Source organism: Bos mutus, chromosome 2, assembly GCF_027580195.1.
Source record: "Bos mutus isolate GX-2022 chromosome 2, NWIPB_WYAK_1.1, whole genome shotgun sequence".
Taxonomy (NCBI): domain Eukaryota; kingdom Metazoa; phylum Chordata; class Mammalia; order Artiodactyla; family Bovidae; genus Bos; species Bos mutus.
This window is the reverse complement of record NC_091618.1, coordinates 7469257-7726366: the sequence shown is the minus strand read 5'-3', so window position 1 is coordinate 7726366 and position 257110 is coordinate 7469257. Positions and strand designations below refer to the sequence as shown.

Sequence of the window (257110 nt, the reverse complement as noted above, 5' to 3'; positions counted from 1 at the left end):
TGCTGGATCATATGCTAGTTCCGTTTTTAGTTTTTTAAGGAACCTCCATACTATTCTCTGTAGTGGCTGTACCTGTATGCTGCTGCTGCTGCTGCTAAGTCGTTTCAGTCATGTCCGACTCTGTGCAACCCCATAGATGGCAGCCCACCAGGCTCCCCCGTCCCTGGGATTCTCCAGGCAAGAACACTGGAGTGGGTTGCCATTTCCTTCTCCAGTGCATGAAAGTGAAAAGCGAAAGTGAAGTCGCTCAGTCGTGTCTGACTCTTAGCGACCCCATGGACCGCAGCCTATGTACCTGTATAGCTGTCTTTATTTATTTTTTTTTTTTTTCCCCTTCCTCCTCCAGCTTTATTGGATAGTTTAAAATTACATTTCTATTTTCTAGGACTTCAGTTGCTTTTTCCATCTGACTTTTAAAAACTGATTACAGCAAATGAAACACAGTTGTCTAAGTGATATAGTATACAAAAATAACATCTTGATTTCTGTGAAAATGCATTTCTCTGCAATTCCTGAATAGCTCCAAATTATGCTAACTCTGAGCATAGATGTTTACTCTGGGTTTTAGGGTTAGTCTTTGAACACGTGTTCTACACCGTTGCCATCACCATCTATTTGCCCAGCATCAACGCTGCGGTGAGGCCATTCCTGCTCAGGCTTTCATCCCGAGTGCTCGCGCACAGCCGTTAACACGCGTGTTTGTCTTTTTGTTTACTCCCACTCTATAGCTGTCTTTAAAGTTGGATTGTGTGGGGAATTCCCTGGCTGTCCGGTGGTCAGAACTCCACGCTTCCACTGCAAGGAGCATGTGTTCCATCCCTGGTCTGGGAACTAAGCTCTCCAAGCTGCATGGTGAGGCCAAATAAATAAATAATTGGGATTATGCTAATCTGACTGAAGGGTTTGGGGGAGGTTTGCCAGCTGGGGAGTCTCAAAAGCTCTGCCCTGTAGGATCTGGCAGTCTCCTTCATCAGGCTGGTTTGTGGCTGGATCCATGAAGCCTAGCACTCTATTATGGACACACAATGGGCCCTCAATATTTATAGAAAAGGAGAAGAGATCTTAGGGGAGTCCCCATTTACAAACAGAAAACTGAAACCCAGGCAGCAGACTGAGTTGCCCACAGTCACATAGCAGGGGAATGACAGAACCAGGAGTACAGTCAGGTTTCCCCACTGTGTTTTCAAATTATTTCTAGAAAGTGTTTGGTTTGGGGCCTATTGCTTTGCCACTGGTGCCTATGAGATGCTGTCAAAGCCTTGATAACTTCTTCCCAAGTTGACTGAGAACTAAGAGAGAACCACGTGTTTTCATAGGAAACTCTGGTGATGTTTATTAAAAAGGATTAAGACGTGAAATTCTGTGAATCACTATATTGTACACCTGTAACTTATATTGATACATTAACTAGACTTCAATTAAAAAAAAAGTGCAATTCTATCATTCTACTTTTTTTTTTTTTAAGTGAAAGCAGGTTTATTGAGAAAGAGACACGTTCCATAGACAGGATGCTGTCCATCTCAGAAGGTAAGAGTAGCCCCAGGACATGGGAAGTCAGAGCCACCTGCGATTCTACTTTTTCAGTGAATACTTGAAACAGGGTCTTTGGCTTCAGAGAGCTCCTCTGTGATGGGAGAGGCAGAAGGCAGGGAGAGTTCACTGAAAAATCATTCTGTTCTTGAGAACTGAGATCTATGAGGCCACCTCAAGATGCTTCCAGAAGCTCTTGCTGTGTTGTGCAGGGGGTCAAGAGCTCTAAAGTCAGATGGTCTTAAGTTCCAATCCTTTTTAAACCTGAGACTCAGTTTCTTTCAGTTAATGAAGGTAATGCACCTACGCTAGTATTGCTGTGGTCTTAAGTTCCAATCCTTTTTAAACCTGAGACTCAGTTTCTTTCGGTTAATGAGGGTAATGCACCTACGCTAGTATTGCTGTGGTGAGAATTACAGATGAGATAACGCTCATAAAATGCTAGATAAATGGAAGAATGCTTACGCTAAGTGGCGGGGCTGGGGAGGTGGGCTGCGCTGACACAAGCGGACCTCAGCGTCTCTGAGGGATTCAACGATCTTCAGCCTTCTGTCATCCACGGCTCTACCCCCCCCTCTGCTTCTCCGTTAACCCAGGCCGGCCAAGTCATAGGACACCTGCCATGTCAGAATGGCTTTGCGCACACCTGCCATGAGGGATCTGGGGATGAAACTCTGAAACCCAGCAGGACCCTGCAAAGCCTTGCCTGGTACAAGATCCTCTGCGTCCCTGACTTCTTGTTTGGCTTTCTCCAGTTCCAAACAGCAGACTCAAGTAGTCAGCGATTAGAAAATAGAGTCAAAGGACTCCTAGTTCCTCCTGAAGGCATGTAGATAATCTGACACATACCCTTGCATTGTCCTGCAGAAACTAAGCCACCCCCACTCACTGGAGTGACTGGTGATTACATGTTGACCATAAGGATGCAGACTCCAGACTGGTTGGAAGTGGAAGGTGGATGCTTGAGATTCAAAAACCATCTCCCTGTTACCTCACCACCAGCCAATCAGAAGAATGTCCATAAGCTGATCATGTGCCCTGCGACCTATCCCTATTGCTATAATACTTTTAAAACTCTTGCCTAAAGGCCAGAGGAGTTCAGGTCTTTTGAATACTAGCTGCCCGTTCTCCTTGCTTGATGCCCTGCGATAATTGATGCCCAGCACAATAATTGTGCTGTACTTTCCCTCAGCACAATCCGTTGTCCGTAGATTGGCTCTGCTGGTGTCACGTGAGCAGACTCAAGTTCAGTCTGGTAACAACTCTTCCTCTCACCAGCCTCCCTCATAAGGAGTTGACCAGGGTCAGACACACAAGCCAAGCTCAGCGAGGCAGAGGCATGAAAAGGCTCTAGCTAAACTTCTTCTCTCAGTTTATTTATTAAGTCCTCCTGTTCACTACAGGCCAGGCACTCTGCAAGGTGGGGCAGAATCAGTGGGGGCCTTGCCTCGTCCTGTAGACGTCACCTTCCAGAGGGGCTGTGGGGACAGCTGACATGAAGCACAAAAGATGGTCACACAAGAGAAGGACAGTCTGGGAAAAGTCCCCTGAAAGACATAACATGCTGTTTTTGATTATTATCGGTGGGAGAGCAGGAACTCCTTCAGAAACAGAGGGAAGGGTGAGCACCATCTGCCAGGAGAAGACAGCTGAGCTGAGATGGAAAGGACAAGCAGGTAGACGGAGGAGGAGCTGCGGCTGGGCAGTGTTCTGGAGGCAGAGAAAGCCCACAAGGTCAGATGGTTGACTGGAGTAGGGGTGGAGGGCAGAGTGGACAGGAGGAGATCAGAGGCAGACAGAGGTCAGATCTTCTAAGGTCTTGAAAGTGAAAGCCGCTCAGTCATGTCTGACTCTTTACGGCCCCATGGACTATCAGTCCATGGAATTCTCCAGGCCAGAATACTGAAGTGGGTAGCCTTTCCCTTCTCCAGGAGATCTTTCCAATCCAAGGATCGAACCCAGGTCTCCTGCATTGCAGATTTCATTCCACAAACCATGAAACCCATGGGATGGGGAGTTAAGAAAGGCAGTGGCCTGATCTAACCTGTTTGTTTATTTCTTCTTTTTTGCCTGTGCTGGGTCTTCACTGTGGTGCACAGGCTTCTCTAATTGTGGTGTGTGGGCTTAACTGCCCCATGGGATATAAGTTCTCTGGCCAGGGATCAAAGCCGTGTCCCCTGAATTGGAAGGCAGATTCTTAACCACTGGAGCATCAGGGAAGTCCCTAACCTATGTTTTTAATAGATCACCCTGGCTGCCCAAGTAGAGTAGATCAAGGGAGCACAGGCAGGAGGGTGGTGTGGAGCAGGGGGTGTCAGTGGAAGAGGAAAGAAGTGGTCATATTTGAGATATAATCTGCAGGACAGGCAGACAAGAATTGCTGACAGAGAGGAAGGTTCAAAGAAGGCCACGTAGTGGTCTGTCTGCTGCCAAGTCAGTTCATGCCCTGAAGCTGGAGGCATGGCATGGAGCTGCCATGACCAGGATCGCTGCCCCTCCTTCTGCCGAGCTGGATGCAACCTCAGGTCGTCCCTGGATCTTACTCCACAGAGCCTGGAGAGGTGGGGCTACGTGCCCAGGTAGAGGCAGAGGTCCCCTAGCTCCCAGTCCAGAACCTGCCTGACCCACTGGCCTGGATTTATTCCTTGGGCAAACCACAAACAGGTCATCCCAGGTGCCACAGCAGGCAAAGGGACTACCAAGTGATACTCTGCATGTAAAAACTAGAATGATCACAATCCCAAACGGTAATAGAATGCGAAGCCAATTGTGCTTCGTAATAGATGCGCCAGATGTATAAAAGACTCAGGTCTTTCCAGCTGTGGAGACATGTGTGTGTGAAATTGTGATTTAGAATAAGAAATATATATTTTAGTATTCGTCCATGGTTTTTGGCTCACAGCTCCCCAAACCTTGTGATTCTTGAGTGATTAGGGTAATAGTGGCATCTTTCATTGTAATACTTGGTTTTTCTCCTCAATTCCTAAAATAGCTTCAGAGTGAAATGAGTGTCGTCTGTGATTCACGACAAACCCCTTTCAACCACATCTGAGTTTATGTTGATCAGGTGGTTTTAGGAAGGCCTCCAAGTAGCCTAAGGATGAGAGCTAGTTGCTGGACAAGCTGAGTGATTAGAAGGTTAGAATTTTTTAAAAAATATTTATCTTGTGTATTTATTTATTTGGCTGCACCGAGTCTTAATGTGGCATGCAGGATGTTTGATCTTCGTTGCACCATGTGAGATCTTTAGTTACAGCATGCAAAACTCTTAGTTGCAGCACGTGGAATCTAGTTCCCTGACCAGGGATCAGACCGGGGGACCCTGCATGGAGTTTTAGGGTCTGGACCTAAAACACTGGACCACCAGGGAAGTCCCCAAGTGTTGAAAATTTTAGTGTCACCCTCCCCACACACACATCCAGGGAGGGGAGAGGGGCTGGAGATCAAATCAATCTTCAGTGGCCAAGATTTAAACAATTGTGTTTAGATAATGAACCCTCCATAAAAAACCCAAAAGAAGCTCGGAGAGCTTTCCCAGTGGGCAAAGAAGACTACGTTCACATGCTGGAAGGGTGGCGCCCCCCCAGGCTCCATGGAGACAGAAGCTTCTGTGGTCAGGACCCTTCTGGACCTCGCGCTGTGTATCTATACATATGGCTTTTCATTCGTATCTTTTAATATCCTTTCTAATAATCTGGTAACCTAGTAAGTAAACAGTTTGCCCGAGTTCTGTGAGCCATTGTACCAGATCAATCAAGCCCATGGAGAGGGTCCTGGGAACCTCTGATTTACACCAGGTCATCAGAAGCACAGGTAATAACCTGGACCATTAATTAGCATCTGCAGTGAGAGTCAGTCTTGTAGGACTGAGCCCTTAACCTGTGGGGTCAGATGCTATCTCCAGGGAGATAGTGTCAGAACTGAGTTAAATTGTAGGGCATTTGCTGGTGTCACACAATTGCTTGGTGTAAGAAAACTACCTGCCCCTCCCCCGCCCCGTTTCCCCAAACACATTTGCTGGCCAGAAGTGTCAGAAGTAAAGCTGCATATTGAGAGCCCAGGATATATGGGTACGTTTTTGCATGAGTGCAGAAACAGAAAATAAAAACAGCACGTGCAGACCCCGACAAGTATATAAAATGAATGTCCGTGTGCTGATGAAGATTTGAAGAGTTTGGCAGAGTGTAAATAAAATATGGGGATTTTCCGTGTTCTTTTTTTCCCTGTAGAGAAGATGGTGTTTATGTTAAACAGTTTTCTAAGTGAATGAAAATGGCTCATGAAATTACCCAACAAACCACCCCTGTTTCAGATGTACCATATGGATCCTTAGGCTCTGGGAGATTTAAAAAGAACAAAAAAACTGCTCTTTCCACATAGAAGGTACTCAAATGCATGGAGCTAACCTTCCTTTTCTTGTTAGCAGAGGGTGTTGCTGCAAACCAGCCTTTGAGCACCTGGGTTTTTATCCCCTGGCTGGAACTGTGCAGTCTCTCACTTCTGCCCTTAAAGCCTTAATCTGCTATTTATGGCTTTTGAGATGGTTGCTGGGGAAACAAGACAAATGTCACAGAGGATTAGAATGCAATTTCGAGGGGAGACAAAGCACAGAGATTCATGAATCCAGAGACATCCAAGTCCACACTGACTCAGCCAGCACACAAAAAAGAGGAGGCAAACATACCCAGGCCCGTTGATTCTGAAATCAACGCCTTGCCTCTCAGCCAAGGGGATGAAGACAGCAACAAAGCCTGAAAGACTCAGAAGCCACGATTCTTAACTATCTACAGTGCACACTGCGTGACTGTCCATATGACTGTCGCCCATATAAATAGTACTCTTTGGGGACTTCCCTGGTGGCCCAGTGGTAAAGAATCTGCCTTGCAATGCAGGAGGCATGGGTTCAGTCCTTGGTCTGGGAACTAAGATCCCACGTTTGTTGCTGTTCAGTTGCTAAGTTGTGTCTGACTCTTTGTGACCCTATGAACTACAGCATGCCAGGCTTCCTTGTCCTCATTATTTCCCAAACTTTGCTCAAACTCATGTCCATTGAGTCAGTGATGCCATCCAACCATCCCATCCTCTGTTGTCCCCTTCTCCTGCCCTCAAATTTTCAAGCATCAAGGTCTTTTCGAATGTGTTTGCTCTTTGCATCAGATGGAACTTCAGCTTCTGCATCAGTCCTTCCAATGAATATTCAGGTTTGATTTCCTTTAGGATTGACTGGTTTGATCTCCTTCCTGTCCAAGGGACTCTCAAGAGTCTTCTCCAGCACCACATTTCGAACGCATCAATTCTTTGGCGCTCGGCCTTTATGGACCAGCTCTCATGTCCATACATGGCTACTGGAAGAGCCACAGCTTTGACTAGACGGACCTTTGTCGGCAAAGTAACGTTTCTGCTTTTTAATACACGGTCTAGGTTTGTCATAGCTTCTCTTCCAATGAGCAAGCATCTTTTTTTTCATGGCTGCAGTCACCATCAGCAGTGATTTTGGAGCCCAAGAAAACAAAACCTGCCCATCTATTTTTCCCCATTTGCCATGTCATGATGGGACAAGATGCCATGATCTTAGTGTTTTAATATTGAGCTTTAAGCCAGCTTTTCCACTCTCCTCATTCACCTTCATCAAGAGATTTTTTTTACTTCCTCTTCACTTTTTGCCACTAGGGTGGTATCATCTGCATAACTGAGGTCACAGAGCAACTATGCCCTGGGCCACACCTACTGACCCTGTGCTCTAGAGCCCGGGAGTTGCAACCACTGAGGCCTCATCCTGCAACTTCTGGAGCCTGAGCCCCAACTAAAGAGTCCACGTGCCACAGTGAATATCCCATGAAATATCCCACAACAAAAATCCCAAGTGCCCCTACTAAGACACGACACAGCCAAATAAATAAATACATTTTTTTAAAAGTGTATTCTGTGGTACCCAGAGATGTGATCCAGAGGAGGCAGGACCCATTCCCCCAAGCTGTGGTCCTGCATTTGGATTAATTCCCATTTGAGTTCTGGGAGCATCTGGCTGATGGAAGGTGAAGAAAGGAGAGAGTGACCAAGACTGAGCCAGGCTTCTGGAACCCCCAGCAAGCCACCTGGTCTCTCGAGGCTTCTGTTTTCACGTCTGTAAAATGGCAGATTGGACATCTAGAATTGAGCTGTCTTTTGGACTCTGTGGGAGAGGGAGAGGGTGGGATGATTTGGGAGAATGGCATCGAAACATGTGTAATATCATATATGAAACGAGTCGCCAGTCCAGGTTCGATGCATGATACTGGATGCTTGGGGCTGGTGCACTGGGACGACCCAGAGGGATGGTATGGGGAGGGAGGAGGGAGGAGGGTTCAGGATGGGGAACACATGTATACCTGTGGAGGATTCATTTTGATATATGGCAAAACCAATACAATATTGTAAAGTTAAAAAATAAAATAAAATTAAAAAAATATATATCCTTAAAATGGCAGATTGGGCTGTTTTGTATCTGAGGCTTCTTCCAGTGAGTTTGACTCTCATGACTGTCCCTTTAACCAGCCAGCCCATGTCACACCTGAGAACTTCCTCATTTTTATGATAATTTTTAGGAACCCTATGATTCAATCTCACTGGTTGCCAGGGAAGAATTTTCTGTTCCCAGAGTGAAAACGAGAGGCTGTAAATGAAGCCCTTTGGCCACCAGCGCAAGCTGCCTTTCCTCACCTTGGCAAGGAAACTGTCTTGTTATCTAGGATTCTAGGAGCACTTCCTGGCAGCAGCGAGCCTGTCGGCATCTCTCTCTGCTGCTGGATTCGCTCTCCCCTGGTACCTCCTGGTCCCCTCTAATATCACAGTCACCCTAGGAAATCCAGAGCAGGAGTAGAAGGAATATACACACACAAAGAAGCGACTCCGCGTCCTTCTGGGGGGCCTCAGGCAGATCTCCTAACTTTTCTGGGGTTTAGTTTACTCTTCTATGGTTCATTCATCCATGCAAATATTTACTGAGTGCCTGCTATGTGCCAGCAATGAATAAAAGAGACAACAACCCCTGTCTTGATGAAGCTGACATTCTGATATGAGGGGAGAACACTAAAAATAAATAAGCCAGGGATAGGGCATGTTGGAAGGTGGTAAGTGATTTGGGGAAAAATAAAAGGAAGGTGGACTGGTGATGTCTGCTGCCTACCCAAAGAGTTGCCATGAGGACTGAATGAGCTGATGTTCATAAAATTACTTCCTCAAACAGTAATGGGCTATGCAAATATAAAGGGTAATTATATCATAATGTTTTGTTCAATGAAAGCATATTCAAAAGATCCGAAAGTCATGGAGAATGTGGTGACCCAGGAATGGAGAACCCAAGTCAGCTTGAATCATGGCTGGAACCAGGAAGGGAGCTTGGACATCCTTTAGCCCAGGGATTTGGCAGTCCCTCAGAGTCACCCACGTGCTTTGAAAAGAGATCAAAGTCGCTCTGCAGAGTCCATGGAACCTAAGTCTCTGAGGGCACGGCCAGACATGCACATGGTTTCTTACAACCATCCAGGTGATGCTAATGTGTGACCAGGGTGGAGAGCAGCATCTGACCACAGAGAGGGGATGACTTACCTAAAACCTGAAATGTTTCCTCCCCCAGGCCCAGGGTCACTGCGTGTCACTTGGCACCTCGTTCCCCTCCCTGCCGGGAGCCCCCACAGGGCTGTCGTGGCGTCTCAGCTCCTCCTCCCACCTTCCTGAAGGCCGGAGTGGCTCTCTTGAGTGTGTGCTCACTCAGTCGTGTCCAACTCTTTGTAACCCTATGGATGGTAGCCTACCAGGCTCCTCTATCCATGGATTCTTCAGACAAGAAAACTAGAGAGGGTTGCTATTTCCTACTCTAGGGGATCCTCCCAACCCAGGAATTGAACCTGCATCTCTTGTGTCTCCTGCGTTGGCAGGCGGATTCCTTGCCACTGTGCCACCCAGGAAGCCCAGTGGCTCTCTTACCTGAAGGCTAAGAAATTGCGTGAGTTTTCAGCAATGGCCAGGCTGCTGATCACTCCAAATTAAATTTCGGTTATGGGCTGAATTGTGTTCCACTCCCCCCATTCCTACCCTTTCCACTCCCTGAAAATTCCTATGTTGGAAGTCCTAACTTCTAATATAATTTCTTCAGAATCTGATTGTATTTGGAGGTATGGCATTTAAACAGGTAATTAAAATATTAATAAAATGAAGTCGTATGAAAGTGAAAATGTTAGTTGCTCAGCCATGTCCGACTCTTTGCGCCCTGATGGACCACAGCACGCCAGGCTTCCCTGTCCATCACCAACTCTTGGAGCTTACTCAAACTCATGTCCAAGAGTCGATGATGGCATCCAACCAACTCATCCTCTGTCATCCCCTTCTCCTTCCACCTTCAGTCTTTCCCAGCATCAGGGTCTTTTCAAATGAGTCAGTTCTTTGCATCAAGTGGCCAAAGTTTTGGAGTTTCAGCTTCAGCATCAGTCCTTCAAATGAATATTTAGGACTGATTTCCTTGCAGTCCAAGGGACTCTCAAGAGTCTTCTCCAACACCACAGTTCAAAAACATCAATTCTTTGGCACTCAGCTTTCCTTATGGTCCAACTCTCACATCCACACATGACCACTGGAAAAACCATAGCCTTGACTAGACGGACCTTTGTTGGCAAAGTAATGTCTCTGCTTTTTAATATGCTGTCTAGGTTGGTCATAGCCTTTCTTTCAAGGAGCAAGTGTCTTTTAATTCCATGGCTGCAGTCACCATCTGCAGTGATTTTGGAGCCCAAGAAAATAAAGTCTCTGTTTCCATTGTTTCCCCATCTATTTGCTATGAAGTGATGGGACAGGATGCCAATATCTTAGTTTTCTGAATTTTGAGCTTTAAGACAACTTTTTCACTCTCCTCTTTCACTTTTATCAAGAGGCTCTTTAGTTCTTCTTCACTTTCTGCCATAAGAGTGGTGTCATTTGTATATCTGAGGTAATTGATATTTCTCCCAGCAAATCTTGATTCCAGCTTGTGCTTCATCCAGCCCAGCATTGTGCATGATGTACTCTGTATATAAGTTAAATAAACAGGGTGATAATATACAGGCTTGATGTACTCCTTTCCCGATTTGGAACCAGTCTGTTGGTCCATGTTCAGTTCTAACTGTTGTTTCTTGACCTGCATACAGATTTCTCAGGAGGCAGGTCAGGTGGTCTGGTATTCCCATCTCTTTCAGAATTTTCCACAGTTTATTGTGATCCACAGAGTCAAAGGCTTTGGCATTGTCAATAAAGCAGAAATAGATGTTTTTCTGGAACTCTCTTGCTTTTTTGATGATCTAATGGATGTTGGCAGTGTGATATTTGGTTCCTCTGCTTTTTCTAAAACCAGCTTGAATATCAGGAAGTTCATGTTTCACGTATTGCTGAAGCCTGGCTTGGAGAATTTTGAGCATCACTTTACTAGCGTGTGAGATGAGTGCAACTGTGCAGTAGTTTGAGCATTCTTTAGCATTGCCTTTGGGATTGGAATGAAAACTGACCTTTTCCAGTCCTGTAGCCACTGCTGAGTATTCCAAATTTGCTGGTGTATTGAGTGCAGCACTTTCACAGCATCATCTTTTAGGATTTGAAATAGCTCAACTGGAATTTTATCACCTCTACTATCTTTGCTCATAATGATGCTTCATAAAGCCCACTTGACTTCACATTCCAGGATGTCGGGCTCTAGATAAGTGATCATATCATCGTGGTTATCTGGGTCATGAAGATCTATTTGTATAGGTCTTCTGTGTATTCTTTCCACCTCTTCTTAATATCTTCTGCTTCTGTTAGGTCCACACCGTTTCTCTCTTTTATTGTGCTCATCTTTGCATGAAATGTTCCCTTGGGATCTCTAATTTTCTTGAAGCGATCTCTAGTCTTTCCCATTTTATTGCTTTCCTCTATTTCTTTGTGTTGATCACTGAGGAAGCCTTTCTTATCTCTCCTTGCTATTCTCTGGAGCTCTGCATTCAAATGGGTATATCTTTCCTTTTCTCCTTTGCCTTTAGCTTCTCTTCTTTTCTCAGCTATTCTCTTGGCAAAACTCCGTTAGCCCTTGACCTGCTTCATTTTGTACTCCAAGGCCAAATTTGCCTGTTACTCCAGGTATCTCTTCCTCTATGATGAAAAGGACACCTTTTTTGGGTGTTGGTTCTAGCAGGTCTTATAGATCTTCATAGAACTGTTCAACTTCAGCTTCTTCAGTGTTACTGGTTGGGGCATAGACTTGGATTACTGTGATATTGAATGGTTTGCCTTGGAAACGAACAGAGATCATTCTGTCGTTTTTGAGATTGCATCCAAGTACTGCATTTGGGAGTCTTTTGTTGAATATGATGGCTACTCCATTTCTTCTAAGGGATTCTTGCTCACAGTAGTAGATATAATGATCATCTGAGTTAAATTCACCCATTCCTGTCCATTTTGGTTTGCTGATTCCTAAAATGTCGATGTTCACTCTTGCCATCTCCTGTTTGACCACTTCCAATTTGCCTTGGTTCATGGACCTAACATTCCCGGTTCCTATGCCATATTGCTCTTTAAAGCATCAGACTTGACTTCCATCACCAGTCACATCCACAACTGGGTGTTGTTTTTGCTTTGGCTCTGTCTCTTCATTCTTTCTGGAGGCATTTCTCCACTTATCTCCAGTAGCCTATCGGGCATCTGCCGACTTTGGGAGTTCATCTTTCAGTGTCCTATCTTTTTGCCTTTTCATACTGTTCATGGGGTTCTCAAGGCAAAAATACTGAAGTGGTTTGCCATTCCCTTCTCCAGTGGACCACGTTTTGTCAGAACTTTCCACCATGACCAGTCCATCTTGGGTGGCCCTACATGGCATGGCTCATAGTTTCATTGAACAAGATAAGGCTGTGGTCCATGTGATCAGTTTGATTAGTTTCCTGTGATTGTGGTTTTAAAAGCATAAAAGCGTATACTTAGATAATTAAAAGCATATACTTAATTACATATACATTTAAAAGCATATGCTTAATTATCCATGTTCCGATTAGAGCTTGAAAGTTTATTTCCACTGCTGTTTTGTTGCAATTATGAATGGTATCTTATTATTTACAGTTTGGCTATTAATAGTGGAAGAAAATGCTACCGATTTTGAAAAGAAATTATTCTATTCAGCAACATCACTGCACCTTCTTAGAGATTCTGATAGTTTCACTTGGTTTTTACATTTATCAAACCATGAAGTTTCCCTCTGATGTCCCAGTCTAAGAATACTCTTACTTAGAGAAATTATTAAACAAATTTTAATTTGTAAGCCTATCCTTTAACTGATTAAAGTCAGGATTTTAGTAGAAAATTTCTTTCAGTGTTCTTCATGCACCAGTGCAATGAAACACTCCTAAGCAAAAGGGCTCCATAGTTGACCAGAGTTTTGGAGACTCAGAATGTACAAATTTGTAAGTTCCTAGAAGCACAACAATATAGAAGCTGTTTAACTTTTCCAAACATTTCAGACAACAAGCTTTTCCCAAATAACAAATTTTGATACACTCTATTTAAATACCTAACCTACAAATTACTTATATTTATATTCTCTATGTTTCAGAAGACCAGGGGAAGTTTGGCAAGATTTTAGATCTTTCCTGTAAGCTTTAGATTTAAATCTTTTTTTTCGTCTAGATTAGAATTATATTTTGATGTGTTCAGTGAAGGCAGAGTGGGTTACTGCTCACTCCTCATATCTGTTCTAACATGTTTCTTGGTGATAATACAATTCCAATACAAACATTGTTGAATTTAACTTTTAAAGCAGTCTATTTTTTCCCCCCATTTTCTTTCTTTTATTTAAGTCAGTCTACTATTATGAGGTAAACTACCTAAAGCTTAATTCTAGTATTCTCTATTCTGCATTACAACAGTGTTTTATTTTTAGGTTATTTGCAGTGTTTTTCCAACTGGCTGTTTCAGGAAAGAATTTTTAGCTCCAGTGAAATCTTATTTTAAGGTCATTACATACAACAGACTGCCAGGCCCCGGTCACCTGGAGGCCCAGCTCCACCTGGAGGCCACCCCCCAGAACACAGCTTGAAAACATCTGGGACAATGGCAATGTCCCCAGCAACTCTGAGTTAGTGGTATTAAAACAGAAAAACACTACTAATTTTAAGAACCTTTGAATCCTAGTATGTTTCCTCCTGAAAAACAAAAGATATCAGTTCAACAGAGTAGAAGAGTGTGGTAGAGAGGACCTGGGGACAGAAGCAAGAAACTCAGATCTCCCAAGTGGGCGACCATCCAGATGTGTGAACTTGGCGATGTCTCTTGGGCCGTTTGCTTGCAAAGGTGTGAGTAGGAGGCGTGGGCCGGGGGAGTGGAAGCCACTGAAATACGTGTGTTCTGAACTGTCCTGTGAGTTCTCACAGGTGCTGGAGCGGGGCCTGGGTCTCCACTCTCCCACTCTGCCTCCTTTCAAAAGAAGCAGCTTTGTTTACCTTTTTTTTTTTTTTGGTAACCGGTTTACACTGGGATTTATATAAGATTTTATTTGAATAAAGAGCAGATGGCTTAAAAACTGGTATGGGGACTTCCCTCATCGTCCAGTTTTTAAGAGTCCACCTTCCAATGCAGGGGACACAGGTTCGATCCTTGGTCAGGGGACTAAGATCCCACATCCTGCAGGACAGGTGTGGTCCTGCACGTGGTCCACTGGAGAAGCTCTGGCGCCACCACTACCGAGCCCATGTGCTCGTCAGCCCGAGCACCACAACTGGAGAGAAGCCTGGAAACTAAGACCCAATGAGGCCAAATAAATAAACAGATAAATAATATTTTTAAAAAGTGGTATCTATATATAAAAAAATCACTGTACTAAATAATCTCTACAGTCATTCCTTCTAGCTTTAACATTTTGGAGATTTTTTTTTTTTTTTAACTAAGACAGAAAATAGGTTTTTACCAAAAATAAATAATTTTTAAAAAAGATGTATTTATTTATTAGCTGTGGTGGGTCTTCGCTGCTGTGTGTGGGCTTCTCTAGTTGAGGCGAGCAGGGGCTACCCTCTGTTGCAGTATGTGGGCTTCTCATTGCAGTGGCCTCTCTCCATGCTGTGGAGCATGGGCTCTAGGGTGGTTGGGCTTTGGTAGCTGCAACATATGGGCTCAGCAGAGGCAGTGCACAGGCTTAGCTGCTCCATGGCATGTAGGGTCTGCCTGGACCAGCAGTGGAGTTGGTGTCCCCTGCACTGCAAGGAAGATTCTTAATCAGTGGACTACCTGGGAAGCCCAAAGGCAAATCATTTCTAGCTGAGGAGCAAACCAGGGTAAAAACTTTTCTTGGCGAAGAACATAAACCAGAGTGGTTATTTCCAGAGTCAGTGGCGAGTCACCACCACCTTTAACTCCGGCACAAACACAGCACTAACCTGCAGTGGGATCAGGTTAAAGAATCAAACATAATATTTCACTTTTCTGCCTTTTCTGTGTTATTACCTAAACGTAAGTGATACTTATTGAAAATACTACAAAGAAAACTCAATTCACAGGATTTAAAAAAAACAACTAACTTTATTAGCTTTAAAAACAAAACTGTTACCATTAATCACAAAGATTTCCCCCAAAATTGCATTCTGCTTTTGTCACCTTGACAAGGAATGTTTAAATGTCCTCAAAATACAGAAGAGCTGAAGTTGACAAATAACACAGTACTACACACTATGAATCGCCACTGTAAGCACACTAAAATGTGGAATACACACCTGTGAATTATCGGCCAGTTTTTGGAAGTACAGTAATATCCACTACAGATGATAGTAGCAGAAAGGTAATGTCCCCAAAATGTAACAGAAGGTCGGACATTTGCAGATAAAATAATAAATCTGACTCCTGGGTTCAGTTAACACAGAAGTGAAATGGTGGAGAAACATTTCTTGAACTTGGAGGCTACGCACAGTATGTATGCTGCTGCTAAGTCACTTCAGTCATGTCCGACTCTGTGTGACCCCATAGACAGCAGCCCACCAGGCTCCCCCGTCCCTGGGATTCTCCAGGCAAGAACACTGGAGTGGGTTGCCATTTCCTTCTCCAATGCATGAAAGTGAATAGTGAAAGTCAAGTCGCTCAGTCGTGTCCAACTCTTCGAGACCCCATGGACTGCAGCCCACCAGGCTCCTCCGCCCATGGGATTTTCCAGGCAAGAGTACTGGAGTGGGGTGCCATTGCCTTCTCCGACGCACAGTATAGGAGGATTGAAATCACGGGGCCCCGACTTGGGCTGAGAAGCGGTGGGAGGAGTATGGCACACCAGCAGGACTAGCCACCTTTCTCTCTCCTCAGTCCCCAGTCTGAGTTAGGAATACTGGGGACTGCATAGAAAACAACACAGAAAACCACAGATTAGGTGCACAGGTGTGTCTTCCCGTATGACAGGAATGGACAGTCAGTCAAAGCCACAGGAGTTCCACGAGCCTGCAGAGCACAGTTTTGTTTCCAAAGGAAATGTAGGTTTACAGGAGAGACCACACGACTGGTTTAGCAAAAGGCCTTCAAACTTTTGTTTAAATGGACAGGGATACTCTGACTTAGCCCAAGATTAGCTCTTTTTAACCCTCGCTGGAAAGTTCTAATTCAACCGTTTTTGAATTTTTTTGATCAGTGAATCTAGGAATTGGAAATTTCAGTTGCTTAGTTGCTTGTATATTCATTAATAATGACACTCTACAAATTATTACAATTTCCCCCTGATTCATGGTTAAAAAACAATGGCATTCCAATGAAGGTGCTCTGAGTGACCCCACACCAACGGAAGTTAAAAAAACATGTATTTATCAAATTGTTGGACAAGGTTCATAAATCTTATTCTTTAAATTTGTTGAACCTTTTAAAAGACACAGTTCTACAACACGGACTTACTTCTTAAGCTAGAAGGCAACTACGTCTCCAGGTCTTTAGTTTCTTTATATTAGAGTACTTACTGTAAGAAATTCCTTTCCTACAGGAAGATAAAAATGCAGGTGAGCCAAGAAGGGAAAGACTGACTGATCTCACCAGCAGGAGAGGTATGAAGTACATAACTCTGGAGAAAAGAGAGACATCCACCAGGCAGTGAGCCTGACGCACCAAAGAATTTTGTTGTTTCCAAAGCTTAATTATGTTTTAGATTTTCCCTTCTAAAAAAAAGCCATGGACTGTAAACAAGTCTGTATAAAAACACGAAGCACAGGTCAGCCTTCAGTCATTGACAGAAGTGCATCTCACAAACACTGAGTGAGCATTCCCTTCCACCGCAAGCCCTTTCCAAATCATATTAGGTCTCATTCTGCTTCATTACAGTCATGTCTCAAGTATGCCTATTTATATTCTAATCCGATTATTATGAAAATCTAGGAAGGCCTACACAAAATGTCACCACAATTCCTGGCTACCAAAATAACATTAAGTAGATTCCAAATCCAATGGTACAAGGACACAAAAATACAAAACATGGAACATGAAATTCACTCATTGAAATTACTAAGTCACTGACTTCGTCAGATAAGATTTTTCTTATTCATTGTATCTCACTGGGGAAAAGGAATTTTTTCCCCTTTTGTTTCTTATGACTGGTTATCGTGGCCTCTGAGTGTCTTTAAGAAGTCAGTGCAAGAAAAAGTAGAGAAAAGCCACAGCCTGGACGTTGGGACTGCCAATTCGAGAACCTGGGCTGCCTTCTGTGGGCTTCGCAGCAAGTCACATCGCCTGCTTTCTCATCTAAGCAACACGAGGATTTGACGATATGATTTCCAAAGCTGCCCTCAGCTCTGTAACTGAGATTCTGAGAAATCAAATATTTCCACTTTATATCACAACATTTTAAAAAGATGGGATTAATGTGAATGGGAAAAACAATCATATTCTACAAGAATGAAAGTGCTAGACTGACGCTGTCTCCTGGCATCTCTTTGATTTGAATATCCCATAAACCAAAATGTTGATTTAAACGTTTATGCTACAAACAACGAAGTCCAGTTGTATAGCACAGGGCGTTATAGTCAATACCCTGTGATGAGCCGTAATGGAAAAGAATATAAACAAGGATATGTATCTGTATGTGTAACTGAATCACTTTGCTCTACAGCAGAAACTAACACAACACTGTAAAATCAACTATATTTCAATTAAAAAAAATACCCTTTACGTTGAACTTAAAAGTTCCCAGTAGCTTTTCTTTGGCTCTTAATTACCGATAGGCTTTAGTGTACAACATTTTGGAGAAGCAGAATGTGAAAGGACTAGTTTGCTTTCACCTGATTTTCAGCTCTCCAAGGCAAGGGAACTGTTTTTACCATTTCTGCCTCTTACCACCTAAACCAGTAGATGCTCAGAGGCATACACTTCTAAATATAACAGATTCACTTCTGGTTTCATCAGGTGGGTAAATTGAAAGAACCTAGACCACAAGAGCCCATGCACTGCAAGTTCTGTCAACTATTTTTATTGTATTATAATTTTCTTATCTTCTACAAATGTTTTTCCTAACAAAAAGCATCATCTTCTTCCCTCACAACTGCCTAACCTGATTCGAGATTATGGTGTCTAAAGAAACCATGGCTATTATACTTAAGTTAAATCTAAGTGATGACTCAGTTTCAAAGAAGAAACTGAGTTCATGTACATGAACTTATTAAAAGGTACTTAAATAAAAGATTAATGAGACTCATCTCTCACAAGATGGATACATGAATTGGATACAGAATAGTCAAAAAAGATCATAATACCTGGGGAGATTCTGGTTGATTTCACAATATTAAAATGTTAATGGGTAGGAATTGCCTGGAGGTCCAGTGGTTAGGACTTGGTGCATTCGTTGCCAAGGGCTTGGGTTCAATCCCTGGTCAAGGAAATAAGATTCTCTCGAGCTGTGGGGTACAGTCAAAAATTTTAAAAAGTTAATGGGTTTAGTAGTTTTTCTTTTAGAGCTCATGTTGTGGAAACACTATACTAGAAAGAACAAAAATATTAATGTTTTCCATTCAGAAAAGTTGCAGTGGAAGCTTGGAGTCTTAACCACTGGACCACCAGGGAAGTCCTCAGAAAAGTTTTACATATATTAAATTAAAAACATATTATTTAATATATACTTAATTTTGGTTTAAGTTTTTCTTTAATTTATTCAACATTGAAAAAAATAAAGAGAAAAAGAAATATTCAGGTAATTTGCATTGTTGGTGGGGCTTCCCTGGTGGCTCACATGGTAAAGAATCTGCCTGCAATGCAAGAGATCTGGGTTCGATCCCTGGGTTAGGAAGAGGCCCTGGAGAAGGAAATGGCAATCCACTCTAGTATTCTTGCCTGGAGAATTCCATGGTCAGAGGAGCCTGGTGTGCTATAGTCCATGGGGTCACAAAGAGTTAGATACAACTGAGCAACTAACACTTAAATTTGCATTGTTGGACTATAAAAGACAGTTTAAGTTAGGGATAGACTGGTTCCAAATAGGAAAAGGAGTTCGTCAAGGCTGTATATTGTCACCCTGTTTATTTAACTTGTATGCAGAGTACATCATGAGAAACGCTGGACTGGAAGAAACACAAGCTGGAATCAAGATTGCCGGGAGAAATATCAATAACCTCAGATATGCAGATGACACCACCCTTATGGCAGAAAGTGAAGACGAACTCAAAAGCCTCTTGATGAAAGTGAAAGTGGAGAGTGAAAAAGTTGGCTTAAAGCTCAACATTCAGAAAACAAAGATCATGGCATCCGGTCCCATCACTTCATGGGAAATAGATGGGGAAACAATGGAAACAGTGTCAGACTTTATTTTTTGGGGCTCCAAAATCACTACAGATGGTGACTGCAGCCATGAAATTAAAAGACGCTTACTCCTTGGAAGGAAAGTTATGACCAACCTAGATAGCATATTCAAGAGCAGAGACATTACTTTGCCAAGAAAGGTCCGTCTAGTCAAGGCTATGGTTTTTCCTGTGGTCATGTATGGATGTGAGAGTTGGACTGTGAAGAAGGCTGAGGGCCGAAGAATTGATGCTTTTGAACTGTGGTGTTGGAGAAGACTCTTGAGAGTCCCTTGGACTGCCAGGAGATCCAACCAGTTCATTCTGAAGGAGATCAGCCCTGGGATTTCTTTGGAAGGAATGATGCTAAAGGTGTAACTCCAGTCCTTTGGCCACCTCATGTGAAGAGTTGACTCATTGGAAAAGACTCTGATGCTGGGAAGGATTGGGGGCAAGAGGAGAAGGGGATGACAGAAGATGAGATGGCTGGATGGCATCACTGACTCGATGGACGTGAGTCTGAGTGAACTCCGGGAGTTGGTGATGGACAGGGAGGCCTGGCGTGCTGCGATTCATGGGGTCGCAAAGAGTTGGACACGACTGAGCGACTGATCTGATTCTTTCATTGGAAGGTACAGCATGAAAGCCAAGCCAAATAATAAAACATCATGACTTTTGATCACTTAGAAAATTACAGTGAATAAATATTATCTAAAAGAAAATTCAAAAATTTCCAAACATTGAAAATACATACATTTCCTGACTTACAGAGTTTGTTCTGCAATGATAAATTAGTGCACCCAGATAAGATTAAAAACTGGCTGAATTTAGAACTGCAAAGTAAATTTATTACATGGCTGCCAGTTAAACTGCCAAATAATAAATTTAATAAGTTTAATAAACAGCTTACAGAATCACAAATTTCAACTGAATTTACATCGAGGCTTACCGTAAGTGGTGGATATATACAAACAGAAGAGTTGATCATCTCAGCATATTTGAAGGTAAGGAAAATATAGGAAACTTTTTTTTTTTGCAATAAAGTTTAAGTCCTTAGAAATAAATTCTACCACAATAAGAACATCTAGACCACAGAAACACGTTACCAAAAATGTATCGATAGCATGATCTGAATTTCTGCATTTTTCTTTCGTTGTCGTGGCAGCCACACTGGTTTATTAGTCCAAACTCACAAGTCCTTGCACAGACACAGCAAGGAGCCCCAGACACTTGCCTTACAAAGAAAACCTGGAGGAGCAGAAAGCCAGTACGGCCACCTGACCTGAAGCAAAGCATTCTTAGTTACAACACTTTTCTACAAAAAGGACTTCGAAATTCACACAGACCACAAAAGAGTAACTAAGAAGATGTTTGTTCAATGATACACCCTCAAATACAAGTAGGAAACAACTCTGTTTTAAGGGAAAATGCCAACTGGAGGCCACAGTAAACAAATTTCACCCAAAAGAAACTCTGACCAATGAATTATCCCTATCTGCTCCATCTTTCCCTAATTCACAGAAAAACAATGTGTGCGACTTCTATGTCAAAGCAAACAGAAGAATGTTTAAATGGACAATTAAAAACAGTCTTCAGAAAATCTTATCAGTACTTTTTCTGATTTAAAGTCTATGAATGATGACACACAAATATGAATAATGGCCACTCAAGTGGTGGTTGAAGACAGCCCGAGCTACAGGCCAGGACGTGTCACAAATGGGACAGCGTGGTAGCCGCCTGAGATCACAGTCATCAGGGTCACAGGTGATGCGTCTCGCTTCCAAAGCAGCAGCTCTTTGCCCGGGGGGCGTTATCTGGAACTGGGGTCTATTATGTATCACTTTGTGATGAGAACAGTGTGCTTGTAGATTTGGGCACCTTGATTCTGACAGTCGAAGGGAACCGGGCATTTCTTCCCCAAAGCTAAAGAAAAAAAAACCACTTGAGAAAAAAAATGATTTTCTGTGAATTATTCTCTATGTCAGGTCTCTTTCTGGGCAAAAAATTCCATGTATATTGAATAGCAATTAATCTTTGACCAAAAGATTTGTTTGGAGCCAACAGACCATTACAAACATACTCATCTAGATTATTAAAACTGTAATACTTTTTATTATTATTATTATTTTAAGACTATTTTTAAGTTCTCAAAAATGGAACTGCCCTGGGTGACTACCGTTTTCACTTTGGGGTACCCCATGCTATCCAGAATCAGGGAAATCGATGTTTCTGGAGGAAGCCATTCTCCTAATTTGCTGTTTAAAAATGGTCAAGAGTTGCCACGTGGTGGGGGCTAATCCTTTAAAGTAACATGCTGTTCAGAACATCAGTTAAAAATTGTGCTTTTAACTGATCTGTTAAAACTGCTACTCCATGTTCTACTGTCCCCAGTGTGGGTGCTCCGTGCCCCCTGGCCTCCCCTTGGCTGAGCAGTGGTCACGGTCATGGGTGGGCATGTCCCCGCCATCCCTGGCCAGGTGGGCAGCGGCTCCACGCCACACCACCAAAGCCTCAAAGCGCACAGTCGAAGGCCCGGGGCTCGCTCAGCGCTGCGGTCGGAGGTTCTGGGCGCCGTGTCTGGGTGATTTTCTGTTTGGGGTTTTTTGTTTCTTCTTCCTCTTCAGTTTCACTTTCACAGACGTGAACCACCACGCTTGGTGTGGACTCGGTTCCTGCGTGAAGTTCATATTTCTCTCCTGCAGAGGTAAATAGCAAAGAAAGGGTTCTGAACCTTGAAACTTCTTGTTCTACTCATGTTTTCATTGCTGATTACTGGCTTTTCAATCTGTAAATCCTATGTCATAGTACTTTATCTTGTTTAGACATTAGAGAATTGATGCTTTTTAAGGTTCTTAAAAAATTCTGGCATTTCGAGAAATTAGTAGTGAGGAGTACTGAGGTCTTGGGAGTTAAAACGCAAGTGCGAATTACTGTTCTATGAACAACGCACGTGTTCCTGCTTAACTTCGTAATGGTTTCTGGGTTCCCCTTGGGAGACACCTGTAAGGTTTCAGGCAGCATCGGCAATCTCTTAGAGGACCTCAGGGATCCAAGATATAGCTCTCATGTCTAAAAACAACTTCCCCTCAAATGCCTTTTGTATCCCCTAATGTTAATGAAGACACAACATTATTTTAGGTGGATGACTACTATGAACCAACAATGGCACTGATTTATTATAGTATTTTGGAGGGATGAGAGAGAGAAATTAAACAGAAGGAAAAGAAGAGTGGAAAAGAAATACAAGAGAAGAATCTGAAGGGATGATATGGTATCACCACCAATACCTTGATAAACTATTCAGTGTAGAAGTTGTCTGTCTGCTATTTCGATGGCAACTAATATTCTCTAATGATCTGTCATGTACTAGAATTTGGAACAGTAAAAACTGCAGTTAGATTTACTATTACGTATATATCACTTAGTTCTTGTGTGTGTGTGTGTGTGTGTGGGCGTGCATGCACTCAGTCTTGCTGAATCGTGTCCAGCTCTGTGACTTTGTGGACTGTAGCCCACTAAGCCCCTCTATCCATGGGATTTCCCAGGCAAGAATACTGTAGTGGGTTGCCATTTCCTTCTCCAGACGACCTTCCCGATTCGGGATTGAACCTGCATCTCTGTGTCTCCTGCATCGACAGGCAGATTCTTTTTTTTTTTTTTTGACAGGCAGATTCTTTACCACTGTGCCACCTGGGAAAGCCCTTAGTCCTTATAACCATGTTGAAGGGTAGCTCCTATGATCGCTATTTTAGATGAGAAAACAGAGGCTCAGAAAATGGAAGCTAAATAACCTGCTCAAGATCACAGTTAGCAGAGGCTAGAATCTGAACCCAGGTTTGTGTGACTAACTTCCACGCTGATCATGTTGCTACTAGTTGGCTAGAACATGGATAGCTAGCTGAATGAGGGCTTTAAAGCAAAAGTTTGGAGAAAAAAACAGGAGAGAGAGAAGTTGGTTACCTGGTCCCAGTTTGGAAACAGCACAGAGTAGGTCATAATTTATAACAGGCGTTGCGTCCCCGCCCTGCTTCCACCCCACCGGAGGCGACGCGGGAGGGGAGATGAGGAACTGCTTGGCAGGCTGGGGCGGCTGTAAATACGACTTGTCTCGCGTTTCGCCGGACATCTGTACCTGCAGCGGGGGAGATGCTCACAGTTTATGGCCAGGCTATGTGTTTCACTTTCATCTTCCCATTAACTATAACACCTCTTTGGAGAAAATGTAAAATTTCTCTTTGACAGGCTACATATCTTCCAGGGGCTGGGTCAGAGTCTGTCTGTTCACCACTGAACACTTAGTGCATGACACAGACCATTAGGTGCCCAATAAATATTCGTCAAACAGAAAGAAAAAGCAATGAGTAGACGAATGGACAATGAATCGTACTGAGCACTGAATTCCAGTTTTAGAAGAGATTAGGTTATACCGTCACCATCGACTCCACCAAGACGTGTCCAAACATAGGTTTCATTTGTAATGTCAGACAGCAAACTCCATCTTAATTTTTTTTTTTTTAATTTTGAAAGCTAGACCAAGGGAAAAAAAATGCTTTGTGAAAAATAAAACAGTACACCTAACAGCTGATCTAATGCTTTTATTTCACTAATTCTTCCAAGAAGTACTTGGTTTGTCAGTCCTATCAATGGAGGATTCGAATAATAAGGATGGCCAATTCTCATTAACTTGCAGGATCCTCTGCAATTCCAAAGTCTAGGACAGCCTTTCTGCATGTGCTGTCTGCTCCCTGCTCACCCCTTGGGCTGGGAGCGTTTCAACAGGGCACCTCTTAGGAATCACAGCCCATGGAAATGAGTCCAGAGACTGCTTTTCTCACATCTTCCAAGGATGTCCCATCCCAAGTGCCATTCTAGATGACAGGAGAAAAGTGACCTTACGGTGTTAGGGCTTAATCCTCTCAACCCCAGTTGAGAAAAGCTGCCAGAAAAATATGAAACCCTCTGTTAGGCTAAGCAAAACAAAGTCAGGAGGGCAAATATGCTTAATAAATGTATATGTTTATGTATCTGTAAAACAAAGGAAAAATATGTTTACATGATTTGCTGATTGGGATTGTTCATTTCAAAGATCTCTGATATGATGATAGAGAAGACGGAGAACCGACAGTATCACTGGATGGAGGAAAACAAGTTCAGCCCACTCTGCCCTCTGCACAATGAAGTAAGTACCTGTGCGAAATACAGCTTCAGCTTCCTTCCGTTGAAGTCTGTCTCGTGGAGTTCTATTCGAGCCCTTGCTGCTGCCTCAGGCTTGCTGAAATTTATTCGGACTCTTCTAAAGCTTTTGAACAACTGAAATGTAACCTGGTCATCATAGATGGTGAAAAGCGCTTCAAATCTCTCCTACAAAGTGACGGGCAGCACAGCAGAGAGAATAAGGGTTGGGGGCGCAGGAAAACCTTTACCAAGAGGAAATCGAAATCATTAAACGTAAGTAGTGGGGTAGAATTCATTATAATTTGTTTTTTTCCCCAAAGAAGCATTCTTTTCTTGTAGGTGCACAAGAACAGGTGTCCTGTTAGTCATATGCTAAATTCTGCAGTTTGCACTTATTTTAAAAATAAGTTTATTGAAGGTTATATTATGTAGAGTTCATATTATAAAATCAAATGTAAAGTATTATAAAATGAATGTAAGGTATAAAATGATAAGAACATGCCCAATGATAGAACAAGAACATCACTATCATTTTGAAGTCCTCAGCATGCCCGAGTTTTTACCTCCATCCTATTCCTTTTTAGCTTCAAAGTAATTATTTTCTGGAATTTCAAGCTTATCTTTGTTTTTCTTTATATTTTTACAACATTTATAAGCTCCCCTAAAGACCGAATCATGTTGCATATATTCTTCTATAACTTGCCTTTTTCCCTAAGATTCTTCCTTGTTGCTGTAACTGTGAGCCACCCTCTTCAGGACTGTATAATATTCCGTTGTACAGCTATACCACAATCCCGCTAATGCTGCTGGAATCTGGACTGCCTTCAGTTTTTGCTACTACAATGCTGTTAGGAACATTCTTGGTGCCCATATGCATGGTTTCTCTGGTGTGCACACTGTAAGTGGCATTACTGGGCCTTTGTTCTTCAGTCTCTAAGTTATACACCACTCTCTGAGACCTCACGGACTGCAGCACACCAGGCTTTCCCGTCCGTCACTATCTCCCAGAGTTAGCTCAAACTCATGTCCATTGAGTCAGTGACGCCATCCAACCATCTCATCCTCTGTTGCCCCCTTCTCCTCCTGCCCTCAATCTTTTCCAGCATCAGGGTCTTTTCCAGTGAGTCAGCTCTTCATATCAGGTGGCCAAGTACTGGAGCTTCAGCTTCAGCATCAGTCCTTCCAGTGAATATTCAGGATTGATTTCCTTTAGGATTGACTGGTTTGATCTCCTTGCTGTCCAAGGGATTCGCAGGAGTCTTCTCCAGCACCACAATTCGAAAGCATCAATTCTTTCGTTCTCAGCCTTCTTTATGGTCCAACTCTCACATTTGTACATGACTCCTGGAAAAACCACAGCTTTGACTATATGGACCTTTGTCGGCAAAGTCGCAACTTTGCTTTTTAATACACTGTCTAGGTTTGTCAGAGCTTTCTTTCCAAGGAGCAAGCGTCTTTTAAGCAAGCGTCCTGGGCCTCAACACTGACGTACCTTTTACTTTAGTAGACGATGCCAAGTAGTTTTCCAAAGTGTTTGTACCAATTTACTGTCTAAGAGTGAAAGTGTGTTCTGGTTGCTTCATATCTATGCCAACATTTGATATAGACCTTTAAATTTTTACCAATGCAAAGTAAGGGATATGAAATCAGCTCTAACTTTGGTTATAATTCACATTTCTTTGAAAAATAAAGATGTTGAACCTCTTTTCATGTTTATGGGTCTTCTGGGGTTCCTCTTAACATGATATAGCTTCCCAGGTGGCGCTAGTGGTAAAGAACCTGCCTGCCAATGCAGGAGACAAAAGAGAAGCAGTTAGGTTCCTGGGTTGGGAAGATCCCCTGGAGGAGGGCACAGCAACCCACTCCAGTATTCTTGCCTGCAGAATCCATATGTGTGCTCGTATCTTTTGTCCATTCTTCTATTGGGCTGTCTCTTTTAATTGAGGAATGGGAGTTCTATTGGGGTACTAATTCTTTGTTAATTATAGGTGCCATAAGTACTTTTTCCCAATTTTTTTTTGAGATATACAAGTTTTAAATTTGAACCTTACTAAATGTATCAGTTTTCTTCCTTTTGTGTTGTGTCTTGAGAAATCCTTGTATACTCTGAGATCACAATGATGTTCTCCCAGATGGTCTTAAAATTTTATGATTTCACCTTTCATATTTAACTCTGTACTCTCCATAAAACTAAAGTGTATGAGATGCCCATCCCACTCCCACCAGTAACCACTGTCTATTTTCTGTCACTCTAGATCAGATCATATTTTTTTAGTATTTCATATAAATGTACTTTTGGCCGGGGAGGGGGGGTCCTCGGTTTTTTCCCTGAGCATAATCATTTTGAGAGTCATATTACTGGGTTCTCTTTTATGATCCTTCTTATTATCAAGTAGAATTCCACTGTAAGGATATTTATGCATGTACCTGCTGACAGGCAACTGGGTTGTTACTAGTTTTCAGTTCAGTTCAGTTCAGTTCAGTTGCTCAGTCGTGTCCGACTCTCTGCCACCCCATGAATCGCAGCACGCCAGGCCTCCCTGTCCATCACCGACTCCTGGAGTTCACTCGTGTGAATGTGAATTCACACGTCCATGTGTTGACTTTAAAAAACTACTTTGTGCTTTTTGTGTCAAATTTAGAAATCTCTGCCATACCCAAGGTCACTAGGATTTTCTCCTATGTTTTCTAGCTTAGTTTTTACATTTAGGTCTAGGATCCACTTCAAGTTAATTTCTGTATGTGAGACAAGAGTCAGAGTTCACTTTTTTCTTTCCCCATATGGCTATCCCTTGGTTCCAGCTCCCATGGTTGAAATGATTATCCTTCACTTGGTACACTGAAAACTATTCAACATAGTTGAAAGAAATTAAAGACCCAAATAAGTAGAGACACACACCACTTTCTCTTCAGGGAATCACCTGTTTGACATTATTGATTCTATGTATATTTACTCTCTATTTCATTAATTTCTACTCTTTGTTCTTTGAGTTTTTCCTTTTTCTATTGCCTTAAGTTGGATGCTGAGTCTGTAATTTTTCAATTTTCTCCTTTTTAATAGAAACATTTAAGGAATATATATTTCTAAATTTTATTTTTTAGCTATTCCCACAAGTTTGAATATATATTACTTTCATTATTATTTGATTCTAAGTATTTAGTTTAATTTCCATTATGATTTCTTCCTTGTCTCATGAATTGTTTAGATATTTCTTAAAATTCCAAATAGGTGGGAGATTTTGCTTGTTATCTTTTTAACATCTCATTTATTTTCACTATGATCAGAGGTTTTTATCCATAGAGATATCAATCCTTCAATATTTCTGAGACTAGCTTTTGTTACAATATTTCATCCATTTTCATAAATCTGCTATGCGTGCTTGAAACATCTTTCTGTAGCTGTTGGGTGCCTGCCGTACCATAAATATGTTCAGTATGTTAAGCTTGTGTTCTTTAGAAGTTCTATATACTGATTTCTTTTAGAGGGGGTGTCTGTTTGAACTAATGATTACCAATAGGTTTGTTCAGATCTCCCACTCAGGTGGATTTATTTTGCCTTGTAATTTGCTCACTTTGGCTTCATACATTTTTACAGATATGTTAACGAATCTGTCTGCCAATGCAGGAGACTAAGATTTGATCCCTGAGTCAGGAAGATCCCTTGGAGAAGGACATGGCAAACTGCTCCAGTATTCTTGCCTGGAAAATCCCAAGGACAGAGGAGCCTGGTGGCCTAGAGTCCATGGGGTCATCAGATGCAATTTAGCGACTAAACAAGAAAAACAAAAAGCAAGTTTAGAATTGTTTTGTTTTCCTCGTGAACTAAATATTTTATTATTAGTAGCCTCTGTCTTTCTCTAGGAAGGTCTTTTGTCTTAAAGTCTGTTTTGTCTGATATTAATACAGCTGGTGTAGCTTTCTGTTGGTCATCCAGTCGACTGCCGAACAACAAAGGGTTAGGGTCACCAACATGCCCAGTTGAAAGTCTGCATATACCTTTGCAGGGGCCCTTCGTATCCATGACTCCACACCTGTGAAGTAAACCAACCGTGCAGACTGCATAGCACTGTAGTTTACTGGGAAAAAATCTGCATAGAAGAGGGCCTGTGCAGTTCAAATCTGTGTTGTTCAAGAGTCAACTGTATATTGCACAGAACTCAACTCCTATCCTTTATTTCTGAACTTTATGTATTCTTTTGTTTTAAATATACCTCCTAAAAATGTGTGTAGATAATTAGCTACTTGATAATCACATCCTTCTTCCTATTTCCTTTCAAAACAATTATTAAAATCATTCCAGAAAGACACCATAACTGAATTAACATGCAGACGACAGCAATGAGTTATACGTATCTTTCTCTTCTAAATCCCAATATGTGTGAACTGATGAAGAATTATTCAAAAATGAAGCCATGCAGGAGTTGATGAGACTTTTTCTAAGTTTTGCTGGTTTTTTTCCCCTCTCTTTCACATGCATTTCCCCCTTAATGTGGCATAAACACAGCTTATGAACTGTGTGACTTTAAGGTCCGAGGTGAGCAGAAAATATGAACAATTAATGTAGAGGCAAAACTTTTGTTGTTTCCTATTAGAGGAAAAAGGTCAGCGCCCTTAGCTGGTAGCTCTGCCCCTCACTGTGTCCAAGACATCAGCACGTGGATTCCTGAGCTGTCCCTAACATCCCGGGAACAGCACAAAAGGGCTTTAGAAGAATGGAGACAGGAGGTGAGGGCTTCATCTATGGACACGGACTGAAAGCACTCGGGACAAACAGAATCCATTCAGAAACCAAATTCTTTTTTTTCCCCTCCTTAAATTGTTTTAGAAATAATTCCCTGGAGCTGCACTGGGCCCTCACTGAGGCGCGTGGGCTCTTCATTGCTGGGTTCAAGCTTTCTCTGGTTGCAGAGGGCAGGTTACTCTCTAGCTGTGGTGCGTGGGCTTCTCTTGTCGTGGAGCAGGGGCTCTAGGGTCCCCAGGCTCAGCAGTTGTGGCATATGGGTTCCAGAGCGCACATGGTCAGTCCTTGTGCTGAGCGGGCTTGATTACCCCGCAGCCTGTGGGATCTTATTTTTTGGCAGGCAGATGCTTAACCACTGGACCACCAGGGAAGTTGTAGAGATAATTCCCTTTTATGGGTTTCTGAATTCCCTAACGATATAAAAGTAACACCATCCTGTTAAACAGGTGACAGTTGCACATTTATTCTCTAGAAGATTGCCGGGATCCCATAAAATCCAGAGCATCACTGACCACTCTACTTCTTCAGAGGTCACGTAGTATTCATCTCTGGCAGTACAACAGTTATAAGGAAAACAAATAATTTGGCTTAAAAACCCAGGCTTTTCCTATTATGTAAGTTTTCCATAAAATAGAGATCTGAGCTGCCTTCATATGCAGAAATCACCCATGCAGTAAGTGAGCAGTAAAAATGACTACAAATAGTTTGCACCTAAAATATGTTAAGGATAACACATAACAACACAGTTTCTTGGGAATTCAGGGTTACTCTGCAGCTGGGTCTTGGGTGCACTAAAATCACGGAAGGGGAAAATGGGAAGGTCAGATAGGAAAATAGGCTTCAGGGAGTGACAGATAATGACGGCTGCTAGATGCGCATTTCTCAATCTTTCCAGAATTACGGCTGCTCTACTCTTTGGTCCCCTGCCCAAGGCAGAGAAGGTGATGTTTATCATTCACCGAGGAACAAACTATGAAAATGATTGTGCTGCACCCGTCTGCTTTGAACCAAAAAATCATGAGGCATCCATCATTTCTGTACATCAAGTTGGAAAGTGAAAGTTGCTCAGTTGTGTCCGACTCTTTGCAACTATACAGTCCATGGAATTCTCCAGGCCAGAATACTGGAGTGGGTAGCCTTTCCCTTCTCCAGGGGATCTTTCCAACTCAGGGATCAAACCCAGGTCTCCTGCATTGCAGGCGGATTGTTTACCAGCTGAGCCACAAGGGAAGCCCAAGAATACTGGAGTGGGTAGCCTATCCCTTTCTCCAGCGGATCTTTCCAACTCAGGAATTGAATCCTCATTGCAGGAGGATTCTTCACCAACTGAGCTATCAGGGAAGCACAGAAGTGACGTTTCAATCCATTCAGCAGTGAAATTATCTTTGGAGTCCTAAGGCAAGAGAATTTCACATTCTCTTTCTGTAAATCTGAGATAGAAAATTCCACCCATCCAGAGTCCAGTGGCTACAGGTTCACTGATGCCAGAGGCAAGGTTATTGGTTTTGCCTTTTTTCCCCATGGCTAAGGTGGAAAGAATTCCGTGATGACGCTTTACAGAAGATGTGTACACGATGCAGAAGTCATTTTCCAGCAGCTGAGGGGGTAACTGCTCACCCTAAACCCCGAGAAAATGCAGACCGCCACTTCAGGAGGGCAGTGAGACCCACAACCACAGCCACCACCTGGTCACATTAACAGTTAAGCTCAGACACACACACACATGTGCGCACACACACACTCACTCACACACTCACTCACACATCTGCAAGTTACAAAGGTACTGACTGCACTCAATTAACGATACTCAAGCCCTGCAGCCCATCAATAAACAGAAACACTTCATTTGGTTTTTCTGGGGAATATCTGTTAGAGACAGTCAGTCTCCAAAACCATAACTATGAGAACTTCTAATGAGGTCCCAGCTGTTGACAGCCCCTCAGCAGCACCATGGCTTTTGTCTTTTTTCTTTTTTTCAGCCTAAAGTTTGTTTAGTTGCTTACTAAAAAGAGCAGGGAAGACAGAGTAGCAGATTTTAAGGCCTCCTTGAGGAAATAGGTGGAACAAAAGTAGGGAGACAGGACAAATGGAGAAGCAGAGAAGTCTGTCTCCTGTTAACAGTCCTCTGGCCATCCCACTGAGCTACTGTTTTCACGGGCACTTTGAAGAAGCAGTCCGATTACAGGGCAGTTATCTAATCTAAGACTCAAAATGGCCTGCAAAAACACTTCAGGTTTGCAAACGCATCCAGGTACTTGGGCTCAAACATTTTTTTTCCCCTAAAAACATTTATGTGCTTATTTATGCTATACTGGGTTCTTAGTTGGGACATATGGGGTCTAGTTTCCTGACCCACACCCCCTACATTGGAGCACAGTGTCTTAGCCACTGGATCACCAGGGAAGTTCCCAACAAGTTTGATCTAAAACATCAGAGGTTGAGGAAAACCACAAACATGAGTTCTTTCCCTAAAAACCATGAGAATCCCCCCAGGAACAAGGAAAACAGTTTTAGTTGCTCTGTTCCCAGTGCTCAGGCTGCAGCTGTCAAGGGCGGTGTTGTCCACCAGCGCGACTGCACAAGGAGACCTGCAAAGGCCCTCTCTAGGGTGGCCACCCGGATCCTCACTTCCTCCTTCTTGCTCTCCCTGCCCACGAAGCAGGAGACATCAGGAAGTTCAGGTTCAGCCTGCAGTCTCCAAGAGTGTGAGCATCCTGAAAGGCGGGGAGGACTAGGAACTGTTTCAGGCTGAAAGAGACGAAATAAAAGACACCTGACAACCTAATACATTGAGTGATAGTTCAGTTCAGTTCAGTCACTCAGTCGTGTCCGACTCTTTGCGACACCATGAATGCAGCACGCCAGGCCTCCCTGTCCATCACCAACTCCCGGAGTTCACTCAAACTCACGTCCATCGAGTCGGTGATGCCATCCAGCCATCTCATCCTCTGTCGACCCCTTCTCCTCCTGCCCCCAATCCCTCCCAGCATCAGGGTCTTTTCCAATGAGTCAACTCTTCACATCAGGTGGCCAAAGTACTGGAGTTTCAGCTTCAGCATCAGTCCCTCCAAAGAACACCCAGGACTGGTCTCCTTTAGGATGGACTGGTTGGATCTCCTTGCAGTCCAAGGGACTCTCAAGAGTCTTCTCCAACACCACAATTCAAAAACATCAATTCTTCGGCACTCAGCTTTCTTCACAGTCCAACTCTCACATCCATACATGACCACTGGAAAAACCATAGACTTGACTAGACGGACCTTTGTTGGCAAAGTAATGTCTCTGCTTTTGAATATGCTGTCTAGGTTGGTCATAACTTTCCTTCCAAGGAGTAAGCGTCTTTTAATTTCATGGCTGCAGTCACCATCTGCAGTGATTTTGGAGCCCCTCCAAATAAAGTCTGACACTGTTTCCACTGTTTCCCCATCTATTTCCCATGAAGTGGTGGGACTGGATGCCATGATCTTCGTTTTCTGAATGTTGAGCTTTAAGCCAACTTTTTCACTCTCCTCTTTCACTTTTATCAAGAGGCTTTTTAGTTCCTCTTCACCTTCTGCCATAAGGGTGGTGTCATCTGCATATCTGAGGTTATTGATATTTCTCCCGGCAATCTTGATTCCAGCTTGTGTTTCTTCCAGCCCAGCGTTTCTCATGATGTACTCTGCATATAAGTTAAATAAGCAGGGTGACAATATACAGCCTTGATGTACTCCTTTTTCTATTTGGAACCAGTCTGTTGTTCCATGTCCAGATCTAACTGTTGTTTCCTGACCTGCATATAGGTTTCTCAAGAGGCAGGTCAGGTGGTCTGGTATTCCCATCTCTTTCAGAATTTTCCACAGTTTGTTGTGATCCACACAGTCAAAGGCTTTGGCCTAGTCAATAAACCAGAAATAGATGTTTTTCTGGAACTCTCTTGCTTTTTCCATGATCCAGCGGATGTTGGCAATTTGATCTCTGGTTCCTCTGCCTTTTCTAAAACCAGCTTGAACATCTGGAAGTTCACACTGAGTAATAAGGGACTGGATTTTTGTTGTTATAAAGGACATTACAGGAACCATGGCCAAACTTGAATGGGGTCCAAGGATTAGAATGATGTAATGTGTCAACGTCAATTTCCTGAATTTTGTTTTTGTTTTGTTTTCTTAGAACGCCGTTGTTTGTAGCAGATACATATTAAAATATTGGTGGTAATGGCCACCGTGGCTGGCAACTCACTATTAAAATGGTTTAGAGAAAAAGTCCTTTGTACACCCAAACTAGGAAAAGCAGTTCTATTATTCAGTGACCCCAAGTGTCACTCCTCCAGACAGGCTTTCCCTGAGCACTCTAGTTAAACACTGTCACCCATCAAGCCGTTCTCTAGCCCTCCTCTGTCTTTGTTTTTTTTAAGTAATTTTGTTTATTTTTGGCAGTGCTGGGCCTTCACTGCTAGGTAGGCTTTTCTCTGGTTGCAGCCAGTGGGGGCTACTCTATAGCTGTGACGCACGGACTTCTCATTTTGATGCTTCTCTCCTTGTGGACCACAGGCTCTACAGTGCACGCGGCCTCAGCGGTTGCGGCTTCTGGGCTCGACAGCACAACAGGCTCAGGAATTGTGGTGCACGGGCTTAGTTGCTCCGCGGCTTGTGGAATCTTCCCGGGTCAGGGATTGAACCCACGTCCCCTGCATTGGCAGGTAGATTCTTTACCACTGAGCCACCAGGGAGGCCCTGCTCCACTGTTTTTTCTTCTTCATGTGTGTGTTCAGTCACTCAGTCGTGCCTGATACTTTGCCACCCTGTGGACTGTAGCCTGCCAGGCTCCTCTGTCCATGGGATTTCCCAAGCCAAGAATACTGGAGTGGGTTGCCATTTCCTCTTGCAGGGAATCTTTCCAACTCAGAGAATCAAATCCACGTCTTCTGCATTAGCAAGCAGATTCTTTAACACCGAGCCACTGAGGAAGCCTATTTTCTTCACTGTACTTGTATTATCTGAACTTCTGATTCACTTGTTTGCATGTTAAATATTTTCCTCTTCTAATGTTCTGTTGGAGCTGGAGCTTCATTGCGTCCACCACTGTCTCCCTAGAACCTTTAACCGTGACTGGTACAACACTCAATAAACACTTACTGAATACACAACTCGAGGTCAGTTGTAGAGTCTGTAAACCGATGGTCTCCAAGAACATGACAGCTGATCTGACTGTTCAGTGATCTTTTAATATGCCTGACAATTAGGATAACTAAATTCCTAACTAAGTGATCTAAGACACTTTTCAACTCTTGTTTTGAGACAAAGTATTCACAAGGGAAGCTACAAATATAATAGAAGATAAATGAAGATAGCTTCATTTCAAAATCTTACATCTGAAAATTCCTAAATGTTCTATCTAAGATGGGGCATCTAGGAACATTATAGCAAGTTTGCACTGCTATAATATTCTTACTGCATTTTATAAATCTGTGATAGTCTGGGGGAAAACCTGGTTCTTCACAAAGCAATACATTTGAGAAGCTTTTATCTACAGTTTATGCAAAAGCATGTTAAAAGGAATAAAAATGTTAACTACCAGACTGGCAAAAATGCTTTTTTCTGAAAAAATAAAGTCCCGGTGACGCTACAGAGCAACGGGACTCTCTTGCATGGCTGGTAGGAGCGCAAACAGCTGTAGCCTCACAGACTACTCGACAGTCTCTGCTAAGACTGTGAAAAAGCACAACCTGATAAGCCAGCAACATCATGCCTGTTTACATACCCTGAGAAGACTCCCCTACTTCCACCAGGATGTACACAGGACACATACAGAACATTCACAACATCACTGTTGCAATAACAACATCTCAAAAATAACCTAAATGTCCAACATAAGAATGAGTAAATAAATAATGCTGTATTTTTAGACTAGGGCAGTATATATAGCAAGGGAAACGGAATATATATTTCAATATGGATTAATCTTATAGATACAACATTGAGAAAAACTGATCTAATTATCCCTTTTATATAAAATTAAAAAATGTAAAATCTTATGTATTTCACTGGAGTTATAGTTTTCAGCATATGGATGCTGCATATCCTCTGTTGGATCTAAGTATTTCATGGTGCTATTGTAATGTTTTTAAATTTCAACTTCCAAATGTTGACTGCTGGTAAACAGACACGTGGCTGATTTTATATAGTGACCCTGTATCCTACAAGCTTCTTAAACTCACTTATTGTTGTTGTTCAGCCACCCCGTCATGTCCGACTCTTTGTGACCCCATGGACTGCAGGACGCCTGTATAAAAGGTCAAACTCACTTATTAGTAGAGTTTTTATGTAGATCTCTTTCTAAAGAGACAATCGTGTCAACTGAAAATAGAGCAAAATTTAAAAACTGTATATACACATATACAGAGTATTAAGCTTGAACTAGAAGAAATGCCAATACAGGCATCTGCCAGTTTTCAGAAGTTTGCTTTATGCCACTTGGCTTTACGAAAGACCTGCACCAGTACCTATTTTCCGTAACAGAAAGAAGTCCAAGGAGGATTCTTCCTTTTATGAAAAAAGGTGAAAATCACATTCAACATCTGTTTTGCAGCAGCTGTCATGGAGGCAGCATGCCCCCCGAGTGGTGAGAGCAGCTCCACCAAGCTCCTTCCTGGGAAACGACCCTCAGCTTCTCAGCATCAAGCGCACGCGCCTGGAACTGGGTCCGTGAGCATCTGTGCTTTACCTTAATTTATTTTGTGCATCTGTTAGCAAGATTGCCCCAAGGAACTGCTTTTCTGCTTTATACCATTTCAGCTTATAAAAGATTTCATAGGAAAACTACTTTCAGAGAGAGGGGGAAAGTAGACCATTTTGGCCTACAAACACACCACTTTCATATTCATTGGAAGGACTGATGCTGAAGCTGAAACTCCAATACTTTGGTCACCTGATGCTAAGAGCTGACTCCCTGGAAAAGGCCCTGATGCTGGGAAAGATGGAAGGTGGGAGAAGGGGACGAAAGAGGATGAGATGGTTGGATGGCATCACCGACGTGATAGACATGAGTTTGAGCAAGCTCCGGGAGTTGGTGATGGACAGGGAGGCCTGGCGTGCTGCAGTCCATTGGGTCGCAAAGAGTTGGACACAACTGAGCGACTGAACTGAAATGAAATATAATAAAAGGTTAAAATTGCATGGGAAATGATAAACTCAGAGTTCAGGATAATGGTTATCTCTGGGAGAAGAGACAAGAGGCTCAACTGTATTAGTAAAATTTTATTTGCTATATTGGGTGGGCCTGTGGTTTTTCTTTACATTAGTCTTTACCTTTTCACACAACCTAGAAAATGCCCCCTTTTTGAGAGGTTGAGATAGTGCCTCCGCACAGGAAGAATCACCAAACTTGGAAGTCATTAGCCTGTGTCTTCCCTGGGCTCCTAGAGAAAGTGGAATCCAAGGCAAGGGCACACACAGGAAGCTTGTTTTGGGAAGTAACCCCATGGGATAAGGTTGGAAGACGGAAGACAGGTTGTCCTCCCGTCCAGGTTGTGTTACCAAGCTGGTCACCTCTGTGAGCAACGGGGGCTTGATCCTGAGAGGAGCCCTGGAAGGAGCCAAGGAATTGGGGGCTGGAGAGTCAGAGAAGGAGGGACTTACTCACTGGCTTCAGCCCCACACTGGTCAAGGACTGCCCTGTCTACACGGCCAAGCAACTGCACAGGCAGCAGAGAAACACTGAGACAAAGGCAAGATGTCCCCGTGCCATGCAGGACAGCTGCTGCCAGCTTACATCCACACACAGCTGAGTGCTCTGGCAACAAGTGGGGTGCAAGCGTGGGCCAACAGGACGTAACATCGGGCATGAGAGGCGCCCATATACATATCAGTTCAGGTCAGTCTCTCAGTCGTGTCCGACTCTTTGTGACCCCATGGACTGCAACACGCCAGGCCTCCCTGTCCATCACCAACTCCTGGAGCTTACTCACACTCATGTCCATCGAGTCGGTGATGCCATCCAACCATCTCATCCTCTGTCATCCCCTTCTCCTCCTGCCCTCAATCTTTCCCAGCATCAGGGTCTTTTCCAATGAGTCAGCTCTTCCCATCAGGCGGCCAGAGTATTGGAGCTTCAGCTTCAGCATCAGTCCTTCCAATGAATATTCAGGACTGATTTCCTTTAGGATGGACAGGTCGGATCTCCTCTCAGTCCAAGTGACTCTCAAGAGTCTTCTCCAACACCTTACATACATATATACATACACAGTACACGCATGTGTACATATTCTATACATATGTACAAAAGCATGCTACAAAGAATAATCAACTCAAGAAAAATGGGGGGTGGCAGTTTTTGATTGTGATAAACATAAAATTTTAACCATTTTTAAGTGTACAATTCAGAGGCATTAAGTATCTTCGCACTGTTGTACATAAGCACTATCCACTAGAACGTTTCATCATCCCAAATTGAAACCCTGTACTCATACACTGTAACTACTGACTCCCTACTTCTTATAGTCACTGGCCGTTACCATTTACTTTCTGTCTCATGTAAGTGGAATCACACATTATTTATCCTCTTGTGCCTGGCTTATTTCACTGAGCATACCTTTCAAGATTTACCCACAGGATCAGAATTTCATTAGTTTTTAAAGACTGGACAATATTCCATTGTCTGTATACACTGCATTTTGTTTATTAATTTATTCACTGATGGGCATTTGAGTTGTTTCCATATTTTGCCTATTATGAATAATGCTGCTGTGGACACTGCTGTACACATATATAGTCAAGTCTCTGCTTTCTTTTGTGTATAAACCCAGAAGCAAAATCATGGGATCTACGATAATTCTATGCTTAATTCTTTAAAGAACTGCCAGACCATTTTCCACAGCAGTCACAGGATGTTATGTTCCCACCAACAGTGCACAAAGGCTCCAGTTTATCTATATGCTCGTCAATGCTTGTTTTCTGTTTTTATGATAAGCCATTTTATTGGGTGTCAAGTATCTCATTGTGAAGTTGATTTGCATTTCCCTATTTGTGATGCTAAGCATCTTTCCTGTGGTTATTGGCCATTCATACATCTTCTTTGGAGAAATGTCTATTCAAATCCTTTGCCCAATAATTGGGTGTATATACCCAATTTGGTTTTTGTTGTTGAATTTTAGGAGTTCTTTATATATTCTGGGTATTAATCCCTTACCAGAGATATGATTTGAAAACATTTTCTCCCACTCTGTCGGCTGCCTTTTCACTCTATGAATAGTGTCAGTTGATGCACACATTTTTAGTTTTCATGAAGTCCTAATGTGTCTGTTTTTTCTATTGCTGTCTGTGCTTTTGGTGTCCTGCTAGAGAAATTAATGCCAAATCCAATGTCAGGAAGCTTTCTCTCTCTGTTTTCTTCTAAGTTTATAACTTTAGGTCTTACATTTAGGTCTTGAATCCATTTTTAATTAACTTTTGTATACCGTGTAAGGTAAGGGGCCATCTTCATCCTGTTGCATGTGAATTTCCAGTTTTCCCAGCATTATTTGTTGAAAAGACTGTCCTTTTTCCATTGAATGGTCTTGGCATTCTTGTTGAAAATCATTTGACCATATATGCAAGGATTCATTTCTGGACTCTCTGTTCTATTTAACTGGTCAATATGTCTACCTTTGGGGGAGGCTTTCTTTTTTTAATTAATTAATTTTTTAATTGAATGATAATTGCTTTACAGAATTTTGTGGTTTTCTGTCAAACATCAACACGAATCAGCCATAGGTGTACACATGTCCCCTCCCTCTCGAACCTCCCTCCCATCACCCTCCCCATCCCACCCTTCTAGGTTGACACAGAGCCCCTGTTTGTTCATCTTTATGCCAATACCACACTGTTCTTTTTTTAACTGAGATACAATTGACATTAAGTACCACACTGCTTTGATTACTATAGCTTTGTATTAAGTTTTGAAATCAGAAAGTGTTTGAGTCCTCCAACTTTGTTCTTTTTCAAAATTGTTTCGGTTATTTGGGAGTCTCCTGAGAGTCTATAAATTTCAGGAAGAGTTTTCCTACTTCTGCAGGAAATATCTTTGGGATCTTGACAGTGACTGTGCCAAATCTGTAGATTGCTTTAGGTAGTACTGACACCTTAACAATGTTAAGTATTTCAACCCACGGATGTGAATATCTTTTCATTTATTTGTATTGTCTTTAATTTCTTTCAGCAATATTTTGTAGTTTTCAGTGAATAAGTGAAAAACGGGTTCTAAAAGCAAGCTCAATTACTCTGTTACTCTGAAACGACTTGAATAGGATTTCTTTCAGCTCTAAACTTCTATGATTCTCTAGTCTTTAATCTAGCCTTGAAGTTAACTAAATTTTTACTAATTCTTGGCCAGAATGGTACTAGATTCAATTAAGTATTTACTCAAACTGTGTTACCTTCCAAGCACTGTTAAAAACACAGTTCACTAAATAGAAACATTCTTCCTTTGAATCTCCCCTTTCAATTTCCAGATTTAAAACAAATCAGTTTTCTCAAAAGACTTACTTCTTCTGGATTGAACGTTGTAATTGGAACATTCAGCAACTGATTAGGAGAATCAGAGGATTTCAGTTAACTTCTAAATATCATTTATTTTTCTTAAGTAATATGTTCTATTCATCTTTAAATTGAGGATATAGAAACCAGATGCTCGACAGGAAGATTTGTATCATGTATATGATTACACGGACCAGAGAAATTTGGGCCAGTGTATCTAAAATCGTAATTTCAGGCTAAATCTCCTACGTACTACTGAACCTCACTCAGCTCTGTACGTCTGTCTTTCCATCACAACTCTGTATCACTAATCCTCAACAAATATCTTACAGAATCCATTCAGTCAACCTAAGAGGTGTTGCTCTGTACTAGGCAACTGTATTAGATGCTAGGTATCACTGATCAAAAAGCAGGACCAGGAGAGCAAGTAGAGATGTCCTAATATATCCCAACCTTTGTCATTAGAAAAACAAATCCAAAATCGTACGGTAAGTAGGTCAGGAGAAACAGTTTTATGTACAAAGGGTAGTGCTTTGTGAACAGACTAATGTAAAAGCGACATGCATTTCTTTATAAAGTCAGGTTCCAGCTGGAGTGCTGCTTTGCATCAACATTTACCAAGATCCCCCAGACACACAGACGTAAAGCAGAAAGAAGAAGCACTCCAATTTCCCCCACCATAAAAACCTAAATTAAATCCTGAAAATCTCTCATGTTCATATCAGAAGGCTGCTTAATTTTTCCTTATTTTAAGAAAGGGAAAACTGGGGTTAAAAACGACAAGTCAATAACACTGGAATGAATTCCAATCTGTTATAGAAAAATTAGGTACTAAACCTGTTGTGCTCTGGACTGAGCCGCTGATTAGCTGAGCACGTGGAAAAAAGCTAACGACCAGGCTGCTGCAGAAACAGAAATTATGAGATAAACTTTTCCTGTGGCTTCTTTTTCTTACAGTTTACTATATTCTTTACTTTTCCTCTGCCACTTCACACCATTTTCAAGAAGCACTGGTGAAAATGTAGAGCCAAAATCCAGCAGTCTAAAATGAAGATTCAGTTTTAGCTGACAATGGTTCCTGTGTCACTCGGTCGACCACTCAGAAGAGGGTAAAAGCTCATTCCAACAATTACAAAGTTAAAAAGAAACAAACACCTTTTCAAATCAGGAAAAAACTAAAATTCTTTTGAAAATAAGGCATTTAATTGGAATCAGAATTATTCTCCCCGTAATCCAAGAGAGGTATTTTTTATTTTGCTTTGTCTTTTGCACACGTGTGGACAACCTGCACAAACAGGTTAGCCCAGGAGAAATTAAAGCAAAAGAAGACACTGACAGAAGAAAACTACAAAGGGAACATTTAATTTTCCCTACACTCAGTACTTTCAAGCGTCTCTAAAGGCATGAGTATTCTATTTTACATCAAATTACTTATCCTCTCCACTGCAGGGCTCTCAAGGCAGAACTGTTTAAGTTCCTACTCTATCCCCTGAAGCCACTGGTACAGTGCCTTACACACTCGAGGCACTCAAGTATGTACTGAGTCAAACTATTCATCATATCAAGTTCTGCTCCACGAGAGTCACCAGAAAGAAAAATACTTGGAAGACATAGATAACAAATTAAAAGGAAGCGTGGTGGGATTTTGAAACAAAGTCTTAGAACATGCAAAATTCATACCAATGGTAGAAATATTTTATTTTTGTGTAACTTAAGATCTACAGGCTTTTGTGAGGCCACCGTGGAATGAAACGCACACACACATTCTCTTTTTTTATAGGTAAATAATGAATGAACCAAAGAGTAGACATCTTCAAAACAATAAATAAATAAACTCAATCGTTTTGCCCTGGGCAGGCTGCAGGAAGTAAGAAAAGAAATACCGAGAACTCTGTTAAAATGAAATTACTGTGCTCATACTCAGTCATTAGGTCGTGTCTGATTCTTTTCCAATCCCGTGGACTGTAGCCCATCAGGCTTCTCTGTCCATGAGATTGTCCAGGCCAGAAAACTGGAGTGGGTTGCCATTTCCTCCTCCAGGGGGATCTTCCCTACCCAGGGACTGAACCCATGTCTCCTGCATCTCCAGCAGTGGCAGGAGGATCCTTTACCACTGAGCCACCTGGGAAGCCCCAAATGAAATCATAAACAGTCCTAATTATGTTATTAGCCTCAGAAAAAGGCTTAAAGTAAGTTTTTCTTTTGTGAATTTACTACCAAGTAATAAGAAGTGAGGCTAAAAGTCACGTAGCTTTTCTTTAACCACAAGCTACAAAAATGAATGACTGAGTGTATCAATGGATGAACTTATTAAGACTTCATTCAGCATTCACTATAAACCAGTGCTTCTCAAAATGTTCGTGGGGTAGGACTGGATTTTAAGCATTTCCTATCTGTTGCAGGCTGATATTCTCATAAAACATAATAAAAATGCCAGAAGGCTGAATCTTTGAGACCTGATGGACTGTAGCCCGCCAGGCTCCTCTGTCCATCGGATTCTCCGGGCAAGAGTACTGGAGTGGATTGCCATGCCCTCCTCCAGGGGACCTTCCCGACCCAGGGATCGAACTTGTGTCTCCCTCATTGCAGGCAGATTCTTTACCGTCTGAGCCACCAGTGAGCCCCAAAATGCCAAAGCAATGTCTAAAGTTTGGTGCACGCTTCTCTACCTGCCATGGACCAATAACAAACTTTGCAAATAGGCCGCCATCAACTGTTTCCCCGAATCCACACACATTCAACACACTACCAAAGGCAGAGAAAGCTAGGGTGTATGCCTACCTTCTGCTCCGGCACCTCAAACACTGCTTCATGGACTCTGCAAGCAAAAAGTGAGGTAGGCAGGTCACTTAAATCCATCATCTCTTCCAAGTCATCTTCATTTTCACCAAAAACCATCTCTTCTTCCTCTTCGTGGTCAGTGCTGCAAAGATCTGACTGGCTATCATTCCAAGACTTCATAGTGTCCCTCAGCATTTTCCTCTAAAAGCAGGTCTTCTCTGTTTTTAAAGTTCAAAGATGTCTACCAGGCATTAACTGTTTAAAAAAAGAGAAAACAACAGAGATAAGATATTGAAGGTTCAGTAAGGTTCCAATTAATCCTCAAGACAGCAATTCATCAAAGGAGGCAATTTTATTCAGGAAAGATCAATCAACGTTGAAATCAACTCATCACAGTCCTCAGCAATGAATTCTATATATACTAATTTGATTTGCTTAGCATATTTTACATAAGATATTTCACAAGCAATGACTTATTATGAAAAAAAAAAGGCTGGAAATTTTATAGTGAAATGAGGTGGCGGGGGCGGGTGGGAATAATACAAAAGGAGATACTATCAACATATACATCAGTTTACAAGCAGGGGGAAGGAAAATGTGAACCAGAACCTCCTTCGCAGATTTGTTTGGGATTTAGGTCCACAACACTGAAACTTGGCAGAGCAGAAGAAAACCCTCACGGATTCGCTCACCATCTGCACCCTGAATATGGCCTGCAAAGAGCTGACTTCACCTTTTTTAACCAATCTGTTCTTTTGAATATACTCTCGAAGAACTAAGTTACACAGAACCGAAAGCTCTATATAAAGTCAGTCTTCGTTAATATCAGCATTATTAACTACAGGCAAAATCTGACATAGAAGACAATTTTAAAAATGTCCTTTCTCTGAATGCTTAAAAATAAATCATTTTACCAGCATGGAGTGGATAGTGTCCCCCTGTTAATAATGAACAGCGACTGCCTTATAAGACTGTTTTTATCCATTTTTATCTCTTCTGATGAACTGCACGCAACACCCACCAGGCAGGTGCCTTGACATTACACACTTCAAGATGCTGGAATTTAAGTCATTACCTATCAGGCACAAGAAAATTAAATAAGCATGATTATTACTACCTCTGCCAAGTCGCTTCAGTCATGTCCGACTCTGTGTGACCCCATAGACCGCAGCCTACCAGGCTCCCCGTCCCTGGGATTCTCCAGGCAAGAACACTGGAGTGGATTGCCATTTCCTTCTCTAATGCATGAAAGTGAAAAGTGAAAGTGAAGTTGCTCAGTTGTGTCCAACTCTTAGCGACCCCATGGACTGTAGCCTACTAGGCTCCTCTATCCATGGGATTTTCTAGGCAAGAGTACTGGAGTGTGGTGCCATTGCCTTCTCCGATTACTACCACAATATTACCTAATTTGTGATTTTTCTCTTTTCCTTTTTTTTTTTTAATATACAGCATGTTTCAAATTTATTTGATTACTCTCTTGCCCACAAACCCCATCTTAGGTCATGATGTCTCTTTAAATGACCTGAAAGTCACATAAAGTGGAGTCTCAAGCCAGCATTTACCTGAAAGAGAAAAAAAAAAAGGAACCAAAAGGAGCATAACCAAGTGGCTTCCCATCTCAGGTTGATATAGTTTCCCTTTTTTGTGAAAAAGACCTAATTCCACGTATCTAATATTTTTCTTTTTCACTGTTTTTTTTTTTCACTTCCTTTGACTTACTAACTTCTTCCCTGTGGTGTTGGTCTCCCTCTGTCTTGGGGGAGAAAGTTCCTTCATTAAATTCACATGGTAAATCTACACTTCCCAGGATCCAGATTTTTCACATTCTAATCTGGGTCTGACACATTTTCCAATTAAGATATACACACTTGAATAAAAACAAAGGCAGGACCTTGAGGGGAGCAGAGAAGTTTCTTAATGAGGTCATCTGTTTTAAACAGCAGTTGATATGAATCAAAGATAAAAAAAAGCTCAGGGACCAAAGATCAATTATAAACCAATGTGGGGTAGGCAGTGATGAGTAAAAGCCCAGACCATGAAAATGCTTTGAATCTCATCTTGGATGGAAAAGCTACTTCCAGATTATAGCTGCCCCAGCCGAAGGAAATGAATCAGAATCACCTTGTCATCAGACATTGCTGGACCCCAAACAAACAGAAGGGCTCGGCAGAGCCTTCCATATTTGCCTTAGTGGTTCTCAGACTTTAATTAGCACCCTATCCCTCTGCTGCTACTGCTAAGTCACTTCAGTCGTGTCCGACTCTGGGCGACCCCATAGACGGCAGCCCATCAGGCTCCCCCATCCCTGGGATTCTCCAGGCAAGAACACTGGAGTGGGTTGCCATTTCCTTCTCCAATGCATGAAAGTGAAAAGTGAAAGTGAAGTCGTTCAGTCATGTCCGACCCTCAGCGACCCCATGGACTGCAGCCTTCCAGGCTCCTCCATCCATGGGATTTTCCAGGCAAGAGTACTGGAGTGGGGTGCCATTGCCTTCTCCGTGATTTTTCTCTTTTATTTCAAAGAACATGAAGTTGCAAATAGATTGCTTACAAAGAGTACAATATAGAATGTTAATTATGGGGAAAAATAGTGATTTCCCCCCGTTATTCCACTATATCAATCAGGAAAGGCTAATTCTAAAAAGTAAATCTTCATTTGTTTTTATAAACATTTTCCAAATGTATACTGAGTGCTAGGTACAGGGAGCTATGAGATGAATAAAGCATGATTCCCATCCTCAAGGAGCTCCACCCAGCAAGAGTTTCTCCTCAACGACACCAACCACCTCAAAAGGATCTTGGCACCTACACATTTTTTTTTTTTTTAAATTTGGCTGCACTGGGTCTTGGCTGCAGCATGAGAACTCTTTTTTTTTTTTTTTAATTGGAGGATAATTCCTTTACAACATTGTGTTGGTTTCTGCCGTACAACAACATGAATCAGCCGTAGCTACACATAGGTCCCCTCCCTCTTGAACCTCCGTCCCACCCCCATCCGATCCCACCCCTCTAGGTTGTCACAGAGCACCTAGTTGAGCTCCCTGAGTTACACAGCAACTTCCCACAAGCTAGCTATTTTGCATATGTATATGTTTCTGCTAATCTCTCATTGCCCCCTCTCTCCTTCCTCCCCGCCCCCGCCCCCACCCCCTGTGTCCACAAATCTGTTCTCTGTGTCTGCGTCTCTTTTCCTGCCCTGCAAATGGGTTCGTCAGTACCATTTTTCTCAATTCCATGTATATGTGTTGTTATATGGTATTTTTCTCTTTCTGACTTACTCCTCTAGGTTCATCCATTCCACTAGAACTGATTCAAATTCGTTCCTTTTCACAGCATGTGAACTCTTGGTTGCGGCATGCGATATCTAGTTCCCTGACCAGGGATCATACTTGGGTCCCTTACATTGGGAGTACAGGCTCTTAACCATTGGCTCCTATACTTTTTTTTTTCTTTAAACATAAATTTATTCTCTCACTGTTTTAGAGCTCAGAATTTTTTCCCCCTCTTTGGCTGCCCTGCACAGCATGTAGGATCTTAGTTCCCTGACCAGGAATCGAACCTGTGCCTCGTGCATTAGAAGCACACAGTCTTAACCACTGGACCACCAGGGAAGTCCTGCCTCCTATAGTTTTAATGTATTGGTCTCCACCCAGTCTTTCTTCTTCCTTAGCAAACATACTTCTACCCGAGTCCCTGCCCCCACCCCGCCCCAGTTTTGAAAAAAGAAAAATCTTCCATTTGGAGTCTGCCTGCCCCTCAATCCACCTCCCTCTGTCTCTGCTTCCCCTTTTTTAGAGGCGTCCTGGAAAGAGGAATCTCCTTGACTCCCATCACTCCTGAATTTTGGGCAGCTGGACTCCTGCCACCACCTTCCGGCTGAACTGGCCCCGAATGGACAACAGCAGCCTCGTGGGGTTGGCACCTGCCTCTGGGCAGCCTCTGGTCCCACCCATCCACAGTGGGATGTCTCTGTGCCCCCGCCTCCCAGCTCTCCTTCCTCCTCATCTGTCCTCAAAGTGGCTCCTCTCTCTCCACTCACCCTTTACAACTCTCTCTCCTTGAGGTTTCAACCCCATCGTCTTCGTCATCTTACTCTTCCTGAGTGCTTTCATCCACGCCCCAGCATTTAACTACACCACCACCAGTGTTTCTCAACTCTGCTTCCTGCTTCCCTGTGGTTCACCCGCATGACATGTGTCTATCAAGACCGTCTCTCGCTTCCGACAATTATTCTTAAGCCAGGAAAGATGTCACCGAAGTGAAGGGGGAAGCAGGATCTTGGGCACTAGAGGGGATGGTGGTTTGAAAAACAACGTGACCCTGAGAGATTCTAATCTGCCCCCAAGTCCTTCCTGCCTTTGCACACGGAAAATCACAGGTCTGTGTGAGTTACATACCTGGACTCCGCCTCTCTCTCCTGAGATCTAGACTTGCAGACTAGCCTTTTTATCTTTCCACTGAATATGCCTAACTGGGTAGCCCACAGGCAACTACAACTGTTTAAAACTTCTTCCAGTAGATTATTGTGCTGGACATCTCCAGTCTGGAAAGGGGCCTGATAGGGGGCACATGGTATCTCATTGTGACTTTCATTGTAACCTTTTCTTCAAGACCAAGTTATGTAGGGTAGTCTGTAGCTTTCACAGCACTAAGTTCATTTCGCTGTTACAATACTTACGATTGTTTGTTTACAAACCACTCTTAGCTACCAGAGCATAAGTGCCTTTGAATCCCTAGTCCCTGGCCCAGTTTCTAGCTCACAGTATATGCTTAATAAGGATTGCTGAATGAAAGCAGACAGCGTTGTGATATGGCAGCACAGACAAAGGAAAATTTAATTCTGCGTGAGGATGAAGGACAGCTTCTCAGAAGAGAATTTCAGCAAGAAAAGAATGGGGTGCATTCCAGGCGAAGCCAACAGTCCATGGACAAAGGTGGGGAGACAAAAAGGTCAGCAAGCACCAAGACAGGAGGTCTGCCATGGCCGGAACGGACCACGTTTGGTGGGGATGGTGGGAGACAAAGTCAGAAAGGTGGGTTCGGGCCGGGCTGCCTTGAAAGCAGGGTTGCAGGGTTTTGACATAGAAATTAGTCAAGTTTAGGGCTTCCCTGGTGGTCCGGTGGTTAAGAATCCATTGCAGGAGACACCGTTTAGATCCCTGGTCCATGAAGACTCCACACGCCGCAGGGCAGCTGACCGCGGGCGCCACAACTGCTGAGCTGCACTCTAGAGCGGAGCTCCCCAGCTACAGAAGCCACCACAATGAGAAACCCACACCCCACAGCCAGAGAAAGCCCGTGAGCAGCAAGGAGAGCCCAGTGCAGACAAAAATAGATAAAAATTAAAAAATTAGTCAATATTAGCATGGTAGTGAAGGTTTTAGGCAATTTAACTTTCAGTGTGACTACCAGTGGGTGGTCTTTTTATCTTATCTTTTAAGAGACACTAATGCTTTATTCCCCGCCCCATTAAGAGGAGGCAAGGAAAACACTGGGCCTGGTTGGAGAGTCAGGGAGCTCCAAATGGCTAGATTTTAAAATTTGAGAAAGTCAAGCTATGTTTGGTAAGATTTTCTATTGGTCTCAAGTACCTTCTTCCAACCTCCAAAAAAAAAAAAAAAAAAAAAAAAAATCAGAGCACAAGAAACAATCCTTCAGCTGACTTAAAAAAAAAATTCTTAGAATGTTACACCTTCATTTCCTGTTTTCTACCTTCATTTCAGGGCAACTTTTTCTTTTGATATAATTTCAAACAGAAAAACTATAAGAACAGTACGAGAAATTCCTGTATACCCTTTTCTAAGAGTTACCAACTACTTAACATTTTGGCCCATTTAAAAAATCATTCCCTCATTTTTTTATATACACGTTTTTCCCTGGAACCATTGAGATTAAGACAGTATTGCTCCTTTCACTCTCAAATACTTCACTGTATAAGAACAAGATCATTTTCTTGTATAATCCACAGTTCAGTTATCAAACCAAGTACTTTAACAATGATATAACACTGTTATTGAAATCAGAGTCTATTTTCAAGTTTTGCCAGTTATCCGCTATAACTTACATAGGTTATTTTATAGGTATTTCCCCTTCAGTTTTTTTAGATAATTGTTAAATTATTTGCCTTTCCTCAAACATTATTTCAATAATCTTTATAGTATTGCTACATTTTCTTCACTTATACATTAGTGTATATTTGATACCGTTTAAAGGATGGATTAATGAAATCCCATAGTAACTACAAATAAATCTGAACAATCTTTAAATACGTATCTCAGGAAGATTCGGGCTCAATAATCAGAATTTTCTAGATTTAAACTGTGTCTCCTGCCCCGAGTACTCCTGACCCAGGGATGGAACGCACGCCTCCTGCGTCCTCCCCTGGCAGGTGGAATCTTTACCACTGCACCACCCGGGAAGCCTGCCCCCAGGACTCAATGTCAGGCACGTTAGTTCGCCTCCTTTTCTGTTTCCTCAACTATAAAATGGGGGTAATAAATCCTTATCCAATAAGGATATTAGAAGCACTAAATCAGAGAATACATGCTGGGTGCTCAGAATGATGCTTTGCATACAGCTGGTGCTCAATAATCAATTATTTTTACATAGGCATAATCTATGCCAACGTATTTTTGGGTGGAAAGGATCCCAATAATATCAGAAATTTTGATGGAACTGATATTAAAATTACAAAATGAGAAAAATACACACCCAAATGATCTAATGCCAGGTAGCAAAAAGGACACAAAAATAAAGCTACAAAAACAAAACTAACACTTTGAATCATTTCAAGAAAACTGTTCAGTGGCAGCTATCAATAAAACCAGCTCCAGAGCAACCACTGGTGTGGTGATATAGTTCCAATATGAAATCATGTAAACATTTAAAAACAGAGAGCTAGCTGAAAAAGTCCACGGTGCACTTTTCAAGGACCTCAAAGAACTTTATGTTGTAATTCAGTGCATGCAGTATTAGAGACATCATCTTTCACCTGATGGTTCTCTTGCTGAAGGCCTGCTGTGAGATTTTTTTTTTTGGATATAGCTTAAATCAACATTGTCAACCATTTCATAATTTTCTGATATCACAAATGCAGCTAGATGTGAACAGAGATATGATCAGAATCAACCAGTGGGAAAAACAATCTTAGCACATCTGTAAAGAAATCATAAGTTATTTCAGCTGGTACTTAAGAAATAGCTTGATTTTATTAAGAAAAAAATTTACAGAAGTACACTGCTTCAAGGTTGATATTACTGGAGTCTGTTAACTCTGCTCCGCTGCAACTCCTACAAGACTAAGGTGTCCCTCAATTTCCTAACCCAGGGAAATATGGATCGGAAAGGGCTAGACCAATATCCATCAGCTTTTATAAGCAAAAGTCTGTGGTAATCAGGGTTTAGCATCATCTGCAGCACAACTGTAGCTGTGGCTGGCTTCTGGCAAATTGTTTCCTCATGGAAATATCAAATGAGTGGAAAACTCCAAGTAGCATGACCATCTGCTCGGATACAAGCCTTGTGACAAAAGTAATCATCAAGGGAAAATGTCAAGCACGTGAATCTGACTTTGCATTTTAAATTCTGATCAGGAAAAGGTAAATTCCTCTTTCAGGATTAAATAATTATAATAATTTTTCAAAACAGTATGCTTCTCAGCTTGGTGAATGTTTAACATACCTTAGCTAGATGCAATTTATTATTTTCTGATGTGATCAATCAATACTGGAAGCAAACAAATACCTCATTTCCAGCTCCACAAGTGCCCTGCTGAATAACCTGGGAAAAGTCATCTGGCTTTTTGAGTTACATTTTTCCTCTCAATATAAAATGAGGAAAATAATCAGAGATGATGTTGAACTACTAGATACCTTTTTAAAATTTCCATATTATAAGTTTAATTCCTTTTTTTTTTTCCTCCAAAAAAAGAACCCTCTGGATTGTCAGTGTGAGGGTTTCAATAGCTATCCTGCAAAGCTGTTATCTTTCACTTCCTCCCCATTCACTGCTTACAGGCAGAAAATCTTACTCCTTTCTAGTAGTTGTGGTGAGGAAAAAAACCGGTGCCATAGTAAAGGTGAAAATTAGATTTTTGAATTTTGTATGTTTCAACGACCTGTGCCCGCTTTTCATATGTAATTCAGAAAGGGTCCTGTTATAATTACTGCAATGCAGTGAAGTACTTTCCAGCGGGAGAGGGAAGTAAGAATAACCAACTGGCAGAACAAATGAAGATAACTGGTTTTAAAGAATAACTGAAGTACAGATATAAGGACTGATGCTATTTCTTTCGCAGCATATAATTCATTTCCCCTCACTATAATCTTTACATTCGAGGGGAAAAGTGGAGATCCACTGTCTGTCTGACCTTCACCTCCTGTAGTTCTCTGGGTCTAAATAATAAATGGCATTGAACTTTAGAGCTCCCATTATTTCACAGACTTCAGTCTAATGGATTTCCAAATCACCCTATTTTTCATGATGCTTTGCTGAAGTCTTTCAACCACTATATCCTCCGGCCCCATACAAAATCTGTACTCACTTGTAACATGCACATGTTTAAAAGTTTTACAAATGTTATAATTCAATAGTGGAAAAAAAATCTTGCCTTCTCCAAAAGCACTGAGATCTCTTCCCACTCTAAGAAAGAAGTTTTGCTAACCCAGTAAAACATAAAGCTGACAGCGTGGCTAAAGAAGGGGACCTGAGTTTTCAAGCCTTTCACTGTCTTCCTGCATCAAATGTCCATTTCTAGAAAACCAGTACAAAATCGCCACCAAAAAGCACGACCGTCGGGTGATACACAAACATCTATATTCTGAGTCTCAATATTTTGTGTTTTATAATTTAGTATTTTGAACCACAACTAATGAAACAGTCTTAAAATTAATCATTTTAAATCCTATGTAATCACAGCTACAACGAGTCATGCGTGTGTTTTCCAACGGTTCTGACTCTTTGTGAGCCCATGGACTGTAACCCGCCAGGCTCCTCTGACCATGGGACTTTCCAGGCAAGATTACTGGAGTGGGTTGCCATTTCCTCCTCCAGGGGATCTTCCCGACTCAGGGATCGAACCTGCGTCTCCCGAGTCTCCTGCACCGGCAGGCGGATTCTTTACCAGGGAATCCCTCAATCGATTATCAAATAGTACATGTGAAACTCTATGAAATGCAGAGACTTCCAGGCTTCCGCGGTGGCTCAGCGGTAAAGAATCCGCCTGCCAATGCTGGAGACCTGGGTTCCATCCCAGGGTCGGGAAGATCCCCTGGAGAAGAAAATGGCAACCCACTCCAGTATTCTTGCCTGGAGAATCCCATGGGCAGAGGAGCCTGGCGGGCTACAGTCCATCGGGTCGCAAAGAGTCGGACACGATTTAGAGACTAAACAACAACAGGTAACTTTCAATAAGAGGGAGTTAATACTTTTGAGCACTGCAGTAAAGCGTCACGTTAAATAACTGTTAGTATCTGCAACAAGGACCTGAACTGCTCCCTGCCCTAGACTCCTAATCTCCTGAAGGAGATGATCAGATTTTGCACGGAAGCTGAGACAAGCAAGCTGAAAACAGACCACTACTGCTCTATTGGCCCAGGCAGCAGAAGGAAGCAGACAGACAAGTTTCAAGAAGTTATCCAACAGGTAATGCGATGGTTACCCACGCATCACTGAGAAAGGAGAGCAACAACAAAGATGGGCTTCCACCTTCTGGTCGCCCCGTTTTACCACCTGCCCCCCTTCTGCGTTCAGGAGCAGGTTGGACCTGTCAGCTTTTCAAAAGGTCAAACAGCTGTTGGGAGACAGACCCTTTCTATTGGTTGTGTTCTGCAAATACACCACCCCAGAGCTGTCAGACAACACCCTGGGCGCGAGAAGGGCTGGACCCCGGAGGCAAAGGCGCAGCATCTCTGGGGTCTGGCGCACAGGAGCGCCCACCTCTCCAGGGCACAGGCGGACTGTTTCTTTCTTTTTTTTTTTTTTTGTAACTTTCCACACCCAGTGCACCCCAATCCTCCCCAGAGCCGGGTGCAGAGCCTGCTCGGAGACGCGGGCGCGGGCCCCACTTGGCGAATTGGAGACTCACCTGCGCGCGTGGTCGCCGCAGCAGGCAGGCAGGTAAGGGAAGGAGAGGCCGGGGCTGCCAGACGGGCTACGCGGGAGCTCGGGGTCGCAAAGGGGCTGGGCCTCTGGGGAGACACGGCGGGAGGTGGCCGCGGCTGAATCTGTGCGGCGCCGCTTGCCAGGCCGCCACGCCCTCGGCCCCGGCGCGAGCTACTCCCTGGGCGCAGGGCGCGAGCCGCGACCGGGCGAGCTGGGCGGTTGGCGTTGGGCGCGCGCACCCGGCCCCGCGCGGCTCAGCTCCGCCTCTGGCGAGCGCGCTCGGCGCAGGCGCTCGAGGTCTGCCGCCCGGCAGGGGCGCGCTGGGCCCCGACGCCGACAGGAAGCGGCCACGCCCCTCGCGTGCGGCCGTGTGGGCGGGGCGCGGCCGTGTGGGCGGGGCGCGGCCGTGTGGGCGGGGCGCGGCCGTGTGGGCGGGGCGCGGCCGTGTGGGCGGGGCGCGGCCGTGTGGGCGGGGCGCGGCCGTGTGGGCGGGGCGCGGCCGTGTGGGCGGGGCGCGGCCGTGCGCACTTGGCTTGCATCCCCGGGTTTTCTCTTCCGCGGAGAGCTTGGGGGTCGGGCTGTCATGCTGGGTGCGTGGTGTTCAGGTTCCCCCGACGGCTGGACCTTAGGCGATATTTGCGTCTTGCATCGTGACCAAAAATAGCTTATCTCTCTCTTTTTTTTTTTCCTGTTTGGCCCCATTATGTCGATGGCAAGAATAATTAGTAGGAATATTACGAACATTTACTGCGAGCCAATTACTATGTACACTGCACCGCGTGCTTTGCAGGATTTACCTCACGTAACCTCGCAAGCAACGAACCGAACATTGTTATCCTCCTTTTATAGACGAGATGGGCTTCCAGGGGCTTAATTGCCCATGGAGAGACAGCTAGTTATGTGCGTGGCTGAGCTATAGGTTGCATCGGAGTGCTGTGCCTTATTCTGGGCTCTGAGCCAAGGTGGAATTCTGGCGCCTTCTCACCTGCCTTTCCTCTCCACTCTCCCCTTCCTTCTCTCCATCGTATGTACAATACTAATAATATTTACATTTCTAATATTTTATTTCTTGTTTGCAAAACACTTTACATGGCACAGTCTTTCTTGATTCTCCCTGAATTCTCTGGAAACAGTGGGGCATAATTATGTTTATTTTACAAATAGAAAGACCAAAGGCCTAAGCTGTTCAATAAGCTGTCCAAAGTTACAGTCTTAGGACTGAGGTTTCCTTTGGCAGGTTATTAAAAAAAAATCTCCCCTCCTCCCCCCAGGCATCTGAGCCAAGCCTTGCAGGGAGCCTGTGTCTCCTTCTCTTAGTTCACAGAGAGGTAAACAGTGGCACAGAACAAGAAGGGAATTTATCTGAAGGATGTGAAATTAGAAGAAAACCAGTTTCTGATCTCTCACACATAGCCGCCTTTGAGGCAAAGTGAAGCAAATTGAGGGTCAAAATCAAGGAAGCCCTGCTGTTAGGCACTTAGCCTCTGGGTTCAGGGGACGGAAGAAGGTTTAAGGTGTGTAGAATACATGGACCTAGAGACGCATACAGAATGAACTAAGTCAGAAAGAGAAAAAGATCTATCGTGTATTTATATGTATACTCTTCCCCTTGAACTGCAAGGAGATCAAACCAGTTAATCCTAAAGGAAATCGACCCTGAATATTCACTGGAAGGACTGTGAAGCTGAAGCTCCAATACATTGATCATCTGATGAAAAGAGCCGACTCATTGGAAAAGAGCCTGGTGCTGGGAAAGATAGAAGGCAGGAGGAGAAGGGAACAGAGGATGAGATGGTTGGATGGCATCACGGACTCAATGGACATGAGTTTGAGCAAGCTCCGGGAGTTGGTGATGGACAGGGAAGCTTGGCGTGCTGCAGTCCATGGGGTCGCAAAGAGTCGGACACCACTGAGCGACTGAACTGAACTGAATGAAAACCTACTACGTAGCACAGGGAACTCTATTAGGTGCTCTGTGGTGACCTAAACTGGGAAGGATATCCAAAAAAGAGGGGATATATGAATAGTTATGGCTGATTCACTTTACTGTACAGCAGAGGCTGACACAGCAGTGTGAGACAACTATATTCCAATGAAAACAAAATAAAAATTAAAAAATAATATGTGTAGAATATGTGTAATCTGTTAGATTTAAACTAAGGAAACAGGTTGCATTATGGTCCCAGTCACTCTTAACAATTGACCTGGCACTATCACAGAGATATGTCCAGGGGATCACCCCTCTGGCTTCCTGTTCATTGCTTCTGATGTTTCTACTGCTTCCAACCCTGCTGCCTTCTACCCCCTACCAAGTTCTCGCCTTTATACGCTTAAAAAACATCTACCAAGAGCCACTTCATCTGTTACAGTCCCCCTAAGAACTGCAGTTTTTCTTCTCTAAATTTCTCGAACACAGCAACTTCAACAAAAATTGAGTTTTTAGTTTAAAATGAATTTGGAAACTGCTGCATTCTGTACCCCTGCATGGGGATCCATTAATGCATCTTACCACAGAAATGGCTCTGAGAGATCCTGAAGTAAAAAGACTGGTTTATTGTTGTTCAGTCATTCAGTCGTGTCCAGCTCTTTGAGACCCCCAGACTGTAGCAATCCAAGTTTCCATGTCCTTTACCAGCTCCCAGAGCTTGCTCAAGTTCACGTCCATTGAGTCAGTGATGCCATCCAACCATCTCATCCTCTGTTGTCCCCTTCTCTGCCTGCCTTCGATCTTTCCCAGCATCAGGGTCTTTTCCAATGAGTCGGTTCTTCACATCAGGTGGCCAGAGTATTGGAACTTCAGCTTCAGCATCAGTCCTTCCAATGAATATTCAGGGTTAATTTCCTTTAGGATTGACTGGTTTGATCTCCTTGATGTCCAAGGGACTCTCAAGAGTCTTCCCCAGCACCACAGTTTGAAGACATCAGTTCTTCAGCACTCAGCCTTCTTTATGATCCAACTCTCAAGTCCATACATGACTACTGGAAAAACCATAGCCTTGAGATGGACCTCTTGGTCCGTCTAGTCAAAGCTAAAAGAGACTGATTTAGCCTTGTTCGACTCAGGGTTTCCCTGAGATATTAGGCCTTGTGCTGGGTACTAGGCTTATACAAATCTTCAGGAGTTCACAGGGAGGGGAGACCAATAAGCAAACAACTAACCGCAACACAGTTTTATATATACAAATAGAGACATTTGCGAAGTGCTGACAATGCAGAGGAAGACGAAAGCAGTTCTACCGGAAAACTGAGGAAAGACTTTGCATTAAGAAGTTATTTGAGGAGGAGTTTCCTAGGTGGAAAATATGGAAAAGGACATTCCCTAGAAATAGTGGCATATTTAGAGATATAAAGGTATGTCTTTGCATTGGTCTCTGGGATAAGTATTAAATATTAGTCAAAAGTTTTTTTGCATGTAATAAGCCACTCAAATTGGATTAAACAATAAATGGAATTCATTAACTCATGTAACTCAGAAATGTGGGCTTCAGGCATGGCTGGATCTGGGGGTTTAAAAGTATGACATCAGAATTTGATCTCCATTTCTTGACTCCATTTTCCTTTGTGTTGACTTCATTCTCAGGCTGTCTTTCCTCAGAAGATGGCAGAATGACTGCTAACAACTTCAAACCATATCCTTAACAGCAGAGAGGTTTTTTTCCCTCCATGCTATCAGTGAAAGTCCCAGAACTGCATTTTGTTGATCTAACTTGGGTTTCTTGTACATCATTAAGCCACTCTCTTCAGAAGGGGGATTGAATACTCTGACAGCCCAGATCTGGGTCATGTGCTAACCTCTAGAGCTAAGATGTGGTCGTGTGTGCACGTGTGTGTGCTCAGTCACTCAGTAATGTCTGACTCTTTGCAACCCTATGAACTGTAACCCACCAGGCTCCTCTGTCCATGGGATTCTCCAAGCAAGAATATGGAGTGGATTGCCATTTCCTCCTCCAGGGAATCTTCCTGACCCACGATGGAACTCATGTCTCCTGCATTGGCAGGTGGATTCTTTACCACTGAGCCACTGGGAAGCCCTTAAGGTGTGATCAGCAGCTCTTAAATCTCTGAGAACTGGGGAAAGGGGACTTTCTCTGTGACCAAAAAAATTTTGGGGGTTCCTTTATCTACTCTACGTTTTTTCTTCCTAATTTGTGTCTCTGGAGGTGACCTACATACACTGCTTCAGTGGGTCCCTTATATTCTGGCTTATCGTTGGATTTATCCATAAAAGACATTGGAAGAACTCAGAGAGTTGAGGAGGATGAAGTAAGAGTATTATTGTACAGGACTTGCCCTTCTGAGTCATTGCAGGTTGGCTACATACCTCTACTGAGTCTTCTGTCGTGTGCCGCCCTTCACACAGCTCTCGCTCCTGGTTCTGGTAGATTCTCCCTTCTCTTCTCCTAGAAGTGGTGGTATTAATAGCTCCCTTCTGCTGGCAGTCTTGGGGTTTCATCCCATCATTTCTTCCTGTTTCCCTTAACCCTGCCCACACATTTGTACACACCCTTTACCAAACTCAGCTCAGATTAACCTTCTGCTGGAACTTTGACGGTTACACTCACCAAAGATAATTCAAGTTTTTATTACCCAAAGAAAGGGAAATGAGTAAAGATCAGGCAACAATGATAAGATGGCAATACTGGTTTGGTGGTGTTATTACAATAAGGCAGACCAGAAATGATGGTGGCTTGGACAAGGAAGTGGTAAAAAATAGTATGTTCCTGGTGATATTTAAAGCCAAAGTTAACAAAATTTCCTGATGAATTAATGCAAGTTATCAGCAATAGAGATGGAAGCAGCTAGAAGGCACAGATCTGGAGCCTAGGAGTGGGCTCAGATGAAGGGCAGTGATTTTGGAAGGAGGTGTGCTGGGTAGTTGAAATTATTGACTCACGTGAGATGACCCAGGAGGAGCAGGTGGGAAAAAACACAGAAAGGGCAAAGAGCAGAATCCAAAACAACCTCAGTCTTTACATGGTGAGCAGGGGAAGAGGTGCCATCTTGTAGACATCAACTAGGTTGTCGGTAACTTGAGAGCAAGGATGGAATCTTCCACATTTTTCCTCTTACCACTGTGCCCCCAATGTGTGATAAGTGCTTGTTATGAATGAACTTCACGTGGTTTTACATTTCTAACAGTCACTCCCTCTCCTCTGCATCACTGTGAGGTTTGAGTTACAGGCAGAGAAAAACATGAGAGAAATGGATCCCTTGTGACTCAGTCCATTGAAACCTGGGCCAAGTTTGATAAGCATTTTTCTGTCCTGAAAAATTCAAACAGAACCCGTCAGATCCTGAGTATCTCTTCTCTTGCCTTGGAGGGGAATTTCCAGACAGATCATTTTATTTCAGATTTGGTTATTCTTATTTAAGTAGACTTAAAACTCATAACTTTAAAAAGTTCTTATTGGTTTGTGCTCTGGAATTAATGGAAATGGTAAAAGATCTCCATCCCACACTCTAGTGTTGCTGGTGGAATGTAAAAGGAGACAACCAATTTTTGGAAACGTTGCCAGTTTTTTAAGCTAAATGTACACCTACCCTGTGATACAGAAATTCCACTTTTAGATATACGTTCAACAAAAATGTTAGCAAATGTTCCCCCAAAGAGGGGGCTTTGTACAACAATTTTCTTACCATCTTTATTCATAATACCTCCAAACTTGGAATAGTCTAAATGTCCATGAAAAGAAAAATGGATAAACAAACTATGGTGTGTTCAAACAATGGAATACTATGCAGCCATAAAAAGTATAAACTACTGAGACACGTAACAACATAAATAAATCTCAAAACAATTGTTGGGCCAAACGAAGGCAGACATCAAAGAGTTATAGATGTACAATATGTATGCATATGAACTTAAACAGAAGGCCAGACTATGGTGATCAGCATCAGGATGGTGGATGGGCTGAAGGCTAGAGATTGATTGGGAAGGGATACAAAAGAACACTCTGGGAACATTCATAGTTACTGGATTTCCACTATTTGCCAGGCACCATTCTAGGCACTGAGAAGATAGCGGTGAACAAAACAAATGAAGTTCCCGCTTTTATTCAGATCTGCCTCAGCTCTTTATAGTGACTGCGAAGCACCTACGCATTTTAAATAGAAAAAACAAAGGTAGCCTTTCTTTAAATATAGCCAATGACAGGTATGAGGAACTTTCTTCTCCATTTTCCAGTTGCTGGTGGAAAGGCAGCAAAATACAGTTCAAAGCGCTGTACTTCGGAAGCTGGTGGGCTTCGGGAAGTCAGCTCCTCCATCACTGGTGGCATGATCTTCGAGCAGTTTTTTAAAACCCACTGAACCTCACTTTTCCAATCTGTTGAATGACAGTGATGGTATCTGCACTGCAGGCTTGTTTTTTAAAATTAATTTATTTGGGGCTGTGCTGGGCCTATGCTGCTGCACGTGGACTTTCTCTAGCTGTGGCACGGGGTGGGAGGGCGCTCCCTGGCGGTAGTGCCCAGCTTCTCATTGCAGTGGCTTCTCTTCTCCCAGCACGCAGGCCCTGGGACACACAGGCTCAATAGTGGCGGGGTCCCAGCTTAGTTGCCTCACAGCGTGTGAGATCTTCCCGGACCAGTGATCAAACCCATGTCCCCTGCACTGGCAGGCGGACTTCCAACCAGTGCACCACCACAAAAGTCCACAGGCTTGTTTTATAAAGTGCCAGACACATTACAATCGCTCAGTAAACATTCAGTTCAGTTTAGTCGCTCAGTCGTGTCCGACTCTTTGTGACCCCATGAACCCCAGCACGCTAGGCCTCCCTGTCCATCACCAACTCCAGGATCCACCCAAACCCATGTCCATTGAGTCGGTAATGCCATCCAACCATCTCATCCTCTGTCGTCCCCTTCTCCTCCTGCCCTCAATCTTTCCCAGCATCAGGGTCTTTTCCAATGAGTCAACTCTTCGCATCAGGTGGCCAAAGTATTGGAGTTTCAGCTTCAGCATCAGTCCTTCCAACGAACACCCAGGACTGATTTCCTTTAGGATGGACTGGTGTTGCCTCCCTTGCAGCTAAGCATGAATTTTTCCCAGTGAGATACTGGCAAAAGGAAGCTGACTTAGGTCAGAGAAGTACCCTATGCACTTTTTTTGTAGCCTGAAATATGAATATGATAGCTGGGGTTCCAGCAGTCATTTTGGACTGGGAAGTAACCTTGAAGATAGAAGCCACATTCTGGGGTGGTGGATCCAAAAGATGAGGATTCTGGATCCCTTGTGACCTGGAGCTGTCATACCAGCCCTGGGTTACCTATATCCAGACTGCCTTTACCTGGGAGACAAATATTCTGTTTGTCTGTTGCAGCCGAACCTAATCCCAGCTGATACACCTTGTGCATGACCCCACAGTTCCCTATACTACTTTTCATGGCATCTGTCACAATTGTATTTAAGAAAATAATTATGCCATTACTGGTTTAATGACCTAAATTCATTACTAAAGGGGCTTCCCCTGTGGTTCAGTTGGTGAAGAATGTGCCTGCAATGCAGGAGACACAGGAGATGCAGCTTCGATCCCTGGGTTGGGAAGATTCCCTGGAGGAGGAAATGGCAATCCATTCCAGTATTTTTCCCTGGAGAATCCCATGGACAGAGGAGCCTGGACGTCTATAGTCCATAGGGTCACAAGAAGTCAGACACAACTGAGCGACTAAGCACACATTACTAGGATATCAGTTCTATGGGGGCAGGAAGTAGTCTGTTCACTGATACATACTCAGCTTCTATAACAATATCTGGTTCTAGTATATGGTAAGGAAGTAGTAAGAGAAAGTATTAGTTGCTAAGTCATGTCCAACTCTTGCGACCCCATGGACCCCTGCCAGGCTCTTCTGCCCATGGAATACTCCAGGCAAGAAAAATGGGATGGGTTGCCATTTCCCTCTCCAGGAGATCTTCCTCACTTAGGGATTGAACCCTCGTCTCTTACGTCTCCTGCTTTGCAGGCGGATTCTTTACTGTTTGAGCCACCAGGGCTCTGTGTACGGTAGGTGCTAATAAATGTGGAAGAGAGAAAGGGAGGGAGGAAACAGCTGCTTCTGAGAGTACGTACTGATAAAGCAGGAGGCCTGAAAATAGAAATGTGCCTGCCAGTTGGTCTCAGTCTCTGTCTCAAAGGCTCATAGTAGCGGGGTATAGTAGGTATTTAAATTCATGACCTGCCACACACACTCTTCCTGAAGAGCCTTAAATTAGCCTGCTTCCCTGGTAACACCTTAATTTGTCTCCCCCTGGAAAAATCAGTCATTCCCCCAAGAAGGAGTTACAACACAACCAGCACCGTATTCAACACCGGTTGGAGGATGAGTGATGTCAATTTTTAATATTTAGAAATTTCTCATTATCAAAGCTAGACTTGGCTTTTATGGGTAGTTTGAAAGCAAAAGGATAAATAAGAAAATGAAAATCACTTACAACCCCATGGTCTAGAGATTATTCAATAGTTTGCTATATTTCTTTGCAATCTTTTTGTAAGATGAGGTATATTAGTGGCTTCTGAAGCCTGAATGCTTTGAAAGATTTCATCCAGTTATGTTCTTCAAATTAGAAAGAATCAGTCCTATTTACCTGCAGACTCAAAGGCTGCAAAATTAACTGCAGATTGGTTCAGGAGAAGCAGAACCACTCCATGCTGGAAGGAGCCATTCTTTAAACATTTCATTCCTGGAATTTGTTAGGAGGAGATATTATTTCCTGATTAATTTGAGCTGCAGATGGGTGGAAGATAATAAGAACTAGATGACCCTAATCAGAAAAGGGGGTGGGACACAGAGCAAAGGAAGAAAACGGAACATTATTATTCATGCCAGCAGCTGCATGAATAGCCCAGGAGTTCAAATTATTTTGATTTTGCTTGACTATCAGGGTTTGATCAGGAGACAGAAATCACACCAGTGATTTGAACAAAAAGAATTTAAGATAAAGTAATTGTTACCCTACATATTAAGATATTAACTAGTAACTTCTTTAGTAGCTAATTCATGTCCAACTCTTGGGACCCCATTGACTGTAGCCTGCCAGACTCCTCTCTCCATAGGATTTCCCAGGCAAGAATACTGGAGTGGGTTGCCATTTCCTTCTCCAGGGGATCTTCCCGACCCAGAAATCGAACCCACATTTCCTGCATTGCAGGCAGATTCTTTACCACTGAGTCGCCAGGGAAATGGGTTTAAAAAAAAAACCCAAAAAACCTCTAAGGGATCACAGAGGTAGCAACTATAGGAAGCAGCTTCCCATTCCTAAGATGAAGGAAAGCAAGAAAAGAAGAGACTTAATTATTAACACTTTGAAGGAGATCAGCCCTGGGTGTTCTTTGGAAGGAATGATGCTAAAGCTGAAACTCCAGTACTTTGGCCACCTCATGCAAAGAGTTGACTCATTGGAAAAGACTCTGATGCCGGGAGGGATTTGGGGCAGGAGGAAAAGGGGATGACAGAGGATGAGACGGCTGGATGGCATCACTGACTCGATGGACGTGAGTTTGAGTGAACTCTGGGAGATGGTGATGGACAGGGAGGCCTGGCATGCTGCAGTTCATGGGGTTGCAGAGAGTCAGACACGACTGAGCGACTGAACTGAGAAGATAAGAGGATATTCAGCCATAAAAAGGAATGAAGCATGGATACATGCTACAGTTTCGATGAACTGAGAAAACATTATGCTGAGTGAAAGAAGCCAGTGACATTAGTCCACATATTATATGATTCCATCCATGCAAAGTCCCAAACCGAGAAATCTACAAATAAGATAGATTAGTGGTTACTAGTGGAGAAGGCAATGGCACCCCACTCCAGTACTGGGTGAAACTGAAACTCTGAACTGAAACTCTCTACCCAGTTAACTGCCCCCTACCCCAGCTCCTGGCAACTCCCACCCCCTACTTTCTGTGTCTATGAATTGGACTACTTTAAGTGCTTTAGGTCGGAGAAGGCAATGGCACCCACTCCAGTACTCTTGCCTAGAAAATCCCATGGACGGAGGAGCCTGGTAGGCTGCAGTCCATGGGGTCACTAGAGTTGGACATGACTGAGCGACTTCACTTTCAGTTTTCACTTTCATGCATTGGAGAAGGAAATGGCAACCCACTCCAGTGTTCTTGCCTGGAGAATCCCAGGGACGGGGGAGCCTGGTGGGCTGCTGTCTATGGGGTGGCACAGAGTCGGACACGACTGAAGCGACTTAGCAGCAAGTGCTTTAGGTAAGTGGACTCATACAGTATTTGTCCTCTTGTGTCTGGCTTCTTTCACTTAGTATAATGTTTTCAAGTTTCATCCATATTGCAGGATGTCAGAATTTCTTTCCTCATAAGGCTGAATAGTATTCTGTTTTATTTGTACACCATATTGTGTTTACCCACCTGTCAATGGACACTGAGTCGATTCCTTCTTTTGGCTATTATGAATAATGCTACTGCACGTATATTCAAATATCTGAGTTCCTGCTTTCAATTCCTTTTTAAAAAGTATTCATTTATTTATTTGCTTTTGGCTGCACAGGCTTCCCTGTAGTCGTGGTAAGCAGGGGCTACTTTCTAGTTGTATGCACAGGCTTCTCATTGTGGTGGCTTCTCTTGTTGCAGAGCACAGGCTCTAGGCTGTGTGGGCTTCAGTAGTTGCCGCATGTGGGTTCAGTACTTGTGGCTCCCAGGCTCTAGGACACAGGCTCAGTAGTCATGGTACACAGGCTTAGATACTCTGTGACGTGTGAGATTTTCTCGGATCAGAGATTGAGCCCATGTCTCCTGCATTGCCAGGTGGATTCTTTACCACTGAGCCATCAGGGAAGCCTCAGTTCTTTTTTGTATATACCCAGAAGTGGCATTTCTGGATCATATGGTTACTCTACTTTAAAATTTTTGAGAAAGCGCCAGACTGTTTTCCAGAGTGACTGCATCATTTTACCTTCCCACTAGCAGTGCGCAGGGTTCCAGCGTCTCCACGTCCTTACCAACACCTGTGGTTTTATTTCCCAGAGCTTCTCTCTGAGGTGATGAAAATGTTCTAAAGTTAACGGTGAGCTGCACCCAGAGCAGCAGGTAGGGATTGGAAGTGGTCGATGCACAGTTTGGGTAAAAGAAACTAGAGACAGAATTAAAGTTTGAAAGATGGGACTAGGGGACTCAAGACCTCTTGGATCAAGAGCTCTGTTCCTTGGAGCCACATCACTTTTATTTAGTGTCTTGGCAAGCAGAAATATCTGCTATGCTACGATAAAGTCAGCCTCCTGTTTCCCGGATGAAGTCAGCCTCCTACGTCCCCAGTCACGTCTCCTATTTTATCGATTACTTTAAACTATCTTTGTTATTTTCTTGTACAAGGGCTATCACCTAGCTGGAGGTCACAGACTCACATATGCCTTGGGAAAACATCTTAGTGTATGCACAAACAGTGTTCTGAAATTGTGCTGACCTGGTGTTCCAAGGTCCACACTATGTTTTTCCTTAGGGTATGACGACCCCAACAATCAACACAGTTTACTTTTATTTGGGTTATGTTACGTTGCTGTATTTTGCTTTTAATCATTTCCCATGGTGATTTTCTCATGGCTTAGCCAGGGCAACAGATGGCTGCCTATTAACCCCTGCAGTGGTGGTGATGGTCACACACATCCACGGGTATTCTAAGAATCGTTGAATTGTACACTTAAATGAGTGAATTGTATAGTATGTGAATATGTCAATAAAGCTGTTACAATATCTATATATAATGGGATTATACAGTAGACCTGGGCCCCAGGTCTCTAAGGAGAGGGTGCTGATGTCTTTAAGAGGTTACCATGAAGCTGGTTGTGCAGCAGTTGGAAAGAACTGCAAAACCAGGGGAAGCTGCTGCTGTGCTAGAATGAAGCGGTGTCACTGGGCTATGTTAGAACAGGAGACAGACAGGAAGGAGCAAGTCCCTTCTTCCTCCTGCAGCCTCACAGTCTCCTTTACGGGGAGCAGCAACTGGCAAAGCAGAAAGGTTGTTTCAGCCCCGGCACCCTCAAAGCCATCTCCTGGAAGGGGGTGTTTAGAGTGGAGAGAAAAGCTTGATAAGGATGTGCTGTCTTAATCAGCTTGGGCTGCAGTATCGAAACATCATAAACTGGGTAGCTTATCAACAACATAAACTGGGGAGCTTATCAACTGTTTCTCAGTTCTGGAGGTTAGCAGTCCAAGGTCATGATCAGGCTCTGCTGAGTGCCTTCTGCCTGGTTTACAGGCGTCTCCTTGTATATCCTCACGTGGTGGGGAGAGCACAAGTCAGCTCTCTGACCTCTTCCTCTTCTGTTAGTTTCTGGTGTAGAGCAAAGTGATTTAGTTATATATATATGCATATACATATTCTTTTTCATCGTCTTTTCCATCATGGGGCTTCCCTCATAGCTCAGTTGGTAAAGAATCTGCCTGCAATGCAGGAGACTCTGGTTCGATTCCTGGGTCGGGAAGATCTGCTGGAGAAGGGATAGGCTACCCACTCCAGTATTCTCAGGCTTCCCTTGTGGCTCAGCTGGTAAAGAATCTGCCTGCAATGAGGGAGACCTGGGTTCGATCCTGGGTTGGGAAGATACCCTGGAGAAGGGAAAGGCTACCCACTCCAATAATCTGGCCTGGAGAATTCCAGGGACTATACAGTCCATGGGGTCACAAACAATTGTACAGGACTGAGCAACTTTCACTTCATTTCCATTATAGGTTATTATAAGATACTGACTAGTTTCCTGTGCTATATAGTAGGACCTTGTTTATTTTATATACAGTTGTTTATATCTGCTGTTTTCAATCTCCTAATTTATCCCTCCCTATCTCCCTGGTCCTTTTCATTATAGGGGATATCCTTTTCATTATAGGGGACTGGAATGCAAAAGTAGGAAGTCAAGAAACACCTGGAGTAACAGGCAAATTTGTCCTTGGAGTACAGAATGAAGCAGGGCAAAGGCTAATAGAGTTCTGCCAAGAGAACATACTAGTCATAGCAAACACCCTCTTCCAACAACACAAGAGAAGACACTACACATGGACATCACGAGATGGTCAACACCGAAATCAGACTATATTATATTCTTTATACTATATATTATATTCTTTGCAGCCAAAGATGGAGAAGCTCTATACAGTCAGCAAAAACAAGACTGGGAGCTGACTGTGGCTCAGATCATGAACTTCTTATTGCCAAATTCAGACTGAAATTGAAGAAAGTGGAGAAAACCACTAGACCATTCAGGTATGACCTAAATCAAATCCCTTATGACTATACAGTGGAAGTGAGAAATAGATTTAAGGGACTAGATCTGATAGAGTGCCTGATGAACTATGGACGGAGGTTCATGACACTGTACAGGAGACAGGAATCAAGACCATCCCCATGGAAAAGAAATGCAAAATGGCTGTCTGAGGAGGCCTTACAAATAGCTGTGAAAAGAAGGGAAATGAAAATCAAAGGAGAAAAGGAAAGATATACCCCTTTGATTGCAGAGTTCCAAAGAATAGCAAGGAGAGCTAAGAAAGGCTTCCTCAGCGATCAATGCAAAGAAATAGAGGAAAACAATAGAATGGGAAAGACTAGAGATCTCTTCAAGAAAACTAGAGATACCAAGGGAACATTTCATGCAAAGATGGGCTCAATAAAGGAGAGAAATGGTAGGGACATAACAGAAGCAGAAGATATTAAGAAGAGGTGGCAAGAATACACAGAAGAACTGTACAAAAAAGATCTTGACGATCACTCACCTAGAGCCAGACATCCTGGAATGTGAAGTCAAGTGGGCATTAGGAAACATCACTACGAACAAAGCTAGTGGAGGTGATGGAATTCCAGTTGAGCTATTTCAAATCCTGAAAGATGATGCTGTGAAAGTGCTGCACTCAATATGCCAGCAAATTTGGAAAACTCAGCAGTGGCCACAGGACTGGAAAAGGTCAGTTTTCATTCCAATCCCAAAGAAAGGCAATGCCAAAGAATGCTCAAACTACTGCACAATTGCACTCATCTCACAAGCTAGTAAAGTGATGCTTAAAATTCTCCAAGCCAGGCTTCAGCAATATGTGAACCATGAATTTCTAGATGTTCAAGCTGGTTTTAGAAAAGGCAGAGGAACCAGAGATCAAATTGCCAACATCCGCTGGATCATGGAAAAAGCAAGAGAGTTCCAGAAAAACATCTATTTCTGCTTTATTGACTATGCCAAAGCCTTTGACTGTGTGAATCACAACAGACTGTGGAAAATTCTGAAAGAGATGGGAATACCAGACCACCTGACCTGCCTCTTGAGAAACCTGTATGCAGGTCAGGAAACAACAGTTAGAACTGGACATGGAACAACAGACTGGTTCCAACTGTATATTATCACCCTGCTTATTTAACTTATGTGCAGAGTACATCATGAGAAACGCTGGGCTGATGAAGCATAAGCTGGAATCAAGATTTTCAGAGAAATATCAATAACCTCAGATATGCAGATGACACCACCCTTATGGCAAAAAGTGAAGAGGAACTAAAAAGCCTCTTGATGAAAGTGAAAGTGGAGAGTGAAAAAGTTGGCTTAAATCTCAACATTCAGAAAACGAAGATCACGGCATCTCATCTCATCACTTCATGGCAAATAGATGGGGAAACAGTGGAAACAGTGGCTGACTTTATTTTTCTGGGCTCCAAAATCACTGCAGATGGTGATTGCAACCATGAAATAATCACTGCGGATGGTGATTGCAGCCATGAATTAAAAGACGCTTACTCCTTGGATGGAATGTTACGACCAAGTTATGACCTAGACAGCATATTCAAAAGCAGAGACATTACTTTGCCAACAAAGGTCCGTCTAGTCAAGGCTATGGTTTTTCCAGTGGTCATGTATGGATGTGAGAGTTGGACTGTGAAGAAAGCTGAGCGCCGAAGAATTGATGCTTTTGAACTGTGGTACTGGAGAAGACTCTTGAGAGTCCCCTGGACTGCAAGGAGATCCAACCAGTCCATCCTAAAGGAGATCAGTCCTGGGTGTTCATTGGAAAGATTGATGCTGAAGCTGAAACTCCAATACTTTGGCCACCTCATGCGAAGAGTTGACTCATTGGAAAAGACCCTGATGCTGGGAGGGATTGGGGGCAGGAGGAGAAGGGGACAACAGAGGATGAGATGGCTGGATGGCATCACCGACTCGATGGACATGAGTTTGAGAGAACTCCGGGAGTTGGTGATGGACAGGGAGGCCTGGCGTGCTGAGATTCATGGGGTTGCAAAGAGCTGGACACGACTGAGCAACTGAACTGAACTGAATATTCCATTGTTTATATGTACCAAATTATTCAGTTTCAAGGAGTATCCTTTGTTGTGAGATTTTGCCCTTACTATTTTGGTGTTAATGTCCTGTTTTAATGAAATAATAGTATAATAGTCATAGTCTTTTTGGTGTCCTCACTGGATGGAAGGGGGTGGGAACTCTCTGGGGTGTCTTTTATAAGAGCACTAATGCCATTCATGTGAATGGGAGCAGAGACATTGCTTTGTCGACAAAGGTCCATCTAGTCAAATCTATGGTTTTTTTCAGTATTCCTGTATGGATGTGAGAGTTGGACCATAAAGAAGGCTGAGTGCTGAAGAATTGATGCTGTTTAACTGTGGTGCTGGGGAAGATTCTTGAGAGTCCCTTGGACTGCAAGGAGATCCAACCAGTCCATCCTAAAGGAAATCAAGCCTGAATATTCATTGGAAAGACTGATGCTGAAGCTGAAGCTCTAGTACTTTAGCCACTTGATGTGAAGAAGTGACTCATTAGAAAAGACCCTGATGCTGGGAAAGATTGAAGGCAGGAGGAGAAGGGGACGACAGAGGATGAGATGGCTAGATGGCATTACCGTCTCCATGGACATGAGTTTGAGCAAGATCTGGGAGATGGTTAAGGACAGGGAAGCCTGGAGTGCTGAAGTCCATGGGGTCACAATGAGTCAGACACACAACTGAGAGACTGAACAACGATCCCATTCATGAGGGTTCCAACCTCATGTCCTAATCACTTCCTCCAAATTCCACCTCCAAAAGCATCACACTGGGGATTAGGTTTCAACACATGAACTGGGGGAGCGGGGTGGGGGCACTAACATTTAGCCTATAGCACCTGCGCGATCTTCACAGAACTAACTGTGCTCCTGCAGGGATATCTTTGTTGTTGCTCAGTTGCTCAGTCATGTCCAGCTCTTTGTGACCCCATGAACTGCAACAGTCCAGGCTTCCCTGTCATTCACTGTCTCCAGGAGTTATAGCCTCACAACAAAAAAAAAAGATTCTTTTTTTGGTTTGCATTTGTTTATATTGACAACCTTAATGCTAGTTGCATTATTATATTTAACAAGACTATGAAAGAACACTGGCACGTCTATACCAAACACAGTCTTTCTCTTGAACAGGACTTGGGCCATAGTTTCTTTTCTTTCCTGTTGTTGTTTGTTTGAAAGAAAGCTGAATTTATTTTGTAGTAAACTAATAAAAAATTAAAAATATTAAAGAGAACAAGATTAACCACAAAAAGAGTTAGTGATTCTTTGCCAACCTCTATTTAGATTTTATGATTCTATGGAACCATAACAGAAATTGGCGAACAGCCTTTGGCCATACCAGCCAAACAGACCCTGATGCTGGGAAAGATTGAGGGCAGGAGGAGAAGGGGGTGACAGAGGATGAGATGGTTGGATGGCATCATTGACTCAATGGACATGAGTTTGAGCAAACTCTGGGAGATAGTGAAGGACAGGGAAGTCTGGCATGATGCAGTCCATGGAGTCTCAAAGAGTTGGACACAACTGAGCGACTGAACAATAATAAAGCCAAACAGACCCGCAAGAGTTAAACAGTCTTGGTTAGTTTTTAGCTGTTACTGCTGACGAACACTTGCAGCTAGATTTTTCTTCACAGAGCTTCATTAACTACTCTCTGACTCCAAATAGATTATACTCTTCATGTGGCATTCTTCTCCCCCTATATTCTCTGGTAACATTCTGCATCTCAGAAAGATGGTCATGGGTTAATCATTTCAGGGACACCAGACCTGGTTGCTGAGTTGTCTGATGCCAGCTGTGACCGTTTTGAAGCTTTGCAAAAGAAAAAAAAATCCAAACCTTCATGAGGATATAAAAACCTCTCCTTATTCCCAAGAGAGGGGGGCACAATCCTTGAGGCCCTAGCCTACTATTTGGCATTGGTGGACAGGGAGCCAAGATTTTGGTAGTGATGGTTCAGTGGTTAAGAATTTTCCTGCTAATTCAGGAGACACTGGTTCAATCGCTGCCCCAGGAAGATCCCACATGCTGCCGGGCAACTAAGCCCGTGCTCCATAACTACTGAGTCAGCACTCTAGAACCTGTGTGCTGCAACCACTGAAGCCCGTGTACTCTAGGGCCAGTGCTCCGCAACAAGAGAAGCCACTGCAATGAGAAGCCTGAGCCCCGCAACTAGAGTAGCCCCTGCTCGCTGCAATGAGAGAAAGCCTGCATGCAGCAAAGACCCAGCACAGCCAAAAATAAATGAATAAGTCTTCAGCAAAAGGAAAGTTAAAACAAATAACAGAAAACTTAATGAGAACAAGAGTAACTACAAAGAGTTGGCAATGCTTCGTTAATCTCATTTTTTTTTTTACTTCGCCACATGACTTGTAGGATCCTAGGTCCCCAACTAGGGATCAAACCCGGGCCTTCAGCAGTGAAACTGCAGTCCTAACCACTGGACCTCCAGGGAATTCCCCAATCTCTATTTTTAAATTGAACTGTTTTATGAGATCAGAAAGTCTGAGACTCATGGAGAATTCTAAAATCCTCCCACTGCCCTGTTCTGAATTTTACTGCCGTGTCCCTGCCATGGGCGACATTGCCATTGTGATCCTGAGAGACTCAGGTGATGAGCTTCTGTTCCGTAAGTCTGTATCCTTCAGCGAGACTGTTCATCCTTCATTTCAGATGTGAAATCCTAACATGTGGTGGGCCTTACCCCGTGGAAGCCAACCACACGGCAGGAAAGGCAGTGCAGCAGAGGGGTAGAGAGCTCAAGTTTTGGAGGCAGTTCTGGCCTCAAATCCTGGTTCTACTACTTACCGGTTATATGACCTGAGTCTCAGTTTCTTCATCTGTAAAATGGGGATAATATTAAAAGTTACCTCATGGAATTGTTATAAAAAATAATTGAGATGTACATGAGGTCTTAGTATAGTTTGTGCCATATACTGCTGCTGCTGCTGCTAAGTCGCTTCAGTCATGTCCGACTCTGTGTGACCCCATAGACGGCAATCTACCAGGCTCCCCCGTCCCTGGGATTCTCCAGGCAAGAACACTGGAGTGGGTTGCCATTTCCTTCTCCAATGCATGAAAGTGAAAAGTGAAAGTGAAGTCGCTCAGTCGTGTCTGACTCTTTGCGACCCCATGGACTGCAGCCCACCAGACTCCTCCATCCATGGGATTTTCCAGGCAAGAGTACTGGAGTGGGGTGCCATTGCCTTCTCCATTGTGCCATATAAGTGCTTGTTAAATATATGGGTACACATTATTCTGTGTGTGTGCAGATATAAACGTTTAGGCACTATTCCACACCTGCCTTACAGATTGGAAACAGAATGAAGAAAGACACATGTGCTTGGAATTACCTAAGAAAAGTCGCAAGTGTTCACTATACAATTTCAAAGGGAATAAGGCTTCCCAGGTGGCTCAGTGGTAAAGAGTCCACCTGCCAAGCAGGAGACTGGAGTTCAGTTCTTGGGTCAGGAAGATCCCCTGGAGAAGGGAATGACTACCCACTGCAGTATTCTTGCCTGGGAAATCCATGGACAGAAAACCTGGCGGGCTACAGTCCATGGTATCACAAAGAGTCAAACACAATTTAGCGGCTAAACCACCCCCCCGAAGTGAATAAGTAAACAGGAAAACCACTGGTCAGTGTAATACAGTGTCCTGATGGAGAGTGTACTATGTCCAGAGTGCTGGACATAGTTTTAAGACTTTACATCTATTACTTCACCTAATCCTCATAATAACCCTTAGAAAGCTACTGTTACTATCCTGGTATTACATATGGGGCACAAAGAATTTAACCAACTTGTTCAGTACCACACAGCTAATAAGTAGTGGAGCCAAGAACCAAACCCAAGCAGAGTGGCCATAGAGTCCATACTCTTCACCACTACAAAAAAAAAAAAAGTGCTTAATTCATCCTTAACTGCAATCCTGGGCACCTCTAGATCTGCACTGTTCCTACAGTGGCTACTAGCTATATATGGGGATATTTCAGGGAACTGAATTTAAATCAAATGAAAAACCCAATTCCTAGGTTTCATCCCCACATCTAAATGCTTCATAGCCACATGTGGATAGTGGCTGCCGTTTGGGCAGCAGACACAGAACATCTCTGTCACGGCAGGAAGTTTTGCTGGACAGCACTGAGGCAGGCAACTCTAGAAAGTATTAATCAAATGAAAGACCCAAACCCAACAGGTGTCATGTGGATTTTGTTTTTAATTAAATACCACTTCATAATGTTATTTGTACCTAGCACACATCTTTTTGAAAAATAAGAACATGCCATACATTAGTCATTAAATTAACAAAATGTGAGCATCCCCATAGAATATAGTCTAAGGTGACTTCACTTACACAACTTCTCAGAGAAACACAGTAGAATCAGTACGCCTACCAGCCAGTGTGGGACCGGATTTGGGATTCGCAAGGCTGCAGGTTGGAGGTTCCCCAACACCACCCTGCTGGGCATCTCGTCGCCACGCTGTGCTATCCAGCTGCTTGGTTTCCACCAGCAAAGCGACGGAGAGAGGTCGATTCACCCCGCCTACCCAGCATCCAGTTCCACCCTGCAAAACCCTCCCACCACCTGAGGCTTCATGTGATGGCATCTTCAGACCTGCAGCTCCATGGGAGGGGTGGGGGGCCGGTGGAGTGGGGCTAAGCTCTCTTTAAAAGCTGCAGGTGCCCATCTGTGAACTGATGTTAATGTCTGAGTAGGGACTCCAGAATTCCAGTCTTTAGGAGAGGGGGACGGAGTGGGGCGGGCAGAGGAAGCTGGAGAACAACTGGAAAGTTGAAACCCAAGTTTGGTGACCTTGCCTTACGTCCTGGTGGCAGGGAACGGGATGCTGCTGGGACATGTCACGCTGCTTGGAGCCTTTGAGAGGGTTTGGGGATGTGAGGACCACGAGAGAAACAAAGAATCAGGGCTGCGGATGGAAAATGGATGTCCTTGTCCCCCATCCTAACAGCAAGTGCTGCTTATTGGTCACCGGCAAACAGTCCATTTACACTCGGGCACATAGACTGGGAGATGCCGGCCCAAGACCACAGTCGGAATTCTGGGTGCCATGGCTCCACATCAGCTGTTCTTCCTGGGACCACGTGACCTCCCCTGGCTTCCACTCCGGCAGCAGCTCTGCCCAGCCCTCCTGTACTCTGCCTCGTAAGATGATGCTGTTATCCTAAACCTGGAGGCAGATGCTGCCCAGGCTCCAGCAGCAGCTCCCGGGTGGCGCTGAACCCACGATCGTCGGCTGACCGAGGATTACAGCGCGCTTGTATCCATTCGTCACTCCTGCCTGACTCCAAAAGACGTCACCAAACAAAGGGCAGATGACAGTGTGAGGCTGGGGGCTACAAGGTGCCGGCTGATCACCTGGGTCCGACACATTTAAATGGCCTCCTTGCTTACCTTTCTTCCATCCACTCCACCCTCACATCCCTTCCTGGTCCACGACCCACATTGGAAACATCATCGGGAAAATATGAGTAGCAGTGAAAAGGGATTTTAATTCCCCTTTTGTGTTTTGTTTTGCAGGCGTGCAGCCTGACCTTGAACACTGACTTTTATCACCCCTTCAAATTCTTCCTCTGCTCTGCGTAAAGCCTCCTTTCCAATCTGCCATTCTCACCCTCATGAACCATCAATGGCTCCTGTGTTCTCTAGGATACGCTTTAAACTCCTCAGCCAGGCCTTCAAGTTTCTCCATGATTCCACCTCTTACTGCTGATCTTTGCACGCTAATCTCCCATCACCTACCCTGGCTCTTCCTTTGCCCCCACCCCAATCCATCTCTGTGCCTTTGCAAATGTTGGCCCCCCTGCCTGGGGGTGATCACTTTACTGGCTACGTTTTGCTCAAATCTTAGCTAGATTTGCCACCCACCAGGGAGTCTAGCCAAAATCATCTCCAATCCTGAATACCCAGTTCTGGGCTCAGGGCCTGCCTTTAGCGGGCCTCCGTAACTGTCATTTTCTGTGGTCCGCTATCACACTCGGCCTGCCCTGTCATAGTCGACCACATATTTGTGTCTCTTGCTGCTGGCTTGGAGGGCAGAAATCAGGTCTTATTATTTGTAGCCTTCACCGTCCAAATGTTTAACATATAGTCAGTGTCTCACAAACATTGTTGAACTGAGTTGATACCTATCCTAAAGGGGAAAAAAAAGCCATTGTCTGTTGCCTTCCTGGGCATGTAAGACACAATACAGAACTGGTTATCCCAGGCAACAAACACCAGCTTCAAAGACAAGGTACTAAATCGGTATTAAGCACAATCCATAAAGGTTAATGATCTATCAACACTGGTCTGTTAACACTGTTATCTTGCCTGTTAGCTCAAGGCTGCCTAGAGAAGCAGGAAGTGCAGTTCTAAGAGGTAATCACTGGATGGAGAAATGCCACGGATCCTATGGGGATTATTGAGCCTGCCAAATGCACCCCCAAGAGGAAACAAGGAATGATAGTTCCAGCTTTCCACCAGGGGGTGGGTTGGGTGTGGGGGTGTCAGGATTTTAGCAGACTGGCTCTCTCAGTTATTAGACTTTTAAGGTGTGTGATACTTGGATTACCAGCCTCAAAATCACCTACGCTGCCAGTTCAGAACGCAGACTCTTTTTTTTTGGCTGCGCGACTCGGCTTGTGGGATCTTAGTTCCTGGACCAGGGATCCAACCTGTGCCCCCTGTATTGAAAGTGTGGAGTCTTCACCCCTGGAACCAGGAAAGTCCCAAGAATGCAATGCTTGGGCCTGGTCCCAGTCCCACTTAATCTGAGGTTGGGGTGTGGGAATCTGCATTTTAAATAAATTCCCTAAGGGATCCTTACTCTCATTAAAGTTTACAGAACTTTAGCTGCTATTCTCAGAAGTATACAGTCAGCCTAAGGGAAGACAGCTGTGTATGCAGCCAGCCGGCAGCAGCCCCATTTCTGAGAATTCCTGCTTCTCGAGGATGTATGTGTATGGGGACCCAAAGAGTCTATTGACCCCAAGGAAGTTAGCCAATGACTCAAGCTTGGTTAGTCGATCAATACAGGAGAGGATGGAGGAGAAGTGAGCAAGGCTGTCTCTAAAATAAGCACCTCCCCACTCCACCCCCCTAGTTTTCCCAGAGGGCACTGGTGTACAGGAAAATGCAACACAAAACACCCAGATTGTCTGTCTGTCCTTTGATAAGTGATGCAGTCACCTCTTGTCAAATGAAAGGGATTTTTCTTCCTTTAAGGGCTGAAGTCTCATCACTCCTACTCTTTCTTATTCTTTCCCTTCTCTTAATTTCTCAGTTCCCTTGAGGGCAAAAAATAAGCAGCAGAACCAGAATCAAATTAGTTTCCAGAAAGAACCCAGTACAAACACATCAAGCACATCTTCCCTGGAGAGGCACAGACACTCAGAAAGCAGATGTGAACTCCTTACCGGTGAGTGACAGAATGTGACAGCCGGGGCTGGCTCACCATGCCATGAGAAGGTGACACGAAGGTTATCACAAGTACAGACTCAAGAGGGAGGTGGGTAGAGATTGGTGCTGCACATGAGGTGAGGGAAGACTAGATCTAGAGCTTTCCAGCCTTTCAGTGGATTTGGAAAGTAGGGGCAGAACCTCTGCCTGGCTTTAGCTCTGAAGAACATGGCCACCCTTGGTCATGCCTGGGAAAGCCCAGGTACCGTCCGCGGATGAGGAAGGCTTTCCAAGTCTGCTTGGGCTAAAGCAGGCAGAGGCTGAACTGTCCTGCCTCCCTAGAACACTGCTTTCATCCCCCCACTCCCAGCCTCATCATTTGAAATTTCCAGGACCAAGGTAATCTACTCTTTGTCTGAGGCAAAGGCTTTTTGAGATGCTCGTCTACAGAGTTCGTGGATTAAAAAAAAAAAAAAAAAAAAAAAGACTTGAAAGGCAAGTTTTAGAATTAAGGATTGAACCACTGTCAGTACCGCTTGAGCAGCTGTGAATAGAGGAAAGGGGTCTCCTTCAAGGCGGGCTCACTCCTTCTTGGTGTGTTCCAGGACGCGGTAGGGAACCCCAGAGGCATTTCTGGAGCCATGTTCTTCCTGCATGACGGGCAGTGTGGCAGGAGCGTAGATCTCAGAAATGTTGTCGTTGTTTTCCAGGGCCCCGTAAGAAAAAGAAGCTTTGAGGTCAGGCTGGACGGTCATCCCCTTGTCATGCATGTTTTGCATACCTGAAACAAAATCCATCCCCCCAAATCATTATGTGATAAGGGAGCCAAAGGAGGCTGGGTCTATCCCATCATGGACTAACTATGGTGCTCAGGAGCTAATCGTGTGCATTGTCAATTTCCTGAATGCTTTAGATTGAAAAAAAGAACACCCATAAATACACACTAGAAATACTACAGTTGCTAAGCAACAAGGGATGAATCTTCAGGAAATATGCACACAGGCCAGCCACTGTCAAGAGGAACCACTGGTTGGCTTCGAAGGAGGTGGGAATGTCTGGGACAGAGGGGAACCAGCACTGTGCTTTGAACGTGGTAGATGCCACACTTTACTGCTGATTTAGATCAGGATCCAGAAAAATTTCATTATACTGTTAAGAGGATAACTTTTGTGTCACAGATACGTGACACACAGATATCATGATGCTCAGAGGGAGAGTTTTGACATTATCATCCCTGATCCACATACAGGGTCAGGTGTGGTTTTTCTTATTACTTCTGGGCACATTGATATTGAATTTCTACTTTTATTTGAGGGCAAATATCTTAGTTGTTAATTCCTTTAAATGTACTCTATAATTCCCCTAGTCAGGTGGGACCTGGCCTCCTCTGAGGCCAATTCTTTTTCCTGGGAGGGAATTAAGACACTTTAAATTATCTTGCCCCTTGGTTAAGTAATAAAAATTCTGAATGCAAATTGCTTCCCATGAAACTATGATGATAATAACAGCTGACATCTGACTGCTTCTTATGCCTGATGCACTGGGCTAAGTGCTTTAAACAGTAACAATAAGAGCAATAATGTTACTGGCATTATATAAAGGGGCTGAGCATTTAGTTGGTGGCAGACATCATAATGTTATAACGTTATAAAGTTTTCTCTCATTTGATTCTCACAACTATTTATTTAGGAAAATGAGGCAGTTGGAGGTTAAGGAGATTGCCTGAGGTCACAAGCTAGTAAGTGGAAGTTCTAGGGTTCAGATTCAGTGGTTTAAATTCTGAAGCCTATGCCCTTAACCAGACTGCTGTCTGGGCTCCCTACAGACCTCAGTCCCCCCAAATCCTAGGACAGAAATATGCTACTATCCTCCTTTTATGGGTAAGAACACAGATTCAGAGAGGTGAAGTAACTTGCCCAAGGACACACAGCTATGAGAGATAGAGCTGGGGTCTGACACCAAAGCCCTTGCTCTTCACCTCTACAAACAGCCTGGGAAGTCCTGGCCTGTGGGAGGCCCTTTGCCTTCACCCACATAAGCCCTGGCTGATGAGAATTTGAAGGGTACAGTTGAAAGTGTGTAGTTTGGATTTTGGGGAGGAAATTGGAGGAGATGAGGGGATGCCTATTTCTCAGAGAAGGGAGTTGGCTTCACAGGCAGAGTTTAGCTTTGTCAATGCTCTCCAGCCCAAACCTACCAGGAATACAAGTACAGTCTAACACATTTGGGTTTCTTGACTCATGGCAGTGAAGGAGATGTATAACATGGGGAACTGTTTCAGTAAATGGGTATCAAAAAGAAACTATTATAGGATCAGGGTTGGGAAGGGTGATGTTAGGAGGGTTTTAGGAAGCAGGGCTTTGCTTTGGATTAGATGTTGTCAGGAAGTGGGGCTAATTCTATAAATGGGGATCTTAATGATTTTTATCTAGAAGGAAAGAAGACGAGATGGAGACTAAAACTGTGATTGGTAAAGAACCAGGAGTCATTCATGTTAGGTGGATGGTTGGTCTTTATCGTCCAGACAATGTTCACGTTTTGTCTGTGTTTGGACGTGACAGTGGTGTGGTCCTGTTTGTGTTTTGATCCAACATGGTCACAGAACATCCTCGTCTGACGCTGAAGTTCTGTGAAATGGTCTATGTTCAACCAGGAGCCCCAAGGCCCAACCATGAGAGCCAGGCCAGTTCCTTGCTGTCAGGGACTGTTTTTCTCCTTCTCATTTTCTAGAAGTCTTGCAGGTTCTGGAATTATTTAAAGCCTCTCACAACTGTGACATAGACTGAATCTCTGGAACTTGAATTCCTCTTGAATGGTGGCTACTGGTTGGTTGTGAAGATGTCAATCTGGTGAGACCAAAAGCCAGGAAGGTCCTGATGCTGACCAGGGAAACCAAGCTGCTGGAAAGGAAACTCTGTTTAAGGGTTTTCTTCTTGTTCTACCTGGCATCAGGTCAAACAAAGGTTTGGAAATTTCAAAGTTTTTTTTAAAGCAAAAGTAAAGTGAAATTGAACCAGGCATCTACCATATCCCAAACATTGTGCAAGGGACCTTTAACGTACTATCCCACTGAGATACGGGAGATGGGATTTGGATCCAGGTCATCTGAACTCCAAGCCCATGCTCCACCTCATAGTACAGAACCCAGGCCTACTCAGTCCTGACATGCCATGGCAGGAGGGCAGGGTCTCCTTTCTCCAACATCCAACTTCCCACAGGTCATGAGGCACAAAGAGAAAGCGAGAGCCACACCCACAAACAGATCACAGAATGTGGATATCTACGGTTACCTTAGGTTACCTTCTATCTTCTACCAGAAAACACATCTGGTATATATGCATACGCAAATACTTATATAGATGTATACACACACACGGTTTAAAACACACAAACACACACACACACACACACACACACACACACACAGAGTTGACACCTCACCTATCTGGAATTCAGCTATCCAGCGCCCTCATCTATCCGGAACACAGCCGAGAAACAAGGAAGTAAGCAAAAAAGGCATCTGAGCAGCCAGATTACATGTTTCAAAGGTCCATGCACCAAAGCTCATGCATTTAACTCCTAGGAGAAACCTTAAGGCCCCAACTCAGAGCTTATTTATTTTAATTTTATATGCAATTTGCACAACTTGGGTCAAATGAGAAGATTGACACAGCATTGCTATTAACAGGCAGGCTGGTAACAGCAAGAACAACAGACAACAGCTTAATAGCAAGAGATGAGGAAATAATATAAAAAGTGGACACATAAATCCTGGGCCAATTAGATCAGGGGCACCTCGGTCAGCCCTGAGCACATGCCTGCCTCACAAGTGCTTTATGAAGGAGAATTCTATACCATCACTGCAATTGTATTTTCATGAGACTGTCTTAATGGAAGGTAGGAGATTATGTTTTGGAGAGAGTTCCATCTCCTATATCTAAAATAAAAATTAAATTTGAGTTAAAGTGTGAAAGCTAGTGGTCACTTGCACCCCGAATTGAGACCAGCAAATCTGGACAGGGCTGGGCCAACATCCTAAACGTCTCACCTGAATCCCCTGAGGCTGGAAAGGACTGTCCAGTTTTCCAAAGCCCTACCACTCCCTTCTGTGCAGTATTTGGCTGATTTGTACATTTACATTCCTCCTGTGTGAACGTGTGCTTCTTGGTGTGAACCCTGAGCTCCCTGTGGTATTAGGCTTTCCACAACAATCTACTTCCATGTGAACCTGAGGAATGAAGTTACGGTATTTGAATTTCAATCATCCTGTTTTCCTTCCCCTCTCTGATCATTCCATTCCACTGAGATGAATGGATTTTTCCTTTTGTAGGCAGGAAGTCTCGTACTGGGGGTCATAATTATACCCAGGGTGAATCAGGATGGTCTTTAAAAGATCCCCCAGCAGACATGACAACTGACAAGATGTGCTCAAAACCAATCGAGGTGCCTTAGCCATTGCCTCCTCTTTTGCAAACCGAGATTAAACAAAAAACTAAAAACAAAAAAGAGAGAGAGACGGTCACACCATAATAGCACAGCACATCTTCCCTGTAACCAAACCCAGAGGCCGGCTGTCTCTTTTTAAATAGAAAGTAGCAGTCATTCTATGCGGATGGGCTGGCCAGCTAGACACGTGGGATTTGACGTTACCTGGCATGGCATCCATGGAAATATAGGGCTCGAAGGGAATGGCCTTCTTCCTATTCCGTGTGATTAAGAAGACGCCCAAGAACGCGATGAGGCACCTGGCGAACACACGAGGGAGGAAGAGAAGCAAGGCCAGAGTGAGGCTGGAGGGATGCACTCAAACACAGGTAATGGGAGAAAGGGACAAGGTGGGTTCAAGCTGCAGAGCGGGATTCATTGCTGAATGGCCCTGAGAAGTGGCCAGGCCTGGGATCAGCAGAGAGCAAATGGGAGGTGAATACCCACAGGCCGTGTAGCCCACACAAGCCTCAATCAGAACAAACCAGGTTCTCTTGGGCCAAACCCTCACAATTCTTCACCTCCACTTACCCTGCATCTCAGTCCTCTGCCTTTAAAAGTGTGTTGTTGTTGTTTTTTTTTTTTAATTAAAAATTTCTTTATAGCCTAAATTCAACCAGTACAGGAATAGAGAAAGTAAAAACTGCAAAGTCCCTGTACAAACCCCAGTCCACAACATAGGTGTATATTCTTCCAGAGTCTCCAGTCTTTTCATTTTGTTTTGTTCTTTTCTCCAGAATTTAGATAAACAAGCACACTTTCTAAAAGTTGAGGTATAATTTACATGCAACAAAATGCACAGTCTTGAAATGTGGAGCTCAGTGAATCTTGCCTGTGCACACACTTGTGGGATCACCACCCAGGTCAACAGAGGAGTCATTTCTATCCTCCCCACCCCAGTGTGATTTATTTAACTTGTATTTTACTGATGGGCATTTAGGTTGCTTTCAATTATGTGTGTATACCATTGATTTCAAAATGAATAAACACCCTTATACATGTGCCTTTATGCCCCATTTCAATTACTTTTCCGAGATAAATGATTAGAAATGGAAAACTGCAACAAGAGGCATGCTCACTTAAACATCTCACTAACTGAGAGAGTAGCATTGACATATATAGGCTACCACCGTGTGTAAAATAAATAGCTGGTGGGAAGCCGTTGTGCAGCACAGAGAGCTCAGCTCAGGGCTCTGTGATGGCCTAGAGGGGTGGGAGGGGCGTGGTGGTGGAAGGGAGGCTCAAGAGGGAAGGGATTTACACTGTTGTACAATAGCAACTAACACACATTGTAAAGCAATTATCCTCCAACTGAAAATTAAAAAGAAAAAGCATTGCTGACATTGCCAAACTGTCCTCCCACATCAAAGAACTTCTCACTGTGGCAGAGAGCTGGTCTCCTCCTCTCACCAACGTGTGAAATTACCCATCCTGTTAGATCTTGCAAAACTGTGGCGTGTTGTGGGCATCTTGGGGCTTCCCTGGTGGCTCAGATGGTAAAGCATCTGCCTGCAATGTGGGAGACCTGGGTTCGATCCCTGGGTCAGGAAGATTCCCTGGAGAGGAAATGGCAGCCTGCTCCAGTACTCTTGACTAGAAAATCCCATGGATGGAGGAGCCTGGAGGCTACAGTCCACAGGGTCGCAGAGAGTCAGACACGACTGAGCGACTTCACTTTTCTGTGTAGCTTCGATCTGTATTTCTTTTTATTAAAATTCTTTTTCAATATGCATTTCTTTGATCGGAGGTGAGGCTGAGAGTCTTTTCACGGGTCAAAATGTGATGTGTTCGAAATGACAAGGAGATGAAAGCCCAAAAGAGAAGTGAGGAAAAATGAAACGCTTTAGGGGGCGAAACGCTCACCTCTGGGGACAAAGCTCCCACTGCCAGCTGTTCCTCTGGCTCGAAGGGACTGGCTTAGAGGCTGGAGCAGGGGTGTGGGGAGAGGGGCAACCTGCCTGCAATACGGGGGCAGGGGGGGGGCAGGACAGGACTCACCCCAGTGCAAACATGCAGACGTGCAGCACGTCCTGCCCGAGGAAGTCCAGGTAGAAGACGGCGCCTGAGCAGCGAAGAGTGGAAAATACAAGTGAGCTCTTTTCAGATCACCTGCTGGCCAGTCTGCCTAGCATTTGGTGGCCTGCCCTCCCTGCAGGAAACCAAAGGGACCCAACATACCAGGCCTGCGCCCGCTAAGGTATTGAAGAGTGGACCAAAAGCCCTTTGGGAGAACAGATTGTCCTTTCCTCTCCTTCCGTCCCTCTTACCTCCACTTTGTTTTCTTTTTCTTTTGAAATAGTATTAGTAACAGATGTAAAGGAACAGCACAGAGTTCCCGCGTACCCTTCACCCGGCATCCCCCCGTGACATGACACTATGAGCCAAGAACCTTACTTAGCAGTTTTTATGCAACTCTTCTCCCTCATCTTTCTTAAGATGGAAAACCAAGGCTTTGTGGTTAAGCCGTTGGAGCTTTCCAGCCTCATGCGGTTGGCAGATGTCACGCCCTGTGGCGTGGAAGTGCCAAGGGCCTGCTGTCCTCACCCTGCAGCCGGCGTCAGTCTGGACTCATCTCACCACTCTGCACCCCCTTACTCCCCCACCCTGCTCGCCTCTTGCTGCACCCAGAGCTCCCGCTAGACTCCCAGCTCAACCACGGTGTTCATATTCCTTTCAACCTTGCCTGGACTGAAGTCATTGACCATGACTGAAACTCCCACGGGATCCACATGAGGTTAGCTTTCCAGCTGCTCTGGGTCAAGCCCTACTCAATCCCTGGTCCCGCTCATGGCACAGGCTTGGCAGGCTGTATGCCCTCCTATCCTGATCTCTGTAAGCAAGGTCTGGGCACCAGTTGAACATACTGCAGGGCAAAGCAGACGGCTGTACCGCTGGGCCTTCCGCAAGGGGAGGCACACTGGCTCTTACTGGTCTTTTTACTCTGAAAAGTTTAGTCGCCACTGCTTCTTACAAACAACAAACTCTGATACGTCTTTAGCCTCTGAAGCCACCTCAGAAAGAAAAAGAAACAAAAATATGGAGGTGAAATAGAAGAAAAGCGGAGTGTAATAATGAAAATCACTTATTGAGCACTTGTGTATATATAAAATTGTGTGTGTGTGTGTGTGTATATATATATAAATGATCTCTAAAAATTATATAGAGGAAATATGTGGTCACTTGGCCAGTGGGGGCTGTGGAATTAGCAGATGAGGGTAGAAATTGTTAATAAAACCTGGCACAAGCAGTACAAAGTAAGGGACATTTGGACTATACATATTTCAATTCTAGGCTTCCCTGGTGGCTCAGACAGTAAAGAATCTGCCTGCAGTGCAGGAGCCCTGGTTCGATCCCTGGGTGGGGAAGATCTCCTGGAGAAGAGAATGGCTACCCAGTCCAGTATTCTTGCCTAGAAAATTCCATGGACACAGAGGAGCCTATCAGGCTATAATCCATGGGGTCGCAAAGAGTCGGATGTGAGTGAGCAACTAACACGTTCATATTTCAATTCTAGGAGGAAAGTATTCCATTTTATGAATGTGGAACTGAGGCTCAGAGAGGTGAAGTGATTTTCCCAGAGCCACACAGCTCTGTGTCTGTGCTGTGGTGAAAACCCAGGTCTCTCTTTTCCCATGAGACCATCTACAACTGTGACGGGCAGAACAGCTCAGCAGAATTGGCCTTCTGACGGAGGTGGTGCTCCCTCCCCGGACCCCAGGGTAACAAACCTGCTGTCGAGGTGGAAGACAGAAATCTGGCGACCGCATGCTCACCTGCTGTGATGGCCACGGTGGTGGACAGAATGTAGCCCACACTGGCGATCAGAGAGGAGTCATACATCTGTGAGGCTTGACCTAAAAACCTTCAACACAAAAGAGCTCTAGTCAGCGGGCTGTGGGGGGATGTCAGAGGGCAGAGGACAAAGCCAGTGACTGCGGGCTAGGTGTGAAGAACGAAGATAAGGCACGAAGGGGCATTCTGCGGGTTTACGAAGATGCCAGCCTCGTGTGCCTCCCGAGCTGGGGTCCACACTTAGCTCCCATTCCTCCCCTGGACACACAGCCTGAAGCTCACCCCCTTCTCCTTCCAGCACCTCTGCCCACATGGTTCTCATCACTGCAATGCCCTTCTCCTCGCCTCTGTGTGACCTGCATTCCCAACCCACTAAAAAGCCATTCCTGATCCCTTAAACATGCCAAGAAACTCTTGGAGCACTTATATTAACTTCCTTGTGCTGTCATTAATTTTTTTAAACAAGTTTTCTTAATTCAACAGTCACTGAGATAAATATAAGAAAAAGGAGAGAGGAAATTAGAGTCATTCCCCATCTCTCCATCTACAAAAAACTCTCTGTTATTTAGGAGTATATTTTTTGTCCATTCTCTGCAGGGGACGACAGAGGATGAGATGATTCGATGGCATCACCGACTCAAAGGACGTGAGTTTGAGCAAGCTCTGGGAGTTGGTGATGAACAGGGAGGCCTGGCATGCTGCGGTATGGGATTGCAAAGAGTCGGACACGACTAAGCGACTGAATTGTAACTGTACTGCCTAGCATTGTGGTTATTATTGCAAAGTTGCTTACACCAAAATACACCTCCTACCCACTGTAATCATCTGTTTACCAAGCTGTCCCCCCACCAGAGCTGTGAGCGCCTTGAGTTCAGTGACTGCCGCTCACACCTCTGTGTGCAGAAGGCCCAGCACAGGCCTAGTACACAGCAGGTGTCGGGGAACGTGTGCTGACTGCACGAGTGAGAAGCCTCCCGGTCATCTCTGTAACCCTTGGAGGACACAGCACAGAGCCTTACACTGGGCAGAGGCTCAGGGATGATGACCAGAATCACCGTAGGAGGACTAAGCATAGTCATGACGTGATCAAAAAGTTCATTCGGGCTTTTCTGTAACATCTTAATAATTGGCATAATAATAGTAACAAAATAATAACTGGCATAATAATAGTAACAAAAATCATAAAAGAAGCTATGGTTTGGCTTCCCAGGTGGCACAGTGGTAAAGAATCCGCCTGGAAAGCAGGGATGCAGGAGACGTGGGTTTGATCCCTGGGTCAGGACGATTTCCTGGAGTAGGACATGGCACCCCACTGCAATATTCTTTCCTGGAAGATTCCACGGACAGAGGAGCCTGGCGTGCTGCAGTCTATGAGGTCACAAAGAGCTGGTCAAGACTGAATGACTGAGCACGCATGCACGTGGGTATTCTCATCTGTAGACGAGGACTCTTTGTCTTAGAGAAGCTTAGAGGAGGGGGCTTAGGGCAGAGGGGTGAGGGGCAAGGGAAGGGGAGGGAGCCAGATGGCTGGGTTCACTCTCAGCTCCACCACTTTCTGGACGCTTGCAGTTCCTTATGTGCAAAATGAGGATGACCTCATTGTTGTGGGGGCCAAATGAACTCAAGCTTGTGGGAAGGCAGTGAGAGCAGAGCACCTGGGCAGCGGCGGTCACCCCGATTGCTCCCCCAAGGCGCTGTGGGGGGATGGTGAGCCCCAGCAGCTGGAGTCTGGCGCCTGACCTGCCACACACACCATACTGAGTCCTGCACTGTCCACCCTCTGTCCCCACGCAGATCCGCCACGTACCCACCCAGGCTCTCTGCTGGTCACCGGTCTCAAACGTGAAGGAGGCCCAGGCCTCCCACCCTCAGAACTCCTGCTTTTGAGGGAGAAACTGTCATCTTGTTCTTCTACTTGGACAGATTTCTTGAGGACAAGAAATAACAACTGCTTGCTCTTTCTTGGATCACAAACAAATGCCTCTTGGGGATGGCACAGCTCCTTCTGGAGAGCCTTGAAACGGGCATCCGTCTCGGTCCAGGTGGGAAGGGAGGCTGACTCGGATCGTGCAGGTCTCACATTTTTGAGGCACAGAGGAAAACACACCCACTCGAGGCTTTTCAAGTGGCACAAAAGGCCCTCCATATAACTCAGCAAATGAGCGAAACTTCTCGCTCCACAGTGGATGCCAAACCCTGGTGACAGGCTGCCTGTGAATGTTCTCCCTTCCCTACAGCTTCAAAAACAACCGTGATAGGACCCAGAAGCTGGAAGAGACCTTTGTGGGGAGGCCCAGGGAAAAAAGACTCTGCAACTCACGCGGCTTGATAGATGGCGGTTGCCACCATGCACACGAACATCACGTAGAAGATGGGGTAGTCGAGCTGCAGGTTCCCCTGTATGGACAAGACCAGCATCCCGGCCACAGCCTTCACCGTCACCACAGTCATGGAGCCTGCGGAAGGTTAACAAGGACATGTGGGAACCGCAGGGCAGAGCCCAGCCCGTGATTCACACAGTGAGAAGGTCTTCTGTGCTCTCCCGTGGAAGCAGCTAGGCAAGCACAGCCCCAACAGGTATTTCCAAATGTCCCTTCTGAACTCAACCAAAAAAGGGCAGTGAGTCCACATGGAACCCTAGAGCAGTGGCGCCGGGTCTGGAACACGACCTCAAGGCAATCACAGGGAAAATGTGTAAAGAGCTTTTTCGGTCTTTTTTAAATTTTATTTTTATGTGTTTATTTGGCCTCCCAGGTCTTAGCTGCCTGCATGTATGATCTAGTTCCCTGACCAGAGATCGAACCCGGGTCCCTAGCACTGGGAGCGTGGAGTCTTAGCCACTGGAATGCCAGGGAAGTCCCTTTTCGGTCTTTTAAAATGCTTAACCAGTTGTATTTTTAAAAACATTTCCCTAGACTAGAGGTTTTAGAATGCACACCCCTACGCATATGTATATACTTTTCAAATATGTATGCTTATTTATTTTAAAATTAGAGTCAAGTTAACTCTGGGCTTTTATAGTATGTATATTATAAAACATATGCAGGAAACATATGTCCTTCACTTAAAAGGTGAAGATAAAAATGAATACCAGTTTGAATACTTTTTTCTTCCCATACGCCCAGTGGACTGTCTTGCTCACCTCACTGTAGAGCCCACTGCTTTACCCAGCACTGCAGAAATGACCTCTCACTCTAAACTATCAGATTCCCCTGCCATAGCAGGAGTCAAAAGAAGCTCCCAAGTATGGTACAACTAAAGGTCCTTGTCCTGGCTGTAATGCTCTGCTTTCCTGTTTTCTCAGCTTCTGCACATTTTGCCTTCTCCTGCCAACAGCCCATCACGCATGGTGACTTTTGGTGGCCCCTCAGCTACTTAGCAGAGAAGGCAATGGCACCCCACTCCAGTACTCTTGCCTGGAATATCCCATGGATGGAGGAGCCTGGTGGGCTGCAGTCCATGGGGTCGCTAAGAGTCAGACACGACTGAGCGACTTCACTTTCACTTTTCACTTTCATGCACTGGAGAAGGAAATGGCAACCCACTCCAGTGTTCTTGCCTGGAGAATCCCAGGGACGGGGGAGCCTGATGGGCTGCCGTCTATGGGGTCACACAGAGTCGGACACAACTGAAGTGATTTAGCAGCAAGCAGCTACTTAGGCTGCAGTTTTCAAATGTCAGCAGCCAGTTTAGACAAGCGCTTCCTCCAGACTGCCCTTGTTAGTGAGGAGGGGACAGAAGGGAACTGGCCAACATGCCTCGGAACTCTCTGGTCTTCTGATTCACCAAGAGATAAGGTTTGGGACCATGATGTTCCAACCCACTTTGCAAACAACATCATCAAGGAATGGGCCCCTGAGTCATGCTACAACAGGAATGAATCCTCTCGAACATGATGCTCAGTGAAAGAGGCCAGTAACAAATGGCCACAGGGTGTATGATTCCACTTATATAGTATGTCCAGAAAGGCAAATCCATAGAGACAGTAAGTACATTAGTGACTGGCCATGGGCTTCCCTGGTAGCTCAGACGGTAAAGAGTCTGCCTGCAGTGCAGGAGAACCAGGTTTGATCCCTGGGTCGGGAAGATCCCCTGGAAAAGGAAATGGCAACCCACTCCAGTAATCTTGCCTGGAGAATTTCATGGATAGAGAGGAGCCTGGCATGCTACAGTCCATGGGGTCGCAAAGAGTCGGACACGACTGAGCGACTTCACTTTCTACTTCCACTTCCATGGGCTCGGAGGATGGGAAGATGAGGAGTGACTGCCAGCGGGCATGGTGTTTCTTTTGAGGGACTACAAAAACATTCTAAAATTCAATTATGATGATGTTACATCCTTTGTGAATATACTAAAAATCACTGAACTATACACTTTGAACAGGTGAACTTTATGGTCTGCAAATAAGATCTCTGTAAAGCTGTTTAAGGGCCTCCCAGGTGGTCACCGGTGGTAGAGAAGCCGCCTGCCAATGCAGGATACAGAAGAGATGTGGGTTCGATCCCTGGGTTGGAAAGATCCCTTGGAGGAGGGTATTGCAACCTACTCCAGTATTCTTGCCTGGAGAATTCCATGGACAGAGGAGCCTGGTGGGCTACAGTCCATGGGCAAACAGTCGGACACGACTGAAGCAATTCAGCATGCACAAAGCTGTTAAAGAAGAAACAGTGGAACCCTATCAAACAATGACTCAGATCTGCGTGGTCTACGGCCTGCTACTGGAGTGGACTCGCTCTCGACAGGACACTGGGGATCAGCGCTCACCTTGTTTGACCCCCTTCCTGGCCCTGAGATCTGGGTGTTCTCTGAGGCCCATGTTTAGGGGACCATGTGGCTGACACACAGTCCCTAGGAGGCAGTGGTGGGGCGGCATCCACTTTTCCCTCCCCAGGAGGAAGGGGTGCTTCTCACGGCTCCTCTTAGCAGCTCTAACCCTATGCGGGCTGAGAGCCTCACCCCAGTCTGATTTAGGAGCCATTTCCCCCACTGTACCCACTGTGCCTCTAAAAGGAAAAAAAGAGAGAGAGAGAGAGAAATCGAAATCAATTCTTGCCTTTAAATCCAGAGTTAAGTCTTCACCTTTGACAGGTCTTACAAGCATCCTTAGGGACTCCGCCATTGGAGCCCGCTTCACCCCTGACTTCTCTGAATTAATTTCCAGTCGCCCCCTCCACCCTTACTCTGCTTTCTTCTTTGTCACTGTTAATTGTCACTGCTCAAACTTAACACTGTTTATACATTTGTCAGCTCACTTACTGTCATTCTCCTCCCTTTAGAATAACAGCAGCCTGAGCGGAGGGGAGGTCTGTCTGGCTCACTGCTCTAGCTAGTTTGCAGCACCTCTCCTGGCACTTAGGAGACTCGGTATTTGAGCAAGAACACCGAACACTGAACCCCAACCCTAACCCTAACGAAGAAACTGACAAGGCCCATAGATAGCCAGTGGGAATTTGCTATATGACTCAGGGAACTCAAACTAGGGCTCTGTGACCACCTAGAGGGGTGGAATGGAGGTTCTAGAGGGAGGGGACAGATGTATACCTATGGCTGATACATGCTGATGCATGGCAGACACCAACACAATATTGTAAAGCAATTATCCTCCAATTAAAAAAAAATAAATTAAAAAAAAAAAAGAAACTAACAAGGTCTGTGTCCGGTTAGCAGGAACCCAGCCCTGGTAGCCTCTGATGCAGAGGGACCAGCCTGAGCCGGCCTCCAGCAGCTCCTGGGTCCAGCGGCCCGCAGTTCAGTAAACAAAACCCATTATTTCCTTTTGGTGCTACTTAAAGAAAAAGAAAAGAAAGTGAAGTGGTTTAGTCGTGTCCGAATCTTTTCGACCCCATGGACTGTAGCCTACCAGGCTCCGCCATCCATGGGATTTTCCAGGCAAGAGTACTGGAGTGGGTTGCCATTTCCTTCTTCAAAGGCTCTTCCTGACCCAGGGATCGAACCCGGGTCTCCCGCATTGTAGGCAGATGCTTTACCGTCTGAGCCACCAGGGAAGTGGCAAAACTCAACCACCCGGACCCTCACTTACCGAGTAAGGCCACCAAGAGGAGAATCACCACGATGTTATTGGCGTTCCTCTCCTTGTAGAAGTACAGCAGCAGGCAGAAGAGAATGATCTCCACGAGCTGCGGAGAACAGCAAGAGGGGAGGTCAGCGGGGGGCGACGGGCAAGACCAGGAGACGCTGGTGGGCTGGGCTGGAGCTTATGCTGCGGACCGCACCAGCTGCAGGCCCTCCGTGTGGAAAGAGAATCAAAACATTTCCCAGAGCCCTGCTAGACATCCTGCAGGGGAGCAGGGAACGCTGAGTCCCTCTAACCCCCACCCTGCGGGGGAGTCCACCTCGTCGGGGGGCTCTGAGGGTGCTGTGCCAGCCTCACGTCCACCTTGTCCTGGATGGTCAAGGTTCACCAGGCTGGGCTGGTGACCCCCTTCACTGCTCCATGGTAACGCCCACTGAAACTGGGGAGCCGGTCACAGAGGGAGACGCTTGTCTGCTGAGAAGAGCTCTTCGGTAAAGTACGTAGGTCTATATATACCAGTCGCTCGCTAACCAGGCCACTACTGTGTGCCGCTTGGCAGAGTTGGAAGGAGAGGACATCTGGAGTCAGGGATGCCCGGTTCTGAGCTTGGACCTCCTTCTAAACTAGCCGGGTGACCTTGGGCAGGCCACTTAAGTTCTCTGAACCTCAGTTACCGCCTCTGTGAAATGGGGATAATGACAATAATTCCTAACTCACAGGGCCATGATCACAGCCTATGCTTAACGAGCTCATGAACCTGCCTGGCTGTCTTCTAAGCATGTTATCTTTACTCACTCAACTCGTTAAATCAGCGCCATAATTCTAGGAAGCAGATACTACTGCAATCCCAAGCTAGCAAATGGGGTTCGAACCCGGACAGTTTGGCTCCAGGACACACGAGCTTTCCCACTAGGCTATGCTGCCTGCAGCCCTGTGCCTTGTGTTCAGAAGATGCTCCCCAGGTTCAGTCCCTGGGTCTGGAAGATTCCCTGGAGAAGGGAATGGCTACCCACTCCTGTATTCTTGCCTGGAGAACTCCATGGACAGAGGAGCCTCGTGGGCTACAAGCAAAGAATCCTACCAGAAAATGTAAAATTAGAGAACTCTAAAGTTTGAGAAGTTCCCCGCCCTTGCAGCAACAACTTATCCTTTCTACTCCTTAAAAAGGTCCAGACACTGGCAATACTCTTCCAGGGAGTGAAGCAAGCCCAGCGTCACTGGGCTTTAGTTTAGCAAAACTAAAACAACAGCTCAGCTCCATTTGCCTGCCTTGACCTCCCACCGGAGTTTGTTTACCATAAAAACCAATACGGAAATATTAATCGGCATTGTAAGAAGAAAACCATTTTTAAAATTCCTCATAATTATGAGACCACAAAACACAGCAGCTTTCATTTTCCTGTGTCCTCCTGTCTTTGTCACAGTGAATACCTGTTTTATCTACTTGTCATCACCGTCCAAGCCCAATTTTGTGCTGGGCCATTTTTAGTTACATAAACAATTTTCATGTTTTATGAAGTTGTCATAATTATCTTTCATTGTTGCAAAATACACCATCAAGCAGATGCACAGTTATTCCTCAGTACTTCCAACTGACGGGTGTGGATTCTGGCTGGGGGTAGGGGTGGGGCCAGTTTCCCCACCATTTTCATGATGCTTGAATGCATTCTGGGAGAGCACTTGGCATCCTAGTGCGAGCTGACTGTGTATGCGCTGCTGCCTCCTGATAGACCACGAGTTCTGTGAGTATGTCTCATTTAGTTTTTATATCCACAGTGTCTGCCACAGAGCAGACACTCATTTATTGAATTTGATTTGGCCAAATTCCTCCAGCTGTCTCACAGTCATGATGGAGGAAGATAAACTGAATGGGTCACTGAGCATTAGTCACGGGCCAGGTGGTTCCCACACCATCTGTGTCTCTCCCGACAACCACTGCGGGTCCAGGGATCCGCTGATTTACAGAGAAGGAGGCAGAACACGTGGCCAAGGGCCTTGGTAATGGCTACACAGTAAGGAATGGACTCGAGCCCAGGACTCTGTAAAGAAAAGTCTGTGTTCTGAGGTCAAGCGTTTCCTGAAAAGGTGGGTGTCTGGCTCTGCCCGGCAGACACTTTTCTAGGCCCACCGGGTCAACGCTGGGGCCGGTGGCGGTCTGGAGATAACACAGCCCCAACCTTGCAGAAACATTAAGTCCTCTGATTTGTGGGAAATCTGAGGGGAAAGGACGCTTGGGGCCTCTGAAGCAGGCCCAGGCAGCTGAGGCAACACCAGTGAATGCCGTGGTCAGCAGGCTGTGGTGACACGCAAGGCCAGGCAGGCAGGCTTCGGGCCCAGCTCTGCCCTCAGGGGACTCTGGGAAACCTCCTAACCCTGAGATCCAGTTTTCTAGTCCATAAAATGGAGAGAAGAACGCCTGTGTTATAGGACTGTTGAGGGAATCTGAGAGGTGATGAAACACATTTTCACATCCTGAGGTCTGGGGAAGTCGTTCTGGTTTATACACGGTTTAACTCAAAATATTATGCTAACTAAAACAGCTTGTTACACGCATCGTATGTCTGCTTTAATTATGAAAGAAAAGGGAACACTGACCAGAAGTAAAGAATGTTCATGTTAAAAAAAATTAAATGCCTTCTTTTCTGCTACCCCTTCGATGATAAGATTCCCTCCCCAGGTACCATGGACAGACGGACTTGCTGTTTGCTGATCTGTTTTTTTAACTTGAAAGAGCACATCTTTGACTTGTTTAATGTTCTTTGACCTGACAAGATACAAAATTGTGCTGAAAACCAGGCTTCCCCAGAGCAGATCCTCAGTGTGACCTGAGAGGCTGTCTCCAGGGCTATGGTCCATAGTCTAGCTCACATAAAACTCTTGGTTTATTGATTATTTTTGGTGACAGATAATATACTAAAAAACATTTAACATGGTGCCATGCATGGAGCAGGAATATACCAGTAGCTTTATCAAATACCTTGAATGTCCTTGTTTAGTCTACTCATAGACCCAACCAGGATGTAACTGGAGCAGAGGACTGAGCTCCAGTTGGGGGTTTAGGAAATAAAGTTCCCATTGTCTCTCATTTTTCTATCAGCTTCTATCAGCTGTGTGATACTGGCCAAAGAGAAATAACTGCTTACAATTTTAACTTTTTTTTCTTACCTTAACTGTTTTAAACGCTCAATGTAGCGATATGTAAAGACAAAGACAAAATAAAAAACACAAGCATAATTCCATCTCCCAGAGACAACTACTCATGGAGTTTTGGTTTTTCTGTCCATTATTTTACAGATATGGTACAGACCTACAAATACCTCTAAAAAATCAAGTTGTCATATTATACATGCAGTTTTAGACATTACTCAGGACACAGTGGGGAAAAAAGAAAACACTTGACCGGGAACGACATACTCCCGCGAGCATGGTGTTCAGTGCTGTGAAATACTGCATGATGCCCGTGAACCCCGTCTTGCTGGGAATTCAGGTTTTCGGTTTCTAGGACTCCATCCCCACACCCACCACCTCAGGTGGAAGGACCGGAATTTCTCGTACCATGTACAGGAGAAAAGGCCAGCTCACGAGGTGCCTGATGATGTTATCGCCTGTCATCTTCTCATGACTGTTGGGTCCGAATGTCACCAGCAAGTAGGTACCCACGATGGCCAGACCGCAGCCAACGAAGGATAAGATGTAGCGCCCTGCAGGGAGAAGGAGGTGTCGCATGGCTCACTGCAGCCATTGGCCAGGCCAGCACGTGCCTCTGGGGCAACACATGAGGACCTGCTGTTCTCTGAATTTTCGGTTTTTCTTTACTTAAAAAAAAAAAAAAGAGAGAATATCTCCATGCTGCTGCTGCTGCTGCTGCTAAGTTGCTTCAGTCGTGTCCGACTCTGTGTGACCCCATAGACGGCAGCCCACCAGGCTCCCCCGTCCCTGGGATTCTCCAGGCAAGAACACTGGAGTGGGTTGCCATTGCCTTCTCCAATGCATGAAAGTGAAAAAATAAAGTGAAGTCGCTCAGTCGTGTCCAACTCTTAGTGACCTCATGGACTGCAGCCCACCAGGCTTCTCTGTCCATGGGATTTTCCAGGCAAGAGTACTGGAGTGGGGTGCCATTGCCTTCTCTGATATCTCCATGAATGTCATTTAAAAAAATAACATTTAACATGAAAAAAAATTTTAATGAGGTAGAGCATGCATAACAAAAAGTGCTGGATGAATTTTTACAAAGTGAACTCACCATGTCACCAGCACCCAGGTGGATAAAAGGAATGTTAGCAGGACCCCCAAATCCTCACTTTGTGTCCCCTTCCCGTCAGTAGACTCCACCCCAGGGTGACACTTTGACTTCTGCCGGCACTGATCGTTTGCCTGGGTTTGCACTTTATATCGATAGAATCATACACTGTGTTTTCTCGTGCCTGTGTTCTTGCAAGATTATGTTTGTGAGGTTCATCTGTATCCTGGCCTGTGGTGATAGTTTCTTCATTCTCACTGCTGCATGGTGGCCCACGTGTGAATAGGACACAATTTATCATTTTTACTGTTGATGGGCATTTAAGTAGTCTCCAGTCTTGGGTTATAACAAATCATGTTGCTATGATGTTCCTGTGCATGGCATTTGGAAAACAAATGCATGTACTTCTGTTGGGCATAAAACTAGGAGCGGAATTCCTGGGTCCCAGGACATGCAGATGTTCAGTTTAGTAGGTATTGTCATGGTTTTCCAAAGTAGCTGTACCCCAACTTCCACTCCCACCAGTACAGTATGAGTAAAACTGCATATTTTTTCTTCTTCATTCTAGTTGTTTTGGTATTGTGCTCTGGTTTAACGTGTATTTTATAAGGAACATTCTAAAGCTAGATGGGCGAGATTTAAAAAAAAAAAAATAAATATATATATATAACTCTCAAAAGCAAGCCTTCAGAGCCTATGTTTTCCAAATGACAGGCACAGAAATTTTCATGGCAACATGATTTATTATAATGCAAGACTGGAGACTGCTTAAATGCCATCAACAGTAGAAATGATAAATTGTGTCCTATTCACACGCAGACCAACATATAGCAGTGAGACTGAAGGAACTACCACCACAGGCCGAGATACAGAAGAATCTCACAAACACAATCTTGCATGAACACAGACAATTTTTTAAAAACTGTCTAATCCTCTCCCAGTTGGCTGTTTGAACTACTCCCAGGGAACTATCTAAGTACCATCAGCACTGCTCCGCAGACTTGTCAGAGACTGTTGGTGGCCCAGGAGGCATGCTCCTGGGTGAACGTCCAGAGTCTCCTGACTCTTCCCCAGGGTCCTGTCACACTCTGGCTGAACCCTGTGGGGTTGCTGAAAAGCTTCCGAGGTTGAGGGAGCCCAGCTCCAGGCAAGCTGAAAAGGGCTATGACTTTTGAGCTGCACATATGGTGACCACAGGCCTCTGGATTTTTCTGTGATAGAAATAACTATACCTGTTCCATTCTACCCGGAGAAGGTGATGGCACCCCACTCCAGTACTCTTGCCTGGAAAATCCCATGGACGGAGGAGCCTGGTAGGCTGCAGTTCATGGGGTCGTGAAGAGTCGGGCACGACTGAGCGACTTCACTTTCACTTTTCACTTTCATGCATTGGAGAAGGAAATGGCAACCCACTCCAGTGTTCTTGCCTGGAGAACCCCAGGAACGGGGGAGCCTGGTGGGCTGCTGTCTATGGGGTCGCACAGAGTTGGACATGACTGAAGCGACTTAGCAGCAGCAGCAGCAGTTCCATTCTACCGTATCTAGGAAATGTGATACCACATTAAATGTCCTTTATTTTCAATGCTTACTCCTTGGAAGGAAAGTTATGACCAACCTAGATAGCATATTAAAAAGCAGAGATATTACTTTGCCAACAAAGGTCTGTCTACTCAAGGCTATGGTTTTTCCAGTGGTCATGTATGGACGTGAGATTTGGACTTTGAAGAAAGCTGAGCACCAAAGAATTGATGCTTTTGAACTGTGGTGTTGGAGAAGACTCTTGAGAATCCCTTGGACTGCAAGGAGATCCAACCAGTCCATCCTAAAGGAGATCAGTCCTGGGTGTTCATTGGAAGGACTGATGCTAAAGCTGAAACTCCAATACTTTGGCCACCTGATGTGAAGAGTTGACTCATTGGAAAAAACTCTGATGCTGAGAGGGATTGGGGGCAGGAGAAGGGGATGACAGAGGATGAGACGGATGGATGGCATCACCGACTTGATGGACATGAGTTTGAGTGAACTCCGGGAGTTGGTGATGGACAGGGAGGCCCGGTGTGCTGTGATTCATGGGGTCACAAAGAGTCGGACATGACTGAGAGACTGAACTGAACTGATTTTCATTCTAGGCCTCAAAAGGTGTTAAAAAAAAACTAGTCACTAAATTGCTCAGCAAATGAAGCAGCCATGGTTAAACTCAACAGGGTAAGTTCTGTGCAAGCCTATTTCTTTAAGTTCTCTGCAGGCAGGGACAGGTCTCACTCATCAATATGCCTGCATTGTCCAGCAAAGGACTAGCACTGGGTGAATGTTTGCTGAATTTCATGGAACTTTAAGCAGGGTGGCCACACACAACTGTGCAGGTTGCTCACTGCACAATGGCAGCGAGGAGGGCTAAAATCTAGCCCAAGCTCTGCTCACCAAGGCAGGTGCCCACAGAACTACAGATGGCCAGAGGGGCATCTTTTTCCAATTCACATAGGGTGTGCTGCTCATTCCAGGACCACCTAGACTGACCCTGGAAGGGACACAAACCTTTACACTGGTCTCTGAATCAGCCCAGCCCCACCCCTCTCCTTCTCAGAATTACTACAAATCATTCTGAGTCTTTGCAGCGTGGTTTATTTGCTGAACAGTTCAGTTCAGCTCAGTTCAGTCGCTCAATGTGTGTCTGACTCTTTGCGACCCCATGGACTTCAGCACACCAGGCTTCCCTGTCCATCACCAACTGACGGAGTTTACTCAGACTCATGTCCATTGAGTCGGTGATGCCATCCAACCATCTCATCCTCTGTCATCCCCTTCTCCTCCAGCCTTCAATCTTTCCCAGCATCAAGGTCTTTTCCAGTGAGTCAGTTCTTCACATCAGGTGGCCAAAGTATTGGAGTTTCAGCTTCAGCATCAGTCCTTCCATTGAATATTCAGGACTGATTTCCTTTAGGATGCACTGATTGGATCTCCTCGTGGTCCAAGGGACTCTCAAGAGTCTTCTCCAACACCACAGTTCAAAAGCATCAATTCTTCAGCGCTCAGCTTTCTTTATAGTCCAACTCTCACATCCATACATGACCACTGGAAAAACCATAGCCCTGACTAGCTTTCTGAACAGTAGTTCTGCTTTTTCCAGAGTTAGATTCTTTTCTTTTTCCACCTCCTCTTCCAGTCTTGCTCTTACTCGTCACCAATGATTCAGAACAGTGGTTCTCAAACCTGGCTGTATGTCTGCAGCGTCTTGGGAGTTTCTTCTCCCTGACGTTTTGTATTTAGAAACTTTCAGACACACGGAAAAGTTGAAAGAGTTGTATAGGAAGCATTCATAGTCCCACAGCAAGATTCTAAATTGACATTTTCTTATACTTGCTCTATCGGCTATTGATCCATTTTCTTCATCCCTCCACTCATTCTTCAAGCCAGGTTATTTTTGGATATATTCCAAAGCAAGTTGCAGACAAATATACTTCATCCTGGGGAGCTTTGTAAGAATGCAAATGCCTAGGGCCCTCAGCCCAGATTCAAAGTCTCCGGGAATACAGCCTGGACCCACCATTATGTCACTTCCTAGCATGGCTTGTAAGGTCCTCCATCATCCAGTCCTCATGTGTCCTTGCTCTCATGTCCTCCTTCCTCCTGTACTCATCACCTTACAGCTGTGCTGGCCTTACTGATACCAGATATGCCAAACTTATCCCAGCCTCAGGGCCTTTGCACCTGCTGCTTCCTCTGCATGGAACACTTTGCCCACAGACCTTGGCAATGGTAGTCTCTTCAGTATTACCTGGGTCTGGGCCCCACCTCTTCAGAGAGTCTATCCCTGACCAGTCTAGGAAAAGTATCCCCATGTTCCCAGTGCCCCACCAAAAAGCATTGTTTTCTCTGAAGCACTCACTAAGATCCAGAATTATCTTGTTGATTTAGTCATATAGTTCACTTGTTTATTATATATAAACATGTATACAGATGTATACAGATATATATATAGGGCTTTTCCAGTTGACTCAGTGGTAAAGAATTGTTTGCAATGCAGGAGCCTCAGGTTTGATCCCAGGGCTGGGAAGAAGAAGGGTATGGCAACCCACTCCAGTATTCTTGCTTGGAGAACCCCATGGACTGAGGAGCCTGGCGGGCTACAGTCCATAGGGTCCAAGAGTTGGACACGACTGCGACTCAGCATGTCTGCACGCACACACATATATATAACATATACATTAGATTGTAACCTCCATCTCTCCTACTGCTATATCCTCAGCACCCACGGCAGAGAGTGGAACTGAGTAGGTAACTTCTTCCCCACCCCTTGGGTTTCTATGTGGAGGGGCCTCCAATGGACACACACTTCTGCTTCTTGCCGCATTGGTCCACATTTCTCAACTGAATGCAGATAATCTATGAAAAGAATTTAAACACTCGGGTTTTGTTCTTTTTTCTCCCTTCTCTGCCACAAGATATGAATGTACGGCAGTAATTCTGGATAAGTGTTCCATTCTGTAAACCTAAATATTTCCTTGGGAGGATGGCCTAAGGTCTAGGTGGGGGCTGGGGCATACTGGAGGAGAATGTAAACAAGTTCATGCGGCTGCATGTTCTAACCTAACTTTCGTTAGTAATAAGGCATAACTTCTGATCTCCTGTTTGGCTTCCTTGTTTAGTTCCCATTGCTTTAAAACTCAGGGAAAGAGGGAGCCTTTTACCGGGCCTACTAAAATCCCAATAGATGTTCAATAAATACTGATTATATGCAATGAATGAAAGCCCATTTTAAAAAGTTTCACAGATGGTTCTGATGGATAGCCAGGTTTGGGAATCACTGATTAAAAAACCCAGCCCTCAGTAGCCTGCTGAGGGTGGGATATAGAACCACATGGAGGAGAAGGAGACAGATGATCTCTAGATTGGGAGGAGCTGGATTTATAGTGAAAAAGGACACAAGAATAAAACTACGAACATGGGCTCAAACCAATGAACTTACTCAGGAAGTCTTTAGGTTTCCATTTTTCTTTGATGAATATGATCCCTATGATGGCGCTGGCTGTAAGGAAAGAATAGCAGAAGAAGAGAACTGAAGCTCCCGTCAGTCAAATGCGAGTCCCTTCACCCACGCCCTCTGGGTTGGCTCATTTGCACTGGAGCTTGGTACTTCCTAAGCTCTCACTCATGCCCCCAAGAGCTCAGTCCCTTATAATGTCCATCTTCAAAACAGAGGCTCCTCTCTGAGCCTCCCTGAGGATTTCCTACAAGGCCAGGAGCACCAGGGGTTGACTATTTGCTGTATGACCAGCAACTCACACAAGTTCTTTCTGGCACATTCACTCTTTGGGGTGGGCACTATTATGATTCCATGTGAAACATGGGGACACGGAGGCTGAGAGAGGGAAAGGAATCCCTTAAGACCATGCAGCTGGCAAGGAAAGGCTCAAATCTAGGACTGCTGGAGGCCAGGGGTCCTGGTCCTTCACAGCAATGTCCACCTCTGATGTTTCCCCCTGGTTCTTTTCTCTTCCTGACTCTTGCAAGCTTACAGATGCGTTCAAACGTCCTCATGACTGTCCTAAAAGAGCAGGCTGGCATTGATTGTGAATAGCCCTGGATTACTGTCTCAGGTCTGCCTCTTCTGGCTGCGTTTTCTGGGTTGGTCACTTCACCTGAGAATTCCTTTCCTGATTCAGCCTGCACCAGCGGGCTGAGCGTTAGTAGTCAGGAAACCACGAGTAGCTCGGAATCAGCCACAGTGTGAGTATTTATACCAGAAATACTACAAATCAGGTCTTCCTTTTCTTTCTTACTGTTCTGTCCTTTCCCTACCTCCTTTCACCTTCTCTCTTCTTTCATTTTCTCTCTCTCAAGTTCGTTTATCAGCACATCACTGAAAATACCTACTTCTCCCTGGAGAAGGAAATGGCAACCCACTCCAGTATTCTTGCCTGGAAAAATTCCATGGACAGAGGAGCCTGGCAAGCTAGAGCCCATGGGGTTGCAAAAGAGTTGGACACAACTAAGCAACTGAGCACACAGAGTTATAGGGTCAATTAAATGAGATAACACATGCAAATTATTTATCACACAGTTTGTGATCAATAACTGAGCTATTATTATTATTAAAGCATCTGGAACAGTGACTAATATGTAATAGGTAACCAACAAATGGTGGTTATTATTTTAATATTTATTTATTTTTAATGTTATTTTTTTCTGGGTGACTAAGAAGCTCTAAGATCTCTGTAATTTCCAAGGGCTGATCCCTGAATTTCATCATTATAATTTGCTCTATTTTAAAGAATTTGGTTATTTGATCCTTATTAAACTTTAAAGGCTAGTATTTAAAGCACCTGTCATTCAGTCACATATTCCTCTTTGTGAATAAAGGTTCTGAGAGCCCTTTGGACAGATCAGCAATGCACAGAGGACAAATCTATTAAAACCCTGTTGGGACAAGCAACAACACAGGTGTGAAACGTGGGCCAGATGTAAGACAGTAGGGAGAAGTCATGACTATGGTAGACAACTTGCCTCAGTGAAAGGCACTCAAATGATATTTTGAAACAATATTGTGTTGGTAAGAACATGGCATGCCTGAAGATCTTGGTCATCTTGTAGGCTGCCTGTTTACCCACCCTGGTCAAGAAAGAGGGGCTTTCAATAAATAGGATAAGGGAAAGGAAATAAGTTTCCACTCCTTTGCCAACTCCTGGTAATTGGTAATGACTGCCTGAAGCCCTGAGGATTCTGAGGGCCCATCCAGGCTCACAAGGAAGGAAGGCTATGATTGATTAGTGATGTCTGCCTTGGGTACAGGAGGGGCCATAATTGCCAGGCATACACCATCCCTGCTGGCCCTCTTAGAAGGGCCTCTTAATTCCAGGAGGATTAAGACTCAAAATATGATTTTCTCCTTTAAGAGCAGGGAAGAGCTTCTCAGCACTACAATCCTTGCCAGTAAGATGAAAGGAAATATTTCAAAGCAAGTTCATTGTTCTTGCTCCTATGTACAAAAAAACTATTGTCCACTAATCTACTAAAATCTTTTATTTAACGAAAAAAGAATTTTTTCTAATTCTATTTTATTTGTGACCTCATGAACATCAAAACTCCTTTGTCTTCTAGATGGTTTAAACATTCTGAAACACTGGTTCAGTGATTACAAAAATTACAGAAAAAATGGCAGATGAGAAAGTTGATGATGTTTTTAAAATTATATCAGTGGATGTAAAAAGATCAGCAAATAAGGTGAATATGCATTTCTTACAGGGGCTTCTCTGCTGGCTCACATGGTGTGAGATATCTGAATTCTATGAAAGCTTAGTTTATTTTCATGGTGTTAGGATGAACGGGTCAAGGTTAATCTTCCTTCTGCAGTAAAAATAAAAAGCAACTCCGATGAACGTTCTGAATCTTAAACAGATTTGGGAGGCAAATAGCCTGGTGTGCATCCCAGCCCTGCTCCTTACTAGCTGTGTGATTTGGGAAAAGCAGCTTCACCACTCTGTGCCTCAGTTTCCTTATCTGTAAAATGAGAATAATAACAGTGTCTCCCTCAAAAGGCTGCCAGGAGAATCAGTATCTGTAAGTGCTTAGAGTAGGGGCTGCTGTGTACGAAGCCCTTTGTAAGTGTTAGGTTTTATTAGCAAAGCAAAAGCTGGCTTGTTGAACAGGTCTCTTTGATCCTGGCGGTGACACTGATCACAGAGGTGGGCGAGTCCCAGGGGAGGGGTGGGGCGGGAGCTGTGTCTTACCTATCACAGAGACAGCGCTGAGGGGCACGATCAGAGAGAGAGGAGCAAAGGCGTAGGAGGCAAACACGCCCAGCTCGCCCAGAAGCATCAGGAACAGGCCCAGCCACCATGTCTTGGTCTTGAAATAGGCCCGAGGGTCCTTGGAGCCTGCAAGGCGGATGTGGCAGTACTTCTAGAAGTCCAAGAAAGAACACGATTCATCCAGATCTCTGGGGAAAAGATGCTACAGCACACGAATCCTAAATCCACACCCCTCCCCCAACTCTTAAAAATAACTTGGGGGAGATTGTCAGATTTTTCTGAGTCCTCCCTCAGAGAAGAGTAAACACTGAGACAAGAGCTCTCAAACTGGCTGCAAGGCTTTACATTCTCCAGGAAGCTTTAAAAAAATACATGTGTCTGGGCCTCATCCTCAGAGGGGAGGTGTGGGCAAGGCCTGGAAATGTGCATTTCTGATGTACATCACAGGCAACGGGCAGTCTGGGGTGAGAGCCATGACCTATGGACCCCCACTTTAGCCTGGCCCTCGGGTTGACCCTCTAACTGCAAGGCTCAGAAGTCCCCGTGTTCAGGGTGCCCACCTGGATACACTCTTTTTTGGAGAAATGCCCACAGCGCTGCTGGGCAGACTGTGAGTGTTAGTGGGTCTTCCCCTCCCTTGGGTGGACACTTGGCCCAAGCAGGGACAGTGTTCCTAGTTCTGGAAATGTGAACTTGGGACACAGACCCTGAGGCAGTGACTAAGGAAAGCCCCAAAGGCATGCTGACTCAGAGGGTCAAGTCTGCCACGTGGGTTGGATCATGGTGCGGGGTTGTGTAGAAGCAGAAACGGAAGCAGAGGAGCTGGTGTGCAGAGGGAGGAGAGGGAGTCAGACGAGGAGCCAGGAGACCACGCAGCCTCAGAAACACACACGTGTGCACACGCGGAAGCAGAGTTTCCACGTGCCCGCTCTAGAGAGGTGGAGCAGCTTGCTCGCTGAAGCTGGGGCAGCATGGAGGGAAAGGATTAGTCATGTGCTGTGTTTGTCCGGCTTGCCGGCGTCCAGTCTGTTTTTTTCTTTCTTTTTAAGTTGTGGCATGTGGAATCTTTAGTTGTAACATGTGGGGTCTAGTTCCCTGACCAGGGACTGAACCCGGGCCCCCTGCACTGGGAGCATGGAGCTTAGCCACTGGACCCCCAGGGAGGTCTCAGGTGTCAAGTCTTATGCTGGGCTTCCCAGAAGCAGTCCTTGAAACAAGGGCTAGGAAGCAGGGCATAGATTTGGGAGGTGATTCCAGGAAGCAAAATCAGGGAGGTGCAAAGCGAGACAGGCTAGGGAAGAAGGTCATTGACGGGTACACTAGAGGGTGAGTTAGTGCTTAAGGCAACTGGGGCTCAATTCCACTGAGGACCCTTTAAGAGACCCTGTGAACGCTCCTCAGAACCATCCAACCCAAGGATGGGGGGCTGGGGGTGTTTATCCATTGAATCCCAACCCCCACGGGTTGAAGGCTGCCCTGGGGCATTAACAACCACACGCAGCTGGTTGTCTAGCTGTACCTGCAGTAGTGGGGGTCATTCCCACGGTGTTCTGAGCTCACTCCAAACCACAGCTGCCTGGGATCTCAACTAGGCCAAGGGCATGTGGGGCAGGGCATCCACAGCAGCTGCTCCAGGGCACTCCCCACCCCACCTAGAGACTTCTAAATAACAGAGAGCACTGTCTTCATAGTTGAGGGATGATGGGGGATGAAGTGGGGCATAGAAACAAGAGAGAATTCTGGAACCATCCACCAGGTATTGTCCCAACCCCGGGATGGGGGGCAACATCCCACTGGGAGGAGGCAGACACGCCTGCCCCAGATAACCCGACTCTGGCTACATCTCTGCGCTAGGCAGTGCTGGCGATGGAAACATACCTGGAGATTCAGTGCAATGCTGACCACAAGGTGCCCGAAAATGGCCAAGAGAGCGCCGATCAAGTTTTCCTGTAAGGAAAGTTCACAGAAGCAGACGTGAATGAGCTGGGCCTAAGCCAAGGGGACCCAGAACACAAACTGTTCAAACAGTTTGAACCCAACTGTTTGCTGTTCCAAAACAAAATCAGAAAAACAACCTTCATTACAAAACCACGCCTCCTCAGACCCTCTACTGGAATTTTTCTGCCCGAGTTTCATCTGGCTGCCTTGCTAGTTTAGAGAACATAGCCTAGAACTGGACACTACCAGAAAGCACCAACTTCTGCCCACTGACCCCAAGGATCTGATAAGGCCCAAGTCTGGTCTCCCAGTCCCCTACTATATTGACTTGGCACAGGCTGGCACAGAAGTCAGAATTTACAGGAAAAACACAGGCAGGGATATGTTCGCCATCTAATCAATGGAGTCTTCCTCTTCCCAGAGGGGTCTCAGTGAGACTCTCTTAACTGGCAAAGTTGCTGATGACACTTTTACTTATTTAATTTATAAAAATCTAATTTATGTCACCTTAAGAATGAGGTTCAGATTCGTTAGCATGACATTTTTTTAAAAGAAAACTTTATACAGTGATAACCAAATATATATTCACTATAGAATAATTAGGAAATATAAATGAAAAGAACAATAATACAAGAAGATTAAAAAAATCATAGACAGTTACTGCAAATGTTTTGTTTTTTGTAAAAAAAATTTCCGTCCATAAATTTAGATGTCAATAGAAATGTTAATATATTTTATAGAAATAAGATGATAACCTGGTCCTTTACCTAAGGTATTATAAACGCACTCCCCATGCATGTGTGTACTAAGACACTTTAGTTGTGTCTGACTCTTTGCGACCACATGGATTGTGACCTGTCAGGCTCCTTTGTCCGTGGGATTCTCCAAGCAAGAATACTGGAGTGGGTTGCCATTTCCTCCTCCAGGGGATCTGCCCAGGGATTGAACCCTTCTCTTATGTCTCCTGTGTTAGCAGGTGGGTTCTTTACCACTAGCACCTGTAAAGCCCCTGATTCTATGAGTTTGACTATTTAAGATACCGCATATAAGTAGAATCATGCAGTATCTGTTTTTCTGTAACTGGCTGATTGCCTCAGTCAATTTGGGCTGCTGTAACAAATGTGACAGACTGAGTGGCCACTATTTCTCACAGGTCTGGAGGCTAAGAGGTGCAGGATTAAGGTGCTGGGTGATTCTGTTCCTGGTGAAAGCCCTTTTCCTGGCTTGCAGATGGACACCTTCTTGCTATGTCCTCACATGGTAGAGAAAGAGAACTAACTCGGTCTTGTCTCTCTTACAATGGCACTAATCCCATTTATGGATGCCCCATTCTTGTAATTGCCTCCCAAAGTCCCCATCTCCAAACACCATCACATTGGGAATTATGACTTCCACAAATGAATTAGGGTAGAAGGACAACAGGCACATTTAGTCTAGCACTTACTTCAGTTTGTATAATGTCCTCAAGGTTAACCCATGTGGTGGCATACTACAGGATTTCCTTCTTTTTTTAAGGCTGGGTAATATTCCATTGTGGGCTTCCCTGGCGACTCAGTAGTAAAGAATCTGCCTGCCAATGCAGGAGATGTGGGTTTGATCCCTGGGTCAGGAAGATCCCCTGGAGGACGAAATGGCAACCTATTCCAGTATTCTTGCCTGAGAAATCCCATGGACAGAGGAGTCTGGTGGGCTACAGTCCACGCATGGAGTTGCAGAGAGTCAGACACGACTTAGCAGCTAAACAACAACATCCCACATTCCATTGCAGTATATACCACATTTTCTTTCTTCATTTATCAATGGACATTTGGGTTGTTCCCACATCTTGACTGCTGCCAATAGTGCAGCAATCAACAACAGAGCACCGATATCTCTTTGAAGTCTTGATTTCAGTTCTTCTGGATCCTGCCCAGATTTTTGACCCATCGAATTGTGAGCAGTAAAATGGTTGTTGTTTTTAGCTACTTAGGTTGTTGGTTATACAGCGACAGCTAACTGATGCGCTTCCCTGGTGGGCCAAGGCCGCCTAACAATCCAGCAGTTCTGGGCTGGGGCTCAAGATGTGACTCTATTCCAGATGTTTACAAGTGGGTGGTTTTCATCTTCCACTGATCTGAGTATGGATCACTCTACTGTTGGGTGGTTTCCCACTTTTTTGCTCAGTGAAGGTATTTTAATGTCTTCCCATCTTAATGTCTGGCTCTAAAAGCCTTTTAAGGCCATTCCATGAACCCGGAATATCTTAAATTAACTTGTCACTATCTTTTTTATTGAGACAAAATTAAAAAACCATAAAAGCCAGCATTTTGACCTTTTCAAATGTTTTGTTTCTAGTGTATTCACAATGTTGTTACAAGTAATGGCATTGAAAACAGTGGAATAAAAGAACTCCAGGGAACTATCCTTCCAGAAAAACCATGAATGAACTCGTAAACACTGTCTAAATCAATTTTTATACAACTCTGGAGTCTAGTTAAAAACTTATAACAAGCAGGGGAAGGCCTGGTAAAGAAAGAAGCATTTGCTTTATGGGCAGAGAGCACTGCGGCATTTTAAATCACCTGCCAACTATTCCTTAAACTACAGACCCATGGTCGTCATGAGGACAGAGGGAGCAATAAGGACTTTATTTGTTAGAAATTGTGGCTGTGGATTCTGACCTGTCTGGCACAAAGGCTTGCCTTTGTTTTGCCTGACTTGGGAAGCTTCCAGGATGCTATTGCCAAAAGCACTTAAACGTACAAGTATTGGACACAGCAGCCTGGAGCAAGGGATAGCACAGGGATGAACAATAGACAGAAGGGAAAGGCTGGGCAGGAAGAGGCCAGGAAGGAAGATACAGGGGGACAAGGTGAGTTGGGAAGGGCTTTTAAAAGCTCCCAAGGATCCTGCGGAATCAAGAAGACAATTCACATACCCAGGGCTGGATGTGTGCTCCATAAAACACTTGAGAAGATGCTAAGCCTTCACCTCTGGTAGCCTTCAGGCAGAGGAGAAGCAGCAAGAATTCAGACAGAGTTGTAAACAGACTGGTAAAGCTTGGAGCAGTGCCCCAGCAGAGCCAGCCTGCAAAGCCTGGGAGAGTTTTGTCTTGTTTTGCTTTTGCTCTAGGCATTCAAGGAACTCTACTGAAACACAAACTGACCACCAAGCTAACAAACACAGACTTGGGTGAGCCACACACAACCGAAAATAGACTTTACCAAAAAAAGTTGAGAAAAATCACTAACCAAGCAAACAATAACAAACCACAACAAACAGCAACCACAAATGGGGGGTGCAGGGGTGGGGTGCATCTGATTTCCAGAGTTGCCACATAACCTGTTTCTGTTTGGCCGCCCTGCACAGCCTGTGGGATATTAGTTCCCTGACCAGGGATTGAACCTGGGCCCTCAGTAGCGAAAGCACCACATCCCTAACCACTGGACCTCTAGGCAAAGTTGCCACATAACCTCGAATTGTGCCATACTGATAACTAAATCCAGAACATTTCCATCACCCCCCAAAGAAATCCCAAACCCATTAGCATTTATTCCCCATTTCGCCTCCCCTCATTTTCTGGAAACCACTAGGCTGCTAGCTGTCTCCATGAATTTGCCTATTTTGGACATAAATGTGACCTTACTATATGTGGTCTTTTGTGACTGGCTTCTTTCACCTAGAATAATGTTTTTAGGGTTCATCTAACAAAATCAGCACTTCATTCCTGCTTATGGCCAAGTAATATTCCACTATATGGATATACCACATTTTGTTTATCTGTTCGTCAATTACATTTGAATTATTTCTACTTTTTGTCTATCATGATTGTTGTTATGTTTGTGTACATTATATGTGTGTATATATATATATATGTATATATAAGTGTGTGTGTGTTTTCAATTTTCTTGGGATTTTTCTAGTAGGAATGGGGTTGCTCAGTCACATAGTAACTCTATGTTTTACTTTTGAGGAACTGCCAAGTTGTTTCCTATAGTGGTTACAACAATCTACATTCCCACCAAACAAGGGTTCTAATTTCCCTACATCATTGCCAACACTTGCTATTTTCCTCTTTAAAAAAAAATTATGATAGCCATACCAAAGAGTATGAAATGGTATCTAATTATGGTTTTGATTTGCATTTCCCTAATGACTTATGGCATCCCATTCCAATACTGTTGCCTGGAGAATCCCATGGATGGAGGAGCCTGGGGAGCTGCAGTCCATTGGGTAGCTAAGAGTCGGACACGACTGATCGACTTCACTTTCACTTTCTACTTTCATGAATTGGAGAAGGAAATGGCAGCCCACTCCAGTGTTCTTGCCTGGAGAATCCCATGGACGGAGAAGCCTGGTGGGCTGCAGTCCATGGGGTTGCACAGAGTTGGACACGACTGAAGCGACTTAGCAGCAGCAGCAGCAGCAATGACTTATGATGTTGAGTATCTTTTCAGCTATATATTGGCCATTATTATATCTTCTTCAGAGAATTGTTTATTCAAATCTTGACCTATTTTTTAAAATTCACATGTAATAAAATGGACTATTAGTCATCTTAAAACATATAACTCAGTAGGATTTAGTACATTTTTAATGTTGTGCAACCCTTTGCCTATTTTTAAATTTTTATTATTGAGTTGTAAGATTTCTTTGTGCATTTGTTAAAAGATTTTTATTATTTTTATTATCTTTTTATTATTGAGTTGTAAGATTTTTTTATATCAGTTCAGTTCAATCGCTCAGTAGTGTCTGACTCTTTGCGACCCCATGGACTGCAGCATGCCAGGCTTCCCTGTCCATCACAAACTCCCAGAGCTTAGTCAAACTCATGTCCATCGAGTGGGTGATGCCATCCAACCACCTCATCTTCTGTCGTCCCCTTCTCCTGCCTTCAATCATTCCCAGCATCAGGGTCTTTTCCAACGAGTCAGTTCTTCTCAGCAGGTGCCCAAAGTATTGCAGTTTCAGCTTCAGCATCAGTCCTTCCAATGAATATTCAGGACTGATCTCCTTTAGGATGGACTGGTTGGATCTCCTTGCAGTCCAAGGGACTCTCAAGAGCCTTTTCCAAAACCACAGTTCAAAAGCATCAATTCTTTACAAGATACTAAACCTTTGTCAGATGTATGATTTGCAAATATTTTCTCCTATTCTATGGGTCAAAGCTTTATTTTCTTGACAGTGTGCTTTGACAAACACAAGTTTTTAAGATTGATTATTTTTTTCTTCTGTTGCTATGTGGTTTTTGGCATCATAATTTTAAAAAACATCGTCCAATACAAGGTCACAAAAATTTATACCTATGTTTCTTTCCAAGACTCTTTCTTTCCAAAAACTCTTTCCAAGAATATTTAGGTCTTTGGTCCATTTTGAATTAATTTTTTTTACATGATATGAGGAAGGAGTCCAGCTTCATCTTCCTACAGGTGGATATCCAGTTGACCCTACATCATCTGTTTGAAAAAACTACATTATTTTCCTGTTGAGTGGTCTTAGCATCTTCGTCAACTATCAATTGACCACAGAGGTATTGGTTTATTTCTGGTCTCTGTATTATATATAGTCCACTGATCTGCATATCTATCCTTATGCCAATACCACACTGATTGCTGTAGCTTTGTAAAATTTTTGAAATCAAGAAGTGTGAGTCTTCCAAGTTTGTTCTTCTTTTCCCAAGACTGTTTTGGCTAGTTAGAGTCCCTGGTATTTCCATGGGATTATAGGATCAGCTGGTCTCTAATTTCTCTTTCTTCCTTTTCACATATTTGTGAGTTTCCCTGTTTGCTGCTCTCAATTTCCTTCTGTTATTGATTTCTTATTTCATCCCACTGTGATCAGAGGACATGCTTTGTATCAGTGGTCCCTAACCTTTTTGGAGCTAGGAACCACTTCTGTAGAAGAGAATTTTTCCAAGGATGGGGGCAGAGGAGAGAAGCAGTTCAGATGGTAATACAAGTAATGGGAATGATGAGGAACAGCAGATGAAGCTTTGCATGTTGCCCTTGCTCATCTCCTGCTGTGGGGCCTGGTTCCTAACAGGACATGGACAGGTACCGGTTCACCGACAAGAGGTTGGGGACCCCTGCTTTATATGACTTCAATCTTTTATTTGACATTTGTTTTGTAGCTTAACATATGCTCTATCCCAGAGACTGTTCCATGTGCATTTGAGAAGAAGGTGTATTTTACTACTGTTGAGTGGAGTGTTCTATAGATGCCTGTTTGCTCTAATTGGTTTATGGTATTGTTCAAGTTTTCTATTTCCTTGATGATTTTCTGTCCAGTTGTTCTATCCATTATTAAAAACATGGTATTAAAGTGTCCAACTATTACTGTGGAACTATTTCTTCCTTTAATTCTGTCATTTTTTCCTTCATATATTTTAAGGCTCTGTTAGGTGCACATATTTTACAACTGCTATATCTTCTTATGGACTGACTTTTGTATCATTATATAATGTCCTTCTTCGTCGCTCATAACAATTTTTGTCTTAAAGTCTATTTTTTCCAGTGCTAATACACCCACTCAAGCTCTCCTTTGGTTACAATGAATGGAATATCTTTCCCCATCTTTTTACCATCAACCTATTTGTGTCTTTAAATCTAAAGGACATCTTACAGATAGGATATATTTGGGTCATATTTAAAAAAAGTCATTTCTGCCAATCTCTGCTTTTTAATTGGGCAGAGTTTAATCCATTTACATTTAATATAATTATTGATAAGAAGGACTTCTGCCATTTCATTATTATTCCCCTGTATGTCTATTTTTAGTCCTCAGTTTCTCCATTACTGCCTTCTTTCATGTCAAATAGATACATTTTCTAGAGTACCATTTTAATTCCCTTTTACTATATATTTCTGAGTTGTCTTCCTAGTGATTATACTAGTGATTATAATTACCATCTTAATTTCAGTAGTATACAAAACTTTGCTCCTATATAGCATCTCTCCCTTCTCCACTTATGTTGCAAATTTCTTCATTATCTTTTGCATTTCTTTCATTTAAAAAGATATTGTATTGGATTCTCCATATCTCACTTATCTTTGCTGATAATTTATGTTTCCTGAATAAATGGCCTAATCTGAGCACAAATAAATGGAAATAGTGGAAGAATGTGATACATGCCACAAAAGAAGGGGTAGAATTTTAAAGGAGGAACTTATTCTGGTCACAAGAAAGTATTTGTCTCAATGTCATGTGGCAGATGCAGTGGAAGGCCATAATCAAAATCCAGGGTCTTGGATTTTTACATGGCTGAGTTCTTTTCCAAGGGCTGGCCAGCTCTTCTACTAGAGATAGCTTGGTCTTTGTAAACTGACAGACCAGGCTTGTTTAGATTAGAAATGATAATGACAAACAACAACATTTATTGAGCATTTACTACATGTCAAATACTGTTTCAAGTACTTTATATATATTAACTCATTTAATCCTCATAATAACTACATAAGGTAGGTACTGTTATTTAATTTTACAGTAAACAACAAACTGGAAAATTTAAAGAGATGGGAATACCAGACCACCTGACCTGCCTCCTGAGAAATTTGTGTGCAAATCAAGAAGCAACAGTTAGAACTGGACATTGAACAACAGACTGGTTCCAAATTGGGAAAGGAGTACATCAAAGCTGTATAATGTCACTCTGCTTATTTAACTTATATGCAGAGTACATCATGAGAAATGCTGGGCTGGAGGAAGCATGAGCTGGAATCAAGATTGCCAGGAGAAATATCAATAACTTCAGATATGCAGATGACACCACCCTTACAGAACTAAAGAGCCTCTTGAAAGTGAAAGAGGAGAGGGAAAAAGTTGGCTTAAAGCTCAACATTCAGAAAACTAAGATTATGGCATCTGGTCCCATCACTTCATGGCAAATAGATGGGGAGACAATAGAAACAGTGACAGACTTTATTTTGGGGGGCTCCAAAATCACTGCAGATGGTGATTGCAGCCATGAAATTAAAAGACGCTTACTCCTTGGAAGGAAAGTTATGACCAACCTAGATAGCATATTCAAAAGCAGAGATATTACTTTGCTGACAAAGATCCGTCTAGTCAAGGCTATGGTTTTTCCTGTGGTCATGTATGGATGTGAGAGTTGGACTGTGAAGAAGGCTGAGCACTGAAGAACTGATGCTTTTGAACTGTGGTGTTGGAGAAGACTCTTGAGAGTCCCTTGGACTGCAAGGAGATCCAACCAGTCCATTCTGAAGGAGATCAGCCCTGGGATTTCTTTGGAGGGAATGATGCTAAAGCTGAAACTCCAGTACTTTGGCCACCTCATGCGAAGAGTTGACTCATTGGAAAAGACTCTGATGCTGGGAGGGATTGGGGGCAGGAGGAGAAGGGGACGACAGAGGATGAGATGGCTGGATGGCATCACTGACTCGATGGACGTGAGTCTGGGTGAACTCCGGGAGTTGGTGATGGACAGGGAGGCCTGGCGTGCTGTGATTCATGGGGTCACAAAGAGTCGGACACGACTGAGCGACTGAACTGAACTGAACTGAAGGGCAAAGTATAGTTAAATTTATAATATTTCAATTTCCCCAATCTTTTCTGAATAGATTGGGTTAATGCAAGGTGCCCTAAGTGAAAAAAGTTACTAGCATATTGATAGTGCTTTTTTGGTAAACGTCATGGAAACTGTAAAAGCAAAAACAAACCCCTTTTTAAATTAAGTGTGTCTAGTATGTCGTTGTGAACACAAATGAATGAGGCCTTAAACATACTGTTAGCTGATAGGTCAATAAAAATAGTTTATCACTACCTGATTTTTAGCACAAAACTCAGAAGGAGTTGAAAGAATTCAGTGATTCACTACACTTCTTCCATTCTGGTTATGTACAGAAGCTCTTCTAGCCATAATAACCAAAGCTTGCAATAGAACAGATGCTAAATTCTATCTCATTCTACCAGTTAGTAATATGCATCTTAAATATTGAAAATAAAGTCCTATTTTTCTCATTCAGATATATTTTTCTAAACAATATTATTTTTTGCTCAAAAATGATAAAATTTATACTGCATTGATCAATTGCTTTTATTCAATTATATAAAGAATTCTGTATTGAATCAACACCTATGAAGCTTATGTCAAAGGAAAATTTTTTAAACGAAATTTGGTTACATACTCTACACTTTTTCTTGTAGAAGTATGATAGGTATTTCCGTAAAAATTTTAAGTGTTAAAAAGCAGACACATGTAAACAAAGAAGAACAAAGAGTGTTTTTGCTCACCACCCAATTCTACAAGGATTAGGCTGCAATCTGTTGCAGTTGCCGATCAACATTAAGAAAACAACAGGATGTTCTGTGTTTGGACAAACAGGCCCCTTTGAGAGTTAAATGCATATCTCAGGAAAAAAATGTAATGAATCTAGATTCTTGTATCTTCCCACACATAAAAAAAAAAAAGCACTAAAATCATTAACTTGAGATTTTTTGGGGACTAGCAATAATCTTTTACCCAGATGTATATTTTACTGCATGTGTTTCCTAGTAAAAAATCACATATAAACTGCTTATCTCCCTTACCTCTTCAGAACAGCTTTCTCAGAGCTACTGAGAAGCTGTCTACTGGGCTACAGTCCTCAGTAAGGTCTCTGAACAAAACTTAAACTCACAACTCTTGCATTGTGAAATTTTAAGTCAACACACATTTTTGGGATAATATTCTGTGGGGGAAATGGAACTTAGGGAGGAAAAGGAAAGATGTAAAATTTCCAACTGTTAAAGAAGAGTTTTTTTTAGAAGACTGATGGTAGGTTATCAAGTGGTCTTTATACTTTGGGGGCTTTAGTTAAGCATATATAAGAATTAAAAAAATAGAATTTAAACGCACCAGGAACTATATGCTTTGCAGATATTTAAATCTGTACTGAAAAGTTTGAAGTTTTAGATGTCTACTAAAAGAAAGTGTGAGAAAAGACACTGTTTCCTTGGAGGGTCAAGTTTGAGGACTTCAAAGGAAGTCCTTCCCTCTGTGTTTGGCTCTTAGGATTGAAAGCAAGAACATCAGCTTCATAACAGGCAAAGATCCTGGGGCCAGACAGGTACCCTAATACCTCAGTTTACCTATGCTAATGAGCAAATTGTTATAAACTGGCAGTAATTTTGCAGGAACTGTCTTGGGCAGGTAGAAGACTGGTTCCTGCTCCAACAACACCTCAAAGCTGCTTTTTCTAAACTTTAGTGGGAGACAGAGGAGAGCTGAAACAGGCTCCAGGAATTGTGGGTGATGCTGTTCAGAGGGCAGGTGTGGGCCACACACATATGCAGGTTCAGGGTAGGCAGGACGGTGGGATATGCTTCACTGAGCCTCGGTTCCTCTCTGCTCTGCTGGGCGGGAGGACAGTACTCCTCTGCCAGAGCTGGTGCAGAAACTTCTTGAGATTGTTTGGAAGAAACACTTAACACAGCAACTTAGAATTAGGGTGAACCATATGAAATGACCGATATCCAACCAGTTTTGACCTACAAAGGTGGGAGATTCATATGGTTCAACCTGTAACTGGTAGGTGCTGTCTTATTTTCACCAGGGAGACCAAGCTGTCCTCTGAAAAGACTAAGTCTACGTGGCTGTTAGAGAATGTGCTGTGAAATGTGACACAAAATGGAGTCATTTAAGTCAAGGGGTTTTAAAATGGGGCTGTGAGGCCATTAAGGAGATGGACCTTACATACATCCTCACGGGACGGAACCATGACCTCCAAGGACTCTGTAAACCCACGTGCAACTTGTCACAGTAACGACTTCCCCCAGCTCTAGTGATGGCCTTAGAGCTCAATCACACTTAGCCACAATGAGCTTCTGTCTCTAACTCCAATGAAAATCCCTTGTAACGCAAGCCTCCCTTCACCTTTAAAAGCCCTTGACTTTTACTGTTTGAATTGATACTTGAATCTGTGTGCCCTGGACTGCAGTTCTCGAATTCCAAATGAACTCTTTTTCTTTGATTATTTCTCCCTAGGTTTATTTAGGTTGACAGTGTTGTTAACAACTTGCCTAGGGGCAGTAAAGAGATAAAGACAGGACATAAGCAGCTGTGGCCAAACAGACAAGTCAATCAGAGAAGAGGCTGTGGAGGTGTGAAACCCAGAATGAAACTTGTGAAACTAACAAGGATAAACCAGTCTAAACATCAAAATCAAGGTTAAAAGGTTACTATACTAAAGAAGGCTGGCTTAATTTCTGAAATATACAAACATCTCATATAACTCAATTAACAAAAACACCCCAGACAACCCAATCAAAAAATGAGAAGAAGATCTAAACAGACATTGCTCCAAAGAAGACGTAACAATATGATGGCCAACAGGCACATGAAAAGATGCTCAATGTCACTAATTATCAGATAAATGCAAATCAAAACTATAACAAGGTATCACCTCACACCAATCAGAACTGCCATCATTAAAAAGTCTATATATAAATAACAAATGCTGGAAAGGATATGGAGAAAAAGGAACCATCCTACACTGTTAGTGGGAATGTAAATGTCGTCACTATGGAAAACAGTGTGGAGGTTCCTTAAAAAACTAAAAACAGAGTCACCAGATGACCAGAGCAATCCCATGCGTGGGCATGCATCTGGATAAAACTCTAATCTGAAAAGAAGCATGCACCCCAATGTTCACTGCACCACTATTTCTAATAGCTGAGACATGGAAACAGACTGAATGTCCATCAACAGAAGACTGGATAAAGACACGGTATCAGAGATAGGAATACTACTCAGTCATAAAAAAGAATGAAATGATGCCATCTGCAGCAACATGGACGCAGCTGGAGATTACCACACTAAGTGAAGTCAGTTAGAAAGAAAAAGAAATATTACCGTGTGATATATCACTTATATGTGGAATTTAAAATAGGACACAAATGACCTTACCCACAAAACAGGAACAGACACAGAAGACAGACTTGTGGTTGCCAACAGCAGCGGGTAGGGGTGGTGTGGCAGAGGGATGGACTGGGAGTTTGGACTCGGAGTTTGGAATTAGCAGAGGCAAGCTATTTTATATGGAATGGATAAACAAGGTCCTACCGTATAGCACAGAAAACTATATTCAATATCTTGTGATACCACAGTAGAAAAGAATATGAAAAAGGATATGTATGTATATACGGAATATAATTATATATGTATATACATATATTTATACATATAAATATATATATGTATAACTGAACCACTTTGCTGTACAGTAGAAATTAACACAACATTGTAATTCAACTATACTTCAATAAAATAAATTAAAAATAATAAAGGCTGCTATTTATGGAGCAGTTATACATATTGTATATATGTCAGGCATGGCACTAAGGCCTTTCTACACATCACCTTTGAGCCACAAATGACCCTATGAAGTGGGTATTACTCTGAGTCCTGTTTTAGCACACAAGCTTGAAGGAGTTTAGAGATGACCAAAGGAAGGCTCAGTTCAGTTCAGTTCAGTCACTCAGTCATGTCCGACTCGTTGCGACCCCATGAATCGCAGCACGCCAGGCCTCCCTGTCCATCACCAACTCCCGGAGTTCACTCAGACTCACGTCCATCGAGTCATTGATGCCATCCAGCCATCTCATCCTCTGTTGTCCCCTTCTCCTCCTGCCCCCAATCCCTCCCAGCATCAGAGTCTTTTCCAATGAGTCAACTCTTCGCATGAGGTGGCCAAAGTACTGGAGTTTCAGCTTTAGCATCAGTCCTTCCAAAGAACACCCAGGGCTGATCTCCTTCAGAATGGACTGGTTGGATCTCCTTGCAGTCCAAGGGACTCTCAAGAGTCTTCTCCAACACCACAGTTCAAAAGCATCAGTTCTTCAGTGCTCAGCCTTCTTCACAGTCCAACTCTCACATCCATACATGACCACTGGAAAAACCATAGCCTTGACTAGCCAGACCTTTGTTGGCAAAGTAATGTCTCTGCTTTTCAATATGCTATCTAGGTTGGTCATAACTTTTCTTCCAAGGAGTAGGTGTCTTTTAATTCAAGGCTCAGAGAAGTGAAATAAGGTGCCCAAGGTGAGGACCAGAGGATGCGAGACTAGAGGTCTGACTTCCAGTCTCTTGATGAGAATCACTCCTCCATGCTGTCTCCCACTGTGTTCTCTGAGGTTGAAGGGCTTCAAAGGTGGCAAAAAAAAAAAAAAGTCCCCACCTTGTACGTGCTACATTCCCACTGATGACACAAGCAGCTGCGGTTACTTTTAAAAGCCATTTCTACAAGCATATGAATCTCCACACCTAACAAGTGGCTACAGACAGACATGGTTAGTAACAGCAATATAACTTAATACCCTTTCATCCGAGTGTTTCAAAGGGCTTCGTCAACCCTAATTATGCCCCAAAGCCTTGTGAAGTTGTGACTGGCTCAACTTCAAGAGAATTAAAGTCAAGCAAGGAAGTTGCCAGCAGCCCAGGGGTTACACAATTTGAACACACATCTACTAGCTGCCCTCAAGTGCCCGGTGGAGGGCAATCCGGAGTGGAGATGACAACCAGCAGGGCACCTGACATTATTTATGGAGCAGTTATACGTATTATATATGTATATATGTCAGGCATGGCACTAAGGCCTTTCTACACATCACCTTTGAGCCACAAATCACCCTATGAAGTGGGTATTACTCTGAGTCCTGTTTTAGCACACAAGCTTGAAGGAGTTTAGCGATGACCAAAGGAAGACTCAGAGAAGTTGACATTAAGTTCCTCCTCCAAACCTCAGCACTGGAATCTGAAATAGTATCCAGGTCTGCTGGCAGGGAGGGAAGAGGACAGGGCCAGGGCCTTCATCTCTGAACACCAATAAGAGCTTTCTCCACCCATCGGGCTCTGCTTTTGGCTGAAGAACCACCCCAGGGGTTTTCACTGAAGTTATTCAAAGTGTTAAGTGCCCTTAAGTACATCTGAATGGCTAACCCAGAACAGGGATTTGACCCTGGGATCAGTGATTCTGTGTGTTATGAAAACAAAAGGTGAGGACTGAAACCCCGGTGCTCCCACCAAGGCGCAGGTTCCAGCCATGGCTCCAATAGACCCAAAGGCGAAGAGGAAGGACCAGCAAACCCACAGTCTTCTTCCTCTCTGCTTCAGCTTACCAATACAGACTTTGCAGACCAGCAGACCTGGATTGGGGTTACTGCCTCTGTCACTGACGGCTGTGTGACTTCAAAAGAATCGCCTTAACTCTCTGAGCCTCAGCATCCCCTCTGAAAAATGGAGCTGACTATACACTCTTAGGAATGTCACGTTATAAGGCACATGCTTAAACACCACTCGACAGGTAATAAATATTAAAACAATTCTAGCTGCTGCTATTATTATTTTTATAATTTTCATTTTTTATCATTATTATGATTAGCAACACCTCTAAGGACCCTTCTGGCCCTGATATGCTCTGATCCAAGAATTGATCTTTCACCAGCTATAACTGAAAGAAAAGAAACTATTCTCAGAAAAGCAGCCAAAGGTCACAGGGGCACGATACCCTGGATATTGGTATCAGTGTGAAACCTCAACTCAGATCTCCTGTTTTAATGTCTTCTTCACATCTGCCAACAAGAGTCTCTATTTAAATTCTGTAAGTCCCCTACCTACAAGTGCATTCAAAAGTCTAATTCATTTGTAAGTCCAACAAAGTGAGCCTGGGTACCCAGTTAACACAATCGGCTATATAGTACTGTATTGTAACAGGTTTATGAAACTTTTCATACAGATAGTACGTAAAAAACCAACAAACATAAAAAATAAAGAAAACATCTTTAACCTTACAGCACAGTACCTTGAAGAGTCCAGTAGGACAATACAACAGCTGGCACCCAGGGGCATGCTTGCAGCTTTGAAAGTTCACAACTGAAGGTTCGTACAGAGGGGACTTACCGTACTATGCTGACAAGACTGTCATTGCCTGCTATTTAAGCTGACTTCCCATAGTCCCTTGAACTTAAAAGGCTAACACTTAAGTATAAACTGCATTCTGGCTTGCTCTGAGGGTTGGAAGTGTGAACGTGTTAATCTCTCAGTCGTGTCCAACTCTTTGGACCCCATGGACTATAGCGCACCAGGCTCTTTTGTCCGTGGAATTCTCCAGGCCATTATACTGGAGTGGGCTGCCATTCCCTTCTCCAGAGGATCTTCCTTATCCAGGAGTCGAACCCAGGTCTCCCTCATTGCAGGTGGATTCTTTACTGTCTGAGTCATTCACATTCAAATGCAATGGACGCAGCAGACCGGCTAACAGTCTCTGCAGCACCTGTGACCTGGCCTCAAGCCACCTCCCTGACGTTTACCTTCCCCAGCAAGTGAGGCATTACCTTCTCCACTGCCATTTCGACACTTACTAAACAGTATCAGGGAGAGAAGGGGCCTCATGCAGTGCCTGGCACAACATCAGCAGGAGGAAGTGTGTGTGTGAAAGTCATTCAGTCGTGTCCGACTCTTTGCGACCACATGGACTGTAGTCCTCCAGGCTCCTCTCTGTCCATGGAATTCTCCAGGCAAGAATACTGGAGTGGGTAGCTTTTCCCTTCTCCAGGGGATCTTCCTGACCCAGGAATCAAACCAGGGTCTCCTGCATTATAGGCAGATTCTTTACCAGCTGAGCTACAAGGGAAACCCAAGAATACTGGAGTGGGTAGCCTATCCCTTCTCCAGCAGATCTTCCCAACCTAGAAATCAAACCGGGGTCTCCTGCATTGCAGGCAGATTCTTTACCAGCTGAGCCACCAGGGAAGCCCAGGCAGCAGGAAGTGGTGGATAAAACTAAGGGCTCTGGCAGCACACAGACTTGATTCAAATCCCAGTTTTACAACCAAGTAACTGTGTGGTCTTGGGCCAGTTAACTAATCTCTGTGTGCCAGTTTCCTCATTTGTAAAATGCAGAAATACAAGTACCTACCTTGTACCTAGTCTTAGAGAATGAACAGTCCGTTATAGCAAACACAAGTAATGTTAGCTGCTGTTATTATGATGACCATAGTAACTGTGAATTGGTTATAAAAGTATAAAGGACCTATTATTTCCCGCCAGGAAGACTGACAAAGGCTTCATGGATAAGGCGGTATTTGAATTGGAGGTGGAAGGGTGGGTAGGATTTCCACAGGAAGAAAACAGGGAACGGTGCAGGCAGTTTCCAGTTTCCTAATCTGTAAATTCAGGTCATTCTCATAACCACCCTATGCTATGCTATGCTAAGTCGCTTCAGTCGTGTCCGACTCTGTGCGACCCCATAGACTGCAGCCCACCAGGCTCCCCCGTCCCTGGGATTCTCCAGGCAAGAACACTGGAGTGGGTTGCCATTTCCTTCTCCAATGCATGAAAGTGGAAAGTGAAAGTGAAGTCGCCTAGTCGTGTTCAACTCTTAGCGACCCCATGGGCTGCAGCCCACCAGGCTCCTCCATCCATGGGATTTTCTAGACAAGAGTACTGGAGTGGGGTGCCATTGCCTTCTCTGAACCACCCTATAGGATGAACTTAATACGGACGTGCAAAGGAATTACATGACTTTCCCCAAGCTATCATACCACAAGAGCTTCCCTGGTGGCTCAGACGGTAAAGAATCTGCCTTCAATGCAGGAGACCTGGGTTTGATCCCTGGGTTGGGAAGATCCCCTGGAGGAGGGCATGGCAACCCACTCCAGTATTCTTGCCTGGAGAATCCGATGGACAGAGGAGCCTAGCAGGCTGCAGTCCATGGGGTTGCAAAGAGTCAGACATGACTGAGCAACTAATCACACACATATAATACCACAAACTGACAGAACTGGGGCTGGAAGCCAGGTCTCCCAGATTTCAAAGGCCGTGCTCTTAACACCCTACTGGATCTCTCTTTTTGTGCCAAATTCTGTCTGGAAGGGTAGTTACTTATGGAAATGTTTACCCGCCTCCCTCCTAGACTCCTTTAGGGAAGAGCCATCTCAATGACCTATATAGCTCCTGTCCTACTCAGCACAGGCATGCATATAGCTATGCATATAGTTCAGCTGAAATTCCTACTTGCTAAACAGAAGAAACTGAGGTCCAACTCTTGCAGTTTGAGGTAAAGCTTCCAGAGTCAGAGGCCCTCAGGGATGCTAGTCATCAGCAGTTCAGCCTGCTGGTCTCTTTCACAGACCACCCTCCCTCAACAATCAGAATCCATTCTCTGCTGGGGTGGACGAGGACGGGGCTGAAACTCAGGGCACATGCTTGTTTCTGAGGTCATCCTGCTGATCAAGGTGCACTTGTGTCCTCTTAAGGGTTTCCCCAAAGGTAAGAGAGGACACTGGAGCAGCCCACCCAGCCTCAAGCCCACAGCAAGCAAAAATCCTGTTTGCTGGAGGACTCCACCCCCGGCCACTACTGATTGGATCAATGTAGACACCTGACCCAAGCTGGGCCAATCAGATCCTCCCTCCTTTGAAGGTGGGTTGAAGAGTTCTAGTACCTTTCAAGGAGAAGGCAATGGCAACCCACTCCAGCACTCTTGCCTGGAAAATCCCATGGATGGAGGAGCCTGGTAGGCTGCAGTCCATGGGGTCGCTAAGAGTCAGACACGACAGCGACTTCACTTTCACTTTTCACTTCCATGCATTGGAGACAGAAATGGCAACCCACTCCAGTGTTCTTGCCTGGAGAATCCCAGGGATGGCGGGGCCTGGTGGGCTGCCGTCTATGGGGGTCGCACAGAGTTGGACACGACTGAAGCGACTTAGCAGCAGCAGCAGTACCTTTCAAGCCTCACTGCCGTTCCTGCCCTTGGGTTCTATGAGCTACCATGTAGCCTTATATTAATTTTTCCTTTTGCTTAAACTTCTCTGAAATGGACTTTTATTTCTTGCGACCAAAAGAGCCTGAACAAAATCAAGGAAGAAAGAGCAAGCTTCCCCTTAGAAACCTCTTTCCCTACCCCCAGGTGGAATTAACTACTCCTTCCTCTGCTCTGTGCATCTTCACCTGTTGCTGTTTGTAACCATGAGACATTTCTGAGTCAAGCAGTGAGTCAAACCCGTCCCGCATGCCTAGCGCTGGGCTAGGTGCTTTTTCGTTGATTTATGCAGCCCTAAAGGAATGAAGGGTGGAGGGAGGTATTACTACCGTCATCCTACCCATAAGAGAAGCTCTGAGGGTTAGTTAAGCCTAAGGTTACTGAGGTGGGAGCAGGTAGGGATTTGAAGACTGATCTTCTTTCCTTTATCCCCGCTCCCCCCACCCTTTTAGGTCAGTTCATCACCCTTTGTTCACATGCCTGTCTGACACCTCAATTCTTAAGCTTTTTGGGAGAGTCACTACGACTTATTTATCTTTGTTCTGGCAGGAAGATATTTCTGTAATAAATAACTGAATTGAGGATAAAAATGAAAACTTATTAGACACCTCATCAGGGAGCGTGTTCTATGTCTTCTTAGATTCTGTGTTTGTCTATTTGGCATCCATTCACCACAAGGCTAATTATATGAACTCTACTTTCTTGTTTTCTGTATTTTCGATGCTCTGGCATTTGTGACCTTGCTACGTGGGGAGAAACTGCCTCTCTCAGAGTTACCCAATTCTTAGAGATAGCAAAGGGGCATGCACTCAGGGATGTTCACGGTAGCATCTGCAGTCACCCCAGATTAGAAACAATCTAATCAGCCAACAATAGGAGGCTCTGTCCCACGGACTTTGATACAGCAGCTCAACAGATTGGGCAATCATTCAGAAAGCACACTTCCAACCACCACTCAGTGACATAGGGAAATAGTCCATCAACAAAGTTAAGGAAAACAACCAAGATATAAAACTCTCCAACCCCAAATTTGGAATACTGGAAAAAGACAGGAAGGAAATTTACAGAAACAGGAACAAAGGTTGTCTCCAAGTAACGGAGCTGGTGATTTTTTTAAGTCAAACCTTCTTAGGGGGAATGAATTCCTTTTTATGTATTTCAATGAACATTTCTTTAGATTACACATTCTCTTGTACGCATGGAGGGGCTGCCTGTTTCTGTCAGTGATAAGCACGCAGACCCTGGATGTATCTGTTAGCCAATACTTCCCCGTGTGACTGTCTCATAAGAAAAATATAAAATCCCCAACCTAAAAAATAATAAAAGCTCTTGCCTTGTAGGAGAAGGAAGCCTCTCTCACGGGGTTGGCACTGCTTGTGGGCAGGAGCTGCTGGAGCTGCAGGGCTGCACCGTGAGCTCCGTCCATGGCGGGCTAAGGGCACAGACCAGCTGGCCTGGATCCGTAGCTGGAGGTGCTGCTAAGCCATCTTTCCCGGTGGGGTTCACCTCCTTCCACCAGCCATCGCCTTCTCACGTGGAAAGAGTACTTCAAGGCTCTTTTGGCCAATTTACAGCCTTTTCCTCATCTTCACTCAGAGACGTGCCAGTTTCTAGGTTTCTTCTCAGGCAGGCAGACGGGGACGCGTTTCCTGATTCTCGTGGTGCCCTAGCAGGAGGGGAAGAACATTAAAAATGCATGTACAATGAAACATTGAGCCGGATTTGTTACCTGAGAAAAGATTGCTATTAGGATGAAACACAAACTGCCATGAGAAGTGAGGCCATTTAAAAATTTACATTGTGCCTCTGGCCAGTTAGTAAAGATATGGCTCACCTACCTCAAAATCATTTCCCCAGTCCTTTAAAATCCCCTTTCCTCTTCTTCACTTCCTTCTTTCTATCATACGTGTGTGTGTGTGTGTGTGTGTGTTAGTTGCTCAGTCATGTCCGACTCTTTCCAACCCTATGGACTGTAGCCCACCAGGTGCCTCTGTCCACGAAATTCTCCAGGCAAGAATACTGGAGTGGGTTGCCATTTCCTTCTTCAGGGTATCTTCCTGACCTAGGGATCAAACCGGAGTCTCCTGCATTGCAGGCAGATTCTTCACCATCTAAGCCACAAGGGAAGCCCTCCTTCCATCATATCCTAATTTAAATGCTACCTTTCCATAGGTTCCCCTACATAAGAAGAACATTGCCTGTACCGACTTCTCTAGGACTCCAAAAAGAAAGAAAGAAGAAAAAAATTCCTCTGCCATAAAAAACAACAAACCATCTGCATTCTTACTTAGGAAAGAAGGAATGAGAAGAAAAGTTATCTCCATGGAAGATGGACAAACTGACCTGCTCCTGAGGGTCTGCCTAGGGTGATATAACATTGGACCAGGAGGCGGAAGACCTAAGGGACCAGATCATTTTGCCTCTGGGAGTCTCAGCTGTAAAACCTGTAGAACAGGGGTAATAATATGGCCTTAAGTAAAACCAGCAATGATGGAAATGCTCATTAACTTCATTGGACTGACATTTTCAGGGCATCTCAAGCCTTTCTACCAAATAGAGAAGAAAGAGAAAGTACACCCCTAGTGTTTTGGGGAGCATGGTCAAAACACCTACCACAAGTGCTAAGGGTTTCTTTGAGGTTCATGTTAAAAAAAATAAGCATACAAATGAGTATTATACTTGCAAAGCCTGTTATATTAATATAAAAATATTTTACATTACTTTTGACCTGTTGTGTGCTTACCTGTTTTACCTTGGCCAAGTCATTTAACTTTTCAGCAAGTTTCCCCTGCTATGAAATATGGATATTCCATATCCATGTGTTGTTGTGAGAATTTGGTGAAATAATGCATACAAAATGCATGTACAGCAAATGGTCAATGAATATATTAATTTTATTCTTACCAATTTATTTAATTTACCTACAAATATACCTTTCTTTGTCTCAAGCAACAAATGTTTGAGGGTTTATTACATTCCAAACAGACAAAGTTTCTGACATGCTTCAAGGCATCAGAAAGATGCCTCCTACGGCTACCCACTCCAGTATCCTTGCCTGGAAAATCCCATGGGCAGAGGAGCCTGTTGGGCTACAGTCCATGGGGTTGCAAAGAGTTGGGCATGACTTAGTGACTAAACCGCCACCATCCTACCAGTAGCCTCCAGTTCCTTCTATTATCTAGCCCCAGGCCCAGGAATTCTGGCTCCTGGTGTGAACAGCACAGTCCTATGATATAGGACTAACACTGCATTCAGTGTCTAGGAGACATCAGATGCAGGGCTCAAGCCAAGGGCAGCACAAAGACCATTTAACCCAGGCTCACTTTGTCAAAGAGCCTCAAAGTTAAATGACTGCTGCTACCTCTAGATGAGGTTATATAATCAGTATATATATATATACCTGAAATACACTTATCAGACAAGCTTGTAACTCAAATCCCATAACCAGAAGTCCCTGACTGTAAAGCCCTATGAATGTTTGTAATCTTGTGAAAAGCATAATTATTCTTCACTATACTTTTATGCCTTAGAAAAGAAGAGTGGCTCCTTCAACCTCTGAGACACTCCTAGAGGCTTTCAGCCTGGAGGTGAAGGGGCACTGAAGCAAAAATTCCTGGAAGCTGTTTGCTGAATCCCCTGTTTGATTGCTGCCTCCCAAGACCTAGCCTAGAGCCTGGCATGGGGACCTCCATACACACCTACTGACTGGCTCTAGACAGGCCAGTGAAGCACCCGGTACACCTTGGCTGCTTCACAGTGGAGAAGGGAATGGCTTACTCCAGGCCCCACCCACCGCAACTCCAGAGATAAAACCCATAGAGCCAGCCCCACCCACAGCACGTCAGAGAAGCCACAGGATGTGCCAAGGCGGCGATGGGAATCCAGACCACCTAACCTTCTTCGGATCAGCTGGTTTCTCCAGGTGGGTTCTGTATTTGCTTTCCTTTGTGGTGGCTGTGGTTGCTCTCATTTAATTATCTTTTAAAAGGCAGCTTCCCTCTCTGCCTCAGGAACCCCCAGGCCTCTGAGGCACCAGGGCCCACAAACATAGAAAACTCCCCCTTCAGCTAGGTAGCATTTTGGACAGAAAGCCTTGGAGGAATTCTGTGCAAGCTGTCTTCCCTTTTAAGGCACACATTCTTGGCCTAATGACTTTCTTTTCCAGACTGCAAAACACTTTTCCAGGTCTAACATATGCCCCAGAGGCAAGAAAACCAACTCTGTGTTGCTCACCACCCCTTAAGTTTGAGGCCCACACAGCTATCCGTGAGCACAGGGGTCACTGACTCAAAAAGGGAAAGATAAATCCACTAAGGGATGACTTTCACTCCACCCCCTAGTCCTCATCTGAGAATTATTTCATCAGCCCACAAAGTAGGTTTCCTAGATTAGAGAACCAGCGGTCTTGGCTGCTAAGAGTAAGGTCTGTATTAGAATTTGGCTCTCTCTAAAGAAATAATTCAAACACGCCCTTTCCCATCACCTGCCGGTTCAGCTTCTGGTTGCTGAGTGCCAGTTACAGGGTAAGCGCTTTTCCTTTCTTGGGCTTTGGCTCACGAAAGGGTTACACTCTTCAGTCCCCACCCAATGCGCTGGAAACGACTTCCAGTGACCAGCACGGACCAGGAATTCGTCCCCCACCCCCACCCCAGCCCTCGTCATCCACCTGCTAACTCCACCATCTGCTATCCCTTGGAAGCCCGAGCCGGTGTGTCCAGGCACAATTGTGACGAAGTCACCCCATTTCACTTCCTGATTTGGTCAAACCTGGCATCGCCTTTATTAAGGCAAACCCATGGCCCTCTCCTTGATGCGAAAATGAAAAAAAGAAAAAGAAAAGCAGCATTCTGAGCCAACGAGACCCAAACTGACAAGGCTGGTGACAGCAAGAAGGAAGATGTGTATACTGGGGACGTCAAGGGTCACAAACGCCTTGGCTTTTCCTGAAACCGAAGGCTGAATTCAACCCCATCCCCACCCCGGCCTTAAGTCTAAATCACTACTCACCGGCGGCGTTTCCGCTAAGGCCCACCGATCAGAGGTTTCCGAGACACGACTTGGACTCCTCGAGCAAGCCGGAGGCACAGCCCTCCTAAATTCCTTCCCCGACTCAAGAGATGCAGAGCGGCTGCCGTGTTGTGCTTTCCAAAGGCGCGATTCGATTTGCCAGGCCGCCTGTCAGTCGAAAGCTGACGGGCATCAGGCGCCCGCGAGTGGCTTCGAGGAGGAGGCGGGCGGGACAGCCCTCGGGCATTGATTGGCTGGACCGCGGAGCTCGTTGGACGCGTAGGGGGCGAGCCCTGGGGAAGTGGTGCTCCACTGGAGCGCCGAGCTCACCTGGCGAGGGGCCCCTCTAGCGGCCACGTCGGGCTGGGTCTGGAAGGCTCCGGGTGACTTGCTCACTGCATCTGCCCTTATAGATGGGCAGCCTGCCCGGGTGTCCTCCCCCCGCTTTTACCCTCGGAGCCCTCTCCCGGGCTTTGCTCCTGCTGTTCCCCGACCCCACAATCTCACCAGGCATTCAAATCCTACACATCCTTCAAGGCCCGGTTCCCCCTGCCACCAAAGCCCCGAGGCCATAAAAAAATCTCTCCTTGCCTGTCCTCCTGGAACACCTGTTGGCAGCACAATATACCCTCCCGGTAACATCTGCGTCTCAGTTCAGTTCAGTCGTGTCCAACTCTTTGCGACCCCATGGACTGCAGCACGCAAGGCCTCCCTGTACATCACCAGCTCCCGGAGCCTGTTCAAACTCATGTCCATTGAGTCGGTGATGCCATCCGACCATCTCATCTTCTGTCGTCCCTTTCTCCTCCCGCCTTCGATCTTTCCCAGCATCACGGTCTTTTCAAATGAGTCAGTTCTCATCAGGTGGCCAAAGGATTGGAGCTTCAGCTTCAGCATCAGTCCTTCCAATGGCAATACTTAAAAGTCCTCCCATAAGCCTAGCACTTGATGAATGCTTCCGTAATGTACCACTTGTAATAGTCCTAACTGCTTCAAGGATATATTGAACAAAATATCCTTGTTATTGAACTGATATATTGTTCACTATATTGAATGACAGTCTAGCCAATATTTTATAAGAACTATAATGGAGTATAACCTTTAAAAATCGTGAATCACTATACTGCACACCTGTAACATACAGCAACTATCCTTCAACTAAAAATTAATTTTTTGAAAAATAAAATGTATTTTAAAAAATAATTAACAGGTGCAGGGAGCTTCGCTTTTTCACATTTCATTCCAGATCCTCCCAACAACCCACTGAGTGAGACATTGGGCTCACGCCTGTTTTACAGATGAAGACATGATATTTGGACAGAGACCTCAACCGTGAGAAAGAGGCAGTTGTGGTGCAGACCCCGACACCGAGTGAGCTCAGAGAAAACACCAGTCAGCGGAAGGAGGTTGACAGAATTGTAGCAGCTGCCCGAAGGACAGCGTGGCAGGCGCGAGATTTTTCTGGGAGCGTGGGAAGGAGCTGAGATCACAGGGCCGGGCCAGGGACATGAAGATGTTTGGATTTCACCCTAAGTTTAAAGGGGAGCCCTTGGAGGGTTCTAAGTGGGGGAGTGACAAGATCACTGATTGCCCACGGACCTGGGCAACTCCATGGCTGTCCTTGTATGTTGTTGCCCATTATGTCTTTTTTCTTTGACTATCATAAAGAGGGCTTCAATTAATGTTAGTTCTTTTAGGTTTATTCCTTGAAGCAGGGTTTCTGGGTGAGCAAAATTCTAAAGCTTTGCGCCTATCACGAGATTTAGGAGGTTGTCTAGATAAACCCGTATTAAGTTTCCACGCCCATCCTGACGTAGTTAACCTGAACCCCCAAATTCTGGCCGCTTCCCAGCGGTTTTTGAAATTCCTCTGATCATTGGCCAACAACTTTTCACGCTAAAGAAACGGAGGATACCATTGGCTCGAGTTCATCAGGAAGCGGGCAGAAGATGGAAGCTAGAACGCTAGGCTTGTGGTTGCCATAGCGACAAGGAGGCCGGCCAACCGGATACAGCCCAGGGGGACAGACGAGGTAGGAAGCCGTCCCTTTCGAGGGACGAATACTGGGGTCGTGGGGAGGAGGACCCGGCGCACAGCATTAGACGCCGACTGAGACCCGCGCCTGCCTCGTGCGTAATTCCGATACCAAGCTAGGTGGTACCGTGAGAACCTGAAAACCCACTGTTGGAAGTTCCCCTCCCTGGAGTGTGCCCTCAGAGTCCCCACCTGAAAAGTGGCAATAATAACCAGGGCGTGCCTTCCCCGTGGATCTCCGGTGAGGGGCGTAGGCTACTGATTCACCCACCTCGGTCCAGGCGAGTGTACAAACATTTGGGGGCATCTGGCGGCAGGTGGACAGCAAATAGCTAAGTTCTAATCCCAGGCCCACTTCCATCTATCTCCTCGGGTGTTCCTCCTCCTTGCTGGGCGCCTTGGTTTACTCATCTGTAAAACGAAAGGGTGTGATTAAAATCTAGAGATGACTGGTGGTGGTGGTGGTTTAGTGGCTAGGTCAAGTCCGACTCTTGTGACCCCATGGACTGTAGCCTGCCAGGCTCCTCTGTCTATTGAATCCTCCAGGCAAGAATACAGGAGTGGGTTGCCATTTCCTTCTCCAAGGGATCTTCCGGACCCAGGAATTGAACCTGGACACTAGCCAGCTCCAAATGTTTCTTCCAGCTCTTACAAACACTTTTCTCAGCTAAAGAAAAATATCAAATGGATTATTTACCTGAGAGTGCTTAGAAAAATGTAAAATATTTCCAAGATGCACTATAGCATTATAACTGAATCAATAAAAACCTCATATAGTCAAAACTGCTCATGTAAACCCCATACAATTACATAAAAGGTAACAATACGTGATATATTAGTATATATTGGTATACTTGTACCAATATATACTAATAATATATATTGTATATACTTGTAGTTTACATTGGTATACTTATACAGTAATATACACATTTAAATGTATGAAATATGTAGTGTGAAGTGAAGTGAAGTAGCTCAGTCATGTTCGACTCTTTGTGACCCCATGGACTGTAACCTACCACGTTCCTCCGTCCATGGGATTTTCCAGGCAAGAGTACAGGAGTGGGTTGCCATTTCCTTCTCCAGAGGATCTTCCCGACCCAGGGATCAAACCCAGGTTTCCCGTACTGTAGGCAGACGCTTTACCATCTGAACCACCAGGGAAGCCTGAAATATGTAATACTATAAGATAAACGGGGCTTCCCTAGTGGCTCAGACAGAAAGGTTTTTTTTTAAACAGAGATGATAGAATTAAAACATGCCTATAGTTGTAGTCATGTGAGTTAAATCTTTAAAGAATGTAGCCCCTGATGGAAAGAGTTGTATTATGAGTACATCTGTATTCATTCTAGATGAAGAAGTGAAGTGAAAGTCGCTCAGTCTTGTCCGACTCTTTATGACCCCATGGGCTATACGGTCCATGGAATTCTCCAGGCCAGAATACTGGAGTGGGTAGCCTTTCCCTTCTTCAGGAGATCTTCCCAACCCAGGCATCGAACCCAGGTCTCCCGCATTGGAGGCAGATTCTTTGCCAGCTGAGCCACAAGGGAAGCCCATTCATTCCAGATAAAATGTGTCTATTCCTAGTATTCATCTATTCATTCAAGCCACAAATATTTATTGATCAATTGCTGTGTGCCAGGAAACAGTCTGGGGATTCAGTGATGAATGTCTTATTGATGAAGATCATAAACAAAAAATATTTTATATATTGTATATAAAATATAATGTGGGTAGTGAAAAGTGCTTTGAGAAAAGTAAAACAGAGTCAGATGGGGCTAGAGAGACATGGGTGGTGCTTCCCAAGAGAGAGAGGCCAAGGAAGTCATCCCAAAGGCAGTTTGAGGACAGGCCCAGATGAATCTGGCGACAGGGTAAGATGGTGCCCAGTATAGCGAAGGGAGGAATCCCCATGTCACAAGTATTTCGCAGAAGCTGAAGAGGTCCCTTGTGGAGAAGACGATTAGTTTTTAGGAGATAGGTTATGACTGCTGCCTTCAAATATCTGAAGAATAGTCACGCAGAACAGTGTCTTTTAACCTTTCTGACTGTGATCCATGGTAAGAAATGTATTTTATATTGTGACCCAGCATACATGCATATTCACGTAACAGAAACTTCACAAGAGACCGTTAAGCTGTGACCTACATTTCAGAACTTACCAGTGTGGAAGAGGAGTGAAGCTTATTCTGAGCTCATTCAGGCAGGAACTTCCTAGCAATTAGAACTCTTTTAACAGTGAACTGCCTCAGGAATTTTCAAACTGAGTTCTGGGGAACCCCAGCATCCTGGGAAAATTACATTTTGAAAACGCTATGCAATGTCCTAGTTTTTATGAGACCAATCATACACACTCAGGGGTGATCAATGTCAACATTCAGCATGCTAACATTTAATGTGTGCTGCTTTAGAGAGTATTAGAGTGGTTCAGAGTAAGCGGAAGTCAGACTTCCGGGTTCAAAGTCTGATTCTACCTCTTGTGGTATGACCCTGAGTAAGTCACATAACCCCTCCCTCTGACCATCAGTTTTCTTATCTGTAAATGGGGATAATACCTCACTGGATTATTTGAAGGATTGTATAAAATATTCTATAAAGGCATCTAGGAGTGTTAGGGCTCAAGAAATGATAGCTATCATTTTAAACTGTTAATATATTATCAATGTGCCTATATTAAAACCTAATGTTAATAAAAGCCTGCTGTAGGCCAGGCAGCATTAACTACTTCTTGTGGTTATCATATTTAATTCTCACAAGCATCTTAAGAAGAAGGTACTGTTACCAATCTCAGTTTATCGAGGAGAAAATGAATTCAAAAGGTCAAGTGACTCATCCAAAATTAGAACTATTAAGTGGCAGAACCCAGGACTGTTAACCTTGAACACAGGAATGGATACTCTTGATCATTGCACTGGCCCTCACCTGAGAACTGCTTGATCATATGCTGTTGATTAGGAAGGTGATATGTCTTCATTGCTCTTTCTTAGATTCCAGGCCCATGACATCCTGTCATGAACAGTTACACAAGCAAGTGCACCAGTGAGGCACACCTGGGCAGTGCTCCATCCACACCTGGGCTGCGCCTTCTCTCATCCTGGCTTCACAGGTATGCAGTAAGGAGGCTGGAAAGCATTAGTAATAGTGCTGTCTTTGGGTGGTAGGAATGGATTGTTTTTTAAATCTTTTAAACTTCTTATCTTTCCAAAAACTGGACAATAGGCACATATCACCATTGTCATAGGAAGGTTTAATTTTTTCTAATCACCCACAATTCTAGCACACTAATGCCTTAAAAAAAATTACAGCTTTATTGCAGCCAGGGAAGTAGATGGTTCTTACCAAGACAACAATAGTGTATTGAAAGGTAATAAGTGAATGCTGCTAAGTCACTTCAGTCGTGTCCAACTCTGTGTGACCCCATAGACGGCAGCCCACCAGGCTCCCCAGTCTGTGGGATTCTCCAGGCAAGAACACTGGAGTGGGTTGCCATTTCCTTCTCCAATGCATGAAAGTGAAAAGTGAAAGTGAAGTCACTCAGTTGTGTCCGACCCTCAGCGACCCCATGGACTGCAGCCTTCCATCCTCCTCCATCCATGGGATTTTCCAGGCAAGAGGACTGGAGTGGGGTGCCAGTGCCTTCTCTGAATAAGTGAATAGTGGCTGCTTTTATAGTCCCTAAAAGAGATTCTGATACTGAAGCAGTGATTGTGCTGTGATCAATACTGACTTATTTCTGTTGTTCTAAATTTCTTTGACTGTTTTGCCAATTATTATATTAAATAGTTAGTATAGATTGTCAACCGAAAAGGATTGAGAATTGCTGCTGTGAGGGCGATGGAATAAAGTGAAGAATAAATATTGAAGGACCAAAGAATTGGTAGAGTATAACATCATTTATTCTATCCTTCATTAGTATTTATAAATGATATAAATTACTTAGGGGTAAAAAAAAGATGAACAAAATAAAACTCAAGTCTGTTTATGAAAGATTAACTGTATGCAAATTTAATTATGCTCCTGCCGTTAACGACTAAAAACAGACAAATACATGAAGCATGGTTTTTAGACACTGAACAACAGAGACCCCAGTTCTGTAATCCCTGAGAGGAAAAAAAACAAGGTGAGCCCCATAACTGCTCCAGCTAATGCTGAAGAGAGTTTCTAGGCCACAGTTCAGGGAGAGGGAAACCCACACAAAGTCCAGCTATTTGAGTTGGGGAGATAGAAGTCAGGATTCAGGGAGAACAAAGAGGCTGGAATTTACAGGTAATGGACGGACCTGCACAGAAAAAGTTCAGAAATAGGAAGAGAAATAATGGACACATGCATGCGAAGAACCTAAGACTGGGGAAAGAGCCACCGAAAGCAGCATAAGGCCCAGCAATTGTACATATGTGTATCTCTACTCTTTCATATCTCCTTCCACTTAGGTCACCACAGAGCACTGAGTAGGGCTCCCTGTGCTGTAAAGTAGGTTCTCCTTAGCTATGTGTTTTATATAGTAGCGATTATGTGTCAACTCCAATTGCCCAATTCATCCCATCACCTGAACAATTTCTGGGTCTTTCTTATACAGAACTGGGACTACTTGATGTTCCCACAAATCAGAATAGAGAGACACTATATTAGATGAGAATTGATTGGGTAGAGTCCATAGAAACATCATGTCTTAGTAGTGGAGCTAAATTATTCTCAGAATAAAAACTGCTCTGGATTCACCACGTGTGAAAGTGAAAGTCACGCAGTCGTGTCTGACTCTTTGTAGCCCCATGGACGGCAACACACCAGGCCTCCCTGTCCTTCACCATCTCCTGGAGCTTGTTCAAACTCATGTCCGTTGAGTCAGTGATGCCATCCAACCATCTCGTACTCTGTCGTCCCCTTCTCCTCCTGCCTTCCTGCCTTCGATCTTTTCCCAGCATCAGGGTCTTTTCCAGTGAGTCAGCTCTTCGTATCAGGTGGCCAAAGTAACGGAGCTTCAGCTTCAGCATCAGTCCTTCCAATGAATATTCAGGTCTGATTTACTTTAAGATAGATTGGTTGGATCTCCTTGCAGTCCAAGGGACTCTCAAGAGTCTTCTCCAGCACCATAGTTCAAAAGCATCAGTTCTTTGTTGTTCAGCCTTCTTTATGGTCCAACTCTCACATCTATACATGACTCCTGGAAAAACCATAGCTTTGACTATACAGACCTTTGTTGGCAAAGTAATTTCTCTGCTTTTTAATATATTGTCTACATTTGTCATACCTTGTCTTCCAAAGAGCAAGCATCTTTTAATTTAAAATCACAATGGTGTGATCACTGACCTAGAGCCAGACATCCTGGAATGTGAAGTCAAGTGAACCTTAGAAAGCATCACTACGAACAAAGCTAGTGGAGGTGAAGGAATTCCAGTTGAGCTATTTCAAATCCTGAAAGATGATGCTGTGAAAGTGCTGCACTCAATATGCCAGCAAATTTGGAAAACTCAGCAGTGGCCACAGGACTGGAAAAGGTCAGTTTTCATTCCAATCCCAAAGAAAGGCAATGCCAAAGAATGCTCAAACTACCACACAATTGCACTCATCTCACATGCTAGTAAAGTAATGCTCAAAATTCTCCAAGCCAGGCTTCAGCAATACGTGAACCATGAACTTCCTGATGTTCAAGCTGGTTTTAGAAGAGGCAGAGGAACCAGAGATCAAATTGCCAACATTCGCTGGATCATGAGAAAAGCAAGAGAGTTCCAGAAAAACATCTACTTCTGCTTTATTGACTATGCCAAAGCCTTTGACTGTGTGGATCACAAGAAACTGTGGAAAATTCTGAAAGAGATGGGAATACAAGACCACCTGACCTGCCTCTTGAGAAACCTGTATGCAGGTCAGGAAGCAACAGTTAGAACTGAACATGGAACAACAGACTGGTTCCAAATAGGAAAAGGAGTACGTCAAGGCTGTATATCGTCACCCTGCTTATTTAACTTCTATGCAGAGTACATTATGAGAAACGCTGGACTGGAAGAAGCACAAGGTGGAATCAAGATTGCTGGGAGAAATATCAATAACCTCAGATATGCAGATGACACCACCCTTATGGCAGATGGTGAAGAAGAACTAAAAAGCCTCTTGATGAAAGTGAAAGAGGAGAGTGAAAAAGCTGGCTTAAAGCTCAACACTCAGAAAACGAAGATCACAGCATCTGGTCCCATGACTTCATGGGAAATAGATGGGGAAACAGTGGAAACAGTGTCAGACTTTATTTTTGGGGGCTCCGAAATCACTGCAGATGGTGACTGCAGCCATGAAATTAAAAGACGCTTACTCCTTGGAAGGAACGTTATGACCAACCTAGACAGCATATTCAAAAGCAGAGACATTACTTTGCCAACAAAGGTCCGGCTAGTCAAGGCTATGGTTTTCCCCGTGGTCATGTATGGATGTGAGAGTTGGACTGTGAAGAAGGCTGAGCACTGAAGAATTGATGCTTTTGAACTGTGGTGTTGGAGAAGACTCTTGAGAGTCCCTTGGACTGCAAGGAGATCCAACCAGTCCATTATGAAGGAGATCAGCCCTCAGATTTCTTTGGAAGGAATGATGCTAAAGCTGAAACTCCAGTATTTTGGCCACCTCATGCGAAGAGTTGACTCACTGGAAAAGACTCTGATGTTGGGAGGGATTGGGGGCAGGAGGAGAAGGGGACGACAGAGTATGAGATGGCTGGATGGCATCACTGACTTGATGGATGTGAGTCTCAGTGAACTCCGGGAGTTGGTGATGGACAGGGAGGCCTGGCGTGCTGCGATTCATGGGGTCGCAAAGAGTCGGACACAACTGAGCGACTAAAGTGAATTGAACTGAACTGATGATTTGCCAAATGTGTTGGTGAGGATGTCTAGCAATTGTAAGAAATTACTGATACATGCAACCACATGGAAGAATCTCAGAAACATTGTGCTAAGTGAAAAAAGAGACACAAAATGGTATATTCTATATAATTACCCATTATGACATCTAGAAAAGGCAACTATTGTGACAGAAAGCAGAGCAGTGGTTGCCAGATGCCAGAGTTGGGGGGGTGGGTATTGACTGCAAAGAGACATAGGGAGTTTTTTGGGGAGACGAATATATTTATATTTTAATTTTGGTGGTATTTTACACAATTGTAAACATTCACCGAAACTTAGAATTGTGCACTTTGAATTAATGAATTACCATGTATGTGAGTTATATCAATACGATAAATGTGTAAAATTCAAGCTTCAGGAGCTCTGTAAACAATATCAACAAAGAACACTTACAGAGTTCCAGTACAGGCAGTGCAATGTGGGATTTAGGGTTGTAGAAATTGGTAAATCTCAGCCTCTACCCACAGACTTCAGTTTACCCAACAAATACATCAGAACCCAATTAACACAATTAACAAAATCGTGAAATGATTCCTACAAATGCTGTATTTTGCTGTTTCAGGTGCTTAGAGGAACATGTAGTCAAGTTTTTCATCAAACAAATGGAACATATCACAGAACTTTGCTAAGATGGACAACTCCACACAAAAAGACCAACACTCTGGCAAAAAATATTCCAGAAAGGCTAACAAAGTACAGAAAGGTCTAGTGAACTTTATAACAGAGGTCTTTGGGAGGGGAGGAGCAAGCTCGTGACGTATGTTTATTTCAGTATGTAAAAGCAAATTTTAGGGGAATTTTAAGTGCTGGTTTATGCCCGCAAGGCTGTTCTTGAGGATATCAAATAGATTGCTTTAGTCATCCCTCCACTGCTTCGAGGGTGATGATTGGAAAGAAACTGTGAGAAGAAAGGATGGAGGGGAGAGAAGGAGGAAGAGATCTTACTTTATTTTCTAAAACTTAACCCAAGTCCCCACCATGCTGGGTTGTTGGAAAATTTGACGCAAATGACTTGTTTCAAGGTTTCGATCTTTCTCAGTGGAGAGAGGTGATGTGGTCATGGGTCACCTGTGCAGACAGGTGGGAGATGCTCTCTCTCAGCCCATGTACTCCTCTGGTTTTGTTAGTATGCACTAATCCTGGACTACACCTGGACTTGGGGAATCACGGCTGAGGCTGCAAATTTTGACATCCTCACTTACTCCACCACTGTTTCTTTTTTGGGGGGTGGGCGCAGGTTATTACCACCTCCCTGGTGGGCTTCTACAGTCTCTGCTGCTCTCAGACCCAGAGCTGGACCTTTCTTCCTTCCTCCCACCTTTTGATTTATTGCTGTCTCTTTTTCTTGAATACTTGCAAATTGAAGCTTCATGTATATTCAGAAAATAAATCATAATTGTTCAGCCTAATGGTCACAAAGAAACCACCACTTACGGAGTCACTTCTCAGACCCAGAAACGGACACTCCACAGCATCCCAGAAGCCCTTATCTTGCCCCTTCATGGGCACTGTCCCTCTTCTCTGTAAGTGTCAACACCATAGCTCACCTGACTTTTAATGTCAGGTTACTTTCATTACTTTATCATTTTAATATCATTAATTACTTTAGTCTGTTTTGAACTTCCTATAAATTGGAATCATACAGTATGAACTCTTTCAGGCTCTTTTCTTCCCTCATGGTACATTTGAGAGACGTAACTTCATGTTTCCTGTTATCAGTAATTGGCTCATTTTCACTGCTGTGAAGTTTTTCTTTGACTGAATGTACCATAATTTGTTTATCCGTTATACTATTGAAGGACATTTGGATTGTTTCCAGTTTTGAGCTATGACTGAAAGCTTTCATGACTATTCTTGTTCTTGTCTTTTGGGACATACGTGTATATACTTTTTGGATCTATACCTAGGAGAATTGCTGGGTCACAGTGTGTTTATGATCAGCTTAGTTGATACTACCAGTTTTCCACAGTGGATGTGCCAGTTGTACTTCCTTGCAAGCGGTGTATGAGAATTCCAGTTGCTCCACATCGTCACCATCATTTTTAGCTCATGTTTTTAAACTGTATTGTCCTTTGGTTAGTAAGGTTGAGCACTTTTTCATATGTTGGCTTATCTTTAGGATATTCTCTTTGGAGAAGTGACTGTTCAAGTTTTTTCTACTGGGTTTTTCTTCTTTTAGGCATTCTTAAAAACATACTAGAGATACATCCTTTTTGGCTATATGTAAATACCTTCCCTGGAGAAGGCAATGGCACCCCACTCCAGTACTCTTGCCTGGAAAATCCCATGGATGGAAGAGCCTGGTGGGCTGCAGTCCATGGGGTCGCTAAGAGTCGGACACGAGTGAGCGACTTCACTTTCACTTTTCACTTTCATGCATTGGAGAAGGAAATGGCAACCCACTCCAGTGTTCTTGCCTGGAGAATCCCAGGGACGGGGGAGCCTGATGGGCTCCTGTCTATGGGGTCGCACGGAGTCAGACACGACTGAAGCCACTTAGCAGCAGCAGCAGCAGCAGCAGCAAATACCTTCCCTGAGTCTGTGACTTCCCTTTACATTCTCTTCAGTTCAGTTGCTCAGTCGTGTCCAACTCTTTTTGACCCCATGGACTGCAGCATGCCAGGACTCCCTGTCCATTTCCAACTCCCGGAGTTTATTCAAACTCATGTCCATTGAGTCCATGATGCCATCCAACCACCTTATCCTCTGTTGACCCCTTCTCCTCCCACCTTCAATCTTTCCCAGCATCAGGGTCTTTTCAAATGAGTCAGTTCTTCACTTTAGGTGGCTAAAATATTGGAGTTTCAGCTTCAGCATCAGTCCTTCCAATGAATATTCAGGACTGATTTCCTCTAGGATGGACTGGTGGTGTGCTAATAAACAGAGGCTCTTGATTTTACTATAGCGCATTTTATTAATATCAGTATTTCCCCTTTTAGTTAGTGTATGAAAGTGAAATTGTTGCTCAGTCGTGTCCAACTCTTTGCAATCCCATGGACTGTAGCCTGCCAGGCTCCTCTGTCCATGGAATTCTCCAGGCAAGAATACTGGAGCGGGTAGCCATTCCCTTCTTTAGGAAATCTTCCCAACCCAGGAACTGAACCCAGGTTTCCCTCAACGCAGGCAGATTCTTTACCATCTGAGCCACTAGGGAAGCCCCTAGGTAGTGTTTATGTCTGTCCTATTTAAGAAATCTTTGCCTATCTCAGAATAGTTTTTTTCTAATAACTGTATTATTTTACCTTTCATATCTAGACCTATGATTCACTTGGAGTTGTGTGTAGGATATGAAAATGTCCAAATCTATTGTTTCCAATATGTATATCTAATTACCCAGCCCCATTGATTGAAAGAGTGTTCTTTTTCGGCCACTCTGCATTGCCATCATTGTTGTTAACCTTGTCTATGTATATGCAGGTCTGCTTCTGTATTCTTTAGGCTGTTCAAATACTACCCTTAATTACTGTAACTATGTAACAAGCTTTTTTTTTTTAAGTCTAGTAGCATAAGTCCTTCAACCGTGTACTATATTTATCTTGGCTACTCTTGGCTGCACTGAATTTCCATACAAATTTCATTATTGATTTCTTTCTTTATGGCTACACTGGGTCTTGGTCGCTCTGCATGGTTTTCTCTAGTTGTGTGAGGGGCAGCTGTTCTCTGGTCGTGGGTGCAGGCTTCTCCCTGTGGCGGCTTCTTGTGGAGCGCTGGTTTGGGCTCAGTGTTTGCAGCAAGCGGGCCTAGTCGCTCCTCGGCTTGCGGGATCTCAGCTCCCAGACCAGGACTGAACCCATGTCCGCTGCAGTGGCGGGTCCCTCCATATAAATTTTGGAATCAGCACATTAATGTCCTAAAAAAATCCCTATTGTCTTTTTGATTTAGATTGCATTGATTCTGGAAGTCATGTTAGGGATAATTTACATCTTTACAGCACTGAGTTCTCCAGTCCACGTATATCCTTTCTTTTATCTAAGTCTTCTTAAATTTTTCCCAATAACGTTTTATAGTTATCTATGTAGAGGACTTGCATATCTTCTATATATCTGTTCTAAGCATTTGATTTTTATACCATTGTAAATAGTACTATTTTTATTTCATTTTCTATTGCTTGCTGCTGGTATCAAAATAAAATAAATTGATTTTTTTTTATACTGACCTTGCCAAATTCAGTTATTATGTTTAATACATTACCTACAGATTCTTTTGAAATTTCTCCATATACAGTCTTATCATCTATGAATAAAGACAGCTTTATTTCCTTCTTTTCTCATCTTATATATTTTTATTTGTTTTTCTCAACCTCTGCACTGGTTAGAGTCCTTCAGTAAAATGTTGAACAGAAGCAGTTAGCCTGGTTTCATGCTCTATCTCAAGAGAAATCTTTCAGAATTATGTTTGCTATAGGATTTTGTCATCGATACCCTTTATCAGATTAAGGAAATTTGCTTCTTTTCCTAGTTTGCTAGGGTTTTCTTTTAATCATAGAACACTGAGTTTTATAAAAGGCTTTCTCCATCTACTAAACAGACACTTTACCACACACAAAAAGGATAAACATCAATTAGCATATGAAGAGATGCTCAGCATCATTAGCCAATAAGCAAATTAAGGCCACAGTAAGATGCCTTTACACACCTCGTGGAATGGCTGGAATTTGAAAGACTGCCCCTTGTAACTGAGGATATGAAGTAACAGTAATTCTTATACGCTAATAGTGGAGGTGTACAAAAGTGCAACAAGTTTAGAAAGAGTTTGGCAGTTTTTTAAAAAGTTAAAGTTATGAAAGTGTGTTGGTTGCTCAGTCGTGCCGGACTCTTTGCGACCCCATGGACTGTAGCCTGCCAGGCTTCTCTGTCCATGGGATTCCCCAGGCAAGAATACTGGAGTGGGTTGCCATTCCCTTCTCCAGGAATCTTCCCGACCCAGGGATCAAACCAGGGTCTTCCTGCACTGCAGGCAGACTCTTTACCGTCTGAGCCACAAGGAAGCCCTTCCCCCCAAAAATGTATAATCATCCAGACCCAAAAAAGTATATATTATGTGATTCCATTCTGCCTCTGTGGAGATGATCATATAGTTTTTCTTTTCTAGTCTGTCGATATGGTGAATTACATTGATTTTCAAATGTTAATCTATCAAATGACGGATGAACCTCATTTGATCATGGCGTACCATCGTTTTTTGTATACTGTTGAGTTTAATTTGCTAACATTTTTATAAGAATTTCTGCATGTATATTTATGAGTTAACGATCTATAATGATTCCCCCTCACCTCCTGCAGTAACTCTGTCTGGTTTTGGTGTCGAGGTAATAAGTGGCCTCATAGAATAATTTGGGAGACTTTTTCTGTTCAGTTTTCTAGAATAGATTGTATAGAATTGATAGGTGAAGGGTTCTATGAATGTCAGTGTGGTCAAGTTAGGTAATTATTGTCAAGTCTCTATATCTTTATTGATCTTCTACCTACTTGTTTAAATTATTGAGGGAGGGATTTTGAAATCTCTGACAAGTATTGTGGACTTTCTATTTCTTCATGCAGTTCTATCATTTTTTATTTCCTATATTTTGAATTTCTTATTATTGAGTATATCAGAGTTTAGAATTGTTATATTCTTTTTCAGAATTGAATGCTTTATCATTATGAAATTACTATACCCTCTTTATTGCAGGTAATATTTTTTGCTCTGAAATCTGTTTTGTCTGACATTAATATCTAGCTTTGCTTTGATAGGATAGTATATCTTTTACTCATACCTTTACTTTTAACCTAATCCTGGGTTTGTATCAATATTTAGAGTCTGTTTCTTGCAGACACCTTGTAGTTAGGTCTCCCTTTTTTATCTATCTCAACCATCTCTGTCTTTAAACTGGGATGTTTAGACTCTAAATTTAATGTGATTATTGGTGTGTGAGCTTAATCCTACCATCTATTAGCTTTCTATTTGTCTCACCTGCTCTTTCTTATAACTTTTTTAAAAGACTTTGGTTGTGCTGGGTCTTTGTTGTGGCATGTGGGCTTTCTCTGGTTGTCGTGAGGGGGCTTCTCTGGCTGCAGAACACAGGCTCTTCTTCAGGCTCAGAAGTTGGAGTAGACAGGCTTAGTTGCCCCAGACATGTGGGAATATTAGTTCTCCAACCAGCGATCCCCATATCTCCTGCACTGGAAGGCTGATCCTTAACCACCGGACCACCAGGGAAGTCTCAGCCCCATCTGTTCTTTATTTACATTTTCTGGATGTTTCTGTACTGAATATTTTTTTGTTTGTTTGTTTCTATTTCTTTCCTTTGTTGGCATTTTAGGAATAACTCTGCAGTGTTTTCATAGTGCTGCTTTGGAGCAAGGATTGCAAACTTTGGCCACTTGGGCCCGATTGGACACGCTGCCTGTTTCTATCAGTAACATTTCATTGGAACATAGTTAAGCCTGTTTGTTTACGTGCTCTGTGGCTCTTTCGCTCTAGAATGGCAGAGCTGAATGGCTGCAACGGAGACTATCCAGCCTGCAAAGCCTTAAATATTTACTATCTGGCCCTTATAGAAAACATTTACTGATCTGTACTATAGAGTTTATAATATACATCTTTAATTTTATCAAATTCTACCATCAAATAATATTATTACACTTCATGTACAGCAGAAGAACCTTACAACAGTATATTTTTAGCTTTTCCTTCCTTGCCTTTGAGCTATTGTTGTCAAACTTCTACATACATTATAAATGCCATATTAGTGTTGTTATTTTTGCTTTAAATAGTCAATTAGTTAGAAATGATTCAAATATTATATTTACATCTAAACGTATCCATTTATACTCAAGGTTCTACACTTTGCATTTACCTACATATTTACTGTTTCCAGCACTCTTCGTTCCTCTACGTAGTTCCAGATTTCTGGCTGCTATCATTTTTCATTTGCCTGAAGGACTCCTTTCATTTCTTATAGCTCCAGTTTGCTGGTGATTAATTCTTTCAGTTCTTCTGTGTCTTCAAAAATATTTTGCATTCATCTTTAAGAGATATTTTTACTGGGTACAGGATTCTAGAGTGACAGTTTTTCCCTTCTGGTATTTTACAAAAGTTGTTTCTGACAGTAAATATATTTGTTCCGTTGTGTATAATGTGTCTTTTTTTTCTTCTGCCTGATTTTAAGATTTTCTACTTCTTTTAAAAAGAAATTTGATTATTATGTGCCTTGATATAGTTTAATTCTTATTTCATGTGCTTGAGGGTCACTGACTTTCCTGGGTCTGTGGGGTTTTTTTATATCAAATTTGGAAAATTTCAGCCACTTTTTTCTTGAAATATTTTTTTCTAGTTCCTCTCTCCCACCTTGCTTCTTTGGAGAGCCCAGGTACATGTATATTAGTTCCTTGACATTTGCACATAGCTCACTGATACTCTGGGTTTTTTTTTTTTTTTTTTGGTCCTTTTTCTCTCTGTGTTTTGTTTTGGATAGTTTCTATTTCAACATCTTCAAGTTCACTCTTTTTTCTGCAGTATCTAGTCTACTGTTAATCTTATCTTGGTTTTGGCTTAGTTGCTAAGTCATGTCTGACTCTTTCGACTCCATGGATTGTAGCCCACCAGGGTCCTCTGTCCATGGGATTTCCCAGGCAAGAATACTAGGGTGGGTTGCCATTTCCTTCTCCAGGGGATCTTCCCGACCCAGGGATCGAACCCAGCTCTCTTGCATTGGCAGGTGGACTCTTTACTGACTGAACTGCCAGGGAAGCCCCTTATCTAGTGTATTTTTAATCTCAGACTTTTTCGTTTTCACCCTCAGGAGTTTGATTTGGATCTTCTTTATATCCTCCATGTACCTTCTTAATGTGTTCAATCTTTTTTCTAGCTTCTTGAACATATCGAATACAATTATTATTGTAATAATGTTTTATTAATAATGTAATAATGTTCTTGTGTTCTATCATCTATATCATTTCAGAGTTAGATTTAATCACTCGTTTATTTTTTTCCTCATTGTGAATTGCATTTTTTTCCTTCTTTGCATGCCCATCATTTTTTTTTTTTTTTATCAAATGCCAGATAGTTTTACCTGTTGAGTACTGTATGTTTTAGTAGTCCTATAAATTGTTATGCTTTGTTCCGGGATGCAGTTAAATTACTTGGAAACAGTTTGACCTTTGCAAGTCTTGCTTTTAAGTTTTATTAGCTGGAACCAGAGCAACACTTAGTCCAAGGGTAATTTTGCCCTGGGCTTCCCAGCTGGTACAGTGGTAAAGAAGCCATCTGCCAATGCAGGAGAAACGCAAGAGACAAGGGTTCGATCCCTGGGTCAGGAAGATTCCCCTGGAGAAGGAAATGGCAAGCCACTCCAGTATTCTTGCCTGGAAAATTCCATGAACAGAGGAGCCTGGCAGGCCACACAGTCCATGGGGTCGCACAGAGTCTGGCGTGACTGAGCGCACAGCACACAATTCTGCCCTATCTCTGAAGCAAAACCCTTCTGCATATGTTCCTTTTGTTGCACTAATTGTGAAATTTTCCACTCTGACTTGGGGGACGGGAACGGCTGCTGTTCCCGGTGTTCAGGCCTCGTTGTCCCACTCTGATGTTTCTCAGCGGAGTCTTTTCCCAGCCGTGTGGAGCTTTCTCGAGTGCCTGTGCTAATCGACACTGAGGAAACTGCTCGAGGGGGCCCCGTGCAGGCCTCAGAGCCCTTCCTCTGTGCAGCTGTCTCTTCTCTGCACCATCCGTGGGGAGTGGGAGGGAGAAAAGGGGGAGTTCATCTATCACTGACACCTCACAATCCAGATGGATAAAAACTTAACTTGTTTTCTATAAATGGTCCTCTTCTGCTTTTTCTCCCCAAGTCTGCTCAAAGCAGAAACTTAAACTTACATTTGTCTTGCATTGTGTCCTGAAGAGTGGCCAGGAGCCCCATTCTGAGATTTATCAGCCTCTCTGCATCTTTATGGTGCGTTGCTTGCCTGTGACGGGGCTGAGGAAGAGTGAAAGCTCTCTGTTGCCTTGCATGCTTCTCTTCAAGATTGCCCCAGATGGTTTTGTGGCAAGAATGCCTTTCCTGTCAGATCCTTCCTCTTCTCTGGGACAAAATGCTTCGGCTATGTGACGGAGTCTCACTAGTGTGAGAGCTGTCGGGGGGGCGGCGGGTAGGGAAGTGGGGGCAGGGAGGGGGAGGGGGGAACACCAAAAACTTACCAAGAGGGTCTTTAAAAAAATCCAGTTTCACGTTTATCTCTTGTCCAAAGGCAGGTTTCGCTTTTATTCCACTTAAAATAAAATGTTAGCATATAGCTCTGTGTTTTGTGCACGTGTCAGTCATTTTTTGTTTTGATCTCATTTTTATTCTGTTTTTATTGTTTAGGTTTTACTGCTGCGTATCCAACACAATCCTCCATCCCTTATAAATATCAGCCTTTGATAATTCCAGAATCAGAAAAAAAGGGATTTAATAGTCAAGCCAAAAGATTTTACCACAAACAGGTAATGAACTTGTCTTACTTTTAGTCCGGATTTTAGTGAGTCCGTCGCCATGACCAGTAGAGGGCAGTGTCACCCAAGGAGCCCAGCGCCCTCTACGCCGGTGCGCTCCGACCGGATTGTAAGAATGAGCTGAAAGGGTATGAAGTCCCCGGGAAACAACATGAGTTTACTTCATATGCCAGAGATTTTGTATTTTTCATTTTCATAATAATTTAAAATATACATTTCTTCTTAAATTTTTTTGGTTTCTCGGGCCATACTGAAACCAAAAAATTTTAACAAAAAATGTATTTTTTAATTATTATGAAAATGAAAAATACAAAAATCTCTGGTATATGAAGTAAAAAGTAAAAAGCCCTTTCCTCTCTCTCTCCCCAGCCTTATTCAAAACTTGACAGGAACTAACAAGACTTTCTTCAAATAATAAACGAGCTGTGTATCTCAGGCGGCAAAAAGTCTGCCTGCAATTCAGGAACCCTAGGTTCGATCCCAGGGCGGGGAAGATCCCCTGGAGGAGGGAATAGCTACCCACTCCAGTATTCTTGCCCAAAGAACCCCATGGACAGACCATGGGATCGCAAAGAGGTGGACACAACTGAGCAACTAACACACACACACACGATAAATGTACAATTACCTTTGTGGTGACACATCCACTGTTTTTCTTACGCTTCAACAGCGTGTATATAATGTTTATGCATTTCCCCCAGTCTCACCTTCTTTCCCAAATATCTGTGTCTCTTTTCCTCTCTGATCTGGAAGATTCTGCTTGGCTCCTGGGGGAGGTGGTCCCCTGGTAACTTGAAATTTCACTCGCTGAAGGCCCAGGTCTGACGTACTCTCCTCTCACCAGCAGGGGGCGGAAGCAACCCACAGACGCCAGAGCCTTTAAAAATCATTCCTTTATTCTAACTAGGACCTTCAGAATAGCATTCTTTTGGAGGAGTCGTCATGTCAGTTACCTTTCGCTGCATTCTAAAAATGTTTTTCATCCTACCCCCGCGGCCACGGTGGCGAGAGGGAACAGGGAGGTCTGGGTCCTGAACTCGGATGAGTCCTTCGCAAGCCCTTTGGCCTGTTTCCTCCTTCTTAAGCAAGAGCGCTCAGCTAGAGAATGTTTAAGTTCCTTCTACTTCTGCTATTTTAGGATTCCAAGAGAGCAAATAATATAGCGTGTGTACATACATACACACACACATATTTTTTAATGACTTGTAGGTTTTCTCCAAAGGTGATAAATAAGCTATTTATTTACTCAAGAGTTTTCTCCCTTCTCTCTTATGTTTTAACTGTCCCTTTGCCTCTCCCTTTTGGTCTGGTTTTCCGTTTGTCCATTTACTGAGCATATACTGTCCATCTCTCCAGTATCTGCAGCCCGACCTCCAAGAGGGAGGGGACATAGGTATACCCTTGGCTGATTCATGTTGACGTTTGGCAGAAAACAACACAATTCTGTAAAGCAATTATCCTTCAATTAAAAAAAAAATAGCAGCCACCATTTACCGATCCCTCCTTTGTGTGAAATCAGTTTTAGACCGTATTTCTAATCCTGAGAACAGTGCTAAAAGGAAGGGTTTATACTTTTAACAGAAGAAAAAACCGGGGCTTAGGGAAGTTAAATGATCCACCCAAGGTCTCACAGTGCAGGATTTGGCACATAAGAGCCCTCACATGAATATTTGCTGAATCAATGTTGAAAGAATTAGACCTCAAACCCAGGCTCAACTCACTCTAAAACCTCACGCTCTATCCACACATGACACCACACGTCCCTCCGTGGCCTGCAGAGTCATCAAGTCCATCTGTGACAGGGAGCCAGCGCTCACTGAAAAGGCCTCCCCCGGACAGACCAAGCTCAAAACAGGGGAGAGTGTCACATGTGTAGGCCCCGCCTGATCACGGTCCGAAGACTCAAATCCAGGGATGTGGATGATCTGGTTTTTAAAGTCTGCATTTTCAACTACTATTGAGAAAGTAGAAATTTCTACTTTCTACTTTGTAGAAATTGTTCTCCTGAAGGAATCAAGGTGCCAGCCAGCCAAAGCTATAGGCAGCATCTGATATAGAGAGAAATAGCTCAGAAATTTGATTCATACTTTTTAAACGAGGTCGTGCTGGTTCGACAACGTGAAAACGTTCATCTAAGCATTTGAAAGCATTTTGTAAATAAGTATGGAACTTTATGAAAAGGGCATGGGATCCATAAACCAGGTCCCCGGAATTCTGTTATTAGCTACATGGCTTTAGACTACTCCCTTGACTTTTTGTGGGCTTCAGTTTCCTCATCTGAAATATACAATTCAGGTTATTATAATTTTTTAGGTTCTTTAAGCTGTAAAAACAGGAAAAAAAAAATACCTTAATCCACACTCACAATTCTCATTCTTCCTGAAGAAACTTGAGCATTGAGAAGCTAAGAATCCTGTTTAACATCGCCCAATAATTTAGTGAGGCAATACAAATTAAAAGCAGATTTTAAAACTCCAGTGTCTCACCACCCTTCTTATAGCATTAATTGTACACACCCTGGGCTTGATCTCATAACTTGGTTGTGTCCTCACATTAGGCCTGTGACCCATTTAGCACAACTTTAACGCAGACAATGAGTGGCCTCTGAAACGTGCACTTACCTTAATCAGACTTCTGCAGAGAGACCTCAGAGCGCCACAGCCCAACTCGAATTCCCCGTAAGAATCTGACTGCTGGGTACAAGGAATCCTTCCTGAGCTCGGTGTCTGGACTGGCAGTTTCGGCTGCTAGGAGTGAAGTCTGCTTCCCCAAACATTTTACAATTATTTACAGACTCTGCACGCATGAAGAGACATGCCTAATCTAGGACCAAGCCTAGCCTAGCAACCCGAAGGACACTTTCCTCCCCTGCCTCCCCAATTCTGTCCCCCTGTCACCGTGGACTGTGGTCACTATTTCCCAAGCTGGCTAACACTAAGGACACCCACTGAAAGTCTTTGCATCTCCATTTCCTCATCTCAAAAATAAGGATGTTATATTAATCTAGGTAGGCCCTTGCCAGGGATTCCTATTCCATAATCCTAAACTTGATTGATCCCTTCCAGGCACAGATGAATGCGTACTGGTATTATACAGACACCCCTCTTCGGGTAGGGTGTGCGTGTCCTACCAGTAGCCACGATTTTAAAATATATGTTAATTTCAGACAGAGCCTGACAGCAAATCCACCCTCCTCGTGGTAAGCAGAACTGTGTTTAATTGTGATGAAATTGTGAAAAGTTAGCACTGTTTGCTTATTACCTGGATCAGGCACCAGACCAGGGATATTTCACATGTCAGAGATTTTTCAATGAAAGGAAGTTCAGTTTGCAGAGACCACCTTGTTCAGGGGGATAAGCCCCCCTACACGTGCCCTCCGTTGCATGCTTGAAGCCGCAGTGGGCTCTGCCTGACCTTCCTGCTCTGGAAGCCTCTCCTCTACATCAGTCACCAGCACCCCTTCCTCAGGGGTCTGCAGGGCACATGGGTGGGAATAGCAAACCCTTGGCCGACACAGATAGCACACCAGGCTCCCCTCGAAGATGTGGCATTTCTGACCTCATTTAATCCCCGTAATCACCATGAGCTAAGTCCTACCATTATCCCCACTTTTCAGATAATGAACCCCGAGACATAAAGAGGGTTAAGTAACTTGCATAGCCAGGGTCAGGTGGACTGAGGACCACCCAGGAGGCAGGTCCTAGCTCCCAGACTGTTTCCCGGCATCTTTGGGGGAAGGGGAGGTGGGGCATGGGAGGGGGAGCAGGAGGAATGGAGAACGCACCCCCTCCCCTGAACGCCCCCCACCACCTTCAGTTTGGTGGGGCGGTAATGGATGTGCACATCTTATCAGTGTCCTTTCCAGGCCCCAGAGCCCCTCAAAAGTCAGTTGAATGAGTGACCCCATCTCAAGTCCAGGCCTTTCTCATCGAGTCAGGGTAACTCATGCCATCCACCTTACATTGTTTTGCCATGTCACCTCTGTTCTGTTCCTAGAACATACATACAGGCTGCCAATCAGTCGTGCCTGTATCCTGGCTCCTTAGCCCAGCCCTGGCCCTCAGCAGGCTTGAGTGTGTGCTTGCTGAATTGAGTTTTTGCCCACATTCCACTTGGGATTTCCAGGGACTGCTAATGAGCTGACACTAGATTCAGTAAGGAGGCACACATGCTCAGTTGCTCAGTCACGTCCGACTCTTCGCCACCCCACGGACTGTAGCCCACCAGGCTCCTCTGTCCATGGAACTCACCAGGCAAGAATACTGATGTGGGTTGCCATTTCCTTCTCCAGGGGATTTTCCTGACCCAGGGATCAAAACTATGTGTCTTGGGTCTCCTGCGTTGGCAGGCAGGCTCTTTTAGCACTGTACTACCCGAGAAGCCCTAACAGAGAGGAGGGCTCTGCAAGAGAGGGCCAGGGGTGCTCAGAGCTGAGGCCCATGTAATCTGATGCTTTGAAAACGCAGGTTTGGCTTCTCTTGTCTGTGTTTCCAACCCAGCCAGGCCAGTGATGGGCAAAGAACTTTGATGGCAGACATTCGTGTATGGAGTTGGGAGGTGGTGGGAAGGAAGGGGAAGAAAGCAGAAAAGAAGAAGGGTGTCTTATAAGGGGCACATCTCAGAACTGTAGACAATTTGAACCAGAAGGGCTTCAGTGACCCCTGAATCTCTGGGCACAGCAGAGGGGGCCCCATCTGTGACAGCATCCCGTGCTGATGCCCTTTGGTGGAGCAGGTAAAAAAGAGTTGCTGCTGCTTTTCTTTTTTTAATGATTTTTTTACATTAATTTTTATTGGAGTATAGTTGCTTTACAGTGTTGTGTTTCTGCTGTACAGCAAAGTGAATCAGCTATGTGTATACATATATCCTCCCTTTCTTCTATTTCCTTCGCATTGAGGTCACCGCAGCGCACTGAGCAGAGTTCCCTGTGCTGTGCAGCGGGTTTTCATCAGTTATCTATTCTGGACACAGTATCAGTAGTGTATATATGTCAATCCCAGTCTCCCAATTCGTTCATCCCCTGTGCTTTCCCCTTGGAATCCATTCTTTTGTTTTCTGTGTCTGTGTCTCTATTTCTGCTTTGTAAATAAGATGCTGTATACTAATTTTTTCAGATTCCACATATATATGTTAATCCATAATACTTGTTTTTCTGTTGCTGCCTTACTTGAGTTTGTATGACAGTCTCTAGGTCCATGCATGTCTCCGCAAATGACCCAATTTGTTCCTTTATATGACTGAGTAGTATTCCATTGTATATAGGTACCCCACACCTTCTTTATCCCTTCCTCTGTCAGTGACACTTGGGTGGCTTCCGTGTCCTGGCTATTGTAAGGAGTGCTACAGTGAACATTGGGCTGCATGTATCTTCTCAAATTATGGCTTTCTCTGGGTGGGGAATTGCTGCTTGAAGCCACTGCCAACTCAGGCCTCCTTTCCCTGGACTCCTCATAGAGGCCTAACCCTAGATGCAAACCCTAGATCTTGACACCCACACTTGCCTCTTCGCAGGTTCACAGATGAGGAGGCTGAGACCCAGTGAGGGAACGTGCCCTGGGGGCAGATGCTGGCTCTCCTGTCTGCTGGCCTGTGCTCGCCTTGCCCCTGTGGCCACATGAGCCTGTAAAAAGGCTTTCTAGCCTTCGATGAAGTCAATAGGTAGACGGATGCTTTGTCCCGAGACCCTGAGACCAGAGGCATTTGTAAAAGGAGCTTGCTCCCTCTGGAGCCCCACATTTCTGTGCAGTTTTGCCAGTGGGTTACCACCGGCCAGGGCTCTGTTTCCCCCTGCAGTGTGTCGTCCTCCTGTTGTATACCTCCAGCCCTTCAGCAGAAGCCTAGTTTCTGCTCATCTAGTGTGCTCCTGAGAACACAAGCTAGCCACCCCTAAGCTGACCAAAACAGGGTAGACATCCCTGAAGGCTCAAAAGGCAGCTCTGGTGGGAGCTTCGGCCAATGATCCAGCAGAGACCACACTTTCCAATCTGGAAATGGCTTGGCAAACCTGAAAGTCTTGGTTGGACAAAGCCTATGAAATCAAGACTAAAGAACCCAGGTTGTGTGCAAATGTAACTGGCTCCAGCTTGTGGTCACTAGCCTCTCCCATACCCCCCATACCCTCCACGGTGAGGAGGTCAATGCCCAGCTCCCTCTCTTCCCCTTCTCCTCGTCACCTCCTTAAATCTGTCCCAAAGTCAAATGAACGTTGATCTGTGTCCGGCCCTTGGCAAGTGCTAAGGCTGCCCAAGGGACTTTGTGTGTGTGTGCATGCTCAGCCCCTCAGTCGTGTCTGACTCTTTGCAACCCCATGGACTGTAGACCACCAGGCTCCTCTGTCCCTGGAATTTTCCAGGCAAGAATATTGGAGTGCTTTGCCATTTCCTGCTCCAGGGGCTCTTCCTGACCCAGGGATTGAACCCTCTTCTGTCTCCTGCATTGGCAGGCGGATTCTTTACCACTTTGTCACCTGGGAAGCCCCTCCTTCAAAAGGGTGCTTAAAGTACATTTCCACCCAATGTGGCCCGTGTGTCTTGGGTGGGGAATGGGAGGACATTGGCCAGCCATTTCTCACTCCTCCTTACTCTGAAGGTCTTTGAACCCCAGAGGGAAGGCCTTAGTTTCACTGAGGCTGTTGTGGACTAGTAATGATGAAGCTGATGGGATGTCCATCAACTCATTCAATCCTCACACTGTGATGCAGACCCAGGGGAAAACAGGTGTAGCCCTTGCCCAGATCTTCTCTTGTAACAAACACTCAAAAAGCAGTCAGTAGAGCTCAAATGAATAGTTCTCTTCCCTTCTCCCTCCATATACCCATTTTATTGGATTGGTTTATTGGATTTTCACCTTCTTGGTTTTCATCTTGGCCAAGAAGCCAAGGGCTGGCTGAGTTTACACCAGCTTTGACTTGGGTTCTTGCTCCTTGGGAGATGCTGAGAGGTCAGAACTCATCCACATCCTGTGATGTTAGTCGTATAAACTGTTATCCCAGAAGTGAAAGACTGGACTGGCATTTCCCTCCCGGGGAGCGGTCTGCCACCTCTAACATTTGTTGGAGAACACTTAAATTCTTTGCAGCTGGACCTTTCCCTCTGGGCAGCTTGGAAACCTACTCGGTGTAGAGCGCTGGTGGTGGTGTGTTGGTAAACCACCTCTCCCCTCCACAAAGAAAAGTCCTGATGTATAGCATTTGCCAATGTCTGTGGTGTAAACACCCCCACCCTGGTCAGTTTCAAGCTACCACTAGCAACGTTTCTGAATATTTAAGTCACCCTCATGAGCCGCCACCAGCCAACCTGCTGCCTGGAGGCCCCTTCTAGGATATTCACTAAGTGCAGACAGACAGCACGCTCTCCCTGCAGGGTAAGAGACGACAGTTCTCATCCTGTTTGTCCTAGACGCAAACCAGTTTTGCAATGTGGTGCAATTAAAACATGATTAAGGCCCAGTAGGGTTGTCAGATTTAGCAAGTAAAAATACAGGATTCCTAACAAATTTAGAATTTCAGATAAATAACAAACTGTTTTGTATAAGTGTATCCCAAATATTGATTGGGCCCTAGTTATACTAAAACAGTGTTTTATTGTTTATCTGAAATAGACATTTGACCAGGCAGGGTGGGATGGAGCAGCCTTGCAGGCTTGCTCTTTGGCTGGCAATCCTAACCCCTCAGACTCACAGAGGTGGGCAGAAAATTCTTGTGGGCTGATGCTGGTGTTGGGAGTGTGGCAGGAGACTGGGGTCTGGAGAGGTACAAGACTCTTTCTTCTTTAAACCTAGAAAAATCACATTTCCTGCTTCAGCTTTCCCTCCCTGGAGGGACTCCGGAAGCTACAAGGTACCCAAAGGCATTTAGTGCAGCATCTTCAATTTACATGTGAGGAAACTGAAGTCTAGAGAGTTCAAGATCACTTAGCTAGTAGCCGCACCGATGCTAGAATTCCTGACTCCAAACTCAGTGGGACTGTTTTTCCTTCTGTCATGCACATGTTATCCCACACTCGTCTGAGAGTTAGTTTGTCTTAATGGTCAAGAGCAGACTCTCCTGGATTCAGATTCGGGCTCTGACCATTACTAGCTTCATGACCTTGAACCTCATCCCTTTGGGTTCTGTCTTCTCATCTTTAACGTGGGGATTAAATGTGTGAGTCTAGAATAGTGCCCGGCACGCAGTGACCATCAATAAACACGTCCGTCCTGCAAACAGCCCCCTAGAAAAAAGCCTCTTTCTTGTTCCTCTTCCTGTAGCCCCTCACATCGTACCCACAGGCCAGGGTTCTGGTTGGGCTACATCTCCCCGCAGCCTGCCTCACCCCCGACCCCGGCAGTCAGCCCCTACTCTGTCCACTAGGGATCACCTTCACCTGCAAGGTAGGAGTCAGCCTCCATGCCCCCACCTCAACAGAGCAAGACTCAAAGGCTTCACTGCATTTAAAACAGCACAGGAGAACCTGCTCTGTGTGTGTGGTTTTGGTTTTTGTTGTTCTTCTTTTTTGAACACTCTGCATGCTTGTTGCAGCACGCGGGCTTCTCTCACTGTGGTGCACAGGCTTCTGCAGCGCAGCACTGGCTCAGTAGTTGTGGTGGGAGGACCTAGTTGCTCCAAGGCACGTGGAATCTTAGTTCCCCAACCAGGGATTGAACCCACAAGCTCTGCACTGGAATGTGGATTCTTAACCACTGGACTACCAGCGAAGTCCCAGAAGAATCTGTTGACAGCCCCGATGACCACATCCTTATATTAACCCATCATCACACACGGCTGGATCCAGACTGGAGAGTCCGGGGAGGGCCCCATGGGGACTTGAGCTCTCTTTCTGCTCTGTGAAAGGCAGTAGGGATGGCTGGGGACAAGAGGAGCCCGGGTGGCAGACCTTGGAAGTAGCGAGGAGAATCAGACTGCTCAGGTTTAAATTTATGCTTCCCCATCTATTAGCTGTGGCCCCAACATCTCTGGGCCTCACTTTCGTTATAATGGACCCGATAATATTTCTACTGCAAAAGGCTGTACACCGTCACGTAACACTGAACTCAGGCGCCGCCACTGACAGCAGTGGGACCCTGGGGCAAGTTCATCTCCGTGGGCCTCAGTGTCTCCATCTATAAAATGGGGGCATCCCTTTCTCATTGGAGGATTAAATGGGACAACCTTTGAAAAGCTCTTGGCACCAAGGAGGCACCCAGTAAACCCTCGAGACAGAGGAGCATCCTTGTCATTTCACGTCGCTTGCTTGGCCAACTTCTGTCAACATTTACCTCCCCCTGGTAACCAGCACGGAAAATGAGATGCAAACCCAATTAACTGCAGCAGCAGAAATGAGCTTAGAAATCAAGCTTTTGTTTCGGTGTAACACACCCACATCACTGAGCACTTGAGCCCCATGAGCCCACCTCTTTTTGTCTGAGAGTTAGAGATGGTCTTGTTTGGGATGAAGGTGGTTTTTGTTTCACTTTGCTTTATAAACAGAAACACTCCCTGGTTTCTCCTTTGAAAGGCTGGGGAGGAAGCTGAGTCAGGTGGGGTGTGGTGAACGTGAAATCGGTCACCCTTCCCTCGCCCTGGATTTGGCGGACCCATCAACCCACGCTCACCTGCACAGCCGCTGATGCACTCGGGATCCGTTTTTCTGCTCGTGCGTCTGTTGGCACGCAGAAACCATAGCATCGTCCTAGAATGCAGTACAGAGTAGTGGAAAGAACAAGGGCTGTGGTTGGTGGGGGTGGGGGGTGGCCCCAGACCTGAGCTGGAGTCCCAGCCCCGGCACTTGTGAACTGAGATGGTGACTGGGCAGGTCAGGAATTGGTGGAGCTGGGCTGTCATCCGGGAGGCAACATCTCCGCCTGTCCCAGAGGATTCCAATGAAGCTTAGGGTTAAATGGATGTAAAACTCGCAGAAAAGCACCGTGGATGGAAAGTCTTGCGATGACACCATGCTCTCTTCCCTTTCAGGATGATATCCCAGGCCCGGGGTTCTACAACGTCATTCATCAGTCCCCTGTGTTCGACAGCGTGTCGTTGTCCAAGAAAGGGACATGCACTTTCCCTTCTATGGTGAGAACCTTCTCTGAATAAGGGCACTAATCGCTCAGTACTTTGCTTCCTTCATGGCTTAATCATATATTGGACATCCGGGCCCTTCTCTCCAAAGACCTGTGGTTCTAATTAGGAGAGTAATGGTCTGCCCAGGTTTCATGCAGGTAAACTGGAGCCTAGATCTTTAAGTAATTTTTTTCCCCCACTGCTACCCACTCCCTGAGTGGGAAGAGAAGCTAGAAGCATATTCAGAACCTGATCACCAATTTTGTCAGCATGGAGTGGACTCCCAAACCAAGACAAAATTCTTATGATGCATCTTGCCCCAGCAGGACTTTTTACACCTCTTAGTCTAACTGGGTTATTCACGTTACTGAGAAATCTGACGGGACCTGAAAGAAAGCAGACAGCAGGCCGGGAATTTGGCAATATTCCTCTCCTCTCCATTTCTCTTCTTTGTAAGATGTGGGTCTTTATCTTTGAGGATGGTTCCAAACCTCAAGTAGCTAAATGAAGTGCCAGTGTCTCTGACCAGACCTGGGCAAGGATAGTCTTTATTTGAACATCTATCTGTTGGCAAGATAAAATAGATACAAGGGCAGTCAAAGTAGGGTAAGACTCGCTGAGGTAGGAAAGTGAAAAAGAAAGCAAATCCAAACTCCAGCATCAATAAGATGCCTATGCCATCTGTCCCTTTAAAAGTTAGAATAATTTCTTGCAAAAATGTATTATGATACCTGACACTGGAATTGATTTAAAACTCACACACACACACACACACACACACACACAAAGAGGCCATTTAAGTCACACTGAATGCAGCCACTCATTGGAATTCGAGCCTGACTGAGCTGAATACTCAAGGAGCAAACTGACTTGGGAGTTAACTCCTCACTAGCTAAGATGTTCAGGCTGCGCAAGCCCCGAGCCAGTTCACGACAGCCCCCATCTACCTCCAGCCCTGTGAGTAAAGACACTACAAAGCAATGGGCCAAAGTAGTGCCATCTCACAACGGCCTGGCACTAGAGACAAGACTTAAGACCTGATCCTGACTCGGCTGTGGGTTCAACCTCGATGTGACCTCAAGCACGTCACCCTCTGTGTCCCAGTTGCCTCACAGAGTGAAGACTCCCCAGAGGCCCCGGGCAAATTGACGTTGCAATGAGTGAAATAGTCTTTGAAACTGCGGAGCCTTATAAACATGTTCAGTGTTATGATTGTTGCCACCTGAGTCACAAACAATACTTCCTGCAACACCTAGGTTTTTTCTCTGAGAGCTTTGCCGAATAGTGGCACTGCCCGCTCCTCCCTGGTGCCAGAGCAGGTGCTGAATCAGAGCACACCATCAATTCCCTGCTAGGCTGTACGTGCAGTAACTTTCCAAATGACCAGGCTGGGCCATCTGGAGGAGAAGGAGCCCAAGGGCAGATCTGTGTGTGACAGGATCTAATCAGGTCTTTACAAAATTCAGACCAAACCCCAAAGACGCTGAGTTGTTCAGGCTTCTTCTTCCTGCTGTGATGGATATACGGGTTTATATTTATGTTTCTAAACACATGAGTTCCTGTATCCTCGGGCAGGGGCCTTAAGTGGAGATCTATCAGGAGCTTCCCACATTTCGCCTAGTTCCTTCCAGAACTGGCCGCCAATTTCATTCCTCCACCCCTCCTTTTGCTGCCTTTCACATTTAGAGGCTCTTGTTCCCAGATCCTAGACCCTACAGGGATTAAAAGCAGTCCCCATCAGAGAGGGCTTCCCTGGTGGCTCAACGGTAAAGAATCCACCTGCAGTGCAAGTGATACAGGTTTGATCGCTGGATCGGGAAGATCCCCTGAAGGAGAAAATGGCGACCCACTCCAGTATTCTTGCCTGGGAAATCCCATGGACGGAGGAGTCCGGCAGGCTCCAGTCCATGCGGTCACAAAAGGTCAGACACGACTTAGTGACTAAAAACCACCACCACATCAGAGAAAGATCTGCCTTACTGATGCTGGTGTGGCCATCAGAAGCGTGACTCCCGGTGGCGCTGACCCAAAAATGCTGTGGGTCAATACATTTTAGAAACTTCTGGATGACTACTGGAGCAACTGCACCCAGCCTTTTGAGAGGACCTTTCATCTCTCTAAATTCAGATAATCTGAAGAGCTTCATGACTATACTCTACAGCTTTGTTCCAGAATTATTCACAGGACTGGGTAGGAAGTCAAATGAGGCAGGTGTGTGTGTGTGTGTGTGTGTGTGTGTGTGTGTGGTGGGGTGTATTTCCATGGCTTTTCTGTATATGTGCGGTGGCTTCAGTGTCTCTGGAAGAGCTATTATGTGCTGGAGAGAGGTTCACGAATGCCAGCATGTGGCCAGGTTGGAGACCGGAGGCCTGGCAATTAAAAGAAAGCCAAGGCGTAGGCTGATGAGTGAGTGTCATTTCAGCTAGACTCAGGCTAATTCTGTTGTGATGCTTGATGAAACTTTGCCTCAGATGGGAATTTTTTGGAGCAGTTTTTCCTAAAGAGAATGTTAGTAGGTATTCTAAGCCAAAAAGACCCTATGATGGAAGAAGTTTGGGAATGTCTGTTTCAACACAGTTAGAGGCCACCAACACAACCTTATCTCATAGAACTAGAAGGCCAAGGAACACACTTTGGAAAATAGTGCTTTTTTTTTTTTTTTCAGGGGTCCTACAACATATAATATTTTAAAAGTTAGATAAATCTTACATTTAATAATTTCACAATTAAAATGGATTTTTAAATTTCCCTAGTAGTAAACCACCCAAAAAAAAAAAATAACCAAATTTATCTTCAATTGTGAAGGTGATAAATATTTTTGAAAAGATAATTTACCCCAAGAATCTGTTTTGTCCCCACCAAAAAAATGTACCTGAACTTTAAACAAAACTCACATTTTATTTAAGTTGAAATAAACTATACAAAATTGATTTTCTTCACCAAAAACAGCATCAATATTTTCTGTATTATTCCTAGATAAACCACAAAACAAAAACAGTTATTTTTGTAGGTCTGCTAGATTTTGCTTGTAAATCAAGATGAGGCAATAGATACAGTCATGGAAAAAGAAAAAAGAAAACAGACAAATCTGTTGTCCATATCCATGGCCTCTGATCCTCTCTTGACCATGAAACCGAAGTGTTCAGTATATAAGCTGCCAAAAAGCTCATGAAGATGTAGGCTCAATAAAGGAGTGTAAACAGCAACAACCAGATGGGGGCAACAGTGGCAGGCTCTTCCATTCAAACTTTGACTATAACGTTTTGCTTTAACTTCAGGGAAACAGCGCTTTAGCAAAACGCTTTGCCCAGCCTTCTGGGTGACTCAGGAGAGACACACTACACGCAGCAGCACTGAGGACGGTCTGACCTTGCCACCCGTCTTCCCTGGAAGTTAGAAGGAGAGCACAGGTGTGTCTGTACCGATGAGCACAGGCGGTTTCAGATAGTGATCCTTCTTGAACTAAAACTTCCCACAGGCATTTATCAGCTACTCATTTTGTAGCTGCAGAGAAGGCAATGGCACCCCGCTCCATTACTCTTGCCTGGAAACTCCCATGGATGGAGGAGCCTGGTAGGCTGCAATCCATGGGGTCATGAAGAGTCGGACACGACTAAGCAACTTCACTTTCACTTTTCACTTTCATGCACTGGAGAAGGAAATGGCAACCCACTCCAGTGTTCTTGCCTGGAGAATCCCAGGGATGGGGGAGCCTGGTGGGCTGCCATCTATGGGGTCGCACAGAGTCGGACACGACTGAAGCGACTTAGCAGTAGCAGCAGCCCAGCATCTTGTAGCTGAGAACACGCGGCTGTGACTCCTCTCAGCCCATTCTTCCTCGGAATGGGTGTCTGATCCATATCGTCTCATGGAGGTGAGAATGTTGGTTCCACCACTTCGCTAGCTGAGGAAGTTTGGGGTCCTCATCTGTAAAGCAGGGATAATCATAATTTCCTTGATCCAGGCTTGTCATATGGATTCGATGGAACATCCCCTGCAAGGTACTCAGTTAACTATTGCCCCAAATGCACAGGTAAAGTGAGTCCAAGGCTGGGGTGACCTTACTTCTGGGAACATAGATGGATCCTTGCAATTAGGAGGAGGCAGAGCTGGGACTCGAGCCCAGGCTAGACTCTGGACAGAGCGCCCCTGCTTCTGGTGGCAGGTGGTGGCCAATGACCCAGATGGTGAGAAGCATGGCCGGATGTACAGAGAGGAGTCTGGTGGGCTGCTCAGGCCTTCCCACGGCCTCCTCCGCTTTCTGTGCTTGTGTGGTTATTGACCCGTCAAGTGAAGGAAACCAAGGGCAATTTTCTCAAGCTTTTAACCATAAAATAATGAAAAAAAAAAGTTGTGTTTTTTTAAATCAGACTTCAATACTTACCATACTATCCCAGGGTAAGGTGATGTTATCTTCTAGTTTTTATGGCTTTTGTCCCTTTTCATTTGGCAAACATTGATTCTGTTTGTTTTTTTAACTGAAAATAGTTAATCATGGCTTCCTGGAAGGAGTAGGATTGGTTTCTGTTGAAAGAGCAGGAAAAAAAAAATTGTAAGGTTTTATGAAATCAGTGGATTGGTGGGGGATGGGAGGCATAGGGAGGAGGCAAGCCCTGGGACCTTTAAGGTGCGAGAAGCAAGCTTCTTATTTAGGAAATTCAGATTATTTAACCTTAGAAACAAGAAGTGAGAGTTTCACTCAAAGGAAAAACCAAGGTTGGAAGAAGAAAGCAGAAAGCTTCCCATCATATAAATCACCCACCAGCTGATGAGTCAAGTGTAAGTGGCCTGAAACGGGATTGGGTGGAAATGCTTTTATGGCAAAATTACTTTTGCCAAGTCCCAAACATAAGATGAATAATTCGAGTTAGTTTACAGAAGTTAACACATGTCTGAACTTGCATTTCCCAAGACAAATCCTCAAAGCCCGAGGTCATTTTATCTGCATTACCTGCCAGGGTTTCACCTTATATGAAATATTTTTAGACCTGGTGCTGAGCACCATCTTCCTGATACCTGGCCTTGGAAGTCATAAGATACATGATAATGTGGATTCCTTTGACTTTCTCCTTGCAGTGTGCCCGACTGGACACCATCGTTTCTAAATTCCCGGCAGCTAATGCATACACTATCCCATCTCGTCTTGTTTCAAAGAAAGACTTCAGCAATTCCTGTTCCAGCATGTTCCAGTTGCCAAGCTATGAGAAAGTGCTCAAATTTGAAACCCCTGCACCAAACCAGTACAATGTAAGAACACTTCTTATGCTTCTTAGATATATATTGAGTGAATGGTTTACTAAAAATAAAAGAAGGGATGTGGGGAGCTTTGCAAAATAGCCTTTAACCCAATTGGTAAATTAGTTAGCATTTGTTGACTATGCAGTGGCTACATGAGGCTGTGCAAGGCTCTCATAGGGAATTTTCTGAACCCAGAGAAAGCTGTGGGCAACACGGAGGTCAGTATGGAGCTGTGGAAAAACCTCTGGCCCGGAAAACTCTTACTGTAGTCGCTTCTATCACAGACATGAAATTAAAAGATGCTTGCTCCTTGGAAGGTAAGCTAATATGATAAACCTAGACAGTGTATTAAAAAGCAGAGACTTCACTTTGTCGACAAAGGTCCATAGAGTCAAAGCTGTGATTTTTCCAGTAGTTGTGTACGGATGTGAGAGTTGGACCATAAGGAAGGCTGAGTGCCAAAGAATTGATGCTTTCCAATTGTGGTGTTGGAAAAGACTCTTGAGAGTCCCTTGGATAGCAAGGAGGTCGAACCAGTCAATTCTAAAGGAAATCAACCCTAAATATTCATTGGAAGGACTGTTGCTGAAGCTGAAGCTCTAATACTTTGGCCACCTGATACAAAGAGCCGACTCATTAGAAAAGACTGATGCTGGGAAAGATTGAAGACAAAAGGAGAAGGGGACTACAGAATATGAGATGGTTAGATAGCATCACTGGAGAAGGAAATGGCAACCCACTCCAGTGTTCTTGCCTGGAGAATCCCAGGGACGGGGGAGCCTGGTGGGCTGCCGTCTATGGGGTCGCACAGAGTCGGACACGACTGAAGCGACTTAGCAGATAGCATCACTGACTCAGTGGACATGAATCTGAGCAAACTCCAAGAGATAGTGAAGGACAGGGAAGCCTGGCATGCTGCAGTCCATGGGGTCAGACACAACTTAGCAACTAAACAACAACCTATCACATAACTTTCTGGGATGGTTTTCTCATCTATAACAGTGATTGTATTATTCACTTACTTTTTAGATTGTTACAGGGAAAATAAACTTCTATCTTTCCATATCAGAAAACTGGTTTCTTTAACAGTAGTGCTTCTCCAGGGCTTCCCTGATAGCTCAGTTGGTAAAGAATCCACCTGCAATGCAGGAGACCCCAGTTCCATCCCTAGGTTGGGAAGATCTGCTGGAGAAGGGATAGGCTACCCACTCCAGTATTCTTGGGCTGCCCTTTGGCTCAGCTGGTAAAGAATCCGCCTGCAATGCAGGAGACCCGGGTTAGATCCCTGGGTTGGGAAGATCCTCTGGAGAAGGGATAGGCTACCCACTCCAGTATTCTGGCCTGGAGAATTCCATGGACTGTGTAGTCCATGGGGTCACAAAGAGTCGGGCATGAATGAGCGATTTTCACTTTCAGTGCTTTTCCAGTTCCCATCACTTTGTGGTCGCTTAGGCAGAACAGTGTGGTTAATGGATGAGAGATGGGCTTGGGGTCAAATCTTGACTCTGCCATTTTCTATGTGTGTGTGGCTTTGGGAAAGTCCATTAGCCTTTCAGGACTCAGTTTATTGATCTGTGAAGTGGGGTAATGGGGCTATGCCCTCCCATGTGGCATTAATGGTAAAGACCCCACTTGCCAATGCAGGAGATGTAAGAGACATGGGTTCGATCCCTGGATCTGGAAGATCCCCTGGAGGAGGGCATGGCAACCCTCTCCAGTATTCTTACCTGGAGAATCCCTTGGACAGTGGAGCCTGGTGGGCTACAGCCCATAGGGTTGAAAAGAGTCAGATACAATTGAAGTAACTTAGTTCAAACACACGCAAAGTGGGGTTTTATGTCCACTCCCTGATGCTAATGCAAACATTAAACAAGGTAGTCTAGGCCTAGTGCTTACTTAGCACAGCCCCTGGTGCATGAGGATTCCGCAATACATGGAAATCAGTAGAACTGTCTTTGGGGAAGTCAAGATACCTCTCAGGTTTCAGTTGTAAAATGGAATTAATTATATTTGCCCAATAGGGTTATTATAAGAAGCAGATGAGAGCTCAATATGAAAGCACTCTGAAATACCTAAGACATGAAGTGCACATAAGGCAGTAATATTATTACGCTAGAATTTCCAAATATTTTGGTCTTAGAATGCTTCAGTTTAAATTTCCTTTTTCTTTTATGATACTTATAAATAATAGTTATTTTTCCAACTACAAAGATCCTGCCCACCTTCTTCAGTGGATCCAATCAATTATAATGTGCTCAAAGCAATATAAGTGCCTGTTAGGCCAGCACTATCCAAAAGAAATACAACAGGAGCCCCAGAAGTAATTTGTTTTCCTAGCTGTTTGGGTTGCTCGGTCACTGAGTTGCAACCCTGTGGGCTGCAGCACGCCGGGCTCCTCTGTCCTCCATTATTTCCCAGAGTTTGCTTAAATTCATGTCCGTTGAGTCAGTGATGCTATCTAAACATCTTGTCCTCTGCCGCCCTCATTCTCTCTTTGCCTTCAATCTTTCCCAGCATCTGGGTTTTTTTCCAATGAGTCGGCTCTTCGCATCAAGTGACCAAAGTTTGGAGCTTCAGCTTCAGCGTCAGTCCTTCCAATGAATATTCAGGGTTGATTTCTTTTAAGATTGGTTGGTCTGATCTCCTTGCAGTCCAAGGGACGCCCGAGAATCTTCTCCAGCACCACAATCGGAAAGCGTCAATTCTTTAGCACTCAGCCTTGTTTATGGTCCAGTTCTCACATCCGTACATGACTACTGGGAAAACCATAACTTTGGCTATATGGACCTTTGTTGGCAGAGTGATATCTCTGCTGTTTTCCTAGTAGCTACATTTAAAAGTAAAAAGGAACAGGTGAAATTAGTTTTAATAATATATTCTATTTAACCCAGTATGTTCAAGATATTTCAATATCTAATCAATATAAAAAGTACTAATTAAATGTTTTACATTCTTTCCCTCATATTAAATCTTTAAAATTCCACGTGTATTTTATACTTGCAGCCCGTCTGCATGTGGATCAGCCGTGTGCCCAGCATGGCTGGACAGTAGCTATATACGGCCGGTAGCTTCTGTTTGGGATAGTATAGCTCCAGATACTCTTCTCCCAGGGTAATCAGAGCCTGAAAATAATGATGATGAGATGACGAAGCACTTTTCGTGGCCCGTGTTCTGTTCTCAGAGTTGTGTATTCGTTGATTTCATACTCACAAGGACCTGGAAGTGGATTCTCTTATTTTCAGTTTGCAGAAGAGGAAGTTGAGGTTCAGAGAGGGGAGGGACTTGCCCACAGTCACCCAGCTTGAAGAGACCACTTGCACACCAGTGAGAACAGCTAGGCGCTGAGGTTTAAAACTGGGGAGTCATCAGAGTCTCCATGCTCCAGCCCCGCTGAGCTTCCTGTCATAAGTCGTGTGACCTCTCTGTGCCCATGATATAATGTAGACTCCACTGGGGAGCTCGAGGCGAGAGCTAGTAGACCTGGAAGGAAAATGATTGAAACTGTGGCCAGCTTTGAGGAAGGCAAAGAGTTGGCGCCTGAGAAAGAGAATTTGTACGCGGTGTGGAGGAAGGCATATATTTTAGACTGAGTGGTCAGCGAAGGTGAGCGCCCCCTCTCTGCGACCTACTGGGGGAGCTGAAGGTGCTCTAGTTACTGCTTCATGCTTCATGTCCCCAGTCCACTGTCCCTGAAGGCTCCCCTCCAGTCCTGGTATGCAGGAAGCATGCAATAAATGCTTATGGCTTAAAGGCATGACTTCCTTTGTTAATCAAGGAATGACCATTCCCCAAGTCAGAACTCTGTCCTCCTGCCAACAGATGGATTTTAGTTTGCAGGTTTTTTGTTCATTATTGCTTTAATGTGGCTCTGAAAGTAAGACACACTCATCATAAGATACGTCCAAGCATCACAGAAACCCACAAACCGGAGAGTAGAAGTCCCTTATCATTCTGCTCCTCAAATAGCCATCAAATACCAGGGCAACACATGTATGCCTGTGGCTGATTCATACTGATATATGGCAAAAACCATCACAATATTGTAAAGTAATTATCCTCCAATTTAAAGAAGTAAATACATTACAAAACAAAACCAAACCAGGGGCAGTATTGTTCATACTCTCTTCCTCTTCCCTCCCTCAGTTTTGGGATTATACTGTCCCTCGTATGCATGCATTTCTGCTTAATAATATCTGAGTTTTTTTCTCTTATGGCAATGCAATAAATCTGTTTCGTTCTTTTTTAACCTGCCAGTGGAGCTGACTCTTAGTCTAATGGTGAAATACACATGACATACAGTCAGTGTCGGTATACAAAAATGTCCCCCTTTTCTGTCGCTTTTCTGTCTGGGCGAAGAATAAAGCTGAAGCAGTGTTTTGTCTACAGGAGGCTTTTTTCAGACCTGGAGAACAATGGTTGAGTCAAGGGGCGAGCGGCAGAAATGCAGTAATCCTGTTAGCCACGCTGTGCTTTGAGGCTGTCAAGGCCTCTCTCTGGCTTTGCTTCTCTACTCGAAGCCTTTCCCCGGTACCTGTTGTTACTTCCTCTCCGGCATCCGGGCTCCTCTCCCTGTGTCCAGTAATCAGCCTGGCCTGTCTGATCTTTCTGTTTGCCCTCTCTGCAGGCAGTCTGGCCATTTGGTACCCTGGGAAAAACTGAATTCCTCTACCTTTGTCAACACAAAATCAAAATGCCATCTGCATTTCTTCAGAAACTTTTTTTTTTTTTTTTTTTTTTGACAAAGGAGTATCACAGAAAATCAAGCCATCTTGGCCCCAGCAAACAGTTTCACTCATTCAGTAAATAGTCCCAGCCATGGCAGGTACAACTTTTATTGCATCTTTTATCTAACGAATACAGGAGACTGACTGCCAACTGGCATTTAACATATTTATGACTCATCATAAGAATGATCTCAGGGTTCTTTTTTTTTTTTCCAAAATTATTTTTAGAGTTCTGAACACACTGAACACTTTCAACTGTATACTGCCTGAGTCGACCAAAATCTTTATCTTCTGGTCAGTCCAGAAAAGTCAAGACGACACAGTGCTTTGTAAATCTTATCACAATCTTAAGTTACACTATTTCTTTGTAAGTCCTATATCCTGCACGTATAGAAGGACTGTTTGAACAGTGAGGAATAAGGGTGGGGATATGTAGGACTCAGTGTTGAAAAAGAATGAGAATCATAGACAAAAAGTAATGAAAATAATTTGCCTAGGTAGCTTTACACACTTTTTATTTTTATTTATTTATTTTTTAAACTTTATTTTTCTATTTGTGTATTTAGTTTACCCACTGGTCTCAAACTAAACATATTGCAGTTTTTTCCAATATACTATTTTGTGACCATCTTCCCACGTCAATAACTTTTTCGCTATGCAAACGTTTCAAAGTGCAAAGTGTTGCTTTGGGTGAATTTACTGTGGCTATCTTAACCAATTCCATATCGCTAAACGTATTCTAAGTTTTCCTACATGTTTACACGTAGGTTTATGATTCTTTTGTCAACTTACAAATGTCCTAGTGGGTTTTAAATTCAATTGCATTGAGTTTACAGATAAATTGGGTGGAAATCTTTATAGCTTTGGGTAATCTAGAAACTCAATCTATCTTTTAATTTATTATGTTTTCTTTTATGTCTTTCAGTAAAAATTTTAGTGATTTTCTTCATATTCTCGTTATATGTAACATTACACATTTTTAAAAAGCCCACTTTCCAGCAGGTGATTTATATTGACTAGGCGTCCCCCCAACCCCACCCCAACAGCTCTCTGCCTCAAGTCGAGCAAGAATGATCTGATCCATCTTACAGATGAGAAAAAAACTCAAATCCAGAGAAATTAAACAGCTAGAGCAGGATGCCCCTCCCCGAGTGAGGGAGGTGATCAGAGAAGCCGGGTCTGCAGGCTGGCCCAGGGCGCCGGCCTCGGTGTTGTGTTGGGTCCCTAGACCCTGCTGATGAAAGTCGTCGCCCCCTGCAGCTGGGGCGAAGGTGAGGGCACAGCCAGTATGACCCTTTCCACTCACATCCGCTCATTTTCTGAGAATGGGTTTAAAAAAAAAAATTTTTTTTTAACCCCAAAGTGCCGGTCGTCCTGACATGATGAGAGGCACAAAGGGAAGGCATTGAGTACACTGTGCTTGTTTTCTCCCCCAGGCCTCCGACTCCTGCTGCAAGCAGGCGAACAACGTCTGTGCCCGAGCTGGGTTCGTGTCCAAAACCCAGAGAGGACTTTTCACTGTTTCTAAAACAGGACCTGCCCCAGGTAAGCAGCTGCTTTGCACTGGCCTTGACCTGAGGCTTCCTGTTTCAGGTCTGATCATCAGGGCACCCGTTCCTTCACAGGGAGTCTCTTTCCCTGGTGGCTCAGATGGTAAAGAAACTGCCTGCAGTGGAGGAGACTTGGGTTCGATCCCTGGGTTGGGAAGACCCCCTGGAGAAGGGAATGGCTACTTGCTCCAGTATTCTGACCTGGAGAAATTTCCTGGACAGAGGAGCCTGGTGGGCTACCATCCGTGGGGTCACAGAGAGTCGGACACGACGGAGGGACTAACACTTTGGGGGGTGTGGGGGTGCAGGTAGGTGTTATAGGAAGAGGAGGGGATCGGCTCCCTACTCAGCGGAAGAACGGCCAGCCCCTGGGGTCTGCCTCCCTTTCAGACCCAGCACACCTGCTTCGGGCAGCCGCTGGGGAGGTGTCTTCTTGAGCCTGAAGAGTGCCCGTGCTCACACCCCAGCTGCCACTGCAGACCCTGGGGGAAGGCAGGGTGACCCCTGAGCACTGGGCTGCAATATTCCTTTCCTTCCAAGGCAGCCAGCAGCTTCATCATTTAACATCAAATCACTGGGAAATTGCTCTGTTCACAGAGTGCCTACGCTGTGCTTTTTGCACGTGGTCCTCACACATTTGTCCTCCAAGAGCCGAACTCTTAGTCCTGTGTTTCAGATGAGGCAAAGGAGGCCCAGAGAGGCGAAGCAACTGGCTCAGTGCCACACAGCTAAGAAATGGCAGGTCTCAGCCCAGAGGAGCCTCTTACCCCCGTCCTCCCAAGGCGATTTCTGACTCTGGGATTCAGGAACGCACAGGGCTTGCCGGCAAATGTTTTCCCTGCTGGGTGGGGACAGGCATTGCCCCTGTCCTGTGCCCCACACTAGCCTCAGTGAAAAGTTTCCAGGGAGAGCTGGTGACATAACAGTCCTCACTCCAGGAACACTGGTTAGACTAGACCTTCCCAAATGGGTCCCAGAGACCCCCGAGGGAGCTCCGAGCCCCAGAGCCCAGAGGAGGAGCCGGGAAGGAGTGCCTCTGCAGTGACGCTTCTTGGAGCAGGGTGTGGATAAAATTGCAGCACATGTCAGATTTCAGCAAATCCAGATTAAAGTTGAAAAGATCAGTCTGAGGCTGAATAACAAAACCAGCCCTAATTAGGAGGTTGAGCCCCAGCTAAAGCTCCCTGCCTTGCATCACCACGGGCACAACCCCACCTTGTTTGTTCAGACAGGAGAACAAACCTCTGGGTTTGGGCCAGAGGTCCCACCAGTGAGCCTAGGAATGTGGGCAGCCCCTCCCTCTGGGAGGGTCCTCAGGGGCCCCTTGAAACACCGCATGTAGGGGACAGGTGGGCACTAGCATCTGTTAAGCTCCTACTGTGTGCCACAAGCTTCCAAAGCCCCAGGGATCATTGCACCTGTGTGCTCAAAGAATGTGGGTTATTATTATTACCATATTGGTCTTTCCAGGTGGCGCTAGTGGTAAAAGAACCTGCCTGCCAATGCGGGATACGTAAGAGATGCGGGTTCGATCCCTGGGTTGGGAAGATCCCCTGGAGAAGGGAATGGCAACCCACTTCAGTATTCTTGCCCGGAGAATCCCATGGACAGAGGAGCCTGGCAGGCTACACATCTTTTCTATAGGGTCACAAAGAGTCGGACATGACTGAAGTGACTTAGCACGCATTATTATTATAGCATCCCTACTTAACATGCAAAAATGACATACAGAGAGCAGGTGACTAGCACAGGGTTCCACACCGGGGTTTGAATCCAGGCCCCTTATCCAGCTCTGAGGCCTGGTTCCTTAAAGACTCCCCCGGTGTCCCCCAGCTTGCCAGGGGCCAGAGCCTGGGGAATCGGCTCCTCTGAGAGAAGCAATCTGCTTAGTTAGACCTCTTGGGAAAACGCTATGGTTTCAGCTTCTCCGGGTGTGGAAAGAAACCAGATGTGGAACTGTGACTGAAATTCCTGCTGTGTTGCAGCTGCTCTGAGCGCCTGGCCCCCCAGTGGCTGAGGGCCCTGTCTGGTCTGCCTTCAGTTCTGAGTAGAATGCCCACCTTTACACATTGACTGACGGGATTTTCTAAAGTCTGGAGGCTCCAAGCACAAGGCCAGGCACTTTCCCACCGTCCTCCTCTCTTGTGGACATTGTTGTTTAGTCGCTAAGTCATGTCTGACTCTCTGCAACCCCATGGACTACAGCACAACAGCCTCCCCTGTCCTACACTATCTTCCGGAGTTTGCTCAAATTCATGTCCATTGAGTCAGTGATGCTATCTAACTATCTCATGTTCTGCAGCCGCCTTCTCCCTTTGCCTTCAATCTTTCCCAGCTTCAGGGTCTTTTCCAATGAGTCAGCTCTTTGCATCAGATGACCAAAGTACTGGAGCTTCAGCTGCAGCATCAGTCCTTCCAATGAATATTCAGAGTTGATTTCCTTTAGAATTGACTGGTTTTATCTCCCTGCTGTCCAAGGGACTCTCAAGAGTCTTCTCCAAAACCAGAATTGGAAAGCATCAGTTATTCATCACTCTGTCTTCTTTATGGTTCAACTCTCACATCCATACATGACTACTGGGAAAACAATAGGTTTAACTAGATGACTCTTTGTTGGCAAAGCGATGTCTCTGCTTTTTAATATGCTGTCAAGGTTTGTCATAGCTTTCCTTCCAATGAGCAAGTGTCTTTTAAGTTAATGGCTGCAGTCACCATCCACAGTGATTTTGGAGCCCAAGGAAATAAAATCTGTCACTGCTTCCACTTTTTCTCCTTCTGTTTGCCATGAAGTGATGGGACCAGATGCCATGATCTTACTTTTACGAATGCTGAGTTTCAAGCCAGCATTTTCACTCTCCTCTTTCACCCTCACCGAGAGGCTCTTTACTTCCTCTTCACTTTCTGCCATAAAGTGGTGTCATCTGCATATCTGAGGTTATTGATATTTCTCCCAGCAATCTTGATTCCAGCTTCTGATTCATCCAGCCCAGCATTTCACATGAGGTGCTCTCCACAGAAGTTAAATAAACAGGGGGACAATATACAGCCTTGTCATGCTCCTTTCTCAGTTTGGAACCAGTCAGTTGTTCCATGTCCGGTTGCTTCTAACTGTTGTTTCTTGACTCACATATAGGTTTCTCAGGAGACAGGTAAAGTGGTCTGGTATTCCCATCTCTCTAAGAATTTTCCACAGTTTGTTGTGATCCACACAGTCAAAGACTTTAGTGTAGTCAATGAAAAAGTAGATGTTTTTCTGGAATTCCCTTGCTTTCTTTATGACCCAACAAATGTTGCAATTTGATCTCTGGTTTCTCTGTCTTTTCTAAACCTACATCTGGAAGTTCTCGGTTCACCAACTGCTGAAGCCTAGCTTGAAGGATTTTGAGCATGACCTTACTAGCATGTGAAAGAACACAGCTGTATAGTAGTTTGAACATTCTCTGATAACGCCCTTCTTTGGGACCGAAATGAAAACTGACCTTTTCCAGATCTCCTCTCTATTCCTCTTTTTTAAAAAAAGTTATAAGAACATGGGGAAATACTTCTATCTTAAAGTGTCACTTGAAAAACAGGGGTGAACTTCCCTGGTGGCGCAGTGGATAAGAATCTGCCTGCCAATGCAGGGAACTAGAGACGCAGGTTCAATCCCTGGCCTGGGGAGATTCCGCATGTGATGGAGCAACTAAAGCCCACCTGGTGAAACTACTGAAGCCCACAAATCTAGAGCCTGTGCTCTGCAACAAGGAAGCCGCCGAAATGAGATGCCCACGCATTGCAGCAAAGAGTAGGTTTGCTCGCTGCAACCAGAGAAAGCCTGAGAGCAGCAATGAAGAGCTAGTGCAACCAAAAATAATTAATAAATAAACTATAAAAAATAAATAAAAGCCAAAGGAATACAAATTAAAGCAGCAATAAAATATTGTTCATGTAACAAAAAATAAAGAATTAAAAAAAATAATAAAGAATAGCTTTCCAAAAAATAAGGGTGGGCGACACAATTTAATCCGAACCGTGGGCCCAGCTCCACGAGACAGCATCTAGAGCACAGAAGGACCAGGAGTAACTACAGCAGAGTATTCACCTGATTTTTTCTGGGCTGTGAGAGCATAAATGGCTTTCCTGCTTGCTTCTGCTTTTTTAACATTTTATAATCAAGCATTGCTTTAAACTTTTTTTTTTTGGTAAGGGGAATAAAAATTTAAAAATAAATATGTGCCTAAATGAAACAGGAAGCTAATTTGAGAGATACATTGTTTTAGTGTTCAGTCGCTACATTGTGTCTGACTGTCTGAGACCCCATGGACTGGAGCCTGCCAGGCTCCTCTGTCCTCTACTATCTCCCAGAGTTTGCTCAAATTTATGTCCACTGTGTCTGTGATGCTATCTAACCATCTCAGATACCAGTATTATAAATGCTGCTAACTGGACAGCTGTTTTGTTTTTTTTATTTAAGGGTATATTGGGACTATCTTTTCATGTTATTAAAAACCCTCCTGTGGCTGATTCATGTTGATGTATGGCAGAAACCAACACAAATCTTGTAAAGCAATTATCCTCTGATTTAAAAAAATAAAAATTCTCCTAGAACATCTTTTGTTAGTGTGCTAAGTCACTTGAGTTGTGTCTGACTCTTTGTGACCCTATGGACCATAGCCCACCAGGATCCTCCGTCCATGGGATTATCTAGGCTGGAACACTGGAGTGCATTTCCATGCCCTCCTTCAAGGGATCTTCTCGACCCAGGGATGGAACTCATGTCTCTTGGTCTACTGCGTTGGCAGGCGAGTTCTTTCCCACTAGTGCCAGCCGGGAAGCCCAAATGGTCGCGTAGTATTCCAGTATCCAGTGGTACCATAACTTAAGGGAAAAAATGCTCCCTTGTTGGAGATTTAGGTTGTTTTAAACTGATTACTCATATAAATAGAGTGGGAGCAAACATCCTTGTAGCTCACACCTGTGTACAATTGAGATTATTTCCTTAGATAAATTGCCTAACGTGAAACCGCTAAGTCGAAAGGTATGTAAAATATTTAAGGTTTTTGATATTTGTGACCAAATTGCCCTTCAGCACAGAGATAATCTATCCACCTGCTTCCACGAAGACTCTTCTTCCCTTCACTTTTGCTACCACTATTCCCATTTAAGTAAAATCTTGCTAATAGATCCCATATTGCTGTTTTCAGTGATCTTGCAGTGGAAAAGTTGATTTCATTTAAAACAAAATTAGCCTTAGGATGTTTAGAAGGGTTTCAAATATTTTTTGCATGCACAATGCCACCATTAATGTAGTTTCCCCCACTTTTCTGGGTTCCCACCTATTTTTAATTTATGTGTATCCAGTTGTACATTGATATAGTACAGTATAGACTGTTAGGCTTTATTTTACTTGTTTTCTCTCACTTTGATTTTCAAGAACACTGCCATGGGTCTCACAGTCATTGCATTACCCCTCGCAGGGCTGATATTTCCACCAGAGTGGGCTTTTCCCATAACTGTGGCCTCGTACTTGGACCTTTAGGCTCGTCACCATTTCTCACACTGTAGCTACTGCTGTGCTGTCTACCTTTAGGCTTAGAGCTTTTCCATCATGTTGAATAATTTTCTCAATTTCCAAGTAATGGGAAACCAGGGTCAAAGTGTGCAGCATCTTGGAGGGCTTCCCTGGTGGTCCAGAGGTTAAGAATCTGGCTTGTAATGCAGGGGACACAAGTTCGATCCCTGATGGGGGAACTAAGATCCCATGTGCCGCGAGGCAAGTACGCCTGAGCCCGCAGCTACTGAACCACAACTGGAAAGTCCGTGTGGCACAGCTTGAGATCCCATGTGATGCCACTGAGACCTGACACAAAAATATATATATATATATATATTATGACTCCCCTGGTGGCTCAGACAGTAAAGCGTCTGCCTACAATGCAGGAGACCCAGGTTCAGTCCCTGGGTCAGGAGATCTCCTGGAGAAGGAAATGGCAACCCACTCCAGTACTCTTGCCTGGAAAATCCCATGGACGGAGGAGCCTGGTTGGCTACAGTCCATGGGGTCGCAAAGAGTCAGACAGGACTGAGCGACTTCACTTTCTTTCATATATTTAATTTCTTTCATATATTTTTATGTATCAAAATACATGTATATTTAAAGTGTGCAGCATCTTGAAGGCCTTTGCCTAGTAGTGCTGCTTTGCAGCCCGAAATGCCTGCACCCACTTACAGGGCTGCCAGCTCTTTGGGCTTCCTGGTGGGTCAGTGGTAAACAATCTGCCACTGCAGGGGACGCAGGAGACACAGGTTCGATCCCTGGGAGGGGAAGATCCCCTGGAGAAGGGCATGGCAACCCACTCCAGTATTGGCCTGGAGAATCCGCCAGACAGAGGACCTGGTAGGCTGTAATCCGTGGGGCCGCAGAGTCGGACACAACTAAGTAACTCATCCACCAGCTCCTTAGGGGTGAGACTGCTCCCTCTTTACCTCGGCCCAGATCATTCTCTTCTTCCTTATAGCTTGTGCACAATGTACTTTTATTCTGACACAGTTTCTTGAGACAGGGTATTATAGGAATGAGTGGACATTGAAGGCAGATGGTTCTGGGTCCACACAGAAGGTGCTCAACAAATATTTGTGAATTACATAATTAAGAATTATTGGGCTTCCTAGGTGGCTCAATAGTAAAGAATCTGCCTGCAGTGCTGGAGACACAAGTTAAATCCCTCGGTTGGGAAGAACCCCTGGAGAAGGAAGTGCCAACCCACTTGAGTAGTCTTGCCTGGAAAATTCCGTGGACAGAAGAGCCTGGCGGGCTATACTTCATGGGGTCCCAAAAGAGTCAGGTGTGACTTAGCAACTAAATAACAACAACAAACTGCATAATAGTTACTGAACAACTACCACATTCCAGGAACCTAAAAGGTTCTTTTATTACTGTAGCCTCCTGGTTGTTGGAAGAATTATTGTCCTTAGTTTATACAGGAAGACGCTAGGCTTAGCCTCTTGTTAGATGAATGTCCTTTCACAAGGTACTGAATGTCTCTGAGTCTGTTTCCTCATGCTCAGAATCAATGTGCTAACACCCACCTTGCAGGGCTGCCGTGAGGATTAAATGAGTTAAGTCTGTGCTGCATGGACACATGTTCTCTAAATGGTGAATGTTATTTTCAGTTATTCCAGGCGGACCCTATTACTTGGCCATCTTGGAGCGATACTGCCTTAGAGTCATTAAATGCATTCTTAGGCGTAAGGCACCGCTTTTTATTTATTTGAGAAGTGTTCTTTATTCTGTCTTAAAATTTCTTTCCTCTCAGGGCATTATGATGTCAACGAATCCCTTGTGAAGCAGTCGCCAAAGATATTGATGTCTTGTTTTAAATCAAAAACTGACCGTGGATTAAAGCTGACGTCAACAGGCCCAGGACCCGGTTATTACAACCCAAATGGTCATCCTAAAGTTCAAAGAAAGACTCTGATCCCGTGAGTCCTGATCATTCTCATCTTTCTTTTGAAAGGTGTTTCTGGGGAAGGACCCTAACATGGGGGGAAAGGGAGGGCGTCACAGTTTGGCAGACACAGGCTGGGCAGCTCTCATGGAGCCCTTGTTGACACAGCAGATGCTCAAGAACTACTTGCTGAGTGCATCGGATTTATTGAGCAACTATTGTGTGCCAGGAACTTAACATCTTCAAAGATCATGACAACTCTATTGTAGGAGTGATTGTTTCAGCTTCAAAGAGAAGGAAGTCAGGCTTCAGAGAGGCTGAGAGGCTTGCCTAAGTCCACACAGCTAAAAGGAGGTGCCTCTGGGGCTCAGGCTCAGGACTGTTTGGATCGTCCAACATTCCCCACAGTGCTGTACTCCCCTGGTGCTGATATTATCCTATTTTTTAGAAAATCTCCACTAGGGTGGCAGGATATATGGGAGCAATGATGCTCTCATAGTTTTGTACTGATAGGTTAAAAGCCTAGACTCTAGAGTTGGTTAGACCTGCTACATTTGAACCTTGACTCTGCAGTTCCTGTGCTGTGTGCCCATCAGCCCTGCCCTAACCCCTCTGAGCCTCCATGCCCTCCACTGTAAAGTGGGGATAATTTATCTGAACGTTGCTTTCAGATTGAAAAACAAGTATTGACATAGTAGGTAAAAATGGTGACTCAAAACAAATTTTGAAAGTGCCGACAGGGATTTCTGTTACTGTTTTTAATCTCCCATACATTTAATGTTACTTTCCCCTCAGAGACTCAGAAATTCACAGGGCTTAATATTCCTCAAAACGGGTCTAGAACTTCTAGAACTAAGACCATCAAGGTCAGTCATCCTGTCATTTCTGAGTCCAAACCCCTGCATAATTCTCTCCAGGCAGCAGTGATTGTAGGGAGGGCTGACCAGCGGGGCTGGGACTAAGGGTAGCCACCTGGGAACCTCCAGAGAGGTCAGGCAGCTGGTGGGGCCCATGCCACAGGGGGTCAGAGACGGTGGGCAGCCCAGGAACACTGGCAACACTGGGTCTGATCAGACCATCAGCCCAGGACAAGGGGTCAGGGGTCAGGGAGAGGAGCAAGATGTGAGCCTGCTGTGTCCAACCCAGGGCCTGGATCTGGGACTCAGACCTCAGATGGAGCCCACCAGCTAAGTCCCTGATGCCCTAAGGGTATGGGGTTCTGTATGTTGACACTCTTCACAGGCTGCAAGACTTGGGACCGGGAAAGGAAAGTCTCCAGGAACAGGCTCTTTCCAAATGTCAGGGGCTCCCTGCCTCCGGGTTGGCTTGTGCAATGCTGCCCCTCAATGGAGTGGGCAAGAGGGCAGGTTTCAGGGTTAGCAGACCTGAGTGGGAATCACAGCTCCGTCTCTAGCAGAAACTCCTCCTCCCTGAGCCTCCATGTCTCCATGTAATTAAGTGCAGATAAGAACCAGGGCTTCCCTGGTAGCTCAGCTGGTAAAGAATCTGCCTGCAATGCGTGAGACCCCAGTTTGATCCTTGGGTTGGGAAGATCCCCAGTGGGATGGGCATGGCAACCCTCTCCAATATTTCGCCTGGAGAATCCCCATGGACAGAGGAGCCTGGCAGGCTGCAGTCCATGGGGTCGCAAAGAGTGGGATAGGCTACCCACTCCAGTATTCTTGGGTTTCCCTGGTAGTTCAGTCGGTAAGGAATCTGCCTGCAATTCGGGAGACGTGGGTTCGGTCCCTGAGTTCGGAAGATCCCCTGCAGGAGGGCATGGCAACTCACTCCAATATTCTCGCTTGGAGAATCCCCATGGACAGAGGAGCTTGGCGGGCTGCAGTCCATGGGGTTGCAAAGAGTTGGACACAACTGAGTGACTAAGCACAAGAAGCTGTGTGGATTAGATAAGAAAGGGCTTGAAAATAGTTCACTCTTCTTATTACAGCAGCTATTCTGCTATATCCCAGAGAGGATTTGTGAGGGTAGAGGCGGTGGTTGTTTTGTGGCGTGGCAGCTCAAGCCCCCATCCCAACTCTGGAAGCTTCTTCAGGGAACCGACGAGAGGAGAGGGGAGAGTGCTGCACGCTTAACTGTCTTCCTCAGAGCTGTGTCATTTGACCTTCGTTCGACTTTGGACGATTAATGTCTTCCTCAGAGCTGTGTCATTTGACCTTCGTTCGACTTTGGACGAGTGGTTTGAAACAGTCTCATTTTATGGCATTTGCCTCTGTTGGTCCGCAGGCCCTAGCTGTTTCTGGTGCTGAGCTGGAGGCTGTGGGGGAGCTCAGGGGAACAGAACACCCTCCATTCCTCAGCCAGGCTCTCCAGGAACAACTCCAGAGCAGGGCAGAGGAATGTGCGCCCAAATGCGGGGTGGTGTGGGCCCCGAGTTTGCGTGGCCACACACATCCTCAAGGTCCGTCTTTCCAGCAGGGTCAGTGCAGTGTTGCTGGCATGTCCGGGGTGGCTCTGGAGCCCACTGGCTCTCCGCGATGCCTCCTGAGTGGATGATGCTTGCTCACTAAACCTAGAAGTCGCTGCACACCATCCTCCTGCCCCTGGCGGCATCACAGTGCACACGAACTTGTTAAGGGCTCTGAGAAGGTCTGCTAAGTTGTTCAAGGCTCTGACAAGTCCTGCAGTAAAGGGACACGTCAGACCCAGTGTCTCTTAAACTTGGGTTCACCCTGGTGACTGGATGGCACCCCAGTTTCTACGGCAGGCTCTGGGGTCGGGGGCTGCCCTCGGTGCCTCCCTGGGCCTTTGTTTTTCCATGTGTGAAAAGAGGGGAAATCTTTCCATTCTGACACTCCATGACCCCAGCTTTGCTCACTGTGTCTGTCCCTCAGGAGAGCATTTGGGGACAGTGAACATGGAGCCAGCCTGGACCCACAGAGGAAGGTCCGGGATATCCTTTTGAGTTGACACGGAAAGGGTGAAATCAAGAAATCATTTCATTTTTTAAAGCAAAGAGATAAAACTAAAGCATGTTGTTGGTTATTTCAAAATAGCATCCATCTGTTGATGGCGGATAATGGAGAAAGGGATGTAATACAAAGAAAAGATACAGCTGGATATGGCAGTATTTCAGGAGCATCCAAATGCCAGTCTCTCACATTTTAGGAGCACACAAACTCCAGTCTCTCACGTTCAAATTCTGTTTCCTTTCCTGCGACCCTGAGGAGAAGGCAGAGGAAGGAGCACCTGTCCTGTCCCGGGGTTGCCAGGCCCCAGAGAAGGTCTGCACTGCTTCCTCCCCATCAACATTCTGAGACTTTGCTCCACCTAGCATCCTCATACGCAGATCCCCGGGGCTGCGTGGGGCAGCGGTGGAGAATCTGAGCATCGTCACCATGTCTCTGTTTCAGAAGCCCGGGCGTCACGTGCATGCAACAGGACGTGGGGGGCCTGTCCTTATTTCTCTTGCTGCCACGTGCATGGTTCCCTGTTCTCGGGTGGGGTTCCAGTTTGCAAAAATGGTATTTTGGGCTCTGCTTTCTTCAGGACGCAGAAAGGACAGGGGAGATGGTCATTCTCGCGGGAGTGGCTGAGCCCATGTCACCGACCCCTGCTGGCCTCCTGAGCTGGGAATGGGCTGAAGAGGCTGTGGCATCGTGGGCATAAGCATAGGCAGGAACTCAGGCCCCTGAGACTCCTGTCTTCCCGATCACCAGCCCCTGGGAGGCTGGGGGCAGGGCTGGGGTTCACTTAACTCCCTGGGAATTCAAATTCACCCTCTGGGAATTGGGGCAAGAACACTTTATTATTTGAAAAGGTCCTGATGCTGGGAAAGATTGAGGGCAGGAGGAGAAGGGGACGACAGAGGATAAGATGGTTGGATGGCATCACCGACTCAATGGACATGAGTTTGAGTAAACTCCGGGAGTTGGTGATGGACAGGGAGGCCTGGCGTGCTACAGTCCATGGGGTCGCAAAGAGTTGGACACAACTGAGCAACTGAACTGAACTGACACTTTGTAATGGGCTTGTGCAGGCATGCTATGTCACTTCAGTCGTGTCTGACTCTTGGCGATCCTATAGACTGGAGCCCACAAGGCTCCTTTGTCCATCCACGCAATTCACTAGTTCTGGCACACTATAAGCTTTCTATGAGTGGCTTGTATTTTTATTGAAATGTGTGAGTGAGCGAGTCCTCTACACTCACCTGATGTTTCTCGAGTGGCCCTGCAGGGCAGATGCTATGCCAGGGCTAGAGGGGTGGTGGTGTGGTCATTTCTGGGCTCCTCAGCTGCAGAACACATCACCAAGCATCTCTTTGCTATGGCCACGTTGCTGACTCAAAAGCTAAGAGGATGTCGCAGCTCCCAGGGGGTCTTTGGAGGAGGGGCGTCAGCTAGGGCTTCGTTTCTTCAGGTCTTCAGCATCTGTCACAGTGATGACTCAAGGGCTCAGGGTGAGTCAGGGTGAGGGCTTTTTGGAGATCAAAATAGTTCCTCCTAGGTGCTGCCTTCCAACTCACGCCAGCAAGCAGGTGAAACACCCACTGACATCTTTCTAACCCTTGATCTGTTTCCTGGAGTTTTTAAGCCACTGGTTTTGCTCAGACACGCTGTCCTGTCACAGCCAGAGCCGAAGAATCAAGCCCCATTGGCCCTGCTCCAATTTGGGTAATTACGCTGGACCCACCTAAAGTTCCCCTGGGATTTTCAATTAGATATGGGATGCTTCTTCCCAAGCGGCTGTAATCTGTCACCCGCTACCCTGTTAAACAGATACCACATTCCACCCTAGAGGCAATCGGCTGCCCTTTAATGAAGAGAAAAAATTGCCCCTTTATTCCTCCCGACCCTGGGAATCCCCGAGGCAGAGTGAATCTGTGCCTGGGAGTGTCCCGAGGGTCTCCGATGCCCTCCCCCAGTGACCTGCTGAGTCGTTCTGGGAGACATTCATTATTCTCAGGGTGATTTGCAAATAGCTCACACTGGAAGCTGCAAACACAACTTAATCCAGTTGTGCCCAACTCAGAGCCTTTGATAGATGTTTTCTTTCCACCGGGCAGAACCAGATTGGCTTTTATCACTTGGTGATGAGGCTCATAAAAGCCCTGGTCACAGTGCACTGTGGCTGCCCTGGGCTCGATCCAGTCTGCCCCCAGCGATTTGCCCAGCCCCACAGTGACACAGAAGGACCAGCCCGGATGACGGTAAAACTGTCAGGTGGGGTTCAGATGCCTGGGCTCCCCTGCTTGCTTCAACCCCCCTGCTTTTCTCTGCAGTCAGGCAAATGTTCTCAGGAATAGGGACCAGGGCCTCAGAGATGGATAAGACACCAGGCGTGCGTGCTAAGTCGCTTCAGTCGTGTCCAACTCTTTGTGACCCTGTGGACTGTAACCCGCCAGGCTCCTCTGTCCATGGGATTCTCCAGGCAAGGATGCTGGAGTGGGTTGGTGTGCCCTCCTCCAGGGGATCTCATAAGGCCCCGTCCCCTCTGATAGAGAGCTAGGAAAGTCAAAAGCACAGAAAAGCCAGTGTGTTTCTTGCAGAGAAGAATGGCTGCCATGTACTGAGGGGCCAGCCACACGGTGCTCAGAGCTTTCACGTTGCCTGGTGTTCTCCAGCTCCCCCACTGGTCAGGATGGTTACACAGAGTTCCCAGAGGATGCAGACTCACTCAGGCGGTGGAACAGAGAAGCCAGGTCTGACTCCAAAACCCATGCTCCTCTGGGGAGCCAGGGAAGGAAGGTGGGAAACGGAGAGGGAAGTGGCTGGGAGAGTTTCCCTGGAGGAGATGAGAAGCGAAGAGGAGGTCAGAGCTCCCAGGGAAAGGAGGTGCTCCCGGAAAAAGGACCAGCAGGGCAAGGCGTGGAATTGTTGGATGGTACTGTGCTGGGTGTTTCTGAGAGGCGACTGGGAGTTAGGTGGCTTTGAGAGGCCATGGGTAGGAGTTTTCCTGTCACTCCCATCAGGGTCTGTAAGGGGGATGGTCAGAAGCCCAAGCGAACAACCCAGAATTGACGGGCGGATGGAGGCTTGAAGGCAGTCCAGGGCCCCAGCCTCCGCCCCACTGTGCCCAGTCCTGGCTTGTCCCACTTCCAGGCTTTTGCACCTGCTCTTTCCTCTGTAGGAAATGCCCCCTTCTGAGGAGACACAAGAGACGCGGGTTCGATCCCTTGATTGGGAAGATCCCCTGGAGTAGGAAATGGCAACCCACCCCAGTGTTCTTGTCTGGCAAATCCCATGGACAGAGGAGCCTGGAGGGCTACAGGCCATGGAGTCACAAAGAGCCAGCCAGACACGGCTGAGTGTGCACACGCTGAGCATGGCTGTGTGTCCACACTTTCTACCCAAAGAAGCCCTGATGACTTTCCAGGGCAAATGTTAACTCTTCTAGGGGAGATTTCTGGATTCACCCAGTTGGAATCTATTCTAACATTTCATGTTTTAGAAAAATGATATGGTTTTTGCAGTAGTCATGTATGGATATGAGAGTTGGACTATAAGGAAAGTTGAGCAGGGAAGAATTGATGCTTTTGAACTGTGGTGTTGGAGAAGACTCTTGAGAGTCCCATGGACAGCAAGGAGATCCAACCAGTCCATCCTAAAGGAAATGTCCTAAATATTCATTGGAAGGACTGATACAGAAGTTCCAATACTCTGGCCACCTGATGTGAAGAACTGACTCATTGGAAAAGACCCTGATGCTGGGAAAGATTGAAGGCAGGAGGAGAAGGGGATGACAGAGGATGAGATGGTTGGATGGCATCACCGACTCGATGGACATGAGTTTGAGCAAGCTGCAAGAGTTGGTGTTGGACAGGGAGGCCTGGCATGCTGTGGTCCATGGGGCCTCAAAGAGTCGGACATGACTGAGCGACTGAACTGAACTGAACAGCACTCATTCATCTTTATAACAGCCCTGGGTGGCAGGTATTATTATCTACTGCTTTACAGATAAAGAAATTCAAGCTTAGGGAGGTTAAGAGACTTTTCTAAGGATGCATAGCTAGTGGATGGGGAGGCGGAGATTCAGACTCAAGCCTGTCTGAGTGCAGCCTGTCCTGCCTTGAGTCATCAGCAGTCGTGACTGTCACTAAGAGTGGAGCATTCAGGGTCTGTGCTTAGCCCACTACAGTCTGGACTCCCCACAGTGTTGGCACAGAGCCATATATGGGGCTGACACTCTCCAGAGATCCAAAAGTTGAGTTGGTGGGGTCAAGCCTCTCCTGGACAAGTGGATGGAGGGGTGGGTGAAGGACGGCTCTCACTCACTCTCAGCAAGAATCTGGTGAGAGACTGATCCCACCTGCCCAGCCACCTGCAGGCCATCGCTGGTCAGGAGGGTAGACACTTCAGTCTACTCAAAGAATTGGGCTCGGGTTGACCCAGACCCACGGGGTGACCTCATATGGCAGTTGGCCCATTCCAGCTCTAACTTCGAGGAATCATGATGCCAGTCACACACTCATCAAACTCCTGAAGGTGCTCAGAACAACTAGACTCCAGCTTTTATTTATAAGGCGAGAGTGGTGGATCACACTATATATTATCAGTTCTTCCATGCAAGCTGGAGGGAAAGAAAGGAGGCAATATATTTTTTTTTTTAGGCACATCTGTGATTTTTATTTTTCATAAATGTATATGCTATACAGGCAACTCCTAATATATAAAGATGTATATACTTCCCAAAAATGGCTAGTGGCATAGCCCAGCCTCAGGTTAGACCTGGTAGAAGTGGTTGGGCTAAGCTTTTCCCTCAAAATGAGCCCTGGGTGGTGTTGACATTAGTGAGCAAGGCTGGGATGTCACCTGGCCCTGTGGGAGGTGTGATCTGGGGGAAGTTCAAACTTTGTTAAGACTTTTATCTTCATCTTCAAACTTCATGGACTAATTTAGCTTCTTGCTATGGTTGTTTTCAGTTAATTTTTTTTTAACTTAATTTTGTACTGGGGTGCTGGGAGGGATTGGGGGCAGGAGGAGAAGGGGACGACAGAGGATGAGATGGCTGGATGGCATCACTGACTCGATGGGCGTGAGTCTGAGTGAACTCTGGGAATTGGTGATGGACAGGGAGGCCTGGCGTGCTGCGATTCATGGGGTTGCAAAGAGTCGGACACGACTGAGCGACTGAACTGAACTGAACTGAACTGATAGCCAATTCACAAACAATGTTGTGATAGCTTCAGGTGAACAGCAAAGGGACTCAGCCATATATATACACGTATCCATTCTCCCCCAAGCTCCAGGAGGCAATGTGTTTTTCCTCCTTTCCCCATGGCCACCTTTATTCTAAATACAAGCATCCAAGCCAGCTGTTCCTCCATCCCAAGATGTGAGCCTCAAGTAGGCTGCCCACAGCAGCCCTTCCACCCCCCGGCAATGGGAGTGTCCACCCTGCCTCAAGGTAACTCTAGCGAGGGGTCCCCTAACCTCACTTTCGGAGGCTCTGTTGTCCGTGTGGGATCCGGCGGCAGGCAGTGGTACTGCAGGGGATGGTAGTAATAACAATGACTCCTTTTACTGCGCTGTGCTAGGGTCCTGACATAGCTTCTCTCCAGTCTTCCGACCCCTTATAAGCGGGGAACAGAGAGGACCAGGGACTTGGCTGACTGGCGTTCCAACTCAGGCCTATGTGACTCCGAAAGTCAAAAACACCCCACTGCCAAGAGGCCCTCTGCACGTGGCAGGGCATCAAGACTTGGGTTGCAGAGCCGCATGACTCCCCACCCGCTCTGTCATATCAGGTGACTTACTTCCTCTCTCTGGGCCCCAACTTCTTTGGCAAAAGAAGGAGGTTGGATGAGACATCTCTAGGTCGCCTATAGTTCTCCGAGTCTGAGAACACCTCTCTTCAGAAGATGTTGGCCAAAGGGCACCGGAATTCCAGCGCTGGGGATCCCAGTCCCTCTTCTGTTTGGATGGGTTGACGTCAAGCTGGGGTGCATCTCCTGGGGCCATTCAGGGCTCTGAGAAACCTCTCCTACCTTTTGGTGAAAGACCTAAGGAGAAGTTCCAGATACGAGGTGGGAGTGAGCAGCCCTTCTATGGCATGGCTGGGGGAGTAGAGGGATCCTCACTGTAATCTCAGGATTCCTGGGCAACCCAGTGGACCTCTTTGGGTTTTTTATTTTGTTTTTTTTCCCACCTGTGCTCATTACCTGAGTGCTTTTCTCTTTTTATTATTTTCTTTTTATTTATTGGCTCTTTAGCTGTGGACTGTCTAGTTGTGGCACATGGGCTTCGGAACGCCTGGGCTGAGTTGCCCTGTGGCATGTGGGATCTTAGTTCCCCAGGGAGGGGTCGAACCACATCCCCTGCCCCAGTGGGACTTTTTGAATCAAGGCCCAAAGGGAGGTCACAGCTTAGAGGTTGTCATGTCCAACCCCTCATTTTACAGATGGGGAGACTCAGTCTCAGAGTGAATTAGAGTGAGGGTTCGGGTACAGGTTCCATCTCTCTTTAATTTATTCTCTCAATAACAGGCTTTACAAGACTCCCTTTCCTGAAGGAGGGGGAGACAGAACTAAAAACAACTGAAATCTCAATTGTTGGTGATTGTTATCCAGAGGTCTCTTGATTTCCAACCCAGTATTTTTCCACTCCTACCTCCTGCCTTGCCAGAAAAATATCGAATATGTTTGTGAAACATCAATGCTAGGGCAACCTCTAATCTTGGGAAGGCAAACCCTTGGAATTCCGGGCGCCTGTCCCGTTTCCTGGCCATGTAGGTGTCACAAGTGGTTTACTGATGTTCTTCCCATTAAGCCCAAGTGAGGCCTTAGTTCTTTTTTTGTTTTTTCCTATTAAAATATTAGTTTATTTCATGTCTTTGCTGTGCCCAGCAAATTATGTCGGTTATTTTTAATCCCACTTAGAAACGTTTACATTTATTTTAGAAGGATAAGTGAAACCAACCCCAGCAGGGCTTGTCCGTAGCAGTTTATATCTCCAGTAAATCTGCTTTTGTTCTGATCAAATGTGTTTTTAGAATTTTTAGCACTAGGGTAAAAGTCCCTTTAAAAATTAGATGGTGAATTGAAAGACCAATAAAGCTGTTAGTCTTAAAATATACGTGCTCTTTGGCACTTCTTGTTTCTTACTGTAGGAATGGGTGAGGGAAGGAAGCGTGAAGTTGGAGCAATTTAAAAGCGGTTTCCAGAAAACTCGCTCTCGTTTAAAAAGTATGTTCCTTGAATGTGCACTGTGCGTCCACGCTGTACTTTTTTCACGTTTCAGTTTGGCCTTAAAGTGAAGGGCTGAAGCAAGGCCTAGGGCGTGTGATTTAGAAGGAAAAGTTAATCCCTCCCTCAGCCAGCTGTGTAACCGAAGGGAAGCTTTCTCAGTTCCTTACTCTGAGCTCCAGCCAGGCACGATCACGTGATCAGAGCTGGCCCATGGCTTTGATGCTGTCTGCCTTTCCGATCAGCTCGATGACATCGGCCATCCTCAGCAGCACTGTGTACCAAGCTCTTGCTCTGTGCTGGGCCCTGTCCTGACCACCATGTGTTAAGGGCGTCATCTCCTTTAACCCTGACAACAAGCCTATGGGATAGGTCCTGTTGCGATCGCCCTTGTGCAGGCGAGGAGACTGAAGTCCAGGGTCCCCAGACCACTGGCGGTGGAGCTGGAAGCAGAAACCGGTCTCCTATGCAGCATCCAGGCCTCTCGCAGACGGCTCAGCGCTACAGCTAAAACCTGCCACTTCCCTCATAGATTGACTTAGTGACATCTTCCCGATTTGTCTTTTCTAAAGGAGAAACCCCATCCTGAACTTCTCTGCCCAGCCTTTGCCTCTGCCCCCGAAGCCACCTCTGCCAGGCCCCGGGCAATACGAGATCGTGGACTACACGGGGCCGCGCAAGCACTTCATCTCCAGTGCGTCTTTCGTGTCCAACACCGGGCGGTGGACAGCGGGGCCGTCCCAGCCAGGCCTGCCCAGCCCAGGTCAGAGGACTGCCTTCAATGATTGTAAAAACTAAATCTGGAATTGTTTGTCATTCCTGGGCCATCAAATGCCACTGATTTATAGGCTGTTTGCCAAACACTTTACAGGGGTTAGAGTGGATAGAGAAGACGAGAAGACTTTTCAGCTTACACTTTTAGAGTATGAAAGGTTTTTTTTTTTTTTTTTTAAGGTGAAAGGGCTCTTATTGATGATCCAGGCCAAGGATTTGTAACTGAGAACTGTGAACATTCAGGGGCTTCCCTGGTGGCTCAGTGGTAAAGAATCTGCCTGCCAATGCAGGAGATGCAGGTTCGATCCCTAGGTTGGGAAGATCCCTTGGAGAAGGAAGTGGCAACCCAGTCCAGTATTCTTGCCTGGGAAATCCAATGGACAGAGCACCTGGTGGGCTATAGTCCATGGGGTCGCGAGAGTTGGACACAACTCAGTGACTAAACAACCACAACAGGAATGTTCAAGAGGCACAAAGGTGGGCTGTAGTGGGTCTGTGACTTGAAACTGTCTGCAGATTTGGAGCACACAGACATTATTTTCTGGGGGAAAGAGCCACAGCTTTTGTCTAAAAAGTTCACATTCTTAAAAATGTTTAAGCTGTGGTTCTAATCTGACGAGGTCACTTCCCAGATGGGGAGGGCCCAGAGAGCAAGTGTCACAGCCCGAGGAGGAGAAGCGGCAAGGCTGAGACCCAGACTCTCTTCCCTCGATGCCTTGTCTGTCTTGAAATAAACCAGGGCTCCACCTGAGCAGCTCTTTCAAGCCACCTAGTTCCGCTCCCTCTTACAGGTGAGCTTGAGTGGTGGGACCCTGTTACCCTCCCCACCAAGATCTGCCTGAGAGCTGACAGCCGGGGGACTTGCTCCAGCGGGTGGTCTGCACTGCCCCCCCTCACCTACCTGTAGTTCTCAGTGGAGCTCTTTAGCCATTTACGGCCCCCACGATGGCAGAGTTGATGGCATTGGGGACTGACAAGCGGGCTGGTGGGCAGGACTTCGGGGACTGCCAGGCCTGCGAAAGTCAGTCTTTCAATGAGTATCTCTGAGGCTCCCACCCTAGGGAGGAAAAGATGACTTAAGTCCAGTGCCAGCCCCCAAAAGCATCCCCATCCCTCCACATACACAGGTGAGTAAAATGTAAGGTAGACTGGACAGGGAGAATGTCATTCCCATGGCTTTGTTCCTGGAAATATAGTGATAATCAAGCCAGTAAGACGGCAGAGGTTCGGCCTTGGGCTCATTTGGCCAGTCCAGGCAGAACTCAGCTTAGTTCGGCAAGTGTACTAAGGTGCAGTGAGAGTGGTGAGCGGGAGGACCCCGGGCACAGCAGGCTCCTGGTCTGCCCCTGTTTGGCCCGGTCCTCTAGGAGCTTTCTCTGAGCACCTTCTCCATGCCGGTGCCTGGAGTGCAGCTGCAGGCTGGTTCCTGCTGCTGTGTTCCCCTAGGCCAAGGTGGGCTTCCCTGAGGGCCCCCCCAGCCTAAGCACTTGCAAACATCTGCCTTCTTGGCTTCCGGTGTATGCAGACCTTCCTAGACAGCCATGGAAGCTTCCCGTCAGCGGCTCCCTCATGAACCAAATCTGCATCAGTGTAAGAGTTTCCAGTCACCCCAGGCTGTGGTTCCCAAGCCCTGAGTGATCCTGGCTGCTATTGTCATGGCTTTCAGAGTTTTTTTTTTTTTTTTTAAATTTCTGAACTAAATCAAAGCAAAACCCCATTAAGCTGACCCTCAGCTTCTTTAAGACTATTGCTATCCTCATTCCCCAGCCCCCCTCAAATTTTATACAACTCCTTTGCAAATTTTCTTCTGTTAAAGAAGTTAGTGAGTTGAAGAAGGTGGGAAACCAGAGTTTGAGTCCCACCCGGGCCAGTTTCAGAGCCCAACGACCTTGGGCCAGTCCCTACTTCCCTGACTCCCCACGATGCCAGATGCGGGGGGCCTGATCAGGGGGTCCCGCCCTCTCTGATGCCAAGTGTTAGGGTCTTGAGGACTGGCCTTTTCTTTCTCAACGCTCTCTCTTTCTCCCCACAGCCACGTACAGGCCGGAATTCCCTGGCAAGCAGTCCTTTCTCTACAATGAGGACAACAAATGGATCCCAGTGTTGTAGTCACCGCATTCGAGCTCAAGGAGACCCCCGGCCACCCACCCAGGCACCCCAGGGGGGCAGCAGGGAGTGCCCATCTCGTGTGTGTACGCCAGCCGATGGCACGGGGCGGCCTCGCCCCCTCCCCTCACCCCTGGCCTGCTTTTGCAACCAGACTCCATGCTTGTCCATGTCCTGAGCCGCCCCCTGGAGCGTGGAGACCCCCCCCACCCCGCCCCGACCCTGCACTGAGCCCCGTGGATTCCTGAGCAGAAGCGAGAGGTGGACAGAGCCCCCACTCTGTCGCTTTACCCCTCGCACCTGTCCAGGCCGGCTCTGCACACCTCCCCGCTCAGTCTCCAGCATCTCGCAAAGCTCGGCCTCCAAGAGGAGGCCGCCGCCAGCCGATGCCCCATCCCGAAGCCTGATGATGAGCCAGGGCCCTGGGGCCGTGGCCCCGGCACCCTCCCATCCTTTGGCCTTTGACCTCCACATCCCTCCCGGAATACTAGGGGCCAGGAAGGCCCAGAGGCACAGTGACAGGGACCTGGAGGGGTTGCCTGGCCCTTGCCCCCCAGCTCAGGCCTCGTGTCTCACCTCAGGAAGAGCGTGGCAGCATCGCTGTGGTCTCGTGAGCTCATCACCCACCCTCAGGGGAGGCCAACCCGTCCGCTTATCGGCTCTGTGCTCAAGGGGCAGGTGCAGGCAGGAGCCTCGGGGGCCAGAGTCCCGGGCACAGATGTTCTGAGGGGTGCCTGTAGGTTCTTTCACCCGGCTTTCCCCTTCCCTGGCCCAGTCTCTGTCCCCCTCACCTCCGGCTCAAGTTGAATATGACCTTGACTGAACCTTTTCGGGCCTGCCAAGTCAGTCGCCCTTGGCAAGGAAAAGGGATTCTCAAGGAACCCAGAGGAGCTAGAGTTAACCACACAGCCCTCCTTCCCTAGCCACCCGCATGGCTTTGACTTGTAAGTGGAAGCCTCCTTTGCCCTCTCCTATACCTCCCTGTGCCCCCGCTTGCCCTTGACTCTCTCCTTAGACTTTGCTCCATGACTTTTAGCTCGGAACTGGCCACTGACTGTTTCTCCTTTCAGGGAAGGGCTGCTGAGGAAGAGGGCAGGAGGAGGATGGAACAGCGTGTCCAATTAAACCGAGTTCTCATTTCTCACAAAAGCTGGCCTTGCTGTAAGCCTCAGGTTCTTGGCAAGCAGCCCACTGCTCTGGGTGACCAGGAGGCAGTCTGGAGTGTGGCCCCAGGAGCGTCCAGGGTCTGGACCTGAAGGCAGACACCTTGTGCTGCATCCGCTCTGACCCTAGCTTCTCCTAGGGGTCAGGTTGGAGCAGAATTTGGAGGCTTAAGGTCAAGCACTTCCAGGGCTGGGTGGGCAAGGCAGGGAGCGAAACAGGTGAGGCGAGAGGAGGTCCGGGAGCTGAGCCCGGTGTCCCTCTAAAGGCCTGCTACGTATCACCAGATCTGCAGATTCTTCAAGAGAACCTGTGAAATTTTAAAACCTGAAACTTCTCGATTGGAGATGTTAACAACCTTATTTCAATTAAAAATTTTTTATTCAGGCTAAAAAGGAAACTCTTCTGCAGTCATCAGCTGTCCACTTGGGCACTAGGAATTCTGGAAGACCCCAAAGGCTGACACTTGAAGCCACACCTTTCTTTGACTCTTGACAATACCGCCGGACCTGAAGGCCTTGACTTTTAGGTCCCTCCGACCCCAGTGGACCTTAGCTGGTCCCTGGGCTGGAAGCCACCAGGCCTGGGGTCCCTGAGGCTGAAGAAGACAGGCTGCTCCCCTCGGGGACACCTGGGCCACACACTGGGTGCAGATGAGGACTGTCTCTGTAGAAACTCCTTCCAGTGGGATGAGGAAGGCGGACACCCTGGGAGGAGAGTGGCAGGGCCACCGTCAGGGCTGCTCTTGGCCAGGCAGAATCTGTGTTCCATAGAAGACAGGGCTGGAGCTGAGACCCTGAGCTCTGAGGGTGTGTCTGGGTGGTACCCGGCCTCTCTGAAGATTTCGTAGGCTGCTCACGGCTCCGTCCAGCCCCAGGGTCCCCAGGCCCCAGCTGTATGGTAGGATCACTTTGGGAGCTATTCAAGAGTCATATCGCCCAGGCCTGAGCCTCACAGTTCTGATTTAACTGACTTGAGGTAGGGTTTGGGCTGTGGTATCTTTGTGAAAGTTATTGGTGTGATTACAAAGAGTCTAGTTAGGGTTAGGATACACTGATATTTTAATAAAGTATTTTCCAAATTTTAATGTGCATGCAAATCACTTGGAAATCTTATTCCAAGACTCTATAGACCTGGGTGGGGCTCGAGAGCCTACATATCTTTTCTTAAATTGATATATGATTGAAATAAAACATTGTATTAGTTTTAGGTGTGTTTTGAACCAGCTGCCAGGTGATGCGGATGCTGCTGGTCCTTGGACCGCACTTAAAAGTAGCAAAGGCCTAGTGCTGTGCTGAGTCCTCAGTCGTGTCTGACTCTTTGCAGCCCCGTGGACTGTAGCCCACCAGGCTCCTCTGTCCGTGGGATTCCCCAGGCAGGAATACTGGAGTGGGTTGCCATGCCCTCCTCCAGGGGGTCTTCCCCACCCAGGGATCAAACCCAGGTCTCCCGCATTGCAGACGGGTTCTTTACCGACTGAGCCCCTGGGGAAGCCCAAAGTTTCCATGAATATACTCAACTGTTGAACTCTTCATCTGGGCCTCCACGCGTTCATCTATCTGCCTGTCAGCTTACTTGTCCTCCCCTCCCTCCCTCCCTCCTTCCCCTCATCTCCTCACTACTCCGTCATCCCCTGTCTCCTGAGGTCCTCATCCATCCCTTTCTCCGCTTGCTCACTCATTATCTACCACGCGAAGCTCCCCACAGGCAGAGGATGACATCTCTATCAGCCACCAGCCGGCTTTATACAGTGGCCCCTCTTTGGAGAGGACTTGCCTTCACCCTCTTGCCTTTTCCACTCTGAAGGAAAGGCAAGCCCCGAACGGCCGCTGTCAGGCTCAGGAGCTTCCCTTTGCTCCCTGATGTTCTCGGAGGGCAGGGCAGCATTTCCTCAAGGCTTCCAGGGTTCTCTTTCTTTGAGTTCCCAACAGCCTTCCTAAGGCACTGACTGCCTTGTCTCTCCATGTGGAGGGGTGAGCAGTGGGCCTCAGAGGCTTTGCTGGAGGCTGTGAGTGGAGGGTGTATATGGGGAGCCCCAGGACTCACTCCTGAGCTCGGCAGCAGGCTGTGCCCTGGTCCCCATGGTTCCCTGTGTGCCTGAGTCCCCTTCCAGACCCTGTCAAATTTCAGAGGTGGCGAGGTCTGTATAAGCACTGATACTACAATGTGCGCACAAGGCCGGGGTAACCACTGCTCTAAACCTCTCTAAAGCAGTGGTTCTCAACCTTGAGTGCATGTTGTAGTAACGGCGGCGGCGGGGGTGGGGCTGGGGGGGCGGTGCTTTAAAGGTACCGAGGTCTGGCCCCAATCCCGGAAAATCTGATATAGTTGCTGTAGGGTGCGATCCGGGCAGCAGGGATAAAAGCTGCCGGGGTGATGAATTCCAAGGTGCAGTCAGGGTCGAGAAGACCACCTTCCTGCTTCCAGTGGTTCCGGAAGGAAAGGAACAGATGCTGAGCGCCTCTGGCCTGCCTGTCAGCGTGCTGACACTCCACACACACTGCACTTTCACCCTCACGGTGATGTCGCGGCAGCAGCGAGGCCTGGAGTGGGCTGAGCAGTCTGGGAGCTTCACGGGGTCCCTACCAGTGCTAGGGAAGCAATGCTGGAGTCTGAGGCCAAAGGAAAACATCTGCAATACTGACACTCCCTTCAAAGTTTTGATATTTTGTCTCTTTTTTTTTTGCCTTAAGTTCAAAAAGCATTGCATTGGACAATGATGTAGCTTGATTACTGAGCTCTCTGGGTAGGGCTGGGCCTCCCTGGCCTGACCTGAGTCCTGGCCCCAGGGCAATGGGAATTAGGACTCTGGATTGGCTGTCAGAGCTGGAAGGCCCTTGGAGAGACATCCATGGTTTTCAAACTTGTTTAGTTCAGACAGAAGTTAATATGAGAAATCTATCATGCACATGAAGAAAAGCAGAGCAGCTATGAATGAAGTCTGGGGAGGACACCCAAGGACTGCCTGCTGTCCCATGCCCCACATTGTGGGGGGTTTGAGACCCACCAGTGAGCCCCAGGGCTCTAAAGATGACAGCTACCTGATGATTCAGGTAGAACATGCCTGTCGTTCTACAGCCAAAGAAGTTGAGGACTAGAGGCGGAGTGTGTGGGTAAGCCAGAAGGAAGGAAAGGAAGGAAGGAAGGGCGGGAGGAAGGAAGGATGATTTGTCCCATTCTCCAGGGAAAATGAAGACCGATTTGTAGCCCCTGTCAAGTCCTGGGGTGTAAACACTCTCTCCTGCATACTGACGTCACTGACCTCAGAGCTGGGGGGAGCTCACGATTGAGTCTGTGAGCAGGTAGGAGCCAGCTCCAGGAAAAGCGAGTTGGTGGAGAGCTTGGGTTCATGACTCTCTGTCCTGGGCTCTGTCTGCTGCCCCGCTGTGAGGTCCTCAGCGAGGGCATCCTAGGCCTCTTTCACCTCCAGAGTCAGTGACCCTGAGGTGGTAACGTCCGCCTGTGGGGCCAGACAGGACAGGCCTCACAGGGCCCATGCTGGGAATCAGGACCCATGGCCTTGCAGGGGGGCACCTCTGGTTCACCGGGACCCAGCATTGACCACCATCCTTCAAGTCCGAGGAAACTGCTCACAGGATAGAGGAGGAGAGAGTCCCTGTTTCCTTTCACCCTTTCCTTCTGGAAGACTCTCACAAGAGGAGCCAGTGTGACATTTGAAGTAATACATATGGAGAATTTTATTACTAAATAGCATATGAGTATACAAAATGCATAACTGAATAACAGCTAAAAAAATAATCCAAGAAATGTGAAATACACATTTTTTGAAATGATAAAAATGTATCCATGAAAAATATAAAATGTTGCTTATATATACAATATATACTTATATATATATATAACATAAGTGAAAACTGTAAATAAGAAATGTATGCAACAGTGAGTGGGATTGGAGGTTGTTCCACACAGGGGCCACTTTGCTCCAGTCAGTCAGCTCTGATTTCCAACCCGTGTTGAGGAAGTGAAGTCTATGTGGAGAGTCTGTCCACTACACTGTCTTTTTAAAAGTCATTTGCACTGGAAAATCAAGTGTTTGACAGTTAACTCAGTGGCCAAAAGGGTGAGAAGTCATTGGTCTGAAGTTGACTGGAAGAGTCAAGAATGAGTCCAAGGGTCAAGTCTGCTTGGGGAGACAGGGCTGGTGTCTCCAACCTGCACGGGCAGCCTGAGGGAGACGGGCTGGGGAGAAGGTCTGAGGAGGAGCACACAGGCCGCTGGGCTGGTTAATGGACACGGCGTCGTCTGGCTGGACGCGCAGAGGGTAGATTCAAGCACGACGTGGCGCTTCAGATCAGGACACCTCCCGGGGCACCTCCGGGCCTTGATGTCTGTGGGTCGAGGGCCTCTTCACTCAGGGAAGACGTTCAAGTAGCGGTGCTGGGGCCTGAGGAGAGGTCGTGCGTGGCTCGGGGCCCCTCCCAGCTGGCTCCGCGCCCCCGGAGCCCACGTCAAGAGGCCTGTGGATGTGGACACTCAGGCCTCACAGCTCCTTAAGGATGATCTGAATCTTGCCGTCGAGCTCCCCCATGTCCAGCAGGAAGGCGACGTGGTTGCTGTAATGCCGGATGATGTTGTTGTCCATGTTGACCAGGATTCTGGGAGAGGAGAGGAGAGGCGGGCTTAGAGGGTGAAAGGCCTCTTCCCTGACAGCGCCTCTGAGTGAAAGGTGACAGACATGGTGACCACCTGTGGGGGCCCCAGCACTTCCGGCGCCTCTTGGACTTGCTCTCCGACCTCAAAACAGCCCTCACGGGGGGCATTCACTGCCCCTCTTTACTGGAGGGGACACAATTCCCCAGGGGACGAGCCCAACTCAAACTCGGACCTGCGGGCGGCCACCCCCTGCCTACTGCACCAGACTGCCTCTCTTCACGTGTCCACACGCACTGTATGTGAGCAAATAACACACAGATGTGGGGAAGACGGAGCGCTCCTAGTTACCAGGCCAGGCTGTGCACTTGGATGTGGAGTGTGAGCTCAAGTGCAGGTGGGCCCATGAGGGGTGGGTTCAACAGGAGGCTGTGACATGTCGCCCTGGGGTGCCTGCCTGATCCCCAAGCCAGTGCCACAAGGGGCCCCCCAGTTCCACCCCCGGAAGCTGACATCTCAGGGATGCCATCGTGGATTTGAGGGGCATGGCCCTCTCCCCCTCACATTCTTCAGACAAGGACCTGGGCCGACCTGAGAGGGACAGAGCCTCTGGGGCTGTGGCCCTCTGCCAGGGTCAAGGCCACAGTGTAGCCAAGGGCATCCCTCTGGGAGCCGTCTCCCCTGTGAAGGATCCGCCAGGCTGTGACCTGACCTGTGCAAGGCAGCTTCCTTTTTGTGATGGGGGTGGGTGTTTCCCCTCATTCACTTCACCAGCATCTGCTGAGGTCTTGCCAAGTACAAGGCCTTGTTCCAAACACAGAGATCCCTCTAGAAGTTTCAAATCTAGCAGGGCCTGGGAGAATGAATCCTGATAATCGTATTACTCCAGTTCACAGATGGGGAAGCTGAGCACTCATTTGCCTGGTGTCGCACAGCTAAGAAATGGCAGAACTGGAATCTGGACTTTTGTCTCATTCCACTGTGTCGTTTTTTTTAAGAAAAATAACAAAACCCTACAAATACAAGCTAGGAAGGGGCATATAAAAGGAAGGTAAAATCCAGGGCTGGGGGAGAGTTCAAGATCAGGCGAGATGATCTGCGTTGGGCAGGAGTGGGGCTGAGACGCCCATGCTCCTCCTCCTGGCAGTAGCCAGCTGTCTGCTTCCCAGGGATCCCAGGAGAGGCGTGACCTTGTCCTCCCTGAATCCCCTGGATCAGGAGAGGCAATGGAGACAGGGAAGCTGAAGCCTGTGGCCTGTGTCCAGCTGTTTCTACAGCAGCTTTGAGCAGCTGCTGCTCTCTGGAAGGAGGTCTGGGCTCAGGCTCCAAGGCCTGGGTGCTGACTGCCAGCATCTAATTCTAAGATCTGGCTTCCTTGGGTCCTGAGTGCAGTGCCTTCACTTCACAGAGGGATTGTGGTCTGGAGGATGCAGGCGGCAGACAGACCAGAGGGGACCAGGGGCTGGAAGTGTGAGCACTCTGTCAGCGTCGGGGCTTTTTGTTAGCTTCTGATGGTGGCATTTATCGAGTGCTTCTAGGCGCCGGGCACTGGCCAAGGGCCCTGTGTGCACCCACCTCTCAGGCAGGGCCTCCCAGCAGGCCCAGAGCGCACTCCCGCACACAAGGGATCCCAGACAGGCCCCCAGACCTCTTCCCCTTGGGGGTCAGTGACAGCCGGGCCCTAGAGGCAGGGACTTGTCTCAGAATGTGGGCTTCCTGTCACTTGCCAGCTTCAGGCTGTCTTCTGTCCTGGTTCACAGAGAACCCCTGGCCAGCTGCCAGCAAAAACAAGGTAATTGTTAATCTTTCAAGCACTCAGTGGTGCCTGTAAAGCTGATGGTATCTACCGTTGTCCAAAGGACTTTCTGGAAGGTTCTATGAAAATAAAAGAGGCCAGTGATGGCAATAGCCTGCTCCAAAGATGAGGGAGGCAGCTAATGAGCCTGGCCTCTGCTCTCCTGACAGACTTTTTGGGGGAGTCTTCTCATTTAGGCATCTCAGACAATCCTAGGCCTGGGGTTTTCATGGTTGGGGCATGTATGGGGTGTGGGTGCTTCTGAAGGGCCACTGGGTGATGCCCTGAGCTATGGGGCTGGGAAAATAAATCCGCTGGCCTGGCCACAAGCTTTATTTGCACGTTGCTTAGCGGTTAGAGGAACACGCAGGAGGCAAGATAAAATAGTGGGTGCATGCATGGGTTTTAGACAGGCCAGGATTCCTGCCAGGTACTCACTCTATCACCCAGGGACTCCTCTGAAGCCGTTTCCTCATTTGTAGAAACAGCAAATTCTAAGGGTCAATGAGACAAGGCTTGGGGTTCCTTAACCCAGTGCCTTGGAGAAGGCAATGGTACCCCACTCCAGTACTCTTGCCTGGAGAACCCCAGGGACGGAGGAGCCTGGTGGGCTGCAATCCATGGGGTTTCGAAGAGTCGGACACGACTGAGTGACTTCACTTTCACTTTTCATTTTCATGCATTGGAGAAGGAAATGGCAACCCACTTCAGCGTTCTTGCCTGGAGAATCCCAGGGACGGGGGAGCCTGGTGGGCTGCCGTCTACGAGGTTGCACAGAGTCGGCCCCAGTGCCTGGCAAGCAGGAAGTGCTCCACAAGTGGGAGCTACTGTAATTATGGTTGACACGTCTGGCTGGGGCTTAAGGGAAAGGCTATGCAACTCGGCCACTGGGGCTGTGGGGCATCTCTGTGTGTGTACCCCCCAGCCTGAACCGGAAGAAAGGCATTTCCCAGCCCATCCACCCAGCCTGAAGTGGGATCTGGAAGAGAGGCCAGTGGCGGCAGGTGGGGTGGCAGCCAGGGGGCGTGGGCACTGGCACCAAAGGGGAAAGGGCTGGGCCTGTCTGGGCACAGCAGAGCCTGCCCTCCGCAATGAGGTGGATTCTGCTCCGGAGAGCGTGTGAGCTCCAGTTCCCAGTTTGAAACCGAAACTCGGAAGGAAAAAAAAACACACACACAAAGAACCCTAGACACACATACAACCAAAACCAAAGGATCCTTTCCCAGGGGCTGCAGGGCTGCCCACCTCCCCCCGCCCCAGCCGTTCTCTGGGAGGGAGGCTGGGTGGGAGCCAAAGGGGAGGGGATGGTGGGGGGTGGGCGCGGAATGAGGGAAGGAAGGAGGTGGCCCCCGGGCCGACTGGATTGGGGCCTCAGCTTGAGTACAAAACCTGCCTCAGTTTGCAGTCCTCCAAAAGGAGAGCCACAGACAAGCGCCATGGGGCAAAGCCTGAGCACCTTCCAGGGACAGCCAGGAAGAGTAGCAGAAATGAGCCATAGGGTGTCCGGAGCTGTGGGTGAGGATGGGGGAGCTGGTTCCCAGGGCCCTGGTCCGGGGGCCTCTCAGCAGGGAGTGGCAGTCGCTGTTTCTCACCACACAGGGGTTCCCTTGCTGGGCTGGCAAAATGACTGAGGCAGCAAGGGCTGCAGAGGCCAGGTTCACCGGCTCCGAAGCTGAGTGGAAGCCTCGGAAGGTGGTCACCATGTGGACCTCCAACTCCACCCCCTTAAACCACCCCTGCTGAGGAGGGATCTCCTGGGCAGAGAGCAGGGCTACCGTGATCCCTAGCCCTAATGCCCCGGAGCCCATGGGACATGGCAGGCATTGCCTGGCCTCCCTGAAAGGTACAGCTTCATCCACACTTGCAGGTGGAGGAAGCCTGTGGAGCCTCCCTGGCTGGGTGCCCTGAACACGAAGTCCAGTCACAGCTCCTGTCCCAGACTCGTCGCCTGCATCTCCTTCCTGGGAGCAGCTCTGCTGGGCCGCCCGCCTCTGTGCCTTTATCCACCGCTCCTGCCCTCTCTACGCCGCTTGGCACCTCCAAGCCTCAATTCTCTGTCTGTGAAAAATGTGGAATGGTATCTACCTCATGGTGTGGCTGCGAGGGTGAAATGAGAGAAACAACCCAGAATCTGGCACACGGCGGGCAGGTGGTCAAGTGAATGACAGCCACAATCATCATCACCATCATGGTCAAATGCCTGGGTTGCTGACACCCTGCGCTGCCCTCTCTACTGTCTCCCACTCCTCTCCTTCCCAACAGTGACCAGAGTCTGGTCTCTGCAGGAGGCCTCGGCCTGACTGCCAAGGTTCTCCACCCCAACTCCACCTCGCCTCTACCTCTCCGCAAAGCCAAGTACAAGCACAGCTCAACCCTGAGCCGCAGGCCTCTGCCAGGCAGAGTGGACCTTCTGGGAGCTCCCTGACCCAACGCTTTAGAGGGAAAGGCGCAGGGTCGGGGGAGGGGGGTGGTGCGGAGCTAGAGCTGTGCTGGGCACTTACCCTCGCTTGCATTTCTTGTAGACTTTGTAAATATTCTCTTCAGGGAACCCATACTTCTCAGAGATCTGGAAGAGAAAGGCAGGAGATTCAATGTCTGCTGCCAAAAACTAAATTTACAGCAGTCTTTTACATGATGGCTTTTAATTTCCCGATCATAAAATATATACCCAGATTGTAGAAAAATACAATGAAGAAAATGATAATCATCCATAATCCTGTGCCCCAGAGATAAACACTACTAGTATCTGAGTGTATTCCTTCCTGCCTTTTGGTCATGTGTACAGGTATTTTTATATCTCGCATAGACAGCTTTACTTATAATTGTATATTATAAGTTTTCCCACATCACAACAAACTGTTGACAAATAGCATAATTAGTGCTTGCAAACTATCCCAAAGGGCATCCACCATTTCCCCTCAATCCTTGCCATGGTCAGACATCCAGATTGTTCCAGCGCTGAGGGCTCCCTACTCACCGGCGGGCTGACCAGTTGTGCAAACCAATCCTGGAGGTGGAAATAGGCCTAGCTCCTAGTGTCACTGAAAGAATTAAATGAACCGGTCTGCGTATAACACTTAGGACAGCTCCTCTATGTACTAAATAGATGTCAGTACTTGATAAATGGTCATTATTATTTCAGAAGTGGAGTCATGAGGATGCTGTGGTCTTGCTGTGAGGGGTGAGGAGGTGACCCACTTACCCTTCCTAGCAGGAATTATTTACCCCATTTGATGGGTGAGGATGCTGAGCTTGGAGAAGATAAGGTGTGTGCCCAAGGCCTAGCCTGGAGCCCAGCTTTCCTGCCCCCATCACATCCCAGCACATTGGAGCTTAGTCCACCAGAGAGGACACTGCAGCTCAGAGGCCTCAGCAGCCTGGCTGAGCTCACCCAGCCAATCGGCCCTGTGTCCCCGGGCCTCTGACGCTTCCTGTGGGGCAGACAAAACTGGTCTGGTCCTAGCTCCACCACCTGGGGTTGCAGAACTCTGAACAAGTCCCTAACTTCGCTGAGCCTCAGTTTCCTCCTTTGTAAAATGGGTCATGATGGGAATGTACACACGGGTGCTTCTGAACAGGAACTGAGACGGTTAGGTCAAGGTCTCAGCCCAGCGCCATCCCTGGGGTGAGTGAGGTCAGATGGCGCTGGTTAGGACCGCTGGCTTCCATGGAGCCGCCGGGAAGCGCAGGCCAGAGGCTCGAGGCTCAGGTCCTCCTCTCTGGGCCTTTCCTCTCTTCCCTAAAGAAGAGGAGCCGATTCGGCTCCTCAGCTGGTCTCTGCCCTGACAGAGGTTGCTCCAGGCAAGAAAAGTTCTCAGACTACTTACTGTAATGGCAATGTGGCTAGACGCTCTCAGGAAGGTCTTGAGTCAGTCTAAGCAAGAATTTAGGAACTTTCCAACTATATATTGTACAGCCAATTGCTTTGTCTGGCTGCCCCACAGGCAATGAGCCCCCTCATCCTTGACGCATACAGTCAGGAGTGGGCATCCGCTTGGCAGAGTTACTGAGGACAGAGTCTGGGCACTGGGTGGGGAGCTGACCCCTTAAGGTACCGTCCAACCCAAAGCTCTGGGGTCTCTATATATTCTAGTGGCGTTAATGGCCTCTTGTGAGCCCAGCTTCCTGGGCCTGGTGCCAAGCCGGGCTGACGCAGTGTGAAGAGACGAGGGTAACACAGCAGAGTGGAGAGAGCTCGAGTTTGGAGCCTCAGCTCTGTCACTGCTAGTAACCTTGGCACGTCACCTGACCTCTGGGAGACTATTTCCTTACGGGAAATGAGGAGATCGTTACTAGCACCCACTTTTCAGGGTTGTTAAATCAATGCAGTAAGCTAGCAAATGCAGCGTGCCTGACAGGATGCCTGCCACGTAGTGGGTCTTCAGTAAAAGGTAGCTGTGCTTTCCCATTCATTTTCCTTCCCCATCCTAACATCTTAGAACCACCTGGCTTTTCTGCATGGTTCACCCTGTCAGCACAGCCGGCCTGGAGGAGGCTGTGCTTGCTCAGTGTTTAGCTGAGCCACAGAGCTGCTGTGGGTTTGCTTTAGGGCTATTTCACCCACTCTCTGGCAGTTCAGGGTGTTGGGGAAGGTCTCCTTGCCCAGACACCACCTTCAGCTGCCCCAGCCAGTGCCTCCCTGGCCAACCACCAGCTGGAGAAATGAGGCCCTCTGGGAAAGAAAAAAAAAAAAAGAGTATCTTTGGGGCCTGGCCTTTTGGGGTTTCATTCCCATTAAAACAGAAACAGGTTTGCAAAGCCAACAAAAAGCTCTGGCCTGTCAGACAGCAGGCATCAGATTAAGGAGGATTTATGGTGTGTGCAGCTCCCCGGGTGGAGCCAAGGGTCTGGTTGGGAGATAACATCTCAGAGGCACACCTCCCCACACCCCCACCCCACAGCCAGGCCCCACAGGCGCCCTCAGATGGGGCGGGATGGGTGGGCCAGCAGAAAGTCAACGTTCCAGAATATTCCTTCCCGGAGTCTTCCTGTGGGAAATCAGAACTGTATGGTAAAGAATGGCAGGGAGATGGGAGTGCAGAGTAGGGTGCAGCCAGGGCAGGGCAGGGTCCGTTAGGCCTCTTACCGCGCTCCTCAGCCCCTTCAGGTCCGGGGTCTTCAACATGAGGGCGTCAAATACCTCCTCAGTCTCTCTCCGCACGTACAGCAGAACTGAGAAGCAAAGGGGTGGCTTTAGAGGTACAAGGGAATATCTAGGGGGCTAACCCAAGACTACTTTCTGCAAAAAGAGCAAATCCTTGCTGAGGGTCTGTTGCCAGCTGGGAAACACCCGACCTGGCTCTGTAGATCCCTTCACTTCCTCAGACTCTGCTGATTCTGGTGGGTTTGAATCCCTGGCCTGCCACCTGCCAGCTCTGTGACCTTGAAGAAATTCTTTTAACATCACTAAGCCTCATCTTATCCAGACGGAAGATGGAGGCAGCTCCACCGCTATTTCAGAGTTGTTGTGGGTGGTTTTGATATGACACCCAGCAGGGCGCAAGGCTCAGTTCAAGGCTGCTAGAAGCTTTTGATCTTAGTCGGTGGTCGGTTTCTTCTTGATGGTTAGCTCCAGTCCCTCTCTCCCAGGAAGTCACGGATTTACTGTGTCAAAGCCAGAATGCCAGGTATGGAAAGCCCACCTACTCCTCCCCCATTAGAGAAAGTGGGGAGACTGCCCAACACCACAAGCCTATTGCCTTATGGCTGCCCCAGGACGCCCACATCCAACAAGGTCACAGCAGGCAGAAGCCCTCCAGCTCCATGACTGTCTGCCCTTCTCTCAAATCCTGGCCCAGCCCCAGCCTCAGAGAGTAAAGAACCCCTCAAGCCCTCCCAGCTGGGGCGGGTACAGCCCTGGCTTCCTGGACCAGGATCAGGTGGAGGCTTTGGGGAGGCCTTGTGGGGAGCTGGGGCGGGGGTGAGCTCGGAGGACACATAGGGGGCGGGGCAGGAGGCTACCTCTCTGCAGATCATCTTCCTTGGCCTGTTTGGAGGGCAGAGGCTCAAACTCCTCGGTGAAGGGCGAGCAGGTGCGCTTCAGAGCCATCCTGTGGGGAAGGCAGGGAGAGGCCTGTGAGGAACCCGGGGGGATCCCAGAGGCTGACGGGCCCCAGAGGTAAAGAAGACCCTAAGAGGGTGGGTGCAAAGCAGTGGGGCAGAGGTAAAGCAGCAGATTCTGGAGCTGGCCTGCTGGGTTCACATCCCAGCCCTGCCCCTCCCTAGCCGGGTGACAGCTTCTCAGGATCCTTGTCTATAGGGGTACTTCCTAAAGGTGTACGGTTGAAGGAGTACACGCTGCTCTTAGAACACTGTGCGACACGCAGTAGGGCCTCAATAAATATGGACTACTGTTTCATCATCAACATTATTCTTTTTTGAAAGAATCAAGTTGGATGTGAGTCAGTGGAAGGAGGGACTCTTGTGGGTTTTGGAGTAGGTCAGATGTAGGTCTCAGCCTGCCTCTGCTATCTCATAGCTGTGTGACCTTTGGCAAGTCACTTCACTTCTCTGAGCCTCAGTTTCCTTGTGTATAAAGTGAAGCAATAACCCCTGCTTGCTTGACTCACTGGGGCTGTTGTGAGGTGACAAGTGACATAATTTGGTGTGACAGTACTTCCTTTTATACGGAAGAGACTGATACCAACAATACGTGATCTTCGTAAAGTGCTTTCCTGTTTACAGAGGTTCTATTCCATGCCGCCTCTCATATCTGCCTCATCCTCATGAGCCCATTTTCCTCCTCTGACAGATTTCTAGCTGAAGCTGAAAGCGGTGAAGCGACTGTAGCTGACAGCGGGAAGGACGCGGAGGCCCACCCTGGGCTGCAGGCCGAGCGCCGGGCCCCTCCCGGGCCTCTTGGAGTCTGCCGGGGCGGGGCGCGGGGCGTTTTCCCCTACGTCCTCCCGCACAGCTGCCCTCCTCACACTCCAAATCTGCATCACCATCTCAGAGGCTTTTTCTTTCCCGTTTTACAAGCAGGTGTCCCGCCAAAGATTCGCCAACTTTTCAAATAAAACAAACCCATAAAAACTCGGGCAGTTTCAGTGAGAAAGGAGCGTGAGTCTAGCTTGGGGGCTGGGGGCAGAGTCTCCTGGGTACTTCCTCTGGGCCCAGCCTCTGGCTTGGGGGACAGCAAAGGGGAGGGCAGGCTGGGAGCAAACGAGGGGCAGCAGGAGGGAGGCGAGGCCCTTGGCTGCTTCTCTCCATACCTGTTGGAGCTGCCGTGTCCCGCTGAGAGCACTGCCTGCAAGGAAGAGAGACACATTTTCCATCACACACAGACACACGGGAAGACGAGGCGAGCCCTCAGCTGCTGGAGGCTTTCTGGGACAATCTTTGCGAGGGGTTGTGGCAGGGAGGCAATTCTAATGCCTCTCCAGCTCATTCTTCTCAGATAAGTCCCCTCAAGTGAGCTGAGATCTTGAGTTGAAAGGAAGCACCAAGCCCAAGTTGGATAAGTCAGGACTCGGTGAACACACGAGGTGCTAAAGGAATCGGGGCAGAATCAGTGAGTCCGAGCTCACCCAGGAGGGGCTGGGACTGCAGGCTGGCCTGCAGCTGGTAACTAGGTAGTTGGAGCTGAGGCAAAGCGAGTGGAAGGGGGAGAGGCAGCCTTGTCAAGCCCTCCTGTGCACCTGCCACTGCCCATCTGGTGCAGCCATCGCTGGTCCTTCGGGGTAAGGCCCCCAGGCCCTGAGAGGGCCGTCTCCAGGGCAACCCCCCAGGAGGCAGGACTGGGACTTTCTGCTCCGCAGGTTCCCTCTCTCAGGCTCACAGGTACAAAGACTGGTCCCCCACTTCCTTCCACAGGAGAGCTGGCAGCCTGGCAATGGGGGCTTCCATCCCTCAAGTGGTGTCTCCCTACTTGAGGCCTCTGGTTGGGGTTGGGGGCAGAGCGGGTTAATGCAGCCTCCTGGGCTATGGGGGCCACAGAATCACTTCCGGGCAGAGAAGGGGGTATGGTGGACATTGAGAGGCTTTAAATGTATGCCAAGACGACGTCAGGACTGGCTGCTCCATAAGCTGTCTTATTGTTCAGAGTCAATGCACTGAATGCCTTGGTGAAGTGATGGCCATTTCTGAAAACATTCCCACTTAAACGGTGGGGAGCTCAATGGGTGGAAACGGTCAAACTGTGTAATATGGAAGCAAAGTAACAGGCAGGCGCTGGGACCTTGATTCTGTCGCTGACTTGTTGTGTGACCTTGTCGGGAAAAATGCGAATAACAGCCTGTACCTCAGAGGAAGCCTGTGACGGAGAAACAAGACGGCGCAGCAAAGGGCTGGCCGGTCAAGGCGCTTGGTGAGTGGCTCCCTGTCTTGAGAGGTGGTGTAACCCGTGGTGACGGGCACTGTCTCTGAAGCCTGGTTGCCTGGACTCCAGTTCTGGCTCTGCCACGGCCTGTGTAATTTTGGTCTCAATGCCTCAATTTCCACCCCGTGAATCCAGGGAGAACAACATTACCGACTTCATAAGGAGGTAATGAGGGTTAAGGAGATGATGCATGGAAAGCTCAAAGAGCAGCGCCTAGTGTAAAGTGAGCCTCACAAGCATTGCTGGGATGATAATTATCACCCAGCTCTGACACGGCCGTGGTCTAACTTGGGGCTCGGACATTAGAAACCTCCTGTGTGTGCTTCAAGAGTAAATATTTCAGTGCATATGAAGTTCATTTCTTCATGAACACTCTTCAGTAGAAAAGGTCCCTGAACTTATATGACCGTACATATATTTTTTGAGTCCCCTGGGATTCAATAAAGATATTTCCATTTTGGTGATGTCAGGACCTATCAACCTCTAACTGGCCTGTCCTGCTAAGTGGCAGGTTGCTGCCTGCCGATCTCTGCTAAGACGGCCCCACCCAGAGGCCCAGACCCTCTCTCAGCCCAAGACCCTCACCCCTCCAGGACGCTGCAGGCTGGAGAAGTGCACGTTGGGGATGAACAGCACCGGCGGGGTCTCCAGGTCCGCCTCAGGCCGCAGGTAGGTGGTCTCATTGCCCCTGAAGCCGGCTAACAGGGAACCCTTGATGCCTGATGGGAAGAGGAAGGCATTGTACCTTGAGATCCCTCTGTTCATGCATTTGCCCTCTAGTCTCCTCTCCGCTTCATGCCAACCCAGCCCAGCCCAGGCCCACTGACCACTGTTGCTGGAGTCGGGGCACTTGACCTTCCTCCGGAACTGCTTCCGCTCATCATCCCGCATCTTCCTTTCTGCTCCCTGTGGGAGAGAGGGGGCCGGGGGTCACCACTGGTCTCGGGAGGGCTGGCTGCTTTTCCTTGCAACTATGGGACTTCCAGGGTTGCTTTCTTCCCAGAGTGAGATCAGGAAATGGGAAGGTACCAGCACTCAGCCCAACCCAGCACAGCCCAGCCCTGTCTGAGGTCAGCAAAGCCTTGGGAGAGAGAGAAACAGAGAGGCAGAGAAAGAAGAAACTGAGGGAGACAGGTGTGGGGAGAGAGGAACAGAGAAACGAGAAAGGAGCTCAGAGAGAGGTAAGAAGAAAGAGAAACGTGACCTGGAGAGCTTTGTACAGAGACCTAGAAAGAGATGTGTAGCAAGAGGAAGGGTTGAGCAGAGGAAAACACAGCCACAGAGAGCAGGACGGACAAACAACAAGCACACAAAGACAGAGACGTTCAGAGAGCAAGAAGCAGAGACAGGTGCACCCAGCGTGGCTGAGGAGGACGCGCAGGTCGGGCTGGCCCGCCCACCCAGGGCCCAGCAGAGGGTCCGCCCAGCCACCTTGTCACAGAAGATCTTGATCTGGCAGACAGCACGGTGTACCAGGCGCTCGGTGCCGGAGCCACAGTCATAGGTGTCGATCTGCAGGTTCAAGGGGACTCCCTTCACCCCCTTCTGTGAGGAGAAGTCTGTGCTGAGGCAGTTGACGCCAACGAACACCTGGGGACAGAGGAGGGAGCTCACTAAACAGCCGGCCCAGGTCACCAGACCTGCAGTCCCACCACCTCCCTGAGTACCATGAGGCCTTCCGGGCGCCTGGCGGGCACCCTCAGCTTCACAATGCCCCTGGAAGGCAAACCTCACCACCTCTCTTTTCCAGGGACAACCCATGCTCCGAGAGGGCCGCTGTCCGAGGGCGACACTGGGAGCACATAAGGGAACCGGAGTTTGAGCTCAGGCTGTCGCCAGTGGACAATGCAGCTCCCGCTAGATTGCCAAGGGCAGCGCAAAGGATCTAGGGCCTGGGAGGGAGATTAAGGGTCCTTCAGGAATTGAAAATCCAGAGCCTCATTTCTTTTTTTTTTTGCAACTCGGAGTAAGAAGGTAGCTGCTGCTGCTGCTAAGTCACTTCAGTCGTGTCCAACTCTGTGTGACCCCTTAGATGGCAGCCCACCAGGCTCCCCCATCCCTGGGATTCTCCAGGCAAGAACACTGGAGTGGGTTGCCATTTCCTTCTCCAATGCATGAAAGTGAAAAGTGAAAGGGAAGTCGCTCAGAGAAGGGCCCAAATCCCCTCCCGGCCAGCTCCTGAAGATACGTTCCTGCTGGCCCTGCCCAGGGCCACGGAGGGTGGAACATGCCCCTGTGCACCTGAACGACCAGCTGAGCCACAGCTGAACCAGCCACCCCCATTTTACAGCTGAGGAGACGGAGGCTCTGGGCATGGATGTGACTTGCTAACGCACAGGGAGTTGGGCAGGCTGGCAGAGGAATGAGCTTGGACGTGGGGCCACTCACACTCTGCCCCTCAAGCCATGTGACTTTAGATAAGTCCTTGAACCTCATGAAGCCTCAGTTTCTTTATCTGCAAAATGGGGACAATTAAACCTACCTCCTGTGGCGGTGAGGGTTGAAGAATACCTAGGGGTCTTGGACATTTTGTAACTGTTGTGAGTGGGACAGATGGCGTCTCAACCAGAAGCCTGTGTCCAGCTGATGGTAGCCTGGGGTCAGTCTTAGCTGGACGTCTCTTAGCAAGCTCGCCTACTGACTGCCTACTGCTGGCGTCTGTGTGGGACTCCAGGCCAGACCCCACTCCACGCTGGCCCCTATTCCTTGGGACGCTTCCCTTGGAAACGATCCTGACTTGAACGGGGGTGGGGTGGTGCTGGAGCAGACCCCCTTCCTTCCCTGGCTGTGGGGGGCCAGGCCCCCAGATGCATGCCAGACATACCTTCCCCTCAGCCAGCTCAGCCCTGATGCCGCCCCCACCCAGCTCACACCTGACAAAGACCCAAGCCTGGGGGCTTAAGAGGCTGTGAGAAAATCCCCACCGAAACCCACCTCTCCCTTCCCACGAAACTCTTCCCCCACTGCCTGAACTGGAGGCCCCAGCTCCTCCCCAGTCCCGGGTGTCTGTTTGAATAATAATAATCCCTTGCCTTTGTGCCTCTCCTTGCTGTTTTCAGAGCCCCTTCAACTTGGTTTTCTCCGGGCAGCCTGGACCGCCCCATGAGGGGAGGCGGGGAGGCAGGGATAAGCTCTCCGGCTTTCCCAGGCCAGAAGGGCCTTTGCTATGAGCCTGACCCAAACTTGGTCTGATGGGGTAAGCCTGGCCCCGAAAGGTGAAGGGACAGGCCCAAGGTCACCCAGCCCCTGACCCTCTGACTAGTGCCCGTTCCACGATACCACCTGTCTAAACAGAAGACGGAGACACAGAGGGACCCGGCAGCACCGGTGAGTGTGAGGCTGGTCTCAAGCACTACATGGCTTCATCACTGGCATGAAAAAAATATATTGCTGAGGCTCCATTTCTCAGGCCTCTCAAATGGGCTTGGCATAGAAAGTGCCCGCTGCTCCGTCCTTCATGATCTCCTTGGATCTTCACCACAACTCTAGGAGGCAGACTGCTCTTCCCTTCCTATGGGCTCCTCGAGTGAGGTAACAGACTTCAGCCTTCATCTACCAGACTCCACAGCACTTCTGCAACACTCTGCACGGGCCCACGTGTCAGGAAACCCCGTCAGCAGCAGCAGGGGCTTGCTGTGCGGCTTGCACAAGACTCAGTTTTCCCATCTGGCAAATAGGTGGATTGGACTAATAACAGCAGCCACCACTTCTGTGCCAGGCTGTGCTCTACCCTTCTCTTATCTCACCTGAGCCTCATGCCAACCTATCCGTTCATGCTAAGGTCACACTCCCAATTTTCAGCTAAGGCACTTGTCCAAGGTCACGAAGGCGGGATAAGGGCCCGGCCACTCTAGCTGAGAGCCTGTGCTTCTCCTTCACTCCTGTGCCCTGCCTCCTCCCTGGTGCCCTCACTGGGGGAGCTACCACAATCCTAGGGACAGTCCCTTTCCTGGGACTTGCTGGCAGCCCAGTCCCATCCCAGCCATGCCCCCAGCACTGACCTTGGCCTCCTCATGGACATTCCACACGAAGGACAGTGCATTATACGCCACCTCCTCAATGTGCTGGACAGTGTTGAAGTTTTCTTTGCAGTCGGCTGCAAAGAGACCACAGGAGACCAGAGGAGAGTCAGGAGACAAGGGATTTGGGGGCACCATGGGGAGGGGTCATTAGGGCCTGGGCCCCGTTCTTGGCAGGGACTTGGATCCTCTCCCCCAAGAACCGTGCTTCAAACTAGGGAGGAAGTTACTCATTGTGCCCTGGGCTATGGATGGAAAAACTGAGGTCCAGTCTGGGAAGGAGATCTGCCCAAATCCCAGAGGGACTCCTTAACTTTGCCAACTAGGCCAGGGCCCACATGATTTTGGGGTGGAGCTTATTTTTTTCAGTGGGACTGTGATTTAGGAGCTCTCCCAGGTAAAATGGTATCGCAGTCATAATGGAAGTCATAACCATAGTACCATCAGTACTACCAGTATTGAACTCGTAGCATTAAATAAATGATAATACTACTATACACTTGACTCTTGAGGGTCCCTTGGACTGCAAGGAGATCCAACCAGTCCCTCCTAAAGGAAATAAGTCCTGAATGTTCATTGGAAAGACTGATGTTGAAGCTGAAACTCCAATACTTTGGCCACCTGATGTGAAGAACTGACTCCTTTGAAAAGACCCTGATGCTGGGAAAGATTGAAGGCAGGAGGAGAAGGGGACAACAGAGGATGAGATGGTTGGATGGCACCACCGACTCAACAGACATGAGTTTGAGTAAACTCCGGGAGTTGGTGATGGACAGGGAGGCCTGGCATGCTGCAGTCCATGGGGTCACAAAGAGTCGGACACGACTGAGCAACTGAACTGAACTGAGCCATACACTTACAATGCTATGAATATTCAGCTTACACATGAAAAGAACAAAGCTCAGAGAAGTCTGGTCACAGCTAATAAAAGGTAGAGCAAGGTCTGGAGGTCAGTTCTCTCTGGCTCCTGAGCCCAGGCTCCTAACCACTGTGCCACCTGGCCTCTCAGAGGTCACCGCATCGTCCCTATTTGTGTCACACTCTCTAGCACACGTGGCTTCAAGGCGGCAATTGCACGGCAGGCAGATGGGGCAGCTGGCACTTTCCCAGGTAACAGTTGAAGAAACTGAGACTCAGGAAGGGGAGGTGACACAGGTCACACAGCCAGGAAGAGAGTGACAGAGCCAGGGCCTGGAGATCTGAGGATGGGCTGCACCTCCCACCGGGTCTCAGGGCTGGGACTGGTGGCACACACAGAAGGCCTTCCCCAGCTCCCTTCCTGCCTTCAAAGCACGCAGGTTGCAGCTTCCAAAACAGAGCTGCCCTGGCACTGTGCTCCCAGCTTTCAACTCACCCACTGCCTGCACAGTTATCTCGTGCATTTGTATCCCAATTGGTCAAGACCCCTGATGCAGACAGGCCAGCCAGCACCCCAGGAGTCTGTTTATGTGGTACTCCTGGGGCCCCCAGAGCCTTGTTTATCCCAAAGCAACAAAGAAAAGAGGTCACTGCTTCCAGTCAACATGCAAATCCCCACAAACCCCACAGCTTATGACCTGGAGACAGGGCCCAGGCAGGCGGCTGGAGTCAGAAATAAGCCCTGCAGAGGTCAGAAGTGGGTGGGGAAAAGGGGGACAGCAAGAAAGACCTGACTGGCGTGTGTTTGTGTGTGTGTGTGTGTGTGTGTGTGTGTGTGTGTGTGTGGCGCATGCGTGTGTGTGTGTGAGAGAGGTGTGAGACAGAGAGTTAGAGAGAGAGACACTGGGGTGGAGGGTGTGAGCGGGCTCTCACCCACGTCGATGACCCGCTGCTTGGCGGTGGGCTGCCGCGAATGCCAGTGTTTCCAGAAGCGCAGCTGCTCGACCGGGCCCTTCTCGTTGTCGAAGACCACCATCACCACACTCTGCAAGCACAGTGGTCACCGTGACCCCCTGCCTCAGGAGAGGCCTGGGCAGCCTCATCCTTTCCTGGAGCCGGGGTCAGGCAGCCCTGCCCTTTGGCCGGGCTGCCCCCCACTACGTGGCAATGGGCAGTCCTCTAAAGCACCCTCTCCCTGGAGACCCTGGCAGGCAGGGTTGACCTGACCACCCCGCCCACTTCCCAAGCAGTCCCAGGGCAGCCAACGTACCTTGACCTTGTTGGAGGACAAGGCAAGACCTTTGCCGCCTGCCGGCGTCCGCAAGGTGACAGGGTAGAACTGGCCCTTGTTGAGGTAGGCCATGGGCGACTCGCCCGATTTGATGTGGATGGCTTTGGGGGAGCCCAGGGTGTACTCAAAGTCACTGCGGGGAGGCAGGAGAGGACAGTGAGGCTGGGCTCCCAGGCTGAATGGAGTATCCCAGAGGGCAGTGGGGCAGGAAGCCTGAGGCTCTGCTATGGATTTACCACCTGATCTCACTAAATCACTCTACTTTCCGGGGCCTCCATTTCCGGGTTTTCAGGGCTTCTATTTAATGGCTTTGTTGAGGTACAATCCTCCTGAATAACGAATAATGGAAACAAGAGAGCCCTGAGGAGTGACCAAGTCACAGGGAGACCAGGACACAATGGAACCTTGGTTTTCTAACTTGGTGCTCAGTTCTGAGCGGCTTGTCACAACCTGGGAAAGGGATGTAGAAATCACTCTTTTCTTTTACATGCCTTCGCTTCTCTCTCTTCATTCAGTGATGATGTTTGCTCTGGGGGCAGTGTACAGCTCTGTCTATAGTCCCCTTCCCACTGACCAGTGGTCAAGGGTCAGAGAGGCTAACTTACCTCTTGGGATTGGGATAGTCCTCTGGACCCGGGGGTTCTGGGGATGTTTTCAGGATATCTGGGAAGAGTAGAGACTGCAGAGAAACACAATCCAGGGAAAATATATGCTCACATTCAGTTCCACTGGCACCTCAACCCAGGGCCACTACATACAACTGTGAGGGTTGGTCAGTGCACAACCTGGACAACAGTGCATGGCAGCCCTGCCTCAGCTCAAGGACTCTTTCCCCCAGCGATTCCAAAGCTCCGACCGCCTCACTGTCTTCTCTCCTTCTGTACATGCAAGTACCCAGGGATGCTGGAGGGGTGTGGGGGTGGGCCCTCACCTCCTGTGGGTCATCTTTGAAGGTGCTGTCAGGCTGCCAGCGCTGTGTGGGAGGCACCCCGTGAATGCTCTCAAACAAGGAGCTGAGGGAGCCATTATCATATACATCGCTGGTGGGCAGCAGGTAGCTGTCCACAGAGCCGGTTTCCAGCTTGCTGGGGCCTGCAGGGAGCAGAGCTGCCTTGCCCGGCGTGGGTGCAGCTCCCTCCACACTCATTAGGTTATTCTTCTTGAGCACATCTGGGTACTCTGGGGTTCCAGACACATTCTCTGTCAGGAATTTCATGAGGTGCGTGGGACTTTCAAGGGGGGTGAGGTCCATCTCATATTCCATGCCATGGTAGTACCTGAGGAGAGAGAGGAGGGGTAGGTGGGTACACCTCTTTTCTCGGAGCCTCGAGGGGGTCCTTGGCTGGATTGCAGGGTGACTATCACACTGACATATTGACTTTCTTTAATCCAAGGTAACGTTAGGTCTTCACAACATGCCTGAGATGAGATACTGCAGTGGGCCCAACGTGTCACAGGGAGAAGCAGGGAGGAACCAGGTACAGGATCAAGGTTCAGGGAGCAAATGCCTGCTTTATCCATTACAGTACTTGGTCATTTAAAAAACGGAAAGTTTATTCATTCCTTATCCGGAGTCAAATGTCCCCACATTAAAATTACTGTACTGAGTCATTCGTGGTGAGGGCAAGAGTGGGTATTTGTCAGTGGATAATAGTGTACATTAAGAAAAAAGATCTGGAAGGATATACCCCAAACTATTAATGGAAACAAGAAAGTAGAATTGCAAGAAACTTTTACTTTTTTACTTTATATTTTTAAGCAAAAATAAGTGTCTTTAATGCATTTCATTGTACAGAATCCAAAGAATTTTTGCATACAGTCCTCACTTTGTCCAAAGAGCCAGATAAACTATTTTCACACCTGAGCCCCAGAGAGTCACAGAATCAGAGACACTGAGTGAACACACAGACCTTACGATAAGATGATTCTATTATCCATGGGTGCCCTCCTGTAATTGCACCAGTCTTCCATTTCCACCACCATACTTCTGATTCTCAAGGGCCAGCTTCAGTATGGGTATTTATTTTGTTACTACATCAAATTTGTTTTTGAAAAGTAAACTAAATTTAAAAATAGCTTCAACAATAGATAGTTTAGTTGTTATAACTACACAAATATTGTTTGCCAGCTGGTTAAATATTTTACTATGATAAGTTTTCTTAGGACAACCTCTGTTGCTACTGGAGTTATGATATTAACTTGAGCTTCCTCATTTTAGAATTTTATACTTATTTATTCATAATTTCCCTAAAATTGTCATACACCTATAAACAATTTTCTTCAAATGAACAAATACATTACATAATCTACAATTCATTCCTCCCTCCTCCCCTTCCTTTTTTGCTTTATGCATTTCTATAGACTTTGAATACTTTATAACCAGCAGGTATTATTTTACAATCAGAAAAGCTAACAACATTAAAAAAAATTGGTTTTGAGGGAAATGTCATACACAAAAACCCACTGTTCGTAGCAGTGGAGGGCCGTGAGCCAGCCGCAAGTACCTCGATGCCTGCCTTAGCAGTCTGGGCTTTCCGGAAAGAAGAGAGAGGCCCAGAAGGTTTCCCAGCAGAAGCCCTGCCTACTGGGGGTAAGGAAAAGTAGCGAAAGGGGGGCAGTATCCTTCCAGTGCCCATCTGGCCATGAGTATGGCCTGGGCTGCTCTCTACAAGAAAAGGAACATCCATGCCCCGAGGCATCAGTGCCAGACAGAGGCCAAGAGAGCCAAGGGAAAGAAATACGGGAACATAGCTGTCCCCTCCCCTTGAGGCTGCAGGGAGGGTTTTGAAGCTAGGACAGAAAAGCTTCCAGCAGGGCTTGTGCACCACTGTGGCTTTGGAGTTTGTTTTTAGTAAACTTTAGCCACGTGGCCCACAGGCACTTGTATGCGTGTGTGCACTCAAGCAGGGTCTCACTGTGACTCTGTGGGCCCCAGTCTCTTTTGCGATCATAGGTCTCTTCCTCCATAAAAAAACAGTTTAAAAAACCTTTTACAATCCTCAGTATAAATACAAATACAACCCAGACTGGATTGTATCGTTTTCTTCTGATTTTAAAATAGATAAAATACTTTTGTGGGCCCCTAAGGGTACCATGGACTTCCCTGGTGGCTCAGACGGTAAAGAATCCACCTGCAATGTGGAAGACCTGGGCTCAGTCTCCGGGTTGGGAAGATCCCCTGGAGGAGGGCATGGTACACTCCAGTATTTCTTGCCTGGAGAAACCCCACGGACAATGGTGTTGTAGAGCTGGACACAACTGAGGGCCTAAGCACAAGGGTACGTGGACCCTAGTCCTGGCATTGTGCCCCCTGTGCCCAGTGGATAAGGGGCCCGAGGTGAGGTGGGGGTGGGGGAGGGCAGAGGGGCGGGGATGGTGGTGAGGGCACACCTCACCTCTTGCCTTGGTCATTCCGGCCCCCGGTGCTGGAGGACAGTAGCCGCTTCTCCTTGGGGCCCTGAGAAGAAAGAAAGAAAGATTTATGTGTGGCTCTTGGGTAAGATCTGACTGTCACGAGCCTCAACCCCCTCCAGGGGACTCGGCCATGCAGGGGAGCTACCTTGGTCATTGGGAGAAAACCTGCCAGTCCTTTGAGTTAGCAGGCCATTTAGTCTGAGCCCCAAGTTACAGAGTGAGAAGTACCCTGAAATGAGCGCTTAGGAATCATGGAATTTGGAGTCAGGCAGGCCTAGCTTAAGTTCTAGCTTTACTACGTAAAAGTGCTGTGTGACTCTGGATAAATGATTGTGCTTTTCTGAGATTCAGCTTCCTCATATGTCAAGTGGGGGATGACAATCCCTCCCTCAAGTGGGTTGTGAAGACTTATTAATAAAGATAATGCCCACTGTTTTTAATGGAGCACTTCCTATGCACTGGGCCCTGTGCCAAGTGGCTTCTCTGTGCTGTAATTTAATCTCTACAACCACTCTGTGCTGTCTACTAATGCTATCCCCGTTACATGCGTGAGGAAAACCGAAGTCCAGAGAGGCTTTGTCATCTTAGTGATTAGTAGCACAGACTGAATTGATTTCCTGGGTACAGTTCTTAGATCTGCTACAGATGGGCTGTGTGACCTTGGGCAAGGCCCTCAACCTTTCTGCACCTTACTGTCATCATCTTTACGACAGGAGTAACAGTGATACCAACCTTGGGATTTTTGTGAGTGCTTAGACTAGCACCTGGCACATGGAGAGCACTAAGTAAATGTCGCCTCTCACAGTTATGATTCTAACATTGTTGTATCTCAGAGAATTTGGGTCTTTTTTCTCTAAGGCTAACAAAGCCAGAACAAGGTCTCCGACCAAGTCTAGTGAGGTCAGCGCCTGGGTTTTCAATCACACTGGTGGGAGAGCATGAGGAACGGTGCCTGGCACAGTGTCCAGCATTCAGTAAGAAATAGTAAGTGGTCACCTTTAGGACTATTCTGCCCAAAGTCACATGGCCAGGTCTCCAACTCCCAACTTGGTGCTCTTTCCACACTGTCAGACTGTGCTCTGACTATCTGCAGTGGTCCTCTGACCTAATGTGCTCTGGGAAGGGGGAGGGGGCAGGTGTATCTCCCTGGGATGCTGTACTGCAGTAACAAGTGTCACCTTCAGAGCCTGGCCCCACCACTGTGGCCCTGGGAATGGGCTCTTGCTCGGGGGAGACAGTGCTAGATTTTACTTTACGGCCCAGTCTCAAGCAATATATCCCAGGCTGGAATTTAAGCTCAGACCTAGAATTCTGGCTCCTACCAGGTCCCCAGGCTGAGACATTCAATTCAAATTTCTTTTCCATCATCAGTCTTCTGGGAGAAGGGAAGGGAGGGTAGCCATACCACTCCTAGATGAGAACCAAAAGCCAGAGAGATAATTTGGGGTTTCTTTTGTATCTGAGACCACTTCCCTCAACCTGGTCTCTGAATTTGCAGAGTTTGCCTGCCTTTGTGTAGAATACACTACTTCTTGGGCCAGTGAATTTGAAGATTTATTTACAAGGTGGCTTTAAATCTTCAACTTCAGACTCAGTCATCACAACAATCAGCTATTCATGTCCCCAGCCTCCAATCTGGGAAAGTCTATGGAAGCAATAACCCAGCACAGGGATAGCAAGAATGTTTGCTGTCATATGACAATTCAGACAGATGGGTAGGGGTTGCCTGGAGTTACTAGGCTGAAAAAGATTTTGTAGCCTCATGTACCTTCAGTGAGAATACAGGTTGTAATCCATTAGCAGTGTCTGGCAAAGGCACTGGAAGGGGGTGATGTCATGTGTATTACGTACTTGTGGTTACTAATAGGTTTAAGCACACTTCTCCTATGTGAGAGGCCTAATTTCTGTTCTTAGGAACGGACAGTCTCAAAGTCAAGGCTCCAGAAACAATTAGAGAACAATAAAAGATGTCGGGAAGTGGTACAATGCACATGGTGGCAGCAAGGGTATGAACAACAGTAAGACACTCAGGAGAGGGAGAGGCGATATGAGGGGAGGGCTTCTGAGAGAAGCTGGGCTTTGCGAAGGGCCCTGAAGGAAGTGAATGGACTCAAGAGCAGAAGGCATGCTCTAGGAGGTGGGGCTGGAATAGGCAGGTGGGGCTGACAGGGCAACTGGGATGACCTAAGGGACAGAAAGAAGACGGTGGGCTGGAGGTCATCGCCGTGGTGTGTATGGCCAAGGACCTGACCCATTCAGTCAATACATATTCAGTGCTGTGTGGCAGGCAGTGTGGGGTACTGGGGGCTCAGTCATGATCGTGACATGGTTCCTGCCCTCCAGGAGCTCAGTGTCATAGGTGACATGGAGGAGTAAACGCACAAACAGCAAGCTTCTGAAGATGGCGTCCCGGAAAATGATGGTACTTGCTGAGGGTGCCCAGAGGAGGCACAGAATGGGAAAGCCCAGAAATCCTTCCCCACCTTCAGGGGATGAACGAGGTAACTTAAAGCTGAGAGCAGGGTTTCGCCAGGGGAGAGGGGAGTGTGCTGGGCAGAGGGACCAGCATGTGCAAAGGCCCAGAGGTGTGAGGGAACATGGGGAGGGTTAGGGGAGGTCAGAGTGGGCTGCAGAGCCATGAAGCCCGAGAGCGAAGACGCACGTTCAGTCAGCGGTGGCGGACGTACCATGTAGTAATCGTAGAGGAAGCTCAGGGCCGCCACGCTGTCGTCGTCGCCGTTGACTCTCATCATGGCCTTCGTGGCCGCCGTCAGGGGGTTTTCAAGGTAGGTCTTCCAGGCCTCATCCTCGTTAGTGTAGGGGAACTTCTGGAAGTTAACTGGGTCGTTCTTTAGCAGCCGAACAGATCTGAAACTGAAAGACAGGTAAGGAGGGTCAAATTTAGGCTGTCCCAGCAGAAGGCATGCGTATGCTTCCCAGATGGCTCAGTGGTAAAGGATCCACCTGCCAATGCAAGAGACATGGGATCGACCCGAGTGAGGAAGATCCCCTGAAGAAGAAAACAGCAACCCACTCCAGTATTCTTGCCTGGGGAATCCCATGGACGGAGAAGTCTAGCAGGCTACATGGGGTTGTAGAGTCGGACACGACTGAGCATGCATGCACAGCAGAAGGTCTGTGAATGGTCAGCCTCAGATCAACATTCAGGAATTCAGAGAGCTACCAGCCTTGAAAACTTGAAATGCTCATTCTGTCATCATTGGACAGATGGGGCAGTAGAAAGTACCTAAACTCGAGCCAAAGGCTCTGGGTCACCACCAAATGTTGCCATGTAGAAGCTGTAGGCTTGGGGCCTCAGTTCCGTCAGCTACAACAGAAAGACTGCAGTCCCAACCTTGCGAGGCTTGAGAGAAGATTCAAGAAAATGCTTCCATGGTAGATACTTATTCAAGGGGAATCAGTGTAACAAGGATAGGAAAAAACAATGACAAGGTGCAAAGAATAAATTTCCAGATCACTCAGCATGGGCTCTGATGACATTCTCTTCAAGGCCGTGAAAGACACAGCAGGCTGGAGATCACTTCAACTTAGAGAATGTGGCAAGTGACAGAGAAAGCCAGAGTGAGGAAGCCCATAGGCAGATCTAGTCTTGGTAAATGGCATTTCAGACCAACATTTATTGTACAGTGCCCAAGCAGCTGCTCAGATGCCAGGAACTGGAGTGGAATGCTGCAGGGCACACCTATGCAGGCAGAACCTGGGCAGTTCACTGAGAACGTGGACAAATACAAGCCACATGGGCTCAAAGGCAAGTGATCAAGACTCTTTGGAGGACATTCAACATGGGGAATTATATCACTTATGTAACATGTATGGGGAGGGTCCCAGGAATATAGAATATATATACATTCTATATATTTATTCATATACATATTCTAAATATATATTCACATATATATATTATATATATTATATATATTCACATAATATAGAATAATGACGGTGATGATAAAAAGAATGTCTAATCTTCACTGAACATTGACCATGGTTTAGGCACTGAGATAAGCACTTTTTAAGGATTACCTCATTTAATTCTCACAACAACCCTGTGAGGCAGGTACTATTATCGTTCCTATTTTATATATGAGGAAACTGAAGCTCAGAGAAATTAAGGGAGTTGCCCAAGGTCCCAGTTAGTGGGTTAGTGAGTGGCCCAGAGGGGATTCAAGCTCGAGCAGGATGTTGCTGTAATACAGAATAGTGTTCTCAAACTTTCGCTGCATCAGAATGGCACAGAAGGCTTGTTAAAACACAGATTTCCAGGCCCCACACCTAGGTTCCCTGGTAATGCTGATGCTGGTAGTCTGGGGACCACGCATTGTGAATCATTCATGTAGAACATGCTCTTAATCATGAGCAAGGGCTCAGAGGTGAGGAAGTTCTGGTTATGTTCATTTTAGAGCAAAGAATGTTGGGTAGCGGTAGGTGAGAAGCAGCAGACAGCCAGGATGGGAACAGAGAGCCCTGGAGATGAAGTGGGCACAGATTGGTCTGCTGGTACCCTGATGCCCCCTTTCTAGGTGAGTCTCACAGCTTCTCCCCTGTTGAGCGACACAGGAGTAACGTCAGCTACCATTCACCGTGCTATTAATGTATGTTTTCCACTCGTCAGCTCGGCTCCTTACAAGAACATTAGAAGTAAGGATCATTTGCTTCATTTTACAGATGGAGAAACCTGCGACTTGGAGGAAATGCCCCTCAAATCACCCAACTAGCCCATGGCACAACCGGGACTGTCGAGTACCCAAGCCACATACTTTCCGCTAAGCCACACTGCTGTCCTGCAGTGCAAGAAGGCAGTCCTTGTCACAACAGGGAAACGCTCTAGTTATGGAACTGCAGGCACTGTGGCAGGCTGGCGGGTGGGCAAGGGCCTTCACGAATCACCGCGGGAAGCGCCCTCATGCTGCCCCGCAGCTCAAGCCTGCATTCTCAGACACAGTGGGAACAGCAGCCGGGCCCACACACAGACAGGCCGGGGGTGGCTCTCTCCCAGGGGCTTCTTCCAGGGCAGTGTCTCCCATCCCCCTGAGCCCCGGGGTGTGGGGTATGAGGCTCTGAAAGGGAGGGAGAGGGAGCTGTCACACAGGAAAGAGAAATGACAGAAACCTTCCTGCTCCAGGGACATGGAGAGGGAGGCACACCCCAAGTTTCTGCTGCGATAAATCACGGGCCTTAAGATGGAGAGGTGAGAAAAGGCCCCTCCCAGCTGCCTGCTGGGCCTGGGGTTACAGGAACTTACAGAGCCAGCCCAGGTGGCTGCCCCCAACCCTCCCAGTCTCAGCCTAAATGGAACTCCCAAACCAAGGGGGCACAGAAGGAACAGGGAAAGGCCCGGTGGACCCCACTCTCGGGGTCAACTGGGAACCCCCGCACTTAGCACCGCTCCTTGTTTATAAAATGAGTCAAATAAAAGCACCTGCCATGTAGGACAATGAGGACTGAGTGACCCCGTCACAGGAAGAATGCTCACAACTGGAATATAACAAGTGCTTGATATAAAAAGACCGATGCTTTCATGCCACAGAAAGGATATGTGTTACAGAAAGCTCATTCCAGAATGTCAAAAATCTTGAGTCTATGGAATCTTAGGCTGTAGTTTGGTATTCAGGTGTTGAAATAATTTATCATTTATAATTTCTAATAAAGGAGCAATGTGCAAAAATGTAATCATGCTCTTGGCCCAGCTTGGAGATAGACACGGAGCGCTTGCAAAGTGGTGCAAGACATGGTCACCCTGTAAGTCGTTGGCAGATGTGGCAGTGAAGCGAAAGTCGCTCAGTTGTGTCTGACTCTTTTGACCCCATGGACTGTAGCTGCCAGGCTCCTCTGTCCATGGGATTCTCCAGGCTAAAATATTGAAGCGGGGGGCTGTTCCTAGGGCCAATTTGCTGACTCTGGTGGAAGGGCCCTTATCAGCTTTAACGAGCTATCAGTTATCTTACCCTATTCAAAAATTAAATTTTAGAAGACAATGTTAAAGTGGCATCAGAAATGGAAAGACAGACAATGTTTGCTGTTCATCCGGGAGGCTTTTCTGGCTTGTGAGGGTCTCTAATCCATCCTGTGGAGACCCCAAAGTCTGATTCCTTTGATACACAGCAGCTACCCTACCTCAAGCATTTACCAGCATTTACACCACTCCAATGGCTGTTTTTCTGCATTGTCTTATCTACTCTGCACAATAGGTTTTGGGGAAGTTGAGACTCAGGTGATATTACCTCCAGGTCACTCAGCTAGTAAGCGGCAGAGGCGCAACTTAAACCTGGCCTTGTTGGACTCCAAGATGCAGCTCTTAACCCCATGCTAGTCTCCTTTCAAATGTCTTTCTTATTCTGGCAGCTCCCCTCCTCTGGAATACAACCCTCCACTGCTAGACAGAAAAGGATTTCCCACCCACACAAGGCAAGGGGGCCTAAGTGAGGAAGTGAGACGACTGGAAGTTTCTGGCCAGGCACTAGGGGTGGTGGGGGGAGCTCCAGAGTTCTGGTTCCCAAGCCTGTTCCTGCTACCAATCAATGTCAGGTACCAAGACAAAGTATTTGGCTTCTAGAAAGACTTGGCTATGGATAAGGTTAATTAGCATTGATTCATGTGCCAAATACTGAAATCTAAAAATGTGTGGCTCCCTGTTCTCCTAAAGATTAGAATTGAGGGCTGAGGTGGGGGAATGGATGTGAAAGGGTTCCAGGAAGCTGTGAGCCCTACTAGTGGGAGACAGAGCCAGAACAAAGAGGGGAGACCAGTCACCTTCCCTGAGGGCCTCTGCGAACTCTCTGTTGGTGTCCCTGTCCAAAGCAGAGCTCCTCAACAAACAGAGGTGAAAGGGGGATGAGGGAGGAGGGTGTAGGGAGAGGACATGACTCTGGGCAGCCTTCTTGTCATCAGATCTTCACCAGGGTACAGCACAGAAGAATCCATAGTACCATGGGAGAAAGGATTATAACATCAGGGTCATAGCCTGCCACACCGAAGTAACCGTGTGTCCTTGGGTGAGGCACTTCGCCTCTCTGGGCTTATTTTCTCATCTGTTAAATGGGTCTATTGAGTGTCTTCTATGTGCCAACCAGGGACTCTTCTAGACACTGGGGAATCAGCCAAAAGCATGGCAGATAAGGCTCTGCTCCCACGGAACTTGCAATCTAATTGGGGAAGACAGACCATAAACAAGAAGGTAAATGACTTAATTTTAGTTAGTGATAAGTGCTGTGAAGAAAATTAGAACACAGTCATGTGATGGAGTCACCAGGGCTGGCTACTTTAGAGTGGGGATAATCTCTGGGTTGTTAGGAAAATTAAGTGTATTAACATGAGAAATGTGCTAGGCCTAGAGCCTGCCAGAGAATAATCGCTTAGTAAATAACAGCCATTATCACCATCATCATCATCATGACCATCATTTTCTTAGAACCCCTAAATAAGAGTACAGGGGACACACTGCCTGAGGTTCTTAAATTAACATCCTCTCCCAGCATCCTGCCTGTGAACCAGGTTCCATGTCAAAAACAAGAGAGACAGTGTAATAACCCCCTGCCTTGACTTTCACATTCATTATCTCATGGAGCCTCCCAACATACATGATGTGTTATTATCTCCACTTTATACACCAGAAAACAGACAACAGAGACGTTAGGTGACCTGTTCCAAGGGACTGGCCCAGTGAGTTACAAAGCCAGCCTCCTGGAATCGAACTCCATGACCAGTCACTTTTCCACCAACCACTAGTTTCTAAGAAGGGATGCCAAAGAGAGAGGAAAAAACAATAAAGCTGGATGGCATCCATCCACCTAACCATCTACGCCTCATTTTAATAAATATTTGTCAATATTTATTATACTACGAGCCAGGCTTTGTCCTGGGTGGGCGAGACAATAAGATCTCTATTGTCACAGAGGTTGCAGTTTAGTGGCAGGCAAGACAAATATGACCACAAAAACAAACGGACAGCTACTATCAGGCGAAGAAAGCTATGAAGGGAAAGAAGCCAGAGGACTTCTGACCTGCTTCAACTTTGGGGAATAACTAGATGCTGGTTGAAAAGAGGGGTGGAGGGGAAGAAGAAATGTGGAAATGGGTGTGGGAGGATTTTTGACCTTCCAGATCAAAGGCAAGATCAAAGGCATAAGCTTGGGACAGCTCCCAGAGATTGTCCGCCTACTGTGTGCCAGGTGTGAGCCAGGGCTTTTGCATATACTGCCTTGTTTCAAGGAAGGCCAGTGCACTGAGGAGGAAACTCAAGTGTGAGATTTGACAATCCCTCATATTTGCATAGTGTGTTATAGTTTTCAACACGCTTCTCATACATTTGTCATCATCTCTGATCCTACAATGCTCCTGTAAGGTAGGGAGGGAGGGTATGACTATCCCCATTTGATAACAGGAAAAAAATGAGCCACAGAGAAGGCCACTGGCTTGCCTAAGGCTACCTAGCTGTTATCTCAGGGCACCAGGCATAGAACAGAGGTCTCTGTCTTCTAGCATCAAGAACCTTGACAAGGCTGTCTCCTCAGACACCTAGAGGGGTGAAATGCCTACAGTGGTGAAGTATGGTTTCACCCCAAGTCCTTTCAGATTCTGAATACCCACAGCTTTCTGGCCAAGCCACTTAAGAATCCGAATGAGACTAAGTAAATGTAAAGCTACCAGTTGAGGGGTTTTTTTTGGCGTTCCAGTTAGTGTGCAAAGAGACTTTCGAAATCTAGTCTCTCTTCTTTAGTTTCTGTTGTTGTCTGCTTTGGCCACATCACCCAGCTTGTGGGATCTTAGTTCCCCGACTAGGGATGGAACTTAGCTGCTGAGCAGTGAAAGCGCAGACTCCTAACCACTGGACTGCCAGGGAAGTCCCTAGAAATCTAATCTCTGGCAGCAACTGACTTGCCAAAGGACACACAGCACAGAGTAGGATTGGGATTCAAGTCTCTTAGCTTCCTGTCCAGTACTCAGCTCAATTACTACCTTATCTCAAAGGCATTTCTGTAACTCAGAGATGGAAAAGTAAGGCCTCTGACTTAATTTTACAGAAGGGGGAAGAAAACTCACCACCAAGGGGGCAGCCTCAAGCCCCACTAAAGGAGGTCCCTGAAACAGGACAGATCCAGGCACCTGGGCCCCACTTCCCTCCAGCCTGAGGAGGAAGAGTTCCAGGGGCTGCCTGAGCTGGGTGTTGACACCCAGATACACCCAATGACTTGTCAAACCCTGCTGTAAGCCACACAGCTCATCAGCAGTGATCAATCACACTCACTAATTACCCAGGGGAGGCCCTGCCACAACTGCTCACAGAGGAATCATTTTCCAGTCATCCTCACGGAAGGTGTTCCCTGGGCATGGCAGACCGCTCCGGGGTTGTCGTGCTTGCAAGTGGCCCGTCTGGTTTCTCGGTGCACAGGTTGTGAAATGTGCCGTGTCACCTGCTGGGGGCTCACTTGGGGGCCTCCATGGGGAAATGGCAGCGCTTAGGGAATGGCTCTATAATGATCCCAGTTTGAATAAGGAGGTTAGCAAGAATTGGGAACTTCTGAGGGCAGGGACAACATGGTATTTACCTTTGTAAATAGTTATAGAGTGGCATCAGAGCTAGGCAGAGCTGGTTCTAGTTTCAGCTCTGCTATGACTAGCTGTGTGACTCTTGACCTCTCTCTGTGCCTCAACTTTCTTACCAGTAAAAAATGGGAGAAGATGAGAGCAATAACATCAGAGTTACTGTGATAGCTATTATTCATTGAGGGCTTATCAAGTGCCAGATGCTGGCCCAACAATTTCAAGTCATTTTTTTGTTTACTCTTTACACCTTTGTGAGCTATTACTGTTGGAAAATGCAAAGGGATAATGAAGGCAAAGTAATCAGCATAGTGCCAACACATAACATGAATTATTCTTACTAATACTCACTTTGTGGGGTAGCCCCCAGAAAACTGCATGACAACTCACAGACTCACTTTTTCCTTCTACTATTGACAGAAGGAGACCAGATACTCAGAGATTGTCAGATAAAGAGCTGCAAGCATTGCCAGCTTCATCATCTGGATCCAGGTGGATCCAGGTGGGCAAGTTAACCAAGACCCATCAGGCTCCAGCCAACACTTTTAGCTGCATGTAAATTAATTATGTGCCATTTTCTAATTATACCAGAAACTCACTTTCTCCTCTTTGAAAATTCTTCCCTCGATGGGAATTTTTTTTCACGCTATTTTCTCCTCTTGGTTTCCTATCCAATTTTCCTAATTCTTTCCTGTAATTCAGTTGAGATGCGAAAGAAATTGCACTCCACCTAGAGACCCAAGGCGCCACATCCCTTCATTCGTTCACTCACTGTGTTGAACAGGCTCGGTGCTGGGACACAAAGGTAAATAGCATGCTGCCCCTGCCCTCAACAGTTTCCCATCTTGCAAACCTCCTAGGAAGGCCCAGATACTGGCGAGAGCCTTTCCCTTCAAGACTTTCACTAGATCAGCTGCTCTGACCTTTTTAAAGAGGCAAAAGGAATGGGGTTGGGAGGGATGGAGGTAGCCAGGCAGGATTATTTGTTCCATTAATAGAACAAAAATTCCCTTGTAGCTCAGTTGGTAAAGAATCTGCCTGCAATTCAGGAGACCCAGGTTTGATTCCTGGGTAGGGAAGATCCCCTGGAGAAGAAACTGGCAACCCACGTCAGTATTCTTGCCTGGAGAATCCCATGGACAGAGGAGCCTGGCAGGCTACAGTCCACGGGGTCCCAATAATTGGACACAACTTAACCACCACCACCACCACCAATGCAAAAACTTGAGTTTCAGACAGGGGAAGGAAGACAAGGGAAGGAAAGCAACTAAGTTATTTTATAAGTCAGGCCTTGTGCTTTTTCATTCTCATCCACACCCTGTGAGGTAGGTGTTATCACCCCTTTACATATGCAGAAACACTGACAAGATTAAAGAGCCCATCCAAAAGTTACCCACTCTGTACCTGGCAGGAAAAGTGAAAGCAAAGTGAAGCTGCTCAGTCCTGTCTGACTCTCTGCAACCCCATGGACTGTAGCCTGCTAAGACCCTCCGTCCATGGGATTCTCCAGGCAAGAATACTGGAGTGGGTTGCCATTTCCTTCTCCAGGGGATCTTCCCGACCCAGGGATCGAACCCAGGTCTCCCGTACTGCAGGCAGACTCTTTACTGTCTGAGCCACCAGGGATCCTACCTGGCAGAGCTGGGCTCAAACACAGGTGTGACCCCATAGCAAAGCTCTCAGCCTGCTGACTCAGCAACTACACTGCAAGTCAGTGTGGAATTGGGAACCTCCTGCTTCCCATCCTTTGCCAGGTCTTCTAGGCCCATGGTTCTTAAACTTGATCATGCATCAGAATCACCTGGAGGGCTTGTTAAAACACATATTGCTGAACCCCACCCCCAGAGTTTTTGATTCAGTAGCTCTAGGGTGGGGCTGAGAATCTGCATTTCTACGGAGTTCCCAGGTGATGACGCTGATGACGCTGGTCCAAGGACCACACTTTGAGAATACGTTTTTTTGTTTTTTAAGGTGAACCAATATGACTCTTTCCTCCCTCTCCTCATTTCAAAAGTGACACAGGGTCACTTTGTAAAACACAATATATAAAACATGGAATATACAGAAAAATTGGAAGCAGAGACCAGAATTCACCCGCATTCCTCTACTCGGAGATAAGCAGAGTTAACAGTCTGGCAGTATCTCACCAGTTTTCAACATCCATGCTGGTGAGAAGCAGGATGACACATTGGTGCGGAGCATTCTTTCGGCCCCTTATAAGATTCCAGCTCTTCAGCAAGATCCTGGGGAGTCGGACAAGCTTAAATCCCATCACTTGCAAAACTGTATTTATACTCCCATCCTTCACTGGAGTGCTGGGAGGGTTACAGGAGATGATGTCCTTCTCAAATACCGGACCCTGTGTCCACTGTGAAGTCCCCGCTCAAATAAAGACTTGGCTGTTACTTTTGTTTTAACCGAAGGGTGCTTTGGATACGCCCTTTGCGTTTTCAGCCCTGAGACTCTTCCTTCCCGTCGTCCTCCGTGTGGACCCCTGAAGACCCTCTGGGCTCCAGACACCGACAGGGGGCTCCTCCTAGGAGACGGCAGTAGACCGAGTGGCAGGCGCCACCGCCCTTAGGGTCGTCGCAGGGGCCTCTCGGCTCAGTCTGCCCGTTTTACAGCCCGGTCTTAACGAGGGTTTTTAACTTTTCATTCACCAGCAGAGTAGCTCTGACTTTTAATAACACGACAAAAATTTGCTCCTGGCAATCATGGTTTCGACCACAAAACCACAGCGGGAGGCGTTCCTGGTTAACTCTTTCAGCGCTGCAGGCAGTCTGGAGCCCAAGCGCTCTCGGAGCTTGGGTGGAGTGGCGGCGAGGCCTGAGGTCACAGACCGGGATGGGATGGGTCGGGTCCCCCTCCTACCCTCCCTTGAGGCTCTCCAAGCTTCGGGGAGGAAGATGGTTTCAGATTCAGACAGCTTCGGGGAGGAAGATGGTTTCAGACAGCTGGTGGGGGCCAGACTGCGGCTCATGGGTCCTGGCGTGCCTCCTTCACTTCCCTCTCTTTCCTTCATTCCACAGACCTACCGCGTGCTGAATACTTAATCTCTACACCCTTCATTTCCTCAACGGACTGGACGGGACAGCACTGGCCAACCAGGCGCCCAACAAAGATGCTTCTCCAAATATGGCAGCCTGACTGCGACCCGTATAGCTCTCTCACGGAACCGTTTCCCGCGAGAAAAGGGCGTCTGGCGGCGACTTCCGGCGCCCCAGCCGCCCCAGGATCCCTTGCGACCGACCGACTCCAGCCCCGGAGGCGCTGGGTAGGAACCACTGGGCTGGAGGCACCAGCGGTTTGTGGAGGACTGGAGGCTGGCAGATGCGCCCAGCCCCAACCACATGAAAAGTCCCGTGCGCCACCTGCCAGCTGCCTTGAGCTGGCTTTTAACTACACTGCTTGGCCTCCATGCCCGCCAAGACCCAGTCTTCGACGTGGCCTGGTAATTGGGCTCTCACATTTATGGAGCTCCTCCACCAGATTGGGTGGCCCACCTACGGGTGCCCGCTGTTTTCCCGACCAGGTAGATGTCTGTATCCTTACTGGAGTGACGAGGAAACTGAGGGTCAGGAAAGAGAAGCAGATTCACTAGGATCCTGAAGTTGCTAAGTGGCAGAATTTAGACTCTTGTGCAAGTCGGGCTTTTCCCACTGCACCAGGGCCTGGCAAGAGGTGGTCATTCCTTCAGGATCAAGATGGATACGAGGACCAGTTCTCTTTAACTGCACTTCTGGGGCACGGCAGCAACAAGACAGTGCCCGCAGCACAAGCAGCTCAAAACTTGCAAGCTAAGCAGTGGATTCCGCCCCCAACCCCCCTTTATCAGTAAAGGCACTTGAGCCCCCAGGCACTGAGACTCTGTCATTGTAATCTTTAGTGATGACTTCAGACTCTGCCTGCAATTACTCAGCAGGCACAGGTTCCCCTCACCCCACCCCAACTGGAGAAGCCTCCACTGTCAGGAACTCTGACTTCAGACTCAAATCATTAAGGAGGAGAAATGCATGAAACCTTTTTGTTCAAGTAGCCCAGCTTCAAGACACTTACCCCTAAGCAACACCAATGAATACATTTCTGTCTGCAGTCTCTGCTGTGCTGACCAGCAAAGCTAAATGGGGTTCAAAGTATAGAATAGAAAGCAAGAAATAATAGAATATTGAAAGAATACTAGACATATTAAATTAGAATTATTAAAAATATTAGAAATAAAGAATAATAGCAAGAAATGCTCATGGATGAGTTATTTCTGTATGAAGTAACAAAGGTATTTTAGATTGCCCCTTAACCAGGACTTAAACCAATTGCTTTTCTACAGTTATTGGATACCCCAACAGCTCCACTAAGTGAGTACCAATATGACCACCATTTACAGGTGAGGAAACTGATCTTCAGGTGAAGTGGCTTGGCCAAAGTCACACAGCTGATTAGTGGCAGAGCTGGAACTTGAACCTCAGTGTTGGCTCCATTGACCTGCTCTTATTCCAGTTGTTAACATGTTATCTACCCCAGGAAACCCATTCCAGAAAAATCTGATGGCCAGTGATTCTACCATGGACATAGATAGCTAACCCAGGAGAATCCAAGAGCTGACTGGTATCATGGAATCTTGTCTGCAGTCAGGCCCCACCACAGGCTATGCTGTTAGATCTTCATGGTCTTAAAATAATCTATTAAGGAGTAGCTAGAAAAAAAAAAAGATTGTTCAATCCTTGACTCTGCCCTCTTACCTCTGAGGGTGGAAGGAAAAGGACAGTCTGTGTTTTAGGAGCCTGGTTTCTGCCAGCTCCCTAAACTCAGGTTCCAGCAGCCCAGAATCCCAGCCTCATCCCACCTTCTCTGAGGTCTGGACCCCGAGCTGGGAGTCCATGGTGAAAGTCAGCATCAGCCAGCAGGGATTCTAAATCCCAGCTGTGGGTGAGAAGTCACCTGCGTCCTGTCAGGCAATAGAGATGACCTCACTGAAAACCACAGCTCAAACTCCTCAGCCTTAGAACAGCCTCTGCATGAAGTCAACCACGTTTTATTGAATGCTTCTTCAGACCTGGGCTCTGTGCTAAGCATTTTAGAGTTTATCACACTTAACTCTCAATAATCCTACAGAACATTCTTGTACCCATTTTCTAGATGAGGAAAATGAAGCCCAGATCAGTTCAATGACTTGTCCAAATCAAGATCACACAGCACACGAGGAGCTGAGCCTGGATTCAAACATAGGTCAAGCCAACCAAAGAGTGCATATGTTTAACCAGCACACTTAACTTTCCCACTTGTGACTATTCAAACCGAACAAGCAAGTCCCTTTTAAAAAACCCAACTCTCTGCCTAAGACAGCTCTTAGAACCACCTCAAAAAAGTTCTTTGGGGCAAGAAAATGGAAAGCCTATTTGGGATTGGCCGCTGTTTCTGACTTCCAGGGCCCCTTCAATGTAAGTGGTGCCGAAAGCCTTCACAGTTTCAGTCCTGTGTTTCCCTACCTGGCTCGAAACTGCTCAGCAGAGAGAGAAAGGAGAAAAAAAAAAAAAGATTTTCCCAGGGAAACACTGAGCTCTCGCTTGAGACGGGGCTTGCCTCAACACGCCAGAGTGAGATCGTCAGCCCATTCATTTACCCTTACAAATTGCTCTGTGAATCTTGGCGCCGGTCTCCCTGCCCTTTCCCCTTCTAGAAACCCCATACAGCCTCCCTGCTCAGAGAGCACCAGGCATCCACGGTTGTTTACTCACTCAAGTTCATTCGACATCTTCCTGCTCCCAGGCTCCTGGGTTGGAACGATGGATCGGCACCGGGCACCGAGGCTCTGCTGACCGCTCCTCTCTAATTCTCGCCTGACACAGACATTCCCTGCCCAGGGAACTGTTTGATTTATGTTGAGGTTTCAGTGTGGGGATTCTGCTGACAGGTAGGTTCCCGGCAGTGCTGGCGCTGATTGGCTACAGGTACAGGTGCCGGAGACAGCAGGTATACCTCAACAGGTGCAGCTGTTAACTCTTGGCCTGCTGAGCTGGGGGCGGAGCCATTGGGGGGCTGGCTGGGTGGAACTGGCCAATTCCTTCCTTGGTGAGGGGGTGGGGGTGGAGATGAGGTAGGAGGGAGGAGGAAAAAAAAAATGCTGGGGAGAAGATAGCCAGAGGAAAAGTACAGGGACAAACAGATACTTGGCTGCAGGAAATCTTGATTCCTGTTTCTAGTATCCTGGATACTTGGAACATTGGACCATCCTTCCCCCTCACCCCCCAGCCCCGTCACCCTGCCAGATTCCCTTGGCCTCCTCCCCTACCCAGCATGGACTACTTCACAGCCACCAGGGAATTCCCAAAGGAGAGAGCAGATCTTCCCTTGTGGGCCTCTGTGCGAGTTCCCTTTTTTTTCCTAAAGCTCTCCCTTTAAGGGAAAGCTTATTTCTGAATAGTCTTTTACAGTTATTCAGGTGATTTCTCTTGACGGCTCACAGCAACCCACTGTGGTAGCTATTAGCACGCTCTCTTCCTCCCCCTACACACACACTTCACAGGTGAGGAAATGGAAGCCAGAGGGTAAACGTGACTTGCCCAAGGGCCTGAGCTATTGAGTGTCAGAGCCCAGATCTGAATCTTCAGTCATCTCACTGCGCATGTGGCTGTCCCTTTGAGCTGAAGTCAGTGGCCTCAATTCAGCAGACATCTATGGAACACCTAATGTGTGCCAGGCCCTATCTGGGTTCTGGGGAGACAGGCCCAAAAGACAGGGTCACTGCTCTTGGAGTTTATGATCTGGAGGGGGTGTGTGTGTGTGTGTGTGTTGATGGCCAGGAGTGGGGGTGTAGGATGCAGGCAGCCTTTTATTTGGAGTGATACAGATCTGAATGAGATGTCAGCAAACCACATACCTCTGGCCAGCACACAAGGGATGGAAAAGTTGAAGTCGATCACCTTTGAAACCTTTAGCTAGCCGGTCATTTCCCAAACTCCAGTAAGTGCTTCATTCTGCGTTGGAAACGCAGGAGAAATCAGTTGCCTGTTAGACTAAGTAATTGTGGAATGATTGCCATGAGCTGTCTTCCATAAAGAACAAGGTTGGTAAACCCAGAAGATCCACAAACAAACAGGAGAACGCTAGAACTTTTTATAGAGCTTCCACCATGAGTAATCTGAACTGAAGTCGAAGCCGGTCTTGGTATCTTTTGTTTTCTCTCTTTTCTCCTCCCCACCCCCCACCTCCACCCGCCACACACACACACACCTTTTGACACATCACCCCTTTGCTCTGTCTTCCTGAGAGCCTCACCTTGGCCCACTCCTTTCTCTCTCGGGGAAAGGCGGAGTTTCACCTACTCCTGCCAGTCTGATGGAGGTTTTCAAGGTAAGGCCAGAATCCAGAGGAGCCCTCTTGGGGTGTGGTCAGGCCTGTGGAGAGAATTGTCAGAGGTTGGTTCCTCGCTGGAAGCTATGTTGGGGATAATGGAGGGGGTCCTGACAAATAACAGTAAATAATCATAATAATTGCTAATGAAGCCACCTCCTCAGAGCAGGCCTCTCCCGCCACCCTTGTTAAAGTAGGCATTCAGTCACTATCACATCACTTAATTCTGGCTCTCTGAATCCCTTGTGACTTTTGGAAATCTCTCTAAATTGTTTATTGTCTTTCATCCCTTCTTCTAGAATGTAAACTCTGTAAGAGGAGAGACCTTGTCTGGGTCACTGTTGAATCTCCAGCGCCTTCCATGGTGTCTGGCAGACGGTCGGTGCCCAGCGTACCTCATGCATCAGGCATTGTGCTAAGCCTTTGCATACCTTGTCTCCCCCTTAAAACCGCTGTATGCCATAGGCCCTTGTGTTATCCCTGTTTTAGAGATGAGGAGACGGAGGTATGAAGTGATTAAATAAGTTCCTCAAGCTGCATGGCCTAGGAGGGGTAGCGCTAGAGTTGGGATCTGATCAGAGAGCAGAGCCTGGATGCCCAAGCCCTTGGCAGGGTTTATTGGTGGCAGGAGGGCCATTGGTGCCAGTTGTAACTGCAGAGCTTAGTACTGCCCGAAGGATGGCACACTTGTCTGTGTCCCTGTCTGCCCGCCTCCTGGAAGGCTGTGAAGTTTCTTTCAGCTGTGTTGCAACTCCCGGGTAAAGGGCCATGGGGGTGACTCATGCTGGCTGGGCTCAGGTGGAGACTGGGAACCCAGGCAGCGTGTCTGTGCTCGCTGGGCTTTTTAAATGGGTCCTCTCTCTCTACACCTGTGGATCATGTCTCTTTAATCGCCCTCACCCATCTACAGAGATCAGCAGGTCGTGGGGCAGAGGGTTTTTAACGTCTCCACACACGGAATGTCCAGAAGGCACCTGGATGAGATGGAAGGACTGTGGTCCAGGGTAGGTCAGCAGGGTACCATGAGCCAGATTATAAGGTCGCTAGGACCCTCCAGCAGGAGCTAAGCCTCCCAGTCTGAGGGCGTGGTCTGTTCTAGGCCTTTGCTGAAGGATTCAGATGTGCCAGGTTTTTTAGAGAGACGCTCCCAAGCTTTCCCCCACTCCTGCCCATTTCCTACTCCTGTGTGGCGTGGGCACAGCCCAGGGCTCAGCTGGGCTGGCATCTCTTCCCCTTCTTGGATTGGCCCAGTTCTTGGTTTCTTGGCAGAGGAGATTGAAAACAGAGACTCACCAATCATATGTGACATAATGATTGTATTCACAATAATAACAGTAAGTAATGATGACTGTAATTTATTTCATGTTTGTATATTGCAAGCATAGTGCTAAGAGTTATCTGTGCTGTCTGATAGCTTTACTCTGAGACTGGCTGACCTGGGTTCAGATCCCAGCCCAACTGTTTACTAGCTGTGTGATTTTGGGCAGATGACTTAAGCGTTCTGAGCTTGCTTCCCCACCTATAAATGGCTATAAAAATAGTATCCCCCTCGTAAGCTTATTATGGGAATAGGATAATGTATGTGAAGTGCACTGCTGTTGTGTAGTCACTCAGTAGAGTCCAACTCTTTGCAAACCCATGGACTACAGTCCATGTAGTCCAGGCTCCACTGTGCGTGGGATTTCCCAGACAAGAATATTGGAGTGGGTTGCCATTTCCTCCTCCAGGGGACTCTTCCTAACCCCAGGATCAACCCTGCGTCTCCTGCATTGGCAGGCGGGTTCTTTACCACTGAGCCCCTGGGGAAGCCTGCCTGGCACATCGTTGCTGTTGTTTAGTCGATGAGTCATGTCCAACTCTTGGTCACTCCGTGGACTGCAGCACTCTAGGCTCCTCTATCCTCCACTGTCTCCCAGTAATTTGCTCAAATTCATGTCCATGAAGGCTAGGAGAGATCAACGGCAAAAAGGAAAGGGCGTGGCAAAAGATGAGATGGTTAAATGGCTTGACTGACTTAGTGGACATGAATTTGAGTCTGACACATAGCACTCAGTAACTGTTAGGAAAGTTTTTGCTCCCAAATCACAGCAGATGGTGACTGCAGCCATGAAATTAAAAGACCCTCTCTCCTTGGAAGAAAGGTTATGACTAACCTAGATAGCGTATTAAAAAGCAGAGACATTACTTTGCCAAAAAAGGTCCATCTAGTCAAAGCTATGGTTTTTCCTGTAGTCATGTATGAATGTGAGAGTTGGCCCATAAAGAAAGCTGAGTGCTAAAGAACTGATGCTTTTGAACTGTGGTGTTGGAAAAGACACTTGAGAGTCCCTTGGACTGCAAGGAGATCTAACCAGTCCATCCTAAAGAAAATCAGTCCTGAATATTCATTGGAAGGACTAATGCTGAAGCTGAGACGCCAGTACTTTGGCGTCTGATGGGACGCCACCTGATGGGAAGAACTGACTCAATTGAAAAGACCCTGATGCTGGGAAAGATTGAAGACAGGAGGAGAAGGGGATGTCAGAGGATGAGATGGTTGGATGGCATCACGGACTCAATGGACATGAGTTTGAGGAAACTCCGGGAGTTGATGGACAAGGAGGCCTGGCGTGCTGCGGTCCATGGGGTTGCAAAGAGTCGGACACGACTGAGCGACTGAACTGAACTGAAAGGTTAGGACCCCTGAGTTAGGTGACTGCTGAGAGCCAGAGCTGCTCTATTTGTCTCTGCAGCTTGTGCACTGCACAGTCACAGCACTGTTTACAGTAGGGGCCTTGCAGTGTTGAGTGTGAATGCCCTGCTAACAGCTCTTCCTTTTCTAACACGTTAAAACTTTATGGTTGTTCCACACTTAATGACAATTTGTTGACCTATATAAAAACATGGAAAGGACAAATACCCAAATGTCAACAGTGCTCCTCTGTGGGTGCCAAAATGACAGGATTCTATTTATTTATTTGGTTTGTTTGGCCATGTGGCAGCTTGTGTTATCTTACATCCCCAACTGGGGATCTTAGTTCCACGACCAGGGATTGAACCCAGGCCCACAGCAGTGAAAGCGCAGAGTCCTAACCACTGAACCACCAGAGAATTCCCCAGGATGACAGAATTTTAATTGTTTCCCTATCCTTCTCCTCCCTGACCAAAGTTTCTGCATTGATTGTGCTTTTGTGATTAGGAATTATAAACAAAATCCCAGTTTAAATGTCATTCAGTTCAGTTCAGTCGTTCAGTCGTGTCCAACTCTCTGCAACCCCATGGACCACCGCACTCCAGGCCTCCCTGTCCATCACCAACTCCCGGAGTTTACCCAAACTCATGCCCATTGAGTTGGTGATGCCATCCAACCATCTTGTCCTCTGTCGTCCCCTTCTCCTCTTGTCCTCAATCTTTCCCAGCATCGGGGTCTTTTCAAATGAGTCAGCTCTTCACACAAGGTGGCCAAAGTATTGGAGTTTCAGCTTCAACATCAGTCCTTCCAACAAACACCCAGGACTGATCTCCTTTAGGACGGACTGGTTGGATCTCCTCACAGTCCAAGGGACTCTCAAGAGTCTTTTCCAACACCACAGTTCAAAAGCATCAATTCTTCTGCACTGAGCTTTCTTTATAGTCCAACTCTCACATCATACATGACTACTGGAAAAACCATAGCCTTGACTAGATGGACTTTGGTTGGCAAAGTAATGTCTCTGCTTTTTAATATGCTAAGTTGGTCATAACTTTCCTTCCAAGGAGTAAGTGTCTTTTAATTTCATGGCTGCAGTCACCATCTGCAGTGATTTTGGAGCCCCCCAAAATTAAGTCAGCCACTGTTTCCACTGTTTCCACATCTATTTGCCATAAAATGATGGGACCAGATACCATGATCTTAGTTTTCTGAATGTTGAGCTTTAAGCCAACATTTTCACTCTCTTCTTTCACTTTCATCAAGACGCTCTTTAGTTCTTCTTCACTTTCTGCCATAATTAAATCAAAATGAGTGCCCTTTGACTAAATGGTCATCGTGGTGCATTCTTCCTGGAGTAAAAGTGGAGATAAAGATAATAAAAGCTCACAGTCCTTGTTCAGAGCTTCCCTATAAGATGCATGAATGGAGAATAGGGCTCTCCAACCCGAAGGCTCTGGGCAGTGAATTCAGGAATCAGATCAGATCTTAATTAGAATTATTATCATTTATTGAGCACTTACCCTATGATGCTTTCTTTAAATGCTTTGTGTCATTCCTCCCTGCAAAATGGGATCACGTTATTCATTCCAGACAGACAACTCCTAGAGTATTGAGCAAGTTTCTAAAGGAGGAACTCCAGAGTCAGCTGCCCGAGACCTTGGACAAGCAACTTCACCTCCTCATTACTCAGATTTCCTTCTCAGTGAAATGATCACTATGAGAATTAAAGGAGATAACATGGTGTCCTCAGTATGTGCCAGGCACAGTTCTAGGTGTGTTATGTGTACATATCATGTAACTGTCTTGAGTCCTGTGGCATGGTTGTCATAATTTTCCCCATCTTACAGAGGAGGAGCAGCCTCAGGAACGTGAGGTAACTCATCAAAGATCACTTAGCTATCTACTTAGTATTTAAGTAGGATCAAATCAAGCTCTACATGACCCCAAAGCCATGGGAACAGTCCTTTCAACCTCCTGTGTTCCCTTTTGGAACAAAGTCATGGAAGGATAGAAGGAAAGAAGGAAGGAGGGAAAGAAAATAGATAGGTTGGCTGATAGCACTTAGAAGATAAGGAAGGATTTGTTAGCATTTGGACTGCAGAAACTATACAAGGAAAAACCTCCCTTGGTACTTTGTCCCAGATCTCAATAAGTGTTCAAGAAGTATTTGTTGAATAAATGAAAAATGAACAAATGTGTATAATTTACACAAGGTCATTGACATTCTGGGATATCAGCTGTTGTCTTCTGTCCCCACCCCCAGGGAAAGACCTCCGAAGTTTGAATCCTTGCTCTTCCTGTTATTAGCATATACCTTTGGGCCAATGACTCAGTCTGTAAATTTCAGGGACCACATCGTCCCTCAGTGGATTGATCTGTGGAGTAAATAAGGTCTCCATGTAGAGCTAATGGCCCGGAGTAGGTAGCTGGTGTTATAGGTGAGCACCCAGCTTAGAAAGGGATCCCCAGCCACCACCTATTACCGGCCTGACTACACAGTTTATGGCACTCAGCACTCAGCCTTCCTTCAAAACAGTTCCTTCAGGGAATTCCCTGGCGGTTCAGTGGTTAGGATTTGGCACTTTCATTGCTGAGGCCAGAATTCAATCCCTGGTCTGGGAAATAAGATCCAGCAAGCTGCTCAGTGCAGTCAGGAGAAAAAAAAAAAAAAGCCTCTTCTATGTATAAAGCTCTTTTCAGCTTACATAGTGTTTTCCTATGGTTTATCTTCTCTGATAAAGCCACAGAGAGGCAGGGCAGAATGTTATCACTGGCCCCATGTAAACTGAGGCTTAAAGAAAATACCCCTAATGAAGCAAAGGAGCTTGGATTGGAACTTCACATCACCATAGATACCTTATGGATCCTGTGGGTCCCGTTATACTGTCCTGGGTGTGCACCCAAAGCCCTATTTCATCCTAATATTCTTCTCTACCCCATCGCTGGACTTAAGTGGAGGGACAGGCCGCACACCCAACATGCAGAATATAGTCCTAACTGGAAGGCATGGAAGGACCTGGAAGTTGTACTCATGAAGAATCAGGACAAGGAGTGGGCAGCCTCCAGGCCCTTTTACACTCTGTACTTTAGATTTTTATCACAGTTCTGCCAATAACACCACCTACATTCCTTCTGAAAGGAACGGAAGGACATGAGGAATCATGGGGTCTAAAGTCATCCTGAGAGCTCCCTTAAAAGAAAAAAAGAAAAATCTGGAAACAGAGAAGCAGGGTTGTTGTTTTTTTTTTTTTTTCCACTTATCAAGTTGATAAAGATGAAAGAAAATGGTGTTGGCAAGAGTGAGAGAAAGCAAGCTGTCTCCTTGCTGGAGGGAGTGTGAATCAGTCTAGACTTTGGAGTTAGATTTCAACTCATCCTTTGATCTTACATTTTCACTCATAGGAATTTAGCCTTAGCAAATAATCTGTGTGTGGAAAGTTATCTGCAAGGATATGCATCAGAGCATTGTTTATAATTCTGAAAAATTAGAATTAATATAAATACCCTTCAGCAGAGTCTCAGTAAAGTAAATTAAGATCCTTGAATATAGTTGGATATTGTGTCACTGTTCAAAAGGATGCTACAGAAAGCCCCTTAACACCGGGGAAATTACTTCCTATGCTTACAGCACGATTGTTAGCATTTTTGAGTCTTTACTGTGTTCGAGGCACTGAGCTCAGTTGTTTAGTCTCCTTTAATCCTCACAACAACCAAGTGAAGTAAGTACTATTATCTTGATTTTACAAACAAGGGAAGTGAGGCCTCGAAGTGAAATGTCTGGTGGTCGTTCAGTGTCTCAGTCCAACTCTTAGTGACCCCAGGGACCTGCAGCACACCAGGCTTCCCTGTCCTTCACCATCTCCTGGTGCTTTCTCCACCCAAGGTCATTTCCAGGGGGGGTCTCTGAGCTGGTCTCGAATGAACCTGGGTCAGATTCCCAACTTTTAAGTCTTTCAGCTACTCTTTACCGTTAGTAAATGAGTCCTTTCCTATTTTTAAAACCCATTTCCATGAGTGGAGAAAGAATAGGAAAGGTACGCACCAGAGAGTATCAGGGGTGGTAGGATCAGGGGTGATTTATAAAAAGTTTATTCTTTTCGTGTATCTGTCAACATTATTTCTCCCATTAATAGGGGCAAAAAAGAGAGAGAGAGAGACTCTTTATAGTTATTAAGGAATAGCAAGTCAGAGAAGGCTTATCCCTGAACTGAGAAGGAAGAAGCGGCCAGACTGCTATCTGGAGATTCTTTCTCTGTTGCCAGGAACCAGCCAGAACAGGAGGCAGCCAGAGAGAGCCGTGCCAGGAAGAATGTGGCCACTGTCCTGGAAGGAGAGGACCCACTTGGAAGAACAGAACCCGGCTGGCTCAGCCCCTGAGGCTCACTCTCTCCAGGGACCTGGCCTCGGGCCCTAGTAGCCCACCTCCTACCACTGTGGGCCATCACCAGCCCACTTCAGAAAAAGGGCATTAAACCAGATACTGCCCACTTCCAAATAAAAGAGAGCTTCAAGTAAAAGTAAGTGAGAAGCACCTTAGTCCCTACCACCACCCTGGCAAGCAAGGCTGAAAATGTATTTTCTTCTGTATTTCATCTATCTGAAGGGGTCACACTGTGGACTTGGGTATTCAGATGACAGTCTCCTTGAGGAACTACAGAGGAAGAATGTACAAGGCCTGGTTTGGACAGAGAGGATCCTGGAACCCCGGTTGCTGAATAGAAGAAGTGAGTGTCTGGGGTCAGGGCTGCCATCCTAGGTTAGAGGGAGCTGGGGTAGGGTGGGCGGGTGGGACAGGTGTGGCCTGCTCCGGGCTTAGGGAGGTTCAGATAGGCACAATTAACCCATAAAGTCCTTTCCTTTTCCTTAAGGGTTTTTCCTTCTAAGGCTGCCTCTGATGTTTGTTTAGATCTCATCTCACTGGAGGAGGGTGAAGTCGGAGGGGAGGGGATTTGCTGGGGAAGGCAGAGGCCACATGGTCAGAGGTTAAGTGCTTGCCCTTGCTCATTGAGGGGAGGGTTTTTCCGAATCCTCTGCTGGCCTGCCCAGAAGACGTTTTTAAGTCTCTCAGTTGGGGTGAAGATGGTCAAGCAGTGGGGAAAGGAAAGGAGAATAGTTCAGAAACTGGCCTAGAGGGACCTGCAAACCATATCTTACACCAAGATCAGGTCCCTCAGGCGGGCAGTTACCTTGGAAGGTCAGCAACCACTCACCACGCCTCACTTGTCCCAGCTCCCCTTTTAGCCTGCGTTCCAGACAGGCTGCCCATACGGCCTGGCCACGTGTCCTGCGGTGGCAGGGCCAGCTTTCCCTCCCAGACAGGCTCATTTATTTGACTCCATCACCCCCACCCCAATTGCTCTGGAATCCAGCTGTGTTCACATGTCAATTCATTTGTTCATTCAGTGAGTATGGAGACTTACTTCATCATTCAGTTCAGTTGCTCAGTCGCCAGTCTGACTCTCTGTGACCCCATGGACTGCAGCAACTCCCCGCGTTTGCTCAGACTCATGTCCATCACATCAGTGATGCCCTCCAACCACCTCATCCTCGGTCATCCCCTTCTCCTCCCGCTTTCCATCTTTCCCACCATTAGGGTCTTTTCCAATGAATCGGTTCACATCAGGTGGCCAAAGTACTATTATAATGATTTTTTTTAAATTTCATCATTAAAAATTACAATAGTAGCTCTCATTTTTTGAACACGTAACTATATATCAGACTGGGCTAAGCATGTTACCTGCCCTGTTTCACTCAATCCTTACAACTGCCCAAAGATTGAGGTACAGTCATCACCTCTGCTTTATAGGTGTGGAAACAGGCTTAAAGGAGTGAGGGAATTGAGTGACCAAGCCAGGATTTGAACCCAGGCTGTTTGGCTCATAAATTCAATCCCTGAACCACCATTTTCTGTTGCCTGAAAAAGCGGTCATTCAGTGAACTTAGTGAGGGCCAGCTCTGGCCAAGCATCTATACACAGGGTGGGCAGAGAAATGAATAATGTGTCTCCTTCTGCCCACATGGAAGCCTGGCGGGTGAACCTTCATCTAATTTGTCTATTGGGGAAAACCTTTCCACTTTAGTCTGTCTATGGTTGTAGTTTTGTGAAATTGGTTTTACTCTCAGATAACAGTGATTCGTGTGTGTTGGAGGATTCCACGAGAGTTCACTGTAATCTGCAGATGCACCTGCCTCGGTGCACACAGACATACACGACAAAGCACATCTAGTTGAGAACTTCGATTCTGGAGATGAGCTACCTGAGTTCAGATCTTGAGTCTGCCGTTTACTACCTGTATGACCTTGGGCAAGTCCTTTGATCTCTTTGATCCTCCGTTTCTTCATCTTTAAACTTCTACTTTGTAAGGTTTTACATGAGGTAACACATGCAAAGCATTTACACCACTCTTGTACACTCAATCCTAATGATGTAAGCTATTGTTGCTATCATTAGGGATGGGCCTCTCCGGCCTCCCCAGTGAAACAGTGCATTCCTGTCTTGTCTCTTCCCTTGCTCCTGCCACCCAGGACACTCAGCCCAAGGCAGGTGTGCCTGGGAGTTAGTCACCAGGCTCCCCAGCCTCCAAGGGGACGTGAGCATGAATGTTCCCCTCTGCCCAGGCGCCTCTGAAATCTGAGTCATGCCTCGGCAGCTCTCCCTAAAGAGAGATTTCCTTCAGCCTCAACCCACTCCCTTTCGCAATAAACTCAGTCCTTCATACCCTCCTAGGTCATGTGCAGATCCCCACAGTTTTACCCACTGATGGACCCTAGGGAAATCTCCCTGGAGATCAGAATCTTGATAGGCAGATGATAGAGACTTGACTCTCTAGCCAGTGGCTTTGACTGTACTTCCAAATTCCTAGTGGTCTCTGAATTGACTGATGGCCCAGTTTAGGGTCACAGTATTTCATTTGGCTATCCTTGAACTAAGTGACAACTCAGACACAAGCACCGTCTGGATGGGACAAGCTTGGGAGCTTATGTTTGTTTCACTCTCTTCCACTCTCCAATCTCTGGGGCTCCTTGTGGCCTGTGAGGTGGTTTGGGGGATTGAAAGTTAGGGCTGTCAACTTAGAAGGCTTGTTGCGCCTTAGATAGTTTCCTGTGAATGGTGACCAGCTCCAGGTCTCAAGACCCTGGTTCAAAACCTGGCTCCGCCTTTCCTTAGCTGGGACCCTGAGCTTCATAACTTGTTTCTCAGGAGTCTGTTTTCTCATCTGTAAAAATGGGAATAATAATATTATTTACCTCATAGGGTGGTTGGAGAAGGCAATGGCAACCCACTCCAGTACTTTTGCCTGGAAAATCCCATGGATGGAGGAGCCTGGTAGGCTGCAGTCCATGGGGTCGCGAAGAGTCGGACACGACTGAACGACTTTCACTTTTCACTTTCATGCATTGGAGAAGGAAATGGCAACCCACTCCAGTGTTCTTGCCTAGAGAATCCCAGGGACAGAGGATCCTGGTGGGCTGCTGTCTGTGGGGTCTCACAGAGCCAGACACTACTGAAGCGACTTAGCAGCAGCAGCAGCATAGGGTGGTTATGAGGATTAAATGCATGTGAAGCATTTAATATAGTGCCTGGCACATAGTCCTGTTGTTATGCAATGAGGGAGAAGGTGCTGGACCCAGAGTCAAGAGATTGGGGTATGAGTTCCAGCTCTGCTACTTGTTGGCTGTGTAGACCTTAGGCAAGTTAACTCCCCATCTCTGAGTTTCTTCAACTGTGAAATGAAAGTTTGGGGTTTGAAGGTCAGTTGGGTTCTTTTTACCTATGTAATATCTGTGAACTGTGACCTTGAAGGTATATATATATATAAAAACCCAGAAAGGAAAAAAAAGTACCAGATGTTTTCATCTGCCAAAATTACATTTCACAAATCCCAGGACCCTTGACCCCATCTTCAAAAGCCACCCCATCCAGCAGCCTCTAGGCTGAGCCTTCTCAACCAAGGAACTGTTAGAAAGAGCCCAAGAAGCTTACTAGAGCCACAGCCAGGCCTCAGGGAAGAAAGCAAAGCGGGCATCACAGTGAACCGCATCACAATGAACCAGCCAGCCCCCAACATCATACCCCAGGATTTTACCCTTCTGTGCCTTAGGCAAGAGTCTAATCAGAAAGGATTAGTTTATGGCAAGGGATGTTTCCTCTGTAGCTTGAAAATGTTCTGATCTATTGTAAAACAGGGCCCGCCAGGGAAATAGAACAGTTTCTTCTTGGTCTGGTGACCTCTGACCCTACCCCCCTTCCTGACCCGCCTGGCTGTCTCAGCCACCCCCTGCAGGAGACAAATACTGGGAAAGGGGAGGCAGTCAGCATCCCTAAGGACTGGGGAGTCCCTCCCCAGATAGTCTCCATGAGTGCAGAGTCCCACTGAGTTATTCTTAGGCTCTGTTTGAAGCTGCAGGGGGATGAGCTGGGTGGGATTTGCTGAAAATGAAAAGCAGTTTGTTTCAACTCGTTCTACCAGTTTTTACCCTCTACAGTAAAACATCACTTAACCATTTTAACGGAACAAATTTACCTTTACAGAGACAGTGGGTCTAAGAGGAATTTGTTGGTGGTAACTAGCAAACAGAGGGACCTTTTATGAAGCCCTGAGTACCCAGCATTGTGCCAAACACCTTACATCCATTATCTTACTTTAAAAATTACTGGCTTCACTGTGGGGTGGCGGGGGGTGGGGGGGGGCGTGGGGGGTGGGCGTGGGGTGGGGAATGTGGTTTTAATTTTTCAGGTGAGAAAACTGAGGTCCAGGAAAGTAAAGTGATTTGCTCAGAGTCAGTGGTGGAGCTGGCACTTGTATACTGCAGGGCATCCGCTGCAGCCGTGACTTCGTGCAGACTTGAGTGAAGCCTTGTTGGTGAAGCTGTGCCCAGGCAGAGATCTGCCCACCTTTTATGAAACCTCAGGCTCAGTTTTCCAGAAGACCTACCTGATCGCTTTTTAGTCCTTTGATAGCTCAGGGCTCTTGGGGCTTCCCTCATAGCTCAGTTGGTAAAGAATCCTCCTGAATGCAAGAGACCCCAGTTCGATCCCTGGGTCGGGAAGATCCCCTCAGGAAAGGATAGGCTACCCATTCTGGTGTTCTTGGGCTTACCTTGTGACTCAGCTGGTAAAGAATCTGCCTGCAATGTGGGAGACATAGGTTCAATCCCTAGGTTGGGAAGATCCCCTGGAGAACGGAAAGGCTACCCACTCCAGTATTCTGGCCTGGAGAATTCCATGGACTGTATAGTCCATGGGTGTGACAAAGAGTTGGACACAACTGAGCGACTTTTACTTTCACTTCTGTCTGTGGAAGAGGCTGTTTCCAGGGATAGATGGAGCACCCTGTTTCCCGGTCACTGTCATGTCCAATGGCCAGTTACCATGGACTTTTCCCCCCTGCCCAGCAAATGCCAGGTCCAAATGCAGCCAGTTTTGAGGATAAAGAGTCTGGAAGAATTCTGCAGTGTGGATGCCCTTTCCAGGGTCTAGTCCAGCCCTGAGCCCGTTCCTTCTCTAGCTGGGAAGTGTCTTCCTCTTCCTGCTTTTGTGTAACTGCTCTGCCCACGGCAAGCCCACTTCCTTCCCTCCTGTCCCTGTGCCTTCCCGAGGAAGTAGCTGTCTTTTCTTCACAGCAGGTGGCTCTGCTCTGCTCTGGCTCCAGTTTCCTGTTTGCTCCATAACTCTCCTGGACCCAAACTGTTTCCAAATCCTCTGAAGTCATTTCAGGGAATCCCAGAAATATATCCTGGGAGACACAAGAATGCCCAAGATGCTCCAGGCAGAAAAGGTGCTAGGATCGAAACATTTGGGGAAAGCTTCATACCAGACTCTTCAAGAAATTAACCGTATACAGCTATCAAGCCAAGTCACCAAAGAGTTCTGCAGTGAGAAAGCCTGTTTCGTTTGTTTTTTCAACAAACTGAGCTGACCATGAGATCATCTCCCCTCATCTCTACTATATATCCATAAAACCTGTAGAACCAGTGATCCACTGTGGAACATACTTAGATGCTACCCTCAGCCTGCCACCAGAGTATAAAGCTGACCTTCCTATTTCTCTGCGCTGATCTAACATAACATGATAAATAATCTAAGGTGACATCTGATCTGTAGGGTCTTCAAGAAAGACATACTCAATGGGGACGAAGAGTCTCTTAACACAATTTGATGAAGATGCTACTTCCAGAAAAAAATCAGGGGTTTTGCACGGAAGAGGAGGAGTAGAATTTGAAACAGCCAGCAGACAGGGTTTACCAACTTTTATTCACTTCCTTTTCCGAGGACCAAGCCAGGGATGGAATGCAATGGAAAATAGTCAAAGTGCAGAGCCCAGTATCAGATAAATACTTTTAGGGTGAAGCAATGAATGATCTAATAATTGGTCTCCTGGCCTCCAGGCTCTTCCCACTCCATTTTTATGCTACCAGCTATATATATATATATATATATATGGTCTCAAAACCCAGATCTCATCAGTCCACTTTATTGCCCAGGAATCCTGTTCCCTGCTTCCTTCAGGATAAAGGTTATATGCCTTGACCTGGCATTTAAAACTCTATAGAGCAGAACTCCAACCTACCTTTTCATCCTTCTTTCCTACTCCTTCCCATCGGGTACTCATTCTAGTGGCACCGACCTCCCCAGATACAGTCTTTCTTCCTTCCTTCCTTTTCCTGAGCTGTTCTTTTTGCCTCAGATTTCCTCCCCGGCCCCCATTGTCACATATTCAGTCCTAGCAATGCTTCGAGGCTCAGTTCAGAACCGGCCACCCATGTTAAATGAAAGCAAGACACAAAAGGAGAACATTATGAATGATTCCATTTAGACAAAAGTCAAAAATAGGCGAAAACTAATCTGTTATGGAAAAAAAAAACAATCAGAACTGTGGTTGCCTTTGGGGAATAGGATTTGATTAGAAGGGGAGGGGTGCACAGGGGCTCTTCGGGTATGGAGAGATCCTCTACCTTAATTCCGACGGTGGTTACATGAGTGTGTACATTTGTCTGAATTCATTGTATTGTACATTTAAGATCTGTGCAGTTCCCTGTGTTGTAAATTTAATCTAGAAATGAAAATCTTACCACATAGGTCACCCTGACAAGAATTCACTCCATTGTCCATTATTCTGTCAAAGCACTCCGTCTATACCAGCAGCACACCACTTACCATAGCCCGCCTTCCGTGAGAATTATACGTGTACACGTCTGCCTCCCTGATGTGAACTCCCTCCAGGGCCCTCCCACAGCAAGTACTCATCAAATGTTTGCAAAATTGAATTAAAGCCAGATTCATAAAAATAAAAGTAGGGGCTTCCCTGGTGGTCCAGGGGCCAAGACTCTGCACTCCCAGTGCAGAGGCCCTGGGTTCGACCCCTGTTCAGAGTACTAGATCCCACATGCTGTAACTAAGAGTCTGAGTGCCGCAACTAAATATCTCAAGAGCTGCCGCTAAGACTGGACACAGTCAAACAATAGATAAAACTATAAGATTTTTTTTTTTAATTTTGAAAAGCAACAAGTACTATCACGTATTTCAGCTGCTGTGAGCCAAGCTGTGTGCTAAGTTCCTTATACGTATATTTAGTTGTCCCATCACTTCATGGCAGATAGATGGGGAAACAATGGAAACAGTGAGAGATTTTATTTTGGGGCCTCCAAAATCACTGCAGATGGTGACTGCAGCCATGAAATTAAAAGACGCTTGCTCCTTGGAAGAAAAGCTGTGACCAACCTAGACAACATATTAAAAAGCAGAGACATTACTTTGCCAACAAAGGTCTATCTAGTCAAAGCTATGGTTTTTCCAGTAGTCATATATGGATGTGAGAGTTGGACTGTGAAGAAAGCCGAGCCCCAAAGAATTGGTGCTTTTGAACTATGGTGTTGGAGAAGACTCTTGAGAGTCCCTTGGACTGCAAGGAGATCCAACCAGTCCATCCTAAAGGAAATCAGTCCTGAATATTCATTGGAAGGACTGACGCTGAAGCTGAAACTCCAATACTTTGGCCACCTGATTCGAAGAACTGACTCATTGGAAAAGACCCTGATGCTGGGAAAAATTGAAGGCAGGAGGAGAAGGGGATGACAGAGGATGAGATGGTTGGATGGCATCACTGACTCAACGGACATGAGTTTGGGTAAACTCCAGGAGTTGGTGATGGACAGGGAGGCCTGGCGTGCTGCGGTCCATGGGGTCGCAAAGAGCAGTTCAGTCGCTCAGTCGACCCCAACTTTGTGACCCCATATATATCAGCTCAGTATCAGTTCAGTCGCTCAGTATGTATGCACACACTTAATCCCCATGAGATACCAGGTAGCCATTAAGTCTGAAAAGAGAAAAGTCTGCATCACAAATGTGAATGGTTTAGCTATATTACATTATATACATTAGCTATATTACATTATAGGCAAATTAAGGGTGTCTCAGACTGTAAAGATAATACCTGCAATGCAGGAGACCCCGGTTCCATCCTTGTGTTGGGAAGATCCCCTGGTAATCCACTCTAGTATTCTTACCTGGGAAATCTCATGTACAGAGGAACCTGGTGGGCTACAGTCCATGGGATTGCAAAGAGTTGAACATGACTTTGCAACTAATCAATAGTATCTATGTGCAGTGGATGAGATGGTTGGGTGGCATCACTGACTCGATGGACATGAATTTGAGCAAGCTCCGAGAGTTGGTGAAGGACAGGGAAGCCTGCTGTGCTGCAGTCCATGGGGTCGCAAAGAGACACTACTGAGATACTGAATTGAACTGTCCAAGCTTTATGTGATTATGTATGTGTGTGTGTGTGTTACTATTACTACTTTACACTGAGAATACTGAGGCCTAAGGTCAGAGGAATGTGTTGTGCTAGAAATAGGATATAAGCCCAGGACTGCCTGATCTCAGAGCCATTAAGCTGGACTAGCTCCAGAGTGGCACATTTAAATCCAGGTGAGATGTGAGACTTGAAAACAGTGGTTTCCCTGAAATTGACAGTGTGTGTGTGTGTGTGTGTGTGTATTTCTGGGAAGTGTAAAGTCTTTGGAGGGCTCCCACAGCCCCAGGAAGTGGGTGCTTAACTAGAGGGAGACTTGGGTTTGTAACTCTAACTTCACCATTTATCAGTTGCATGACATCACCATAGGCAAGTTGTTTCATATGACCTAGCATGGGTTCTCCCACCTTCGAGACTGGTGTAACAGTGCCTACCTCATGGCTTTTAAGGGAGGATTCCTTCAATGAGATAATGCATGTAAACCTCTCAGCATGTGTAAGATCTCAGTAAATGTTGAGTTTATTAGTATTATCATTTTGCTATTATGATTACAACTCCCTGTCTCCTCCTCCTCCCATTCCCCACGTGCTACAAACACACACACACACACACAGAATTCTTTCCAAATGCAGGATATAGTCGTCTAAGCCACTGTGACAGATACTTCTATCATAAGCACAGCAGAGTAGCCAGTCAGCCCAGGGAATAAAACAAAACAAAACAAAATGAAAAAACCCTAGCCAACTCCCTGGTGGGAATGACTCCAGGGAATTTTTATGATTTGGGTCAAAAAAAGAATCTTTGGGCTTCTCCTTGCCCAACTCTTTCTGAAGTGGATTGGCTTGAAGCCTTACAACAGGAACAGGGCCACTGTGACCCAAGTGCCCACCTTAGAACTGCAGGTGAAGTCCAGACCCTGGAGTTCAGGGGCTGACGGGAAGACTGGAACCCCCCAACTGGAACCTTGACCTTTGGGATTCTGCCTGAGGGGGCCTGGCTGAGGATGAGGGTCCCCCTTTGTAGTTTTAAAGACCAGACCTTAGGGTATTCTGCCCTCAACCTGAAACACTGTGTGGCAGGTAGAGGAGTTGCCAGGGAAAAGTCTTCTCAATAGGTCGTGCTTTTGGTCTCTGATGTGTAGAATTCAACAGGTCAGGTTATTTGAAATTTAAAAAAATGATTTTGTCTTATTTCAAAAGAGACCCATGGTCTTTGAGAAGGGAAAAAAAAATTCAGTGCACATAACGAAGAAATTTTATCCAAAGAGAACCACCGCTGTTCTTCCCTGCACTTTACCCGTTTAGAGGAAGGCCACTGCCCTGCAGTTAAGTGCACAACCTCTCCAACTGGACTCTAACCCTAGCTGTATACATGTGGGCTAGTCTCTTGAACCCTCTGAGCCTCAATTCCTCAATTGTAAAATGAAAATTAAAAAAATAAATATTTTTTAATTTTAAAGACAGCATCTATGTTATATGATTGAAATAACACCTAAAAGTGACTCAACTAATGTTCAGTTCAGTTCAGTTCAGTTGCTGAGTCATGTCTGACTCTTCACAACCTCATGAACCACAGCACACCAGACCTCCCTGTCCATCACCAACTCCTGGAGTTTAACCAAACTCATGTACATTGAGTCAGTGATGCCATCCAACCATTTCATCTTCTGTCATCCCCTTCTCCCACCTTCAATCTTTCCCAGCATCAGGGTCTTTTCAAATGAGTCAGCTCTTCACATCAGGTGGCCAAAGTATTGGAGTTTCAGCTTCAACATCGGTCCTTCCAATGAACACCCAGGACCCATCTCCTTTAGGATGGACTGATTGGATCTCCTTGCAGTCCAAGGGACTCTCAAGAGTCTTCTCCAACACCACAGTTAAAAAGCATCAATTCTTCAGTGCTCAGCTTTCTTTATAGTTCAACTCTCATATCCATACATGACTTCTGGAAAAACCATAGCCTTGACTAGACGGACCTTTGTGGACAAAGTAATGTCTCTGCTTTTTAATATGCTGTCTAGGTTGGTAATAACTTTCCTTCAAAGGAGTAAGCGTCTTTTAATTTCATGGCTGCAATCACCATCTGCAGTGATTTTGGAGCCCCCACAAATAAAGTCAGCCACTGTTTCCACTGTTTCCCCATCTATTTGCCATGAAGTGGATGGTTTTTCCAGTGGTCATGTATGGATGTGAGAGTTGGACTGTGAAGAAAGCTGAGCGCCAAAGAATTGATGCTTTTGAACTGTGGTATTGGAGAAGACTCTTGAGAGTCCCTTGGACTGCAAGGAGATCCAACCAGTCCATTCTGAAGGAGATCAGCCCTGGGTGTTCTTTGGAAGGAACGATCCTAAAGCTAAAACTCCAGTACTTTGGCCACCTCATGCGAAGAGTTGACTCATTGGAAAAGACTCTGATGCTGGGAGGGATTGGGGGCAGGAGGAGAAGGGGATGACAGAGGATGAGATGGCTGGATGGCATCACCAACTTGATGGACATGACTTTGAGTGAACTCTGGGAGTTGGTGATGGACAGGGAGGCCTGGCGTGCTGCAATTCATGGGGTCGCAAAGAGCCGGACATGACTGAGCAAATGAACTGAACTGAACTGAACTGAACTGAACTGATGGGACAAGATGCCATGATCTTAGTTGTCTGAACATTGAGTTTTAAGCCAACTTTTTCATTCTCCTCTTTCACTTTCATCAAGAGGCTCTTTAGTTCTTCTTCACTTTCTGCCATAAGGGTGGTGTCATCTGCATATCTGAGGTTACTGATATTTCTCCCGGCAATCTTGATTCCAACTTGTGCTTCTTCCAGCCCAGCATTTCTCATGATGTACTCTGCATAGAAGTTAAATAAGCAGGGTAACAGTATACAGCCTTGACGTACTCCTTTTACTATTTGGAATCAGTCCGTTGTTCTATGTCCAGTTCTAACTGTTGCTTCCTGACGTGCATATAGGTTTCTCAAGAGGCAGGTCAGGTGGTCTGATATTCCCATCTCTTTCAGAATTTTCCACAGTTTATTGTGATCCACACAGTCAAAGGCTTTGGCATAGTCAATAAAGCAGAAATAGATGTTTTTCTGGAACTCTCTTGCTTTTTTGATGATCCAGCAAATGTTGGCAATTGGATCTCTGGTTCCTCTGCCTTTTCTAAAACCAGCTTGAACATCTGGAAGTTCATGGTTTACGTATTGCTGAATCCTGGCTTGGAGAATTTGGAGCATTACTTTACTAGCGTGTGAGATGAGTGCAATTGTGCGGTAGTTTGAGCATTCTTTGGCATTGCCTTTCTTTGGGATTGGGATGAAAACTGACCTTTTCCAGTCCTGTGGCCACTGCTGAGTTTTCCAAATTTGCTGACATATTGAGTGCAGCACTTTGACAGCATCATCTTTTAGGATTTGAAATAGCTCAACTGGAATTGTATCACCTCCACTAGCTTTGTTCATAGTGATGCTTCCTAAGGCCCACTTGACTTCACATTCCAGGATGTCTGGCTCTGAGTGATCACACCACTGTGATTATCTGGGTCATGAAGATTTTTTTTGAACAGTTCTTCTGTGTATTCTTGCCACCTCTTCTTAAAATCTTCTTATTCTGTTAGGTCCATACCATGTCTGTCCTTTATTGAGCCCATCTTTGCATGAAATATTCCCTTGGTATCTCTAATTTTCTTGAAGAGATCTCTCTAGTCTTTCCCATTCTATTTTTTTTTTTTTCTATTTCTTTGCATTGATTGCTGAGGAAGTCTTTCTTATCTCTCCTTTCCATTCTTTGGAACTCTGCATTCAAATGGGTATATCTTTCCTTTTCTCCTTTGCTTTTCACTTCCCTTCTTTTCATAGCTATTTGTAAGGCCTCCTCAGACAGCCATTTTGCTTTTTTGCATTTCTTTGTCTTGGGGATGGTCTCACTCCCTGTCTCCTGTACAATGTCACGAACCTCCATCCATAGTTCAATAAATGTTATCTCTTCTTATAGCAAATGCAGATTCTTGGGAAAAAAAATTGCTGTCACACCATAGATCCTGTTTATAACCTGCTTGTTACCCCCAATAGCTGATGATGTGAATCTCTTTCCAACATCAAATGTTCCATTATGACCTTTGTATGGGAGATATGGCCTCATTTATCAGTCCCCCACTGATGGATATTCAGGACGTACCCAATATTTCTATTTTTATAAACAATGCTACATGAACTACGACTAAACCTTTGTGTCCAGCCATCATTATTTCCTTGGAGCCAATTTCGAGAAGTAGAATTTCAGGGGGGTTTTAGGGTAGGCACAATTTTATGATTTTTGATACCTGTTACCAAACTGCCCTCCAGAAAGGTTATACTGAGTTCTTTTCCCACCACGAGGGAACCAGAGTGACTGTTTCCCTATATCATCACCAACACTGGTTTTTATCATTTTGGTCCATCTGTAAGCAATTTTCTTGAGCAAGGGGATTTGTTCTGTCTGTCTGATTCAACTGGAACTCCCAGAGGGCAGGGCAGGGAGGTATGAACAGCTCCCGCCGTGTGTAGCTCCCATGCCTAGTACACGCTCTTCACACAACAAACACTCACGAGCTATCTAAACCAAGTCTCCAAAGACAAGAGTGACTTTAAGCGCCCTGAACAGCCAGTTCTTAATAACGCAAAACTGAACAACTAAAAATGGTACCTGGAGGAAATTCAGAGACTGTGCACAGAAGAAGGCAAAGGCACTTCCAGAAGCACTGCCCTGGTATTCAGGTCTTAATCAGCCGAAATCAGCCTAGGCCAGGGCCACATATCTGCCAGCAGATTTGCATGCATAACTAGAGATCTACTCCAGTTTCAAATGCATAGGGGAGCTCTGAGCCAGGAGACGGGTTTCGCGCTGTCACCATTTTGGCGGTGGCCCAGGACACGTCACCTCATCCTTTTGGGCTTGGTGTCCCTGTAGGTTTAGTAATGTTTCCGCCAGAGGTATTTTAACAATCATGGAATATCACCTTCCTCCCCTTTCCAACATTTATTGAGGAAATGTGATGCCTCCTATCCATGCTGGAGGCAGGTTGGCATGTGGGTGAAGAAACAGATTCTGGAGTTGGGCGTTCTGGGTTCAAAACCCTTGCTCTGTAGCATCCTCACTATATGAATTTGGACAATGGGACTCCTCTGAGACCTGTCCCCAAAGTTTTTGGTACCAGGGACCAGTTTCAGGGAAGACCTCCACGGAGCAGGATGGTGGTGGTGTGGGGTGGGTGGGTGGTATCCGGACGATTCAAGTGTGCTACATTTATTTTGCACTTTATTTCTATTATTATTACATCAGCTCCACCTCAGATCATCAGGTATTAGATCGCACAGGTTGGGGACCCCTGCCTTAGAGGGTTTGGTGGACGGATTAAATCAACTCATCTATCCAAATCCCTTAGGACAGTGCTTGGTACACAGTGAGCACTGTCAGCAATGACTTGTCTGGTTTAAACCTTGTGGTATCACTGTGAGGTAATGATTACTTTTCCACCTTAAAGACGGGGAATGAGGAGCATAGACGTCACACAGCTGGGAAGGATAAAGCCTGCCCTGAGCTCACGATATCTCACTCAGGACTTTTCGCAGAAACCTGAAATAGTAAAGCTGGAAAACTCCTTCCAAGTCATCTCATCCAGTCTTGATGAGCCCAGAGAGTGGAATGGACTTGCCTACGGACACGCACCCAAGGTACTTGACCGAGCAGGGCCTGGGCTCCAGCCTCCCCATGGCTGCTCGGGACCCTGCTGCCTGGTGCCCAGAGAAAGACGCCTCTGTCTCTGCCCAGTCACTGCCCTCCCTCCTGGGCAAGGAGAGGAGCCCAGGAGCTTGTGGGGACTTGATCGACTCTCCGGCCAGGCACAGACCAGGTGCTCAGAGAAGCCACTGTTGTCGCTGGCCGCTCCAGTTACTCCTTTTGTGCAGGGATTCCAGTCTCGGGTCTCCTCCCAGGGAGATGGTCATCCACCAGCTCCTGCCTGGACTTGTCCTCTCTGGAGCTCCCCTGGGTGCCAAGGCGGGGGGACTGTGAGATTGGTTGCTCTTGCTGCCAGGCCCACGCTGCTCCCTGTTCAGACTCAGCACTGGGCAGGGGGTGTGAGATCTTGGGGGAACGGGCCCCTGCCCCTCCTCAACAGCTCACTCTTTCCTGCCTTGTTCTTAGGCTGTCTTTATAAAAAACGATACATTTAACCTAACATATTAAAATTATTACTTCAGTGTGTAGTCAATATACATAAAGCATTAATGCTGCTGCTGCTAAGTCGCTTAATGAGGGGAACTTATTTTTTTTGTACAAATTGTTAAACTCTGATACAGATTTTAATACTACAACACAGCTCATTTTGGATGCTACATTTTCAAGGGCTAGGGACCAAAAAGTGGAAAAATCTACATGTCCACCAACTGGTAAATTAACAAGAGGTAGTATATCCATACAGTTGTTTACTTCAGTTTAGTCACTCAGTCGTGTCCGACTCTTTGCGACCCCATGGACTGCAGCACAGCAGGCTTCCCTGTCCATCACCAACTTCCTGAGCCTACTCAAACTCATGTCCATCAAGCTGGTGATGCCATCCAACCAACTCATCCTCTGTCGTCCCCTTCTCCTGCCTTCAGTCTTTCCTAGCATCAGGGTCTTTTCCAATGAGTCAGCTCTTCACATCAGATGGCCAAAGTATTGGAGTTTCAGCTTCAGCATCAGTCCTTCCAATGAATATTCAGGGCGGATTTCCTTTAGAATAGACTGGTTTGATCTCCTTGCAATCCAAGGAACTCTAAAGAGTCTTCTCTAGGACTTCCCTGGTGGCCCAGTAGCTAAGACACTGCACTCCCAATGGAGGGGCCCCAGGTTCAATCCCTGGTCTGGGAACTAGATCCCACATGCCGCAATTAAAATAACCCTTGTGCAGCCAAATAAATCATAATAAAAGCTTTTATTTAAAAAAAGAGTCTTCTCCAACACCAGAGTTCAAAATTATCAATTCTTTGGTGCTCAGCTTTTTTTATAGTCCAACTCTCACATCCATATATGACTACTGGAAAAACCATAGCTTTGACTAGATGGACCTTTGTTAGCAAAATAATGTCTCTGCTTTTTAATATGTTGTCTAGGTTGGTCACAGCTTTTCTTCCGAGGAGCAAGTGTCTTTTTATTTCATGGCTACAGTCACCATCTGCAGTGATTTTGGAGCCCCCAAAAATAAAGTCTCTCACTGTTTCCATTGTTTCCCCACCTATTTGCCATGAACTGATTGGACTGGATGCCATGATCTTCGTTTTCTGAATGTTGAATTTTAAGCCAACTTTTTCACTCTCCTCTTTCACTTTCATTGTTCAGCCTTAAAAAGGAATACAGTACAACAGGAGGAAAGCTTGGAAAAAACAGAGGCTAAGGGAAAGAAACCAGACTCAAAAGACCATATATATATATATTGAATGATTCCTTTTATGTGAAATGTCCAGAATAGACAAATCCATAGAGAAAGGAAACAGATGGTGGTTGTCAGGGGACTAGGAGTTGGGGCGTGTGGAGTGGCTGCTACTAGGGACAGGGTTTCTTTAGGGGGTGATGAATTGCTCTGGAATAAGTGTGATGGGTGTATAACCTTGTGAATACACCGATAGCCATTAAGTTGTATACTTTAAAATAGTGAATTGAGTGGTATAGGAATTCTATCTTGATTTTAAAAATCAATGATATATTAAAAATAAAATGTAGTCATACCAAAACAATGAAATTATCTTTTTTGTCCTTTTTCAATTTATTTTTCATATTGAAGTCTATTTGATTTACAGTGTTGTGTTCATTTCAGGTACTAACAGACATACAAAGTGATTCAGGTATATATATACATATCTCTTCTTTTTCAGATTCTTTTCCCATGTAGGTTATTACAGAGTGCCGAGTAGAGTTTCCTGTGCTACACAGTCAAAAAAAGTAAAAGTGAAATCACTTAGTCGTGTCCTTGCGACCCATGGACTATACAGTCCATGGGATTCTCCAGGCAGAAATATTGGAGTGGGTAGCTGCTCTCTTTTCCAGGGGATCGTCCCAGCCCAGGGATTGAACCCAGGTCTCCCACCTTGCAGACAGATTCTTTACCATCTGTCCTTGTTAATTAGCTATTTTATATATAGTAGTGTGTATATGTTAAACCCAAACTCCTGATTTATCCCACCCCCCACCCCCCCGCCTTTTCTCTTTGGTAAAACCATACATTTGTTTTCAAAGTCTGAGTCAGTCTCTGTTTTGTAATTATTTGTAACTTATGTTCATTTTTATTTTTTTTTTTTTTTAGATTCCACATATAAGTAATACTTATATGCAGAGTACATCATGAGAAATGCTGGGATGGATGAAGCACAAGCTGGAATCAAGATTGCTGGGAGAAGTATCAATAACCTCAGATATGCAGATGGCACCACCCTTATGGCGGAAACTGAAGAAGAACTAAAGAGCCTCTTGATGAAAGTGAAGGAGGAGAGTGAAAAAGTTGGCTTAAAGCTCAACATTCAGAAAACAAAGATTATGGCATCCAGTCCTGTCACTTCATGGCAAATAAATGTGGAAACAGTGGCTGGCTTTATTTTGGGGGACTCCAAAATCACTGCAGATGGTGACTACAGCCATGAAATATAAAGACACTTATTCTTTGGAAGAAAAGTTATGACCAACCTAGACAGCATATTAAAAAGCAGAAACATTACTTTGCCAACAAAGGTCCATCTAGTCAAGGCTATGGTTTTTCCAGTAGTCATATATGGATGTGAGGGTTAGACTACAAAGAAAGCTGAGCACCAAAGAATTGATACTTTTGAACTGTGGTGTTGGAGAAGACTCTTGAGAGTCCCTTGGACTGCAAGGAGATCCAACCAGTCCATCCTAAAGGAAATCAGTCCTGAATATTCATTGGAAGGACTGATGTGGAAGCTGAAACTCCAGTACTTTGGCCACCTGGTGTGAAGAGCTGACTCATTTGAAAAGACTCTAATGCTGGGAAAGACTGAAGGCAGGAGGAGAAGGGGATGACAGAGGATGAGATAGTTGGATGGCATCACCAACTCAACGGACATGAGTTTGAGTCAACTCTGGGAGTTGGTGATGGATGGGGAGGCCTGGTGTGCTGCAGTCCATGGGGTCGCAAAGAGTCGGACACGACTGAGCGATTGAACTGAACTGATAAGTTATATCATATGATATTTGTCTTTGTCTGAATAAAGCTGTTTTTAATAGGAAAATGTTTTACACTGATTCAGTTTCTAGGTTTAAATGTAAATTAATTGAAATGAAATTTAAGATTCAGTTCTTCAGTCACAGTTGCCACATTTTAAGCCGCACTAGGCAAGTGGTGTACCAGGGTTTCCATCCTGGATGATGCAGCTTTGAGGTATGGCTGCTCCAGGTCACCACCTGAGACTCCGACTGGCATCTTTATCCCTCTCTGGCCTGGGTAAATCCTGAAGGGACCGGGGGCAGACGGGACCAGGACACAGGTGAATGAATGAAGCTGTAAGAGCATACGTGTCTTTTCTTCCCCACCATATGTGAAAGCATGTCAGTTTTATCACTTTTCCAACAACAGCTCTTACAGGTGAGGAAATCCAAAGAATGTCAGAACCAGAAGGAATCATCGAGATAACCAATTTCTCAAAAAATCAACAAGTACACTGTTTGTGGTGTAGAAACTATGGGTTTTGACTAATGTAGGCTGTTGTGTGTCCTCCACCACGGTCAAGATGCAGAAGAGTGCTGGCCCTCCCTAAGTCCCCTCTCACCGCCCTGTTACTGTTTGACCCTCCCACTTCTGCACGGCACGAGAGCTCTCCTACTTGACTTCCACAGCAGCCCTGTGTGCCGGGCACACAGCTCTCCTTTGCTCAAGGCCACTCAGCTCTCAGAGCCTGTGCTGGGATGTGAACCCAGATCCACCAGCTCCTGAGTCCGCATTCTTTTTTTTTTTTCCCCTGCCCTGGACAGCATGCAGGATCTTAGTTCCCCAACCAGGGATCCAACCTGTGTTCCCCTGACACAGGTTGGGAGTCTTAACCCCAGGGCCACCAGGGAAGTCCCAGAGTTCATGTTCTTATTGACAACTTTCCAAGATTCATTTACTGAGTGCCCACTGTGGAGCTGGTATTCATTCAAACACTGTTTCCCTCAGCCCCCTTCACACAAGCCTTCCTTGGGGTGAATATAGTCTCCTGGGAGGTCGCCTCCCTCTGAAGTTTGCAGCCTGTTGGCTAAAACAGCAGCAGGGCAGCAAGACTGAGGCAGCACTGGGCCTCTCAGAAGGCCCTCCTCGCAGACCACGGTGCTTTGTGAGTGGAAGGGAGGCCCAGGAGAACTTCTGGGAAGCAGTGGCTCCAGTAGCTGAGTCCTGCTTGGAGGGCATTTCTCCTCATCTCCTGGGAACTACCATCTGGGGTTTCAAAATCAGTTTTCAAACTTCATCAACCAAAAATGCTGTTTTACTCCCGAATGACTGGTTGTCATCTTCCCAATCTTCTAGATCTTTTTTATAAGCTCTTCTCCTTCCTTAAAGTGGGGTGATACCAAGACTTCACCAAGGCTTAACTTCAGGTGAGGAGGAGGCAGGCCATTTTTGAGAAAACTGGAGACACTTAGACCAGAAGCTTCTCTCTGAGGCCTGGCCTTCTCCTGGCTCTTGCAGAAGACACAGCCCCAGACAGACGGAAGAGAGAAGCCTGGTTCCACACTCGAGATTCTGCTTGTCTCAACCCAGGTTTGAACAGAAAATTTTTATAAACAAACCCCCTCTGAGAAACAGATAGTAATTCTAATCCCTGGCCTTTCAGGAGAAAGCAGAGGTTAGGGAAACCACACATTTTAGGGCTGTGGAAAGACAGCCTCTCCCACCGCCGCGCACTTCTGTGACAGCTCTCACTATGGGAAGAAGCCAGGTCTCAGGCGGGAGGGGAATGTGCTACAAACACAAATAATGAGCGATAATTTCTCATTAGCTACAACCCCCTGGGCTTGGGAGGCAGGGTGGGTCTAAATTGAGGAAGGAGGGATAAAAGTGGAAATTAGCTACTGACATATAGATTTTTTGTCTGCATCTGAGAGACAGTTTAAACTAAGTCCAGGTTTGAATAACCATGGATATCCTGGGGTTTGTGGATTTCTCTTTAAAGAAAAAAAAAAATCTAATGTATGTTTGTTGGAGAAATTTTTTTAATTTATTTATTTTGATTGGAAGCTAATTACTTCACAATATTGTAGTAGTTTTTGCTATACATTGACATGAATCAGCCATGGGTGTACATGTATCCCCCATCCTGAAGCCCCCTCCCACCTCCCTCCCTGTTGGAGAAATTTTTCAAAGTTACCAAAGGCAATCAATAACTAAAAAAATTTTTTAATATTTTATACCACCGTTCAATGCTAATCTTTTAAACCTTCCTAACTGTACTTCTGTCCATAAGTGGAACTTTTTTTTTCCACCAAAAATATGGAATTGCACATCAGCCACTGTGCTTTATAAACTTGCTTCCCCCCCTCCCCTAAAAAAAATAACCGTATCAATGGTTTGGCTTTGTTGTTGCTGTTTTCAGGATGACCCGATCAGTAGTTCTTGGGCAGACCAGGTAAATTATTAATACAACCAGAAATGATGGCCCCAGTATCCTGGGAGAGGAACACGGAACTCACAGCAGTTTCAGGGCGGCGTGTTAAGGAGATAAACTCTTCCTTCGCTTCTCATTAAGCGCGGCTGTTAAAACAGCAGAGGTCCAAGATGAAAGGGAAGAGCTGTCAGGGCTGAGTCAGCACCTGGATTCGCCGGGCCTGCCACCTGTTTTATTAAGCTTGCCGGTGTGTGGAACGCCATGGAATGAAAAGAACGGCGTTTTTGTTGCCTGGGACTGTGTCCCCTCACCTCCGACCCTTCCCCCGACCCACCTCAGCCAGAGAGAAATGGAGGGAAAAGCGCCCCCAAAGTGAAAAGCTGCCCCACAGACCTACCTCAGAAACCAGGAAGCTCAAAAGAGCTGCAAACGAGATAGAACTCTGCTACCCAGGTGGAACCAGTGGTAAAGAACCCGCCTGCCAGTGCAGGAGACGGTTTCAATCCCTGGGTCGGGAAGATCCCCTGGAGGAGGGCATGGCAACCCACTCCAGTATTCTTGCCTGGAGGATCCTCATGGACAGAGGAGCCTGGTGGGCTACAGTCCATGGGGTCGCACAGAGTCAGACACACTGAAGAGACTTAGCACGCATGCACCTTTAGAGACCAAACTTGAGGCCTCTGAATTTTGAAAGAAGTGTGTGTACAGAATCCGCCTAGTTCCACGCTGGTCATATGTGGTGTTTGCCCTCCATGGAAGGAGCTGGTGGGCTGGTGGCCCGCGGGAGCAAGAACCCCTCTGGGCCTGAGCTGACATGGTTCCCAGTCCATCCACTGGAAGGAGGTGGGCATCTCGGCCCCTCATCCCGCGCTTTGTGCTTTCCAGTGGAAACACCGAGTTGTCTGGCACAATGCCAAACTGTGCAAGGCCATAAAGGACCTATAAAAGTCCTAAGACAGAACGCTCAGGAAGGAGGAAGCGCTAATTAAGGAAGTCCTGAATATGCTAAGCCCGCTCATTAATAAGAGGAACACAATAACAGGCAAAGTGGAGAAGCTCATAAATTAGCGAAGAAGCCCCAGCATAGTGCGGGTGGGGCCCAGCAGA

General features: G+C 46.1%; 4 protein-coding genes and 1 long non-coding RNA gene across 10 annotated transcripts; 2 read left to right on the top strand and 3 right to left on the bottom strand.

Moving 5' to 3' along the window:
• Positions 1-15049: 15049 nt before the first annotated feature.
• On the bottom strand, positions 15050-52872 carry RCAN3 (RCAN family member 3). 2 transcript variants are annotated; one of them, XM_005900709.3, is made up of 5 exons: positions 52545-52867; positions 42462-42716; positions 24462-24635; positions 23235-23406; positions 15050-21970 (listed from the first exon to the last, which is right to left on the bottom strand). In XM_005900709.3, exons 2-5 carry the CDS (start codon positions 42654-42656, stop codon positions 21786-21788), a joined length of 726 nt encoding a protein of 241 aa, XP_005900771.1. In that variant the 5' UTR covers positions 42657-42716; positions 52545-52867; the 3' UTR covers positions 15050-21785. The 2 variants fall into 2 exon arrangements, with proteins under 2 accessions (XP_005900771.1, XP_070239189.1); XM_070383088.1 differs by lacking the exon at positions 24462-24635 and having other exon boundaries at positions 52545-52872.
• A 19149-nt stretch (positions 52873-72021) lies between these two features.
• NIPAL3 (NIPA like domain containing 3) lies at positions 72022-126364 on the bottom strand. The gene is made up of 12 exons (XM_005900714.3): positions 126208-126364; positions 122534-122866; positions 103403-103471; positions 101504-101675; positions 98743-98802; positions 93092-93237; positions 89543-89639; positions 85823-85958; positions 83484-83572; positions 81709-81772; positions 79876-79970; positions 72022-76006 (listed from the first exon to the last, which is right to left on the bottom strand). The coding sequence occupies exons 2-12, from the start codon at positions 122624-122626 to the stop codon at positions 75807-75809; spliced, it is 1221 nt and encodes a 406-aa protein (XP_005900776.1). The 5' UTR covers positions 122627-122866; positions 126208-126364; the 3' UTR covers positions 72022-75806.
• On the top strand, positions 125049-189968 carry STPG1 (sperm tail PG-rich repeat containing 1). 4 transcript variants are annotated; one of them, XM_070383080.1, is made up of 10 exons: positions 125049-125122; positions 131229-131347; positions 135691-135831; positions 144475-144593; positions 154552-154653; positions 159718-159888; positions 166040-166148; positions 173449-173614; positions 184297-184487; positions 186531-189967. In XM_070383080.1, exons 3-10 carry the CDS (start codon positions 135759-135761, stop codon positions 186605-186607), a joined length of 1008 nt encoding a protein of 335 aa, XP_070239181.1. In that variant the 5' UTR covers positions 125049-125122; positions 131229-131347; positions 135691-135758; the 3' UTR covers positions 186608-189967. The 4 variants fall into 4 exon arrangements, with proteins under 4 accessions (XP_070239181.1, XP_005900777.2, XP_070239183.1 ...); XM_005900715.2 differs by lacking the exon at positions 125049-125122 and adding an exon at positions 128142-128239; XM_070383082.1 differs by lacking the exons at positions 125049-125122; positions 135691-135831 and adding an exon at positions 128142-128239.
• Positions 189969-190061: 93 nt separating this feature from the next.
• Positions 190062-227494, bottom strand: GRHL3 (grainyhead like transcription factor 3). 2 transcript variants are annotated; one of them, XM_005900716.2, is made up of 16 exons: positions 227364-227494; positions 214758-214944; positions 212052-212113; positions 209588-209933; positions 209262-209335; positions 208636-208789; positions 208299-208410; positions 206490-206584; positions 203920-204078; positions 203316-203394; positions 203074-203207; positions 201383-201417; positions 200133-200221; positions 199258-199343; positions 196673-196737; positions 190062-192381 (listed from the first exon to the last, which is right to left on the bottom strand). In XM_005900716.2, the coding sequence occupies exons 1-16, from the start codon at positions 227378-227380 to the stop codon at positions 192267-192269; spliced, it is 1809 nt and encodes a 602-aa protein (XP_005900778.1). In that variant the 5' UTR covers positions 227381-227494; the 3' UTR covers positions 190062-192266. The 2 variants fall into 2 exon arrangements, with proteins under 2 accessions (XP_005900778.1, XP_070239180.1); XM_070383079.1 differs by lacking the exon at positions 227364-227494 and adding an exon at positions 223779-224771.
• LOC138990914 (uncharacterized) lies at positions 227407-253573 on the top strand. Its single transcript, XR_011466960.1, has 4 exons — positions 227407-227539; positions 235912-236166; positions 236253-236373; positions 252715-253573. It is a non-coding gene; the product is annotated as an uncharacterized lncRNA (long non-coding RNA).
• Positions 253574-257110: the final 3537 nt, after the last annotated feature.

Bases quoted from the DNA above. Each gene is read 5' to 3' on its own strand.
- NIPAL3 (XM_005900714.3), bottom strand. From the start codon at position 122,626: ATGGACGGAGCTCACGGTGCAGCCCTGCAGCTCCAGCAGCTCCTGCCC. The intron at 103,472-122,533 runs GCAAGAGCTTTT...CTTTCCTTACAG, and splicing joins AGGCTTCCTTCTCCTACAAG to GAAAACTTGATCGGCGCTCT. The intron at 81,773-83,483 runs GTGAGCATGCGG...TTCGCTGCTCAG, and splicing joins CACCGTGGCCATCACAGCAG to GCGCCGTCTTCTACCTGGAC.
- RCAN3 (XM_005900709.3), bottom strand. From the start codon at position 42,656: ATGCTGAGGGACACTATGAAGTCTTGGAATGATAGCCAGTCAGATCTT. The intron at 24,636-42,461 runs GTAGGCATACAC...GTCACTTTGTAG, and splicing joins TTGAGGTGCCGGAGCAGAAG to GAGAGATTTGAAGCGCTTTT. The intron at 23,407-24,461 runs GTACTTACTTCA...CCCCCGCTGCAG, and splicing joins TGAAGCTGTATTTCGCACAG to GTACAGATGTCCGGCGAAAC.
- STPG1 (XM_070383080.1), top strand. From the start codon at position 135,759: ATGGACAACTCCACACAAAAAGACCAACACTCTGGCAAAAAATATTCC. The intron at 173,615-184,296 runs GTGAGTCCTGAT...TCTTTTCTAAAG, and splicing joins CAAAGAAAGACTCTGATCCC to GAGAAACCCCATCCTGAACT. The intron at 184,488-186,530 runs GTCAGAGGACTG...TTCTCCCCACAG, and splicing joins GCCAGGCCTGCCCAGCCCAG to CCACGTACAGGCCGGAATTC.
- GRHL3 (XM_070383079.1), bottom strand. From the start codon at position 223,903: ATGGGATTTAAGCTTGTCCGACTCCCCAGGATCTTGCTGAAGAGCTGG. The intron at 208,790-209,261 runs GTAAGTTAGCCT...GCCTCCCCGCAG, and splicing joins GACTATCCCAATCCCAAGAG to TGACTTTGAGTACACCCTGG. The intron at 208,411-208,635 runs GTACGTTGGCTG...CTGTGCTTGCAG, and splicing joins TGTCCTCCAACAAGGTCAAG to AGTGTGGTGATGGTGGTCTT.